This window comes from Pseudonaja textilis, chromosome 4 (genome assembly GCF_049901715.1).
Source record: "Pseudonaja textilis isolate UNSWEBS1 chromosome 4, rPseTex1.2, whole genome shotgun sequence".
In the NCBI taxonomy this organism is placed as follows: Eukaryota; Metazoa; Chordata; class Lepidosauria; order Squamata; family Elapidae; genus Pseudonaja; species Pseudonaja textilis.
In genome coordinates, this window is record NC_141993.1 from 12,217,076 (window position 1) to 12,505,433 (window position 288,358).

Genomic DNA, 288,358 nt, shown 5'->3' on the forward strand with positions numbered 1-288,358 from the left:
CAGAATGGTTGATTTTTATCACACCTGGGAATCTTCCTTTATCTGCTTTCCCAGAAGCGCTGGTAAAATAACATCTTCACACCTGTGGATTGGCAGAATCTACGTCACACTGTTAGGAGGGGTTTCTAACGCCTTTTATCATAGTTGCATGGCCTGAGGGGCCTCAGATCCTGCTTTCAATTTTGACCTGCTTTACTCCTCTTCAATAAAGGATTCATTTTGAAATACAAAGTTTTCAAGACTTCATACTTATATGGCAGGCAACCCATGGCAGACCAAGAAAGGGTGGATGGACCGCATCAAGGAGGACAGGAAATATGGAGTGTCACCCTGAAGACGTCCTGGATCGACCTAAATGGAGATACCTTTGCCAACAATCGGAACCTGCCACAGCATGGAAAAAGGTGCTTCCCTAGCTTTTGGTAATTGGGTTTTTTTTAATTGGTGTCAGAAGCACCTACAAATGAGACATATCACATTCAACACTGAGTGAATAAAATAGGTATAACATAGGACATAGAAATACAGCAGGTGTAAAAATATGTAGAATAGGATAAAAACTATATGAAAAAAAATAGACAGTCATTTATCTAAAATAATATAGGTTCTCCCGCTTGAAGCAGGGGGCTAGACTAGAAGACCTCCAAGGTCCCTTCCAGCTATTCTGTTCTGTTTCTGTTTCCATTCAATTATATTATTTTCTATTCTATTCTATTCTATTCTATTCTATTCTATTCTATTCTATTCTATTCTATTCTATTCTATTCTATTCCATTCCATTCCATTCCATTCCATACCATTCCATTCCATTCCATTCTAAATTCACCCAGTATTGGGCCATGTCACTGGCATTTTCTGTTGCCAGCATAACTGAATAGGTTGCGGGATATTGTATACGCCATGAGATGGATTGTTCTCCTCCACATTCACACAGTATCTTCTATAGCACAGGTATCAAACTTGCGGTGTCACGTTGCCATCATGTGACTTTTGCAACATTTTTTCCTTTCGCTGAGCTGGGGTAAGCGTGGCCTGCGCATGACACATCTGGCCCGCAGGCTGCCAGTTTGACACCCCTGTTCTATAGGGAAGCCCCGTTTTCTCAAGATTGTCTTTTGATCTACCTACCCTGGCGCACAGCCTATTTGGTGATTTGGTAAAAAAAGATGGAAAGAATATTATAAATCATTAAACCATGTAAGCCCAGATTCACTCTGAATTAAGAGGTACAAGATTAAAATAGGGGTGATTAGTGGGGTCCTTGATGCTCTCCGAACTTGGCAATTTTCTTGCAGACATTTCATGACCCAACTAGGCAACATCAGTACTAGAAGGGTCCGGGTTTTTGCTGTTTATAGTGGCTATCCCCATCAGCGTTGCTGGGAGGGTTCTTGATGGTTCCTTGATCTGGCTGTTGTTTGTCTGAGTTACCAATACCTTGACTGGGTTATCTGATGATTAGATCAGAGCCATTCTGAGATTCAGCTTGGGATGGGAACAGTTTCACCCTTAGGCTATATCAGAGAAGCATAGGCAAGCCCAGAGGTCTCCAAACTTGACAGCTTTAAGACTTGTGGACTTCAACTCCCAGAATTCCTCCTCCTATCATGTTAGCCCAGGAATTCTGAGAGTTGAAGTCCACAAGTCTTCAAATTGACAAATTTGGAGACCTCTGGGCTTGCATATGGCTAGGCCTTTAGGGGTTTTTTTTTGGGGGGGGAGGGGGATAGCGTAACAGCACTATAGATGTCTCCACAGATGGTAGCCTCACTCAACTGTTGAACCTGGGTGCAGGAGCTAATAGCAGGCTGGCCTTGAATGTATTTGGACAGGGGCCTTCAAACTTGACAGCTTTAAGACTTGTGGACTTCAACTCCCAGAATTCCTCTTCCAGTCATGTTAGCTCAGGAACTCTGGGAGTTGAAGCCCACAAGTCTTAAAGCTGTCAAGTTTGAAGACCCTTGTCTTTGGAGGAAAGACTTCTTTCTGCTGAGAACATTACCAAGCAGGGTTCCTGAAAGCTCCAGGAGGCAAAGTCACAGCAGCCTTTGAGCAGAAGAGCTGTTGGTGTGTGCTACATCTTTTCAACTCATGTTATTTCTGCTCCAACAGGTGTGCTGTGAAAACCCTTCATAAAGAGGCTGAGAGCCAAGAGGGCAAACACACATTTCAGGTATTACTTAGGATGTGCAATGAAGAAGGTGTTTGATTTCATTGTACGAAATGCAATGACAATAAAGTAAAGGAAGATATAGAAAATGATTGGGATATAATTTGGAATATAGCCAGTAGGATTAGAGTTAGCAAATAGGCTACCTGGGATAAGCCCAGCGGTGGTATTCTACCGGTTCGGCCCTGTTCTGCTGAGCCAGTAGTGCCGATGAGCAGCGGAGATTGAACTGGTTCTCACCGCCGAGAACCAGTTGGGCCCACCTGGGCTCCTATACTCACCTTTATCCTCTGCTTTTGAAGCGCAGCTGCTTTGCGCAGCACATCAGAGTGCTACATGGCAGCTGCTGAACCAACCGGGAGAGTGCAGACTTGCAGCAGGCGAGTTGGAACGCCTCTGCGCCTGCGCAAAGCGCGCATTTTCCACCCAAAGTGTGTGCCTGCACACAAAGCGAGTCACCAAGACACCTAACCAGTGGTTAAAAAAAAAACTCTGAATCCCACCACTGGATAAGCCGCCTGGGAAGCCAAGGGAAATAATCAAAACCATAGAGTTAAGACTATTTTGGACATGTGATGCGTCACCTAGAAAAATGTGGCGTACTTCACTTAATCCTCCAAGGAAAGATGGAAGATTCCAGGCAGAAGAACATCAGGGCTTCAAAATCTCAGGGACAAAACTCAGCAGCACTTTGTCGTGCGGCTGTTGATAAAAGTAGGATCGCCAATGTCCGATGACGGATTGGCACAAGAAGCAGCAGCAGTAGGCATTTAGACCAAGAGGACAATTGAGACACAAATGAAGGCAAATATACGTGTCCCGGGGTAATCTTGCAGGATCCAATCTGGGTCAGTCACCAGAAACAGAGGTTTTGTTTTGTTTTGGATACTGCAAGAATTAAGAGTTAACAAAAACGGGTGTCAAATCTTGGCAACTTTAAGGTCTGTGGACTTCAACTCCCAGATTCTGGGATTTGAAGTCCACAAGCGTTGGACACCCTTGGTATGTAAAAGATAGAATCAATCTCTTGAGAATAAGCTAAATTCCCCTGGATTTGAAATTTATCTCCTTTTAAGAGTAATTTCCACTGAGCACACTAGGTGGCAGAAGATCCATTCAAAATACATTCATTTCAAGTTTCTCTTTGATTGCCCAGCAAACACCCCCCCCAACACAACCAGTGACAGCGAGCACACACACAAATAAAAACCACTCGAATTAGGAAGTTTATTCAATAAAGCAACACTGAGGAAAGTCTTTACATACAGGCTTTTTAAATTATCTTTACAAGCAGGTTCCAGTATACAGTATTTCTCTCTTTTTTACTTTTTCTTTTTCCCCTTTAGGCAAGAGACTACATTGTTAAAGAGTATTTTGCAGCTAGTACTGATTTAGTACAAAGACTAAGGCTGCAGTTAATCTTGATTAATCATGGTGCTTTTGAGAATCACACAGGCAGTGAGCAGCTTTACCACAGCAGTTGATCAACGTTAAACTTAAGCTTCTGAAAGACCCAGCTCAACTCCTCTAACCATGATTGCGTTTCAACAAAGGCACTACTCACTGACACGATAATCCCACAGAGGCTGAACCAGCCAAAGCCAAGGACAAGTTTAAATTTAGGGGCGTTGTCTTCCAACGGGGCTACACTTCAACTGGACCAGGTCTGTTGCATTTGGAGAACCGCTACTATCAGATAACGGGGAGACCAAATGGAATTGTCAGTCTGGTTCCAGGATGCTTCTGGTGGTAGCAGGAAAGTCTACCCAAAGTAAAAATGCCAAAAAAGAGAGGGAAGGGAATCAAACCTTAGGATGCTTAATGCACCATCACACAAAAGGCTTAGCAGCGTGGACGGTTTGCAACTCCCTATTCCTGGATTCTTGAAATATGTAATGCTCCTTGTTTGCACAAGGCAGATGGCATTTATTGCTGACTATAAAAAAATAATCAAATCAAGCCATTCTAAAGGCAAGCCTCAGTTTTGACAAACGTCTTAGGAATTTTCTCTTTTTGAAGTTACAGCATGAAGAAAGTGGACGTTCAGAAAGAAGACGCTTAACAAGACAAAAAAAGCTTTGCAAGACCAGGTTGCGTAGGCATGCAAGCCACAGCTCCAGGAATACTTTGGGATAGTGAAGAGGCGGAGAAGCGTTTCAGGGGCTGAAAGCTTATGTTTAAAAAAAAACAACAACCCTGAAACATGAACATTAATATGTAGTGAAAAACTATTTCACTACTTCAGCCGTGGACCTTTAAATTTAGGCACAACTCCACGCTCCTCAAGTGCAAATCTGTTTTGTTCCATTTCCACTTCATGATACACATTGCAGTGGTTTAATACCTTGGGAATTATTGCAGCAGAATCCAATGGACACAATGCATGTTAACAAAAAGCAATAATTCAAAGAAATTAAAGAAATCATTAAGGCCACTGTGAATCTGGCTGCCTATCTGAGACTCCTACCCGCTTGAATGAGCCTTCAAATCATATACTAAACCAGAGGGCCCCAAACTTTAAGGCTTGTGGACCTCAACTCCCAGGTTGAATTGAATTGAAGTCCACAAGTCTTAAAAGTTGCCAAGTTTGGAGACCTCGGCCCTAAACATACACAAGGACTTTCTCTGACACAACTGCATTCAAAAGGGATGGCCCTCTCAGTTGTAGAAGGGAGACTCACAAACAATGCTTAAAAACCCACCAGGCCCCACCTTCGCTTTGCCCGATCGTAATGCCCAAAAATTACGACTCAGGGCAGCTCAGTCAACCCTCTCTGGGTGAGGGAAGTTGCCTCAAGACAGAGTCTACATGTTGAGTGCCAACCTTACACGCTGCCATCTGCTACCATCAGCTTGCTTCTCACGCCATGGCCAGCCTGACAATGAAATTGGGAGCAAAAGGCTAGTGTTATCTTGGGAAAGGAATTCCCCCCTCCAAGAGCTGTATCTTCCTGAAGCAAACAGGCTACCTCTAAGGCTGGCACTTCGCAATGAAGTGCTTAAGGTTAATGCCAGGAGCATGAATTTAAGAACGCTAGTTGAAGGCCCCCCTAAATGCATACCATGGTACAGACGTAGTTCAGCCTGATGCAGTTGTGCTTTTGTAAGACAGATTACAGTTATTACTTGCCATTGAGAAGTGTGGGACGACTCTCTCTCGCTCTCCCCTCTCTCTCTCCACTGTTTTTCATCTGTCTAACTCTACAGGTATCCTTAGTGGTTAGGTGTCTTCTGTTGACATGGTACATTCACATCTTGACAGGGACAAGAAGATGGGGTTAGATATTAGGGGAGCGGGGGAGACATAGCTTGATCATCGGTATCCAGAAGGTGTCAAAAAGAGCAAGGCGGTGGTTGTAGATTTTTAATTTTTATTTTTGATCCCCCTCTGGACAGCCGGTGTTTGTGCGATTACATAGGATCCCATCATATTTATAGTGTTGAAAGTAGGCAGACCCTTGGGTCCCATTGGATCAGTCGGCCTGCTTGGACAACGGCTCACTGGACAGGCTGCGTCTGATACACACACACACACAGTGCCAGACTGATCGGCCAAGGGTTCAGCCGCAACTACCTGGACCGATGTGCTGGTCGGCCTGGATTAAACAAGGTTGTGATCCTCGTTGAGGTTCATGGAGCTAATGTTACAACAAACAAAAAAAACCCTGCCTGTTTTAAACACAGTCCTCCTTCAACCACCATCACAAAAAAGGGGGCAACTGAAGCTTAGAGCATGTCTGCCACTTGAAGAAACCGTTCCTTACCCACCCACCCAAGAAAGCATTTTCCGGCCAACAACATCAAGAACACTTCACTGCATACCGTCAAGGTTTACAAGCGACACAAACCCAGCTAATGGTTCTTGGGTCAGTCTTTTGATGATAAACTTAAGTTGGCTCCATGTATTTCTTACTTATCCTTCTTAAGAAAACCAAAGCTACTTTTCCCTGGCTTAATTTAGCCTATCTGGTGCCCTCCAAATAGGCCACAGTTCCTAGCTGGCATATGCACAAGCCAGATTATTTGAGGACGATGAAGATTTAGCCTGATATATTTGGAGTGTGCCAGGTTTGGGAAGGTTATTTTGATTTTTTTTTTTTAAAGGATGTGTTTTTCTATAAGAAGCACTCTATAAGTAATAGTCAGCAGAGCTCAAAATGAATGCTGTGGTGTATTTTTCAAGTTTTATTTAACACTTTTAAGTGTTTTTTTTAATGCCATTTCAAACAAGTGTTCTCAGATTGATACTGGAATAAGATTTTAAGACAATTGAACCACATATACAACATTTGTTTCTGTGGTTCTCGTTAAGCCTTCCTTCCATTGATGGCCTATGTCTGACAGAATTTCTCTGTCTCCAGTGACTTTCTATCATTTCGATAAAGTTTAAAACATTTTTGTTCTTTTATGACTTCCCAAGGTTTCCCCAAGTATGTGTGCGCGTACATAAATGCATTTGCATTTTAAAAATAGGGTTTTAAAAAACGTAAGCTTTATTATGAAAAATAATTTTTGAATCCCTACACATATGGCAAAATTTTGTGCAAACATTCCAAATTGGCTTCTTTGAGATTTTTAGTTGTAACAGAACTCAATAAATAGTGTTATCATTAAGGAAGCCTTGAAATGAAAATTTACAAGCTGGCGGTCATGGACTCATCATTTCCAGAGTCACATCACAAAGCCATTTGACAACCGTTGGTATAATCCAAAGTCTGGGATATATATTAAATACAGTTTTTCAGTTACGCCATGATAACTGATTAAACATTTATATATTCTACAGCTTATCTACAAGGAACGGGTAAGAATTTAAATATAAATATATCCATTTCACCCTGTGAAAACTTGTGGCCACTTGTGAATATGGACCCCAAAAACACAGAGAACAAGTTGGGATCTTTCTTGCGAAAACATACAACCTCCATTAAATATTAAATATACATCTTTTACAAAGTTTGAGGGTTATAAATAGAGACGATTTGCATAGGCCTCTTGAGATACAGAGACAGACTTATGGCTGAAGAGCAACATGGAAAGAAGAAACCTACACAACCAAAAAAAAAAAAGAGAGAGAGAGAGATCAGCAAGTATCATTTGTCCATCGCTTATAATTAATTCCCAGAACCAGAAGGTAGGCCTCAGTCGTCTATTCTTTGAAAGGGGTGGGGGGGAGACATCCAAAGGATACAATTTCCGTCAGCAACTTCCTGGGCAGGGGAAGACCACTGGTGCCCTCAGGAGAGGTCACAGGCTCATGCAGATCGAGGCTTGAAGGAGCAATGCACGCTTTTAAAGAGGGTAAAAACTGAGATGATAAGAAGAAGCCTACTCGGGAGACGTGCAGCATTTGGCGCCTCACGGCTCTCCCTGGGGCCTCCTGGCCAGGAAAGGCGTGGGCAAGCAGGGTCATGGGACAGGACCGCGGCAATGACATTGGAGAGAGTCCCGCTTGGGCTACGTCTTTGGTTTAGGGAGTCGGGAGTGACGATGCAACGTCAGGCCCTCCCCGGGGCGAAGGGCTGGGTCTCGGTTCTGGGGGGCATCTTTCGCTGGCGTCAGGGGCTTCGAGGTGCTAGCCTGAAACCTCTGCTGCTCAGGAGCTACGATGGTTTGGGGGATTGTCCTCGGCTTGGGGCGGAAGGAAATGGCTGGAGGGCGAAGTTTGGAGGCCCTCTGGCTTCTGCTGCTTGGAAGGCAGAGGTTGGACTCCGACAGGGGTTGCGCCTGGCCGCTCAGTGGAGGCACAAGGGAGTCTCTCGAAGAGGTTGCTGGAGGAGGAGGAGGCACTGGCACGGTCTGCTTCGGGGCTCGGAGAGCTCTCGACATCTTTGGTGGCAAAGCCTGGTTTGGCCTGGAGCTGTGACTTTTGAGAGCTAGCTTGGCCTGCCCGTCCTGCCCGTTCAACTTGGCCGAGGGTCCAAGGGGTTGCAAGGCCTTCGATTTCCGACTGGCTACGTCTTTTGCTTTTTCTCTGACCGCTTCGTTCTTGATGGAATGTGCGTTCGCCAGGGAGCTGTCCTCGTTCCGCTGTGTGTTTAAAGTGCTTGGTTCACGCCCGCTGTCCGTGCCGGAGCCGAGGGCAGCATTGTCGTCTTCGTGGCCAACAGGTTGGTCCTGAGGAGGGGGTTCACTGCGAGCCACGGTGGATGATGCTTTTGCTAGTTTTCCCTGGCTGAAGTCTGCGGAATGGGGAAGGTGGCTGGAAGGCTGTAGTACTTGAGGCTATAGAGGAAACATTTCAGGCCAACAGATTAGGATAAGGAAGAATGGGAACCTTACTGGTATCTGCTTCAAAATTAACTTCTGTCTTTAAAGCTAAAGAGCAAAGGGCAACGGAACCGACATTTTCCATGCCTCTGCAAGGGCAACAAAGGAATAAACTATTGCAGTCAAAATCCATTCTTATATTTAGATCTGTATGCAATTTATAAAATGCCAACACTCAACTGGACTCTTATTAGTGTTCCTTTATCACCTGCATTTTTGCCTTCTAGTCTAGAGGTCATTCAGGGAGACTGATACTAAAACATGAAATAATATCAGCTGAAAACGGTTAAAATCAACTAGTCTTCCAACTGGAAAAGGGTGGGTAAAAAGGAGGAACTGGACTCTTTTCCTAAATGCAGTTAAAATTCTTTTCCTGAAGTGAAAGGCAACTCCCAAGGCAAATATCCTCCATAGTTGAGGAGCAATGCAGCAATTGTACCAGTAAACAACAGTCAGAAAATGAGGCGATTGTCTTCATTTGACAGGGTCTTTACTGGTTTAGATGAATTGGGCAACTTCTCCAAATATTTCATCCATTACGCAGGGATCTCCAACTTGGCAATTTTAAGACTTGTGGATTTGAACTCCCAGAATTCCACAGCCAGCCGTGCTTGAACTTTAAAGTCTTAAAGCTACCAAGGTTGGAGATCCCTGCATTAGAGCAGAAAAATTAGCCTATTCCTATTTTTTTTTTTTGCCACAATAGCAGACGTAACTGTCACAATTAAATACTGTATGAGCAAATTTAACCACATGAACACCGTCTTCCTAAGATCCATTGGCTAAAGGCTATTATTTGATTTATTAGATTAATCTGACTTTGAAATCTTCATAATGTATTTCAAAGTCTTTGGGTTCTTCAGCTGTTAATGAATGCAAGGCTTAGGTAGGAGGTTATCTAGGCTGGGTTAATAAGCTGTTTTAATGCACAGTATGCAACCTGGGATTACTACAGTCGTTCCGTTTCATGATCCTTATCTTTCAGACACAATAATAAACGTAAGGAAAAATTCCATAACTTGGTGAATGAGTAAATAGGGTACAGGTCTGAGATCTCAGTTATCACAAGATAAAAATGGACAGTAAGCTACATAACATATTCCCTGTATTTTAGTCTCATTTTAGCACAGTGCATGTGGCTTGACTTTAACAGAGGTTTTCTATGTATTATGTACCCACCTGCAGAGATGTGATGTTAGAAGACATGCAACTGTTGCAGATGGCAAATACAGACCAGCATGATTTGCAGACAGAAAACATACAACACAACACAAATGCAAACTGTCCTCAACATACAGTAGTCCCACACAACGCCCCTGCTTGTATCAAGCCCTAAACACTTTGGAAGGCATTATTTTTTTGCTGATATAAAAAGTGTTCTCTTCCATTTCAGGATTTTAAGAGTTATCCAATGGAAGATAATAAAATAATTGTTCAACCCCTTTATCTCACCATGGACCAGGCAGCATTACACACAAATTAAAAAATGATTTTTCTACAGAAGATCCTTTCTTACCATATATATACATTTACTGAAGTCTACCTTACTCTTTAATAAAATATCGCCACCACTGAGTGGTGACAACATGGAATTTGATCGGTACAAGGAAGAACATTATATATTAATATTTAACAGTAAATGGGACAGAATAAAACACTTTGACTACAGCAAACCTCGCTGTATCACCAATTCCCGAAAATGCATAAAAATGCTACAAAATAAATGTTATGTTATGTTTGTTTATGTTGAAAAACAAAAACGTATGCCTAATTACTTGTGCTCTTACACAAATATGTGAGTTAAGATCCACAGATAGAGTTCTGCTCCTAAAGAATCTCTTCTGCTTAGGAAAAAGTGTGCCTAATGCAACTAAAATAAAACTAAACTAGTTATCAATGTGAGGTGACCTCTGATCGAAAGGAATTGTAAGCCCCGAAAATGTTAGAACTGCCTTTTGCCTAGTAAAATCTAATTTTGGGAGAAGAGGGAGGAAAGGCCAGATGCAAAATTTTGACAGGTCCAACATCAAGTGCAATAATTTAAACCCAAGTTGTTAAATTAAGCAGCCTTCATTTCTAAATACAAATGGATAGGTTTGCACTCAAGTTTCACAGATTGATCCAATTAAAATCTATTTAGAATTTTTTCCTCTCTCTTCTACTTGATCTACAAAACATTTCTCCTCGAAAGAGAGGAAGCCAGAGACAAAACTAGTTGACTCACATTTATAAAGAGTTTATCTTGGAGGGAGAATTAAATAAGGGAAAAAACATAACCGGATCAATTTTCTCCTAATGGATAGTGTGTCTAATCAGGTCGGTGACAGGACAGCGGAGGAAAAGAAGGAAATAAACAGATAAAAGGCTCTGTATAAGGAGGAGAACCCCTAAGTTATTTCCCACTCACCCAGTTCTGAAAGCAATGGAGGGGGAAATACGGAAAATATAGGCTCAAATTTTCCAACTCCTCCTTGATTAAATTACTACTATGAGTCACTTTCAACTTCTCTAGCGTTTGAAAGAAGTTACTGCAAGTTTATATAGACAAGAAAAGGAAATCTTGCTTTCTGGGTATGGTGGAAAAGTTCCCATCTGGTTTTCAGCTCCCGTCTGTTAAAGCAGATCCTGTTTTGGGCCAGGAAGGAACTCACTTCCTTCAGCAAATGCTTAACGGGTCAAATTACTGTCCCAAATGCAGAAACGTGCAGCTTCTTCTTGTGACGGCAGAATCTCCAGACACTATTTTAATCCAGTGATCTTCACAACCCTGGTCAAAAATAGCCAGGGAGCACATAGAGACCTTCCCGGTTGGGTTGAAGACAAGAACTGTCAATTCTGATGGCGGCATGACAGTTGTGTCAACGCTTGAAATTACCCTCTGCATCACCTCATTCAAAGTTTCTGTCTTCTACTCTAACTCGACTGGGAATGGTCTGGTTGGGTGGTGAGAGCAGCTCCCAGAATTCCACTGGCTGGGAAAATGAAGGAAGGATTGCTCTAATCATGTGTTTCTTCTTTATATATATATTAAAAAATTATTTCATTTTATACAAACAATCCATCTTCCATTTAAATAGTGTGTCATCTGGGTACAAATATCTTGTGCAATAACCATTACAGTTTAAACATATTGCTTGGTATTAATACTCTATTCTTCCTTAATACTGATATATATAAAATATATACAATTCTTATAACATTCCCCATCTTAACATTTTTAATTCTTTTCACATGTTCACTGCTTTTCGCTAGTCTTCTTTAATTTCCATATTTATTCTCCAGTCATTGATAAATAATTCCCATATCATATAATGTTCCGGTTGTTCCTTCTCTTTAATTGCCAGTGTTATAGCCTGTTCATTTCTGCACATTCTAATATTTTCCTAACCACATTCTCTTCAGTCGGAATCTCTTCACTTTTCCAATTTTGTGCAAATAGTTTTGAACACTTTATGTTTATGGAGATTCTCAGTCTCAGTCATGGTTGTCCTAAACTTGTTCTATCCAAAAGGCAACTGGACTTCCGGGGGGGGTGGGGGGGTGGGGGGTGTTGTTCTTTGAAAACTTTTTGCTTTTCATCCAAGAAGCTTCTTCAGTTCTAATTTCAGTTAGAACTGAAGAAGCTTCTTGGATGAGAAGTGAAATGGTTTAAATAAAAAATAAAAACAAGACAGTCCAGTTGCCTTTTGGAAAAAGCAGCTTGGGGACTTGTAGACTTTATTGCACAACTGCATTAATGCTGCACAACAATTCACAGAATAGACCTGATGTATCTTGCTTTTGTAGTCATGGTTCCTGACTGAAAACCCTTAATTTAAACAATTAGCAAGATAGCCTTTTCTTATAATTAAGCCCTTGTCAAAACCTGATGGCTTGAAAACAGCAAACTGGTTTTGGTTGAGCCCAAATGTGATAAAATGGTTGGAAGGTGCTGAATGACAATTTATCACATTTGTTGTGGTTCGCCAGCAGCAGGTGCGGATGGCTGAGGTCTCGGAGAGTGAGGACTCAGATGAGGGGCCTGCGTGTGAGGCAGGGATGGGGCCAGGACCATCAGGGAGTGGAGTGCTGCCTTCAGATATTGTGGAGGCTGGCAGCAGTGATGAAGAGGCCCCCAAGGAGCCTGTGCCCAGTGCGTGTGCGCGAAGGGCTGCTCGAAGGAAAGAGCACCTACAGCAGCACGGGCGACTCGGGAGTAAGGCTGGAAGGTGATGGCCCCTCCCTTAAAAGATAAAAGCCAGCTGAGAAACCGGAATTCTTTTCAGGAAGCAAAGAAGTTTTATACTCAAGCCTGGTGGACGTTAGGAATATCTGAATTGGTGTTTGGAGACTCTTTGTGTTTGAATTATTGCTTAGTAACTTTATCTGGTATTCTTGACAGCCTTGCAAAAGCTTGGCAAGGCTCTTTCTTATTGAAGCTAATTGGTTTGAAGCAGCCTTTTACCCGTGAAGGAATGGGATTCCTTAAGAAACATTAAAAGGTTGTGCTTTGTCTCGTGTTTGCTTCCTTGGAACCAGGTTTGGGTCAGAACAACATTAGGAAATGTCTCTGTTTTTCTATCATAATTGTTCTTGCCTTTTGAAGCTCAGTAATCATTATATGAACAGGAATAAATCCAATTCAGGGCAATTCCTGAACAACCAAGCATCAGCCTTTTGGCCATTTTTCAGGGTGATGACCTTTGAAGCATCCCCATGATCATGTGATCAAAATTCAGATGCTTGGCAACCGGTTCCTATTTATGACGGTTGCTGTGTCCCAGGGTTATGCGATCCCCTCTTTGTGACCTTTGGATAAGCAAAGTCGATGAGGAAGCCAGATTCACTTAACAACCGGGTTGCTAACTTATCAACTGCAGTGATTCCCTTAAAAACTGTGCCAAGGGAGGTTGTAAAATGGGGCAAAAACCCCGTAAACAAGTGTCTCAACTTAACCGCAGAGAAGTTGTCCTCAATTGTAGTCGTAAGTCAAAGGATGGCCTGTAGAAATAAAAGCAGCAGTTTGCCCCCTTTGGATCTTTGAATTGTTTTGCACATCTCTGATCATGTTCGTGAGCCTCATGTAGGTCTATTTGACACAGGTGGTCCTTGGATTAGGACCACCTGTTCAGCATCCATACAAATTTATGAGGATGCTAAACGAGTGTTTACTTATGATTGGTCCTTGGAGTTCCGGCCATTGCAGCCTGCCTGGGGGGGTGTCACGTGATCGTCACGGTTTCTCATACTCCCTGCCAGCTTCCCACGACCAAAATCACTGGGGAGGCCGCAAGAAGGCGGAAGCAAGATCCCTGCTTAATGTTGGCAACCAGGGCTGCCAGAACTGCTGTTGCTAAGGGTCGTTGTCAAGTGACATTGAACTTTACAATTGCCTTGTTTCGTTATGGCAATTGCAGTCCCAGTTGCTATTGTTAACTCAAGGACTACCTATATATCAATGGAGTGCAAGCTGTGAGTTACTTGTGGCTTGTTTCATTTGTTTTTTTTTTTTTAAATTGTCCAATGTCTGAGATCGATCGATACTTGGGGAGAATTTGATGGAGTTCAACAATTTAAGAGATACAAGCCCAAAACTGAGAATGTCTCTTTTTCCATCAAAGCTGTATTTGTCAGAATCAAGCAGGTTGTCTAGGCCTTCTGCTTTTGTAGCAGGGAGACAATCCCAGGCTTCCCTTAATGTAAGGATGAAAGAAAACACAAGTGACCTATTTGGAGCACTGGAATATTCCAGTGGAGTTACTGTAGTTTAAAGTTCAACTTTGGTGCAGCCAAAGAAGTCATATATCATTTTTTTTTAAAAAAAAGAGTATAATAATGATAGCATTTGGGGGAACATTTGTTACTGACACTGGGAAAAAGCAGGTTTTCTCAGAAAGAAACCTACCCATCTCTCTCAAGATCAGTGGTGGTATTCAACCGTTTCTGCCCGGTTCTGGAGAGACGGTAGTGGAGATGAGCAGTGGAGACCAAACCGGTTCTCTTCGCTGCTCTGTGGTTGGCCCACCTGCCTGCCCGGGCTACCATACTCACTTTTATGGCCAGAATTCAAAGCGCAGCTGCTTTGCGCGGTGCAGAATAGCGCCGTGCGGCAGCTGCTGCAGCGACCACCATCATGCAGGCTTGCAGGAGGCAAGTAAGAACGCCTCTGCGCCTGCGCAAAGTGTGTGTTTGGCATGCGCATGCACGCAAAGTGTGTGCATGCACACAAAGTGCAGCCACCAAGCCACGCCCACCGAACCGGTGGCAACTTTATTTGAATACTACCACTGCTCAAGATGCACTATTATTATTATTTTTAAAAAAAAACGCTTTAGCATGGCTATATCCTGTGATGACTGGTTCCACATTAAGATGCTCCCTAACCAAAAATTTATAAACAAACAGATTCACCACTTCACTTGGGAACTACTTCAAAACTTGTGTAGCGGAGTGTATGTTTGTATATAATGTGTTTAATGTCAACTCATAAAACATTTTGTATACAAATTTTATAGTTGACAATAGAAAGAAAGGGGGGGATTTCAAAGAGCAGGTAGCAGTGTGGAATCGAAAGTACATTCCATTCGTATTTTCTTCAAAGACTGATTAGATGACTGAAGCTTCTGCGGCACAAAAATCTAATTGGAGAGCATGATTGATGACTCTTGGCTATGATTATTTTTCGTTGGATGATATACCCAGAGGGGTGGGGGGGAAAAGCAGGATCAAGGGTGACAGTGAATTACATATCTCAGAGTTGGCTATGCCGGGTCAATGCTGGACTTAGAATGTTAACTTCAAATAAATCTTTTTTAGTTTTGGGAGTGTGGCTCAAGGCTCATGATTTAATTGGGGTAACTGTCGGAATCCTGACATTTAAAACATATGAGCTGAAAATGTGATTTAAGCTTATCAATGATAAGATAAACTTAGAAGGAATCTGGTGGCATTGGTTTTGATTAATAAACGGTTATTCAAAAACCTTGGAATCACATTGGTGAGTCGAACAATATGCTTGTAAGAATTCTTTTGAGTTTGGCTACCATACGCTAACACCGCTCTCATCCTAAAATGTTTTCAATTTCATTAGAAACTGTAGAGCAGTCTTTTCCTATTTACACAGTGAAATATATATATATATGGAAAAAAAAACACAAGACAAGATCATGCACAATGTGGTCTGCATGCATCATGCAGAAAGCACAACGGTGAAGAGACAAAAGGAGAGGTCGGGGGAAAAAAATCTAAAGTTGTACTGTACCACGCTTTATCACAGAAGTAATGGACTAACTCCTCAACTCCTTGTCAATAGCACAATAGGAAGCAGAGACAAAAAGAAAAAAAGACAAGGACAGTGATATCAGAGGGCCAAGACACAGTAATGAGCCAGCGCCATGATTAAGAACATCCTCTTTACACATTGTGATAGCCACAATGCAGGTCCCCCAATGTCAAAAAGGGGACATCTTTTAAATGCAACCATACCGCTACTCACCTTTATCCAGGACTCAGAACACAACTACATCCGGTCATCCAATGGATCCTGCCCTCACATTTTGCTTTCAGGGGCCATTGCATAATTTTATTATGTCCACCAGGTCACAAAGCTTCAATGTGTTATACTACAAATCCATACTCCACTTTGTCTTTTTTCCACTTAAGGTGGACTATTTCTGTGCTTCCTAATTTTCTACAGTGTAAGCATACCACTCGGCCTCCAATTGTCTTTGGATAACTTCCTAATTTCTTGAGCTGAACATCTGCTATGCTATAGGTATTGTTGAACTACAGGACCCATCAGCCTCAGACAAAATGGAGGGGGTGGATTTTGTAATTCCTATGGAGTTACTCTCTGCCTTTAAATTTATGTAAGTTGAAAAGCTGCTTAATGGATAAGGTCTCCCAGCAACCGGTACATACAAGAGCTAAGAATCTCTAATGAAAAGTTGTAAGTTTTCATGATGTTCTATTTTATTGGAATCAATTTTGCACAGAAGTGTTCTTCTTCCTGATAAAATTTAATAATATTCACAACAAATACAGCTGATAAAATTAGGATCTCTGAGACAAGGGCATCAAAGCACCAAATAGATCCACAGATGCCTCCTTAGCACTGGTTCAAGCTCTCTTTTTCAACTTTTTAAAAACATTTTTAAAATATTAAAAATTCCCTTTTTTAATGGAAATATTGCAAACTTCAGTTTACTATTTTTAAGAAATAAAATTTAAATGGTGGGTAGCTCCTTGAAATAAGAAGAAAGTGATAAGGAATTTTGCTGTCTTCCTTTTCTGTCTGGGGATCCTGTCACTGGATATTTTTTGTCTTAAAACATACCACTGGAATTCTGGAAGGCCACCTTAGCTTCAATTCTTGGTTCTCTAAAATTTTCCAAAATAGACCCCAACAGCAGCAAGACAATAAGGCCAGTGGCAAAATACGTTGCTTTACACAAGCAAAAAGCCAATTCCCCATCCCTAATCAAAGACAATTCTCCGTTTAAATTCTGTTTCTGATTGAGTAAATGTCAAGAATATTACTGTGTCACCTGGAAGAAAAACGAATCTAGAAAGCTGAGTGGTTTAAACATTAAGTCGGCGGTTAGGTGGCAAATCCCAGACAATCTTGTCTGATTTCCAAAATTTAAACAGGATAATAAAGCCTGGCTGGGATTTGATGAAAGTCTACCAGAAAACCTCGAGCTAGTTTGGAATTTAGAAAAACATAGCAGAACAACAGAAGTAAACAATGATAAATCTCTGTTGCCAACACATTGCAGATTTTTTTTTTAAAGAAGTTTTATTTTTTGTGGAATAATGAGAATCATTTCAGCTACATTAATAACAGACTTTTTTTGGTTTTTGCAGATGTCTTGTAAGTCAATATATTCAGAGGTGGGATACGACAGGGATTTACGAGCTTCTCTGCAAACCGTCATTAGCATGCTGAGTGCTGAGAAGCAGCCTGTGAAACAGCCCTCTTTTCCTGCTTTTTAAAATGCAGCTGTGCCTCGTTCGGCAGCTGAAGTTGAAAAATCAGGAAATAAAGATCAGGTAAGAGCCCGGGTGGGCAGGTGGACAAAAACATCAGCAGACATAGAACCAGTTCTACGTCTGCTGCTCTTCAGAGCTATCGGTTCTACAGAGGTGGACAGAACTGGTAGAAACCCACCCCTGAATATATTTATCTACTATTACATATATTTCTTTTGCTTTATGTTCTGTATTTTTGTTCATTTGTTCCAGAACAGAAGCAGTGGCAGTAAACTAAAAAATGGTTTTCAGTCTAATAGCTGCTACAAAATATTTAAAAATTGTTGCTTTTAGCCAAAGAAATCCTATTTATAATCAGGATATGGCTTCAGCTAACTGGAACCCTTTGGAGACACCCATACAGATATTAATCCTTCATATGGTCAGATCCAAATGAAATAAAATGGCCACCTCTACAGTTCAGTTCCCAGATTTTGCTGTACACAGCATGGCATCAAGCTCAGGAATGGATGGTGAAAGGATCACCACTATAATGCTTACCCTTCCATAGAACTTTGAAAAAGACTGTATTTTGGGTAGTCTTTGCCAATTCCCAAATGTTTAACCATTAATCCAGTCTAGCTAGTCACTCACTTAGAAAGGTCTTAAATTATATCAGCTAGATCTGAATACCTGACCATCAGGATTTGTTCTGCATAGCTGTTTCCAGTTAGTCTAATCCATCTGTAAATGGACAACACTCCATTTGAAACCATGGTCTAGGGTTCAGAGGTGGGTATTCAGCAGGTTCTGACCAGTTCTGGAGAACCAGTAGCGGATGTTTTGAGTAGTTCAGAGAACCGGCAAATCCCACCTCTGATTTTACTAGCCATGCCCACCAAGCCACGCCCACAGAACAGGTAGTAAAAAAAATTGAATCCCATCACTGCTAAGGTTGATTTGTAAGTGTTGGCTTGTGTTTAACTATGGAAAAAACAGAACCTTGCTAACTGAGGGAAGCCAAAAAGCATATTACAAAAAGCTTTACAGACTTTGTTGATTCTTCCTTACTGAAGGTCCATATTCTCCATGTTGATCTTCTCCTTCCTAAACTAGACATGGAGAATTTAACCACCCAGATCCAAACCAAATCTATACTGTCCCAGTTCTTCACTCCAAAAGGGCACACACATAAAACTTATGCAAAAGCAAAACATTAATCCAGAAACAAAAGAAATCCTGGTGGAAATCTCTCTCTCTCTCTCTCTCTCTCTCTCTCTCTCTCTCTCTCTCTCTCTCCCTCCCTCCCTCCCTCTCCCTCTCTCTCCAGTGATAACACACTGCAGGGAAAGCAGCCCAACTAAACAGGCAATGATTCAATTTGTCTGCAAAATTCCAGTTTGTTCAACAAATTGTGGTCAAACTAAACATTAGCTTAAGTACAACATATTAACTGAAATCTCCACTTATTCTGAAACCCTTTCTGTTATTTAATTATGACAAACAAGTATACCAATATTGTGCACTGTGTCAGATATTGGTTGACAATTGCCATGGGTGCCCCATACTCGAAGTTAAGATGCCCTGACATAAAACCCTGAAATAATGCAGGAGTGACTCAAGGAACACAAGTTGTTAAACTACAAAAGAACTATATTCCTTGGTTTTCACATTTTAAACCATCTGACCTTTGTCCTTACTTTGAAGGTCTGTTTCCTATAACCTGCGTATGTTAAAACTCATGAAGCCTGTCGTAAGATTTTGGTTTTTTAGCTTTTGAAAATCTGAAGTGTTGCTTTTAAAATTTCCCTCATAAAAATTTAACAACCCACCCCAAATTCTAGTCTCTATATCAGAACTCTACAAATCCGCACAAATGTTGTTTCTATTGCGCATTAAGAACAGAATACAAACAAACAAGACATCCCATTTTAGTTCAAACAGTTACAAGTTAATAAGTAATATTAATCCAACATGCAAAATTGAAAAAGCTGCTTTTAGCTGTTACGTGCTGTTTTTTTGTTTTTTTGGAGGGAAAGGCCAGCGGAGAAACATACACACGTAGCTAGAAGCAAAGCTTAATTCTCCGAAGAAAGCAACGCGTCCTGTATTATTGAAATACGGCTTGCCACGAATGTATCTACACAAATATTTTGCAAGGAAATTGGGGTGGTGGGTACGCATGCCAATAACAGGGACGAACACGGCCACACATTTCAAAAAGCCACAGGGAAGGAGAAGGAGGCAGGAGGGCAAGCCAATTATATTTTGCAGGAGAAAGGAATAAACCTTCCAGACCGATTTAAGGTCCATTGTATAAAACTGTTTCCATCCAGTCGTCAATGGCAGTTTTATAGTAAGTGAAGGACGCAGAGGGGGTTATAGGGATTGTCCGGTGTTGTTGCAAGGGAGGGCAGAGAGAGCGGAGCAACGGGGGGATGCGTGCAAGGGGGGGACTGCTAGTGGAGCCACGGGGTGAGGGGGATGGGAGGGGCGAGCGGGGGTGAGTGAGGAGGACAGACTCACTCTGTCTGCGCTGCGGTGGAAGAGTCCGAGGGATGCCCTGGAATGAGCCCTGCCAGGGAGAGAAGGAAGGAGCAGAAAGCCCACTCTGTGCGGAGAAAGACGGGGGGAAAGAAAAATAAAAATAAAACACAGAACCAGGTGGGGGGAGAAAAACAGTACCAAAAGCTACATTGTTCCTTTTCTCTTAACGAGAAATAGCTGCAATTCTAACCATCCCAAAGGAGTCGTTGGGTTTGCCAAGCGTCCTTCGACTGCTCTCTTTATTCCAGACAGAGACCGGATTCTAGTAGCTCATGATAAGCAGAGTTCTGCAGGGGGAAAAATAAAAGTATTCATCCCTTCCAGATTTTCTGAATTTTCTTCTTCTTCCTTTTTTTTTTTTTTTTTTTGTGCTTCTGAATGTCATCAAGAGGGTCCCCACGTATGCATAAAAAGGTTGAAAGGGAAGCAGTGAAATCAAAATTTGGTGCCTGGCTGCACATATGTCGTAAACAGAGACATTTGACACTGTAAGTAGTGCTCAGGTGTGGTTGTTAAATGAGGCATCACGTGATTTGGACCTGATTTTACAACCGCTCTTGCCATTGTTGTTTAGTGAATCATCAGGGTCATTAAGTGAGACATCACATGACCATGACTTGCGACCTTCCCTGCTGGCCTCCCCATTGACTCTGTGTCAACTAAAACATACTTCTTTGGTCTTTTTAGTTGCCAGCAGAAAGGGAAGGAGGAAAGTAGTGCATTCCTCAAATGCTTCAGATAATTGCTAGGCAGCCAAAACTGTTGGCGTGCAAGATTATTACTGGAGAGCATGATTGATGACTCTTGGCTATGGATGTGTCCCATTGGAGAATATACATCCGGGAGTGGGGGGAAGACCAGGGACGAGGGGGAAATGAATGATGTATCTTAGTGTTGGCTGCACCCAGGTAACGCCGACATGGTCACTCCTAATAAATAGATGCAGCTAGAGACTTATGATTTGAATGAGGGTGGATTTGTCGGAGCCCTGACACTCTGCTTGTTGGGTCTGGGATGGTTGCAAATAGGGACTGGTGGCCGTGAGACACTGTGTCATAAATGAATGAGGGTTGCCGAGTGCCCAAACCATATTTGTGTGATTGTGGGGATGCTGCAATGGTCTGCGCGAGGACCAAGTTGCAAGTTACTTTTTACTGCAACTTCAAACAGTCACTAACAGTGGTTGTAAGTCAAGGACTACCTTTTACGTTTTAACATGTCACACAACCCATGTGATAAACATTGCTGGGATCTTTTTTAAAATTCTTTCCAAAGATTTTTAGCTCAACACAGAAGCTAAAAATGGGGAAATTCTAAACAAACAAAAAAACCAAAATGGGGCAAGGAATTGCAGAGATTTTAGTTATTTTGAATGAAATTAATAATTAAATGGAGGTAAGTGGTTTACCCACCAGGAAGATCCCAAGGAAACGTATGTGAAATATTTCAGTAAATCATAGAATATACAATCAAGGTAAAACAAGCAAACTTCATAAGCTTCGGAAATCTGGAAAACTAAAAAAAGAATTTTCATGGAAGAAAGTTCTATCAGCAAGGCCCCAGGATGAAGAATGCCTCCGTCCTGGTCATCCCTCATTTCTGATAGGGGACTCCGCAGTAGGAGTTAAGAAGGCAGGACACGTCCTTTGAATATAAATCTTTTGAAAGAAGGCCTTCACAGCAAACAGAGTCCCTTCTTTGGATTATTTAAGCAGCTGCATCTTTACCCAGGCCTGAACTCTGTAAACTGATGCCGTGGGCTGAGTAGATAAGACGTTGCGCTTGTCGATCTGAAAGGTCAGCAGTTCAGAGGTTTGAATCCCTAGCACCGCATAATGGAATGAGCTCCCGTTACTTGTCCCAGCTTCTGCCAACCTAGCAGTTTGAAAGCATGTAAAAATGCAAGTAGAAAAATAGGGACCACTTTGATGGGAAGGTAACAGTGTCCCGTGTGCCTTCAGCGTTTAGTCATGCCCGCCACATGACCATGGAGACCTCTTTAGACAGCGCTGGCTCTTCGGCTTTGTAACGGAGATGAGCAGCGCCCCCTAGAGCTGGAAACGACTAGCACGTATGTGCAAGGGGAACCTTTACCTAAAACTGCTTCTTAGAGAGATTCAGAAGCAGTTATTCCTTTCTGCTTGAACGCATCCAGAGTTATCTACTCGCTATCTCAGTCTTTCCATTACTAAATTGCTTTTACTGTCAGGAAAGTTTCTGTGGCCTTCAGCGGAAATGTTTGCACACACCACTGTAGACTGTTCCTGATCCTCTACTGAACAACATCTCTGTAGGAGTTGGATCTTAACTGCCTTCACAAGGCTAACCTCCACCTCCATCAATCTCTCCTTGTAAGACTTACTTTCCTGGAGCTGACTCTCTGGGATGACCTTTTGTGCATCCTCTCATGTTTATTTAAAGTAACTCTTCTTCCAGTGAAGTGTCTGGAACTGGACGCAGAATTTAAGAAGTTTGACTTGTACAGAAACTATTTCTTCCTACTTTAGAAGGTATAATTTAATAACACCCCAAAGGTCAGACTTCTGACCCATTCAGTTCATAATCATCACAGTTCTTAGAATCCTTTCTTCATCTCTCCTGAATCCTCTATTAATGAATTTGGTTTTTCTTTTCTTTCTTGAAATTTGTCTGATTAAATTTGTTATTTTCAGTCTCTTCCCTAACTTTTCAAAATCATTTAATTTTGTTTCTTGTTGCCATCTGCGAATTTGTTAAGTCTCTATTTCCTTCATGTCCTCATTTAATACAGTAATAGCAGCCTCCAACCACTCTTGGTACCATCTCACTCAATATTTCCTTCGATATGAAGGATAATTTATGAAAACATGTTGAAAATGTTTGTCAAGCTTCTAGGCATCCAACTAACATTATGCAATCCAGCCTGAATTTAATAAGCTTACAAATTGGAATAGGATTAATTAAATCTCTCCAGATTTATCTATCAGGTGCAACTACAGCTTTGGTTGTGTTTGGAAATTCTGAGCATATTGTTTTAAAGAAATGAAATACACATTCCTATTTCAGGAATTAGATATAGGTGTTTAATATCTTTAAAACAATACTCAGAAGCATACTTTTGATTTACCTTTTGTGTAAATCTCCAGGTGTAGTTATTGGCATATGTCATTACATAAATATAATTTAAAAAATAAATGAAGTGAAATGATCAGGCTATATACATTTTCATGTTTTTATTTTATCTATTTGCAGAAAAATAGATTACAATATCTTGCTGCCCTGTTTAGTTATTTTTGGGCAAAAATAGAAGAATGCAGAAATACAAGGATGATTAAAAGCTATGAGCCTGAGGGGAAAAAAACCTGATGGCTTTTCAACTTCATCTGAAAGGTTAATTCTTTTTTTTTTTCTTAAAGTTTTAGAGTTGAACTATGTTTTGGTGATTCTGTAGATCGAAACCAACTGTTAAAATCCCTCCAAAAATTTTAAAGAAAAAAAATGTGCTCATTCCTTTCTAATTCCCAAAAGCAACAACAAAAAGAAATGCACAAGGTGATCACGAAAAGATTTAGTATATTCATTTGTAAAAATTTTAACTTTCAACATATCACCTTTTTTAATTAAAAAAAAAATTAGCATGACTTTCCAAACATGTTCCATAGATGCGTTTGACTTATTATACTGACATTTGTTATCCTGGCATTTTATGCAATACCCATGTCATTTAAATCTTCAGTAAATTATCTATGTACTTTATGGGTTGTTTATATCTTACATGAAAGTACAGTTACTAAAAAATAAAACTGGAGTAGGGTTTTATACTATAATATACAGTAGTATTTTTTAAATTCCAGAACCACAAAGAAAACTGAAATAGTGATTTCTAAATAGTCAAGGTAAAGAAAATTATCAAGGAAATGTGTTGATTAGTAAACTTTTCCCATTAATTTAGAAAAAGGTGTGTTGAATCTGACTGGGGTATGAGGTATATTCAGAATTACCCCCAGTTTTTGCAGAGATCAATCCAAATTTTTTCAGTATTTGCCATGTAGACCAGGGGCCTTCAAACTTGACAGCTTTTAAGACTTGTGGACTTCAACTCCCATAATTCCTCCTCCAGTCATGTTAGCTCAGGAATTCTGGGCATTGAAGTCCACAAGTCTTAAAGCTGTCAAGTTTGAAGAGCCTTGGCGTAGACTAATGCATAAAATCCAGTATTAATGAATCTAAGAAATACAATGCCCGCTTTTTGAACGAGTACCTAAAATAGGATGAATGAGGGAAGCCCAGAATTCTAAACCTTAAAAGACTATAAAATGTTTTCTGTAAACAAAGATTATAAAAAAAAAGTGATAGTGAAAATGTCACTAAAAAGTATACACACCATAGCAATGATGGACTTATGACCACAACTGGAGTCAAAATGTCCATTTCTTAGCAAGGCGGTCCTTAATTGAATCACATCCAACTTTACAGGGTTTTTGCCAAGCAAATCCCTGGAATTGTTAGACATAATGCAGAATTGTTAAGCAAATTTGGCTTCCCTCACTGACTGTGACACCACATGTGACCTCAGAAACCAGCTCATATGGAACTTCCGGTTTGAGCTTCTTCAGCGACAGACCAAAACCTCGTCTCTGCGAGGCTTCGATCCATGCTTGCCGCTGGAGTGCCCCGAGCCAGTTGGTTTCGGGCTAAGCCACCCCGTAGAGGTGGTGAAGAGCGGGGAGACAGCCAGGAGGGTTGAGGAGAGCCACATCTCTCCTCCCCAGCTGGCCATTACTCCCTTTCCCGAAGGCGGTTGCAGTGGTCAGAAATGGCCACCACAAAGAAGAACTCGACCGGAAAAGAATGTGCAGGAGGAAGATAAGAAGAGAAAGTTTTGGTTGACAGGCTCAAATAGCAAAAGCAACAAATACGGTAGGTACTCTGGAATTAAAACTGTTAAAAAACAATAACACTGTTCAATAAGAAGATTTTTAAGCTGCGAAGGAGAGAGAAAGGGGAAAAGATTTGGTTTTCTCCTTTTCCTATACTCACAGCTAAGAGACTTAAGCAAGAAATTGGAAAAAAAATCCACTTTGACATAAACAGGCATTTAATGCTGAAAATAATGTTTAAAACTGTTTAAAATGGCTCCACTTTTAGAAGAACTGAAAATGGAACTTAAAAAGTACAAAAAAGATGCACAAGAAGGGAGAGGTTCTTTTGGCTTCATATTTCAGTTTTTAGAAATGGAGATTTGGAATTATGAGAAACAACAAGAAATGCCTGCAGAACAAAAAGTTTGCGACAAAGAAGAAGCCATCTTTAATGAACAAGCAATCTTAGATGGGGGAAAAAAGGAAAGGGGGAAAAGAGAAGGGAAAGTTTAAGACTGAGACAAACAACTCCAAAAAAAAAAATAGAGTGAAAAATAAGTATAAAATCAGAAAGCAACAGAAGAGGGAAATGCAGAAGAGAGAATTAGAACTAGAGAGACAAGGGGGTAAAAAGAGGAGGGAGAAGATGAGAGGGAAGAAAGAAAGGAAAAGAAGTTATAAAGGACAGAAGCAAAATATAGAGAAACAGGGCCTATTTAGAGATAATGGGTGAAAACTTAATGGAAAAAGGGATTCCGCAAAGGTACATAAGATCGTATGGTTATATTAGAAGCAGAAATAATTTTAGAAAATATGAAACAATGTATGATTAAAATGTCTGATAAAATAGCTATTGTAATTCAGTGGAATGCTTGTCAATAAACAAATGTAACAAAAGGTGTATTTATTGATTTACAAAACATATGTGAAGAGAAATAAGGGAAAAATTAATTATGGAGATTATATGTGTTTTTAAGGAAGTATGATATTTAATTGAACAGAAGTATTAAGGATGTTAAGATTTTAATTATTATTAATGATAGAACTGAACTGGAATGGAATGAGGGTTTATAATTACACATATTTACAATCTTTCTTTTTTTTTTAAATATAGTGTGTATTATAAGAATGTACCAAGCAGAATTCGATGGGAAGTTATGTATTATGTATAATATTGAAGGTCATAAACTTAAGGTATATATTGAAGTTTAAATAAGAGTTGAATGGATGTAATTAAAATATATAAAGGTGTCATATTAGTAACTACACGAGAAAATTTGTTTAATGAGAAAAGATATGAAATTGAAACAGAACAGACAAAAGTATAAATATAATGATTTGAATTGAGATGAGATAATCAAAATAAAATTGAGAAAATTAAAAGAGGGGAAAAACTATATAGAAAATGTAAAATAGTATAAGATATGGAATAGAATACAAAAAAGAAGCATGAAATTGAGTTTTGTGTCTGTATAAAGAAGTTCAACCTGGGACCATGCTATTTTCAAAAAAGATGTTTTACTTGTATTTTGTATGTGTGAAAACCCAAATAAAACTTTATTAGAAACCAGCTCATATGATCCAGGGATGCTACAACCGTCATAAATACAGGCCGGTTGCCATGTGCCCCAGGTGGGAATGCTACAATGCCACAAGTGTGGGGACCAACTGGTCGGCCTTAAGTCAATTTTTTTCAGTGTTGTTGCAAGTTTGAATAATCACTAAATGAATGGTTTTAAGTCAAAGACTACTTGCATATTGAAGTATCATCATCTTCTTTTAACGACCCCATAATCCCGGAGTCTGGGCAAGTGAATGGAGCTGGCGGAGTGTTTACTGGCCGGATGCCCTTTCTGTCCCCAATGAGAAGTTTTGTTCAGCAGATATATTCTCATCGTGCCCAGAGAAAAAAAAAATATCTGTCTCTACCTTGGATCAAACTCACAGCCTCCTGACTGTGAGGCAAGAGCTCCACCTCCAGACCATCGCACCACTCCTACATGTATATTGAAGTATGATACCCAATTATACAACTGCAAGTAAAACACCGTAAGGAAGCACCTCTATGCAAGGAGCATATTTTCCAGTAAAGGACTCACCGCATTTCTTCTCCAGGTTGTCTGGGTGAATTTGTCAGCAAAGCTGCACGTGGTTGCTTCAGGCATCTTGCTGCCTTTGTGACAGCCACACCCAACAGCCTTCATGCAGAGAGAAGAGAGACAACCCAGTGAAGACCAAGAACAGCCACATTGAGGCTACCTCACAGGGGGATCCAAAGCCAGCTTCAGTCCAAAGGCAGTGCAGATACAAATTCAAATTAAACGGATCCACTAAGAGTGGACCAAAACCGCCACAGCACCAGCCTTCCCGAGAGAAAATGCAAGTGCCTCTTTCCTAAAACCTTTGTGCAGCCCAGGTGCACAACCATTTTATGCCATTACTATGATCGCATTTATTTTCATGCGCGGCATAATTACTTACAAGACGGCGTTCAAGTTCTTGGATGGTCTTGTCTTTCTTTTTCAAATCGTCTTTCAGCTGTGTGATCTCGCTCAGTAATTCGTCAGTCTGGCATAAAAAAAACCCCATAAATTAAGGTATTAATGGGTTTTGAGAAACATTATAATGTCTAATTATCTTCTGCGGAAGGAAAAAGTATGGCTTTGAAACCAGGACTGAATAATGGATTTCACATTACCAAAGAATAGTACAAATTGCAGATATTATCGGTATCTATACCCTCATAGTTCTCTTATTCATTAAGTTTGTTTGCCATCCATCTCGCTGGGAGACCTCAGCAATTCACAATCAGTGAATACATTTTCTGATGCTTGCCATTCACAAAACAACTGCTACGTGTAGTGAACATTCTACAAATGCTACCATCTTTCACGTAGTCCATATATTACAAGACTTACATAAAAATTAAGTTAGCTACCCATTAAATATGATCATTTACATAGCACATCCAAAACTGTAGGAAGCATAATTCAATTTATTCTGAAAAACTGGATTATACAATACTTTCCAAAACTGAATGTTACATAAGTTAGGGACTGCCTACATACAATCTCCATTTAGAGACTTTACAGTTTTATTATTAATTGGACATTTTCCCCACTCAAGTCTATTAAATTACTTGTTTGTGATGTTTTTTTATATTCATGTTGTAATCTAACTTTTAAAGGCCTTCTGGTATTTTCGTTTCTCCCTCTTTCACATGTTTAAAAGTATTAATTAGAGCGGTCTGTTCTGTTATATATAATCTGGTTTTTAAATAATTTTGTATGCCCATTTATTTTAATTAATCTGTTCCTATTCTACATTATTCCCTTAAATTCTGCATCTCTACATGGCTCCTTTTAAAATAGTTTTATTTAAGCACCTAATCTATTTTGGAGATTTAAGATGGTAGTACAAGCATCCCAACCCTGAAAAAAATAATTCTGTAATGAGAAAAACATACAGCTTAGAATTGTTTTAACTAAGACCTATAAATAGTTTAGAACAGATATCAGATTCTCTATATCTGTGGTCTGTCTGGTGTGATCTTCCTAGCAGAATCAAACTTCTTCAATATCCATTCTAAGGTCTCATCTGCAAAATTGTCAACAGCCATTTTACCTTAAACATTGGTTCGGGTTCTGGCTCTTCTGGACTTGATGGCACTGTGAATGAGATGTTGTGTAGTGACATGTTTTCATCATTCTGCAAAAGAGCAACGTTTTGTTATGGTTTTGAGCACTTAAATCTTACAAAGATATCCAGACTTGCGAAATTAAGGCTTAAACAATTTAAACCCTAGTTGAACAACCTACTATAAACAAAAGGAAGGACAGTAAGGGGATTTTTGCATGAAAAATGCCTCAGGAATTTCATTTTTTTCAACTAAAATCAGAGAAATCTTTATTGGCTGCCTTCTTTTCACAAATGCTTCCATGAGGGACAGATCCTACAGTAAATCCAAACGACAAGATAAGCCACCCAACAACAAAAAAAAAACAACCAAAAGGAACCAACCATTTTAACACAACTGCCCAGAGTTGCTGTAATGGCCTTTTTGATATCTTGGCAAGAATTACATTTTCTCTCCCCTCCTCTGCTGACCAAAGCAATGAAATAAAGCAACCTATTCCAATACCTTGTCAATTCAGGGGCAGCCTGGAGGGAAGCCCACCCTCACAACCCCTAGGGCTTGCTGCCATCACTGGGGGTCATTTCTGGTTGGCTGATTAAGCTCTTCATTACTGCCAGATGCGTTGCTTCTCTTGAGCCTTTCACAACTACAGCCAGCCTGAAATCCTTCTCCTGGGCCTTCAAGAGTTACTCATTGGCTTTTGCTAGATGGGCTAATACAACAGACCTGAAAAGACTTCGGAGGTCATCTAGTCCAGCCCCGTGCTCAAGCAGGAGAATTTATACCATCTCAGACAAGTGACTGTCCAGTGTCTTCTTAAAAGCAGCCTCTAGTGATGAAGCATCCACAACTTCTGTTCCACTGGTTAATTGTCCTCACTGTTAGGAAGTTGCTCCTTAATTCTGGGTTGCTTCTCTCTTTGATCAGTTTCCAACCATGATTTCTTGTCCTGCCCTGTTTCTTTGGAGAATAATTGAATCCCCCTCTTCTTTGTAGCAGCCCCTCAAATACTGAAAAACTGCTATCATTGTCCTGCCTAATTCTTCTTTTCTTCAGACTAGCCAAATCCAAGACTGGGTTAAGACTGGGAGCAAGTTAAGCAAGATTAGGAGCAAGCTAAGACTCTTCTAATAGTTACTCATTTTTCGTCTGCCTTTTCTTGGCGGCTGCTCTAAACCTATCTTCAACGGCACAAAGGCCTGTGCCTCTTTTTAAGTATATAAAGAACTCTTTATTTTTGATGCTTGCCAAGTGCTTAAAGCCTTGTCTTGGTTACCTGCTCCGGGGCTCACTTTCCCACTGTACTTCTGCAACAAATAGGCCTCTCCAACCTGGCCTCTGGGGGAATATGCTCCCTTTTGAGGTTTCTGAAACTATTCTGTTCCGAATTTCTCAATTAGCTGGCTGGATCCTTCTGACTACCTCTGCTGGGCATTTTCTATAAGCCCACAGCCTCCTTGCACAGCTCTCCTGTTTAGTCTTCCTTGGCTTTTCTCTCCTTTCTGAGGGACCTTCAGCTCCAAAAGCTGGAGCCCACTAAGGCCTCTCTTCTTCTTCATGAGAAGAGCCGAGCCGAGACACAGCCATGAAGAAAATTAACCTTAGTCCTGCCCTCTCGGGCATCCGCTCCTTCCATTGTCCTAATGACTGAGAAAACAAACCCTCTTCCTTTCCTTTCCTGAAACCTGTCGGGTTGTCTGTGAAAAGCTTGGAAAAAACTACGCTCTCTGTTTTCAGTCTAAAATAGTGGGAGGAGGTTGAACTCTCGCATGGGTGAGGCAGGGTAGGGCATACATCTGTGCAGTTTCTGGCTGAATACTTTTATGAAGGAATCAAAGGCAGAGAAATAAGTAAAAGTGATGTTGCAAATAAATAATAAATTAAAATTAAATTAAAATAATAAATAAGATAATAAAACAAAACAAAACACAAGGCCATCTGGGGTGCGTTTAGATCCAGGAGGGCTTAAGTTGAGATTCCTCATCTGTTCTGATGGGGCTCATGCACACACACACACACACCCATGATTTTTAGCAACATAATGGTTGGAAATTGGGGCGAGGGGGGGGGAGGTTTGTTTCTGCCCATTTTTAAGCAGCACGTACACAGATGAGGCAAAAGGTGAAGGGGACGGCGGAAGATGACATGATTAAGTCGGTAGCAGAGAATGTGAGTTTGGGCAGAGTCCAGGAAGGGAGGATGGAGGTGGCCCAGGGGTGGGATTCAACCAGTGTTACTACCAGTTTGGTGACTGCTACGCACGTGTGTAAAAAAAAAAAACCTTAGGCTGTGCCGCCTAGACAGCTGAAAAGCGCTGCGTACAGGTGTGCAGCATTCAAAAAGCCACTTTTTTTTTACTTTTTCAACCTCACCTGTGCCGCGCAAAGCATCTTAGGTTGAAAAAGCAGGAAATAAAGGACAGATAAAAGCCTGGGAGGGCGGGTGGGCCTAACAGCAGCAGACACAGAACCGGTTCTGTGTCTGCTGTTCTTCAGAGCCGGGCACGACCGGTAGCATCCCATCCCTGGGGTGGCCTGATCCATAGGATCGCGAGCATTCAGATATGACTTAGTGACTGGAGAACAACACAGACGCATTCTAAAACAGAAAGGAAATCTCCTCAGCGTTCTCCCAGAGAGGAAAACGCCAGGCCGGGTCTGGAACAAGGTCTTTATCTTGGTGTCTACAAAAGGCAGCCCTGCTACTAAAAAAAAAAGCAGTCACTGCCTACTAAAAGGCTCTTGGCCTTGAGAAGATGTTAAGATCATAGACCAATAAGCCAATGTGTAGAAAACCTTTTCCCCCTGATCTTTATTCTTTTATTTTCACAAGAAAAAAAAATCAGCTTCTCAATCTGTACGAAAAACAGTTTTCAAAAGGAGACCATTGTGTTTTTAAAAGTTTAAACAACTGTGTTATTTACACAGCAACCCACTTTACTGATTTTATTTTGCCTCTATTGGGTCTACTTTGAATTCTTCGTGTATTTTCTACAGTAACTGGAAGAAGCAGTCTTCCGCAATGTGGGCTACGGAGCTGCATGTGAAAGCACAAAGGCTGACCTTTGGTATTCAGACAGACTGCATCATTGTTGACATCACAACCTGTTTTTAACAGGCCACATTCCTCTCCCTGGCTGGGGCTACAATGGGAGCCATGAATGATTTAATAAGTTGATGTTCCAACTCCAATTAGCATAATCAGCAAGCGGCAACATTAGCCCTGGAGGAACCCAACCGATTTATATTGCTGTGATACTTTAATCCTCTTTTCCCAGGCCAAAAGCATTTGTGACTGTGAGGAACCCTGCCACAGCTACTTTTCAAAGAGAGTTCAGTCAGACTGCCTTGTTTTCGATCAGGGCTCTTCAACCTTGGCAGCTGTAACACATGTGGACTTCAACTTCCCAAATTCCCCAGCCAGCTGAATCTCAAGCAGAACGGAATTAAGATTTTGAATTTTAATGAATTAAAAATGCTATTGCTATTTGAAGTGATGCCCTGGTTGCCCCCATTCGCTGCAACACCCGTGAACCTGAAAACCCAAATTCCCAGAGTTTGGGAAAAGACATTCCTCAGACATGATGACCTTTCTATTTCTATTGACTGTTTCCTAGTATGATTTGATCGCTGATTGTACCCTATGACTATCATTAAGTGTTGTACGTTATGATTCTTGATTCTTAACGAATGTATCTTTTCTTTTATGCACACTGAGAGCATTTGCACCAAGACAAATTCCTTGTGTGTCCAATCTCACTTGGCCAATAAACTATTCTATTCTATTCTATTCTATTCTATTCTATTCTATTCTATTCTATTTTCTATTCTATTCCTCTCAACCCTCCATCCTGCAGGAATGGAAATATTTACTATTATTACTACTAGAAGATAGGGATGTTCAAAACATTTCCAAACCTGAAATGCAAGCTAGACTCTTCGGGACACAGGGATTAAGCCTGCCATAGAATATTTTGTACTATACACAATAGTGCTTGTGCACGTGGTACACTTCCAAAACTTGCTGAGAACAGCTATAATATTGCTCATGATGGTGCCTTTGACACCCAAAACAAGAGATTTCCAATTCAAGAGGCTCCAGTCCAGAACATAGGGTTTACTACTGTTTCAGCAGCCAACTTCAAGCAACTTTAAATATTAGATATTTAGTTTCATAATAGAAAAGGTAAGGACGTGCTACTTTTCTCCTCACTAACCTGATGGAGTATTCTTTTCATTTTTAAGAGCTGGGTTTTCACCGCTGTGCATTCTTGGACCATATGCCGAAGGGTCATTTCGTCCAATAAAACAGTATTTGCTGGCAAACTCCTCAGTGGTGGATAAAAGCCTGATGCCCCATAGCCTTCGAGATGACTGACAGGGGGAGAATCGACATAGTTGCCACCCCTGAAACAGAGTTTGGAGGATGTTAGTAAAGACCCTTCTTTTATTAAGTCTCCACAGGAGAAGTGAACTTCTGTATTGAATTTAAGAGCAATGCAGTATTCTCTCTAGCTGCCCAAGATCAGAGAGATGTTCTCTGCTCTGAATCCCGGCCAGAAAATCTGTCTGGCTGGGGTAGTGGAGAGAATCTCTTCTATGGTGACTTTCCAACTCTCAAGGGTTTCCCTCAAGAGTTTCACTGGTGTCACTGGTATTTCACCCTCAGATCAAGCTCTACTTTCCCAGGTACTGAAAAGTACGTGTACATTTTTTTATTTATTCTGTCACATTTGTTCTGTCCTATTCACATTTTATTGCTTTGCTTTTAATATGGTTACTCTTGCTCTTGCCTTGTAGGTCGTCCAGTTATCTTCACACAAAGTGCAATCTTAAAATATTAGCAATCTTTGATAAATTATACCCAGGACTCAACTCCCACAGAAAGAGGTTCATTTTTGTTTAGGCTTTTGAAGGTGTCTATCAACTGTGAAGGTGAACGTTTCACCTTCAACTAGAAACAGCCTCGTTTCCACTCTTTTGCCCCAAGTTTGAAATAATTTCAGAAAGATTAAAGTAGCCCATCGGAAATGGAAAACAGCCACTTCAAACTCAAGGTAGAGTGTTGTTTTTGTCCGTGTTAGGGACATTTTAGAATTCCCTGGACTGCTGTCTTTTCTTTCTAAGAATCACCGTGTCCAAATGTTGATTTTTAACTTTGGGGGGAAACTCTCTAATGCTTAATGGCTCCTGAAGTAATCCCAAACCCCAACCTTCAACCTTTTCCTCCTCAGGGTATCATACCTGTTCAGATCATTTCTGATGTGGGAGTAGTGCTCAGTGGGACTAAGATGATAATGATCCTGAGTATTCCACCTCTGGGGTGTTCTCTTCCAGAGCCCCTCCGCTTTCTGCTGTCGAATATTTCTGTCCGGGCGCTCATAACGGTTCATATTGTCACATTCCTCTGTACCAACAGAAGAAAATAAAGCAGCATTGATTTAAGTAGAACTAGTATCAACACTAAAACCAAAACAGGTATCGGATAGCACTCTTAATTATCTCACAGTTGGCCATAACGAAGTCAGGGAATTGCACATAAATTCGGTATAGAATGGGCACAGAAAAGGTAATTTTAGTTCACCATATTGTGATGATCAGAGGTAAGATATAAATGTAAAACTCCAGTTTTCTTCTCCATAACACATCAAACAACAGAAATACGATTCTAGTTATGCTGAAATTAACTGGCTTCCAGTATAGTAAAACTGCAGTTTGATAACTTAAATTCTTTCTTTAAGCTGCATGAAAAATAAAGAACCAAGCCGTTCCTTTGCTATCTCCCCAAATGCAACTTAAAGCAGACAAAACAGCCCTTATTCTTCACAAGGATTTTCCCCTGCCTGCACTTACATAATCAATGATGAAACATGATCTTTGGAGAGCTTTATTAATTTAGGAAAAGTTTTAGAACACTCATTTTACCATGCAACATGAAACTTCTAAACACACACATACACACACACATCCATCAGTGCCTCCCAAAACAACCAGTCTGGTTTCTGACAACTGGATGAGGCAATTGTTTGGAGAGCTTAAAAGCCAAACCAAGGCACCAAGAAGCGCAGCTGGAGAAGAAAAGTTTGAAAGAAACCCGTTCAGCTTTCCACTTACCTAAAACTGTTCTTCTTCTCATGGCTAAGCCTTGGCGGCGTGGCCCTTTTCCTAGCTGCTGCTCGGCTGCCTACTCATAGTTTTGCAGAAGACAGGGACAAATAGGCCTTGCTTCCTGATCTGCTTGCGTAGAGTTGGGAAAGCAGCCCAGTTTGACCTTGTGACTTACAACTCCCATCCTCCAAGTTGCATACTTCTTGCCACAGAACAATTGCTATAAATAGAGGGCAAGTTCCATCACAGACTCCAAAAGGGAGGCAGAAAATTATAAACCTATGAATTACTTTAGCACTTGATGGGGGTCAATCAGCCTTCGGGCAAAGATGTAGTTAACTGCTGAATTCGTGAATCGCACAATCTTGGGAGGGGAAAGAGGCCACCGAATCCCAAGTCCTGTTTTCTGAACCCACATTAAAGCAAGACTTAAACGTATCCAGTAAAAAAGAAACCCGGCCTACACCTACAGTCAAACTCTGGCTCTCTTCGGCTTTTTCCTAACTTTCCACTGGAATTCTAATCCCTCTGCTCTGGATCTAAACATAACAGCTTTGGTTCCTTAATTTCCAGACTTCAGAGAGGTTTTCTGTATACTTATCTGGCTAGTTGCCTTTGGTTAGGGTACTTTTGTTGTTTAAAACAAAAGGATACACTGTAATTTTAACCCTGTTATAACAAAAGCATCAGTGAGAACTCGTTTAAAAAAAGACTAGCTGAAAATGATGGCTCTAAAAATGGGAGAGAAATGGAAGCGGAGAAACCTCTGAATGGGCTTCTGTACAAACTCCCTTTTCAAAAGCATTGCTCTGTTCAGAAACTTCAGAAAAATTAAACGGGTGGGGATAATTTTAATGGCCTTACTTGAGCATAAAACAAAGTTGTACGGGCAGAGGTGTCCAACTTTGGCAAGTTTAAGACTTGTAGACTTCACCTTCCAGAATTCCTCAGCCATCTTTGGGAATTCTGGGAGCTGAAGTCCACAAATCTTATCCCAAAGGTGCTTTTTCAAGAGGCAACCGGACTTTCTGGTTTTGCTTTGAAAACGTTTCACTTCTCATTCAAGAAGCTTCTTCAGATGAGAAGCAGAACGTTTTCAAAGAAAAACCAGAAAGTCCAGTTGCCTCTTGAAAAAGCACCCTTGGGACAACTATCACCTAGGCCAGGGGCCACTGGTGGCCTGTGAGAAAATTTTGGTGGTCCGCAGAGAAATGTCACCCCCAGAGCAATTAATCCAGGCTGTGTGGGAACAAAAGGCTGAGCCGCCACATGGCCCACCGGAACACAAGGATTGCGTCCCTTGCATTGCAAAAAACACGAGGTAATGAGGGGAGGGGGGAAAAGGCGGAGGGGGCAACTTGCCCCACTCGCCTCACCTGGCCACCGGTCGGAGTTTGGGGAAGAGAAAGAAAGACTTCTGCTGCTTTCCTTGCATGAAGCCAAAAGTCTCTCTCTCTCTCTCTCTCTCTCCCCGAGAATGGAGCTGGAGACGGTATCCTGTGATCCCAAATAATGATCAATCGTTAGGAAAACAGGGTGGGGAATTTTCCTGCAGACTTTTTGGGGGATTTTCTCAGGGTCTCTGGTCCGTGGGATTTAAAATTATGAGTGGTGGTCCTGAGGTTCAAAAGGTTGGCGACCCCTGACCTAGATGACTGAGAATCTCCACAGACCTAACAAATCTTAAAAGTTGCCAAGGTTGGACACCCCTGCTGTACCCTGAGATAAATGCCTCTCTCTATATGCACAGCCTTGGTGTCCTCCAGATTTCACCCTATAAGTTGTTGGTTCTCTTGGCTTAATAGAGATCAAAGGTGGGATCCAAGTAGCAACAGTAATGCAGATTCCAGACACTTCAGAAGGATCCTTTCACTAACCATTATCACAGGGTGTGTCTTCGGGTAAGTCGACATCAAGCATAAGATCATCATCTTCAAGATCACACGACTCAAGGTTGTTCAAGATATCCTGCAAGGCACAAGAAATGACTTCCAGCTGAGCCCACCAGACTATGTTTCTTTAAGTCCGACTAACATACATGTAGTTTGAAAGAAACTCTTTATTGCAGTTTCTGTAACTATAGAAGAGAACTTTATAATGGTCAACGATTGGAGCAGTTTCCAACTATCCAGGACAGGTAATATTGAAGTGAAAAAAATTATAATTAACCCCGGGCCTCTTAAAATATGTGCTAAGTATTCAGGTTAAAACAGATCTTTATTTCAGCCATAGACCAGCGTAAGATACAATGAGAAAAAATTACACCCATTTCAGTACTAACTTATTGAAACTTGTAAACGATAAAACATAATTGAAAGCTACAATGACTAACGTGATACAATTATATTCAAATACTAAAATATGTCTAGGAAAGTGTGGAAGAGGTTGACCAGCAACAAGGAGGGACTCAAGTAGGGTGGCAATGGGGACACCAGTGGGAGACTTGAAAGAACACAATAATAAGGGATGGATCCTTGTGGAGAAAAATCTACCTAGGTGTTTGCTAAGAGTTGAAAGCAACTTGAGGACACACGGTTAATCAAGCATCTCTATGAAAGTTCTTAATATTATTGGAGTAAAATAGGGGAGGGGCTATGAAAGCCAAATAATTTCTGGTTAGATGTGTCGTATTTTCCAGGTACAAAACCAAGGATTTGGAAGGTAATTCATTTGATTTGCATATATTTGACTATTGGCCTTGAAGAAATATTCCAATCATACGGATAGAATTATGTCTGTAAGCCTAGACTCAAGTACTGGGACAAAAGGCATTTATGAAAACTTTTATTAAGTTATTAAAACGTTTGAGGTTTCCCAGGTGATACGTCTTTCTCTGAATGCTGTTATTAACTTTACAGATTACAATTTGTTAATAAGAAAGTATGTAATAAGTATGTAGAAATGGAATACTACTAAAGTCCCACTAATATTTTACAGTACCGCAACTGATAGTTCACTCTTCCCTTAAGAGGAAAGGGTAAACTGAATTAATACTCCTATTCCTTTCATTCTAACAGATTGTAGATTCCAAGCTCTTTGTACTAAATGGGTGAGGAAGCAGCAGATAGTTGTATCTCGCCCACTAATTTACAAACATTGTGTAATTTGATTTTAAAAAGGTTGACCGTCAAAACGGCAGTATTTCTTTTACAAAAAAGGACTTAGTCAACATATTTAAGTTTACAAAAATCCACCAAATAGCACTGGATTTTTAACCTTTCCATACATAGAGAACTGCTCTTCTACATTACGTCACAGCTGAAGGGGGAAGGCAGGTGCCGTACCTTTAGGAAAGAAAGCAAAAGATGATTAAAATAAACTACTTCCCAATGAAGGGAGACCAGGCAGGGACAAGGGGCAGAGGTTGGGTTTAGGCTTATTACTGCAGTTGCCATAGCAACCCCTGGGGGGATTCAAGGAGACCTCCCGGCCTGTATCCAATCACAGAGGTGCAACCACTGACACTGCTACCACATTGCTAGTCTGCCTGGGGCCAACCAAACAATCACATGGACAGGGATGTCAGTTGCCATGGTGAAAAACAAACCCTACTATGAGCCTCAGCCTTTCATCCTCTTATTGACTCTAGGACGCCAAAAAAAAAAAAAAAAGCGCAATGACTTTTGCTAAACTACAGTTCTGGAAATCACTCTTCTAACCAAGCTTTGGCAAGTTTTCAGTCTATTTCTTCATGGTTTTGGGGCCCATACTTTTGAAATGTGTTTCTGTTTAAGCACAGAGATATAAATAAATTGGTACTGCGGGGTTGAAATGAGGATGCTCTCTAAGCTTGGTGGTTCTCTTGGAGACATTTCCTTACCCAACTGGGTGACATCATCAATGCTAGAAGGTTGAGGGCCAATGCTTCTTCCTCCTAGCACTGATGATGTTACCTAGTTCAGGTAATGAAATGTCTGCAGGGAAACAAGCTCAGAGAGCACCAAGGATGCCACAGAGGGATGCTGTGCCCATCTAGCCATAACTCCACAGCATTTATTCTACATTTACTGCAGGATTTCCATTGCTACGGATATACATCCTCAGAGATAAGGGGAAAAAATCTGTCTCATTAAAAAAACCAAATGAGATATCCATGTTCTTGATATTCTTTAAAGCGATTAGATCGTCACCTTTTTGCATTATAATTGGTTTATTTTCATTTTCCTCTTTTTTCTACTCCTTTGTTAATCTATTGTAATAATACCAATTTAATAGATAATTCATAAATAATAGTTCAGAGCATTTGGAATTATAAATAAGTCCATTAAAATATTCTTGACTTTAAAATATTCTCCATTACGGCTTCTTATACTTACAATAAAAATAATCTATTCTCTTCATTCTTCCCTGCTAACTCCAGGGTGAATTTCTAAAAACAAATTTATTGCTTTATTCTGAATAAAGCTGATCGCCATTGACTGTGATTCCAGCCACATTCTCTTTATAGGTTTGCTTTGGCTCAGTGTGACACAGAATGACCTCTACAATCCTGCAGTTGCTTATTGCAAATCTTCAAACAATAAGAAAAATGTACAGCTTTAATAGTTTGAAAACAAAAATGTTGACAGGTTTCTAGATGGAAAAGCAGCAGAGCAATACATGTTTTTTAACAAAAAAAAATTAAAACAAAACCTCCAGAAAACCAGCTTAAGCCTTGCTTGAGGCCTTGCAGCTGATGGATAATTAAGATATCCAACCCATAAATGTAACCGGATTTAATCATACGGTATTCAAATGTTTCTTGCATGCTTTTCAAACTACATTTAAAAAAAATCCCAGGGTCCATATTTTATAAGGTGCAATTCATGATTAAATCTGGAATCTGTGCTCAGTTTTTATTGAGCAGCCACAGAGAAGAAATACTCAAAAAACCACTGAAGACTTTTGACTCAGTTTAACTACTACCGGTACTGCATTTTTGAGTAGCAGCAGGCTGTCTCACAAAGTAAAGTCTCTAAAAATGCTTCATACTAGGAATATTACTACTGTCAAATAGATGGATGGATTTCTGCTTTCCGAAATTAGGATTCCCATAATTTACCAATAAAACGAGGATTAAAAAGTAAGAGAAGCCATGTTTCTTCTCTTTTTAAAAAAAATTCTATTATTATCTGACTTGTCTCACTGGCTTGTTGTAACCAGCTATTTCTGTATACCTGAGAAAATGGATGCCCTGGCCCTTACTTCATCACTCATACAATTAATTGAATAATAAGCCATAAAGAAGATTATGCCAACTCCCTTTTCTCCTTTATAATTACACGTTGTCGTCCTGCATTGATCATTCTGCCCTCTTGCAAATTTTCCTACATCAAAATTAATCCCCACCCCTGATTATTTAATGCACAAAGCATTAATATTTTCAGGGGAATAACTGGAGATCATTAAATGCCTCTTTATATAAATTTGCACCTAAAGAATATTTTAAAATGTATACTCTTTATCTGCATTATAGAACGAAAACTAAAATTAAACAGAGAACACTCTACTTTTTAGGCAGATGCTCCATACAAGAAAGCATTTATTTCATGCCCACAGCATGTTTTTACATTTTAATACTGTGAACACACGGGACACCTTTGAATGAACAAAATTGTAAAATGTAACAAAGTACGCATAATGCATCGCCAGATACAGATACTACCATTTCACTGACACAGCAGTTAAGACGTCTGCTTCTTAATTCCAAAAGCATAAATTTACATACAAAAGCATTTCTCAAGAGACGCGTGCATCTATGCTATTTATGTGAAAATGATATTCGTATTACTTGTGGATAACAACATAGATTGCTTTCTAGGTGAAACAGAATGGCACTAATGGCACTTTGTATCTAGTGTCAGAATTCTACAAACGAGGCCATTTTAATCAGGGTATAATTTAGAAAAACAGACATGCAAAGTGTGCTAAATTCTAGGCAAGAGGATATTTGGCACAAACTCGAGCACACATAATCTGTGAAGCATACAGTTAGCTTCATTTGTTTCAGGAACAAACAAATAAACACAGTTGTGAATATTAATACTACAGTTGCCAAGTGAATTACATAATCATAAACAGGAAATATGACACTGGTCTGACATGGAATGTTTACACCAGTTATTGCACACTGTTGTGCTGCCATCTAGCCTCTACTTGCAACATTTCTAAAGAATTGCTTAAAATATTCAACATCATACAGCCTCAACTGTATTTAAATTTCTGAAGGAGAGGGAAGTTGCACCAAAAATCACCTACACTTTTTCAGACAGCTTAGCACACCACGTTTTCAAATGCAGGGCATTCCCATTAGTGTTTATATTTCAGCTCCCAAAAGAGAAAGATTGTATCTTAAATACAACGTTAAAAACTAATGCCTTGTGTGTCCAATTCCTTGTGTGACACTTGGTCAATAAAGAATTCTAGTCGACTCTACATTTCTAAACCTGCTTAGTAAAATGAAAAGTTAGTGGATGGTAACAAAGTTTACAAAGTTGACTTGTTCAAAGGGAGCAAATTTATCTCTTCAGTGGACAATTTCAACCTGTGTGTTTGTGTTTCTTTACTGGTACTGGGGTCAAAGACCAAAAACAGGGTTACAAAATTGGTACAGCTGCTAAAAACCACGAACCACTCTAAAAAAATATAATCCTGATGAACCTTGCAGAAATCCCAATAAAAATTCTTGACTGCTCAAGAGATAAAATATTATAGCTAGACTCTTCAAGAATCCCAATATAGGCTTTAAAATGAAAAATATTCAGAATATTAATCTAAGAAATCTTAATGTCCTCATATTAATGTTCCCTTCTATGTGATTTCCAGGCTTCAGAGAAGGTTTCATATATTTATAAGGATAAATGACAGTTTTTCCCCTCCAAATATATATCTAAAATAATTAAGCAAGAATGGGGGATAGCTGTACTGCTAAATCAATAAAAATGGAAGCACTAGAGAAAGGACGGACAGAGAATAGAAAAACTCTTTTTTTTCTCATTTATTTCACTATGGAAGATATTGCAGGTTAGTTTCAACTTACAACCATCCGTTTAGTGATCATTTGATGTTAAAACAGCACTGAACAAAGTGACTTATGACTGTTTGTCACACTTATGACCTTTGCAGTATTCCTATGGTCACGTGATTAAAACTCAGATACTTGGAAACTGGCATGTATTTATGACAGTTGCAAAGTTCCAGGATTAAGTGATCGTCTTTTTGCTATCTTCTGACAATTCAGTGAGGAAACCAGATTCACTGAATATTATATGATATGGGAACTATTTTATCAATAGAGAATAAATATAGAAACTAGAAATTAAAGAAAACTGGCGAAAAATAGTAAGCATGTGAGAATCAAATACGCCAAGATGGGGATTGTTAGCTATATTATGAAAAGTAGTATGAAGAATAAAGTATTAATACTATAGTAATGAATATCAACTGTAATTATTATTGCACAAGATATTTTTACCCAGACAACACAGTTTAAATGGAAGATGGATTGTTTGCATAAAATAAAATAAAAAAATTTAAATTCACTTAACCCGTTAACTACTGCAGTGATCTGTTTAACGACCCTGGCAAACAAGGTTGTAAAATGGGGCAAAATTCTTTAACAACTGTCTCACTTAACAACAAAAATTGTAGTTGCAAGTTGAGGACTACCTATAGATAGAAGCCAACTAAATCAGGTGTTTTTTTTTTTTTTAAGAAAGAAAAGGACAGCTCACAAATTCGTATTGGGATGATAAGGAGGCGGCTTCTGTGGGGCTTTGAAGAAACCAGCATGGGATATCAGCGATCGTCATCAAATGAAGAATTAAAGTTTTCAAACTTCCTATAGTTTCCACAAGACATCAGTCCCAGACTTTCTGCTTAACATCAAGCATTTACAGTCTTTCCAGTGCACCCTCAATTTCCATAGGCCACTGGTCAAAGTCAAAATTATACAACATTGAATATCTTCCATAGCTTGGATAACTGCACCCGGCACAGCAACATCCTAAGCAACTGTCTTTTGAAAAAAAAAACTGACCACTTTTGCTCCTGAGCTAACAAAAACACTTCCAAAGAATTTTGAAGAGCAGGGCCTCTGTGTTTTAACTCCTCTTATTTAAAATTTTTCCAGCGAACACTTACAGTATTTGAATTCACTGACAAGTTCTTAATACAATCGAGCAGTACCATAAGTTACAATTGCAAAAGCAATATAAGCACAGGCACTTATTTCCACACTGAAAAATCAACCAAGGCAGCTTGTTATATTAACCAGTCTCCCCTCTATTTCTAAGTACTCCAGTTAGTCTCATTTCCTGCCTTCTTCAAACTCAGATCTTTGCACATGCTGCATCTGCCATGGAATTCTCCAGAAAAGGATGCAGTTAATGTGAGATGCAATACAGATATTTGCACAGCACTGATAATAGTGTGTGTGTGTGTATGTACGTATTTTTCACTGTCAGAGGCCTTCAATAACTTCTTCTGCAGCTGGCAAGGCTTTCCTGAAGGCCTCTGCAGCCAATAAGAGAACACTGGATCGATCTGGAGCTGTTATCAGCTCCAGAGGCCTTCAGGAAAACCTTGCGGGCTGCAGAAGAAATGGGCCAGCCAGGCAGGTGTCGGGGTGTGCGAGGCCTGGCTGCAACTGTCCAAAGGTAAGTAGTAGGGCAGCTCTACTGTAGAGCTGTAATTGCAGGAACGCTCTTATCTTGGATGGCAAACCTCAGATTAAGAATGTTTACAAGTAATTACAACTCAGGCAAACAAAATCACTAATGCAAAGAAGGATTAGAGAGAGGAAATAAACATGTTTAGACTTTAACTAGAGATAATTGTGTTAATTACTATGCTAGACAGTAACAAAGGTTGAGCAACAACCAAAGTTAACCAATGTTAGAGGATTACTAAAAATGTGTATAAATACAAGACTAGACTCCAATAAAGTCATCATGATTCATGTGATCATGATCAAACACCTCGACTGCCTCATCATTACAACACTCTACCCCCATCTCCACCCTAGCTTAATTTTTAACCCGTGCACCCTGGAGTGGGCGGGGTCTTAATTAGGGCTTATTTTCGGGGTGGGGCTTATATTGGGTACACATGTAAAAAAAAATCAAGCTAGGACTTACTTTTGGGATAGGTCGCATTTTCAGGGAAACATGGTACATACGAAGAATACAAACAATGCTGTTCATATGTAAAAACAAAGAATACATACGATGCTGTTAATTTCTGAAGAATCGTAACTGCCGCACGGATGGACACTCCCAATGGGCTCCAACCCTTCTTCATCCCACATGTAGGTCCCATCCGAGCTGTCAGAGGGAGAAAGCTCAAAAGAGGAGCCAGCTCTGTAATCCATTTCCAAAGAAATTTCATTGATCCCAGTGGGAAGTTTGGCAGTTTCACTCTTGTCATCTACTTCTTAAATAAAAGAAGAAGAAAAAAACCCTAAATACAATGCAGTATACAGATTCTTAATTTAACACTTCAGTACTTTTCTTTTCGGTACTAAGACACTAGAGAAAACTTTTTATCACATCAAAGCAGCTCTCAAATTGCATTCTGTGACCCATACAGGAAGCTAAAACACATTAGCTCAGCCTTCATATACCATTCCACTGCATGCTAAGCCAAAGGCTGTGAACCCACAATGTACTACCCTAGTGAACAATCACACTTTTAAGGAACATTGTCTTAGTTACTGAGATGACCCAGGGCATGGCACAAAAGCAACTAAGTCACAAAAGTAGGTAAAGTCTCTTTAATTCCTCCAACTTGGCCCCCAATGTCCAGTTATCATCGGCAGGAGAAAAAACTCTCCCAAGAACAGTTTCTGAAAGAGAAGAAATTCAGACCTAACCCAAAGTACATATAAATTATAAAAACCAACACAAACCATGGTGCAGCAATTAACCAGACAGGGCAGGGTAAGGAATTGCAGACTTCAAAAGGTAACAAAACACACACAGTTGGGAGGAGGCCAGAACCCAGATAAGACATGACAAACAAAGATAATGCACGCTTTGCTTCCAGCAAGGTTCTGTGTGCAAACACCCATTTTATCCTGTTTTCCCAGCTACATCTAATGAAGGGAATCAGGGCCTTTTTCTCCCCCATAACCCACGTTGCTCCCTTACCCATTCCGCCCTGCGTGCCCTAGAATGAAGAGGGCTTGGGCCTGGGTCTTCCTCTGAATGCCCAGCCGGACTGTGCCGTTCCCCAGTTTCCTCCACAGCCACCGAAGCCACGCTCCCACTCCCTGTCAGCTGTTTGATCTCCCCCTCGGAATCAGATTCCAACAAGGGCATGACAACTAACTATGGTTACAGAAGCTGAACCAGTGGACTAGATCCTGGGATCATATTGAAATGGGGCTGACCTTGAAGATTATTTAGAAATTACAACTAATGCAAATGTCTATGGCAATTCTCAGTCATCCAAGTCATGGTTGTCCCAAAGGTGCTTTCTCCAAAAGGCAACAAGCTTTCTTGGGTTTTTTTCCTTGAAAACATTTTGTTTTTCAAACTGTGAAACATTTTCAAGGAGAAAAAAACAAAAACAAAACAAGAACGTCCAATTCTCTTTCAGAAAAAGCATCTTTCGGATAACTATAACCTGGATGATTGAGAACCTTCACAGACATTAAGCATATCTTAAGTTGACAATGTTAGCTTTCCAAAGTATTCAAGCTGCACAATTAAATTAAATATAATTTGAATTTTAACATTCTCTATAACTAATTGAAAAATGAATTTACGTGAGAGCTCTCAAAGGCCAAATGTTCAGGATTAACAACATGAATAAAGAAGTTAAACAGTGGAACGTTATTTGAGACGAGGTAACATCATCTTTTGGGTTCCATTAGCTTCTAAAATGAGTACTGAAAAACCATACCCTGCATATTTACCTGACACATGTATATGCAGCCATTCCTCGTTATTATAGTTCGACTTCTCATTTTCCTGAAAAGATAGTAGCTGATGTGGTGGCATTCCATTTCTATCTTTCAGCTTTTCAGCAGGAATTTTCTCATCTTGAATCAGCACGGTTCGGCTGGGATCTTCTAAATCTATGAAATCATCGCTAAAATCTTCGCTAAGGTCATTTTTCTCCGAAGAGGACAGGGAAGATATTGATATTTCATCCACGTCGCCATCCGTACACATCTTACAGCTACTCTCCACAAAATCATTGCTCTGGGTTTCTATGGCATCAGCATCGCCTCTTTTAACTTCTATGGAAATCAGGTCTTCCATTACACTATTTGCAGGATCTTTCCCGGCGCTGCCATCCATGGGGATCTTTCTACCCAAATGCTGGTTCATGGGCTTCAGCAACGACGGGCGGCCTGATCTGAACCTCACAGGGGACGCATCCCCCGAGCCATTTAAGAGGGGCTGTTTCTTGACGTGAGAAGGTGCTAAAGCAGCCAATGACCTGGGAAACTCGTACCTCGAAGGCTCATTCCCGTTGGGCACATCTAACTGGCGGGCACTTCTCGACAGGAGAGTCGGCCTCTGCGATGGTCTACGGGCTAGGTGTTGATTCTGGTAAGGCCTTGTCAGATCCACCGCTCGGTTAAACGAGTGGGATCGGGTAAGAGATGTGGGAGGCAAGAGAGAGCTCTGAAGGGAATGTGAGAAGCTTTGAGACCGGACCATTTTTTCACAAGCGGGTGGAACATTGTCGGTGGGTCTCGCCAGGCTCTCCCCTGAGCTACTCCGAGTGACAAAATGGTTCCCTCTAATCCTCTGCAAGCCTATCATCGACTGGCTGCCACAAATCCCATTCAACTGGGGTTTGGGTGCATTAAATCCTGGGTAGGACGTCCTGCTTAACAAAGAACTTTTGGCATACTTCGAATTAGACACACCAGACAAACCTTTCTGACCGAAGTCTTCCACGGGCGATACAAACATGGTGGCTTGTTTCACTGTTTTTGAAAATGTGGTTTTTGAACTGGTCCTAAGCTCTTCCTGACCAACGGATCCTTCAGACTGAGGACATCGTCCCGACCCGGTCACTCGTTCACTGGGATCCTGACTGGAGTTATATTCATTCCCTCCCAGAGGGAATTTGTTAGGCTTTCTGCAGGAAGACAGACGACTGGTGCCATTGTGCTTGCTGAAATTTGTGTCAATGATCGGTGCATTCCCTGAAAGGTGAGGAGCCCTCCCGTTTGGAACAGGTTGTAAGGTACTTCCAGCAGGCTTTGTTCCATATCTTGGCAACCTGGAAACCAAAGGTATCCTGGTCTGAGCTTTTTCTTCCATGTGCTATAGTCCTTCCATGCGATATAGCCTTCCAACGTTGACTCTGAAGGGGAAAAAAACCAAAACACGGGGAGATATTATTGATAAAGAGCCTGCCCCTGAAGAGAAATACGTAGTATGTTATTTAGAATAAACCTGACATTTTAAACAAGCGGAATATCTTCACATTAGGTAGAATGTATCTACATGGGGGAAAAATTACTTTACCAAGAGATCAGCTAAATATAACAAACATACAGTATCCCACTAATGCTATTTGAGGAGGGTATTTATTACTTTCTCCAGTTAAAACAAGACAGAAGACAATGTGTAGTGCCATTGTGCTCACCAAAAGGTTTGCCAGCAGTCTGTGGGTTTTTTTTTTCCTGAAAAATTAGGAAAGGGGTGAGGTCAATAGTAGACAGTCTAAGGTTAAATTTTGGGGGGTTTGGGGAAGAAACCACAGAAAACTATCAAATTCTGTACCTGTTTCAAAGAAAAAGAAATACAGTTGCCCTGACTCAACTTCCAGACAACTCTACCTGGGTGACTGAGAAGCTTCATTGACAACAAATTAAAAAGTTTCTGGAATAAGTTTTGTTCTACACTCTAGGAACCTGCAAATCAAAGAGGTCCATTAATACATTTTCTCTGACATATCCTGTCATCCTTCCATGCTTCAAATTACTGCTGGCATTTTTCAATCCGCTTCAGTCTAACATGTCAACAATTCCAGAAATGAAACTGTGGTTCAATTTGTTTATTGCGTTGAGCGATCAAGGAATGCTCATCATATCTTCCAATGACCAGTTGATGTCTGGAAGCTTGGCATTCTGACAAATCGTCCATCAACAGAAACACAGAGGTAAGCCTATCTACGCAACATTTAAAAACCCAGGGAGGAAACAACTAATCAGGGCACATGTTCCTCAGCAGCCAACACCCAGGGCAGGAACAACAAGAGGAGAAACAATCATGAAAGAAGCAATGTCCTAACCAAGGAACCATCAAGGAAGAAGTGATGCTCCAGCAAGATGGCAGGGTCAACTACAATTAACAAAGCACCAGCAAACTTCACTCATCAATTTATACTGATGTTACATTGTGTGATGATGACAAGTCTGCAGGAAAACAATCTCATTCAGAGGACACAAACAATCCAATTATATCTTATTATATCAATATTATTGTTGTTATTCTTAAACTGTCCACATATTAGGGTAGTTCCTAACTGGTGGTCATTTTATGAATCAGATGATTATTTTATCTATATTATTAAATAAGCACTCTATACATGACAAAACTAGCCATAGGATTTATGTGATTGCAGCTTAAATAAATACGAATTAACATATAGATTAGGGAGAGGCACTGGAAATTAAGAGCATTGTATATTCACAGGTTTTTGCTCATGTTCCCGGTAACACAGCCACTAACTTCTCCATCAGGGTCACCAGCCTGCTTGGTCTCCAAAGCTGGAAATGTAACCTCTTTAAAATACAGGTATACCAGCACTGAAATAACTTATGGCTAGTCTAGGGAAGAGAAGGACCAGGGGAAACACGATAGCAGTGTTCCAGTATTTGAGGGGCTACCACAGAGAGAAGGGGGTCAAGCTATTTTCCAAAGAACTTCCAACTGTTAATTTGTAATCTGTAATAATCACTTAGGACCCCTTATTTTCCACACTTATGACCATCACAGCATCCCCATAACCGCATGATTAAACTACGGGAAACCATTTTTTTCTTTCATCACCCAGCCAGGGTGGATCCTACATGTTAAATGCTAAATTTAATTGGCCAATTTTTCCATCTGTTTTGCACACTATTTTTTCATTGTTGTTGTTGTTGGGGTTGAAGGTATGTTCCTGTTCGGTTTCATTTTGTGTTTGTTTTACTGTTTTGTATTTTATTTTCGATGAAATACACTAAAAAAAAAATTGTGCACTTGGCAATGCCTATGTATTTATTGCACTGTTGCACTGTACCAGGATGATATGATCAGCATCTATAACCTTCCCAGCTGCTTCCACCATCAAAGAATGAGTCCGATTTGTTTAATGACTGCACATTCACTTAATAACTGCAGCAAACCCCATCTGTGATTAAAAAAAAGTTGAACTGTCTCAGGAAAACTTTTTGATTAAATAAAAACAATCCAACTGGTGGCCTCATTCTGGATTTCAAAGTAGACATGACAACTAAGCCATTGTTTCCTCTCCATTAACTGGAAGAATCTCCAAAGCACAAGGAAGGAGAAATCAGCCTGCTTTCCTTGTTCACTAAAACCTCCTATGCTCTTTTCCTCAGAGCACTTCCAGACTGGACAAGTAAGACCCACAAATTCCTAGACCAAGACTCTTCAAACCTGGCAAGTTTAAGACTTGTGGACTTCAACTCTCAGAATTCCTGAGCTAACATGACTGGAGGAGGAATTCTGGGAGTTGGAAGTCCACAAGTCTTAAATCTGTCAAGTTTCAAGACCCTTGTTCTAGACTGAAGTGTGCCATTCATACACCACTGCAATGCTGATCTCCCTTTCTCTGCTGATAGATGTTCAACAATGACATAGCTGCTTTAAAGAGCAACATTCACATTCCCACACCTTCTGAAATACCTTCCTGGAACTGGCTCTGCACAGCCTACGCAAGATCTTCTTCTCAAATTAACTTCTTCACTTAATTTTAAGCGTTAACCATTACTATTTAGAAAGATAGCCGGTTATTAAGCTTGAGCAAGAGAACAAATTATGTTGGGAAGGGGAAAATCTGATTAGGAAATAAATTGAAAACCCTCAAATTCTCCGCTATTTTATTCCAATTAATGTAAGATTTTCATTTAAAAATCTTCTGAAGTAAATTATAACTCACAATTAGGATCAGCGATATCATTTGTACTAATTCAACATTCTACTTTTAACACTTAAACCATTTTATAAACAGATTAGATACATTAAACAGCTGTACTTAATTAGGTCAGTTACTTAGCCATTATTTTATGTTACTGGATGGAGAAGAGGCAATTTAAATACTAACACAGGAATGGACATGAAATTTAAAGTTATACTTTCTAGAAAAACAAGAAAAGCTACTAAGAAATGTAGACTACAGTATGTTTATTAATGTACTCTGACAATTCATATCATATCACCATGATCATCAGAATTACTACTGACGTTGATCACTTTACAACCAGCCAATGATAAATCTATGATTCTTTCTTGCCACTTGATCAGAAGTGCCAAGGGCTTGATCTATGCAGTTTGTATACATTAGAAGAAATTGCCATATCCTTAAAATAATACAACTTTTAATTAAATAAAAGGTATTATTGAGTGGAGCATAAGAGATGTCTATTTTGAGATAGGCATTCTTAAAACTGAGATGATGATGACTCTTGTTATTATTCCAACCTACATTGTATTAGAGCAGCTCTTCTAAAAGGCAACTTCCAAGTACTGTAATAAGAAGAATTAAAAAACAACAATGTTTAATCCTCTTAAAGATCTTCTCTATCTAGTAGAGGGATTATTTGGCCCTGTAATAGGAGCTGTGCTATGCTACCCTGGAAATCTTCTCACTTGGTTATTGATTTAGAGAAACCTGTAGCATGGAAAGATTCCCACTCAGGAAGCTACATTTTGTTAACTATTATACCTTGTCACGGAATAGGTATCTACTAATCTGTGGGTTAGGTGTGGATTTTACTCTAGGACTACAGCTTGGATCCTACGTTAGGAACTCATGTAAGAGTTAATTCCAGACAGCACAGAGACACCTTCTGAGAAACTGGGAAGAAACCAGAAATGTCTTCCCCATTATTTAGAAAGCCCCTTTGGATTCTGGAAATCCCGGAGTCTCTAAAGGCTTTTAATGGCAAGAAGCAGAGATATCAAAGGCGATTGGAGTAAAATGATGTTTCTCAACTACTGTCTACTAAGGAGCTTCTTAGTCATCCAGATCATGGTTGAGCCAAAGCTGCTTTTTCCAAAAGATACATGGACTTTTTGGAGGTTGTTTTTTTTTCTTCAGAACTGAAGAAGCTTCTTGAATGAGAAGCAAAAAGTTTGCAAAGGAAAAAAAAACCCGACAAAGGCCAAAAAAAAACCACACCTCCTCTGGGGTTTTTCAACTGAATTTCCAAACAACAGAGTGGGTTGAAACAATGGAGCGCTGCATGCATGTTTTTAAGAAATAAACAGATTTCCAAAAACAATAGGACAGCTTTTGTAGTAACTCTTAATACTGCCGGTAGACATGAAAGGTCGCATTGTATTCAGCCATCACCACCTATTCAGGAAGACGAGCCCTTCCTTGGCTACTCAGCTATTCTAATTTCAGCAAAGGATTCCTTCTCTGGTTTCCACCCCACACTTTTGCCAAGGTGTTCCGGAGCTATGCACACCCCTCTTCCCCTCGCTTGGATTTCTTCCCTGCGACCTGGGGAAGAAGGCAGGGAAGAGCGGAAGTGACTGGCCAGAATTGAATGGAATCTTCAATGGAAAGGTTGCCTTTAATTCATCCTTGGAGGGTGAAGCCTTTTCTGCTGGGCGGGTGCTTTCCCCCTCCCCAGCTGTGCAAAGGAGACCCTCCCTCTGCCCTGGAGGAGGAGACCCTCTCAGCAGACACCCCCCCTCCCAGAGCCAAGCCTGCCTATCCCAGCAGGCTCCCCTTCTGCAGAGGTATGGGGGGTGGGGAAGAGTCACCCCAGCCATTTCTGTGAGTCACTGGAGCCGGAGAGCAAAGCCCCAGGAAAACCAGAGGGGCATCTTTCTTCCTCTCCTAAAGAAATGGCTCCTTTCGTGCATTTGTCTGATGCACATGGGCAGTTCAAAAATGAGATATAAATACAGGGAGAGAGAGATGGACAAAAAGGGAGGGAGGGAGATGGGTAGGTAGGTGTAGCTAGATGAGAAGGGAGGAATAGGAAAAGAAAGAGAGAGAAAAGGAGGATATAAACAGATAGATGACCTAGAATTCAGAGGGTATTTTTGAATATTTCAGACTATGAACCAGGTCTGAGCAAGGGAGAGAAAGAGAGACGAGAGAGAGAGAGGGAGAAATGGGGGGGGGGAGAAAGAGGGAGTTAGAAGGAGAAATAGAGGGGTGGAAAGACAGAAAGGAGAAATAGAGAGAGAGAAATAGAAGGGGAGAGAGAGGGAGGAAGAGAAAGAGAAATAGGGAGGAAGAGAGAAGGGGGAGAAAGAGGGAGTTAGAAGGAGAAATAGAGGGGTGGGGAGAGAGGAGAAATAGAGAAAGAGAAATAGAGAGAGAGAGAGGGATAAAGGGAGAAATAGAGGGGTAGAGAGAGGAAGGGAAGGCGAAAGGCGGCATTCCTGGCTCCCGCCCGCCAAGGGGGCCCTTGCCATCCCCATCCAGCCAGGCCTCCTTCCCGGGAAACTTGGCCAGCTAACCCCCCATCCATCCACCCACCCCCGCCCCAACTCACCGCAGGAGCGGAGCAGGCGAGGCGAGCCGGCGGCCGTCTTCGGAGGAGCCCCGCCCGTCCGTCCCTCGGCTGGGCCGCCTTCGTCCGGCCCCGGAACTGGCTGCCGGCTCTGGCCCCGCCCCGCCGACAGCTGATGCCGCGTCAACCGCGGCGCACGCGCACTGGAGCTTGGCCGCCGCGGGCCCCCGTCCGCCCAGCGAACGTTCCGTTGGCCCCGCCCCCTCCCCGCAACGGCTTTTCCCGCTCGGATTCAAATCGAGAAGGCGGGGAGGGAGGGAGGGAGGGAGGGGTAAATACAGTTTAATGTTTCTCCATGCAGACCCGTCCAAAGGCAGTGGCGCCCAATGCTTAAGCCGCCACCCTGGGAAAATTAAATAGGGAGGCATAAAGGCAGATGTCTGCGGGGGTCCTTGATGTTCTCTGAGCGGGGAGGGATTTTTTTTTTGCAGACGTTTCATGACCCGAGTAGGAAGTAGCATCAATACACGGGGCACCAATGTTGTCAGCACATATTGTTGGGTAGCAATTTCTTTGACTGAGAGCTTTAAAAGAGGAACCAGCTTTCTTTCTGTGGAGCACTTTGGTGCTCTCTAAGCTTGGGTTGTTTTGGTTTGGGTTGTTTTGCAGATGTTTAATTAACAATTCACTGATGATGTAACCTAGCTGGGTCATGAGACGTCTGCAAGAAAGCAATCAGGCTTAACACCAACACAGACCTCACTCCCTTCCAGCACTAATGAGGTTGCCTAGTTTGGATCATGAAATGTCTGTCTGCTGTGAACTATGTTCAATTGTTTTTAATGTTTACTTAATACAAATTTATATTTTTAAAAAAAATGTCTGCAAGGAAACAATTAAACTTGATGCTCTCTAAGGACCGTCAATTCAATCCTGAGCTGTAAATACTGTATATTGGTATGCAGATTTCTGTCCAACCCACGTATGTTCAATGGGAAGCTTCCTTCAATATTATTTTGCTATTGTCAAGACTCACTCCAGGCACTTCCCTTAAATTCTGTCTGCGTGCAAGAAATACATTTCAAGTAAAGGAGGGAATTATTGCCATTATCAAAATATTTACCATTGGGTTGGAACTGGTGTGCTAGCTGTTCACTCTCAGCTACCTTTCATTGACCTAATTTCTTTGCTATGGGCCATTTCACTTCTTCATCACATTTACCTCTAGCATAGAAAGAAGCTGATTTTAATCCAATGAAGATAACATGGTTCAATGGGCATTAATTTATTTTAGATCAAATTTCTTAGAGGCAACTGCTTAGGGCAGCTGCGCCAACCACTTTTCCAATGAATTTCCTGCAAGCCTTTGTTTGGTCTTTGATGTTTGTTTGGCTGTTTTGTTGCTCACTTTAGATACTTGAACTGTAAGCACAAAGTATTCTGTTTAGAAAATAGCAATAACAAGGCAAATCCTGAATCCAGATAGCTCAGGCCCTCCATGTACATTTATTTATGAAAAAGGCTAATACCTCCTTGTCAAAGGAAGGAGGAAATTCACAAAAATGTAGCATATTGTTGGGAGACATATATTTTCATGCCACATGTTATATTATGGCCAGTGACAGTTGCAATCTCACCTGAGCCAGCAAAATGTCTCAGCCTACTAGCATGTCTCCCTCTCTCTCTCTCTCTCTCTCTCTCTCTCTCTGTGTGCGTGTTTGGGTGTATATAATCTCATATCAATGTATTTTCTTTGTTTTTTCCTTGTTTTGTTTAACTTTCTTGTTAATTTCTTTATTTTTGCTTATGGTTATAAGCCGCCAGTTATGGTTATGAGTAACCTAATGGCAAGATAGGAGGGAAATAAACTTAATAGTAATATGATCAGACTTCTCAAAAGCAGATACATTCCCATCCATCCATAATTCCTCAACATGAGACATTGGCAGTCTCTCAAAGAACATGACTACTTTAAAGAATAATTCTATTTTCAGATGCCCTTTTTAGAGTTAGCCAAATTAATGCTATGTTAGAACCTATGGTAATGTAACACTTAACAATGCTTGGCAAGTAAAAATGCACTTTCATGGCTTTTGAAAAGAATTATCATATCAAAGCAGGTATGCCTGGGGGCACTATATACACCCATTCTTTGTATACACCTAAATCCAGTATATAAAGCAAGAAATCGCCCTGGCAAGAAAGATTGTAAAATGGGACAAAATTCACTTAACAAAGTCTCACTTAACAACAGAGGTTTTGGGCTCAATCGTAGTCATAAATTGAGGATTACCAGGATTCATTATTCTGAAGAGTGGTTGTTATAACATTCAATTTTTCTTTCAGTAGTAAATTCCAGCTTTATCCCAGGAAACCCAGCAGGCATGCAATTCTTACCGAGTGCTAGAAAGAAGAAAGTGAAGGGGTATTAGATGAAGTACCAGCCAGCAAACGAATAAAGAGGAGTAAGAGGTGAAAGGGATTACAATCCAATTTGTCTACAAATTGGATAACAATAACTCAATTAAAATGGCCTTCAACGATTTGATCATTGCGTAAAGTATTTGTGAAACCGGATTTTAAACTGGTTGGTGATCTTCTCTAAAACTCTCATCGCTGATCCACGAAGGAGATGATGAACACACTATGATGATTAATGAAAACTGCTGCTTACCACAATGTGTATTTTCTGAAGATAAGACATTTTTTTTACAGTTTTATCCCCCTTGTGAATTTATACAAATAAATTCAGAAAATCTCACCCGCACACCTGTTATATTCCTAGGCCATCTGATACTGTAACATTTCAATACAATATATATTATTAAAATGTATATGATGAAGTTCAGTTATACTGGATTACTATCAGCTTTTTATATACTTTTCATTATCTGTATTACCATGAACATTTCCGATCCCTTCTTTTGGAAAGAAATAATATTGCCTAGAAGTAATTTAGCTTTTTTCCCCCAACCTCTCAGTCTTCAGCATCTTCTGTGACCTTCTGACAAGCAAACTCATTGGGAAACTAGATTCACTGAACAACCGTGTAACTAACTTAAAGACTGCAGTGGTTCATTCAACAACCGTGGCAAGAAAGGTCGTAAAATGCGGCAAACAGAAATTTTGACCTTAACTGTGGTTGAGGATTATCTGTACTGAATTAGATACGTCAGATGTGATGTTGCAATTCTGGAGACTTTGTGTGTTCATAGTTAATATTGCTTGATCTCGATTCTTTTTAAAATTCATCAATTCTGTAATTCTATTTGGGTTTTATTTAATCATGAGAAACAGGAAACATCTGACTTAATAAATAAAATAAATTTGTAGTGGACAGAGAAAGACTCCTCAAGAGGTTAGAGGGATAAGCAATGTTACACAAAGTGGAAAAAAGAGAAATACTGAATGAAAAGCAGAACAGGGGTGTCAAACTCGATTTCATTGAGGGCTGCATCAAGGTTGTGTTTGACCTCGGGGGAAGGGTGCTGTGGGGCGTGGCCAACTCAACGTCACTCATATTGGAAGCACCTGTGATGGACTGAGCGCTTGCTCTGCAGCGCTGCTCTGCCAGCAAAAATGGAACTCCATTTTCCCTAGCAGAGGCACCGGTGTTCTGACCCAAACCTTGTTCCAAGGAAACGAACACGAAATGGAGGTAACAGCAAAACCTTTTAATGATTCTTTACAAATTCTGTTCCTTTCCCAGTTAAAAGGCTGTTTCAAACTAATTGTCTCTGATAAGAACGAGCCTTGCCAAGGTTGTGCAAGGCTGCCAAGAACACTAGATAAAGTTACTAAGAAATATTTCAAACACAAAGAGTCTCCAAACACCAACCAAGATATTCTGAATGTCCACAAGGCTTGAGTGCAAAAACTTCTTTGCTTCCTGCAAAGCACTCCGGTTTCTCAGCTGGCTTTTATCTCCTCAGGGAGGGTCCATTACCTTGCAGCCTTACTCCCAAGTCACCCATGCTACTGCAGCTGCTCTTTCCTTTGAGCAGCTCTGGGCACACTGGGCACAGGCTCCTCGGGGGCCTCTTCATCACTGCTGCCAGCCTCCACAAGCTCCGAAGGCAGCATTCCACTCCCTGATGGTCCTGGCCCCATCCCTGCATCACACGCAGGCCCCTCACCTGAGTCCTCGCTCTCCGAGACCTCAGCTATCTGCACCTGCTGCCGGCAAACCACAACAACCGGGGGGCAGTCCTTCACTGTCCAGGGCCACTTCTCTTGAGTGATATGATCCTCAAGAAATTCCATGTAACCACAGCAGATTTCTTTTGTGATGGTCCCTGACTTTTATGTTTGATGCAGCATCCATCCCTTGTTGATCCTTTTCTTCATTAGATCACCATCCTAAGTCTTCCATTCCCATTGTTTATTTACTTGTTTGTTTGTTTCTAACATGTATTGACTGCCCATCTTACCACAAGGTTACTCTGGGCTTACTTACTTTTTCCAACTTTTCCAGCAACCAAAGGTGCTTCTTGTCATTTCCACTTCCTTCTCATGGCCTTACATCTTCAAATAAGCTGTTGAAGAATATGTCTATGGAGATTCTCAGTCATCCAGGTCATGGTTGTCCCAAAGGTCCTTTTTCAAGAGGCAACTGGACTTTCTGTTTTTTCTTTGAAGATATTTTGTGTCTCATCCAAGAGTTGAAGAAGCTTCTTGGATGAAAGCAAAACATCTTTCAAGAAAAACCAATCCAGTTCCCTATTGAAAAAAGAACCTTTGGGACCATCCAAGAATTAAAAATCTGCATAATGCTCGCCAGATTTGCTCATTATTAATCTGATTCCTTTTCTGACAGGATTCTGACAAATACCTTCCCTGACACACTTAACAAATGAATTCCCATGTGAGTTTTGCATTCATCCTGTCCATTTGTCCTTCCTCTGGTCATTGGGCACAGAAGAAACCTTCATAAGTCAAGGACGTCCATGCAAGGAAAGCCAAAAATTCAGAATACCCTAATCGTTTAGCAGGGTATTCGTGTAAATTTTTCACAGGTTATATTGTATTTTCAATTCACTATGATCATGTCTGCAGTACAAAGAGATTCCCAACCTTTGGGAGCTAGAAACTTCATTTTCCATTGTTATGGCTTTATGGTAAACCATCTGGAACCATATGGTTGCCACGGAAGGGAGCCTTCCCCCCCCCCCCCAAAAAAATGAGTGTGGCTTATTATGGCTATCACCATCTATTAGTCTTGCCCAGGCAGGAGGTCAATAACTCTGCATCAGAAGCAGCCCTCTGAGTGAAGAATCGATCCAGAAACACTGGTTCAATTGTTGGCATGTGGTAGAGGAAGAGAGATCATTCCACAATAGCTAAATACCAATTAAATAGCTGTAAAGTTGATGGCCAGCCTTACCTACTTCTGACTCAGGAAGGAAGGAAGGAAGGAAGGAAGGAAGGAAGGAAGGAAGGAAGGAAGGAAGGAAGGAAGGAAGGAAGGAAGGAAGGAAGGAAGGAGAGAGAAGAGAAAGAAAAAAGAAAGGAAAGAAAGAAAGAGGAAGAGAAGGAAGAGAAAGAAAGAGAAAGAAAGAAAGAGAAGGAAGGGAAAGAAAGAAAATAGAAAAGGAGGAGGAGAACAAAAGAAAGAAAGGGAAAGAGAAGGAAGAGAAAGAAAGAAAAAGAAAAGGAGGAGAGGAAAGAAAAAAAAGAAAGAAAGAAAGAGAAGAGAAAGAAAAAGAAAGGAAAGAAAGAGGAAGAGAAGGAAGAGAAAGAAAGAAAGAAAGAGAAGGAAGAGAAAGAAAGAAAATAGAAAAGGAGGAGGAGAACAAAAGAAAGAAAGAAAAGGAAGAGAAAGAAAGAAAGGGAAGAAAGAGAAGGAAGAGAAAGAAAAAAGAAAGGGAAGGAAGAGAAAGAAAGAGAAGGAAGAGAAAGAAAGAAAGAAAAGGAGGAGAAGAAAGAAAGAAAGAAACAAAGAAAGAAACAAAGAAAGAAAGAAAGAAAGAAAGAACCATGATCACTATAAGGTTAAAACCTAAACTCAATTCAAAGGACCAACGGACAAAAAAAAAACCCAATCCCTGCTTTATTTAGTTAATTCTTCAGTTGATTTTCTGAAGATGCTTTGTCGTTTCATGAAAAGTTCTGCCCCGAGAGTCAGACCAGCAGTTTCCAGTATTTCCTGCATATTTATAAATAATGAGATGACAGGAATGGATGAGATTCTAGGCAAGTTCGCGTGATCCTTTATTGGGCACTTGCCCAAAAAGCAATTACTGTACCTAAGACGGAGAAGAACAAAGCAGACAAGTGTAACAAGCAGAAACAGAGAGATGTCGAGGAGGGGCGGATGGGGTGGAGAGAAGAGAGAGAGAGAGATCAAATTCAGATGGCAGCAGATATCAAATAAACATGGAGAGCGTGTTTGCTTTTCAAGGGGAGTTTGCAACGACTGAAACCAAATCGGAGTTGGGGATATGTCACCTGTATTCTTGGACAAAGCACTCCAGTTGAAAACCATGACAGGGAGAGGTCATTTCAGATGGCCTTTTCTGGCCTGCTTCCATTCCTAAATTGCTGCCTGTTACATGTGAAAGAAAAGTGGCTTGAACCCCAGAAAGTAAAAGCTACTTCCAAATTTGATGGACATTTTTATCACCACCAGCCTCCTATATTTTCAGAGGAAATGGAATAGAGATAGGAACCCAGAAGTTGCAGTGAGATGCAGAGGGTCTCCCAGCAATGCTGGTTAATTATGCATGGCCAATGGCTTAGTCCACTCGGGAGAAGCCAGCGGCCCTTGGGAAAAGAGATTAATGACAAGAAACAATACAAGCTTGCTTTTTCCTGATCCTCAGCTGAGAGCAGAGCCCGGATCCTTTTTCAACGTTACAAATACTGAACATTTTGAACCAGCCTCAGTTTTTAACAACAGCACCAGGGCCTATTCTTGGGACTGTAGAAACTCCATTTCTTCTTAATTTTTTTTAACTGAAGGTTAACATCCTGTTTTTTGCAAAGAGCACAGATTTATTGGCACGGGAAAATCATGGATACAATCTTCACAAGCTACCTTAAAAGTAAAATATTACAGAAAATTTGCACTGCAGGACAGTAGAGAAAGAGGAAACAACATTCAGGTGATATATGTTTGATATAATTACCATGATTTGATAAGCCATGGTTTATTAGACTGAGGTTCTTCCAGACAGACACTTCCAGGAGACACTCAAATGTGGCTTTTGTATGCAATTGTCCAGCACTGGGGAAGAAGGAATGTTATTGGAGAGGTTGTTTGATTGATTGTAATAATAGTATCATCCGGCTGTGGATTTTTTGGGATATTTTCTCAATGATATGAGAAAATTTTTCCTAAATTAATGCCATGCCATGTGAAATAGCTTACTGTAATAAGACCTACACAACAATGGCCAAACCAGTTTCCAAAGATTTAAATAAAAATATGTTGGGGTAAAAAAAAATCAAGATGGTGTCTATCATCATCACATGACCAACATCTTGATTTTTTTACACTCTTTCTCTGCAAATTGCCAAGGAATAAAAGAAGCAGCCATCTTCCAACCTTTTCTCCAATCAGTTTAAAATAGCGTATAAAGTTCTCCTCCCTTCTTTTCTTTTTTATTTTTAAACAGTCACAATAATTGTGTGAAGTAAGTCAAAATGCAAATAATTATTCACCAATAGTCAAGTTAGTTCATCCAACTTTCTAACCATCGCATCACCTTAAGGGTTTTTTTTAAGAATAAAGAACATTTTTAAATATTTAAATATTAAATATTTGTAATATAATAGTTTTAAGAAAATAAATTATTCTTAAAATTATTAATTTAAATAAAATTCTTAAAATATTAAACAATTTAGTAATGTAATATTTTAATATATTTTTAAGAATAAATAATATTTTCTTTTTAAGAATAAAAAATTATAGTCTAGACTGGTCTATTTGATTGCCTTATTCTGAAATCTTCTTGAAAGTGACTTTCAAGAAATAACTGACGTAGCAAAACAATTGTTCAATTCTATTAAAAATTCAGTGCTCTGCCCCAAATGACAAGGGAGAATTGGACTGCCCATAAAATAGCAGCTTTGAGAGTGAATTCTGACTTCCCTGGAGCTTATAATATACTTTTGAAGGGAGGTCAACCTGGTGCAGAAAGGTTTGCACTATCTTGAGGAAAAAACAGTTGTTAAAGATTGATAAGCCTTTAAAACTAGCACTGGCTTTTATGCAATATATATATATATATATATATATATATATATATATATATATTAGATTAAGTAAATCACTTCAAGTGCATAAATCGAAAGGCAGATAATAGACTTAATCAATGCAAAGTGAGGGCTTTGGAAAAAATCTGCTTCGAAATGCACATTTATGGAGATGACTGACTTTAAAAGGCCTTTTTCTCCACTCTAATACCTTTGACCTTCACTCTCCATGCCTGGCTAAGGGCAAACATTTTAATGTCCAGCTTATTGTGTTGAGAGTGATATCAGCACATGTTCCTCTCTTGCTCTCTCTGGAATCAGTGGGGCTTAGAAAGACTTGCTCTGGGAACGATCATCTCCTAAATAATTTATTTGTGTGGGGACAAGGAAGAAATGCCTAGCAACCCAAAAGCTCCCATCTGTCAGACAAAGCTGAGTTGATAAAATCATACAAATCTTCCTCCCTCTTTAGTATAAATAAACACTGTTGTAATCTCCAGGATTATTCCATTTGGCATTGCTGTATAATGGACCCTCAGTATTAGGCAAAAATTAGTCAATTTACTCGCTGTACTGGACTGGACTGTACTTCAGACATTTGTGTGAGATATTTTAAATAATGTTTGTCTTCTTTCATGCGATCAAGAAGTCCTTTGTGTCCTGATTGTTTTTGTCAATATCTCTGACTTGAAAAAACAACTTCTTCTTCTTAATGGCATACATCCACAACATCACAAAGTCTTGGTTGATTATGTGTCTTCGATGATACATTGGTTTGTTTTCTTAGCTGCCCATAAGGCTTCTTCGACAGCAAACCTCAAAAGCATCTACAGTCTTCCCTCCATGCTTCTTCCAAAGTCCAATGTTCACTTCCATAAATTGTCACAATCACCATTATGGTCTTGTGCTATTCTGATAAAAAGGCCGGGTTAACTGATAGGTTATAATGCATTTGTCACCATCTAGATCTTGCTGAACTTCCTTTGTGGGCAGTGACAGCTGACAGCTGAAATCCCAAAACGTAGGAAGGAGCTGAGATTTCCCCCTGCCTGAAATTATGCCCCATCGCAGAATCAAGTTTGACTTTCAGCTCTGCAAACAGAGAGCTGCAGAAAAGCAACACAAAGGCTCCAGCAAACATCAAGGCAGGAGGAGGCCAGGCTGACACAGCCCAGGACCCATCTGTGCCCATCACTTCTGCCCTGATTATGTCACACCTGCATGATCAGGTGGCAAAGGTCAGCATGTGAAAAGCCACACTGCCTACATTTCTAGCAGCAGGTCAAAAGTCTGACTTCTGTATCCAGCGAGGCCTCCTTATAAAAAGATAGGAGGAGCCCTCTTGGCCCAGCAGAGTCTATCAGGTTCATCTTATGACCCTGCCTTCTAAAGCCCATATCAGGTTGGAAAATGACTGCACTGAAAGCCGTAGAACGTAGTTTTAGTACTCATTCACAGTAACTTAGTCCTTAACACCAATAAGACCAAGGTCTGGGGGAAAAAAACTGCAAAAGCATGATGGACTCTCAGCTACAGCGCAGGAACTCAATCCACAATAGAAGCTTTTTAGCAGAAGCTTATATTTTTAATTTATCCTTGAATGCAATATGATTTAGGTTTCTCAACGTCCAAGTAAATTCCTGGGAAATGGGAATCCATTTACCTGTACAAAATATTATTTCCTCCAACCATACTTTAAACATCTCGTTCAGGAGAAATTGTGCACTGGCCCAGGACAAATGATGCTTTGCAGATGAATTTATTTAATTGCACCCTTTGCCTTCCTTTGCATCTTTGAGTAGATAATTACTGGGCATGTTTCAAGGAATCAGTGATACTCTTGACACTTCCTCCTTTAGGCAGAACTTAAAATAAAATAAAGGAGGGGTATATTAGTGATGTAAATTGCCTAGTATAATAAACAGCTTTCTGAAGATAGTTTCAGAAAGTTTCCCAGACAATTCCAATTGTCTGGGGAAACTATCATCAGAAAGCTTCTTTATTTATACTAAAGAAGGACAGAAGTGGGAAACCTTGATTTGATGATTCTTCAAAGGATTGGATTATTTACTTTATATGTTTGTAAAATATTGCACAGTTTGTACAAATAAATAAGTATTAAACTTGCCTTTAAAATCTATACTGTGGGGCAACTACTGAGTAACTGATTAGGTGCTTCAAATCAGTGTCAGCCGGTAGCAGTCACACAGGTAGAGAGCTCCTGTAGGACAGGCAACCTCCCGACTGGTCCTTCAGATCTTCCAAAGCTTCTGCAGCCTGTAATATCCATCACCTCTGGAGCTGAGTCCATCCAGCTTGCCGCTGATTGTCGCTTCTTGTATCTCATTCCATCGTTCCCGTAACAAACGTGAAACGCTTAAAAGTCTAGATTTGAATATTTTCATATTTAAGTGTGTTTTGTGATGGCTGAATTGGATTGGCACCTCTTTTTTATAGATACAGGCTCCACTTCTACACATCATCAGTTTTTCCTTTTATGGGAAGATAATAATAATAATAGGAAAACATAATTTTCCTACGGTGGAAAGATAACAGGGGAAGAAAAGCTAGAAATTCAGCTGGAGTAGCATGTCAGTAATCCCTAATTCCAATATCAAATTCCTTGGTGTTTCTTGAGATGTGGTTGGGAATTGCCTCCAGACCACTGCAGAAATAATTGCTCATTCATGCTAAATGCCTATAATTATGTTGGAGAGGAAAAGGGAAGGGAGGATTGATGGGAAAGTTAACTTCAGTTCCAAATAAATTAAATGGCTAACTTTGCGGGGTGGGATACAAGTTGCAATACACGCCTATCCCTCTTTCTCTGGAGCAGAGTGCATGAAGTTGTTGATCTAATAAAGGAGAATATTTGTAACTTAGGTCCTCGGTTCTCTTTCAATCAATGTAATCAGAATAGAGCTGGAAGGGACCTTCAAGGTCTTCTAGTCCAACCCCCTGTTTAAGCAGGAGAACCTACCATTTCAGATAGGCAACTGTCCAGTCTTTTCTTAAAAACGCCCAGTGATGAAGCCCCTACGACTTCCGAAGGGAAGCTGTTCCACTGGTTAATTGTCCTCACCATTAGGAAGTTTCTCCTTAGTTCCAGGTTTTCTTTCTCCTTGATTAGTTTCCATCCATTGTTTCTTGTCCTGCCCTCTGTTGCTTTAGAGAATAAGTTGACCCTCTCTTCTTTGTGGCAGCCTCTGTACCTGTACCTTTGGTTTTTCCTGCCCAGGTGTAAAACCTTGCTTTTCTCCACATTAAATTTCATTTTGTTGTTTAGGACCCATTGTTGAGATCTGTCAAGATTTTTTTGGAGATCCTGAACTTGTCTTCTGGATTCCTGCCAGCGTAATGTCACCTGCAAATTTGATGAGTTCCCCTTCTATTCCTTCATTTAAGTCGTTAATGAAGATATTGAAAAGTACTGGGCCTAAGACAGAAACTTGTGGTACCCCACTGCTTCCTTCCCTCTATGTAGATGTAATACCATTAAGGATGACTCATTGGCAGTTACAAATCCATCAGATGTCTATCTATGCTGTCTATCCCACATTTTTATAGCTAACTAAGAAGTAGGTTGTGGTCTACTTTATCAAATGCCTTGCTGACGTCTAAGTATGCTATGTCCACAGCATTTTGTTGGTCTATCAAACTAGTCGCTTTCTCAAAGAATGAAATAAGATTGATTTGGCATGATCTATTTTTAACAAACCCGCACTGACTACTAGTTATAACTTTATTTGCTTCTCGATGTTCACAGATCTGTGTTTTGATTATTTTTCCAGTTTCTTCCCAGGTATTGATGTTAGGCTGATTGGTCTGTAGTTTCTTGGGTCTGGTTTTTTTTTTTCCTTATTTTTTTGAAGATGGGAACCTCATCAGCTTTTTTCCAATCCTCTGGTAATTCTCGGATGCCCTAATATTTTTTAAAGATATGATACAATGGTTCTGAGAGAACATCTGCCAGCTCCTTCAGAACTCTAGGATGTAATCCATTAGGTCTCAGTGATCAAGGTCAGACAGGTGTTCTCTAAGCTTAGTAGTTTTCTTGCAGACATTACATTACCCAACTAGGTAACATCATCAGTGCTAGTTGCTGATCTGTTTTGTTGTTCTCTCCAATTGGAAAGATCTACCAGTGTGGGTTTCGAACTGTATTTTGGACTGTATCTCTCAGAAGCCCTGTTCCCTAGGAACATTGCAACGATGCTCCCACTGAGATGAGCACTGAGCCTGAATGGCAGGAGCTAGCCAATCTCAGAAAGCTAAAGGAGGTTAGATCTAACCCTTGTTTCACTACAACCACAAAGCTCATCCACCCTCTGAATGATTCCTGGGGAACAGCCAGGTCCTTGGTGCCTTGTGAAAGACTATTAGGGTTGGGGCCATCCAAATTACTACCTCGGATGGTACCCCACAGGGCAGGATAATATTTGGATGAGGACAGAACAGGATATTCCAGTGCTGTAGGCTAGACTGGGAAGCAAAAGAACATATTTTACAAACCACTTCCACTCTTTGGCCAGGGAACTACAGAGGTGAACTTCTCAAAGGGAGAAACTTAGAAGAATGAACTCCCATATATTGTAATTGTTTATTGTAATAAAGGATAAATGGCTTCTTTGATCCACAGAACTGCAGTGGGTTGGGTGTGTTTGTGCTGCAGAAATGCCAAAGAAAACAGACTGTGCTAGAAGGCAAATCAGTTTCATCTTGTGAATAGGGTGCATTTCAAACCACATGGGTAGTTATGCATTTGTTTCCTACTTGAAATGGATCTCTTTCCTTTGTATCTGAGCTTGCAACCCCTTCACTAACAGCTTTCCACTTAAGATAATTAGAATTTATCTGGATTTATGCTCAGTGCAGCCCTCAGCCAGCAAGATGCAATGTGCTAGAGTCATTCTCTTCTCGGTGCTCCATTCCCAGCTGCTTAGGGAATAACAAACTCAAACATTTGCAAAAAAAAAAAGACCTGTATTTTAATTTAATTATCTGCTTTTAACTGCAGAACATAGAAGCCATTTGCATAGCACGACCATTTAAGAATATCTACATGCCTAATCGTTCTGGGCTTCTTGCTATGCAGAAATGTAGCTTTCCCTTGAAGCATTTATAATGCTGTGTAATGTGCGGAGTCACATCGCCTGACAATGCGGTACTAAAGATCAGATTTCCCTTCCTGAAGTTTGCACATTGCAACCTCTGCTGGCTACAAGGAAAATAGTCTGGAGTAGCAGCAGAAAGAGAAATGAGCTTGGAGAGGCAGGTGAGAAATAATAATGGGCGTGGTGGTGGCAAGAAATGCTAAATGCCACCAAGTGGAGTATGAACATTTTAACTTTTGTGTCTCTTCTTTCAAGAGCCCATAGGATGCATGTGTAAAGAACAGAGATAGGGAAATATGAGTTAAACGAACCAGCCGTAGCATGAGTTTCTTTAAATAAAGGAGTGAAGGACTGTCTCCTCTGAATCACTTTTGTAGGGATTATAACAAGGGCAGAACTTGGAAAAAAGCTCTGTAGGCTTTGAGATGCTCACAGAAGTGCTAAGATGTGTTGGGGTTGATTAACCCCATAAGTTGGGGAAAAACAAAAGGCTGTTGAAAGGAGATTTCTTCCAACAGACGGTTCGTCGAACTCCAAAAATCAGCTACCGGTTCTCATGAACTGGTGCAAACTGGCTGAATCCCACCACTGGGTTGAGGTGTGTGTGTGTGTGTGTGAGACCCCACTCTGCAAAATGGGCCCTGAAGACCAGGGGATAGCCATGACCTTCAAAATAAAAAATATTCTGACCTTTTTTAACCATGCCTCGTGCACCTCCATCTGTAAACCGTGGGCCTCTGCGGGGCCTTGGAACGTGTGGCTCCCTGTGTATTTCTTCCTCCCTGGTTTGTCCAGAGCATACCTGCCCCCTTCCGTCTGCAGACCCCAACTCAGAGAGGATGGCAGGAACCAAGTCCTCTTTGGCATATGGCCAGACAACCAGGCAGAACATGAACTAAAAAAAAAGTGGGTTTGTTTCCTTTGGATTTTATTTGGAGAGGAGGTGAAAGGGGTTTTATTACTCTGGGACACCCACATAGCCTACTCTGTGGCTACAGGAGGAATGGAATTGTTGCTTCCTGTGATTAGCTGTCAGGGGACAACCGTACTGGATGAAGAGTTGGGAGAAACAGCAGCAGTAGCAGGAGCCTCTGTGGCGCAGTGGTCAGAGTGCAGTACTGCAAGCTACTTCTGCTGCAGCCAGCTGCCTGCAGTTTGGCAGTTCAAATCCCACCAGGCTCAAGGTTGACTCGGCCTTCCATCCTTCTGAGGTTGGTAAAATGAGAACCCAGTGTTGGGGGCAAGAGGCTGGCTCTCTAAACCTCTTAGAGAGGGCTGTAAAGCTCTATAAAGCAGTATATGAGTCTAAATGCTATTGCTATTCTGATGATGACAAAGGATTGTTTCTTTGGTTACCTAGAATTCATCAAGCTTAGCAACTTATTTGTCCCAGATTTCTTTGCATCCTGTTCCTGAGAGGACCTGCTGTAAGCTGGAGGGGGGAAAAAAACTTTGGGGTCCCAATAAGACCTCAGCAGTCACACCGTCTTAGTGCTGAGCATTAACACAAGATGCTCTTTCCCATTTTAAACCACCAACTCAGCACGTTGTCAGTGGCTGCGTGGCCATCTTCATGGATTAGTTGCTACTAGCTCACCTTGCTTCTACAAATCCCCTTCTTCAGTTAAAACTTAGCAAATGTAGGAACTATAGTTTAATTGCACTGAATTTATTGGGGTTATTTTTAAAAATGCTTCAATGCCTTTTAAAAAATTATTATTCAGTTTCTCTAGCTAAGCCACGTGTGGTAAAAAGGCATTATCTTTTTAGAGTAAAAGGGTTCAGCACCACTTATTAATGTATAATGCAGGTGCAGCAGCTTGAGTTTCTTCCTTCCAGTTTTAAAAACAATGCAGCCAAAAATGGCAGGCCTGGCTTTAATAAGGCATTAAACTCAGAGATTAATGCAATATTATCCAGCTCTGTTTGGGGGCTCAAAGATTCTAATAAGCTATGCTTTCTCCCCCCCCCCCCAAAAAAAAAATTTGCTCAACAAGAACAGATGGAGCAAATAAAAGCTAAACTTCAATCTGCAGTGCATTCCCTGAAGATGCAAGTCTAACATGTTGACCATGTTTTCTTCCAAGTTCGTAAGACCCTCAGCTAAAAAGGAATTCAATAACATTCAGGAATGGGACACATCTAGTGGCATTCAGGACACTCCTGCCAAGAGTTGTGTGTAAAGAACGTTAATGATGATTAAATGAGATGAATGAAAACAAAATCTGTTCACTCAGCGCTTTTCAAACTTGGCAGCTTTCAAGCAAATGGACTTCAAGTTGCCAAGTTGCAGAAAAACTGTATTAAACGGTGTTTTGCTTTAGCTGCATTTACTGCTAAAGCCTCCATTTATTTTGAATATGTCGCTGAAATGTTTGTTCAATTTTGTGTGACATGTTTGCTACAACTTCCAACAACTTAGTCATTTATTCGTTTATCATTCATGATGTCTACACAGGCCTGGGAAAACCTCTCTGGGTTTGTTAAACTTGACAGGTAATAAATGCAGTTGTTTAGGTGGCCCAAGGACACAGTGGCTCAGTGGCTAAGACGCTGAGCTTGTCAATCAGAAAGGTCGGCGCTTCAGCGGTTCGAATCCCTAGCGCCGCGTAACAGAGTGAGCTCCCGTTACTTGTCCCAGCTTCTGCCAACCTAGCAGTTTGAAAGCACCTTAAAAAAATGCAAGTAGAAAAACAGGGACTACTTTGGTGGGAAGGGAACAGCCTTCGGCAATTAGTCATGCCGGCCACGTGACCATGGAGACGTCTTCAGACAGCGCTGGCTCTTCGGCTTTGTAACGGAGATGAGCAGCGCCCCCTAGAGTCGGGAATGACTAGCATGAGGGGAAACCTTTACCTTAGGTGGCCCAAGGACAAAAGCCACTCCTGTGTGTGAGGTGGGCGTCCTCAGATGAAAAGGAACATAGAGGTATTCAGAAGTGCCTGGTCCCAGGTGCAAAGGTTCAGCCCTCTGAGCTGCCACCAGTTGCAGAGACGATGTGCAAGGGAAGAGAAAAGAAAGGGAAGACACCAAAGAGCTTCTTCTTTCTCTTTGACAGAATAATCTTTGACCAAAACAAACAAATCCTAGCTTATGTCTCTCTCCCTTTACCTGTCTCCGTCTCTCTTGCCCTCATTTTATCCCCATCACATTAAATCTGTGAAGCGGATTGAGAAAGAGGCCAGCCCAAGTGGCCCCCAAGCTTCTCATAGCTGACTTGCCTTTAACCAGAGGCTCCCCTATCCTAATGGACAGCCATCTATCTGGAATGGTGTAGGGCAGTGGCCCCCAACCTTTTTTGAACCAGGGACCGGTTTCACGATTATTTATTCTTCCACGGACCGGTACCTGAGTAACACGAGACTGCACCACCATCGGGACGGCTCTTCATTCGAAGCCGCCCCCCACTTCGATGAAACTAAGGCGCGAGCACCCAAACGCCACTTTCCAACCGAAAACCCGGGAGCAACCCGGAAGCGCCATCAAAACAAGATGGCGGCACCCAAGCTTTGCGGCCTGGTAAAAAATGATCCACGGACCGGTACCGGTCCGGGGACCGGTGGTTGGGGACCCCTGGTATAGGGTGTCCTGCCTGAGCAGAGGGTTGGACTAGAAGACCTCCAAGGTTCCTTCCAACTCTGATATTCGGTCATTCTGTTTATGATCCAGCATCTTCACAACCGCCTCGCCCTGTGCAGAAACTGGGCTGCTCTTTCCCCTCCGTCTTCCATGCCCCGACTCACTTCTGACACCGTCCTCTCTTTTAGCATGCACCAGCTTTTATTGCCCGAACCCTGATCTCCTAATACTGAAGGGCCACGGGGTGACCTTTGTAATTTAATCACTCAGAAAAGAGCCATCTGTACAAGCGAAGGAGTAATGAAAACTGAAGGGGAACAAGGAATAGAAAGACAAGGGAGAAGCAGAATTAACCTTCAGAATAGGAGAGCTTGCTGTGTGCTCCATGCAGGTGGTAGCGACAAGCTGGTGAAAGCTGTCAAACTCCACAAGAAATAATTGGAAACCTATGCCCCGCCCTTCTTAAAGTAGGAGGATAAATGGGGGCATTGAAATGTATTTGCACATTTAAAAGAGAAGGTTGTTTGAAGGGCAACGAAGCCCTGAAGAAATGTGACTGTGGGATGTGGCACAAAGGCAACACAGTCACATAAGTAAGAAGGGTCCCTTTAATACCTCCAACTTTGCCCCCAATGTCCAGGTTACCTTCGGCTGGAGAAAAAAACTCTCCCAAGAATAGTCTTTAAATGGAGGAAATTCAGTCCAACAACAAAGTACATACAAACTGTAAATAAAAATCCACACAAACCACGTTGCAGTAATTAACTTCACAGGGCAGGAGAAGGAATTGAAGACTTGAAAGCCCAGCAAAACACACACAGTTGGGAAGACGCCAGGACCCCAGCTAAGCCTTGACAATACTAGATAACTCACGATTTGCTCTCAACAATTTTCTGTCTGCAACCTCCCTTTTTAAACACCGTGTTCCCAGCTGCAGCTAATGAAGGGAATCAGGGCCCTTTCCTTCCCCATAAGCCACGCAACCCACATTGCTCCCTTCTCTGTTCCTCCCTGCGTGCCCTAGGATGAAGAGGGGGGTGGGCCTTGATCTTCCTCTGAATTTCCTCTCCCTTGTTCTACCTCTTCCCTGCTCTGCCCCGCTGGACTTTGCCCTTCCCCAGTGTCTTCCACAGCCAACGGAGCCACACTCCCACTCCCTGTCAGCTGCTCGGCCTCCTCCTCTGAATCAGATTCCGACAGGGGCATGACAGTGTGAGAGAGAGAAATGCTATGTAATATAGCATGGGCTTAATACAATCATAGATCAATTCTTGTCCTAGCCTTCTTCCATTAGCAGTCCTGGAGGTAGTAATCACCTAATTTGGGTTGGACTTTAAATATTTCAGCTAACGTACACTTTTTAACTCATTGCTCCTTCCAACACCTAAAGGTAGATATTGATTCTTTACTCTGTCAGGTTCCTAACTAATGAGGCCTTCTTCATGCGGCAATACACTACTGTGTCACACATTTGTGGTTGTTATTAACCAACACCAATAATTGGATTAAGGAATGTGTAATGATTTAGTCATTGCAAAGAGAAGAAATGTGATCTCTTGATGGACAAGAGATGATCAGCCATGATCAGTGGAGAAGCTCCGAGCAGCTGCTCATACAAACATTATTTTTTTTAATGGGTGAGTCTGCTAAAACAATATAGCCACAGCGTGTTTTGCAAATGCAACCTGATACTTTATCATTTAATTTGAATAGAAGCTACTACTCCAATTGGTAATGGATGGAAACTGATCAAGGAGAGATTCAACTTGGAAATAAGGGTAGATTTTCTGAGAGTAAGAACAATCAACCAATGGAACAGCTTGCCTTTGGAAATTGTGGGAACTTCATCACTGGAGGCTTTCAAGAGGAGATTGGACTGTCATTTGTCAGAAATGGTGTAATATCTCCTTCTTGGATCTTGGAGTCTAAATGGACAACCACCTAAATATGAGCCAGCAGTATGCAGCAGCAGCCAAAAAAGCTAATGTAATCCTAAACTGCATTAAAAGAGGGATACAATCAAGATCAAGAGAGATGCTAATACCACTCTTATAAAGCCTTAGTAAGACCACACCAACTGCATCCAGTTTTGGTCACCACACTATAAAAAAGATGTTGAGACTCTAGAAAAAGTGCAGGGAAGAGCAACCAGGAAGATTACGGGACTGGAGACTAAAACATACGACGAATGGTTGCAGGAACTGGGCCTGGCTAGTCTAGGAAAGAGAAGGACCAGGGGAGACATGATAGCAGCCTTCCAATATTTGTGGGGCTGCCACAGAGAGGAGGAAGGGGTCAAGCTATTTCCCAAAGAACCTGAATGCCAGACAAGGAATAGTGGATGGAAACTGAACAAGGAGAGATTTAACCTGGAAACAAGGAGAAACTTTCTGACAGTGAAAACCATCAACCCATGGGACAGAAGTTGCCTTCGGAAATTGTGGGAGCTTCATCCCTGGAGGCTTTCAAGAAGAGACTGGACTTCCATTTGTCAGAAATGGTATAGGGTCTCCTGCTTGGGTGGGGGGGTCGGACTAGATGACCTTATAAGATCCCTTCCAATTCGGTTATTAATAAAACATTGGCTTCACGTTACTACATTGGCTTCACATCTTCTGTTGCCCCAGTCAATATTCTTTCGAAGGAAGGAAAGGATGGGCAAAGCTCAGAAACATGGAGAGGTGTCTATCCCATCTTCGCAACCTTAAGACTTGTGGATTTCAACCCCCAAAATTCCCCAGCCAGAATGAGGAATGGCTAGTTTTACAAAAGTCTCCTACAAAGAAACAATGTCTAAATATTTGTCCTTAATGGTGTGATTTTTTTTGTTTGTTTGTTTGTTTATTTCAAGCGGGTGGGGTGAGATATTAGTCCGTTACATAATATGTGTGCATATAGTCTTACCATCACAACTGGTGGCATTTACTGTCATAACATTTGAGCATTTGAGGTTAACGTTTCATTTCAGTATCTTTTTTATGCATGTTGTTCAAATGCCATCCTGGTGTTTGTTATGATTCAGTGCTAATGACAACATAAACTAAATATGAGACATTAATAAGTTTAGTCCATTCAGAATAGTCACACACACACTCAAAATGTGACCATTAAAAAAACCCAAAGTGCAGAGAGACAATCTAATTCTATCTTGGCCTGAAGAAACGGTACTGTTGTTACCCCAGTGAGTGGTATTGTGGATTATAATCTCTTTAGAAGTTATATTATACCTATAACACAGGTTCAAGTAAAACACTCTAAAATAGCTGAGTTTTTTTTGTGACATTCATAAGCAATCACCATGATTTACTGACCAAACTATAATTCCTTGCATCCATACAATTAATGTACCAAAGGTACGTTCTTCAAAGTTTTTGGCCTCCGGTAGAAACTTCTCTCCAGGATATTTGCATTGGGCTGTTCTACACGATGTATTTATATGGTGCCTGGTTGTGTGTTCTTAAAATTAACAACTAAAAACATAAATCAACAACTAAAATTAAAAACTAATGAACAACTAAAAGCTACATAACAATCAAGCGCCATATAATTATAATATGTATCAATTATGGAGTTTTGCCCCTAAACTGTATTTGTCCAATATTTCTAATATGCACATTTTGATATTTCTAATATGCACATTATTTCTAATATACACATTAGTGTTTCCTAATATGTATTTGTGTGTGCATGTTTTCCTAAGACATGGAGTCATGTAGTCAGTCACCTTTCGCTAAACCGGGGGTGGGCATGGTCAGCGTGTGACGCATCTGGCCCACGAGTCACGAGTTTGACACCCCTGTCCTAAGATGCTCATTTCTATGTGCAGCTTGTCAGCTGAGGAAATGTCTGATTCTAAGAACGGAACCTCCTTACCAAGACCTATGGCTTATGTCCTCATTGCCATTGGGTAGGGCTTCTAAACTATCTTGTGCATTGTTAGAAAACACATCCTCCTTCTGTGAGTCTTTGAATTGCCCTTGGAGCCTGGCCTCCCATAGAAGGAGAAATATCTCCAGGTGTTTGCAACTCCAGGTTGGTCTTTGTTCTGAGTTTCTGCTTCTTTAGGGACCAGAAGTGTGTTCATTGGCCTGTGAATATCCCATCTCATGGTCTAGTTTAAAAGCAAAATTAGTACCAATAACTGCTGGTTTTGTCATAACGAATGAGATTCTGAGAGGAAATCAGTCTTGAGTGCTCTGTTTTCAGAGAAGCATTAAATCTTATCCTATCCTATCCTTTTCTTTGTTCTGTTCTGTTGTGTTCTGTTCTATTTTTTTCTTATTCTATTTTATTCCAATTTCAGAGAAGGATGTGTGTTGTGGACATCCCTTTAAATGTAAGATGTTGTCTCAAAATCTGTGCCAGTTTGAATGATTACAGATTTATCAGGGAACCTTTCTCATTATTGCTCCAAGCTAATAAAAATTATCTCCTTGTTAGTACTACACAATGCGAGGGGAATGATAACGGACTGCCGGGTCCCAAAGGCTGATTCAATGCCTAATATTTGTATAAAGATTATTTGTATTCCTTGTCCTTACCGCCTTCATCTTTTACAAAATGGGCTTCTTAGCACCTACATTTCAATCTCTGAGGCCCCGTGTGACTCACCCTTAGTGCCATAGCCAGCCAAATCAGCAGCATCTGCTAGCTAGGTGGGATTTGAACATATTCGTTCAATTTTTGAAATGAAGTACAATTGTGTCTACAGGTCCCCGGGGAAGGAAAGGGGATTGGCAAACTGCTTAATATCCATGCTGAACAAAATATTCATAGTGCCAGCCCTGAGGCTTCTAATGCAGGCATATTCTAATGCCCAGAAAGCAAATGTGACTGAATTTTTAATCCTCTTGCCCATATGCGGCCTCCAATCTGTTCAGGATTGTTAAAATTCCACAGTGTTGTGCTGCTCTCCCTGAAGGATAGTGGGAAGAATTAAGGGTGGTGCCTGGAACAGATGGGGTGTCAGGAACTGAAAGACAGAAAAAAAAAAATAATCATTTTTAAAAAGGGATGATAGTTAACTCCTTGCATGCTTGATACAGTGAGGAGGAGGTATCAACGGAGCCTACCACAAGCCTTCCTTCTCCCAGGCTTTTCAGCAGCACCAAACTATGAAAGTAAGAGAATAAACGGAGAAAGATTGTGATGTGCCCAGAGTAAGATATCCAGTGGTGGGATTCAATTATTATTTTTTTGCTACTGGTTCTGTGAGTGTGGCTTGGTGTGTGTGGTGTGGCTTGGTGGGCATGGCAGGGGAAGGATACTGCAAAATCCCCATTCCCTCCCCACCCCACTAACCTGCTTTCTAGCTCTGTTCTCCTGCGGAGGGCAACCAAAGGAGACCCAGCCAATGAGCTGGGACTCAGGAGGCAGAGGATAGATGGGGGCGGGGCCAGTCAGAGGTGGGATTTTGGCGGTTCTCCGAACGACTCCAAATTTCTGCTACTGAATCCCAACTCTGAAGACATCTATTTTCAGGTTGGATTCCAGGATTCATCAAGAGTCACAATGTGGCTGAATTGGTGCTGGCATATTTTGAAGGCAAGGACATTATTCAGCTGTTGGTCACTGAGAGATTCATTGATCCATTGATTCATTGGACTAATTTATATGTCTGCCCATCTCACAGAACAAGAATTCTGGGCAGCTATAACCCTACAATTCAATCGTGTCACAGCTGTTAAAAAAATTAAAAAAATAAACAAACCCACCCCACATTGTAGGAGAAGAGCATCTATCTGTAAAACCATTTTGCGGACTCCTGATGAATGTAGAAGGTTGCTGGAAAACCCGTGTTTACTGGTTCTTTCTGAAAGGCTTGAAAAGGACGGGACTAAATCCATATTCTGTACTAAACCCTATGCACTAGGGAAACCCAATGTCCATTTTCTTGCACTGAAATTCATTTGGGATCATGCTGAATTCACATCATCTCCAGAACATCTCGATGCAAGGCCTTGATGGGTCATAGGAGTGAGTCCATAGCACAAAAGCAGTTTACAACAATGGGAGGTGGAAGAGACCCTGCCATAGGAAATACCAAGGTTGTATCTCGTCTTTGTGACCATAGCTGAGACCTTACGAGAAAGAGAACTTTCAATGGTAACAAAGAAAGACAGAAAAGCCTGTTCTACTTTTGAAAGCTTGTTTGTTTTTTCTGTATGTTGTATATTTCTTTCAGAGATGTCCCAGAAGTACTTTTTTTTTCCAAAAGGCAACTGGACTTTTTTCTTGGAGACGTTTCACTTCTCAACCAAGAAGCTTCTCCAGTTCTGAAGAAGCACTTTTGGGACAGCCATGACCTGAATGACAGAGAATCTCCATAAATATTTCTTTCAGAAAATTCTTCCTATTTTTCCTATGAGATTAGTTGTGCTGATGGAGTAACGGACGGACAGACGGACAGAAGGAAGGAAGGAAGGAAGGAAGGAAGGAAGGAAGGAAGGAAGGAAGGAAGGAAGGAAGGAAGGAAGGAAGGAAGGAAGGTGCTCCTTGTCACCAGTTCTAGTCGAGCAGGATATTCACTATCACCCCATTTATTCTTGCCTTTTAATCAATAGGTTGGACATACTTGCAAACAAAGCACTATGCTATGTCAACTTCACTTTTTCTTAAATGGAGCCAACACAGTTGGGCAGGATGTCCTCTTGCAAATACCATATGGGTCTTGGGAGCCCCAAGGATTCTGCTGGGCCTTTGCAGGTCTCCTCATATTCATCTTGACTTTTTAGTCTGAAAACCATTCTTATTTTTAATGTGCAGGCATATTTGCTGGATAATCCCTGCTTATCAGCTTAATTCTACTTATCCACTGCCTGCCTCGGGCATTTTCCTGCGGTTTTGACCATCCAGCCAGGATGGATTATGAGTCTGCAACTCTGCTTCTGGGTCCCAAAGAGCATCAGTAGAGCATCATGAAGAGAAAGCCATCCTTACCCATCCCAGAAGGCAGTCTCTTCCACCTTCTCATCCTGGAGATTTTAGTGTGGAAAGGGGCTTGGAGGACAAGTCTAAACATCTCATCCATAGAAAACTTGTTAACTGACCTGACTTCTTGTCTTGACCAAGGCTTCCTGAGACCATAATTAAGCACACACTTAGTCCCAAACAAGTCTTGCTTTATTTCAACACTGGGAATTATGTGCATTCCCAGCCCATAATGGGTCCCAAACAGTTCCTCGAGATAAGCACCCACCTTTCTCTCCTTTGAATTGCTGCCAACAACTGAAGTGCCAAATTAACTGAAAAAAAATAACCGAAGTACAAAGTCCACACTGAGCTTCAAGGCTTAATCCGAACAGAGTGAACGACTTTGCTTCCTGCAAAGGTTTCTCTACCTTTGCACTTCCTTTATACCTTAGGGGAGGGGCAATCACCTCCAAGCCTTACTCTCAAGTTGCCCCTTTTGTCTTAGCAGCTCTTGCCTTCTGGTAGCTCTGCACACATGCACACTGGGAACAGGCTCCCCTTGCTCTTCTGCCTCGCTGCTGCCAGACTCTGGAGGCTCCAAAGTCAGCACATAACTCCCAGATGGTCCTGGCCACAACTCTGTATCAGACGCGGGACTCAAATCTGAGTCCTCCCCAGACTCCAGGACTGATCCCCATTCTTCCCCACTGTCTGATTCCACTGCCGTCTGCACAGGCTGCCATTGAACCACAAAAGTTAACTACAGGATCTCCAAGACATGTTTCCAGTGCCTCACTCTGAACAGTGAGGATAAACAAAATCAGATTTACATTTTTTTAAAAAAAATAAAATTTACATGTGAACAAATACGTTTCAGATGTAGCTGCAAAATATTTTTAATAAATGATTTTAATAAAACAGATGCTCATCTGTTTTACTGAGATTAAAACTATATGGCACCATTGTATGGCTCTTCAGTAAGTGCTTAGTCATGAGGTTACTTATTTTGGGGGTGCTCTTCCTTCAGTTTTCTTGGCACCCACAATTCCCAGTTAGCACCGGAAGCTAGAGTAACACAAACTGACTTCCAATTCATTTCAACATCACCTGCATCCTGACTTGGTATTTTGGTGAATCAAAGCTCACTTTTCTTGGTTTTAGCTGATGTTCCATCTTAGCTGCTGATCTGCGCATAATGCAGTTTAATAGGACTTTAGCATGAGAAAGTTCATCCACATGTAGATGAATGTCAATCCCCAACGTCTGTAATCAGCAAACTGGATGGAAAGGACCCTGGGAATTCTTGTCTAGCTGTACCTGGAGAGCTACAAATTCTCCTTTGTATCATAGAGCATAGAATAATAGAGTTGTATAATAATTGAATAATAGAATCACTTGAGATTTTCAAGAAGAGACTGGACTGCCATTTGTCAGAAATGATCTTCTGCTTGGGCGGGGGGGGGGGTTGGACTAGATGACATAAAAGGTCCCTTCCAACTCTTTTAATGTATAATGTTGTCCAATCTCTTTTTGAAAGCCTTCAATGATGTAGCACCCAGAACACCTGAAGGCAAACCATTCCATTGATTGATTGCTGTCATAGTTAGGAATTTCTCCTTAGTTCTCTCCTTGATTAATTTCCAGCCATTATTTCTTGTCTTGACTTTTGGTGCTTTGGACAATAGTTTGATCCCTTCATCTTTTGCAGGAGCCCCTCAAATATTGGAATACCACTATCATGTCATCCCTAGTCTTTCTTTTCATTAGGTGTCCAATTTGTTTCATTATGTGTCCAATTCCTGTAACCGTTCTTCATACGCTTTAGCCTCCAGCCCCCTAATCATTTTTGTTGCTTGTCTCTGGACTCTTTCCAGAGTCTCAACATCTTTTTTGGGGACCAGAACTGGATGCAATTCTCCAAGTATGATCTTACTAAGGTTTTAAGGCATGAGCTACCTTACTTAAGGTCTTTTAAGGTACGGGCTAGAAAAAATCAAAATATTGCACCTACAGAAATATTGGGGGGGAAACCCTTTTATGCATAGAGATTTGATTTCAAAGACTGAAAGTTCAATTCCATCCGAGACATCTTGCCTTGACTCAATTGTGGCCGAACGTATTTCTGGAAGTGGGTCAAACCCATCCAATCCCCTAAACAGTGTGGCGAGGAGAAGAGACAACTTTAGGCAAGCTAACCCTACGAAAGGGTTAAACGAACACATCTACCCACAGACCCCCTTCCCTGTTTCTACCAAAGACCCTCTTTAAGCAGCCACCCTGGAGTCTGGCCTCCCTTCTCAGCCCTCCAACTCCTCTCCTCCTCCTCCTCCCTTTGCAAAAGACCTGTCTTCACTTTCAGGAAATCAGGGCTGGAGGAACCCTAGGAAGGAGACCTTCTGTTTTCAAAGACCTTCACATCTAAAGAAGAAGCACCTTCAAGCATCCTTTCTCCTCTCAAGGAAACCTCCTGCTTTGAAATCTCTCAGGAAGGTCAGTTTTGCTCAGCTGAATATGTTTCTCAGTGAGGCTTTTGCTTCTGCCAGCAAAGCTCTGCAAAAGTCTAGCTCGGTGGCTGCCATTCCGAATCTTTGCACAGAATTACCTGAGAACATCGGGCTCAAGGTAAGAGAAATAAAATAGCATGCCGCCTATCCCATCAACTCTTCCTTGCTTCTTTCAAGTTGTTAGAGTGATTGATTTAACCAAATCTGTTCAGGATAAACCTGTTCCCTTTGTTATCTTTTTTACGTCTAGGAGATCTGTCTTTCTCGGACGTTTCAATATATTACTTTCGGGTGGCAGCACCCATACAAAATCCTGGCTTAATTACCGCCTAAAGAGGTCCAGGCATTTCCGTCCTAAGAGGACACAATCCTGGAACCTGTGGGGGGGAAGCCATTTCAATATATATTCTGAATACTGTGATGAAGGGTTTGAATATGCCGCAGAAAAAAGTCGGTTAAAACATTTTTCATATTGTATGACTTATTTAAGCTGCTCAAACCGAATCTTTTGCCATTTAAAACCTAAAAGAATAGCTATCCCCCAAAATTGGGAATCAAATGTTACTTAGAGTTTAATTGAAAAAAATAAAATAAAGGTATTATGGAACATCACTGATATTGTTGATAATTATTTTTGTCTCACAAAGTAATATTTTTTTTTAAAAAAAATACAGGTTCAAAAGTGAGTTTCTGGTTCTAATATTGGTGCAGTTTTATGTATTCCCTTCCATAGCTTGCAAACCAGATTTTTTTTAAAGGGAAATTCTCTCTTTAACATTGTCCATCAGCTTAAGGGGCTGCCCCTCCAGCTGTTCCAAGAGCGCCCCCTGCCTGCAGACCCAACTACAGTATCCCTCTGTGGTTTCCAACCTTGGTCCTTCTCATCAGCACGCTTCTCTCCTTTTTCTTCCTTTCCTGACATTTAAAATAATATTCTTTCCAAATAACCAAGCGACTCACACCCTCAAGGCTCCTTAAAGTGTAGGCAGTAAACGTGTCAGCACACAAAAGGAATCACTCTGCCGTTGGAGGGAACGGAGATGATTGTAGAACCAGTCATTTTGTTTCCTGGAGGAGCCACTGAAGAAACAACGGAAGGGAAGAACAGTGCCTGTGGCTAGTTTCCAAACAACTGGTCACAGATGATACACATCTGATTCTCACAGATTTGGTTCCTCCACCAGATTTGCAGGTCGAAATCACTGAAGATCCTTTCTGGTGGCCAAGGAAGGTGACAACTCCTATGCTAGATGGATTTCCAAGTTATATCCAATTTTGGCAGGACCCAAAGTGGCCGACTAACACAAGTAAAATGTCTATCCAATCTGTTTGTCTTCTGTAGGGCTTGAACACCTGATTAACAATCCATTACATTTAAGAAAGCCCATTTGTTGTCTTATTATTATCTCCCAGGTTTGCAACACAGAAGATGTCTGGAGCCCAGACGTGTCTGCCTTGCTGGTTTCTTCTGGCCACGTGCTTCAGCCATCCTTTCATCGTGGCTGCTGGTTTACAGCAAAACCTGAAGAATGAGATGTTCCATTCCTATCCCATGTTGATGCTTGGAGAGGGCAAGGAAATGACAATCGCTCTCTCAAAAGGAACGCCTCAAAGGTGAGAGGGGCCGTCTTTTCCTTTCCATTTTGGGTAGATTCCCGAGTCCCTTTCTTCTACAGAATGATTTTTGTTTATGGGTGTGAGATTAAAGTCTTCTGTCTAAGGGTTTTGTCAGGTTCCCAAACCCTGTTGAGAGGGACAACTTCAGCAATGAAGTGTTGTTTTACCATGGACCTCGGAGAAGGTTTTCGAAAACCAACTTCTCAGGGAGCTCTGGCCTTCCCTATAAGAAGGTGCTTTGATTCTAGAATAGAATAGAGCTGGAAGGGACCTTGGAGGTCATCTAGTCCTCCCTGCTCAAGAAGGAGAACCTATACCATCTCAGACAAATGACTGTCCAGTTTCTTAAAAACCTCACCCATAATTAGAGTGCCCACAACTTCTGAAGGCAACTTCTGTTCCACAGGTTAATTGTCCTCACCGTCAGAAAATTTCTCCTTAATTCCAGACTGCTTCTCTCTTTGATCAGTTTCCAACCATGATTTGCCCTCCAACCATTATATGCTTTGGAAAATTCTCTTGAGATTGATGTGTATATGTTTGTCTTAAAAAAATAAAAAATAATAATAATAAAAGAGAGATTGATCAAACTTGCATATAAACACACTGATTCCAAAGAAAAATATTCACAGGGATTCTTTTAGCTGAATAATTCCATCAAACTCTGACTGCATTGTTTACGTTAAGATTGTTTGGTCTCTCTCCCCATCCCCTTTCTGTGATGTAAAATGAACACAACATCCATTCGTTTCCAGGTGCTATTTTGTTCTAAAAGAAAGCAAAACCTCTGCATTCTTCACAGTGAGAGTAACCCCGTGTGATATCCCCATTGAGTGGAGTATACGAGTCCCTAAGCCATCGGCAAACTATTTTGGGAAAACAATTTCTGGTAAGCAAGAGGGAAGTTGAATAGATGTATAATGTCTCCCCTCCCCACCGCCTTTCCCTCCCTCCCTCCCTCCCTCTCTCTCTCTCTCTCTCTCTCTCTCTCCCCCTCTCCTTTTCCTTCTTCCATTTCTCTTTCTCTTACCAAGATCTTGATAGTATATGAAAGGAAGATTGACTTAGATTCATTTAGAACCTGATTTGTACCAACTATTAACTAACAAGATTTCTATCCCTAATTAAAAATTTAATGTTGAAGTCTCAGCACCAGCAAAATCCCTGCTTGGATAGAAGCTAAGCAGGATCAGGCCTGGTTAATACTTGGAGGGGAGACTCCAAGAAGTAACCTAGTCTAGAAAGTTGAAAAAGAATGGCACAAGGCAGCAATAGAAACCCCTTCCATTGTGCTTTCTGGAAAATTACGTAGACTTCAAGCCCAACTTAAACATGACCTGAAACTGTTTTCAGATTCCCAAAACCAAAACAAATAGGAAGTATAGACTTTCTCAAGGTATCGACATTGTATTCACTGGTCAATGTATGCCTTTCCCATCTCCATTAACTTTAAGAACATTGCCTGTCTTCTGTTTAATTGGCAGATAATTTGAATGCTCAGGAAGTCCTCCCATTCCAGAAGGGCTCCAAGTTAGTGCAAACTCTCTTTAGTTATCGAGGTAATTCGGTGGAAAGCTACACAGGACCATCTCATCATTCCACAGTCTACGTGCTTGAATTCCTCTCCATCGAGAAAGACACCCAGATTAAAGCATATTTGACCACAGACCCCACATCTAATGACTTTTATCCAGAACTGCCTACGGATCCCCGCATTGACGTCATTGGGATTGGCCCCACCACAGTAACTCTGACTTGGAAGCAGAGCCCGAGTGTCCTGCCATCCCAAGGAAACATTCATTATTGTCTCCTGGTGAATGAAAACTACAACTTCAAGACTTGGTGTGCTGCAGAAACAGCCACACAACCTTCAGGGCTGAAGCTGTCTCCTTCTTTGGGGATCTCTCCTTCCACAGATAGCCTCACCTCTCAGGGACTGAAAGCGCAGTCCAAGAGCAAAGTCAGCATGAGTTACAAAGGTGGCAATGCCCAGGTGAAACACGTCTGTGTGGGGCTCACAAACACCTACACGGTGTCCCACCTCACTCCCGGCATTCAGTACTACTTTGATGTTTTCATCATCAATGTCCTCACCAACACCAGTGCTGCTTATACCGGAGCCTTTGCCCGAACTCTTGAAAATCCCAACGTGAGCAAACTGAAGGACGGGAAGGTGATTCAGTTGAGGCTGGATGGGAGGAAACAGCCCTTGTACAATTTGCTGTACCAGGCAACGCAGAGGCAGGTCCAGTTTGCCTTCCAGTCTTGCAGCGGGCAACTCCAAGTAGAAATATCCAAGGACGGGGAAGTCCTGATGTCAGAGAGATTTGCTGGCTTGAGGCATTTCATCCTGAAAGGAAGGTTGGGAGACACCTACCTGATCCATCTCTGGCCCACTGAAACTTCAGCTGCATCCGTGAAGGTTCAGGTGTCCTCTCTCTTCCATAGGCCTTTCTTCCCAGCTCTCCCAGAGAGCTTAAAAATCAAGTCCTTCAACAAACTGAGGAGCTGCCATTCAGTCACCATCGCCTGGCTTGGAACTCAGGAACTGAGCCAGTATTGCATCTACAAGAAGGAGATTGAGGAGGACCAAGCGTGGGTGGCCACCAGGAAGGTTGATAGGTGCTCTGGGCCGGAGTTGAGGCAGAAGAGTGAAAAAGTCCTCTGCAAATTCTTCCACAATCTCAATCTGCAACGAGCAGTGACTACCGAAACCATCAGGGGCCTGGAAGCAGGGACGGCCTACCTTTTCGATGTGTATCTCATTGGGTCCTCGGGGCTTCCCATCCGCTATTACAGCAAGGCTGTGAAGACAAGGAAGAGATGCTGAGCACCCTCAAACCCCGCGAGGAAAGGTAAAACTGGAGAAACACCAGAAAAGAGTAATGTTGGTGGTTGCCGCCTTCAGAATCATCTGGGGCACAAAATTGTGTTGAAGTCGCAAGATCGGAGATGGACATCTTTGCTCCAGAAAACTAGATTTGCCCCAGAGCCTCTCTCCTTTGACCCAGAGGTTTCTCCCTACAACAAAATACCCACCACTGGAATTAAATCTTTCCCCCCTCCACACACAAACCCAAACCTACAAAATCAAAAACTGGAAGGATGCCTATTTTGTAAGGTCAAATCCTTTTGCTTTGTCTTGCAGTTTAATGCCAGAGATTCTCATCTGGAGTTTGAGGCTTGATGGAACGACCTGTTAGCAAAACCCTCTTTTTCTAGCACTGTTTACGAGCAAATGCTTCTCCTTTGGCCCTTGCGAAAACGCTGAAAGAACCATCAGAAGAGAAATCTTGGCATAATCAAGCCGCTAGATTATGCCTCAGTATTTCCATCTATCATGCAGAGAAAACTGAAGAAGGGTGGTGGGCCCCTCCCCAATATCCCTCCTCCTCCATTTCATGTAAATAGTTACTCTAACCCAGAGAAAAATCATTATGCCCTGCAGTTTACTTATTATAGGTGTCTCATTTAGTCCTAATACATCATCGTAATCAGAGGTGGTATTCAGCTGGTTTGGACCGGTTCTGGCCTACCAGTAGTGGAAATTTTGACCAGGTTGGAGAACTGGCAAATACCGCCTCTGGCTGCCTTCACTCACCCACCCCTGTTCTTTCCTGTTCTTTATTCCACTGATTTTTAGCTCAGCTGATTCGGGGAGCAGAGTGGATTTCTGCACCTCAGCTGAGCTAAAACAAAAAAACCCAGCTCAGGCGATCTTTGACTGCTGCGCGAGAGCAATCTTTTTTTTAATCTTTTGCCCCTACTAGTTGAAGGACCCGCAGGATCTATTGAAATGGTGGCAAATTCTTCTGAGTGCTGCCGCCTAACGTGCGCTTCATGCGCGTGCATGAACTGGTCGTGTGCAGAACCGCCAGCGCGCAATTTGGAATCCCACCGCTGCTCATAATGTAGGATACTGTGGTAGACTTTAGCATGAGTGACTCTCACTAGCAGCGCCCAATCCATAGCCCCTTTAATTGCTCTGTTAGGCTAGGTGAAAGGACTGTCATAGCCAGAGCCAGTAAGGGTTATAATGGAACGGTGACATTGTAGATGATAATCCATGGTTGCCAGAGATTAGAAAGGACTCTGGTATAATGAAATAACAAGAGTTGGAAGGGACCTGGGAGGTCATCTAGCTCAATCTCCTCAAACAGGAGACCCTATCCCATTTTGGACCTAATCCCTTTTCTGACCCACATATTTTTTTAAAAAATTAAAAGCATATACTTGCGTGAGCTACAACTCACTTCATCAGATGCCTTGACTCAAGGCTTTTTTTTAATCTTTTGCCCCTACTAGTTGAAGGACCCGCGGTATCTATTGAAATGGTGGCAAATTCTTCTGATGTATATTTTGGGTCTTAATAAATAAGGGTTTCATTTCTTTTCAACAGAGCTTCTCCCAAAGTTTGATTAATTCCTAATCAAGATCCAATCTAGGTTGGTCACTAGGACCAGAGGCTTAGTCTTCTGAGTTTTCAGGCTCGTTCTGGAGCCCATCCTCATGGGGACTTCTCTCTATCGGAAGGCATGCTTTGGGCTATTGCTATGCACGTATTTATGCGGTGCCTTCCGACTGATGGATTGCTGTGTTCATGGAAGGCACCATATAAATACCACACAAGAGGATAGCCCGAAACACACACCCCGCTACAGAGAAGTTCCCATGAGGATGGGCTCCGGCACAAGTCTGAAAGCTCAGAAGGCTAAACCTCTGGTTCTAGGGATTGACCCAGACTGGATATTGCAGAACTTATCCCGGGTCACGTATATTTGCCTTCGTTTGTAAGTTCCCAACCAGTTTGGAATTACAAGGGCTAATCACATGGGTGTCTAATTCAGCTGCCAACAGAAATACTGACTTGATATAAATATTGCTCATATAAAGCAGTGACGGCTAACCTTTTTGTTGTCATGTGCCGAAAGCCATCATGCAATGCACCCGCAACCCGCCTCTGTGCTCCCCTGCGCATGCGTGTGGAACCCTTGCTCTCCCTCCACCACCCCCCGTGCATGCGCACGCACCTCCTGCATGTACCCCACCCCCCAGGCATGTGCAGCAAATACTTGAAAATCAGCTGGCTGGCAGGAGGCGCGTGCGTACGCCCAGTGGGAACTGAGTTGGGGCGATGACTTACTTGTCCACAGAGATGGCTCTGCATGCCACTTCTGGAACGCATGCCATAGGTTCACCATCACGGATACAAAGAGTATACGATAATTAAAAAGTGGGGCATTTTCTGAAGTAAAACCCTTACCTCCAACCCTGCATCTGTTTTCCCAGAGAAAAAGCCCCATTGAATTCAATGGGGTTCCTTTCTCTTTGTCTTTTCATTCTATGATTCAAAAAGGTGATACACTCTCATAGAAACCATACATTTCTCATATGAATCATGGACAGAGCTGATAAATGTGTGGACTTCTCATGGAGGATAATTCTTCTGTTGGGTGTATGCAATATGGAAGTAACACCAGACGTAGCACCACATTTGAAGAAGAGGGGTTTTTCCTCTGTAGATCTCAGCGCAGCTTCCATCGTTCAGAGGTCCTTCGGGTCAATAACGTTCAGCTGAATTCCGTGGGAGACCGGGACTCTGCGAGAGAATGTCAAAGGAGAAATAGGATCGCTAGAGGGCAGTACAATATTAGTCAGAGAAGAATAACGCCATGCAATAGCCCTAGTAGAGCTAAGAAACCCAAACAAGAGCGAGTGTGTCTAGTACAATCAATGCCAACTGGATTCAGGGGAGCTCCTTTCCAGAAATTAGGAACAGAACCGCAACTGAAGTCTCACAACAGAAATACACAGAAAACCTTTAAAAGAACATGAAGCAAGTTTTGAAGTTCTTCCACTACCAACATGTAGAGAGATTGATGGGCAGTGACGTGATCGAGAGTCTTCGGAAGGTTAGCATGACCTCAGTTCCCTTGTCTATCAGAAGCTCCTTTCATGTGGCCAAGCTGGGTCTTCCTTTCCCCATTTGAAAAATGAGAATAAATAAATGGCTGGGAGGATATATGTGTCTTAACAAGTGTACTTACCTTGCTGTGAATTCATTAATCCCCATATGCATATTCTTGACTGGATGGCCCTAAAATGTTATCCTGTTGGTAGGAGCTACTGAAGTTCTAATACCGAAAGACCTCCTTTCCTAGAATCCAAGGAAGCCCATTTAGGCCTTTTGTCTGGAGCCTGTACAGAAGGAGGAGGAGAACTTCAACAGATGGAGTGAGACCAGAGCAACACTCTTGAAGTCACATGTCTGGCGCGCCACCTTCTTCCTCCAAGAATGCTCTTCTTGCTGTTGGAAGATATCAACCTCTTGGGGTTTAAGAGCAGAAAGCATGGATCCCCATCCTCCTATGGCCATTTTCATTCTCTACTGCAGTGTTCTTCAACCTTGGCAACATTATAATATGTGGGCTTCAATTCCAAGAATGAATGGACAACTATAAAGGATCTTGTGAAAGTCCAAGGCCAAGACATGGAGACCGAAAGAGATTCATCAAAGGAAGTTCAGAATTCTGATCCCTTTCCTGGTTCTTCTGTGGGCCAGGATTCCATATTTATTAAACTGAGATCTTGTGTTACAGTTTGATAGGAAGGAAGGGAGGGAAGGAGGGAGAGAGGGAGGGAAGAAGGAAGGAGGGAAAGAAGGAAGGGAGGGAGGGAGGAAGAAAGGAAGGAAGGAAGGAAGGAAGGAAGGAAGGAAGGAAGGAAGGAAGGAAGGAAGGAAAGATTGCACCATCTGTTTGGAACTTAAGTCTTGTCTAAAGTGATTTTGGACTAATGTTTGCTGATTCAGTTCTTTTTACACCTCTTAATTGCTATAAAGGTTATTGCTCTTCTTAAATTGTACTTGATTTTATAGTTTTAGATAGACTCTCTATTGATCCTTTGCTGATAACACGAGTGGTTTTCTTTCTTTTAAAAATATGAAATAAAGAAACTCTCTTCCGATGCATGGTCTGTATAAATATAGCTGCTTCTTCGTGTTTAGTTTTCCAATTTTCAGGAAACAGATCGCTTTCTATATGCTTTCAGTTTTGCTTCATTTGAGTCTGTACATTTCTAAATTTTGTTTAATAAAATCAATCCCCTCCAGTCCCCGTTTATTGGGAGGAAAATCACAGCATAATCAAAAACCATATGTTTCTTCTCGAATTCCTGCTCGACAAATGACCTGAAAATTGCTGTTTTAAGAACTTCTGAAATACATGGCTACAGTAGGAGAAATTTAAGTTCTTGTGTTGGGCCAGAACACTTTCCAATATCAACAAGGGGTGGTTTACTCACCCAATGACTCTTGAAAGATTCCATTCGAAACTGAGACAGAGATTGCCTGAGCCATGTAAATTAACAGGGATTATATCCGATTTCAAGTATAAATAAAGAATAGTGACTGAATGTGTATTGTGTGGAGGGGAGAGAGATTTAAAAAAAATCCTGCCACATTCTTTTTATTCGGTGATGTTAGACAAAGAATAAGGGTCACATTCTTACATAAGATGATTTTTAAAAATGGGGAATGATTATTGGTTACATTGTACTGCAGCAGGCTTAATTATTAGAGAAAGAAAAATAATGTGTTGACCATCCTAAGACTGGATGACATAGTCCACTGCAACCTGTTCTGACCCAAACCTGGTTCCAAGGAAGCAAACACGAGACAAAGGTAACAGCACAACCTTTTAATGTTTCTTAACGAATCCCATTCCTTCATGGGTAAAAGGCTGCTTCAAGCCAATTAGCTCTGATAAGAAAAAGCCTTGCCAAGGTTTTGCAAGGCTGCCAAGAACAACAGATAAAATTACTAAGCAATAATTCAAACACAGAGAGTCTCCAAACACCAACCAAGATACTACAAACGTCCACAAGGCTTGAGTGCAAAAACTTCTTTGCTTCCTGCAAAGAACTCCAGTTTCTCAGCTGGCTTTTATCTCTTAAGGGAGGGGCCATTACTTTGCAGCCTTACTCCTGAGTTGCCCGTGCTGCTGCAGCTGATCTTTCCTTCGAGCAGCCCTGCATGCACGCACACTGGGCACAGGCTCCTTGGGGGCCTCTTCATCACTGCTGCCAGCCTCCACAAGCTCCGAAGGCAGCACTCCACTCCCTGATGGTCCTGGCCCCATCCCTGCCTCACACACAGGCCCTTCATCTGAGTCTTCACTCTCCGAGACCTCAGCCATCCGCACCTGCTGCTGGCGAACCACAACACAGCCTGGTGGACTACAGCTCTCAAAACCTCTACAACTAGACCGCAACTGGCTGTGAAACAGGAGATTTGAGGAAGGTGGAGACAGCTGGGTTGAAAAAGGTTGAGATGAACACCATTCATATATGCAGGACTAAGACATGGGGGTTTGGGATGACTTATTGGGGGTGGGATTTTATTGGTGAAGTGTATGCAAGACTATCTATTTTGATTTGGCTTAAGCTGAGTTTACACAACATGTTTATGCAAACCAATGTAGATGATGGCTTGGTAGGGTCTAAGTTCAATAGACCAGGGGCCCCCAACCACCGGGCCCCAGACTGGTACCAGTCCATGGATCATTTTGTACCGGGCTGCAAAGAATGAAAGTAGGGCCTACTTTGCTTGGGCGCCGCCATCTTGTTTCGACAGCGCTTGAGAAAATGCTTCCGGGCGAGCTTGTCGGTTGTCGGTTGGAAAGCGGCGTTTGGGTGCTGAAGGAATCCTCGCACCTTAGTTTCATCGAAGGGCGGCTTCGAACGAAGAGCCGTCCCGATGGCGGTGGAGTCTCGCGTTACTCAGGAGGAGATTAAGAAAGAGCCCGAAAAGCCCATCGACCACGAGAAGGTACAAAGGAGGAGTTGAAGGTGGCGGGGAGAAGCGGGGGACGGCTGGCTGGCCGGTCGCTCGGCTCGCCTTGCCTTGGTCGTGCACGCTGATGCCGGTACCGGTCCGTGGATCGGTCCGTGGATTGTACCGGTCCGTGGTACAAAAAAGGTTGGGGACCACTGCAATAGACCAAACTCCCTCTGGAATCATTTAAGGCAGCTGTCAATTTTGGAGTTAGTGGAGGTAAGGAGGTAGATGACTTCCAGGTGGCAGCAAAAAAAAAAGTGCATTTCTAATCCTTTGCTACCCTCTTACGGTCCCGTTGGGGTATTGGCATGGAGTACAGAAGATTGAGAAAGGAGAGATCTTTGCAGAAAGCTTAGTCCTCCAAGCTTGGTGTTTGGCTCCTGGATGTTTTGATGCCAAACTAGGTAGCATCTTTAACCCCACTGAAGATGTTACCTAGTTTGGTAATGAAACGTCTGGGTGCCAAGCACCAAGCTCAGAGGACAAACCTCTGCCTAAATCTACAACCCGAGCTACGAATATCCTCTACAATTTCTAAAAGGGGAAATCTGTTACCAAAACAACAAAGAGGACAGCATTCTGAAGTTCAGGTGAGGAAGGGAGAATGTGAAAATATCTTAAACACCTCCATAATTCCAATTAGGGAGTATAAACCATAACCAGACTCGCAAGGTTCTGTTACTTGAACCAATTTTAATAAAGGTAGTTTTAGTCTTAATAATGAATGGTGTCAGGTGGCCTAGTAGTGCAGATGCTCGCCTCCCACTCAGAAGGTTGAGAGTACAATCCTAGGTAGCGGCAGATATTTCTCCCCTAGGGCACAAAGAAAAAATATCTGCTATGAACTCTGTGTGGTGTCAGGAAGGGCATCTGGCTAGTAAATGCTCGACTCCATCAATTGCTCTGATTCTACCCTGAATCAAGGAATTATGGGGTTGTAAAAAAGGAGTAGTTTTAATCTTAATATGAAGCAAATTGATTTGGTCTGATCTACACCTTGGGGCCAACAACCTATCGCAACACTTTTTTTTTCCTAAATATTGCTGGAATTGTGAACTTGATGCAGGTATGAACAATTCTGGTTCATAAGCTCCATTTCCATCCACCCCATCCATCCATCTACAATCTGACAACACAAAATGGATCAACAATTTGTCCAAAGGGGAGATAAACCACCAGACAACTAACATGAGGAATGGGATGACATTTCCAAACCCCTGATTATCATCAAACCAGGCATAACAAATGTGCAAACACACCCACAGAAGCTTTCTTGTCCCATTCCTGCTCATAACAAATTTAAAAAGCATCCTGAAAAAAGGGGAAAATATGTATCCATCTGGGATGCACCAAAGCCCATACCAGAAACTATTTTGTCTTGCCAGAGAGATTTGGAACATACACACAAAAAAATCTGTTTTCTAGGCCAGTAATGGAAACAAACGGTTTTACAGACTTACATAAACACAATTTTTAATGGAAGGCAAGCAGATAGTTTTCCTAACTCCCTAAACCTTCTGTCTAAGGTAACTGATACATTCACTGTGTTGTATATACATTCAAATGTTGTAGAGCTACTGTAATACGAAAAAATGCATGAAATTACTTAAAACATGCAGCATTCCCTCGTTACTTGGGTGACCTGCGCCCATCCTTGAGGCCCTGGCTGTGATGGGAGTTGTCGTCCAAAGTACCTGGAGTGCAGCAGTTTAGCAAAGGCTCCAGCTCCGATTTCCAAAATAGGTTTTCATATTAAGAAAACAACAATGGCCTGGACAAAAAGAGGGCTGGAAGAGAATGGATGGGCCTGATGTGTTCCTCCTGAAGCCTCCACAAAGGCAAAAATACGGCCCTTTTTATCAGAGCAAACACCGATACCTCGCAAGCTGCCCTGGAATTTCCAATGTGAGACTACCTGCAAACCCAGGGAACATTTTCTCATAGCTCAGGAATGACATTAGCAGAGGGAGCATTGCTGCCTTTGATAAGGAATGTAGCTTGTCGGAATTTGGCCTAATCATACGTGGGGAGGGAAGAGGGCGATTGCATGCAAGGAACTCCAGTTGTCCTTTCAATCATTCATACTTTTAAACAGTCATCCAAGAGTCCACCAATAAATCAAAGCAGGTCTGAGGCATTCGAATAGGTTGCTATCTCTCACTGGCATCCTTCAGCATACCAGAATATCAGATTCCATACCGATTTCTGCCTTCTTACTTGATAGAAATTGCCATTCTTTGTTTAGGCTCTGATGGATCTGAAAGAAAAAAAAAATGTATATTTTCACTAATGGAGTAACTGGTGGAGATTTACACAGTGATAGTCTTGCAAAGCAAAACCTTTTCCCAGAGAAAGACGGTTGCGTAGTTATCGTGTTTGCCCAAATTGATAATTTCTGCTTGAATGATCTCTGTGCAAGAAACCTAAATAAATCTGTTTTGTAGTTTGTAAGGAGTCCCCAGATTAACAGAGTTGGAAGGGGCCTTGTAGGTCATCTAGTCCAACCCCTCCCCCTGTCCAAGCAGGAGACCCTACACCATTTCTGACAAATGTAAGAGCGCCTCTTATATCTGCTGCTTGATTTTGGTAAAATGTCTTGAAATCTACGCAAAAGATGACATACATTCTTTCAAAACCATTATTTATTGTTTCTGGAAAGAATATTTCTTTTTATCTTGCATTCATGCATTGAGGTATGTCTGTGATGGAATTAAGGAGATCTGCTGGATAGATTCTCCCCAAGCACCTCTTTATCTGCTGTTTGAATGGATGTAATTTAAGGATTTGTCTAGCTTCCTTTCCTTTTCTTAAAACACAAGTTGGATCTTGATTAACACAATTGTGACTTAGTCCCGTTAAAATCCATGGGGGCAATAATTGCCATTAAATTTGTCCTGTTTGGTTTGTGCAAAAGTCAAGTAACAAACCATTTGGGTTCAAAGAATAAATACCCATCAAAGTAAAACAACCTAGGTCCTACAACTTACAACAAGAACTAAAACAATACACAACCCTTCAACAAAAGCCAGGTTGCTGCAATTGTACAATGTGTAAGGCAAGAAGGAGTATTTGTAGATGTTAGGACGGTGGCTGTGATAGTGTAACAGGCTATGCTCATTTCTACTGTGACACATAACCAGACATCCCTGAGGTAACACAATGAGTGATGAAAAACATTGCTGTGTGCTGGACGTTTCTAAACTAGATCTCATAGTAGGTACAAGGCATGGAGTTTGGGCTTCCTGCCTGTAAAACTCCTTAAAAGAAACACAATTCATGTCCTACAACTGTCTTTCTACAGTAGACAGAATGGTCCACCATCTTCTCCGATTAACAGGGTTGGACGGGACCTTGTAGGTCATCTAATCCAACCTCCCCACCCAAGCAGGAGACCCTACACCATTTCTGACAAATGGCAGTCCAGTCTCTTCTTGAAAGCCTTCAGGTATGAAGCTCCCACAACTTCCAAAGGCAAGTTCTGTTCCATGGGTTGATTGTTTTCACTGTCAGAAAATTTCTCCTTATTTCCAGGTTGAATCTCTCCTTGTTCAGTTTCCATCCATTATTCCTTGTCTGGTTTTCAGGTGCTTTGGAGAATAGTTTGACCCCTTCCTCCTCTCTGTGGCAGCACTTCAAATATTGGAAGACCGCTATCATGTCTCCCCTGGTTCTTCTCTTCCCTAGACTAGCCAGGCCCAGTTCCTGTAACCGTTCTTCATATGTTTCAGTATTCAACTGGTCTACAAGGTCAGAGTTTTAGCCTAGAGGGCATCATCTGAAATCTGTGGACTTTTCCTGCAGATGGAAAGGCATAAAACTGAGCTAATATGAAAGCCTTACAATATTTCAGCACCATGAGATGGGAAAAAGTCGGAAGCAGGAAGTTGTTAGTAGACAACCCTGAGTTCAAACGACAAGAGCTCAAACTCTTATCCCTTTGCAAATCTGAGGCCCGGATAAGTTTCCCGATCGTTCTCATAATATTTTTAGAACCAAATATAGGACAAACACTGGGCAAGAACTTGTAGAATTAAAGTTATCAATTCAGAGTTTTCTTTTAGTTAGCAAAACTGGCTTAATTCTCCACTAATTTCAAGAGACCAAAGTTTGACTAATGGCATTTGACTATCAAAAATATTGTTTGTGTTGCTTTGGCTTCATACCCTAGGTGAAATGCAGGCCTCCTTGCTTCGAAATTGTGATTTATGACTTAGTGTTATAGTCTTAACGAATTGGAAGGCACAGTCCTGGCAGCTGCTCATTCCAACTTCCAGTTGAACTCATCCAGCGAAAAAGAATCCTTCATGTCAATGGGCTGTTGGTTCCAAAGTTAAAAAAAAAAAAAAATGCTGTATATTGTTTTCTTTCCAGCAACAATTTTTTGGAAAAACCCTTCTAACAGGAAGAGCATTTCTTAACTCTGCTTTTCTGCAGCTTAAATCTATTATTCCAAGTCCTGAACTCTGGAACAAAGGAGAATTTCAGGAGAGCCAGCAATGAGCCGAGGTGAAGGAGGTACATCAGGAGTAACAGGAGCCAAGCTCTTGTCCATCTACTCCAAGGGTGTCAAAATCAAGGCCCAGGGGCTGGATCCAGCCTGCAGGGTGCTTAGATCTGGCCTGTAGGGCTGCCCTGGAAACAGCGAAGGACCAGCCCGCGGTGCCTCTGCCAGTGAAAACCAAGCTCGGGAGGGCTGCCGGAGGGTTGCAGGAGGCCATCACAGCCAGAAATGGAGCTCGGGAGGGCACCCTCTGTTTTGACTAGCAGAGGGTTGCAGGAGGCCGTTGTAGCCAAAACTGGAGCTCAGGAGCCCATTTTCGCTGGAGGAGTGCTTGGGGCACCACAGGTGCCCCCGACACAAGTGACGTCAAGTGGGCCATGCCCACCCTGGTCCTCCCAAGGTCAAACATAACTCTGTTGCAATGAAATCAAGTTTGACACCCCTGATCTATCCTCTCTCAGTCCAACCAAATGTGCTTTTCTTTCTTGTTTTTTTTTTCCTTGAAAGCGTTTCCTTTCTCATTCAAGAAGCTTCTTCCGATGCAACCAAGAAAGACCAGTTGCCTTTCAGAAAAGCACTTTTGGGATAACCATGAGCTGGATGGTTGAGAATGTTATATGTAAAAATTACATATTATGAGTTACACCTGTGGAAATGAAAAACAGAAGGGAAGCCATACTTATCCGATATTTGAACTATGCAATGATTGTTGGACAGTTATATAACTATATCTAACATGTAGTGTTTCGTAACTTGGTATGTTCTAAAGTAAATGTCAGGCTTTTCGGTAGAACATGGGCCTGTATTTTTTGGCATACTTTGAGATACTGGGTTATCCTGACCCAAAAGGAACTGGTTAATGATCTATTGTATTACAGATGGCCATAACAGGACCATAACAGGAAGAAGAAGCCATGAGAACGAGAGTAGTTTCAAAGGACAAGGAAACATGAGTGTTGCGTAGGGAGATACGTAGCTTGGATAGATTGTGAACCCAGGAAAGGGGCAGAGACTGTATGTTTGAGCCTATATATGAACCCCAGGCTTCCTGGAAACCGTGTCTTCTGCCATGAGAATTCCCTTTTGCAAAAACTTAATAATAAAGCTCTTGTTCATATGTCTCCAGTTGTTTTTGGATTATTATGACAGAGAATCTCCATAGAAACCCCCATAGAAACCTATCTCTTAGAGTTGTGGTGGTGGGAAAATGAGAGGAGGAAGTTCTAGGTACTCTGTCTTATTCTTAAGCTCCTGAACAAAGGTGGGATAAAAATTGAACAAAGAAATAAGACACAAAGAAACAAACAGGGCTTGGTCTTCTTCTGTATGACACTGATTCAAGAATTCAGTGTGTGATTCTGTCACTTCTGTTCAGATGACTACACAACCCACTGAAGGGGAAACCAATCCATGGATACAATTAGCACATCCTTCTAAGTTAAAATGTAGTAGGCTGTACAGGAGACCCAAATCAGAGGTGGTATTCAGCCAGTTCTGACCAGTTCTGGAGAAATGGTAGCGGAAATTTTGAGTAGTCCAGAGAACTGGCAAATCCCACCTCTAACTGGCCCTGCCAACCCTGTCTATTCTCTGCCTCCCGAGTCCCGGCTGATTGGCTGGGTCTTCTTTGGTTGCCCTGCACAGGAGAACAGAGCTGGAAAGCAGGTTAGTGGAGGTGGGGAGGGAATGGAGATTTTGCAGTATCCTTCCCCTGCCACGCCCACCAAGCCATGCCCACAGAACCGGTAGTAAAATAAATTGAATACCACCACTGACCCAAATGCAGCCTAAGCTTCATTACTAGTGGAGAAATGAGACGCACCCCAAGCCAAGATTCATGCTCAGCACACTCAGGTTGTACCACAAGCTGTTGCCTCCAGGGACTCAAGAGTTTTACCACTCAACTGGTGTCTCAATCGCTTTGCTGACTTGCCTCCTCTGAGAAAGGCAGTGAGGGATGAAACACTAGCGAGGCGGAGAGAGAAGGAAGCCAACTCAGTGGCGAAGTTCCCTTTGAAGGCTTCATTCCTTCCCTTTCCATGCATTCCATCTGTCTTCTCCAAGCTGACAGTTGTCCAGCCACACAACAAGGCCTTATTGATCACCTACCTTGCCTTTGTTTAAAGCAGGGGGTCGCCAAACTTGGCAACTTTAAGGCTTGTGGACTTCAACTCCCAGAATTCTCCAGCCAGCTATGCAGTAAAGGCTGAACATCTTCTACGGTTCTTTGTTGCCACCCACTGGGGGCCTGGATTTCTGCAGTGTGGGCACAGTAGCGCTATTTTCCCAGCAAACAACCAAGTTGGCGTGGACTCCCTACTGACGAATGCAGACAGCAGCTGCGCTCAGCCGGGGAGCTCAGACATCATTTCGGCTCGTTGTGTTACAAGTTGAGAGAGGAAAATACTTCAACCCTACTTGAGATACAACATGAAGCTTCATCATAGGTGTTTTTGGGGGTGGGAGGGGCTTGAGTCGATGCACAAGAAGCTCTTCTTGATTTTTCCAATTAATGATTAGAAGATATTTCCCAACAGTCAACTCCGTCAAGTTACTTATTGAATCTACTGTGTTTCCTTGCTTTTTAGAAATGATGTCAAGAGAAATTTAGGGATTTTCAGACAAAGTTGTCTCTTACCGTTGCTATCTTGTACCAATAAAGGATCACATCATAAGTCTCCCCATACTTGTTAGGCTTTTTCCTCCTCCCAGCAGGGTAACATTTCCAGTTTGTAATTTCAAGGAGACAAATCTGAGGACTTACTGGAGTGATTTTTCGGGCGTCTGTTTATTGACAAATAACAGAATAGCAGAGTTGGAAGGGACCTTGGAGATCTTGTAGTCCAACCTCCTGCTCAGGCAGGAGACCCTATCCCATTTCAGACAAATGGTTGTTCAATTTCTTCTTAAAAACCTCCAGTGTTGGAGCATTCACAACTTCTGGAGGCAAGTTGTTCCACTGATTAATTGTCTTCACCGTCAGAAAGTTTCTCCTTAATTCTAGGTTGTTTCTCTCCTTGGTTAGTTTCCATCCGTTGCTTCTTGTCCTGCCTTTCAGGTGCTTTGGAGAACAGCTTGACTCCCTCTTCTTTGAGGCAGCCCCTGAGATATTGGAAGACTGCTATCGTGTCTCCCCTAGTCCTTCTTTTCAGAAACAAAACATACCCAATTCCTGCAACCATTCTTTATATGTTTTAGCCTTCAGTCCCCTAACCATCTTTGTTGGTCTTCTCTGCACTATATACAGTATATATGGTATATATGATCACAGAAACCAGTATCCAGCAGAAATGTGTCTTGTACAATCTCTCTTTTCCCCACAGTGACATGAAAACAGCTGGACCTTGTTAGGTGGTTTCCTAAGCTATCCACTTCCCACTTTCAACAGTCTTCTTTCTTGACCCAAAGCAACATCAAGTCCAACTAGCCTATTTAGTATCACAACAAAATGCCTACCATTATTCTGATGATGATGATGATGATGATGATGATGATGAGGAGGAGGAGGAGGAGGAGGAGGAGGAGGAGGAGGAGGATATGAAGGCACCCTCCAAATGTGTCAGAGTTCAGGATCCTTGATTCACAACTTGTGGAGATGCTCTAAACAGGAAGCTGTGGAAATGATTGTCTTCTTCTAATGGGACTTGCACTGGGAAGTCACTTAAGACACATTCCATACAGAATTACCCATCTGGAAGAAGAACCAACAGACAATATCATAACCCCAACAACAGTTTGATAGGGAAGAATTTCCCAGAAAGATGGTGAATGCCCTTTTCTTGTTTCAAGCCACGATAGACGGTTGTCTAATTGGGATCCTGCAGAGAGTCAAGCCAATGGCCTAATGAACTTTTCCATGTCTACAATTCTACAACTATATTCCAGGCATTAGAAGCTGTAGAAAATGCAGTTCTGCCACCTATATGTATTATTTATTCCTCAAATATGTTTGCAACATTAAAAGGAAGGGAGAGAAAGAACTACATGCCTCTGGCTTTAAGGCATGCACAATCCCACGGTTGAGTTCATAGTTGTTTTTTTAATTCAAGCAAAGATTGGATGGGGAAATAATTTTGTCCCCACTCACATATGTATTATTGTCATTTGTTAATTTGTGCTATTCTCTTCCCCCTCCCCCAATATATATGTGTGTGTGTGAGAGAGGGAGAGGGAGGGAGGGAGGGAGGGAGAGGGGGGGAGGGAGAGAGAGGGGGGAGGGAGAGAGAGGGGGGAGAGGAAGAGGGAGACAGATGTGGTACCTACCCTACTTCATAAAGCTGGAAAGCACGGGTTGTACTTAACACCCAGCCAAGTGTGACAAATTATTATTTTTTCAAAGTAAGGAAAACATGATCTCTCCATTTTATGAAATCCGTTGTCTTGCCTGACTTCAATGTTTTTTTTTTCAAAAGACTTTCTTTAACTTTCTTAGGACCTCAACATTCACCATTTTATAAAGGAATAATATACCTTGTATACAAACTATTGTGACTCACCAACGAGACTAACTTGGTAAGAGTGGGATTATAAAGTGTCTTTAGAAGCAGCTGTTTGAAAAGAGGATTTAGAAAATCTCTCTTGTATCAAGTTTAGCATTGAGTTAGCAAATATATGATAACAATTTAAGAGTAGTTATCAATAGAAACCAGCTTTCTTAACAATATTCCAATAACAATATCCAAATGGCTTTTTCTCAAAACAGAGTTATTATCGTCTCTGCAAGCTGTGGATTGTTTGTTGGACTTAAATCCCATTCTTAATCCCAAGCAAGCATCTTTAATAAAATAGTCTACCTTTACACCCAGAGTTTTAAAGAAAGAGTAAATTGTCTAGAGCAGGGCTCTATTTAATTAAAAGAAATTCTGCTTATAGTAATTTCAATATCCTGTAGCAATGAGTTAATTGTTTTCAAAAAGAAAAGTCAGTAGGTGCTTTTAAAAGGGGTAGCAAACTTACCCATCATGGGAAATAATCAGAGCTTAACAGCGGTTTTGTTTTGTTTTTTAAATCATGCGGTCTAAATTGAGTTTGTCCTAGAAAGACAGTAGAAGAGAAATTTCTTTGTCTTTTTATTGCTGGTCCTTTAAAAACTCAGCCTGGCATACTCAATTGTATTTTTTGCTGCCTCCTTTTTCCTTGCTTCTCTTGGCTGAGAAAGCAACTTGGGAAAAGCAGTTTTAAAAGTGAAAACTGACCAAAGAATTTGTTAACTGCTTTCTGTCCTCACCTGCAGCATGCAATGTATCCAACATTAAATCATAAACTAAGCATACTTGCTTCAGACAAACAAACTATGGGCTGGCTATCTTATGGTTTGTTTCAGCAAGCAGCAGTTAATAGGCCCTGAAGCTAAGCAGTATTTGGCCTGGTTGTACTTTGGAGGGGGGACCACAGAGAAATCCTAGAGTGGAAGTTTGTGTGTATGTGGGGAACATCTTGTAATAAAGGGGAAATAATTTTTATCATGCTGGACCAGAAAATTACCCAGATCATGTTCATAAAATCACCAGGAAGAAGATTTGAGATGTTGCAATTCAGCAGGTTGCGAGCAACCAGCCACGTGATTACAAATCATGGTTCCATAAACCCTGCTTTTGTGCGCTGTGCAAACCCAGCACAGACTGGATCCTTGATCACACGGAGGGGGTTCACAATTCCAGATCCTCCAGCTGGTGCCCTTCAGGCCACAAGCACCCAAGATTTGTCAAGGGTCTTCTTTTGGTTAACCTGGAGAAGGGCTGGCTGAAGGATACCTTCTCTGCAATGTACAAACAAAACAACTGGGTGGGGACTTTGGTTGCCCTATAAGAACCAGGATGCTCCAACCCGGGCAACAGCTTGGCCTCTCAGGAGATGATCCATAGACACCACCCATGAGCCCAAGGACATGTTTCATCTTCTCCCTTAAGCAATCACCTGGTTCAGCCCTGAGGGGTCCTCAGGTGCTCTCTGAGCTGGGTTGGTTTTCTTGCAGATGTTTCATTACCCCAAGGGTCTTCAAACTTGGCAGCATTAAGTTGGTGGACTTCAACTCCCAGAATTCCTGAGCTAACATGACTGGAGGAGGAATTGTGGGAGTTGAAGTCCACCAGTCTTAAAGCTGTCTAGTTTGAAGACCCCTGCTCTTGGCTATTTCACTGCTCTTGGCTTGCTTCAACTCCCTTACAGGCAAGAAAAAATGAAAAGAGTAGTACTTCCTTGGGGTAAATCTCTCTTCTTAAAGGTGCCCATTTATTCCACTGCTCTGGAACCTTTATAATCTGTCTCAGAAGCTATATAGGATAATCAACTCTTCATCTATCATTTCACTTTGACTCCTCAAAGTGTTTGTCAGCTTCACAATTCAGGCCACTCCGTATTTTTTTTATCCACGGACAACAATTACAACACAACACAGAGCAAAAGGGTCTTCAAACTTGACAGCTTTAAGACTGGTGGACTTCAACTCCCAGAATTCCTGAGCTAACATGACTGGAGGAGGAATTGTGGGAGTTGAAGTCCACCAGTCTTAAAGCCGTCTAGTTTGAAGCTCCCCCCCCCCATGACCCAAACCTAGATAACATCACCTATCACTGATGATGTTACCTAGTTGGGTAATGCAAGGTCTGCAAGAAAACTCTCACACTCAGAGAGCACCTGAGGACCACACAGTTCAAACCCCGAGCTGCAAATATTCTCCTTGCTTGATTCAGCCCTTTTCGGTGGTGGTCCCAGAGAAATCCAGCTGGGACCAACCAACCAACCAACCAACTCTGAGCCAACTTCAGGGATCGTCCCGGCGGAGGATCCCTGAGACCTTCCTCCTCTCCTCCTCCTCTTCTTCTTCTTCTCCGGGAGCTCTGCCCAGACTTTGTAGTCGAGCAGAGCTCCTCCTGGCGGGGGTGGGTGGGTGGGGGGTGGACTAAATGACCTCCGAGGTCCCTTCCAACTCTGATGATCTGTTACCTGTTATTCCGGCTTCGCGGAGCGGTTGCGCTGGCTGGATCCTTGCAGGATCCGGATCGCTAGAGCGCGGCAGGCAATGAGGGGGGGAGGAGGAGGAAGAGGAGGAAGGCATAATTAGGCGGGGCGGGGCCTTCCGGACAGATGTGCTTCGGCCCGTCCCGCGGCAGCAACCCCCGTCCCCGGCCGGCCCGTCCCGCGTTCACCCACCGGCTTGCGCGCTTCGACCCGCCCCCGCCGCTCTCTTCTCGCCCGGCCTTGGCCTGCTTCCCCTCCTGGCTCCGGCGGCTGGGCGGGCGCTGCTGTTTGCTGCTGCTGCTGCTCCTCCATGGAGAAGGCGGGGATGCTGTGCGGACTGCGGGCGGGATGGGGGCGCAGCAGAGCCGCCGCCGGCCCGGGACGTGCGCTGTGCGAGGCGAGCAGCAGCGGCGGCGGCGGCGGCGGCTGCAGCAGCTCCGGCCGCGCGCCCGGCGGGGAGCCCGAGCTGGAGGCGGCGGCGGCGGCGGCGGGCGGAGGAGCCGGCGAAGCTCTGGCGGGCTGGGATGAAGCCGGGGGCGGCCTCCTCTGGGGCCAGATAGCCTCCCGCGGGGGCGGCCGAGGCGACGGCGGCGGCTGCTGCTGCTGCTGCAGCGGCGGGGAAGAAGCGGAGCAGGCGGCGGCCGAGGGCGACGGGGCCGGGGTCTCCGCGACTTCGGCCGCCGCCGCCGCCGCCAGCGAGTGGGGCGCAGCGGCCGGGCCGAGGATGGCCGCGCCGCCGGGCTACCCTCTCTCGGACCCGGGCTCCAACAGCGAACGCAGCGCCGACTCGCCCCTGCCCAGCGACGGAGGAGGAGGAGGCGGCGGCGGAGGCTGCTGCTCGGCCGGGCCCTCCCGCGCGGCCCCGGACAGCCCCGAGTGGGGCGAGGAGCGGTTCCGCGTGGACCGAAAGAAGCTGGAGGCCATGCTGCAAGGTGAGCCCGGTCGGAGCGGGATTCCACACACCCCCGCCCCCGCCCCCCCGAGTCCCAGCCCTCGCGGGAGAGGCGAGCCCGGCGGGCGCCTCGGGGTCTCTCTCTCACCACGTGGCGGGGGGGCGGAAAGGGGCCGGCGCCGCCGCTGCCCGGCAGAAGGAGGCGACCGGTGGGCCCTGCCAGACCAGGGGGTGGAAGCCGGGAGTGGCTCGGTTGGCCGGTTGGGCTCTTGAATGCAGGCGCTTCGGAGAGCCAAGGGTTCCCCTTTCCCCACCGCGGGCCAGTAGGAGAAACGCTTGGACATTTGGGGTGTGTGTATATGTGTGTGTGTGTGTGTGTGTGTGTGTGTGTGTGTGTGTGTGTGTCTTTCTGTCTGTGTGTGTATGTGTGTATGTGTGTTCGCCCTTGACAAGGCGGCCGAGAGAGAGAGAGAGAGAGAGAGAGAGAGAGCAAGAGGAAGCGGGCTCTCCGTGTGGTCTCCTTTCCGGACTCCTAGCGCTCCTCCTCCCCCTCTTTCCCCACCCGGGAGCTGCTGCCAATTCCGCGAACGCAGCGCAATAGACGCTGCCGAGAAAGCGGCGTTACTCGTCGCCCCGGCCCTTCGTCGCTCCCCTTCTGGGAAGGCCGCTTTTGGGAGAATTGGGCTGCAACCGGGCCGGGACGGCGGAGAGGAGAGGTGGGAGAAAGGTTCCCTCGGGGCTTGGTTTCCCCCGCCCCCCCCCCCGCCCAATTGGGGAGGCGGGTCTCGAAGGAAGAGGGGCTTTCAAGAAGGAAGGATGCTCCAAGGAGTTCTGGCTTCCCAAGGTTGGCCGTTGCTGTCAATTTGGGGCAAATTCTGTTCTCGGCTCCCAACTGTTGCTCGAGCTTCGGAAAGCCCGTTTTCCTGCCCTGGGTAAGGCCCTCAGGCTGCAACCGGGCCCCCAAATTCGGCTCCCCTCCCCTCCTCTCACACCTCCCAAAGCCGGCCGTCTGCGGAGCGAGCCAGAAAATACTCTGCGGAGTAAGCCCCGTGTGGAATACACCGGCTGCCCGTCTTCTGCTTCCTTCTCTTCCCCAGTTTTTCCTTCCCGTCTAAGCATTCCCAATGCATCCACCCCCCAGATGTGGATGAAGATCACTCCCCCTACAGATGTTTGTCCCATCAAACTTGAGGAGGCTTAGATTCCTGGGAAGTGGGCTGGGTCGGGGCGCGCGCGGGGGGTTGCCTCGCGCCGTTTGTTTTATTTGCGTTGTTTCGTTTGAAACTTTGAAACTTTGAATCGTCGGCGGGGTACAACAACGTTGCGTTTCCCAATCCACAAGAGTTGCGCGTTTGCCTAGGAAGATCTTCTGATGGTAAAAGTTCTACGCGGTGGGGTTGCCAAAAAGATATCCAATGTCAGGAGGGCAAAACAAAAAAAAACCCTCAAGCTAGAATTTTGAGTCACTTAAAAGGAAAGGAAGTGTGGACTCTGCGAAGCTAATTTTTTTGTAAATACAAACACCAGCCTCGGATTTTTGGAAATTAAAGCTGATTTGATTTTAAGAGCAGAATCTTCTTCGAGGACCAGCCTCCCCCTCCTTCGGGGGTCACTTGGAGGGAGTGTGTCTGGCCAAATCCTATTTGGTCATTTAGACTTCAGCTGAGAAGGGTTTTGACTCCTATTTTTGGATACTGGGCGATGCTGAGACTTGTTCAGTAGAAGATAAAAACAGATATTGCAGATTTTACATTTCAGGCAAGGCAGCTGCGAAGGGCCATCAATATTGTAATGCGGTCTTTTCACATCTGAAAAAGTGATTAATAGCAAAATGCCCCAGTAGTTTAAAGATAACATTTTTCATCCTTATCTTCCTAGGAAGGTCCACTCGGGTCTTTTGGTGTCCTCTCCATTAGGAAGTTCCTTTTCTGTGCATGAAAATTTGGATAAATTATCCAGGATGGATAATTCCACATGAAGTGGAAGATCATTTGGATTGGATGCACTCCACTTGATTTAAAAAAAAAAAAATTATGTAGGTTTCAGTGCATGATGGAAAATGGTTGAAGATTTGCTGCAAATGTGACCTTGTAACTGCTTATGATTACACTGGAATGCCTTAAATTCAGTTCTGTTTTGAATTAAATTGCTTCTGCTAGAATGCGAAGGAAATTGTTTGGATGGAATATGTACAACTGCTTTGCATAGAAATAGATGTGCAGATCAGAAATAGTTTACGTGCACTGTATAATTTTGGTATAACTTACGTTGTTGTTTTTTTTAAATTAAAATCCATTTAGATTTATAAACTGGACCAAACAAGAAACTTAACAGTTTACGGCATCTGGGATGTAAATCAGGATCAGAATATAGTTGATGAAGCTCATGTTCTGCTTAAGACTTTGTTGATTTACAGAACTTTCCTGCTTCATTCAACATGGACTTTCTTAGCTTGAGGCCCTCCGGATCTATCGGTGTTCCAGGACTGGAGGCATATTTAAAGATAACTGATCCTGAAATTAAGATTCTTGATTTCATTGTGATTTCTAAAATAGTTTCATCATTATCATACACAAACCTTTTAACATATAACAAGACATGCAAAATTATTTGTGTAAATAGACCTTTGGAAGCTGTACTGAGCTATTTAGACAGCTATATGTGTTAGTCTAAAAATCTGGTTTCTGTAATTGATGGGCCCTCATCTAATATACCACTCTATAAAGCTGTAGTAAGGCCACACCTAGAATACTGCATCCAATTTTGGTCACCACGCTATAAAAATATAAAGATGTTAAGACTCTAGAAAGAGTGCAGAGAAGAGCCACCAGGATGATTAGGGGATTGGAGGCTAAAACATACAACAAATGGTTGCAGGAACTGGGCTTGGCTAGTCCAGTAAAGAGAAGGACCAGGGGAGACATGATAGCAGTCTTCCAATATTTGAGGGGCTGCCACAGAGAGGAGGAAGAGGTCAAGCTATTTTCTAAAGCACCTGTAGGCCAGACAAGGAAGAATGGATGGGAACTGAACAAGGAGAGATTTAACCTGGAAGTAAGGAGAAATTTGTTTTGCAAAATCCTTACTTACACCCCATTCCAGAGCACCCACCATTCCCTCACTAACCTGCTTTCCAGCTCAGTTCTCCTCCATGCAGGGCAACAAAAGTTTCCAAACTTTTCTGACAGTGAGAACAATCAACCAATGGAACAGCTTTCCCCCTCGGAAGCTGTGGGAGCTTCATCACTTGAGACATTCAGGAAGAGATTGAATTGCCATTTGTCAGAAATGGTGTAGGGTCTCCTGCTTGGTGGGGGTGGTGGTGGACTAGAGGACCTAGAAGTACCCCTTCCAACTCTGTTAATCCTTTCAAATCTTTCACAATACTCCTTGACTCCAACTGCTGCTTTTCAACAACTCTATTGGAATTCACCCACTCAACAACCAATAAACAAACAAATAAACAAATAACCAACCAATCAACCAACTGGACTGGACTGCCATCTGTCAGAAATGGTGTAGGGTCTTCTGCTTTGGGGGGGGGGGGTTGGACTGGATGACCTACAAGGTCCCTTCCAACTCTGCTAATCTGTAATCTGTAAACCCATCCGCATTGCTTAGCTGTGGAATATTTTGCCGCCTTTGTCAATGTATATAGCTGGAAAGCAGATCCATACTGAATATTTATTGTCCAGTAGAAGATAATAAACCCCCCCCCCCAAAAAAAATGGTTTGCTGTTAATAGACATACATGCTACATCCTTGATATTTTATTCCAGGGATCTCCAAACTTGGCAACTTTTAAGACTTGTAAACTTCAACACCCAGAATTCCCCTGCCTGAAAACAGAAGGGAATGACTGGCTGGGGAATTCTGGACGTTGAAATCCACAAGTCTTAAAAGTTGCCAAGTTTGGAGCTCCCTATTTAATTCCAGTAGTCTCAGCATAGCCTTGAGAGTGGATTGTGGATCCTGGTGGATTCTGGGTAACAAGAAAGCATTTGGTATGACTGGACCCAACGTTTGGAATGTGTTTCCATTTAGAATCAATCTCCTGGGGGGCAGGTTAATCTTTAAGCAGTTAATATTTTGCTGTGCTGATACAAGGCTCTTGGCATGCGGCTGAGCAAAAAGTTCACATCCCTTACAAAATTTAAATCTGGAGATACCTTCCAGTCCTGAAAGGCTGCAGTTGATTCTTGAATGTTTGTATATGTGCGACCTGTTGCTTAATAAAGGGGGAGGGGAAGTGAGAGACAGTTCGAAGCTCGTCCAAAATTTAAATTTCTTCAAGTTGCATCCCAGAGTTCTGCATAAGCACAGGCCACCTTGATTGGATTTGGATTTCCTCTACTTCGTTTTAAAAAAACCTCTTTCAAACAGATGACAGATCATCAGAGTTGGAAGGGACCTTGTAGGTCATCTAGTCCAACCCCCCACCCAAGCAGGAAACCCGACCCCATTTCTAACACATGGCAGCCCAATCTCTTCTTGAAAGTCTCAAGTGATGACGCTCCCACAACTTCCAAAGGCAACTTCTGTTCCATTGGTTTGATTGTTCTCTATCTATATACAGAGCTGGAGAGAGAGAGAGAAAGAGAAGAGAGAGAGATACAGATACAGATTGGAAGAGACTTTGTAGGTCATCTAGTCCAACCCCCGTCCAAGCAGGTGACCCTGCACCATTTTTGACAAATGGCAGTCCAATCTCTTCTTGAAAGCCTTCTGTGATGAGGCTCCCACAATGTCTGAAGGCAACTCCTGTTCCGTGGGTTGATTGTCCTCCCTGTCAGAAAGTTTCTCCTTATTTCCATGTTAAACGGTTTACCTTTATTTTGTGGTTAAATGTATTTCTTTAATGTGGGTCCTAATAGCAAAATCCCAGCAACAGCTAGAACAGGGGTCTGCACACTTGGCAACTTGAAGACTTGTGGACTTCAAATCCCAGAATTCTGAGAGTTGAAGTCCACAAGTCTTCAAGCTGCCAAGTTTGGAGATCCCTGATCTACAAGAAGCCAGTCTCTCTGGAGCGTGCTGTCTGATATTTGGGACCACATGAAAGAATAAGGTGGCTTCCAGAAGAAGTGAATTCAGGAAAGTAAATACAAATAAAAGTGGAAGGCAGGGGAAGGGGGGGTCAACAGAAGAGCAGATAGAGAAGGTTGGAAGAAAAGAAAGTAAGAGGTGAAATGAAAAGCGGGGAAGGAGTATATGGAAGACAGAAGAGACCCTGCCAAGCTGCAGGGGCTGAGTTTCTGCATTCATCCTCTACATTTATTTTGGCTTTAGCTAGAATGCTTCTTGGTGATCAGTTCATCCTATACTTTGGGAATTAGTCATGCCACACTTATTATGGCCCTTTGAGCTTGGAAATCATCCAGGCAACCTTCCTGTTTAAGGGAGGCCTTGTTGACCTCCAGACTGGATGGAAATCGATTGATCGATTGATTAGACAAGATATCAAAGCCAAGTTCTGGTGGGAATTCCCTCAAGGAAGGGCAATTTCTTTGATCCTTCTCTTGCATTCCTGGCCCTCCTTCACCTTTGCTCAACTGGGGGCAGCCACAGGTGTCCAAATCTTGTCTTTCTAGTTGGGGCTGCCTCTTTCCTTTCAGCCACAGTGGCCCCAGCTTCTCCTCCTTCCCTTCCGTTCCCAGGTTTGGACGGATATTGCAAAGTCTGAACAGGGGACTTGGGGGTGCATGGCCCAAAGTTTAGAAGTTAGTTTGAAGGGCTTGTGACTTTCTTCCAAGAACCAGCCTGTGGGACAAGATATGGTTCAAACCCCCAAATGACAAACCAAACCTCCTTGATCGACAAATGAAAAGATAGCACAACCCTTCCTGTGACCCCTTGGTTTGCCACAGGTTCAATCTCATTTTCTTTCCTTTCATCCAGTGCTAACCATCCCAACCTGATGACACTATTTACTCATCCTTTTATGTATTTATCTATTCAATTTTTGTCCCAGTTTTATTACCTTACAAGTATCTTCTTCACTAGGGGGAGAGAACTTTTAACATTTTAAGCCATGGTTAACAAGTGAAAATACCTTTCTACAGAGGAATTATTGAGTCTGTCATCTGCACCTCTACAGCTGTCTGGTTTGGTTCTGCCACCCCGACAGGACAGACACAGACTTCAGAGAGTAATTAGGACTGCAGAAAAAACAATTACTACCCACCTGCCTTCAATCGAGGACCTGTATGCTGCATGGAGTCAAAAAAAGGGCCGTGAAAATATCTAGGGACCCCTCACATCCCGGATATAAACAGTTTCAACTCCTTCCCTCAAAACAACGCTATAGAGCAATGCACACCAGAACAACTAGACACACGGACGGTTTTTCCCCGAACTCCATCACTCTGCTAAACAAACAATTCCCTCAACAATGTCCAACTATTTACAAAGTCTGCACTACTATTACTATTAATCTTCTCATCGCTCCTTATCACCCATCCCCTCTCACTTGTGACTGTATCACTGTAACTTTGTCGCTTGCATCCTTACGATTTATATTGACTGTTTCCTAGTAGGATTTGATTGCTTATTGTACCCTATGACTATTAAGTGTTGTACCTGATGATTCTTGACTCTTGACAAATGTATCTTTTCCTTTATGTACACTGAGAGCATTTGCACCAAGACAAATTCCTTCTGTGGCCAATAAAGAATTCTATTCTATCTTCTATCTCTCTTGGTTGCCTCATCAGTAAATGAGGGGTCCTTGGTGCTCTCTGAGCTTGCTTGTTTGACTAGCAGTATGATGTTATCTAATTTGGGCAAAGAAACATCTGCAAGAAAACCATGAAGCACCAAGGACCCCTCATTTCAACCCTGAGCTGCAAATATTACAGATTAATAAAGTTAACTTCCGAACTTTCTATTAACTTTCTATTCCATGGGTTGATTGTTCTCACTGTCAGAAAAATTTTCCTTATTTCCAGATTGAATCTCTCCTTGTTCAATTTTCATCTGCTATTCCTTGTCTGGCTTTCAGGTGCTTTGGAAAACAGCTTGACCCCTTCTTCCTCTCTGTGGCAGCCCCTCAAATATTGGAAGACTGCTATCATGTCTCCCCCGGTCCTTCTTAACAGATTAATGGAGTTGGAAGGGACTTTCCATGTCATCTACTCCAACCCCCTGCCCAAGCAGGAGACCCTACACCTTTTTCTGACAGATGGCAGTCCAGTCTCTTCTTGAAAGCTTCCAGCGATGAAGCTCCCACACCTTCTGAAGGCAACTTCTGTTCCATTGTTCTCAGTGTCAGAAAATTTCTCTTTATTACCATAGTTGAATCTCTCCTTGATCAATTTCCATCCATTATTCCTTGTCTGGCCTTCAGGTGCTTTAGAAAATAGCCTGATCCCCTCCTCCCTGTGGCAGCCCCTCAAATATTGGAAGACCACTATCCTGTCTCCCCTGGTCCTTCTCTTCACTAGACTAACCTGGAGAGCATCTTGTCCCTATTACACTGATCAGTGCCACCCAGTCAGTCAGGGAGGATTTAACCCATGCCTGGTTCCTGCAATTGTTTATCATATGTTTTAGCCTCCAGTCCCCTAATCATCCTGGTTGCTCTTCTCTGCACTCTTTCTAGAGTCTCAACATCCTTTTTATAGAGTGGTGACCATAAATTGGATGTACTATTCTAGGTGTGGCCTTACCAAGGCTTTATAGAGTGATATCAGTACCTCACGTGATCTCAATTATATCCCTCTGTTAATGCAGTTTAGGATTGCATTCACTTTTTTGGCACACTGCTGGCTCCTATTTAGCTGGTTGTCCACTAAGACTCCAAGATCCCTCTCACAGTTACTGCTATTTAGCCTGGTTTCACCCAGTCTATTCTCCTTTACTGGTGAGGGAATGTTTTACAATCTTTCTCTCTTCCTTTGATTTCCATTTTTCTAATTTGCTGTTTTTGTTGTTGAGCTACATCCATGTAACACAAAAAAGTGTACGAGAACTGAAAATGTAGAGACTGGACATGGAACCTGGGTCTACCTTATTTGTGTTAGCATGTTTCTTCATGGTAATTTCAAAGGGATGTGTAGGGTTGGCAGAAGTAAGAAGTAAAGCTGGCGATGCCCTTCTCAGGAAAGAGAAAACCATTCTATCCACATATGTCCATTTCCTGCCATGGCTCAGAAAGTGAGAAGACCAAGAATTTAAACCTCAGGCACCCCCATCACCACAGAGCCTGTGTCACTGAAGTAGACAATCTCACCTGGGTATGTGGGCCTTTGTATTGTCTGCAAGGAAGAGTCAAATTGTGCAGAGTTGCATCCTTTGAGTCTTCTGCCAGCTCCTGGACTGAGGCTTAAATGTCTGGAGAGGTGGGATTTTCATCCCACTAATCCCGGCATGATGTTGCTTCTCATTCCACCTCATTTATTGTCATGAGAAAGGTATATTTAAAAAGTGTTCTGAGAGTTTTATCTATTTGTTGCAACACAAGTGAAAATTGCCAGTAAAGGGAAATTTCCTTCACTGAGCATCAATCCCTCAGCACATTGTTGAAGTTAAGAAACAGATTAATGGGATGCTGTAGACAAGTCTCTTCATAAGTCCTCTTGAGTGGTTTGGTGGAACTTTTCCTTTGTCAAGTTGGTTGTTAAGGTGTGACATTGTTATTCACAGCCCTGAGAAGGTCTCCAAGCATTTTTTTTAAAGCCTTGGGTTCTTCCCAAACCACCACATGGGATCCCAGGTGATCTGTGATCTCCTTCCCGTTTGAAAGGCTGCGGCTCCCGTTTTTTGTCCAGCCAGAGGCACAAGCTCTCTTCTGCTAGTGTTTGTGGGAGGGCTTAGACAACTCTGGAAGCCTAGCAATGGTTATGCCTTACTCCTCCTCTAACTCCAGGTGCACATTTCGCTACCAGCTTGACATTGAGAGCTTCTTAGAACTTCAGGCTGAAAGGGAGAAACTCCAGAAAGAGAAAGATGCTGGTTGTGTAGGCTGATGCTTGGGAGATTCCTTCGAGACCAGAGACTTCGCTCTGACCAGGAGTTGGGATGGGAGAGGTCATCTTATTTCATAGTTTTACTCCACTTTGGATGCTCTTCTCGGTGGCAGCTTTGTGGACTTCTTTCATCTTCATCTTAGATGAGGGTAGGGAACATGATGCATTGTAACAATTTTGAACTTCTTGGATGAACCAAGAGTCTTCCTGATCCCTTGACCAAACCTGTTAACTTTTGCAGAAGGAAATGGTATTTCTGGGCTGTGCAGTTGATTTGTACGGATTACAGATTGAGTTGGAAGGGACCTTGTAGGTCATCTAGTCCAACCCCCCCCACCCCGCCCTGCACCATTTCTGACAGATGGCAGTCCAGTGTCTTCTTGAAAGCTTCCAGGGATGAAGCTCCCACAACTTCCAAAGGTTTGATAAGGAAGAGTTCCTATGTTGAATGTTTAGAAGGTTATCAATGAGTTGAGTAGCTGCCTGAGGACCCAGTGAAATCTGCTCAGTGTCAGCTGCAGCCTGTTTGCGACACTTATTTTGTTTAGCTTTAATTTATGTGTCCAAAGAAGAAGAAGGTGAGGGGACTTCAGATATGAATGTGTTAATTGCATATCCCTAGGAAAATCTAACAGTCCTGCAACTCCACACAAGTTCACTGTGTAGAGATATCTCCAGTGACTAACCTGGATGCATTGTATGAGGCTACGGTAGCACATTTGATACTATGGAAATTATAAATAGCCCTTCTTATGCAAATACTATGTATTACGGTCTCTCCTCGTATGCCTGATGTAATATTTATTATATCCTATGGCTATGCAACAGATTGGCTTCAGATTCAGAAATTTTTCAGAGTGTGTGAGGTGTGCCTGCAAGTCTTTAAACTTGTGACTTTGACCAGGCTTGTGTGTTTTAAAAAGCTGGAGATACTGTCAATTCAACAACCCACCCATATGCCTACTTTTTAGCGGGACACAACCGTGCACAAAGAGCAACACACCAACTACTTCCACTGACAACACGAGGAAGGGATACACACATACCCACCCACCCACCTGACTCCCTCTCTCGAGACTCACCCTATTGATTCCTCCACAAGGTTAATCTTCACTTCCAAACAAGGCCAATTGACGTCACCTGCATTGCTCTTTCCTACTTAATGCGAATGGAATCTCCCAGGGGGACAAAAGTTTTTAGTAATATTAAAAAGTTAAGGGGGGGTGGGGAAGTACCTCTGGATGTATTTAAAGCCAGGGTCTCCAACCTTGGCCACTTTAAGACTTGTGGACTTCAGCTCCCAGAATTCTCCATCCAGCATAGCTGGAGTTAAAGTCCACAAGTCTTAAAGTGACCAAGGTTGGAGACCCCTGATTTAAAGCCAGGCCAGAATGGTGACTAAATACATCCCTCTAAAGTTTATTTCAGCAAGATGCTGCTTGTTTATACATGGTTGCGAGAACCTGTATCATACTTCGGTTTTTCACTGTCTGGTAACTTAGGATAGTATCTAGAATGATTGTTTCAGTGTTTCAAAGATAGTTATTTTTTAAAAAAATCCTTTTGGATTTAATGTTGCATTAACAACAAAGAAGCCTATGGATGAGTTTTGGGCATTGTTAGGGCTCTCCTCCTCCTCCATTTCCTGGTCTCTGATCCATGCAGATTTTGTCAATAATTTTGCAGCACTTCCATTCAGTGTGTCTTGAATCTAAGGGTGTTTTGTAGCCCTTCTGTTTGGGCAAAATAGGTGTTTTGGGTCCCTGTGAACTCTTTTTAAGGTTAGGTCATTATCTTGCCTATGTTGGTCTTCTCCAACCTGGCACTCTTTCAGTTCTGTTGGATTTCAGTTCCCATCATCCCCTAAAAAGCTTGAAGGCTTGATTCATATAATGGCAACTCCAGAAATGTTAGGAGTTGGGAGGTCATCAGAAGAGCAGGGGAAAGAATAGAATTCTTTCTGGGCCAAGTGTGATTGGACACACACAGAATTTGTCTTGGTGCAAATGCTCTCAGTATACATAAAAGAAAAGACACATTCATCAAGAGTCAAGAATCATCAGGTGCAACACTTAATGATAGTCATAGGGTACAATAAGCAATCAAATCATACTAGGAAACTCAACATAAATCGTAAGATACAAGTGACAAAGATACAGTCCTACAGTCACAAGTGGTAGGGGATGGGTGTTAAGGAGTGATGAGAAGATTAATAGTAAAAGTAGTGCAGACTTCGTAAATAGTTGGACAGTGTTGATGGAATTATTTGTTTAGCAGAGTGATGGCGTTCGGGGAAAAACTGTCCTTGTGTCTAGTTGTTCTGGTGTACAGTGCTCTATAGCGTTGCTTTGATATAATTTATAATTTATAAAACAGTTTATGTCCGGGATGTGAGGGGTCTGTAGATATTTTCACAGCCCTCTTTTTGACTCATGCAATATACAGGTCCTCGACTGAAGGCAAGTGGGTAGTAATTGTTTTTTCTGCAGTCCTAGTTACTTTCTGGAATCTGTGTCTGTCCTGTTGGGTTGCAGAACCAAACCAGACAGTTATAGAGGTGCAGATGACAGACTCCATGATTCCTCTGTAGAACTGGATCAGCAGCTCCTTGGGCAGTTGGAGCTTTCTGAGTTGGTGCAGAAAGAACATTCTTGGTTGTGCTTTTTTGATGATGTTTTTGATGTTAGGTGTCCATTTTAGGTCATATGATATAGTAGACCCTAGAAATTTGAAGGCCTCTATTATGGATACTGTGTTGTCAAGTATTGTAAAAGGTGGTAGTATTGTAAGAGGGCAAGCAGATAGAGAAGGTCAGAGAAAAGAACGTAAGAGGTGGAATGAAAGGCAGGGAAGGAGTATATGGAAGGCAGAGGAAACCCTACCAAGCTGCATGAGCTGAGTTTTTCTATTCACCCACTAGATAAGTTTATAAAAAAAACCCATCCAGATTGGGCTGAGGGATGTTTCCTCTGTGATCAGACAGACTGTGGTTCATGCTATAGAGGTAGTCCTCGACTTATGACTCCAATTGAGCCCAACATTTCTGTTGCTAAGCAAGACACTTAAGTGAGTTTTGCCCCATTTTACGACCTTGGTCGCTACCGTTGTTAGGTGAATTACTACAGTTAACTTAGTTGCAAACTTGTTAAGTGAATCTGGATTTTCCCATTGACTTTGCTCATCAATGAAGATTGCAAAAGGTTGAAAAAAAAGGGATCAGTGCTGTTGAATTTTGAATGATCACTAAACAAATGGTTGTGTTGAGGACTACCCGGGCCTTAAGAATCAGACATGCCACCCTTCTTGAGATCCTCTGAAATTGGATATCCCCCAGGCAACCTTTGCATTTAAGGAAATGTTAGAGGGTTTGTTGACTCAATTGCTAATTGATTAGGTAAGAAATTTCATCTGTGTTCTGATAGGAATTGCCTCCAGGGTAATCTCGGCTTGAGACTGAGGATGAAATGGCACTTTTATTGGTTACATCCCTCTCAAAGAGTTCAGGTTTGAATGGGACTCCTTCACAGCCAAAGCTGAGAAATTGTCCATTGCATGTCTTCAAATATTTGCCCTCAGCCATCACAATCAAAGGGTTGTGCTTGCACAGAAGGATTTCCAAATTTAAATTAAGTGAGAAGGAAGTTTCTGGAGCGGGAAGGGTTTGCAACCCAGGAAGTTCATTTTATCCTATATCAATAATTTCAGTAGTAATAAACCTCTAAAAGAATCTGAGTGTCCATTCTCTTCTACCTTTTTAAAGCTTTTTGCTTAGTTGGCATAAATACAACATTTTCGGTTTGGATTCCCCAGAAACCCAAGGATTTTTTTTAGGAAAAGAAAACATTTACATTTCATTTTTCATATGTATGTAGCAGGAAAGGGCTCAGTTACTATTTAAAAAAAAAATCATAAGCCAAATTTGCTGATTAGGCTTTCCTAAGGGAAAATAAATATATGGAATAGATTTGTGGCAGTAGTCATTTTTTAAATGTTTGCACATTCCTTTGTTAACTATTGGAATAATACTATTTTCCCTATTTTCAGTGCTTCCTTAGTAGTACAACAGGTTATCTTGGTTTGGCATAAATGCCCAAGTTAAGTATTACTGGGCTGCACATTCTTGTTGGTTACATTATAATCTTTACCTTCCTTTGGAAAATATGTCCTGTTAACTGCTTGTTGTGGACAGTCTGATTAAAAACTGGCTGTTTAGTGGATAGAGGTTCTTGTCCATGCAAATAAGCCCCAAAACCTTGATAATTGTTTATAATTAAGTGGAAAATGGGATTGTGATGTACTCCAGATTCTGCAAATGCCGGATGGGCAATCAAAATGAAACACAAAGTTTGCATATCACTTGCATCTAGGTCACCCAGATGTTTAGTGATATCCGTGCTGAATAAAATGAGAAGATATAAACAGCTGATCATTGCTACCAAAGTGATTCTTGATAATATATATAAAATTCTAAGAATCATAGTGACATAAAAATGAAAGAACATCCTTCCCAACAATCTGGTCTTACTAAGTTATTTTATTGTTTTACAGTCAAAGAGCTCCAAACAGGGACAGAAATCATCGTCATAATAGTAATAATAAATTTAAAAAAGCAATATAAAGCAAAGTAAAAGGTACATTATACCAAAGGAAAGTTGGAGACAATAATCTGCTCCTGATGAGATTATCCATACAATCCTCTTAAAGAAACTAAGCCCACTTAGTTTTCTAATATCATTACTTAATGATAAAATAACAGGTTAACAGAATTGGGAGGGACCTTTAAGATCATCTAGTCCACCCCCCCACCCAAGCAGAAGACCCTACCTACACCATTTCTGAAAATGCCAGTCCAGTCTCTTCTTGAAAGCTTCCAGTGATGAAGCTCGCACAACTTCCGAAGGCAACTTCTGTTCCATTGGTTGGTTGTTCTCACTGTCAGAAAATTTCTCATTTCTAGGCTGAATCTCTCCATGATCAGTTTCCATCCATTATTCCTTCAGGTGCCTTTGTAATAGCTCTTCAAATATTGGAACATGTTGTCCTGTCTCCCCTGGTCCTTCTCTTCACTAGACTAGCCATGCCCGGTTAAAGTCAGTTCTAAAAGTTTTGTAGTTGTCTTGGAAATTCCTAAATATCAGGAAAATTTTAAACTGGTGCTAGATGCCAGTCTTAAGAGATCCTGCTAAAATGAACAGCCACCTCATTTACTCAAGTCCACTTTCTTATACAGAAATATTTTCCAAGTAAATGCTTTATACAGACTCTTTCTAACTTTGAAGTGTCAAGGAAAACTAGATCAGCTCAAGTATATAACCTCAAAATCTTATTTCCTCTCTTATTTTGGCCACTCCTGGCTTTGGACTTGGACTTCATCTCTAGCTCAAGAGCTCTCCAAACTTAGCAACTTTAAGACTTGTGGACTTTAACTCCCACAATTCTCCAGCCAGCTATGTTAGCTGGATAATTCTGGGAGTTGAAGTCCACAAGTCTTAATGTTGCCAAGTTTGGAGACCTCTGAGCTAGCTAAACGTCTTACAGGCTGTCTGTGACTTTTGATCAAAGCCTGCAGATGGCCCGATGATAAAAGAGGAAATTGGACAGACAGCTCTTGAGTCATTGCTTCCCAGTTCAGAACAGTTGGCTGTCGGACAGCTTTGACCAACTTTGATTTGTCTGCTGTTGTGTGTTTATATTCAGCATTGTTACCCTGAGAAACCTTCCTTTCTCTGAAAATGTAGTACCTGTTCCAAACCAAGCACAGAAATAAACATACAGCCTTTTTTCTGTTATTTATGATGAGAGCAGCCGGCAGTTCAGGCTTCTATCTCTCATTATTGCCCTGCTACTAAGGTCCTTTCAACTTCTATTCTTGTTGAACCTGGTCAGTTGCTAAATATTTTGTGACTAGGCCAGTGGAACAAAGCTTGTCTGTTTGAGAGGGTGCGTTTTTTAAAATATATATATATAATTGTTGTTTATTTTATAGATTGGAGGTCATGGCTTTTCCCCGAATACAGCAGTGGTGGGATTCTACCAGTTTCCCTACCGATTTGGTGATCGTGCACCTAATGCGCATGCACAGCTTTCCAAATGCCAGCTGAGAGCACCAATCAGCTGAGAGGATAAAGAACAGAAAAGCGCAGGGGCAGGTAGGAGGGCCAATCCTGCACTTTTCTCTTCTTTCTCCTCTCAGTTGATCGTTAGAGCATTTTTTTTACTACCGGTTTGGCTGAACCAGGCCGGACCGGTAGCCTTTCACCCCTGGAGCACAGGCAGTCTTCAACTTACAACAGTTCATTTAGTGACCATTCGAAGTTACAGCTGCCCTGAAAAAAAAGTTGTCAGCTTTGGAAGCCACATTGAGATCCGATACTCCCACGCTGCCACAATTGAGCCTGGGAAAGTGCAGGGTGGGAATGTAGTAGAATCTATCTAGTTAGCCATAATAACATTCTTTTTCTGATTCAGGGTCAGGTTGTGTGGCGCATAAGTGAGAAGAAGTCTTAACTTGGGATTGATGGTGATTGGGGCATGTGATGTGATGATGGGTGGAAGGGATGGATTTTGTAGATTTTACTTATTATTGTAAGGAAGCTCAGATTCGGGACTCCCCAGTTGTGCCAGTTACTATCCAAATAAAAGGAACTTTTCAGAGATGTCTGTCTCAGAGTTATTGGGCAGAATGGAGGGTTGCTGGAACGCTGACCAAAATGACTTATGACCATTTTTCACACTTAATGACTGTTACAGCATCCCCGTGGGTCACGAGATTAAAATTCAGAGGCAGTATCTTGGGGGTTAGGAGATCCCCTTTTGTGACCTCCTGACCAGCAAAGTCAATGGGGAATTCAGTTAACAACCGTGTTTCTACCTGAAGAACTGCAGTGATTCCTTTAATGATGGTGGCAGGAAAGATCGCAAAATGGGGCAAAACTCATGTAGCTGCTGTCTTGCTTAGCAACAGAAATGTTGGGCTCAATTGTGGTTGGAAGTTGAGGACTTGCAGTTTCTTTCAAAACAACAAGTCCCAACATTCTCGGCTGCTCCCAGAGGAATTGTAGAAACCTGCTCTAAAGTAATAACTTAATACGGTTAGTTTCATCATCTTTACTATTACTAATCATGATGCTGTTTGCGATGCTTTCTATGTCCACCCAAAATTACCATGTGTTCAGAATTGCAACGTAAAATTCAGCACCAGAAAAGGTAACACAGATGGCTGAAGCTTCATTTAACTTCTTTATAAATACAAAGTAAATTTTACAATACCACTTGTAGATTTCTCCAACATGGAGCAAACTCAAACAGAAGCAGACATGTTACAGTTCAGAGCAGAACAGCAACTCAACTTCAGCAGACAAGAAAGCAAGTTAGTTTCTCTTTCACTTTAGAGCTGAGCGTAGAACAAGTGTGTTCTTTAAGTTTCAGCCCTCCATTCAGCTCTTATAGGCTGACCTTGTTACTAATCTCTATTCCAGTTCATGAATATACTCTGACACCATGAAACTCTTAAGCTGTACTGAAGCTTCTAATAAATCATCAGACTTTCAACAGATCTTCTTCTTCTTGTGTGATATCCATCATCGGATATTGGCTATCAAGTTGGCGATCCTATTTTTATCAATAGCCACACGAAAAAAGTCCTGTTGGGTTTTATCCAAACCAGTCCCTTAGATTTTGAAGTCATGATGTTCTCCTTCTGCCTGGACCTCTTTGCCTTCAGCCTTTCCCTGGAGGATTAAGTGAAGTATGCCATATTTTTTCCAGGTGTCGAATTTCAACAGATGCTGAACCAAAATGTTTACTTAGTGTACTTTAAAACATTTATGCTTAAGGCTAAAATGAAAAGTATGACAGGTTACAAATGTTTTGATTCAAGTCATTTCAGTGGTGAATTTGCGTTTCTCTGTAGACCAAGAAGTGTTTTGCCAATTTAAGCCATATTGTCCAGTTTTCTTTCATAGGCCTAAGCAAATATTGTTGGCCAAATGAGTTTTAATTGATGAGTCATAATAACAATCCAGACACCATCCACTGGCTTGCATTTAATGTATACTAAAAATTATCTGTGTAACTGTTTGCAGAAGGCAGTTATCATACCCAAGGTTAGTTGGTTGGTTGGCTATTGATTGATTGATTGATTTATACACGACCTATCTCATTGTTGAGTGAGTGAATTACAATAGAAGCATTGTTGATAAGCAGCAGTTAGAGACAAGGAGTACTGTGAAAGATTTGAAAGGAGTAACAGAGTAGGAAGGGATTTTGTAGGTCATCTAGTCCAACCCTCCACCCAAGCAAGAGACCCTACACAATTTCTGACAAATGGCAGTTTAATCTCTTCTTGCAAATCTCAAGTGATGACGCTTCTGCAACTTCTGTTCCATGGGTTGATTGTTCTCACTGTCAAAAAGTTTCTCCTTATTTCCAGGTTGAATCTCTCCTTGATCAATTTCCATCTGTTATTCCTTGTCTGGCTTTCAGATACCTTGGAAAATAGCTTGACCCCTTCCTCCTCTCTGTGTCAGCCCCTCAAATATTGGAACATTTCTATCCTGTCTCCCCTGGCCCTTTTCTTCCCTAGACTAGCCAGGCCCAGTTCCTGCAACCGTTCTTCATATCTTTTAGTCTCCAGTCCCCTAATCATCCTGGTTGCCCTTCTCTGCACTTTTTCTAGAGTCTCAACATCTTTTTTGTAGTGTGGTGACCAAAACTGGATGCACTATTCTAAGTGTGGCCTTACTAAGGCTTTATAGAGTAATATTAGTATCACTCTATCACTCCCTTGATCTTGATTGTATCCCTCTGTTAATGCAGCTTAGGATTGCAGTAGCTTTTTTTTTTGCTGCCTCTGCACAGTGTTGACTCATATTTAATTAGTTGTCCACTAAGACTCCAAGATCCCCCTCAAGTTACTGTTATTAAGCCTGATTTCACCCGGTCTATATGTTTCCTTTTGGTTTTTCTTGCCTAAGTGTAGGACTTTACTTTTCTCTACATTGAATTTCATTTTGTTAGATACAGCCCAGTGTTCTAGTCTGTCAAGATCAGAGGTGGTCTTCAGCAGGTTCTTATCAGTTCTGGAGAACCACTAGTGGAAATTTTGAGTAGTTCGGAGAACCAGCCAATCCCATCTCTGACTGGCCCCACCCCAATCTCTTCTCTGCCTCCCATCGCGTCCCAGCTGATCGGCTGAGTCTTCTTGGGTTGCCCTGCACAGGAGAACGGAGCTGGAAAGCAGGTTAGTGGGGTAGGGAGGGAAGGGGGATTTTGCAGTATCCTTCCCCTGCCACGCCTACCAAGCCACGCCCACAGAACCAGTAGTAAAACATTTTGAATCCCACCACTGGTCAAGATCCATCTGGATCTTGAGCCTAGCTTCTAGCGGGTTAGCTATTCTGCTAGCTTAGTATCATCGGCAAATTTGGTAAGCTCCCCTTCTATTCTCTCATCTAAGTGATAAACAGGGTGGAAAAAATGGCTTATTGGGTTGCTCTTTTTTTCTTGGGGGGAGTGCATTTCAGTTGGCTTTATTTTCATGCCCAAAGAAAACAAAAGTCTCTTAGCTTTCCTTGAGAGGCAGAGCTGAGCAAAACCCGCTGAGGCAAAGGAAGGAGATCTCTGCCACGAAGGAGCCAAGTGGCTCGCAGAGGCTCCGTATCTGCTTTAGAAGCCTTCGCTGTTGGTCTCTATTGCGCGGTTATTTTAGGATCCTGTGTTCTATACGTCTAAGTAATCTAGGACAGTTTTCAAGGCTGTCCTGCAAGTTTTGTGCTCTCTGAAGCATCTCCCAAACGTTTGGCCCTGCCCTGTTAAGAATGTGAGATTGCCAGGTAAAGGGAAAGAAAATGAAATAAAATCTCTGGTTAAATCAAGCATGAATTTAGCCTATTGTGCATTGAAGCATTTTATGATAATAGCAAAAAATGTTCATTGCTCTGAGAGATGTTCCAAAGATAGTGTGCCCCTGGTTTATACATTAAAGAGATTTTTCATGTCTGGTGAAGAGTAAACAAAATGCTTTTGATAACCAAATTCAGTAGCTACTTGAAGTACGTAATGCAGGTATTCTTCAACTTAAAATAATAATAATACATAAGTTATAGGAAATGTCCCCTTTAGTTATTTGGAATAATTAGTGGGTAACATTTTCCTCCTCCACAAGAATTTATAACTGGAGTTTTACAACAATCATTCCTGAACACATGACCAAAGGAATCCCACAATGAAAGTTTACTTTCGATTGTGTCTCATCTAATTAAAAGCCGCGCTCGTTTGGGGGTTTCTTTCCCTAACCTCCACTCACTTGGGAGGTCTCCAATCTTTGCAAATTGTTGCTTTCCAACTGCTCTCCAGATGTTTTGTGTGTCAGTCCCAGCATGGGAAGTGTAGTCTAACACTTACAAGGACCTCAGATTAGAGAAATGGTGTCAGGCTAAGTTTTTTTTTTCTCAGTTACACCTAGTTTTGTCATTGTAGACACAGTTTGTTAACTGGCTTCCGGGGGGAGGGAGGGGGGGGAAGCAGAATTTTGAAGCATTGCCCCCATTATAATAAATTATATAGTTTTATCTTTTGATATTGTAAGGCGCCCAAACTTACAGTGTGGCAAGATGGGTAGCTCAATTTTTTTATGAATGAATGAGTGAGTGAGTGAGTGAGTGAGTGAGTGAGTGAATGAATGAATGAATGAATACATAAGTAAAATTTTGGCCAACCGGTCCATGGTTTTGTAGACACAATTGATTATGCCATATCCTGCAGCATTAGTCTTGGGAAGAAACATTGTTTGATGACTCTTCTAATGTTCTTGGTTGTTTGTAAGGATGATCAGCTTGGGAAAATGATCTTCACGGCTTATTCTACAGAAACTAGTGGTTTTGTTGGTTTGCTTTTTAGCTCAGTTTTTAATTCTGTGTTTGATGCTGTCGGTGGTGTTGCAGTATATGATGAGGATAAATACATAAATATAAAATGAGGATAAATAACTATAAATAAGAACCCACTCTAAACGTTTTTGAAAGGAATCGGCTTGATCTCTGCCTATTGGTTCATACAAGTAAAGCTTTTATTGAAATTCAGCAGTCTTCCAAATTTTGGACCACTCCAATGTGTTTTAAAGTACTTGTTTTGCGAGAAAATACATATTTGTACAAATGCACACTTGTAAGGGAAGTGTCCTATGAAAATGACACAGAGAGTGTTAGTTCACCTCCATTTTGGGACCCTCCTTGACACTTGTAATGAAATGGAATATTAACAAGGCCTCGTGGGTTTTATTTTCCCAGTCTCACGTTGTTTCATCTTTGGATGATATCCGTATCTCCTTAACTTTTTGAATTAAAATGTGCTTGCATAACAACTAATGGTGTTGAAAATTTTAACTGGCATTTACAACCTGCTTTCATCCCTCTCTCGTTCTTTGCTGATCACATCTGATAAATACTGTGATTGGGGTTGTTACTAAAGCACGATTACCACTCTTTGACGTATGAGAAATGGGTCTCAAGAGCAGATCCTGGAAACGTGCCTTGTAACAGCTGCAAATGTCAGCTAGAACGTTTTCAAGTTTATAAATCTCCTGTCTGGAATTTGGCTGCTAAATACCGCTGAATCACTCATAGTGCCCTGATACTTCAGAGCAGAGGATGATGCTCCCTTGTCCTGGGCAAGGGCTCTTGTGCCTCTTTGACAGCTGCTTGTGTTTGCACGAAGTGTGTGCAAAAGACAAAACGGGTTTACTTTTAGCCTTGGAAGTATTCCATTAGAATAAGAAAATATTCAACATGCTGGTTTGGCGTTTCTTCAAAGGTGACGCTTCCAGGGTTCTGAACTCAATGTAAAACTGGAACAATGGTGTTTTGAGCTCAACCTGCTTTCAACCCTGGGCCACAAAGAGGGTGGAGAGAGAGAGAGAGAGACAGGGAGGGAGGGAGAGAGAGGGAGGGAGGGAGAGAGGGAGAGAGAGAGAGAGAGAGAGAGCTTATGCTATCTATCATCTGAATTGTCTTTTTCAAATTTACTTTCTTTTTTGAAAACAAAGTATATCCAAGAACTAATGAGAATAGAAGTCTGCCATCATCCTTAGTCCAAGCTATGCAAGTGTCTCGGCAAACAGTGAAACATCTTCTCAACATCTTTAAGTAAACTCTCTGTGTTATTCAGCCAACGGTTGGAAGACAGAATGAGCTGCTAACCCAACTGCGCTCTCTGAATATTTTGGGTTGTTTTTTTTTTTAAAGGGGAATATCTTCTTGGTCATTTATTTCTGGATGCCCCAAATACTGCAGCCAGGAGACACGTCATGGTTTCATTCAAGGTCAAAGCATTTTGCACCGCCTGATCACAGGCATCAAGTCCTTCTTCCAGCGTTCTTGTGGGAGTCAGTTCCTTGTTCCCTTCCCTAGTTTTGATAACTCTAGAATCCGCCAGGATGTCTGCATCAAACAAGGGAGGTTTGTACTATTAGGCTCCAACCAATTGCTGATGCTTTGGCAGTGTGATGAAATGTCTAACAGAACATGAGGCGTGGAGGAAGGGAGAAGGAGTATTCCAGGAAGGAGCTTAGCATCACATTATCCAGGGAAGAGGGGAAAACCTGAAAAAGACTGGGTCACTTTGCTAGGTATTCGCTGATCTGGAGAAGTGCTTTGACATGATTTCAAGATTCTGTAACATTATCCTGCTAGCAATAAATATCTTTCAGGAAATTCTTGTTCCTAAGTGTATAGATCTGTAACTCTTAATATGCAATTGGGGATTTGGAGGAGTATTGCTATGTCTCTCAGCATCATGCTAAGATATGATGTGGCTTCATGATTGTGAGGTTGACTCAGAAGTTAGGTAACCATGGTTGCACGGTCTTAATAAAACAATGCCTTAGCATGCTCCACATATCAGGCATTATGTTTTTATCAGATACAACTACTGATGCATTCACTGGACAAGAGAAAATGTCTCAAATAGGAGGCATCAGGAATGTAGGTCCATCCAAGGGAGACAGACTTCTTAATTAAGCCGCTGTGATGACATCAGCTGAAAGCTTAGTGACCTTAAGATATAGTTAGTCCTTAGATGGGAGAACATCAGGAAATCGAGGGGTACAGTTGGACTGGGAAGTGGAAACAATATCATGGAAGAACAGTAGCTGGTGACAAACTATTTCTACATTTCCCTCCCCCCCCCCCCAAGAAAAACTACATGGTGTCGTAATAAAGTGTAGTAAGTGTACATGTAAGTCATCCAGGTCAGTTCAAGGGAGTCTCGTAAGTAAGGGAAAACATGGAGTCATACTAGCAAGACCTCAAGAGTTGGGCTGGCAGAATAGCCGCTGAGGACACCACTATATATTCTGGCACTGTGCCCTTGGCGCTTGCCAAGGCCTTCTACTCTTCTGATTATTATTAGTCCAAACATATGTTCGGCCACTTTTATTCACTTATGTCTGCTTTCTTTGGGAATTGGAACATGTCTTACTTTTTTGCTTGTGAGAGACAGTGAGAATTGTTCTAAAAGTCAAGGAAGAAGATAGACAGATAAGATTGCTTTTCAATTCCTCCCTGATCCCCAATCCCCCAAGGCAAAAAATGTGGGCCAAAGAAATCCATCAGGGTAGCGAGGGCCACGTGTGCTTCTAAAAAACGTGCATCCCGCAACCAGCTCTCCCTACCCTGTTAACCATTTTGTGTTGGCATCTCTGACCTATTCTCAAGACCCCCAAGTCTCCCTTGCAACTCTTCCGCCCCCAACACCAGCCTTGTGAATGACTGCAATGTAAACCGCCAAAGTGTTGACCGTGTCTTCTTCTAAAAGGAGGTGGGATTTCTGCATCAGAGGACAATCAGTGCTTTCATGATGTGCAATCAAAAGGGTCAGTTACCATCACTTAGAAGACATTCTTGGCTTTTTAGCCGATCTGATTGTGCTTCTCTGTAAAAAGAAATCAGTTGGCTGAAACCCCAGATTTCTGAGGTCTGGGGGTTGCAGTGTCAGCTTTGGGCGATTTTGAAAACAAGCCAGCCGTCACAGGACAGGAGGTCAACAGAATCGGTCTTGAATAGGATGTATCTGAGTAGCCTTCTGCTGGAGTCTTCTTTCTACTGGCAGATATAATAATACATGACTATTTAAAGAGAAGGAGTTGGGGAAGACAAGTTTGACTGTTCAGCATACTGTATAGGACAGTGTTCTTCAACGTTGGCAACTTTAAGATACAAGGACTTCCAACTCCCAGAATTTCCCATGTTGGCTTTGGAATCCTGGCAATTGAAATCCACATATGTTAGGTTGAGAAACATCAGAATGCAAGAATTGAAACCTGAAACAGGGATGGTGCTTTGAAGTATATTTTAATTTCACTTTGATGCTAAGTCAGAAATAGCATAAAAGTAGCACAACCATGAGTGATTTTAGTTAAATGCTAACCTTGTTTTAAATCGGAGAGAGCTGTAATATCAGCAGGCTTGCTTGCCACTAGTGGTCGCTAAAGATCCTTCTTTCTCTCGGGTTGAATGGCTTCACATCAGGGCTCTGCAGCTCCTTATCGCCTGAGTTCTCCAGGTACAATTTGCAAACACAACTTTTGGTCTTTTTCATGCATCGTTCCACATCTGCTGCAAACTCCTAAAAATGCCTCTGTTTTAAAAAGCCAAAGGAAGGTTACACAATGCACCTTAACTTGTAATTTAGGGGAAAACTGACAAAAGTGTTTTTCCCAAGTAGCTTTGTGTCTCATAAGGCCGGATGAGTCATTTTGGGTAACGCAGCCAGAAAAAGAATAAAAAACAGAAATCAAGCGTAGAATCCTTAGGATAATTTGGACCTGAAGGCTGAAGAGCAAATTCTGATTACTCCATAGGCATTCAAGAAGGATTTTGACAGTTTTCTTACATAGTCTTCTTATCTACTATTAAATGTTCACTGCCAATTTTGCTACAATAAACACAGAAGTATTCTAATTTTCTGGAAGTTTTTTTCCTCTTCATTTCCCTTTAAGTCAGTGAAAAAGAAAGCCACATTTAAATCAAATAACTAGAAAAGTAATCCAGGTGCTCCACATTTATGTTCGTTTTATCTTTAGTCCAAGAATTTGTGAGCGAATAAGAATTCCATACCACTAAAACCTCTTCTACTGCTGTGCTGGAGTCAAAAAGTGCCTCTTCTGTCTCTTTTTGTCAGCCACAAAATGTCTCTTGTGTGGTTTTTAGAATGAGAGAATAATGAACAAACCATCTATTTCCTCTTTTCTCCTTTTGCTGTAAATCTAGGAAGGAGATGGGATTGAACAGTAAGATGAAATGTATTTTATATTAAAATGGCAGTAGTTCTGGGAAAACGCAGCCCTGGAAATCCTGAGGTGAAGGAATCTTGACAGGTGAAAAGGAACAGGTAGAATGAATTTCCTGTTGCAGGTTTTGTGCTTCCTGTGGGGATTTAACTTCTCTTGGGATTTATTCCCTTGAAAACCTCCTGATATTTTATACAACAGTTTCTCCCTTCAGTCTCACAATCTAAAATACATATGGCACACAAGGAAAAAGAGCTTCCCTAAATTACAAGAAGAAAAACAAGGAAACTCTGGCACCAGGACTTAAGATTACATAAACCTTAGAATGACCAGAGGTTATCCAGCTGTGAAATAGCCAAAGGCTTTTTTTATTAATGTGTGTACAGAATAAACGGATACAAGCATGATTTGAAACAGGAGAAAGACCAAAAACTGTTGGTTTCTCAGCTGGTGAAGGAGCCTTCCTTTTTTCTCGCCCTGTTCTGTGGGGTATAGATTGATATTTGGGGGAGAAAGAAAACTTGATGAAATTGGTTGTACCAGAACTGAAGATGACTCTGCTCTCATTTTAACTACACTGCAATATCTTATCTGATTCTCCCAGCAATTTTTACTTCAAAAACAAAAATGACAATTGACTAGAGCAAAATGGTACCACGAGTAGTTCTGATCAGGGGGTTCAGGTGGTTACACTTACGTCAAACCTGGGCATCTTATGATGTGAAGGTAAAATAAATTGAATGGCAGTTTTGAGACAAATAGCTTAGTTTTCCTAATCCCAAAGTATCAAGGGTATTTACTTACCAAATGATTGAAGGAAAATAGAATTCACATGCTCTCTGGGAAGAACAAGGTTGCATAAATTATGCCTCATGGATACTGTTTCTCCATATTATAGAAAGAAGAGTGAATAGGCCAACATTAATCTCCAAGTGTGTTTTAGGAGTAACTTTGAATATCTTCAGCTAACTTTAATCAGAGGCAAGAGGAGGCCTCAGGTGTGTATCTGCAGGTAGATATTAGGAGGTCTTTACACCATTGTGAAGTCTCCCAAGATGAATTTAATCAGAATACAGTAGTCTTCTTATGTCATTCTTGTTCAAGTTACTGGAATTTGCTCACAAGAATTTCAGAAGGTTGAACAAGTCTAGTCTGAGATATATAGCTCCTTTTTTGTGTCTGAGTGTGTAGGATACTTGATTTACACTCTAGATGTATGTTTACAGGTCTACAGGATATGTTTAAAAAAAAGTCCAGATGGGGCCATACTAGTGTGATCAAAACTCTGCCTGCTTTTATATGTATCTTGATGGTTTAATATCACACTATCTTTGCTGCCATTTTAACCTTATCCTCCTGTGGTGGCCTAGAGGTGGAGCTCTCGTCTCAGAATCAGGAGGCTGTGAGTTCAATCCTAGATAGAAGCAGATTTTTCTCTCTGGGCACAATGAGAATATATCTGCCAAGCAAAACTCCGCATTGGAGATAGGAAGGGCATCTGGCCATTAAAACACTCTACTAGCTCCATTCAATTACCCAGACTCCACCCTGCAAGGGATTATGGGGTTGTTAAATGATGATGATGAAGAAGAAGATCCTTGGATGTGATTGCTAGAAAAGTGGGCCTTATTGCTCAAAAAGCTTCAAAACACCAGGATTCCTGAGATGGGATATAAGAAATTTTGGTCAAACAAATGGCAACTTCAAATCTCAACAAATAAATGCTCTATCTTACATATTGGCAAAAAAAATCAAAAAATAAAATAGTCAAGACCTTGTTGATGATCCAAACTCTGTCAAGGACCTTGGAGTACTCATCTCTAATGATCTAAGTGCTAGAGCCCACTGTAACTACATAGCCAAAAGGGCATTAAGAGTTGTTAACCTAATCCTACGTAGCTTTTACTCTGGTAATATCACGCTACTAAGTAGAGCATATAAATCATTTGCTAGACCAATACTTGAATACAGCTCATCAGTCTGGAACCCGCATTACGTATCTGATATTAATACAATTGAGAAAGTCCAGAAATATTTCACAAGAAGAGTTCTCCACTCCTCTGCTCATAGCAGAATACCTTATGCCAGCAGACTTGAAATTTTAAACCTAGACAACCTAGAACTACGCCACCTTCGGTTCGATCTAAATATAGTATATAAAATTATATATTGCAATGTCCTACCTATCAATGAATACTTCAGCTTCAACCAAAACAATACTAGAGCATACAATAGTTACAGACTCAAGGTAAACCGCATCAAACTTGATTGCAGGAAATACGACTTCAGCAACAGAGTGGTCAATGTCTGGAATACTCTACCTGACTCTGTGGTTTCTTCCCCAAACCCCAAAATCTTCAACATTAGACTGTCTACTATTGACCTCACCCCCTTCCTAAGAGGACTGTAAGGGGCGTGCATAAGCGCACCAATCGTGCCTACCGTCCCTATCCTATTGTTTCTTTTTTTTCTTACTTGTATCCATTTCATGTATTTATAACCATGTTTATACTCATACCTGTTATCTATAATTGTTTGACAAGATAGATAGATAGATAGATAGATAGATAGATAGATAGATAGATAGACAGATAGATAAGATGGCATTGGGACTTCAACACTCAATTTGAATGAAAAACAAAACAAAACCTGAGAGGCTTGCTTTCATATGAGAAAGGATTCCAGCAACTGAAATAATAGTAATTTTATTTAAAGAAGGCTTCTGATAACATCCTGGAGTGATTAAGAAAACAAGCAGTTAGTCTGGCCAGGTGAACATCTCTTACAGTTGATTTATGTTGTATTCCTAATCCAGTTTGATCTTAGCCCATGCTTGCAGAGCCAAACCCGAGTGTCTTCTCCACAATTATCTTCAAGGGAAAAGGTTGTTATAGTATCTAAGGGGAAACATTAGTTTATCAACAGCAAGTTTGTTACATGACTCATTTTAAAGAAATGCAAACTTACAATAAACTGTACAATAAACTGACTAAGTTGGATAATTGAGTTTATTTTTAGTTTTGTTCCTGAGCATGGCCATCAATGCCGGTCCTATTTGTAATCTCCCTCATTTTACTAACTCGCATTACTAAAACTGAAAAGTCCAAAATTGAGAAAAAAAAAATAGAATGGAATGGAATAGGATTAGGAATAGGAAAAGGAAGACTCAAAGTACTATGCAGTTTGGGAAAACTACTGCAGATGTATAAATGATAGAGAAAAGCGAGTAAATAAATAAGGAAGGAAGAGTTTAAAGAGGAGAATACTTGAAAAATAACCAGGAATATGAAATATGCATTGGAACAATAATGGGTATATAAGCACCATCAAATTGATTTGTAATGTTTATAGTATTTTTCATTTTAATGAGTTGTGTTGAATTTTGTATTTATTCATTTTTAATGTTCAATAAAGTTTAAAAAATTTTTTAAAAAAGGAATAGGGATAGAAATTGAATAGGAATAGAAGAACCCCTGTGGCGCCGTGGTTGGAGTGCTGTTCTGCAGGCTACCTCTGCTGACTATTGACAGAAAATTAGTGGTAACTATGCCAGGAAGGAGCTTACTTTACTTCCGAGAGGACGGCATCTCCATTGTTTTGTAAGGAATGCCCAGGTGATGCCCAGGTACCCAACATCAACTTATACCTGATCTGCTAAGGAATAAACGAGACGGAAGTTAAAAGTCTTTTAAAAAGTCTTCTTTTTTTTTTTTTGCTAAGTGAATGGGGCTGTTTTTACTTAACTGTTTTTCTAAAGAATCCACACGGGCGGCAAATGTGTGTAGTAATATCCAGGATGGATTTTTTTTATTTAACAAAAAAAAAAGGCAGGGCTGCCTTTTCCTGTAAAGGGCCCTAACATTCCTTCCCAATTAGTACAATTCCTGTGTTTCTGTGAAAAGAACCGGCCATTTGGCAAAGAGATTCTGAGCAAAGCCTTGGAAGACATGGGGAATATTTGGCTAGAGGGATATTAAACCGGAAATGCATCTGAGGTCTCCACATCTGAGTTTACAAGATCTCAACAGTCTTCTAGAGAAGAGGATGGGCGATAAAAAGTTTTGTTCAAGCGGTTGTATTGCTTGTTGGTAGGAATAATACCTGGGTTATCCCATAGGTACTTTTCTTTTTTTCTTTTTTTTTTAAGAAAATTTTTATTAATTTTACCATTAAAAACAACACATCTACAAATCATATACAGAAGAGAAAGCAAACAGGCCTTGGCAGAGGCCGAGAGGGAAAGAGAGAAGGGCAAATGAGGGAGGAGAGGGAAGGGTAAGGGAAGCGGGGGATAGAATGGGAAAAACAGTTAAAATCATATTTTTGTGACTGTAAGATCCTTTCTTCTTCAAATATATCGTCAGCGGTACTTTTCATTAACTCTGCTTAGGTAGCCCTTGGCTACAATTTTTCTCAAAATAGTCTATCTTTGATTTAGCCAATTGTACCAAGGATTCCAATTGTTATAATAGGTTAAGGATTCTTTATTTTTTAATGATTAGGTTAGTTTGTCCATTTCGGCGCATTGCATTCTAAAATTTTCTGAATGATCATTTGTTCAGTGGGGATAGAAGGTGATTTCCAGCACTGAGCAAATGCCAGTCTGGCCGCGGTTAGGATATAAATTGTAATATACTTTTCAAGAGGCAACTGGACTTCCTTTGTTCTTCCTTGGAGACAATTCCCTTCTCAGTTCTGAAGAAGCTTCTTGGATGAGAAGCAAAAGGTCTTCAAGGAAAAAAAATGAAAGTCCAGTTGCACGTGTGGGGCAGCCATGACCTGGATGACTGAGGAATTTCCATGGACATTTGGTTAGCAAACCAGAGAGGCTGGTAGTCAGTAGGTTCTGACCAGTTCTGGAGAACCAGTAGCAGAAATTTTGAGTAGTTCGGGGAACCGGCAAATATCACCTCTGACTGGCCCCGCCCCCATCTGTTCTCTGCCTCCCATTGAGTCCCAGCTGGTCAGCTGGGTCTCCTTGTGTTGCCCTGCACAGGAGAACGGAGCTGGAAAGCTGGTTAGTGGGATGGGGAGGGGATGGGGATTTTGCAGTATCCTTCCCCTGCCACGCCCACCAAGCCATGCCCACCAAGCCACGTCCACAGAACCAGTAGTAAAAAAAATTTAATCCCACCACTGTAGCAAACTAGTAAGGTATTCTTGTTAAAAACAGAAAGTTGTGTTTTTAAACAAAAAACAAAAAAAACCCTACACACCACTTCTGACAAGATCTATGGAAGCTTCCATCCTTGACCACCAGTACTCCTTCAGTTCAGAATCACCTCTACCTAGGCAGGGCCGGTCAGCTGGTGAACCTGGTCCTTTAATAACTTCTCCACAATCATTTTGTTCATGGACATGGGCCCTTAGTCACGTATTTGAGTCTAAAATCAACTTGGATCTTTTTGATCAGCTGACACAATCGGTGTAGTTCCAGATCAGAAATACATCCTTGGGGTGAGTGTGGTGGTTTTGTGAAGCACAGATCCCTTCACATTTTGTCCAGTTGGGGAACAACAACAAAAAATCTTGATGGTCATTTTTAAGACAGTCAGCCAATGAACCAGCCATGGCTTTATGCCCTTTTAATTTGTTTGACTAGATTTGTAGTAGTTAATCATTTGCTGCTCAGCATTTTCATGCTTGCGTGGAAATGAAATGTTCTTTGCCTTTAGCTGTGAGGAGGAGAAGAAAGCCCTTAGTATTCCACCCACTACTGGTTTCAGTTTTGGGAAATCCTGCAGAATATTATCTCATCCCAGGCTACTGTGCACCAGACTGATTTACACATTCGCTTTGCGGAAAGCAAACATTTGATGAATTTGTAGAAGTCTTCTTCTGTATTTCAATATTATGGAAGGCCAAGAGAAAAATGTGAGCTTATAAAATTCGTCTTGGTAGGCAGCAGATCTTTTATGCAAGAAGGAATTGTTATATCAGGTCACATAATTCTAATGCAAAATCGTCATTTACTTGGCTCTATGGCCATGGATATATCTTTGAGCAGGGTCCATTTTTTAAAAAAATGATACGTATTTAAAAAGTTATAATTTCGTAGTTTGTTTAAATGACTTTTACCCACCCTTGCAGGATTGAAGCTAGAAAATGAAATGTTTTTGAGCATGTGAAAGTACTAAAAACAAATGTTGCAGTAATTGAGCTATGTCAAGGTGAATAATTAAATCATTTTGATCTGTAAGTCTTCTTAAATTTAATGCCAGAGTGATGCTTGTCTTGTGGTAAAGAACCTGGGGCTGGGATGCAAACAGAGATCTTGGATGTGGGTGGGTGAATATGTTATCAATGAGAAATTTGGTTAGGGTACCTTGACTTGATTTTTATAAACTGATACATGTTGTGTACTATGTTTTTTTAGATTTGTTTGCAGCCCAGTGTTTCACTGGTTAAATTAAGGGTCTTCAAACTTGACAGCTTGAAGACTTGTGGACTTCAACTCCCAGAATTCCTGAGCTAACATGACTGGAGGAGGAATTCTGGGAGTTGAAGTCCACAAGTCTTCAAGCTGTCAAGTTTGAAGATCCCTGGGTTAACTGGATGGCCATTGAAAGAAAAAAAAACCTTTGCATCGCTCAATAAGGAGCTACTTTCAATTTGCCCAGAAATGCATGACGAACACAGGCAGTTGGATTTATTTATTTTCATATATTAATATCCTATTATATTATAAATTCACCTGGCCAACTTATAGACGTGGCTCTGGGCAGCTGACGATTAAAAAAAACGAAATAATAGCAATCACCAAAATGGTAAATACAGGAAGTCATTGATTTATGGCCACAATGGAGCCCCAAATTTATGTTGCTAAGTGAAACATCTGCTAAGTGAGTTTTACAACTTTTCTTGCCACAGTTGTCAGGTGGATCATTGCATTTATTAAGCTAGGGATGTGGTTAAGTTAAATGAATCTGGATTCCCCATTGACTTGGCTTGTCCGAGGGTTGCAAAAGCTGATCCTGTGATTCCAGTACACGGAAACCGTCCAAAATATGAACCACTTGCCCAGAATTTGAAATTTGATCACGTGACCATAGGGAATACTACAACAGCCGTAAGTGTGAAAAATGGTCATAAGTTGGCTTATGTCATCAAACAGTATTAACATTTATATACATATATACGTATATGTTTTCTTATATATATACATATATACGTATGATATTCAGCTTTGTTCGGGTATTTTCCCATGTCATTGTAGTTGTGCTTTTAAAGTTGTAGCAACGTTTCGGCAGAATCTCATCTGCCATCATCAGGCTTCTGTATTATGGATGATATTCTGTATGATGATGGCAGATGAGATTCTGCCGAAACGTTACTACAACTTTAAAAGCACAACTACAATGACGTGGGAAAATACCTGAACAAAGCTGAATACCATACATGTAAGTACCCGTGAAAACTTAAGAAAACATACATATATACATGTATACATGTATACATATATACATATATACATATACATATACATACATACATACATATATATATATATATATATATATATATATATATATATATATATATATATATATATACAGTATATACATTATAAATCTTTGTATCCATTACTATCTTAGACATATTGTTGCGGTGTAAACTCTTAAATTCTATTTCACATTTTTTAAAACTTCCTTTCATATCCCTCCAATTATAATTTTTTTTCCATATTTCATAGAATTCTGAAGTATCTCGCTCCTTCAGTTCTAACGTCAGGCAATCTAACTCGGTGCACTGAAAAAAAATTTCTATTATTACTTCATCATTCGGTATTCCTTTTAACTTCCATGTTTGGGCAATTGATAATCATGCAACTGTGATAACATGAATAATTAGATATATATCTGCTTTTTTGAAATTCTCATTTATTCCTAATAGGAACATTTCTGGTGTAAAATTTATTTTTAGGTTTAACATTTCCTCTAATCATTGCCAAATTTTGTGCCAAAATTCTTGTATTTTCTTGCACTCCCACCACATGTGATAATAAGTGCCCCGTTCTTTCAAACATTTCCAGCATGTCGATGATTGAGAACTATACATTTTAGCAAATCTGGTAGGTGGGAGGTTCCATCTTTAGAACATCTTTAAAAGGTTTTCTTTATAGGATGTGGCTAATGTAATCTTTTTATTCCTATCCCAGATTTGCTGCCATTGATTCCAGATTTATGGTATAGCCAAAATTTCTAGCCCAAGTTAACATTGGTTCTTTCACCTGACAAACGGCAATCCAATCTCTTCTTAAAAGCCTCCAGTGATGAAGCTCCCACAACTTCTGAAGGCAACTTCTGTTCTGTTGGTTGATTGTTCTCCCTGTCAGAAAATTTCTCCTTACTTCCAGGTTGGATCTCTCCTTGATCAGTTTCCATCCATTGTTCTTTGTCTGGCCTTCGGGTACATTGGAAAATAGCTAGACCCCTTCCTCTCTCTGGCAGCCCCTCAGGTATTGCCCTAACCAGCGGTGCTCCCTCAAAAGGACTAAGAGTAGTAAGTGCCTCGAATCCAAGATTGATATCAAGTATAATTTCCAATAGGTGTTGGGATTTGGCAGTTGTGGAAAGCAGCTGTCCTCCTCAATGTGTTAGCGTTGCTTTCAGACATTGAGGACAATAAATATTGAAGCTCTCCTTGTCAGCGTTTTTGAAAATCAAGGGTGGCATTTCTAATTTGTATTATCACATGAGGGACATCAGTTAACTTCAGGTTAATTGACTGGGTTCCTGATTAAATTAGATTGGATCCCACTCAATCAAATCTTAACTGCAGTCACAGAGCAGCATAAGAAAGGTGAATCTGAAACAATAATTTTAAAAACAAAAGAGGATTCCTGTACCTTCTATCTATCTTCCTGGACCCTAGGTGTCATCAAGAGCAATACATCTGAAGTGCAGGAGATGCTATACCATTTCAGACAAGTGACTGTCCGGTCTCTTCTTTAAAATTGTAGCTTTACTTTCATTCTTTTTATTCTTTCCAATTTGGTAGCATTCTATATTAAGAAGACTCAGCCTTGTTTTCATATATATTTGAAATCCCCCCGTAAGCAAATTCTCCAAGAAATGAGTGATGGATCTCTACCTCTGGTCTGTGGCTTCTGAAAGCTTCTCTTCTGTTGCCATGAGGCTGAGCATGTAAGGAAGGAGGGTTTGGTCTACGTTGTTTGCGTTAGCAATTATACTGGCATAGAAGTATTTTTTTCCCCGAAATGAAATGTTCCTTCAGACTTTCAGTCAATCTTGGATAGTTGGGGGGGAGGAAGAAAGGGAATGACAGGCAGTGAAGGAGATGGTTGATACATGGACGAAGGCTGAACTTTTACCCTCTTTTTTTTTTTGGAGAAGACTTCATGTGTTCTTTAGACCACAAAGTGGCAGGAAACGGTGCTGTTGAATTTTCAGTGGTGGCAGTTGGGAGAGGTTAGGGAGCATGGAAAGGATACCTTCAGGAACTCTGCATGAATCTAAGAATCCCGTTGCCCTGCGCACGATTTAATTTATATTAGGCAGATGCAGAAAGTTCTGCATTATTTGTGACAGTCCTCTATAACTTCTGAACTCAAAAGCATCGAAACACAAATGTTTATTTCAGAGATTGTGAGGAGGGGCTAGGCAATTTGGCTTTGTTTTTTTTTAATTGTGCCAGTTTGAATAATATATACTTGAGCATCATTTGGAAATTTTTTAAAAATCTGCTCAGTGGATACTGTGTCTTGTCTACATCCCTTGTAAGATACGAGAAGTCTACAAACCAGGCCAAATCTCTCATAGTTCTGTTCCCTTTGGGACTGTCAACCCAGGAAAATTCTCCTGTCTTTGTGTGTGCTTGAAAAAAAGTTGGCTCTTAACACTGAGATGAACAGTGAAATTTTAATTTGAAGAATTGAAGACTCCACCAACTCAAAAACACATAGGTTTTTAAAAAATTAATCTTGAAATCTGCATGTTTTCCTCTTTCAACAATTTTTATTTCGAGTTCCTGGAACCAAAATTAGTCCGATCAGAGGCACATGTCTATTACAGAGGTGATGGTGGGGAATGTATTGTCTCTTTTGCAAGAATTCACAACTTGCTTTTAAAAATGCCTCTGTCCAGACAAGTTGCAAAAATAAACTAGAACGATTTCTTTTGCTTTGATGTTGCATCAGCAGTAACTTCAGTTCCCTGCTACCAAACAACAGATTTTGATACCATAAATGCTCCTTGGAAGAGTGAGTCTTTGGTTTAGATAGGATAAATTAATATGTTCTGCATGATAATTTAGATTTCAAATATATTTGGCCCCAATCTCTGAATCTGTAGCTTTTGTCCAGTTGCATGATACCAAGGTCAAGTTTTAGACGAACTAAAGAGAACCTGCAAAATTACGGGAGTCTCAGATGAAAGGACAGAATTAAAATATAAAACCACAAATGGAAGCCTGCTGAATAAAAAGGAATGTAGCCCTCTTAAACATTCACCTGCCTACCTGGGTGGCAGCTCCTAGTTGACTTTGGCTGATGTTGAAAAGCTAAGCAGAGCTGGACCTGGCTAGTATTTGGAAGGGAGAACACCCGGGAATCCCAGGGGCTGCAAGCTACTCTGGAAACTTTAAAAACAAGTTGTGAAAGAAGGCAGTAGCAAATATTTCTACACTTTTGCCAGAAAAATAGGATGGAGCCTCCTGAGAAGTCCTAGGAATTGAGCTCACCTTGAAGGAGATTTCACCATTGAATGGTTTTTATTGTCTACTGATTTCTGAATGCTGAGTCCCTACAGGATGCAAGGCTACCGATTCCTTTAGCTAGCATCACCGTTGTTGAAATATTTAATTACAGGTAGTCGTCCACCACTCAGCCCAAAATTTGTGTTGCGACAACAAAAGTTTCCATAGCTTTTTTATATTGGTCCTTTCTTTTCTTGGAAATGTCCCAGAGGCTACTTGCCTTAAACTTTAATTACAATAACACTTATTTAGAATGTTAAGAATAGTTTGTTTAAATTACAATCTAAAGGATGTTCAGTAGTGCTTTGGTCATGTTTATAGTGGACAAACTCTCGAAGTTCATGGATACCCTAAACGTTAACACCTGTTTCAACTTTCTGCTGTTAGTTTTGGATGGAATATTTGCAGCCCTGGATTGCCTACAAATGAGAAAAATATGAAATGCAACCCGACATGATAACCCACAGGAGTGAAGCTGAAATGCAAATTGCTTGAAATATATATTTGAGTGGAAATAGATACAGTTTTGAACGCACCTGTAATTTATATGGAGTGGAATACTTTTCTTTTTTTATATATAAATGGTTTGATAATCTTTATAAATATTGTAAAGGAACAAAGGTTCAGTCTATTGAATTTCCAAAGTTATCTGGAGTCTGTATATTTTCATAATTGAGAAAAAAGCCATCTGCCCATTAGTTAGGTCAGATTTTGCTAACTTGTGAATTCTTTGGGGAGGTTCTGTTCATTACACAGAAATCTTCTCTTCTCATGAAAGCAAACCACTTTAGGGAGGCCAAAGCTTTCCACCAGCCAGTCTGGTGAAGCCAGAAAGATCCTTCAGGTCTGGAGCACCCCAGAGTTGCCCCAAAACCATGTTCTAATGAGGGGAACCTTCAAGATAATTTATTCATGGTATTTTGGCTGAAGGCTGCACCCAAAATCTAACTAAAAACATCAGGTTTGGTGGTTTGTTTTGGAAGCTGCTCTAGATAATAAAGAGAACCAACAAGGAGATGCTTCCCAGTTTGGTCCTTGGTGAGGATCCATCAACCAAAGTCAAGACCAGTCAAGGCTTGACTGAAATATATCTATGTTTACAGATTAACAGAGTTGGAAAGGACCTGGTAGGTCATCTAGTCCAACCCCCTGCCCAAGCAGGAGACCCTAAATCATTTCTGACAGATGGGAGTCCAGTCTCTTCTTGAAAGCCTCCAGGGATGAAGCTCCCACAGCTTCTGAAGGCAACTTCTGTTCTATTGGTTGATTGTCCTCACTGTCAGAAAATTTCTCCTTATTTCCAGGTTGCTTCTCTCTTTGATCAGTTTCCATCCATTGCTTCTTGTCCTGCCTTCAGGTGCTCTAGAAAATAGCTTGACCCCCTCCTCCTCTCTGTGGCAGCCCCTCAGATATTGGAAGACTGCTATCATGTCTCCCCTGGTCCTTCTCTTCACTGGACTAGCCAGGCCCTGTTCCTGTAACCGTTCTTCACATATGTTTTAGTCTCCAGTCCCCTAATCATCCTGGTTGCTCTTCCTTCCAAAACTCTTACTCAGATTTAAAGACATTCTCTGTGAGGACCAGAACAAGTACCAGATGCCTTGGGGCCCCAATGGGAGAGTATCACACTGGTTGGCAATAGCACTTAGACTTATATACCGCTTTATAGTGCTTTCCAGCCCTCTCAAAGCAGTTTATAGAGTCAGCCTATTGGCCCCAACAATCTGGGTCCTCATTTTACCCACCTTGGAAGGATGGAAGCCTGAGTCAACCTTGAGCCTTGTGGGATTCGATCTTCCAAATTGCAGTAGGAGTAGCTTGCAGTACTGCAGTATTCTCTAACTACTGCTCCACCGAGGCTCCTAAGAGACAACCCCTCTCCTCCATTGGACTCCCTCCTTCCCCATCTTGTAACTATGATTTTACTTTGATTGTACTTTCATTTCATTGTGTTAAGAATATTTATCTTAATTATTTTAATATTTTTATGCTTTAAGCCAGTGGCCCCCAACCTTTTTTGTGCCACGGCTCGGTACCGGCATCACAAAATGATCTGCGGCCCAGTACCGGAATCAGCACGCATGGCAAGGCAAAGCAAGCTGAGCGACCAGCCAGCCAGCCATCCCCCACTTCTCCCCGCCAACTTCAACTCCTCCTTTGTACCTTTGTTGATGGGCTTCGCTTCGGGACGGCTTCAGGACGGTCGCTCGGCTCGCCTTGCCTTGGGTGCTGAAAGAATCCTCGTGCCTTAGTTTCGTTCGAAGCCCCCCCCTTCGATGAAACTAAGGCGCGAGGATTCCTTCAGGACCCAAACGCCGCTTTCCAACCGGAAAAGCTCACCCGGAAGCACTTTCTCGTCAAACAACATGGCGGCGCCCAGCAAACCAGCGGCCCGGTAGAAAATGTTCCATGGACCGGTACCGGTACCAGTCCGTGGCCCAGTGGTTGAGGACCCCTGCTGTAATAATAATAATAATAATAATAATAATAATAATAATAATAATAATAATAATAATAATAATAATAATAGAAGAAACACTTTTCCTCCATCCTCTGCCAATCCAATTCTGGCTCATTTCATGAGCCAAGATGGCCAGAGTTGAAGGATGTTTTGGTTACAAATGGCTGCAGGCGAAGATTAATCCCACCATATGATCTTCTCAACAACCTTTATTTCTGCTTCTCTTGTTTATTTATTTTTTAACATCTCTATAGTATTTTGAAGGTTCTTCGCACAGAACAACAAGAGTTGGAAGGGACCTTGGAGGTCCTTTAGTCCAGCCTCCTGCTCAAAGCAGAGACCCTGTACCACTTCAGACAAATGGTTGTCCAATCTCTTCTTAAAAACTTCCAATGTTGGAGTACCCACTATCATAGATACTTTAAACCATCTTTAAAATTCAGCTGCCACCCACAACTTCTGGAGGCAAGCTGTTCCCCTGGTTAATTGTTCTAACTGTCAGGAAATTTCTCCTTAGTTCTAAGTTGCTTCTCTCCTTGATTAGTTTCCACCCATGGCTTCTTGTCCTGATTTCAGCTGCTTTGGAAAATAAGTTGACCCCCTCTTCTTTGTAAAGCCTGCTGTCATGTGACACCTAAAGATTTGAATTTTGTTCCCAAGTTGCTAGCTGAGACTTCAGTTGGTCATTTGACACTCTTAAATGTGGTCAACTGAACTATCCTTAGATAAATGAAGAGTTTAGTTACAGGTTAATAGGTCCTGAACTTTGGACATTTTGGTGTCAGTCCCCTATATCTAGGTTATTGTGGTTATTGATTCCATGCTTGTTTCCTTTTAAAGAAACTAGTTTTCCAATTATCTCTTTCTGGAATCCAGGAGTGTATTTTGGAAGACAAGAACACCTTTTGAGGTTAGAAAACGTCCAGCTTCTCTGCCAGTATCACTGCCCAGAAAACCCCAATATTTATCCAGCACTCTTCTGGTTTAGTAACTTTTCCTTTAGTGGGGTTTAAAAACTGAAATTGCTATTTGCTTATGAGAGGGTTTTTTAAAAGAATTTTGGGTTTTTCCAGTTTTAAGATGTGCAGTACAGCACCTCTCCAATTTGGGGGCTCTTTTGCAAAACGGTTACTCTCCCTTTGTGTGGGTATCTCAGTTGTGTGTTTGTGCATGCACGCACACATTCACAGAATGGTTGCTTTGAGAGACAAAGATTTGTCCCCCGTGTTCCCTGCTCTTTCTAGTATTTCTTCTCCTAACCCTTTTTCTGAGCAAACAGAAAAGTAACTTCACCTCCCTCCAAACCCCCCACTGCACTGCAGTCATCCATTTCTCCAAGAGACATTACGGGGCTCGGAGGATTTCTTGGGAAGAAGGATGACCAGGGAGGTAGACAATGTGCTATGCCACAGATCAGTTCTCCCTCTACTTAAAAATAACAACAACAGTTGATTTTAGATGTCCAAAGACAGTGGGAGCAAGGAGACCTCTTCAGAGGAGGTATTCAGCCAGTTCTGACAGGTTCTGGAAAACTGATTAGCAGAAATTTTGAGTAGTTCAAAGAACTGGCAAATACCACCTCTGACTGCCCCTGCCCCCATCTATTCTCTGCCTTCCAAGTCCCAGCTGATTGGCTGGGTCTTTTTTGTTTGCCCTGCACAGGAGAACAGAGCTGGAAAGCAGGTTAGTGGGATGAGGAGGGAATGGAGATTTTGCAATAACCTTCCCCCAGGAGTGGGGAGGGAATGGAGATTTTGCAATAACCTTCCCCCAGGAGTGGGGAGGGAATGGAGATTTTGCAGTATATCCTTCCCCTACCATGACCACCAAGCTACACCACACACCCCAAGCCATGCCCACCGAACTAGTAGTAAAAAAATTTGAATAACACCACTGGACCTCTTGGTCCTGTGGGAATGTGCAAGGCCGCCAGGCTACCTCAAAACAGCATTTTGTATATTGTTTTTTTTTCTTTCAGTCTGGCAAAAACTGATTTTCCCACCCTGAAAGAATTCAGAGCCTCTTAACCTCGTAATAGTTGAAGTACCAGGGACTGAAAATCCCAACAACGTCTTTTTTCAGACAACCCAGTGCGGTTGTGTTTAGTTTTAATTTCACTTTCAAGCCAAGGTGATGGAGGGCCGCCTTTTGGAAATGTTCTCTTTGTGGAAGAATAAAGTTATGCAAGCGATCTGTAACTGGATACTCCTGAATATGCAGACAGTTTATTCTCAGAAGGAAATTCAAAGACCTCAGTGATGAAAGTCAAAGGAAAACATTAAGATCGTATCAGGTCTCGAAGTCAGGTTCCAGGGAACAAATCAGAACTTTCTCTGGGTCTAAGATGGTTCTCTGAACAATGAAGGATACTGAAGGATACTGAACAAAAAGTACATGGCTGAGAAAAGAGTCTTAGATATGTTTTTATGCTGTTGGGAGGGGAAAAAAAGAGAAACATTGGATGTCACAGCATGCAACTAAGCACTTAAAAGTAGTTCTTTGGATTCATTGTGAAGCTGGAAAGGTTAAAAACAGTGGAAGAAATGCGAGCCGTCCTTCAGAACCAAATAGCCATGTGTCCTTTTAAAATGGCTGGATTTAGTGTAACAGAGAAGGCAAGGATAATCTGTTAGGAATGGATGGATGGCTTGGTTGTGCTCAAAACCACTGGGTGCCATTTTGTGGCCTCTTATGGGTCAGCCCTTCTCTGTGGGAGAAGTCAGCTTCTGGATGGCTCTTCTTTGACCCTGAGTTAACTGGGTTAGTAGCTTTTAAGTGGATATCTCTTTTGCATCTGGAGGAAAAAAAACCTGCTTCTGTTTACACTTTTCTCTTCTTACCATCTAGGATTCATGTATTGTTTTTACAATATGGCTTATAATGCATTTGATACTTGTAAACCGCTTTGGGATCCTTTCCACTGGAAGCAGTGTAAGCATGTATGAATCCCCCCCCCAAAGCCTGAAAAATGGATAGTGAGAGAAATCCGGGACTGATCCAGTGAAATCCAGTGAAATTGAGATCCAGTGATCCAGCTGGTTGCTCTTTATTTCATTTCTTTTCCTCAGAAAATGAGATTTGTTCTCATTTTGGGGAAAGGGGTACTCTAAATCTGAGTTATTGTCAAATTGACCAAACTTTTACATGAAAAAGTTTTCATACTAGGCTGTTTCACAAACTTTCAATATTCAGTTCAGCTGTGCATTTCAGCATCAACATTATTTTTGTTGGCAGAACAGTCTGCTTTGGGAAGTTCCCCACAGAGATGTCCACGATTGCCCTAGATTGGTTAGTAAACAAGGACAAAGATGTTGCGGTAGATCTGATTAATTGTGTGCCATTTTTATTTTCAGCTGCTGCTGAAGGAAAGGGGAAAAGTGGAGAAGACTTTTTCCAGAAGGTAAGAGCTGTTGCGTTTATGGATATGCCTGCGACAACTAACAAAAATGATTCTTGGATTGAGTCCTGAACACAACGGACAGGTTCTTGTTTTTGTTAAATCCTTGGAGAAACTAGAGTAAATGGGACACATACATGACCAGCCCTTCCCATTGAGCAATAACAGAAAGCCATTGGATGGGTTATGCCTGATCTAAAATCCATGAGCCCAGCTTTCTCCTACTTTTGCATAGAGGACAGTAACTTCTCTTCATCTTCTCTGGGATAACTTACTAAGCTTCATACTGGGAAATGTATATTCAGCTCCACAATATGGATCCAGGTTGTTAGACCCAGCCCGCAATATGCTAGGTCTCTCCATCATGGCGACTAATGCTTTGGAATGTTCTTCTGTTTAGAAAAACAATATTATGTTTCCATTATGGTTAGCTGGGTTCCTAATATATAGGAATGTGGTCCTTGTGGTTTAGGTTGGTCTGACTTTCTTTTGTGGATGCTTCTGAATTAAGGGTTGGGAGGGGGCTTGGTAGAAGGCTTTTGGGGAAAAAAAATCCCTAAAATAATTGGCTTCTGCTTGAATTGAAGACATTCAGTGTTCAGAGACAAAGGTTCTTGCTTTTTGTGTTCCTTCTTTGCCCTGCTATTTAAGGATGGAAGGAAAAATAATTGCAGAGATGCAGGACTTGTGGTTGGTTGACACAGTTAGGCTGAGGCATTTGTCATCTCTGTGTGAATTATTAAATTTGCAGAAGTTTGCATTTTTTGGTAGCCTGTAAAGTATTGTGGCTGAAAAAGAAACTTTCAGAAAAGCTCTTTGGAGTAACTGCTCACGGCTTACTCATTTCTTTCTTTCTGTTGTTTTCTTCAATCTCTTAAAACGTTTTCTTGTGTAAAATAAAAAGGCGTGATTTCTGGGATAAAGGGGGAAAAAAAACCTCCAAAACCCACTCGGTTCTGAACTGGAATGCAATAGTAGGAATGATGATACTGTGGTTTTGAGCAACTGTTACCCTAACTTAACTCAACCATTTTTCTAAAGTGGTAATTTTTCTCACAAGGATCACATGCTTGGCTGGAAGTCGAGTGTCGAAATGGTGAGTGGGAGGGAGTTTGGGAATATTGGGCAATAAGAAACTAAAATGGCTACATCTTGTTTGGAAGACAAGAAGCTGAGAAATTTCGTACATTTGCAGATGTTGCTAAGGAGGGTTGGGTGAATCAGCCAAGATCTTATTGGAAAGTGTGATTAAATTTGAATTGTCAGTTAATTAGGGAAAACAAACCCTTTGTCAGCAGTTTAATTCTTCAACTCAATCTGGATGCAGAGTCAACTCTTGCTTGAAGAGCAGGTGGCAGATGTGACCGGGAAGGCCTTTACACAAATCCATTTTGTGCAACAATCACACTCATTTCTAGATTGTGTCTTGATCACCTTCTCTTTGGATTGTCACAATGAGCTCTACCTGGGACTCCGCTTGAAGATCTTTCAGAAGATGCAAACGTTCCAGATAACAGATAATCAGGGTTGGATGGTACCTTGTAGGTCATCTAGTCCAACCCCCTGGCCAAGCAGGAGACACTATACCATTTCTGACAGATGGGAGTCCAGTCTCTTCTTGAAAGTCTCAAGTGATGGTGCTCCCACTACTTCTGAAGGGAAACTGTCCTACTGATTAATAGTTCTAACTGTCAGGAAATGTCTCCTGAGTTCTAGGTTGCTTCTCTCCTTGATTGGTTTCCATCCATTGCTTCTGGTTCCACCTTCAAGTGACTTGGAGAATATCTTGACCCCCTCTTCTTTGTGGCAGCCCTTCAAATATTGGAATACTACTATGATATCTCCCCCTAGCCCTTCTTTCCATTAAACATTATGGATGCCCCATGGTACACCCAAGTAGCACAATTATTTGTGAGTCTTACTACCTCCTAATAGGTTTCCAGTACTAATTCAAGGTACTGAATTAGTACTTAAATTAATACTTAAAAAAAAAACCCTTCCTGGCCTAGATTAGGGCTGGACAATTTTGTCTGTCTCTGATCATTTCAACCTATCCCACAAGTTCTAACAAGGAGATTCCCTCTAGTGTCATCTGGTGGGACCCAGGCATTGTGCTTTCTTTGTTGTGGCATTTGTGTTATGGAACACCAGACCTCCTGAAATGGGATCATCTCGAAAACTGTGTTCTTCCCTGGACATTGGACCAGGGTGCTGGATGATCCCATCAGTAATGGGTTTGTGCCTTAATGGCTTGCATTCTCTTATTGTTATTATATTGAATTGTTGCTGTCTCTTTTCTGTTTTTCAATCCTATATAAGCCACCCGTAATTTAAATTTTCATAGTCTGCTATCTACATTGTTTGATAGAATAAACTCACAAAGCATCTGATACAATTTAATCAGTGGAACATTTTCAGATGAAGTAATGATTTCCTAATCACTGGCTTTCCTTTTTTAAAAAAAAAAATGCCATGGACAGATGGTTCTCTAACCGTTTAATCATAGCTTATCCTAAAACATGATGCTGTTGTAGATTTTTTTTTTTTTTTGAAAGATGCAGTAACATTAACTTGCAGATTTCTAACAAAAAGGTTGTGTGTGTCTGAGAGAGACTGTCAGCTTGTGGGAAGATGGGATGGGTAAAATCCCTGCCAATTTGAGGGGCTGCCACAGAGAGGAGGGGGTCAAGCTATTTTCCAAAACACCTGAAGGTCAGACAAAGAATAATGGATGGAAACTGAACAAGGAGAGATTCAACCTGGAAATAAGGAGAAACTTTCTGACAGTGAGAAACTTCAATCCATGGAACAGAAGTTGCCTCTAGAAGTTATGGGAGCTTCATCACTGGAGATTTTTAAGAAGAGACTGGACTGCCATCGGTCAGAAATGGTGTAGGATCTCCTGCTTGGGCGGGGAGGGGCTGGACTAGATGATGTACAAGGTCCCTTCCAATTCTGTTAATTTGTGCCTGTATCTGTAATTTGCTCTTGACTCCTAGTGAGTTTTTGAACCCTTGTACTTTTCTTGGCAGTGGCCGATAACTAGCATGCCATTGCCTTCTTCTGATAATATTTTTGGGGGATTTGTAGTCTAGTCTATTTCCCTGGCTTCCCATCTAAGAACTGGCCACGCCAGACCCCACTTAGCTTCTAAATCCAGACACGGAGAGTTACTGCCTCCTGAGACAGCTCTTGATAGCATCAGCAGATCTCAGGGCTGAGTGTTGGTCAGAGACAACTTGGCTGCCTTGCCTGTGTTCCATCCATTTACCAACCTGCTGTTATCATTTCTACCTGTCATCTATCTATCAAGTATGAAAATAGCAAAGATTTTTCTATCCAAAGTCTCGCCTTTGGTATTCTTTTTTCCACTTCTCTCTCTCTCAAATGAGATTCCCTCCCCTCCATCTGTAGAACCCATCATAATTCCTGGTTGTGTCCCGAAAAGCTCCCAGTTTCCGGAGGTAATCTGTAACTCCAGCAAGAACATCAAAAAAACCAAGGATAGACCGTGTAATCCTGGGGGATTACTAAATACGCATTTGTTAAAATTTGGGGAGGAGTTCCCAAACAATACATGGGACAAAAATTTTGATGGTTTCCTTTTCTCATTTGGAAGCTGAGTGGGTTAGAATAGCAGAAGCGTGCTGCTTGGAACCCATTCACACTAGCCTGAATCACTAGATTTTCAACACTGCAGGGGTGCCAGAGTAAGTCTTACAGAACATGCTGAGTAATGCGATACACACCCACTACTAAGCTGCTTAAGATAATGATTTTTCTAGATCGCTCTCTGGGAAGCAAGCAAGCAGTTCCTAAGTTCTGTTCATTAGCCTTTCCATAGTTAACTTAAAGGTTAATCTTGTGTTCACGTACTAAACCTGTTCTTGTGCCAGATTTAGTCTGCATAAAATTGTGAATGTGATACTCTTTTGGGGGATCAGGATTCCACCATGTTGTCCATTCCAATCCTGTTGAGAAGGAATGCATCAACACTGGTCTACTTTTGACTTTTAACCATAAGTAGCCTCAAGCTTCTACCTTGACCCTACCTACACCTGGACCACTTTTCTAATATTCAAGATTCTTTTTGGGATTTTGCAAAGGGGTTCAAATTTCCAAACTGCTCGTTCACAGTTCTGTCAAGCAGAGATGATTGTTCCTTTTGAGACAGTCCCAAATATGGAATTTGGGAGACACATAATAGTTCCATCTTCTGAAGATACATAGATAGCTGTTGTTCAGTTGCTAAGTTGTGTTTGACTCTTCATGACCCCATGGACCACAGCATGCTAGATCCCCTATTCTCTGCTGTCTCCCAGAGTTTGCCCAAATTCATGTTCATCACATCGGTGACACTGTCTAACCACCTCATCCTCTGCCATTCCTTCTCCTTTTATCATCAGTCTTGCCTAACATCAGGGTCTTCTCCAAGGAGACCTCTCTTCTCATTTGGTGGCCAGAGAATTTGAGCTTCTGCTTCAGTCTCTGTCTGTCCAAGGGATAGCCAAGTTTTATTTCTTTTAGGATTGACTGATTGGATAACACAATGTGAAAGCATCAATTCTTTGACGCTCAGCCTTCCTTATGGCCCAACTCTCACAGCCATACATTACTATTGGTTTCAGGAACTGGCTAGTCTAGTGAAGAGAAGGACCAGGGGAGACATGATAGCAGTCTTCTAATATTTGAGGGGTTGCCACAAAGAGGAAGGGGGTCAAGGTGTTTTCCAAAGCACCTGTAGGCCAGAAAAGGAATAATGGATGGAAACTGAACAAGGAAAGTTTTAACCTGGAAATACGGAGAAATTATCTGACAGTGAGAACAATCAACAAATGGAACAGAAGTTGCCTTCAGTAGTTGTGAGAGCTTCACCTTTGGAAGAGCTTTCAAGAAGAGATTGGATTGTCATTTGTCAAAAATGGTATAGGGCCTCCCACTTGGGCAGGGGGTTGGACTAGATGACCTACAAGGTCTTTTCCAACTCTGATTATCTGTTATCTATTATCTATTGGGAAAACCATAACTTTGACTGTACGGGCCATTGTCTCTGCTGTCAACTCATAAAATATTTCAATGGTCTTTTTAGAGTTGCCAGCAGAAAGAGAGATGGGAGCAGTGCAACAGCTTGCAAAACCGAAAGTGCATTCCACAAATGTTTTCAAAGATAGTAACTAGGTGACTGATCTTTCTGCCCCGCAAAATTCTAACTGGAGAGCATGATTGATAACTCTTGGCTATGGATTGGAGAATATGAATTATGATACACCCAAGGGGTAGAGGGAAAACCAGTGTCAAGGGTGACAATGAACGATGTGTCTCAGAGTCGGCTACACCCAAGCAGTGCCAACATGTTACCTCCCAATAAATCCTTCTGAAGTTTTGGAAGCATGGCTCGAGACTCATGATTTAAATGGGGGTAACTGCTGGAATCCTGACATCTGCTTTTTAATACTTTGCCTAGGTTTGTTATAACTTTCCCCCCCTCCCCAACAAATAGGTCGGTCCAGCTGATTTAGCATTCAGACTTCACTTTGCTACAGTTCTTATTTCACATCTGTGTTTGGGGCTCTTTAGGAATAGATGTATGTCATGATAGAACTGCCTTGTTTGGAAGTTGCCTCTCAGCTGCAATTTATTACCTTGTGGCTGCTGAAACCCATTCAAAGCAAAGAGCATTGAGCCCTGGCTGACATTTCTCACTTTTTCCACATGGCACCATCCTCTGGAAATAGCGGCTTTCAGGAACTTTATTGATACAGGCAATAGAAAGAAGTATAAATATATTTTGGTGTGTGTATTTGTCTTTCAGATTTTTCCTGTAAGACATCGGCAAAGGATACCATTTCTTTCATCATAATTATAGCCAGGATTTCTTGAAACAGCAGTATTTGAAACTAGATTGTGCGTTCTGACTTCAGTTCAGAGAATGGAGGGTTATTTTCTTACCTAAAATAGGAGTGGATGCACTCACGTTGTTTACTGTTTCATGGGTGTTTTACAAGAAAGTAAACATAGGGTGTTATGAATGCAGAATGCTAAAGCAAGGGTCTCCAACCTTGGCCACTTTAAGCCTGGCGAACTTCAACTCCCAGAATTCCCCAGCCAGCAAAGCATTCTGATCCAGGCCTAGTCCAAATTAAGGAAACACAAACTTGAGTGTAAAATCAAATCTATTTTAATGCAACGTTGGGAATTTCATGCATTCCCAGCCAAAACTCATTAGACACAATTCTCTGAGATAAGCTCACGCCTTTCAGGGTTGTAGAAGGCTGCCAAGAAACAGAAGTCCCATTACTTAGAAGTTCTAGCAAAGACAAACCAGAGTTCACAGAGCTTCAACGAGGAATCAGAATCTAATGAACTTCTTTGCTTCCTGCAAAGAGAATGTCCCCGAGGGCTGACTTTTATCCCTAATGGGAGGGGCAATCACCTTCTAGCCTTTCTCCTGAATCACCCCTTCTGCTTCAGCTGCTCTCGCCTTCTAGAAGCTCTGCGCACATGCGCACTGGAAACAGGCTCCCCGGGGTCCTCTGCCTCTCTGCTGCCAGATTCCAAAGGCTCCGAAGGCAGCACCCCACTCCCAGATGGTCCTGGCTCCATCCCTGCATCAGATGCAAGACCCTCGTCCAATTCTCACCAGACTCCCTGACTGGTTCCCTTTTGTCCTCACTGTCCGATACCTTGCGTCCGTGCCGGCTGCCAGTGAGCCACAGCACAAAGCTGGGGAAATTCTGGGAGATTTCTGGGAGTTGAAGTCCACCAGACTTAAAATGACCAAGGTTGGAGACCCCTGTGCTAAAGTATAATGCACCAATTAACTAGAAAGGAGGTAGATCCAGGATAGCGATTCATGCAGAGATTCAACGAGACATGCTTAAAGAATCATTCTATGCTGCATTTCTTACGTTGAAGTGTTCAGATTAGTAATTTGAATATTCTTGAGGTTTGGGATTCTCTATGCTTTTCATGTTTTAATCTTATGGTGACAGTGGGAGCAGGGAGGGTACAGATAGTCCTTAACTTAGTGACCAACTGCATGGAGACAAAAACCTTGTTGGGTTGTATTTGTCAGTTGTTCATCTGCCCACCTATCAAGATCAGGGCCTTGTCCCAACATCTGAGAGGCTGCCATAAGGAAGAAGGGACATCTATTCTCCAAAGTGCCCAGAGGCAGGACAAGAAACCCTGGACAGAAACTAATCAAGGAGAGAGGCATCTAGAACTAAGGAGACATTTCCTGACAGCGAGAAGAATTATCCAGAAGAAGGTCTTGCCTTCAGAAGTTCTGGGCGCTTCATCACTGGAGGCTTTTAAGAAGAGAAGACAACCATTCTCCAGGGGCAAAATAAGCCTGCCCAGTTACTGATTATTTTTGAGTAACTTTAAGAAAATGCTGGCAAAAAAAAATAGGGCATGCAAATTCAGGGAAGTATGGAAGGCTAATAGGGAGCAGTCAGCTAAAAGCTAAGTTTTTAAATGTATTGATATTGTGTTTCATTTAAAATGCTAGAATCCACCAGATTCATTCCCACTGGAGTTAAATCAGGCTTGTTTGTCTTCTGAAACCTATTTCTTGGTATTTTAATGCAACTTTGCAGCAGTTCGGAATTAGTACAAATTCTCCTTTTTTCCTGTCTGATAGAAAACAGCAGATGTGTCTTAAATTTAAGCCAATATTTCTTGTCCTTTGACAGATTATGGAGGAAACGAACACCCAGATTGCTTGGCCCTCTAAACTGAAGATTGGTGCAAAATCCAAGAAAGGTAAGCGTTGCTTTTTTTTTGTTGTGATTTGAAGAAACCCTCATGAATGCAGCCGAATCTTGGGCTCCAAATTGATCTGATAGTAACTCTTGAAAACTTATGCTATATTCATGTACCTTCACCTGTTTCGAGATGTAAACTTCAATCTCAGAGGCTTTGTGCAAACTCAGATACTGTTTCTTCATGGATTGTGGGTATATGGGAAAATGTGTACTGCGGTTGTGCATCAATTCATAAAAAGGGCTCAGTGAAAATTTCCATCCCCGAGGGAGTAAATTGATCTCTAAATATGGGTAGTCCTCAGCTTACAAATTTGTTTAGTGACTATTCAAAGTTATAATGGCAGTGAAAAAAATGACTTAGGACCATTTGTCACACTTACAACCATTTGTTGTGGCCTGCCAGCGGCCAGCAGAGCTGGCAGCAGACTCAGACAGTGAGGAGGTGAGGGAGGAACATGGGCCAGTCCTGGAATCTAGGAAAGGCAGTGCTCTGCGTTGGAGGCAGAGATGGGGCCAGGGCTGTCCGACAGTTATCAGCTGCCTTCAGGGTCGGAGTTCAGTGGGGCAGAAGAACAGCTGGAGCCTGTTCTCGGTGTAGAACAGGCTCCAGCCTCGGTGTCCATGCGCAAAGCTGTCAAGAGAAGGGAACAGTTAAGGAACAAGGGTCGACTTGGGAATAAAGGCACAGGTGGACGGTGAATGGTCCCCTCCCATAGGGAATAAAGAGGAGTGAAAGGGGAGAGGTGTTTGCAGGAGACAATTAGTTCATTTACTTAGTGTGAAGATTTGTTCGTGCCTCTCAGAGACTCCTTGCTGAGTATTTCCTTGGACAGCGTTGCACTTGGAAGCTATCGGCCTGGCAGCTCTCCAAGCCTGATAAGGTCTGTGGTTGCAATTCACCCTTGAAAGACTGTTTGCTGGGACTTTGCTGAATGTGAATGATAGGAATTCACATTCGTCACATAAAAAGTGGTTTTGCTGGGAAGAGGAAGTCTGCTTTGCGATTTTGTGAAGCCTGGGTCAGAACACCATTGCAGCATCCCTGTGTCTCACTTAGCAACAGATGTTTTGGGCTGAGTTGCAGTCTTAAGTTGAGAACTACACGTATACCGAAAAGCTGTTAATAGTATCAGTATGTACTGATTCTTAGTTAGTTAGATGTCAAAAAACAAAATGTCCTCACGTCACCTTCGGCATTCAGTCGATGGAGGACACCAAGCATCTTGGAGAAGGAGCAAGTTGGCTTTGAGGTCCATTGAAACAGCTGCTTCCTGAATCAGAGTGACACGAGGAATACACTTCCAGCTGTGTTCAGACCATGTTTCCAAGGGCAGGGTCAGGGGAGGAACTCCCCATCTGGGTTTCTAGTTATTTAGCAGCAGGGTGGTACAGGTGTCATAGGTGGTTCTGGATATTGAAAAATGAAGATTATCCCTTTGGTTTGCAATCTCTTGAGCTGCATTACACTTGCAGAAGAGACCACGTGCTCCCTTAGAGACTTTTCTCTCTCCCTAAAGCTAAATCAGAGGGGGTATTCAGCAGGTTTTGACCAGATCTTGAGAACCAGTAGTGGAAATTTTGAGTAGTTCGGAGAACTGGAAAATTCCACCTCTGACAGGCCCCGCCCCCATCTCTTCTCTGCCTCCCATTGAGTCCCAGCTGATTGGCTGGGTCTTCTTTGGTTGCCCTGCACAGGAGAATGGCTCTGGAAAGCAGGTTAGTGGGGTGGGGAGGGAATGGAGAATTTGCAGTATCCTTCCCCCAGGAGTGGGGAGGGGAATGGAGATTTTAGAATATCCTTCCCCTGCCATGCCCACCAAGTCACACCCACCAAGCCATGCCCACAAAATTTTTGAATCCCACCACTGGTTAAATGTTTGTTTGTCTAAAAGGGAAAGGTTTCCCCTGTCACGTTGTGTCAAGCAGTTGATTTTTCTTTGGGGTTTGGGCTTGAATAAAAAGAGCTGCTTCCTTTTTTTACTTTAAATCTGACTAAAGTATCAATATTGGAAATAAACAAGTGTGGAGTTCTTTTTAAAAAAAAATGTGGGCAAGGTGAACTTGGGCAGGAATTTTAAATAATCAAAACACTCCCTGCAAGAGTGGCTTGCTTTTTAAATAATGCAAACGTGACGCGAGATTAAAAATCAAATAGTTGGATCGATGTCGGTACTTAGATGAAGGGAGGTGGGCAATGGCAAACCACTTGTGAAAAACCTTGCCCAGAAAACTGCAAGGCAGACACGATTGAACAGAAGGAATCCATAAATGAATATGTTTCAAGTTTTTTAGACGTAATTATTTCTGTCAAATGTTCAATGTACCAGAAATTCAGATTAGCTGAACGTAGAATTGGAGCACTAAAACAAGTGTGAAAGACATTGTGATAAAAATCAATGCAGAACAGATGGAAAAAATTTTTTTTTAAAAAAAGATCTACCACGTCAGCAGAACTCTCTCTCTCTCTGTGTGTGTATCTCTGTGTGTCTCTCTGTGTGTGTGCGTCTTAAGTCAGGAGGCTTTATTAAGTCCATTTTCTTCAACATTTCTTCAAACATCAGCAAGATGGTCCTTTGAAGGAGATACAGGATGAAAGGCCAGCTCCACGTGAAGTGATCTGGATATTGGCATCTCTAAGGGCTGGAATTGTCTGCTGTGTTGGCAATAGGATTTGGAACAGCCCCACGTAGGGCTGTGTTAAAAGAAAAGCGCGTTCTGCTGTTACTTTGATTCATTTTTGGTGAGAAAGTTTGCTACTTGCAAACATTTTACGCTTGGAATGTGAAGGCTCAATTTGGTTTTGAAATTATTGGTGCGGATTTTCCATACCATAAGTGCATGGTTAACGGAAGCGTACAAAATATTAGAAAGGAATCATCGTAAAGATTTTGACTTATGAGGTGTTTTCATGTGATCATCATTAAACAGTGTTTGGATTTATGCATATTGGATGGAAAAAAAACTGAAAAGAGCTTTAATAGATAATCAGAGTTGAAAGGGACCTTGTAGATCATCTAGTCCACCACCCCCGCCCAAGCGGGAGACCTTATACCATTTCTGACAAATGGCAGCCAATCTCTTCTTGAAAGTCTCAACTGATGGTGCTCCCAAAACTTCCGAGGGCAACTTCTGTTCCATTGGTTGATAGTTCTCACTGTCAGAAAGTTTCTCCTTATTTCCAGGTTAAATCTCTCCTTGTACAGTTTCCATCCATTATTCCTTGTCTGGCCTTCAAGTGCTTTAGAAAATAGCTTGATCCCCACCTCTCTGTGACAGCCCCTCAAATATTGGAAGACGGCTATCATGTCTCTCCTGGTCCTTCTCTTTATTAGACTAGCCAGGCCCAGTTCCTGTAACTGTTCATCGTATGTTTTAGTCTCCAGCCCCCTAGTCATCCTGGTTGCTCTTCTCTGTACTTTTTCTAGAGTCTCAACATCTTTTTTGTAGTGTGATGACCAAAACTGGATGCAGTACTCTAGGTGTGGTCTTACTAAGGCTTTACAGAGTGGTATTAGTACCTCACTTGATCTCAATTGTATCCCTGTTAATACAATTTAGGATTGCATTGGCTTTTTTGGCTGCTGCTGCACACGGCTGGCTCCTATTTAGCTGGTTGTCCACTAAGACTCCAAGATCCCTCTCCCAGTTCCTGCTATTGAGCCTGGTTTCATTCAGTCTAGATGTGTCCTTTGGGTTTTTCTTGCCTAAGTGTGGGACTTCACTTTTCTCTACATTGAATTTCATTTTGTTAGATAGGGCCCAGTGTTCCAGGCTGTCAAGATCCATCTAGCCAGCTCTTTGTGAGATAATAAAGGCAGACATCTCCTTGAACTCAATTGGTTGCTTTATTTTCTTGTTGCCAAGATTTTACACCAGGGTGGTGGTTACCCCAAAATTTAAGTCCTTCTGTTTTTATCCCTTGCATTGATTTTAAGTTTTTTATCCCTTCCCTGCTTTTTGGCATCAACAACCAACACAATAAACCACCTTTGGATGATGCCTGCAGAAATGATGCTTTTGAAAATCACGGTATTGTGTTGTTGTGACTAAAATGTCAGCATTTTAACATCTTGTACGGGTTAGGGTTGCGACCTGTTCAAAGTTAGGATGGCACTTTAAAACGTGACTTAACAACCATCTCGGTGTCTGCATGGCTGTGTGATCAAAATTTGGACGCTTGGCAGCATCCTGAGGTTTTTCAGAGGATCGTTCTTGATTTTTCAATGTCAAAAGTTTTGTCCACCGAGAAGATGAGTTTCAAGAAGCCCACTCTTGGAATATTGCATCCAATTTTTGTTGCCATAATATAAAAAAGGATGTTGAGATTCTAGAAAGAGTGCAGAGAAGAGCAACAAAGATGATGAGGAGGATGGAGGCTAGAGCATATGAAGAACAGTTGCAGGAACTGGGTATCTCCAGTCTAGAGAAAAGAAGGACCAGCGGAGACATGATAGCTGTGTTCCAACATCTGAGGGGCTCCTACAAAGATGAGGGGGTCAGACTATTTTCCAAAGCACCAGAAGGCAGGAAAAGAAGCAATGGATGCATCTAGCTAAGGAGAGAACCAAAGAAAAAATTGAACTAAGGAGAAATGTCTTGACAGTTAGAACAATAGTGGAACAATTTACCTCCAGAAGTTGTAGGTGCCCCAACACTGTAGGTTTTCGAGAAGACATTGGGTGGCCATTTGTCTTAAATGCTATTAAGTTTCCTGCTGATCAGGGGGTTGGACTAGAAGACCTCCAAGGTCCCTTCCCACTCTGTTATTCTATAGTTCAGTGAAATGATACTGTCTTAAAAAAATTGCAGACTGAACACAATTTGAAATAATTTTAAAGGAAATAGCTAGATGCATTTAAGACTTTGCTTTCAAAGTTACTGGCTTCTCCCCTTAAAGAGGCATGAGATCACAGACCCGCATGTAAAAGTATGGAAAATCAGGATATTGTTCCCAGTACAGTGGTAATTTTTGGAATATATGTGAAACTCGAAGACGCAGAATGCGTCACATTATTATAAAAACCACTTGAAAGAATTAGCACATTTGGATGGAACGCAGAAGTTCAGCAGTCCAAGCTACATGTTGGTAAAGAAGTCATCTCCAGCTGTTGTTCCTCGGTCCAATTTTCACTCTTAGTCAGATATTGTCACATAAACATTTCTTTAATACCAGACCAAGTGGCCGGCTTCAGGAAAGTTTCTTTCTTCTCTCCTATCTCTGCATTTGTTTTTCGTGTCCTTGGATACTCAGATATCTAAGAAAATGAGTTCCATTCCTGATGTTTGTGCTCTTGGTTCAGTTTGTTTCCGCATTAAAAGGCCATCATGTGGGAAACTTAAAAGCAGTTTAAAGCTCCCTGATTTGACAGAATAACAGAGTTGGAAGGGACCTTGGAGGTCATCTAGTCCAGTGGTCACCAACCAGTGGGCTACGGCCCACTGGTTATCCATGAGAAACTCTTGGTGGTCCACAGAGAAATGTCACCCCTAGAGCACCCCACCAAAGCAATCAATCCAGACTGCGCAGGAATACGAGGCTGTGCTGCCCACATGGCCCGCGGGGGAAAAAAAACCCTGCCCACTCACTCCTTAACTGGCAATCTTGCCTGTTAAGTTGATATTTTTCCTTTTTCTGACCATCAGTTGTTCTGCTGTGCCAGGAGATTTAGATTAGCTTAGAAAGCAGGAAATCGTTGGATTTCTTGCTTTCTAGCTAATCTTTAGATCTTCGGTTCTGTTTAAACCTTCCTTAGGACTGAAGCAGTGCAGACTCAGGTAGCCGAAGGCAGAAACACAGATCTCTAAGTGAATCTGTGATTCTGTGAGCAACTCAATCTGCCTGCCTGCTTTGCCTGGTTTTGGGTAAAAGATGCTCTTTTTTTATTTAAAAAAATCATTATTTATATAAATATATATAATATTTTTATTAAAAAAACAACCCATGCCCAGCCAGTCACATGATCACCAAGCCACACCCACAAATTAAGCCATGCCCACTTAACCGGTTGTTTAAAAATTTGAGTCCTACCCCCTGCCTCTGTGCGTTTTTGAGTGGTGGGGGAGAGAGAGGGAGAGAGAGAGATTAGATGAGATCTCTCTCTCTCTCTTCCACCAATGTCAGAAAGCCACCGCCAGTGGCTTAATATAATTCATATTGGTGGTCCCCAGGATTTAAAATTATGAGGTTGGTGGTCCCTGAGGTCCAAAAGGTTGGCAACCCCTGTCCAACCCCCTCCCCACGCAAGAAACCCTATACCATTCCCGACAAGTGGCTGTCCAGTCTCTTCTTAAAAGATGCTTCAGTGATGGATCATCCATACTTGCGGAGGCAAGGCGGCCCACTGATTAACTGTTCTTAACTATTAACTGTTCTTAACTATACCCTTAGCTTTCGATTGGTTCTCTCTTTGATTAGTCTCCGTCCATTGCTTCTTGTCTTCAGGTGCTTTGGAAAATAGCATTACCCCTTAAACTTATATACTGCTTCGCAGGGCTTTGCAGCCACCTCGAAGCATTTTACAGAGTCAGTTTATTGCCCCCAACAATCCGAGTCCTCACTTTACCGAACTCGGAAAGATGGAAGGCTGAGTCAACCTTGAACCAGGCAGGATCGAACTCCTGGACGGAGCAGTGAGTTAGCCTGCAGTACTGCATCCTAACCACTGTGCCACCGTGGCTGGACCGTCTCTTTTTTATGGCAACCCCTCAAATATTGGAGCACTGCTATCATGTCACCCCAGGTCCATTTCTTATGGGCTGCTCCATCTCTTTGTTCTCCTCCTCCCCCCCCCCAAAAAAGATGATAAATTTCCAGAGAATTTTTTTTAAAGAATTCCTCTGTTCTAATTTCCTTAACAGTTTTAGTTTTGGAGAGAAAATATTTTGATTAGCTAAAATCTAAATGTTAAGTATGTTCTCCTCCATCCAAAGCAACCCTGGATTAAATAAGTTTTTGGGGGTTTCTTCATGGCAAACGGCCTTTAGCTGCAGTTATTCATTTGTGTCTCCTTAGACTTTGGATTTCCACCGTTCGTGTCTGTTGGCACTGATGCTCAGCATTGTTTCCTGCGTTGTGTTAAATGCACACGAAAACCCAAAATTTCATTGAATGGGTAATTTCCGACTCGAGAATGTAGAAATAGAGAATCTCCATAACTTGATTTATTAGCTGATTTGTAAAAACACAACTGCAGCACTGTTCAGGTTAATAAGCTAATTTGGAACAGCATAATGGTAAATATTTATTTATATACCATCTGACTCCCAGGAGGTCTGGGTGGCTCACAGGTAAAAAATAACATTAAAAAGAAGAATAAACGTACCGTAACAGACAAAAGTAAAAAAGTAGAAGGTGTAGTGGAGATGATAAAACCATAGAGTAATGAAAAAAAAAACACACTCACACTACTCAAGAGAAGCTTCAGTCATCCTTACCAAAGTCTGGGGGAATTGGTTGATCTTTAAGGCTCTTTTGAACTCAACAGAGAATTTATCTTAAACACTGTTAGTATTCATGTGATGCAGACATCCAAGGAATTTGATGCATCCTTCAAAAAAAGTAGGATCACATTGTTGAGGAAGAAGGAAAAGAGAACAGCCAACAGTGTTCTAGAAGTTTTAGTCAACAAATCTGGAGGAAGCCAATATGAGCAAAGTTGTTCAATACCAATGGAAGAGAAAGATATTACTCAGGGTTGAATTCAGGAGTCCTTTTCCTGTTCATTTGTCTGGTGTTAATCCCTGCTTATCTGGGTGTTGGCTGCTGGAGAGGATGTGTTCTGGACTTTTTGTTTCCTTCTTAGTTATCTTATTGTCTCTTTTGAATAGTGCATAAATATATTTAGGAACTACCAAGGAGAAAACCACATCCCCAACAATACCGGTAGTGCAACGTTTTGTTTGTAAAGAGTGAGCAAACCCCACACTCACCAACCATGATGAAGTTAGTTGGGCAATGAAACAGCTACAAGCAAAGAGCCAAGCTGGGAGAACACCAAGGACTCCATCCTTCAATACTTTTTAAAAAATATTGAAGTACCAAATAACTTTTGGTACTTTTTCACATTTGTGTTTAGGTAGCAAACCAAGAAGTGCAAGCAGCAATGAGAAATAATGATCTACTCTGTAAACATCAGCCATCCCGTATATTTTCAGGATCGACTTATGAACTGCGCTGGTTGTCAGCCTTGGAGGCCATTTTTTACTTGGAAGCTGCAAGGGTGCCACATTCAGCGCCTGGGAATTTGGGAGGGGGGATTTCTTAGAGAGTAGAAGATTAGACTCAACAACATTCTTTCTCAGAGAGTCAAGGACATCTTGCCCTGCACCTGTAAGGGGGTGACTGGAGGGATGTCTCTAGTTGGGACGAAGATTTGATTGGGCCTGTCAGCCTTCAAGATCTTTTCTACTGCTTTGCATCTTTTGGCTGCCATAAGTAACGGGGGGAGGGGTATGTTTGGGAAGAGAGCTGGAGGTGTTACATTCTTGTGTTGTATAAATGAGGAGGGTGGGGGTAGTATAAATTCCTGCTGTTAAGTTTCTATTCCTTGCTTAGCCTTTCTTTTCTCTGCGCAACTGCAAATCTTTATCAAAATATGTCAAGGTCAATGGAGAGAGGCCTCATCACCACCTGAAGATGCCCACATGACCATATCCAGAACTTTTAATTGGAAGAATCTTTTGAACTTTGGGGGGTGGGAACAATTCCATCCCTTTGTATATGTGATCTGCGCACCTAATTTCTTAGATTCAGAATTCTACCTGATGCTACCACTTCAACTTTCAGTAAAAGATTTCTTTCCTCTAATCTATGGAGTCTAAGTATTTCTTTCTTGGATTTTGAATGGAGCACAGAGTGACATTATTCTGAATTGTGATGGGCTGATGAGTGCAGGGGGTGGATCTTTGATTTTCTTTTGGGAAGAAAAAACCTGGAACTCTCAGATTCAGGTTTCCCCAGCTGTGCCAACATGACAACTCTAATAAAATGGAACTTTGAGGAAATGCTTGTCTCGGAGTTTCTTGGTTTGGATGTTGCTAGTTGGAACGCTGACACTGGTATGAAATAATAATGTTATCATTCACTCAGGATTTTTGGTGACAATGTTTCAGTTGGACACATCCCACAAAGGCCAAGTGAAGTAATCTTTGAGGGGCTGTCACGGGGAAGAAGGGAGTGGTCAACCTATTCCCCAAAGCATCTAAGGATAAGACAAGAAATAATGGATGATCAAGGAGAGATCCAATCTAGACTTAAGGAGAGGTTTCCTGATTGTGAGAACGGTCGGTTGGTGGAGCAACTTGTCTTCAGGGGTTGTGGGTGCTCTATCACTGGAGGTTTTCAAGAGGAGATTGGATGGCCATTTGGTTGGGATGGTGTAGGGCCATGATGGTGAACCTATGGCATGCATGGGGGTTGAACTAAAAGGCCTCCAAGGTCCCTTCCAACCCTATGATTCTACATTCTATGTAATGAATGGTTGGTTCTTAGATGGGAAATTGCCCAAGAGTTCAAGGATTGTGGGCCAGATCAGGAAGCTGGAAAAACTCCCCAGAAGAAGGTGGCAACCTTCTTGTGTCCAACTTCTAGGAAGACTCTCCTGTCCTGTCCGTGAGAGCACCAGGGCTCAACCTCCGATCAAAGGAGGCTATAATTTGCTTGGTTCAAAGCCCTGTCCAGATCTCCCCTACCAGCAACTGTCCCAGAAATGACATAGGATCACCTGAGCTCCCCTAAGCAACCTCTGCCTTCCCTTGACTCTGCCAAGATCTCCTTCTTTGTGCTTACAAATGTTTACCCTCTTCTAGGATCAAGGCGAATGTTTTTTTGAGCCCCTTAAAAGGGAAAGACGTTTGTTCACTACTTTGATCAGAAATGAAGAAAAACCACAGCTGTGAAAACAATCTAAACTGTGCAGTTGCCGCCTTATCTCCCCCGTCTTTTGCTGCAGGCTAGCAGTGGGTCCCTTGGTTTCCATGGCTACCTGCTAAGCAGCCCCGTCCTCTGGCTTGGTATGCCTGGAGTCAATCAAGGCTTATGAATGGAGAGAGAATTCAAGATCACTTGCTTTGTATAGAGAGTCCCGTGAGCTGCTGCCAGCAAAACCTTTTTTTTTTTTAAAAAAAAAGCATTTTCTTGAGGTTTTGGTTCCCAAGGTATAAAGTATAGGTTTGGGGGTTTTAGCCATTCACCAGGACATGCATGTATGACTCTTGGCAGGTTTCCTTGCTAGGTCTCCATGTCAACTAATGTATGCCTAAGTATGTCATCAGTTGGTCTGCACCAAGCAGAATTCCTGCATAGATCAAACATAGGATCTTCTCTTTCTTGATGGGGAGAATAGAAATACAAGAAATAGAAATAGAATTTATTGGCCAAGTGTGATTGGAATTTGTCTTGGTGGGAAAAGAGAAGAAAGTTGGAAGAGGTAATTCAGTTCTTTTGGGGGGTCATCTTACAGACTCTGATGGAGCATTTGAAGTAACACATACAGCTGTGTGAGAAAAAGACACCAAACTGAACCATCAAGAGGTCTTCTACTAGTACTAATGCTGGAACCTTTCCAAAGAGACTTTTCTTTGAACACCTGTTGTTTCCTGTGTTATATGCATGCTGTAAACTTGAATAAATCAGAATATACACCTTCTGTTTAAGGGAGGTTGAACCCAATCTAGCACCTTTCAGAGGCAGGAACTTTGGAATTGGTCTAGAATGTCTAAAGGAAGGTGGTTCTGATTCTTGAAATTTTACACATGTTTTGAAAATGCATTCAGAGCATGGATGTCTGAAAAACAGTGTCATCCCCCTGTCGGAGTCTGAATCCGAGGAGGAAGATGAACAGCTGACAGGGAGTAGGAGTGTGGCTCCGTTGGCTGTGGAAGAAACCGGGGAAGGGCAAAGTCCAGCTGGGCAGAGCAGGGAAGAGGTAGAACAAGGGAGAGGAAGTTCAGAGGAAGACCCAGGCCCACCCCTTCTTCATTCTAGGGAGGAACGGAGAAGAGAGCAACATGGGTTGTGTGGCTTATGAGGGAGGAAAGGGCCCTGATTCCCTTAATTAGACACACCTGGGGATGATGCAAGCCGAGTGCCATGTCTGCTGGGAACAAATGTGAGTTTATCTTGTGTTGACTTTAGTCATCTGTGTTCCTGGCATCCTCCCAGCCAAGTTGAATTACTGCCGTTCCTTCATGTCTGGAATTCCTTCTCTTCCCCTGCTGGACTAATTACCTCATTTTGCCTTGATTGGACTAATAGTTACAGTTTTTGTTTACCACGTTTTGGACAAAGGCTGATCCTGGGAGAATTTTTCTCCAGACCAGAAGATAACCAGGTCCTTGGGGGTGAAGTTTGATGCTAACAAAAGGACTCCTACTGATTATCTGATTGTGTTGCCTTTGTGCCACACCCTGCGGTCCTCACAAACAGCCTTCCTGCCAGCCCAAGCTTCGTGAATGACCTTGGTTTTGTCTAGATGAATATGAAAACTATTTTAACAATGAAATTGCATCCCCTTTGCTGAATACGATGTGGCATTCCTGTTGCCCAAAATTATTATGGAATTTCCCACTAACTAAATGTTCTGTATTGGACTGCCAGGATTAAATATACAGTGGCATCAGTTGTGAAGTGGGGGGAAAACAGGAAGAAGAATTAGGGCTAATCCCCTGTGTTGGAAAATTCAAAACTTTTGGCTCAGTTCTATGCCTGCTGGCCAAATGCCATGTCGGAGGGCTATCTGGTGAAGGGAGCAGAGGAATGATCTCAAGTCCATCCCAAGGATGATCACAAGCAGCTGTCTCATTGTAAGCGGAGGAGGAGGCACGGCCTATTCCTTTTATTTACAGATTAACAGAGTTGGAAGGTACCTTGTAGGTCATCTAGTCCAACCCCCCCACCTAAGCAGGTGACCCTACACCATTTCTGACAGATGGCAGTCCAGTCTCTTCTTGAAAGCCTCCAGTGATGAAGCTCCCACAACTTCCGAAGGCAACTTCTGTCCCATGGGTTGTTTGATCTCACTGTCAGAAATTTTTTTTCCTTATTTCCAGACTGAATCTCTCCTTGTTCATTTTTCATCCGCGATTCCTTGTCTGGCCTTCAGGTGCTTTGGAAAAGAGCTTGACCCCTTCCTCTCTGTGGCAGCCCCTCAAATATTGGAAGGCTGCTATCTTGTCTCCCCTGGTCCTTCTCTTCACTAGACTAGCCATGCCCAGTTCCTGCAATCGTTCCTTTCTACCCATGGTTTCTGGAGCGCTGCTATAACCTGCGTTCTCGGTCTGCCTATTCGCTGAAACTGTGTAGCTTGGCCTGTACTATTTTCCTGCAGTTGTACCTACACATAACCAAAAGGTAGACTTGCAGGGAGAACCAGTTCTTTGTGGTAGACAAAACAGGACAGTAAGTAAGATAGTCGAAGAAGGAATAACAGAATAGGGTGAGAATCAGATGGTTTATTTTTAGTTTTGGGTTTTCATTCATCCTTCTAGTGTTGCAAGTATAGATTTGGAGCAAGTTTAGTGCGCTTCTTCAAGAAGTTTCTTTTTAAAAGCACCTGCGATGCTCTTCAAACTCAGGGGATTCTTCGTCCTGTCCAATCACAGTGTGAAGACCACAACAATTCAAGGGGATGCCTCCTATGTTGACCTTTTGTGAGGAGAAGTGTTTTAAAGGAGTGGGTGCAGTTGAGAGCAGCCCACGATTGCCAAACAGTTTTTGTGATAACACACGTTTTGAGAATGGAAAACCTGTTTTTGTTTCATCCACTGGGAAGATGTCAAGAGGGTTTGTGAATGTTTGTCCCTCAGGATCCAAAGTGTTTGGGGCTGATGCATTTCTAAAAGCATTCCTTTCCATTTGAATAGTGCAGGCAAGGCGGGTGGGGGGGAGGAAAGGGGGTTGCCTTCCCCGATGAGCAGCATAATCTGTAAAGGGAGAATTTGCTGCAGCAACATCTGCAAACAGGGCAGCCCCCCAAATGTGCTTTTTCCATTCATGGAACTCGATGCCAGAAACGTTACATGAGTGCACAAGGAATGCAAATATTCCTTCTCCCTGAATCCCCCCCCGTGCTTGTGTGGAAAAAAGCATGAAGGGAAGAAGAAACTACTATACTTATGTATTTCCCTTTCCTCCCTCTCTTTTCCCTTCCTTCCTTCCTTCCTTCCTTCCTTCCTTCCTTCCTTCCTTCCTGTTTGAACCTTTTGTGTCTGCCTGGATTCCTAGCCGCACACAATACTGCCAGAGAATTTTTGGGTGGACCTTAGGTTTAGGAATAAGATTTGGAAGAAGCTATCCTAATATAACTTGGGGCTACAAAACAGCAACTTGTGCCTAAATCTCATGCGTGTCTGAAAAGGGAACATTGCAGTCATTTGAAAGGAACAAATGCATCCTTCCAGATTCCAGTAATGGGAAGAAATTACCTTTAAATTCTTCCCAGTAATATTTCTGAATGCATAAATAAACACAGGGAAGAACTGAGTGGCAGCTAAAAAAACCAGGGTCAAGGGGGAAATGAATGATGTAATTTAGTATTGGCTGCATCCAGCCAACACCAACACGTCTAATAAATCAATTTTCTTTTCTCTGAGATGCGGCTAGAGACTTATGATTTGAATGGGGGTAGATTGGTTGGGAGTCCTGACACTGAGCACTTCCACTGCTTGCTAACTGCCTGTAACATCTCATGCTCCAAAAGTCTATCTGAGCTTTCCCAGTAGCGTCTTACATTCAACTTTGGCTTTTTGCTGGTGTGTTATTGTTTTTCTATAGAATTCTTGGAGGTATTTTTTTGTAATACCGTTTTATTATTGGATCTTGAACTTATCTTTTGGCTGAGGAAAAAACAATGAACTCATCCAAAATCTTGCATAACTTCTATCATACATGTTACTGAGTTTAATTTTGGAAAGTCTAATCCTTGAATACGGAGATAAAAGAACATTCGTGTTTAAGATGGACCATAACCAGAAGTGCTTGAGCAAACCATGAAGACTGCGTGATAAACAGTTGCTACTAATAGAAGAGGTTGCGGGGTGGGGGTTGCAGATACTTCATTGCCCAACTAGGTAACATCACCAGTCCTAATAATTAATTCCTAGTGTTATAAACCAAGAAACCGAACTCTTTACTAATTCATTCTCAGTCATTTTGACCAGGATTACAGATTACAGATTACCAGAGTTGGAAGGGACCTTATAGGTCATCTAGTCCAACCCCCTGCCCAAGCAGGAGACCCTACACCATTTCTGACAGATGGCAGTCCAGTCTCTTCTTGAAAGCTTCCAGCGATGAAGCTCCCACACCTTCTGAAGGCAACTTCTGTTCCATTGTTCTCAGTGTCAGAAAATTTCTCTTTATTACCATAGTTGAATCTCTCCTTGATCAGTTTCCATCCATTATTTCTTGTCTGGCCTTCAGGTGCTTTAGAAAATAGCTTGATCCCCTCCTCTCTGTGGCAGCCCCTCAAATATTGGAACACTGCTCTCCTGTTTCCCCTGCCATTGTGTGAAAAACAACTGTTTCCTGTGTAAAAAGATCTCTGTTTCTGAGATCTTGTGAAGTTGCTTTAGGGAGACAATCTGGAGTAAAGATTTCAAGGTCAGAAAAAGATACCATTGTACCTGTTCATGGCAATTACTGCAATTATTCTTCAGGGCTAACAGAATCCTGAATTTGGGGGAACAATCATGGCTACTTTGAGATGGGGAGATATATCATATGTGTGCATGAAGCATCCATGACATGCAGCAACCAGCCTCGGTTCTACTCATACTTCCAGACGGTGACCTTGGTCCTTGCTCCCTCTACTTTACATGGAAGGACTGAAGCATAGCAGCACATGGGTTTGGCTGAACTCCACAAAGTTGAGACCCCTTTGCTTTGTTCCTGGTTCCAGGGAGGAAAATGGGTAAATGCAATTAGACCCTCTTCAATCCTTCTCTATCAGTAAAGGAACAGTGAAAGGGGAACAGGCTGAGATAATATGTGAACACTCCTCCAAAGTTACACTGAAAGTAACTGAAAGTATGAGAAGTTTTTGATTGCATGTCTTGCTTCTTATCCAAGTACATTCATGTCTCAGTCCATCCCATAAATTCTTTTCCATCTTAAATAATCAACCAGTGATGTTTGTTCCATCCAAGGAAACACATTCATATTTGAGTCAAAGTTGTTTAGATTCTCTTTTTCATTCAAGTAGATAATGCTGACTTGTGTTTTCTGTCCTCCCTCCAAACCCTCACATCTGCCATATTGCATTGTTTTATTCTTAACTTGCCAAAAGTGGATGACTCTGTTCCATGTTTATTCTGATCTGCTGGAAACAAGGAGACCTCTCTTGAAATGGGTGGTCCTTCATGTCAAGAACTTAGCAAAACGTTGGAATTTTTTTTCAAATTGGCTTCATTTGATTATTGGCTTTGTGGGTAAACTGAAGGAATCTGTATTGGAGTCACTGTGGCTCCAAAGGACGGCTTACCACATATTTTGCTTGTTTACTTGTTTGGGGAGTTTTTTTTTTAAAAAAAAACAAAACAATCTGCAAAATTTACAATCTTTTTGAAACGATTGAATCGCTAACATACTTTCAGGGCTCATTGTAAATTCAAAATATTTACTTGGTGTCATTAATTTTGTTAGAACTTATCTGGGTCCGGATCACGATTTGTAGTGGATGTTTTTCAACAACTTGTTTGTTAGAATGCCATCGAAATTACAATATGTTTTTTAGCAGCAACTACATCTGTTTTAGGTTAAGACATTTGCTCTGACCAAGAAACATAGGGTGGTGTGCATGTCCACGTGAGAAGTAAACGGATTCTGTTTTGTATTTTCAGAAAACGCTTTCGTATATTTGTTCTGCGCTTGGAAACGATAAGATGGGATATCCCCAAGGTATCCCTCATTCGCCTCTTTCAAAACAGAAATACTTCCATCCAGATTTTCTTTATAATCAAAATCTTACTGAAGGTTCATGCTGATTTCATGTGGATTCTCATTGATTTCCTCACTATGTCGGAAAAACTGCCCAGTTTAACCACAACTTCTGGACTGTTCTATTTGTTGATTGCTCTCCCTCTCTGGAAATATCTCCTTATTTTTTAGATCGCTTCTCTCCTCGATTAGTTTCCATCCATCGTTTCTCATCTTGCATTTTGGTGCTTTGGAAAATAATTTGACCCCCTCGTCTTTGTGGGATCCTCTCAAATATTAGAACATTACTATCTTGTCTCCCGCTGGTCCGCCTAGACTAGACATACCCAATTCCTGTAACCATTTCTTGAAAGTTTTAGCCTCCAGCCTCTTAATCATTCTTGTTGCTCTTCTCCGTACTCTTTCCAGAGTCTCAACATCTTATGCGCTTTCTTGAGGTTTGGTAATGTTTGTGTTTTTTTTCTATGTATTTTCCAGTATTTTCAGTAAGCTACTCTGTGCACCAAATTGCTTTTCTGTGTTCAGATGTTCTTATTGGGTTTATTGCACTTGTATTCTTCTTTTCTTTGGGAAGTCCCCTCTAATTATATCCCAGTTGGAGGTGCCCTTTTGAGGAAGCTGAGCTGAAAGAGGGACTGCCCAAGTCCTACCGTGAGCTACACTGCAGTTATCACCGCTTTTCCGAAACAAACCAGGGTAATGGATATGGAATAACTGCAGCAATAAATAAAATTAGGTAGCTCTGTTAATAGCTGGGAGAAATTGTAGACAGTAGCTCTTGAGGTGTGGCATTTGCCAAGCTGAGTCTAGATCGAAGGAGCTGCCAAACAAGGATGAACGGATGCAGTGGGAATGATCTCAGCACTGAAAACAATGGAAGAAAAGCACCTTGAAGCAATCAATGATGGCTTGTATGGTGGTTAGATAGGGGAGAAACAGGTTTAATAATTCCGAGTCTTTCAAGATTTGAAACTGTCACAGCCTATTTCTCTTTAAACATCATAATCAAGTGTATAAGGCAAGCTGTAGCTCCGGGAAGCCTATATTGTAGGCAACCCAACTGCCAAGCCAGTTGCCAGGATTTTGCTGGCTGTGATTCTAGAAGTTAAATCACTTTTGGTTTATATTGATGCACATCTGTTTCTTGTTCTCTGCTTATGTGAATGCCTCCATGTTTGAAATAGGCCCATATTGGATGACTCTGAGGAGAGGGCTGTCCTCTCACGATCTCTGACTTGGGCTTCATTTTCAACCATGAGAAAGGCCCAGCCTCCTTGTATCTATGCCTTCAATGCAACGTGCCCATCTACAGTAAGAGAACATTTTCCCCCCTGTGTCTGTTGGCCAAGCCAACAGTTTTTGGCCTTTCCACTCTTTCTGAGGTGGAAATGAAACATCAGTCATAAGCAAGACGTGGTCCATCCACAATAACCCTCTTCCCTCAGCAGAGAAAATACAGTTTAAAGCCGAGAAACTTTTTGTGTCAATCACCTTAGGCTGCCCTGAAAAAAAGGCTTCCGGGTTTTCTTACACAAATCAAGAAAAGAGCTGGGCCCCCAGGATGCTTCTTTCAAGAGGCAGCTGGACATTTCTGGTTTTTCTTTGAAGACATTTCATTTCTCATCCAAGAAGCTTCTTCAGCTTTGACTGGATGGTGGGGAATGGAAGGATTTGTACTCCTTGCAGACAGTTGGTCATTTGCATCCTTTTTAGAGAGTCGTTGAGGCCACCAAGAGGTTTATTTGTGTCCTCAGGGTCATCAAATAGGAGTGGAGCCTTCTTGGAACTATTGAAAGGACTGTGTTATAGACTGAAGATAGATGATGTTGTATCCCTCGCCCTCTGTTGGGAGACGCCTGTTCAATTTTGACCCCTGTTTCAAACCAGCTGTCTTCTCTGTCCAAAATGTGGACTTTGCTGTCTTCAGTAGAGTGGTCTTTGTCTTTTAAATGCAGGTGGAGCTGGAAGAGATTATTTTTTTTGGGGGGGGGGGTCTTCTAATCTAGTCCAACCTACTGCTCAAACAGGAGACCCTACATCATTTCAGACAAATGGTTATCCAGTCTCTTCTTAAAAACCTCCAGTGATGGAGCACCTACAACCTCTGAAGGCAAAGCTGTTCCACTGGTTAATTGTACTCACTATTGGAAAGTTTCCTGTTAATTCTAGGTTGCTTCTCTCCTTCATTTGTTTCCATCTATTGTTTCTTGTCTTCTGGTGCTTGGGAAAATAATTTGACCCCCTCTTTTTTGTGGCAGCCCTTCAAATACTGGAATACTGCTATCGTGTCCCACCTTAGTCCTTCTTTTCTCTAGATTAGCCAAACTCAAATCTTGCAGCCGTTCTTCGTATGTTTTTAGTTTTCAGGCCTTTAATCATCTTAGTTGCTCTTCTCTGCACTTTTTCCAAAGTCTCAACATTCTGTTTTGTAATGTGCCAGGACTGCACTAAGAGTCACGTGGTATTTGCAGAATACAAATGGTGCCTTCTATGTGACGAAAGATGTAGTGTGATTTGAAAATGTGACAGATTTACATCCATTTATTAATGCTTCAAGATGCGCTCTTTATGCTGGGCTACTTCAGGGTTGCTAACAGTAAGGCCAATCCAGAAAACATCTCAAATTTGTGTTGCCCAACAGGGCATGTTAAAAAGTGAGGTGGGGGCAGCCGTGCTTAGTTAAAATGTCACTTCTGTTGTGTAATCAGTGTGGAATGAACTTGATAAAGACTCAGTCTGAAAACAAAGGTATGCCTGTAGTCAATTATTTATTCTATTAGTGGTTTTAAATAGCTTAGAGGTGCATTTAAACTTGCTGTTTGCAATACAGTGCAATCTCTGTCCTTCATTGTATTAATTATTGGGATACCAAATAAAAAGATGACCAAATTAAAAGATGTTCTTAAAAAAAGGCATGTGCTTATTCTATTTGTATAGCCATAAGAAGTGATTTTGGGTGGCATTCAACACTTAATTTGAAAACCAGTAAGCACATATAAAGCTGTCACAATTTTAAAAATAACTATAAAATGGGCACGCAAAACAAGAGAATTTCAATGTTCTGGGGAAGCCTTCTGCAGCATCTTTTTAGAAAGTTTGGATGAAAAGTTCAAAGCATGTGTTTTGTTGCGCATCATATGTACTCAGAGCTCTGATGGATAAATAATTCAATTTAATCTGGTTTTATGTTTCTGTGTGTGTCTAGGGGATGCATTTCTGTCTCAGGCAATAAGGACCAGGAATGGCATCTGTTTATTGTGGTTGCCTTTGTGGATTTAATGCATTGTTGCTTAAATCACAATCTTAGATATGTGATTTATGATACAAAGTAGTCCCTCATTGCAAAGAATGGAACTTTTTGTCAACAATTAGCAATAATAGCAATAGCACTTAGACTTATATACCGCTTCACAGTGCTTTACAGCCTTCTCTAAGCAGTTTACAGAGTCAGCCTCTTGCCCCCAAGAATCTGGTTCCTCATTTTACCCACCGCGGAAGGATAGAAGGCTGGGTCAACCTTGAGCCTGGTGGGATTTGAACTGCTAAATTGCAGGCAGCCGGCAGGCAGCAGAAGTAGCCTGCAGTACTGCAGTCTAACCACTGCGCCACCGAGGCTCATAATATTGTATGAGGTTTGGTTAAATTTATGTATGATGCAGGACTCTAGACCTGGTTCTTCATCGATATGAATGATGGCGTCAAAAGTCTAGGAATGCTATGAAACAGAAGATAAATGCAATTTATCATGTGCATTTTGACAGACTGGAATCCGTGGTGCAATGCTATAAAAAATTCCTCTTTCCTTCCCCGTTTTATCACTGTTGCAATATAAAGAGAACTATTTCAGGTATGTCGAACTCCTGAATGGCACAGGTGATGTTTGGCAGGTATTTGGATGAAGTCAAAACTCATTAAGCAAAGTGACACCCCCACAGGTGTCAAAGCTAGAAAAGAGGAACACTGCATGTTGTGTTGACAAGGAGCTGTAGCTTTAAGTTGTCCAGAGGGGCAGCTTCTTCTCTTCCCTGGGACAAGTGGAAGACATTCTTCTAGAGCTCTTACCTCATGCTTTAGGGTCTGCCAAGAATGTGGGAGAGGAGGACAGGCAGACGGAGTCCATGACTGAATTAAGCTGCAGACCCAGTCTGGCCCAGTCTGACTCTGCAGCTGTCATCTTGATCAGAAGCATCTGGGCCTCAGTTGCAACCCCGAGGTCCTGCATAAGTCTTTCTGTCAGTTGCAGGCCAGGCAAGGAATGCCCATCCAGGCGTAGGACTCTACCAGTTCGGACCGGTTCTGTAGAACCGGTTGTTATGATTCTGCGCAGTTTGGAGAACCAGCAAATTGTGTCCCTGGCTGGCCCCACCCCTCTCTGCCCCTCCCCTCCCTGCCCACCCAGTCCTTGTCACGCATGTGCAACATCGCTGACTGTGTTCTTCCCCACCCAGTCACTCCTCAAAGTATTTCTTTTTTTTTTCTTTCCCTCCCGACGATCAGCTGTTCCTATAATCAGCTGTGCTGGGATTCCCCTCACTGTCTTATTGCTTCATCCAGGAGGCTTCCCTGAGGCCCAGGAAGGCAAAAAAAATGGAGGGGGGGCACAGCAACAGCCCCCCATTCCATTTTTTGCCTTCCTGGGCCCCAGGGAAGCTTTCTGGGAGCAAAAACGCCCCTCTGGGAGGCTTCCCTGAGGGCCAGAAGGCCCCAAAATGGAGTATGGGGGGGTGCTGCAAAAAAAGCCATGCCCACCCAAGTCACATGGCCACACCTAGCTAGCCACGCCCATGGAACTGGTTATTAAAAAATTTGAACCCCACCCCTGTGCACATCCCATCTCAGTGCTACGTGTTTCAGTGTTAATAAGAAATTTAATATACATATGTTTATTATTTGACAGACAGGTTTCTTGTTTGTATGTCTAGTTTAATGAAAAGAGGGACTGGGGTGACATGATAGCAGTCTTCCAATATTTAAGAGGCTGCCACAAAGACAGGGTTGACTTATTACTCCAAAGCACCTGAAGGCAGGCAGGGCAAGAAGCTCTGGATGGAAACTAATCAAGGTGAGAAGCAATGTAGAACTGAGGAGAAATTTCCTGAGAGTGAGAACTCTCAACTGGTGCCAAGGGTCTTCCAACTTGGCAAGTTTAAGACTTGTGGACTTCAACTCCCAGGATTCCTGAGCTAACATGACTGGAGGAGGAATTCTGGGAGTTGAAGTCCACAAGTCTTAAAGCTGCCAAGTTTGGAGACCCCTGAACTGGTGGAACAGCTTGCCATCAGAAGTTGTGGGTGCTCCATCACTGGAGGTTTTCAAGAAGAGTTTGGCAGCCATTTGCCCAGAATAGTATAAGGTCTCTTTCCTGAGTATGGGGGATGGACTAGAAGGCCTCTAAGGTCCCTTTCAATTCTGTTATTCTGTTCAATGGATCTCAGAGTTGAGGGGACCCTAGGCTAAAACCCTTGTTAGTGAAAGATCTGCTATAACATTCCATACAGGTAGCTATTCAACTTCAGTTGGAAACCATTAGAGGAGGAAGACTTATCAGGTGGCAGCCTGTTCCAATTTTTCTCCTGATGCCTACTCTGAATCTCCTTCCTTACAAGCTTAACCCACTGGTTTTAGTTCTTTCCTCTAGTGCAGTAGGGAATAAATCCTGGGCTTCTCAATGCATTATTTAAGATATTTGAAGACTGCTATGAAATCTCCCCAAAGCTCTCATTTCTGAAGGCTAACATACCCAAATTCTTCAACTGTTCCTCAATGGATTTAGATTTCAGACCCCTCCTCATCTGGATGGGGCGTATCCTCTGAACTTTCTCCGAAGTGTGATGATCCACTACACTTGGCCATAATAGAAAAATTATCTCGCGTAACTTGGAGATCAGATCCCTTTCAAATGTCCTGCTGCCAAGACAGATCTGAGCCAGATAGACTCATGCAGATTACAGATTAACAGAGTTGGAAGGCACTTTGTAGGTCATCTAGTCCAACCCCACCACCCACCCAAGCAGGAGACCCTACACCATTTCTGAAAGATGGCAGTCCAATCTCCAATCTCTTCTTGAAGTGATGGTGCTCCCACAACTTCCAAGAGCAACTTCTGTTCCATTGGTTGATTGTTCTCACTGTCAGAAAATTTCTCCTTATTTCTAGGTTGAATCTCCCCTTGATCAGTTCCCATCCATTATTCCTTGGCTGGCCTTCAGGTGCTTTGGAAAACAGCTTGACCCCCTCCTCTCTGTGGCAGCTCTTCAAATATTGGAAGACTGCTATCATGTCTCCCCTGGTCCTTCTCTTCACTAGACTAGCCAGGCCCAGTTCCTATAACCATTCTTCATATATTTTAGTCTCCAGTCCCCTCATCATCCTGGTTGCTCTTCTCTGCACTCTTTCTAGAGTCTCAGCATCTTTTTTATATATAATCTTAGACTTGTGTGTTGCCATTTTCTCCCTATTGAATTCCATCCTATTCACTTCATTCATTGCTCATCTAGATCTTTGCTTTCCAGTGTACGTTTGTGTGGACACGTAACCATGGAATAATTTAGCTTTGCCCTTTGCAATTAGTGTTGATCAACTTTCAGAATGCTTTGACTGTCCTTGGCTGCTTATGTTAAACCGATCATTTGGCTGATATACAAAAGAGCTCTGAAAATTCCAGTTACCTAGCATCATGGTTGGGAAGTTTCAAAATGAGGGGGGAAAAAGGAAGTGTGTGTTAAGGCTTCTAAAACAACAAAGCACATAAGTCTTCAAGTTTTTAAAATGAGTACTTGTGAGTCTGTTTTGACTCTCTTTTCTCCATCCCTATGATAAGCTGGCTCATATTAAGAAAGCTGTTGACAATATACACCAAAGCAATTTTACATCTTGTTTCAAACCAAGATTTTTTTTTTTAAAAAAAGACCCAATTAATTTAAACAGTGGCAATTGCAAATCTTTTGTTATTAATAGGAATTTCATTTTCGAGGTGATCAGTATCTAGTAAGATGCCATTATTCGGTGAATCCTCTTCTAGTTGAGAAACACAAGATACAAAAATTGTGTGCATGAGTGTAAATAAACTGTCCTTATAATCTATAAGTTGAAGTAAACATGTTCCCAAGCTTGAGTTAAGCAAAGTGCCTGTTTTTATTAAATACTTTAAAACATTTGTTTTCTTAAAACACTAAGCCAATTTCTGCGGTTAGAGTTTCCTGCACAAATCATTTTTTTAAAAAAAATCTATGCAGTTTTCAACAACAGGAGTTCATTAATATATTAGGCCTGTAATTTGTGGGTCACTAATTCAGCAATAAAAATTGATGGTTTTGAACTTGATTTTTCCTGTAATAAGATATCACAAGTATAGCAAAACAAAAACAAAAAACAACCAACCCTCAAAATTGTTTAGCTAGTAACCTCAGTATCCAAAAGAGAAGCTTAAGCCCAACTAACTTTGTTCAGTTGGATACACACAACCCAGCATTCGCTGGTTTTTTAAAAAAAAGTCAATGAAGGGATATGCTTGTCCAGTTGTTAAGTAGGACACCCATCAGGGCTGTAGGCAAGACTGCGATGTCAAAAAAAAATTTGGGAAAGAGGCAGTAAAAATAACTTCTGTGACTCTGCTGATAAAATTCCATATTTCTTCCAGATTGTACCTGGGAGTCAAGTTGAAATCAAAAGGATCTTATTAAAAGAAATTTATCATTTTTGAGCATAAACTGATTGGAGATTACCAAGCTAGGAATGCTTTAAAAAAAGAATTATGATTCTATTTTTCAATAAATTGGCCCACTTTTTTCTACACAACCAAAGAAATCATTCTGAAACATGCTTTAAACCCCCCCCATTAATGTTGCTTTTACAAGAGCATTTTTTAAAAAATACATGCAAACCTCAAATGCTATGATTTTTTTTCTGGATACAGAAAGGAAAGTTTAAGAACTTGCTCTGTTTTTCCAAGCACTAAATAGTTTAATTCTAATAAATTGGTTTATGGAAAAAGTCCTGCACTATGCCTTGAGGCAGTTAATGTAATGGCTGCAGCCATTGTTGTCATCCACATTTACTGGAGGATCTTAAATTTGTTGAGCCAAAAAGTAATAAATCTCTTGGAACAAATACAGTATATTAAGGTATTTGGCTGCTAGCTGGTTGCAATATTTGCCAAAAACCTTTAGAAACAGAACTGAATGTTTCCAACGGAATGCTTCGTGAGAAAAAAATACAATAAATGTTGATAAGAAGTTGAAGGGTACTGTGTGTTGAGTTGTGCTCACATACTGTAGCAAACTCTTATGTTTTGTTTTCCTTTTCAAAGGGTCATGTAGCAGTTGGCTCTATTTTGTGAAGGAAATTTGTTCCTTCTTGTAATGCTACCTGACTCTATTGTGACATCCTCAAACCCCCACTCCTTTAACCTCAAACTATCCACTATTGACCTCACCCCATTCCTAAGAGGTCTGTAAGGGGCACGCATAAGCGCACCATCGTGCCTACCGTCCCTGTTCTATTGTCCCCAATTATTCGTACCTATTTCCTGTATTCTTACTCATGTTTATACTTATACCTATTATCTTGTAAGTGATTGACAAATCAAATAAAGAAATAAAATAAATGTTAGGAATGGTTAGGCCATAGTGGTAACCAACTACAAAAACTTTTCCAAAACTTGGTGCTGTTCGTTGCATATGGACTTCAACTCCCAGAATTCTTAACAATGATAATGCAGGGTACAGATTCTGAGAATTGGTCACACATCTGGAGGATTCCCAGTTTGGCATAAGCTAGACTGAAACTATTCTGGAGCAGATAGACGTGTATTCTCTGCAAGGAATGGAATGGAATGGAGTTGATCTTGGAGTTCTTTTAGTCCAGCCCGCGTCTCAAGCAGGTTACTCATACAGGACAATTTCAAATCAGTGGCTGTCCAGTCTCTTCTTAAAAACCTCAAGTGATGAAGCATCCACATCTGAAGGCAAGCTGTTCCATTGCTCTCACCGTTATGAAGGTTCTCCTTAATTCTGAATTGCTTCTCTCCTTGATTAGTTTCCATCCATTGTTTCTTATCTTGCCTTCCGGTGCTTTGGAAAATAAGCCGACTCCTTCTTCTTTGGGGCAGCCCCTCAAATACTGGAATACTGCTACCATGTCACCCCTAGTCCTTCTTTTCTCTAGACTACTGATACCTTAATCTTCATATGTTTTAATCTCCAGGCCTTCAATTATCTTAGTTGCTCTTCTTTGTACTTTTTCCAAAGTCTCAACATCTTTTTTTTATTATTTTTTGGGGGGTAATGTGGTGCCATGCAGTATTCCAGCTGTGATCTTATCAAGGTGTTATAAAGTGCTATTAATACTTCCCTTGGTTTTGATTCTATGCCTCTGTTTACACAACCAAGAATTGCATTAGCCTTTTTTGGCTGCTGCCGCACACGGCTGGCTCATATTTAAATGATTTTCAAAGTCCCTTTCTAGTACTATATGGCTGTTTTTGTTCTTGTCAAAGTAACAGCATTAAGCCAACATCTTCTATTTTCCCAATAACTCGTACCAGTTTGCTGATGTTTTCAAACTCAGGTTTTATTACAGCCACTCACACTACTTGTAAACTCTTCATTGCCGCAGAACATGTCCAGCTGCAAAGAAAGTGGTATTTATGACCCTGCGTGATTGTTCAAGGTTGTACTGTTCTCTTATATTCTGTTGCATTTAACTCAAGGGTCTTCAAACTTGACAGCTTTAAGGCTTGTGGACTTCAACTCCCAGGATTCCTGAGCTAACATGACTGGAGGAGGAATTCTGGGAGTTGAAGTCCACAAGTCTTAAAGTTGCCCAGTTTGAGGACCCGTGGTTTAGGAAAAACAAAACCATCTCTGGCCCAAAGACTGTGCATGATATGTACAGTGTATGGCTGCTTTTTGGGATTTCATGGGTCATTTTATTTCTCAGCAAACAGGCACCACCAGAACATGGATTCACTTTTGGTTCTGTAAACCGCTGTAAAGAGGCATATAAGTCTAAGTGCTATTGCTATCATTAGTATTGCACTAGAAGGGTGTTGGGTTTGATCTCTGTTTATAGAGAGTTGGTTTGCCTTGCCAATGTTGGTGTGATGTTCTTGAGTAGGCTGTTATTTTACTGTTCGATTCTTAGTCTGGTATTCATTCTGGTGTTAATCTTTGCTTATCGGGGTGTTGATTGCCGAGAGTAAACCCCACTCTCTTCTAACACTGATGATGTTACCCAGTCGGGGTAATGAAATGTCTGTAGGAAAGCAATCAAGCTCAGAGAGCACCAAGGACCCCACAGTTCAAATCCGTGCTACAAATATTCCCTTCTATTGCTAAAGCAGTCTCTGCGTTGCACTAACACAGAGGACCCCAAACTTGGCAACTTTAAGACTGGTGGACTTCAACTCCCAGAATTCCTGAACTAAAATGGCTGGAGGAGGAATTCTGGGAGTTGACGTCCACCAGTCTTAAAGTTGCCAAGTTTGAGGACCCATGGTTTAGGAAAAGAAAAACCATCTCTGGCCCAAAGACTGGGCACGATCTGTACAGTATATGGCAGCTTTTTGAGGATTTCATGGGTCATTTTATTTCTCAGCAAACAGGCACTACCAGAATACGGATTTACTTTTGCTATCAATCCCCCACAGGCCTTTTTCATTTTTGCATTGTAATTTTTGGCTCAAAAAACTCCATTATTCAGGGAGATGTATATAAGGGCAGAATACTAGTTTCTCCCTCTCTTTCTGGCTGCTTGTGGTCTCAGAACCCTTAGGAACTGCCATTAAAATATAATGATAATGAGCATGTTAAGGTTAGAAGTTGGAAGATGAAAACTATGTACAGGTAATTGTATTGTTACGGTTAGCACTGTGTAAAAAATGTATTGACCCAGTCATTACACTGCCCACAAAATACGTTGGTTGTTAAAGGAACTCTGCAAATAAAACATACACACACACACACACACACACACACACACACACACACACACACACAAAGGAACTCCATTGCTTTGAGCAAGACAAGGCTAGTGTTTCCACCTTCGTTTCAAGCAGAGGGGATATTCAGCAGGTTCTGACCAGCTCTGGGGAACCGTTAGCAGAAATTTTGAGTAGTTCGGAGAACCAGCAAATACCGCCTCTGACTGGCCCCGCCCACATCTATTCTCTGCCTTCTGAGTCCCAGCGGATTGACTGGGTCTTCTTTGGTTGCCCTGCACAGGAGAACGGAGCTGGAAAGCAGGTTAGTGGGGTGGGGAGTGTCAGGTGGTGCTCCATTCAAAATTCAAGAAAGAAATACTTAGACTCCATAGATTAGAGAAAAGCTATCTTTTACTGAAAATGAAGTGGTAGCAACCATAGAATTCTGAATCTGAGAAATTAGGCGCACAAATCACATATACAAAGTGATGGAAATGTTCCCACCCCCAATAGTTCAAATGATTCTTCCAATTAAAAGTTGTGAATATGATCATGTGGGCATCTTCAGGTGGTGATGAGGCTTCTGTCCGTTGACCTTGGCATATTTTGATAAAGGTTTGCAGCTGCGCAGAGAAAAGAAAGCTAAGCGAGAAATAGAAACCTAAACAGGAATTTATACTCCCCTCCTCATTTTTATAACACAAGAATGTAACACCTCCAGCTCGCTTCCCAGACTCTACCCCTTCCTCTCCCCCCCGCCGTTACTTATGGCAGCCAAAAGATGCAAAGCAGTAGTAGAAGATCTTGAAGGCTGACAGGGAGGGAATGGAGATTTTGCAGTAACCTTCCCCTGCCACGCCCACCAAGCTACACCCACAGAACCGGTAGTAAAAATGTTTGAATCCCACCACTGTACAATTTCTATCCTGCCAAGGGTTTAGCCATAAGCAGCCAAGAGGGGAAAAGCCGACCGGAGGTTGGATGGAAGTTCTACCATTTCTATCAGCACAGCTGGACTGCAAAGACATTGATGTTTGTCTTTCCTTGTACAAGGAAGAGAGACATGGATGAATGTCCAGAGAAATTTGGATTCAAACAGTCCAAACTCTTTCCCTTCCCCTTTTAAAATTACATTCATTGAATGTGAAGGTAAAAGTTATTCAACAGGTTTTACCAATCATTAAATCCATATGCCTGTGTTTGTTTTTTTAAAATTATTATTATGTCAGGTTAACTTTTGAATTTTCTTGGAATCTTTAAGGAAGTCATTTCCTCATTTTTATGCATTTCAATGGATCAGATGAAATTGCTCCTTGGTAGGATGCCACCTAAGTACATGGCTTTACTACTCAGTACATCTGATTAAGATTTATTTGCAGAGGTTTTGTAATTAGTGAACTGCCGGTTGGGAAGAATTGCAAGAAAGAAAGTGGATTTCGTCACTGATTTTTTTTTTAAAAAAAAAGCACAAATGCTTGTTTATTCCAAGATATCTGTCCCGTTTTATGTTTTCTTCTGTTTCTCTAATATAATAGAAGCATGTTTGCCCTTTTTGCAATTTAAAGAAAACATACATAAAAGTATACTTATGATAAGCATAATGACTTTTCCATTTTTAATTTTTGTCATTTTGTTCATGCCCGGGTTGGAATTACTCGCAGAATGCAGAATTTAAAGTTCTTCTGTCTGATCACGGAAAGTTATTCAGGATAGGACCAAGTACTCATTGGATTCAGGAGGTCAAATTTAGTAATTTCTGCCCTACTTGTGGACAAGTTTTGATGAGGTTAACACCAGAACAATGACGCAAGACTAAAAATAGAGTGGAGGACCCAGAACGGAACTGTTTTCAATCAAAGCCTAATTTGAATCAATACTTTAATTTAGTCTGTTAAAAGAAGTTATTTCCAAACACGACTCTCATCTAGTTTTCTTTAGCAAAGTTGGTGGAAAGAAAAAAGTGAAAGCCGTCTCCCCCTCCACCCGCCCTCTCTCAGATTGTGAAGACAAACAATATTCAGAGCTGATGTGAAATTAGCTCTTATATTGTGGGGTGAGGTGATTGCCCAAGTGAACCAGGATGATTAGGGGACTGGAGACTAAAACATATGAAGAATGGTTGCAGGAACTGGGCTTGGCTAGTCTAGTGAAGAGAAGGACCAAGTGAGACATGATAGCAGCCTTCCAATATTTGAGGGGCTGCCACAGAGAGGAGGAAGGGGGGGTCAAGCTATTTTCGCCTGTAGGCTAGACAAGGTATAATGGATGGAAACTGAACAAGGAGAGATTCAACCTGGAAATAAGGAGAAACTTTCTGACAGGGAGAACAATCCACCCATGGAACAGAAGTTGCCTTCGGAAGTTGTGGGAGCGCCATCAGTTGAGACATTCAAGAAGAGAATGGGCTGCCATTTGTCAGAAATGGTGTAGGGTCTCCTGCTTGGGCAGGAGGTTGGACTACAAGGTCCCTTCCAACTCTGATTATCTGTTATCTGAACCTCATTTGGGCTTCTTAGAGTGCTCAGCTCAAACAGGGTAATGTTAGATGTGCTCGGAGCTGCAGATCAACATTTGGGGAGTCCTAGATCCTTCAGTCGAGCTCTAGGGGGAAGTGGGATTTAGCAAGTTAAATCAGAGTTGCAGTTAAAATCTTGCACCCCGTGTCTTCTCCTTGATCTTCTGTACCTGCATTGATGTAGGAAAGTTTCTGATACATCATGATTTTAGAATGCCTCGTAGTTTTTCCATGTGCGCTTGTCTCCGGTGTTACTAGCTACCCTGAGGCTTTTGGCTTGTTTTATGGGATCCAAATTCACTTTACTGAGACAGTGATTGGCATTTAATAGTTCCCTGATGAATTTGTGTCTGATCTTCTATGAGAAGTAGTTGCGCAGGATGGAATCTGGAGCCAAGAGCTGTGTCATACCTCCCCCGCACACTGTTCATTTAATTTTTAAACCTCTAACTTCTGTCAGCTGTACCACTCCACTACATTTTTAGCATGCTAGTTTCCTCCGACTTTCTTAACCACAGTGATCTAGTGTTTGTAGCATTAAGAGTTTAGGCCACCTGCTTCCCACTCTTGCCCTGTACCAGCAAAATAAGCAAATTGTGAGTGCACTTAGCTGGATTTGTTTAGCTCGATTTACTACAGCAAAAGTTGCTCTTAGTGTAATGGAGTAAACAATTTAAAATACAAAATACAAACAGTTTAAAATAAAATACAGTTCAGTATATTCTTCATTCATTGTGCTACAAAAAGATAGTTATACCAATACAGATTAACAGAGTTGGAAGGGACTTTGTAGGTCATCTAGTCCAACCCCGTGCCCAAGCAGGAGACCCTACACCATTTCTGACAGATGGCAGTCCAGTCTTTACTTGAAAGCTTCCAGTGGTGAAACCTCCACAACTTCTCAAGGCAACTTCTGTTCCACTAGTTGGTTGTTGTCACTGTCAGAAAATTCCTCCTTATTTCCAGGTTGAATCACTCCTTCTTCAATTTCCATCCATTATTCCTTGTCTGGCCTTCGGGTGCTTTGGAAAAAGAGTCTTTTTACATTTCGCAACACAGAATACTCACATGGCAATCATTTTTGTGTCCATTGTTAAAAAATAATTACCAAATCGTGGTAAAAATGACCTTTCTTAGGGGACGGCATAAGAAGATCATTGCATTCAGAACACACATTTTCCTTGAAATCTGAAAGGAGGTTTCAGTTTAATTCTGACCGGTCTGTCCCAAAATAGTTTGCTCCTTCATTTAACATGATTTCAGCTTCCTAGAGGAAAAATGGAATACTGCCTGGTATTCCATTTTTCCTCTAGGAAGCTGAAATAATGTTAAACTTAATTATCTGGTTGAGGAAGGAGGAGTGTATACAGATCTTTGTCCAGGATGCAATAGGGATTCCTGCCTTGGACAGGGGGGCAGACTAGAACAGGGGTCTCCAACCTTTTGGACCTCAGGGACCACCAAACTCATAATTTTAAATCCCGTGGATCACTAATATGAATTTTTACTGACGGTGGCTTGCTGACGTTGGTGGGAAAGCCGGTCCCATATTCCAGAGCTGCAGTAGTCACAGGACTGGCCCTTTGATCACCCCAGAGCAGCTGCTCCTCCACCCGGGTGCACCGGCCTGCCATGGACTGGAGGAGCTGCTCCAGGATGACCAAAGGGCCAGTCCTGTGACTATTGCAGCTCTGGAATATGGAACCGACTTTCCCACCAACGTCAGGAAGCCACCCTGCGGCAGATTTCCCTCTCCCACCATTGGACTTACCTTCCAGTTCCAGCTCACGTGGCTCTACTCAAGGTAAGATTTGCGCTTGGCCGAAGGGTGGGGGGGCAGTGGGTGGGTGGGCCATGTGGGCAGCACAGCCTTGTGTTCCCACATAGCCAGGATTAATTATTTTGGGGGGGACATTTCTCTGAGGACCACCAAAATTTTCTCGTGGACCACCATTGGTCCCTGGCCCACTGTTTGGCAACCACTGGACTAGATGACCTCCAAGGTTCCTTCCACCCTTAGGATTGTATGATTCTTTATGAACTATCTGGACTACTTCTTTTTTTTTGCTGATCTTCCAGAAGGAGAAGATTTCCATTCTCCTTTTGTTTTCAAATCTTGCTGAAGGTCTGATAGTCTTTTTTGTGTCATTAGCCTATTTTCCTGTTGGTCCGACTACTAATTATGGTGGGTATGTTCATAACACTTAATTCTGTAGAATTACAGGGTTCAAAGCAGTCTAATGCAGCATCTGTTCAGGCTGGGAAAATCTACTGTGAAAGGGTCTCTCTGATAGGTGGTCATTTTGATCGCCATGTGAAGCTTGGCCTGGTTTATTAATAAGCCACCATTGCCTGGAATCCCATCACATGTGGAGCCACAGCCAAAGGAAACACAAGGTGGCTTGAGCATCTCTTTTTCCCATCAGGCAGGACATTTTCTAGCAATCCTTTCAACCCTTGTTGGAGGGATTCAGATAAACCTCTACATATGACATTAATTGTTTGGGTGTGTTGTAAAATTTCACAATCTCAAGAACTGCACTGAGTTGCACTGAGATGAGACGATAGGATAATTTAAACAATTCTGGAATGTGCAGAGATGGATAGGCTAACCCTAAAAATTAAAGGTAAAGAAGATTCGGACTATTTCATAGCATGGGAACTATTCTATAAATGGTTAAATGGCAGATATGGAGGTTAGAGGGGCGGAATTAGGTGAAATATGGTTTATAGAAGAAAGAAAAACAGATGAGTAAATATTTCTGACAGTTCTGACAATCGGTACTATAATGGAAGATAATATAAGTTATAATATGATTGATGTTATTGCATATTAGTTTATCTATTACCGCATATATTTGTATGTATGTATGTATGTATGTATGTATGTATGTATGTATCTATCTATCTATCTATCTATCTATCTATCTATCTATCTATCTATCTATCTATGATTATAATGACAACAGTGATGTTTGTATGTTAACTGTTGTGGCCCAGCAGCGGCTGGCAGGGCCGGCAGCAGAGTTGGACAGTGGTGAGGAGGTTGTGGAGGAACCTGGGCCATTCCTGGAGGCTGAGGAAGGCTCGGAGAAGGGCTCTGCATCAGAGGCAGAGATGGGGCCAGGGCAGGCTGGCAGTCAGCAGCTGCCTTCGGGCTCGGACAGCAGTGAGGCAGGAGAGTTTCTGGAACCGGTTCCCAACCTGCACATGCGCAGAGCTGCCAAAAGGAAGGAACAATTAAGAACTCAGCGTCAACGTGGGAGTAAAAGCAGGGGTGGGATTCTACAGGTTCTCACCTATTCACTAGAACCGGTTGTTAACTTTCTAAGCAGTTTGGAGAACCTGTTGTTGGAAGAAATCTTTTGGTTTTTTTTCCCACCCTTGTTGCATTCTTGGCAGTATGCCTAGACTTACTGTCTCCAGAGGAGGTTTTTTTTCTTTTCTTTGCTGGTACTTTCTTAAAGGGGAAGGGTTGTTTTAAGCTCTTTACACTGCTGTTGGGGGGAAATACTCCCCTGTTGGAGTTAGCACTTTGAAGTAATAATTGAATAACGAAGCAGAGCTGCCAGAAAGAAGCTTTTAATAACAAGGAACCAAGATGAGGGACATTCAGCAAGGCTTCTTGGCTAGCTACAAAGATTGACATTCGAACGTGAGTTTACACACCCTTTCTGAGTTTTGGTCTAAAACTGGTGACTATTCAAAGTTATAATGGCACTGAAAAAAGTGATTTAGGACCATTTTTCACACTTACGACTGATGCAGCATCACCACAGTCATGAGAGGCCAGGGGAGGAGAAGTGCCCCTTGATGTGAGTGAGGTTGAGTTGGCCATGCCCACCCAGTTACATGACCAGCAAGCCACACCCACCAACTAAGCCGCGCCCACAGAACCGGTTGTTTAAAAAAATTGAATCCCACCCTTGAGTAAAAGGCCACAGGTGGACGATGAATGGCTCCTCCCATCAGGATTAAAAGAGAAGCAAAAAGGAAAGGGGCTTTTGCAGGAAACAACTTGCTCGTTCGTTAGTTTGTTCATCCCAGCCTCGTGGAGATTTGTCTGTATAACTCAGGCCTTCCTTGCGAGCAGTGAGTGTGGGACAATTTACCAGGCAGCAGTCCAGGATTGATAAAAGTCTGAGCTAATTAGTGTACCTTTGCAAGACTGTTTGCCAAGCCGTTGGGTGACTGTGAATGAAATAAATTCACATTAATGTAATAAAAGAGCTTTTTGCTGGGACCCAGAATTGACTTAGTACTTTTTGGGGGAGGCCTAGGATAGAATATTAACACCTTGGACAACTAGAGACCACACTGCTCAACATAGAAAGGAAATGTATGACATAAAGCAATAAAAAAATATTTCAAAAAAAAGAAGAAGTTAGCTTTCATATGTTCCTGTTGTGAAGCTCTTGAGATCCTGCCTAGCAAAAGAGGCTCCAGTCTGTTGCAACAATACCGTGTGTCAAAATGCAGCGCATCGGTGGCCCCGTGGGTGCAAAGCTGTCCTCCTTCCAGAAGGGAGCTGGCTGTAGACAAATCATCCGGTTACTTGCTGATGATCTGTAACAACAGCAGATGGTGCTCTGCCCTTCCTGGTTTCTAGTTGCGAAAGATTTCAGTGCCACATCCACAGAGCGAGACAAAAACCAGGCCATAAGAAGATAAACTACTCGAGCACTTCAATCCCATGACTCTATTGGGCAGGACTTCGGTGTGGGTGACATTGTTTGTTGTGTCACTAAGCAGTCGGTGCAAAGAAAGTCTTAAAACCATGCCAAGCAAGAGGTACTCATTAAGATTACAAAAAGAGAAGACAGGGTTGCTCGCTGGAAGAGAACGCAAGTCCTTGACGGAGCTGGCATCTAAGAGATGAACTCAGTTGAGGAAAGTTTACTCTTACTAAGTTCCTGCATCTGTATGGACCTGATCAGGAAAAAAAAATTCCCATAGACGGATTTTGGCCTTTACCGTGATTACAAGGAAAGTTGAACTTTATTTCTAAAAAAAGGCAGACTTTTGACTCAGTAAGGTGAACCAAAGGGCACCCCTCATTCAGCATATCCCATATAAGATTATTATAACTTTTTAACCCAATCCTTAAAATTAAGTCTATGGAAACTTATTGCCTCACCTTTGCATTTTTAGAAAACATTTCAACAGTAATAGCACAGATCTGGCATCCCTTCTGTAGCATCACGGGTTCAGGTAGTCCTGGACTTATGACTGCAATTGAGCCCCAAAATGTATGTTGCTAAGCGAGATATGTGTTAAGTGAATTTTGCCCTGTTTTACGAACTTTCTTGTCACCGTTCTTAAGTGAATCACTTCGGTTGCTGCATTAGTAACACGGCTGTTAAGGGAATCTCGCTTCCCCAGGACTCTCTGCCTTCAAGATTCCTTTCCTTTCTTTGGCATCTTTCGGCTGCCATAGTAACGGGGGGGAGGGTGAAATAATTGGGCTTTGTGGGTGTGGGAAATATGCTGGAGGTTTTAGAAAATAAACTGTATAACTTGGGGAAAACCTTTATTGTTTATGCTTCCTTGCTTGCTTACTGCGCAGTTGCAGCTCTTTATCAAAGCAGGCCAAGGTCAGTGGCTAGATGTCTGCATCACCACCTGAAGATGCTCCACACGACATTATACACATCTCAGATTGGATGGACCGTTTGAACTATGGTGGGTGGGAACGTTGCCATCGCTTTGTATATGGGTTTTTCGCACGTAAATCCTCAGACCCAGAATTCTTTTGATGCTACCATTTGATTTCCAGTAAAAGATCTTTTCTCTATATTAATGGAGTCTAAGCAGGTCTTTCTTGGATTTTGAACGGAGCACCACCTGACAAGGACTCCAGGACACCGCAACCATCATAAATAGGAATCAGTTGCCAAACATCCAAATTTTGATCACCTGGCCAAAATGATGCCGCAACGGTTGCAAGGGTGAAAAATGGTCCTGTCACTTTTCCCCAGTGCCATTGTAACTTTGAACAGTCACTAAATGAACTGTTGCAAATCGAGGACTTTCTTTCCATCTTTGGCATTCGGCAAAGAGAAATATTTTTCAAGAGTTCCTTATAAAATGCCCAGTCAGACTTATTTTCCTGGCAGAAACATTACATGCGGACAGGCAGGCTAGGCTGTTCATAAATATGGGGACGAATAAACCTGAGAATTATTGAGAGTCAATTTGGTGCAGTTACTAAAGGTACCTGGCTGGAAATCAGGACATGGGGAGTTGTAGTACCTCTTAAGCATCTGTTCTGACCCAAACTTTGTTCCAAAGAAACAAACACGGAACAGAGGTAACAGAAAAACCTTTTAATGATTCTTTCCACGGTTAAAAGGCTGTTTCAAACTAATTGTCTCTGATAAGAACGAGCCTTGCCAAGGTGGTGCAAGGCTGCCAAGAACACTAGATAAAGTTACTAACAAAGATTTAAACACAAAGAGTCTCCAAACACCAACCAAGGTATCCCGAATGTTCCCAAGGCTTGAGTGCAAAAATTTCTTTGCTTCCTGCAAAGCACTCCGGTTTCTCAGCTGGCTTTTCTCTCTTAAGGGAGGGGCCATTACCTTGCAGCCTTACTCCAGAGTTGCCCATGCTGCTGCAGCTGCTCTTTCCTTTGAGCAGCCTGTGTGCATGCACACTGGGCATGGGCTCCTCGGGGACCTCTTCATCACAGCTGCCAGCCTCCACCATCTCCAAAGGCAGCCTTCCTCTCCCTGATGGTCCTGGCTCCATCCCTACCTCACACGCAGGCCCCTCATCTGAGTCCTCGCTCTCCAAGACCTCAGCTGTCCGCACCTACTGCCAGCAAACCACAACAGCATCAAACCAGCTGGGTGACCTTGGGCTGGTCACACACTCTCATCCCTAGGAAGGAGAAGGCAAAGGCAAGCAATGCCAGAAAGTGATGCTAAGAGAAGTGCATGGATTTGTCCGTGTAGGCAATGAGGGTTATGCTGCTTCTGATAGCTACTTGAAAACTGACTGGGCACTTACTCTGGTGAAAGAAAACACGCTTCACATTTCTGGGATTGCATGTAGAACTTGGTATGTTCAGTAGTAAGTTGTATTACATTCCAGCAGGGTTAATATATAGCCGGGGACCTGTTTTCACTAAAATGGATTTTTTTTATTTTAATGGAGCGACAGGTTCTCTAGTCCATCTCAAACCTTGGGAAGTTAATGTGTCTGTCATAAATTAATTCACGATGAAGCTGCCACAGCTTTGAGGGTTTCTCCAGGAACTAGACAATGTACCACTTGTGCCGTTGGTTGTATAACCTACCTAATAGAATATGTATGAAAAGCAGAAGGCAGGATGCTTGCTTGTATTAGAAAGATTGAACAACTCATTAAGCTATTTGTACGAAATAATTATTCTTTTTCCTTTTAAGATCCTCACATTAAAGTCTCTGGAAAAAGGGAGAATGTTAAAGAAGCTAAGGAAAAGATCATGTCTGTCTTGGATACAAAAGTAAGTTGAAAATTTAAAGTACTCATCTTTAGGCTAGAATTCTAGGTTTTAGGATTTTTAAAAAAATCTTGAGTGTTCATAAGAATAGAAAAATGGTGACATCTGATCTCTAGCTCACAAGGGCAAATTTTCTTACTAGAAGTGATAAACAATCTAATATGGATTTTTCCATAGTCGATTCCCTGAGATTTCAAAAATAAACAATCATCTACCAACACCCACAATTCTGTAGGTAATCGTGATTTATGTAAAACTCAAATCTAGCCAGTTCTGCCATGGTAACACATTTCAAAACTGCATCCAACCAAAGAGACTTTTAATGTAAGGACTTTGATGTATTTTTGATTATTTGCATCCTTTGCAACAACTATACAACTATGAGCCGTGGTAGCTCAGTGGTTAGAATGCAGTATTGCAGGCTACTTCTGCTGATTGCTGGCTGCCTGCAATTTGGCAGTTCAAATCCCACCAGTCTCGAGGTTGACTCAGCCTTCCATCCTTCCAAGGTCAGAAAAATGAGGACCCAGATTGTTGGGGGCCATAGGTTGACTCTGTAAACTGCTTAGAGAAGGATATAAAGCACTGTAAGGCTGTATATAAGTCTTGCTATTCAGTGTTGTTAATAGTCTTGCTATTCAGTGTTGTTTTTATCTAGGTTTTGGGCACCAGATGTAGTCAAGCATTCTGACCTGCTCTTAACAAGTAAAATATATAGCCCAAATAAAGAAGTTGCAGTCCAGACTGAACTTTTGGTCATCCCAAATTTTGTATCTAAATCTTGAAAAAGTGCAGGAAGTCACCTATATTTGGAATAAGGCTATTTTTCACGGATCGGTAGTTTGACTCTTGATTCTGTTTTCAGAAATAGTAGGCCATCCAGTTAAATACTCCTCTAATTACTCATCAGACTCCAGACTTCCCAAATTGGCTCAAAGGCGGTATATCAGGATTCCAGCAATCACTCTAATTAAATCATGATTCTCGAGCCAAACTTCAAAAAACTTCAGAAGCAATGTACTGGTACTGCCCTGTATGAAGCCAATTCTGGCATTCATAATTTACAGTCACCTGTGACTCTGTTCCCCCCGCCCCCCCCAGTGTCTAATAAACCAGATTCTCCAATTGAGCGCATTCACGAGCTGTTTGTCATCATTCACGTTCTCCAGTTAAATATATTTGGGGACAAAAGCACTGGTATTTTAGTTACAATCTTTTAAAGATAAGAGCTGGAATGTACTTTTGCTTTCAGATTGCTGCAGATTTCCTTCCCCCTCCTTTTTTATAGCAACTACTAAAACAGGCATAGGAATGCTTTATGAGTTGACATTCGGCTCCTCTCACTTCTTGAAGGTGACAAATTGAGTGCAGATGTAGAATTTAGGGTTGATATACTTATGAATAGTTTTTAGGAGAGCTTTCACCTGCTCACCTTCCCATCTCAGACTTTTTAAAAGCAAGGTCAGGGAAAAATAATAATAATTACAGTTTTAACATAACCGCAAACCGAAAATCTTGCTGAGTTTCTGGGCAAGATAACTTTTGTAAACCAGCCTAAAAACAGTTGTGTTTTAAATGTACAACATCTTAAGAGAACTGTTGGAAAGTAACAAAGCTTTGGGGCCGGTCCCAGATGAGTAAAGGCTGGGGCACTAAAACATTTAAAAACACTTTTTTAGGATAGAAAATGACTTTCTCAACTCGTTTGCATAATTTCTATGCTGGATGTGCAATTAAAGTTTCATGGGGGATGAAACTATGAATGACTCTGATGCTGGCCAACCATTTCTAGACTGGATTTTTAAGGATGGGCTTTTTGTAAAAAAAAAAAAAAAGACTATTAGTTTTGAATTAAATAGAGTTATAATTATTCGAAAGCACACACTATCTATGGATTTGGTCCCACAGAGATTTTTGTTTGCACATTTGAGATAGAGCAGCGATCCCCAACCCCTGGGCTGCGGCTCACTACCAGGACGCAGCCTCTTTCAAACCGGGCCGCATAAGCGATGGGCAAGCACGTGCATACAAAGTGTGAGATCTTGCAATCGGCGGAGAAGAACTGAGGCGACTCAGAATAACAGTGGCTAACAAGATTTATTTCTAACAGTGGGTTGCCAATGGGCATTCAACTAACTGCCCCCTGCGCTAATGGCAACCTGAGGCGGCTTCATCTAACAGCACTTTTATACTCCCAGCTGCCAGACAGCCAGCCAATCAGGTAGCCGTATTGCGCCCCCTAGCTAGCGGATCGGAGTAAAGACTCCAGACACAAGCTCCACTTGCAGCCAATCAAGTAGTCATATTGCACCCCCTAGCTAGCGAATCGGAATGGAGACTCCAGACACAAGCTCCACTTGCAGCCAATCAGGTAGCCATATTGTGCCCCCTAACTACCGGACTGGAGTGAAGACTTGTGTGAGCAGAGAACACTTGAGCTCACACACAGAGAGCCATTCGCATAAGCGACGGGTGTACATGTGTGCACGTACCACTCACACACTCACACCCTCCTCCCTGCGCCAGGCTGGGCCGCCAAGATGGAAAGGTTGGGGAGCACTGAGCATAGCCACGTTCCTTTCAGTTTATATGAACTATTTCCATTTTTAGTTTTTGAAAACCCGAACCTTTTCTAACTCAGGAAAGGTGATTTGAAATGGACCAGACGAAATCTCACCAGAAAAACGGGCTTAGATTGGAAAGCAAGGCTTGGATGTCAACAGCTTCATAAAGATGAAATGTATTCTCTCCCGGGGGAGAGTGAAATAAAGAATATCCTGATTTCCATTTCAGAGCAATCGAGTCACCCTGAAGATGGACGTATCCCATACTGAGCATTCTCACGTCATTGGCAAAGGAGGGAATAATATTAAAAAAGTGATGGAAGAAACAGGCTGCCACATCCATTTTCCAGATTCTAATCGAAATAACCAAGCGGAAAAAAGCAATCAAGTAGGTAACTCTCTGAGTTTCTCTTGAACCCGAGACCAACTCTGATGAAGTCGGAATTGCCTCGGAGGACTTTTTGTGGAAAAGCATTTAGCCCACATCTCTTAAGAGGGTATTGCTTTCACACTTTGTGTTTCTTTTGTGTTTGGTGGAGGAGGAAGCGGACCAAGAGGCATTATATATACATTGGATATGTGCAAAATTGCATGCTTGTCCTAAGAAAAGCTCTTTCCCAGAAAAAGCATCTTTTGGCGGTTTTCTTACTGAAATTAAGCCTCAAGGAGCACCAGATGCTTATTCTGGGTGTATTTTTTGTCAAGTAAGTTGTCAATTTTGCATCATGCCTAATTCTTTAAGCAGGACACAGCAGTATACTTTTTAAAGGTTGTTGAAACCAAATTGTGTTTCATTGTGTGGTTTTGTCAAATCACTGGCTTTATTTTGTCCTTGCTTCAACACAACACCCCCCCCCCCTTGTCATTCTGTGCACAATAACTCTGTGAGCGTCCGTAATGCCACGTCCATCAAAACGTGTGATAAATGAGGATGATTTGGGTTGCACAGTTTTATCTCTCAGATAATTCCTCTCTCTGATGAACATACTAAGTCCTAAGAAACTCTGTTTCCTGTATATTTGTGCAGAGAAAATAACCTCAAAGCTTGTTTTTAATTACCACAACATTTTTAAATGCTAGGGCAAAGTTGAAGTGCTCAAGGGGCCACAACTTCTCAAGGTGCGTGTAGGCATAGCTTACGAACAAGGCCCAGATATTCAGATAATATTTGCTTTTTGTGCCCAACTGAGATGCAGTAGGCTTAAGTCTTTTGTGAATGTGTCTGCCATCTTCCCTTTCTCTTTATTCTCTGCTCCCATGGAAGGGGGAGACTTTGAGAGTAAGAAACTAGAATTCCAAGAATGCATTGATATACTGTCAAGGATTCACTCTATTCTATCTGTTCCTGCTATTATTAGAATTTAACTTTTGGTCCTTGCATTTCCACAGGTGTCTATTGCAGGGCAGCCAGCCGGAGTGGAATCTGCCAGAGTTAGAATACGGGTAATTATGAAATGCCGGCACATGTGAACATTACTTTAAAAAGTTGGGATTCCTCCAGATCCGTTATGTGTTCTGCAAAATTTGCAGCTCCAGGGAATTTAGCCTACCTGGAGCTGCAACTTTAGTTATCGTTCTCCTAACTTCCATTCCGGTTGCACGTCAAGGGAAGTGGACTGTCAAGCTCTGTTTGCATTTTTTGCACTCAGGAGAGTGGATACCTTAAGTCACAGCACAGAAGAACGAAGTATTTCTATAGACACTTCTTGTCACTTCCTGTGTCTTTATAGACCAGGAGTCCCCAAACTTGGCAACTTTAAGACTTGTGGACTTCAAGTCCCAGAATTGCTGGCTGGAGAATTCTGGGAGTTGAAGTCCACAAGTCTTAAAGTTGCCAAATTTGGAGACCACTGCTCTAGATGCCACTGTGTATCCTATTCAGGATTTCTGCCCCTTAATGCCAACTCAATAGGTCTTACCCCTGTAGAGCTTTCCATGTTGCTAAGAGTCCAAGTCTGAGAATTAACATGTTAACCAGCTAAATAGGAGCCAGCAGTGTGCAGCAGCAGTTAAAAAAACTAATGCAATCCTAAGTTGCATTAACAGAGGGATACAATCGAGATTAAGTGAGGTACTAATACCACTCTATAAAGCCTTAGTAAGATCACACCTAGAGTACTGCATCCAGTTTTTGGTCACCACACTACAAAAAAGATGTTGAGACTCTAGAAAAAGTTCAGAGAAGGGCAACCAGGATGATTAGGGGACTGGAGACTAAAAGATATGAAGAACGGTTGCAGGAACTGGGCTTGGCTAGTCTAGTAAAGAGAAGGACCAGGGGAGACAGGATAGCAGCCTTCCAATATTTGAAGAGCTGCCACAGAGAGGAGCAGGTCAAGCTATTTTCCAAAGCATCTGAAAGCCAGACAAGGAATAACAGATGGAAACTGATCAAGGAGAGATTCAACCTGGAAATAAGGACATATTTAAGGAGACTCTAGAAAAAGTGCAGAGAAGAGCAACCAGGATGATTAGGGGACTGGAGACTAAAACATATGAAGAACAGTTGAAGGAACTGGGCTTAGTTAGTCTAGTGAAGAGAAGGATATTTGAGCGGCTGCCACAGAGGAGGGGGTCAAGCTATTTTCCAAGGCACCTGAAGGCCAGACAAGGAATAATGGGTGGAAACTGAACAAGGAGAGATTTAACCTGGAAATAAGGAGGAATTTTCTGACAGTGAGAACAATCAATCCATGGAACAGAAGTTGCCCTCGGAAGTTGTGGGAGCGCCATCAGTTGAGACCTTCAAGAAGAGATTGAACTGCCATTTGCCAGAAATGGTGTAGAGTCTCCTGCTTGGTTGGGTGGGGTGGTTGGACTAGATGACTTACAAGGTCCCTTCCAACTTTGATTATCTGTTATCTGTAAACACAAATAGAGTTCATTAAATGTAGGTCTCTCAGCAGAACTTCACGTTCATAAGAATAAACACAAACACACACACACACATACACAGCGCTGAAGTGTCACCCTAGAATCATCACATATCTACACTAGAATAAGCTCCCCTATAAAATTCTGTTGCTGTACCCCATTTCTCTGTGGCTTCCCCTAAAGGCAAACTCCTTGCTTTTAGGAATAAATATTTCTTCTTTCCTCGCAGCTATCTGGATCTCATTTTTTTCTTTATTCTTGTACAACCCTGGCTCGAGTTGGAACCCAAAATTATTCTTCTGACAGGGGGCAGCCCCATTGTCTGAAATGCTTTGCCCATCGAAGCAAAGCCTGTAGTTTGAGTCTCAGCCCCTACCCTCCCGATCTTGGCCCCGGAGAGTTAGTTTTTCATCAGTCAAGGAAAAACAGCATTTGAGTCATGACCGAAGCCAAGGACAGGCAGACAGGCAAGTCTAGGGGGAACCAGGTAGCCCATTAAGGAAGTTCAACGGAGATGCCTGGGTTGGAAGGAGCAGGCGTTACTTCTTTTAGGCTATTAAAAATGGGGAATTCTACAAGCTTGCAAATATTTTCATTGTTGCTTCCTCTGAGCTGAATCGCTTGCTGAAAACCGTTGGTTTTGGCTTCCTGCTTTCATCAGTCAATCTCACTTTCTGCAGTCCTTGGATTTCTCTGAAGCTCCCTTCCATGCCTCGTTGCAGCCTGGGCGTGAAGCCCAAGACTGCCAAACTCATTAGGGCCTCTCCTATATATTCCTCCTGCTATTCTATCTAGTGGCTCTGCTGAGTTTTTCCTCCTTCTCTTTTATATTGTATTTAAATATATTTTTTCATTGGGGACCACTGGGGATGCATCGCATGAAATGCAAAATTGAAATAGTTCCCGGTCTTTCTTCTTCTGTGCTCCAACTTCTGAAGAGCCATCAGTGCCAATGAGGAGCAGCATCCTTAATTGGCAACAAAGACTTCCCCAGTTTTAATAATGATATGATGCAATGGCTGTGCAGAGCGGGGGTCTGTCCCGAAGCCCTCCCAGCTCTGTGCTGAAATAGGCAGCATATTAGCAGAGTAGATAAAGGTAAAAGGTAAAAGGTAAAGGTTGCCCTCTCACATACGTACTAGTCGTTTCTGGCTCTATGGGGCGCTGCTCATCTCCGTTACAAAGCTGAAGAGCCAGCCCTGTCCGAAGACGTCTCCGTGGTCATATGACGTGCATGGCTAAATGCCGAAAGGTGCACGTAATGCTGTTCTCTTCCCACCAAAGATGGTTCCTATTTTTCTACTTGCATTTTTACATGCTTTCGAACTGCTAGGTTAGCAGAAGCTGGGACAAGAAATGGTAGCTCACTCCATTATGTGGTGCTAGGGATTCGAACAGCTGAACTGCCGACCGTTTGACCGTGTCTATACTGATTATTTGCTGTGGATTTGTTTTGGTTGCTGTTTCAGGAACTGCTGCCCTTGGTGTTGATGTTTGAATTACCTATAGCTGGAATCCTTCAACCCATCCCTGACCCAAGTTCTCCCACGATTCAGCATCTATCACAGACATACAATATTTCAGTGTCGTTCAAGCAGCGTTCTCGGACATATGGTGCTACGGTCATGATCAGAGGCTCCCAGAATAACACGAGTGCCGTGAAGGTGAGCTATTATTGTTCTGAACTTAATGGTTTTAGGGAACTGTTTGATAGGGTACTTTTTCTGGAGTGGGTGGCTACTAAATGGAGCTTGCAGAAGCTTCAGGCTTCTTCTGGGCAAGAGGGGAGGAGAATATAGATCCAGAGAGGCATAGTTCATGCATAATATAAATTGCAATTGGAGACTGCAAGTAGAAATCAGAGCTGCCTTTAGACCACATACCTGTGTTCCAGTGGCGGGATTCAAAAACTTTTACTACCAGTTCGGTGGGTGTGGCTTGGTGGGTGCGCTTCGCGTGGGTGCACACGCCAAACACACACTTTGCGCAGGCGCAGAGGCATTCTAACTAACCTCCTGCAATCCTGGTTGCTTCAGCAGCCGCCGTGCAGCACTCTGCTGTGCCGCGCAAAGCGGCTGTGCTTCAAAATCAGGGAATACAGGTGAGCCTGGGAGCCTGGGTGGGCCCAACAGCAGCGCAGTGGAGACGACTGGTTCATCGCCGCTACCGGCTCAGCAGAACCAGGCCAAACCGATGGAACCCCACCACTGCTGTCTTCAGATTTCAAGGCGGCCCCGCTTACAACTAAATGGGCAAAAACACAAAAAATGTTTGCCGAAGAAGGTTGCGCCATCCGTTTTATCTAAAGCAAGGTTCTGTCTGCTGCCTTGCATAAATCATAATGATGAGGATGACAATGAAGATACCCATTTTTAAAGGTTCTGTTTGCTTCCTCGCATAAATAAATCATCTTTCCTTACAAGCTACTTGGGTGTTTATCTGGTGATTTACCAGAGTTTGTTCTTATAGCATAATTTCCTAGAAACAGGATATGAAGCCTACTGGAATGAGCAAAGCATTTTGTTTCCAATGTCCGTGGAGATTCTCAATCATCCAGGTCATGGTTTGCCCCCTAAGTGCTTTTTCCAAAATGCAACTGGACTTTCTTGGGAGGTTCCCCCCCTCCCCCCACCCCTGTGAAATGGTTTCGCTTCTCATCCGGAAGCTTCTTCAGAAGAAGTTCCTTCTTGGATGAAAAATGAAATGATTTCAAAAGGGAAAACAACAATAACAAGAAGAAAATCCAGTTGCCGTTTCTTTCAGATAATTTTAAGCGCAAAACTTTGCCAAATGGGGAAAGTTTCATGTCAGGAAGAAAGGTGATTTCTACCCTTTTGAAGGGCACTGAGATATGAGACACGGTTGCCCCATGCACAGAGTGCAGTACTGCAGGCTACTTGTGCTGACTGCCAGCTGCCTGCAATTTGGCAGTTCAAATCTCATCAGGCTCAAGATTGAACTCAGCCTTCCATCCTTCCGAGGTGGGTAAAAGGAGGACCCAGATTGTTGGGGGCAAGAGGCTGAATGTCAGCAGTCCAGCAAACCTCCATTCCACCCAATAACTCCGAGGCAGACATCTCTCAAAAGTTCCTTTTATTTGGATAGTAACTGGCACAACTGTGGAATCCCGAATCTGAAAGTTTCAGGCTTCCTTACAATAAGTAAAAACTACACAATCCATCCCCTGCACCCATCATCACATCACATGCCCCAATCAGCATCCGTCCCAAGTTAAGACGACTTCTCACTTATGCACAACACAACATGACCTTAAATCAGAAAAAGAATGTTATGTCTAACTAGATATACTTTGATATTATTTATTTATTTATTTATTTATTTGATTTGATTTGTCAATCACTTGCAAGATAACAGGTATAAGGATAAACATAGTTATGAATACATGGATACATATAAGAAAAATAAAAGAAACAATAGGACAGGGATGGTAGGCACGATGGTGCGCTTATGCACACCCCCTACAGACCTCTTAGGAAAGGGGTGAGGTCAATAGTAGACAGTCTAAGGTTAAAGCTTTTGGGGTTTGGGGAAGAAACCACAGAGTCAGGTAGAGTATTCCAGACATTGATCACTCTGTTGCTGAAGTCGTATTTTCTGCAGTCAAGCTTGGTGCGGTTAACATTGAGTTTGTATCTATTGTGTGCTCTTGTGTTGTTATGGTTGAAGCTGAAGTATTCATTGACCGGTAGGACATTGCAATGTATGATTTTATGTACTATACTTATATCAGACCGAAGGCGGCATAATTCTAGGTTTTCTAGGTCTAGAATTTCAAGTCTGGTGGCATAAGGTATTCTGCAACAAGTAGAGGAGTGTAGAACTCTTCTTGTGAAATATTTCTGGACTTTCTCAACTGTGTTAATATCAGATTCCCCCCTCCCATTTTCCCATGGTCAGATGTGGCAGCGTGGGACCATCAGATCTCCATATGTCTTCCAAAACCGACACTGACTCTGTAAACCGCTTAGAGAGGGCTGTAAAAGCACCGTAAAGCAGTATATAAGTCTGTTGCTATTCTACAGTGAATCTAATCTTGTTTTGTTTTCCCTTCCTGGACAGGAAGGAACAGCTCTGCTCTTAGAGCACCTGGCCGGCAGTTTAGCCTCCGCCATCCCGGTGAGCACCCAGCTAGACATAGCAGCTCAGCACCACCTCTTTATGATGGGCCGAAATGGCAGCAACATCAAGCATATCATGCAGAGAACCGGTGCTCAGATCCATTTCCCTGATCCTAGTAATCCCCAGAAGAAATCCACTGTCTACCTCCAAGGCACAATCGAATCAGTCTGTCTTGCCAGACAATATCTCATGGTAAGAATCCTGAAGGGTGGGACTGGGCGTGTGGGGCAGCAGATGAGGGTAGGAACTGGAGTTTGCAGTCAGCATTTACTTCACATGTGATTCCCGGTAATCCTCGACTTACGACCACAGATGTAACAGAACTTTCTGTCACTATGTGAGACATTTGTTAAGTGAATGTTGCCTCCTTTTACAATTTGTCTTGCCACAATTGTTAAGCGAATGGCTGCAGTTGTCATGCCCCTGTCAGACTCTGAATCCAAGGAGGAAGACGAGCAGCTGACATGGAATGGGAGTGTGGCTCTGTTGGCTGTGGAAAAAACTGGGGAAGGACAAAGTCCAGCTGGGCAGAGCTGGGGAGAGGTAGAACAAGTGAGAGGTAGAACAAGTGAGAGGGAGGAGGCCCACCCCTTCTTCATCCTAGGGCTCAAAGGGAGAAACGGAGAAGGGAGCAATGTGGGTTGTGTTGTTTATGGAGGAGGAAAGGGCCCTGATTCTCTTCATTAGCCACAGCTGGGAATGGGTTTAAAAGAAGTGAATGCTGACTGCGGCAGTTGCTGGGAGCAAACGTGACTTTATTCTGTGTTGTCTTTGCTTATCTGGGTTCCTGGAGTCTTTCCAACCATGTTGAGTTATTGCCGTGCCTTCATGTCTGGAATTCCTTCTCCTGCCCTGCCAAACTAATTACCTCCATTTGGCTTGATTGGATTTATAGTTACAGTTTGTGTTGACCATGTTTTGGACTTGAATCTCTGCAGCCAAAGGCTGTTCCTGGGAGAGTTTTTCTCCAGCCAGAAAGTAACCAGGACATTGGGGGCAAAGTTGGTGCTAATAAAGGGACTCTTATTGATTATCTGACTGTGTTGTCTTTGTGCCACGCCCCTTGGGGTCATCACAGCAGTTGTTGACATGTGAATCTGGCTTCCTCATCGACTTTGCTTGTCAGAAGATCACAAAAGTGGATCACACTGTCCCTTGGACACTGCAACCATCATAAATACAAGTCAGTTGCCAAGCATCTGAATTTTGATCATGTGACCACGAGGATGATGCAGTGGTTCTAAGACTGAAAAAACAGTCATAAGTCAGTCTTTTCAGTGCTGTGGTAACTTTGAATGGTCATTAAATGAACTGTTGAAAATCCAGGACTACCTGTACCAGTAATTGCATAATCTCTTTTATGGAAGAAAAAATTACCCAGAAAGTCTTGCTTGGCTGAATCTCCCTTACCCACATCACAAATTATATTTTTCTCCCCTTGGAGTAGGAGCCAGGCTCAAGAGTTCAAACCTAGGTTAGTTACCGCAGGATGTACTAGCTCTTAGCTACCCATACAGATAGCCTGTTAGTGTTAAGACTTAACGTAGTTTCCCTGGTTTAGGAAAACGTGATCATGTTGTTATTGTTGTTGTTAGTTGTGAAGTCGTGTCCAACCCATTGTGACCCCATGGACAATGTTCCTCCAGGCCTTCCTGTCAGATAACAGATAACAGATAATCAGAGTTGGAAGGGACCTTGTAGGTCACCTAGTCCAAGCCCCTGCCCATTTCTGACACCATTTCTGACAAATGGCAGTCCAATCTCTTCTTGAAAGACTCGAGTGATGGCGCTCCCACAACTCCCAAAGGCAAGGTGTACCATTGGTTGATTGTTCTCACTGTCAGAAAGTTTCTCCTTATTTCCAGGTTAAATCTCTCCTTGTTCAATTTCCATCCATTATTCCTTGTCTGGCCTTCAGGTGCTTTAGAAAAGAGCTTGACCCCTTCCTCCTCTCTGTGGCAGCCCCTCAAATATTGGAAGACTGATATCATGTCTCCCCTGGTCCTTCTCTTTACTAGACTAGCCATGCCCAGTTCCTGTCACTTGAGACCTTCAAGAAGAGACTGGACTGCCTCCTGGATTGGACTGTAGGGTCTCCTGCTTTTGGGGGGGTGTTGGACTAGATGACCTAAAAGGTCCCTTCCAACTCTGATTATCTGTTATCTGTTAACTGTTCTTCATATATTTTAGTCTCCAATCCCCTAATCATCCTGGTTGCTCTTCTCTGTACTTTTTCTAGAGCGTCAACATCTTTTTTATAATGTGGTGACCAAAATTGGATGCAGTATTCTAGGTGTGGTCTTACTAAGGCCTTATAGAGAAGTATTAGTACCTCACTTGATCTCAATTGTCCTCTATCATCTTCTGGAGTCCATTTAAGCTCATGGCAACTGCTTCAGTGACTCCATCCAGCCCCCTCCTTCTCTGCCGTCTCCTTCTTCTATTGCCCTCAATTGTTCACAGCATTAGGCTGGGAATCCTTCCTTCTCATGAGGTGGCCAAAGTCTTTGAGTTTCATCTTCAGGATCTGGCCTTCTAAAGAGCAGCCAGGGTTGATCTCCTCTAGGACTGACCAGTTGGGTCGCCTTACAATCCAAGGGACTCGCAGGAGTCTTCTACATCACCACAGTTCAAAGGCCTCAATTTTTTGTCACTCAGCCTTCCTTATGGTCCAACTTTCACAGCCATACATTGCAACTGCGAATTGCAATGTATGGAATCCCATTAAAGGATTCTGTGCTTCCCTCTGAAATCAGGGGCATTAAACCGGCTTTTCGTAACTCTGATGAGGCAGATATTTCAATTACCCATCTCAAGAATGGTTAGTCAGTTAGCTGGTATGATTTTCCAAAGCCAGCAGAAGGCAAGAGAAGAAGCAATGGAAGAGGAAGAATCTGAACATCCATTTGTCTGAAATGGTTTAGGGTCTACTGCTTGGGCAGGAGCTTGGACTAGAAGAGCTACATGGTCCCTCCCCAACTCTGATATTTGAAAATTCCTGGACCTCAAAAAAGTGAAGTCTGACTGAATCCAGTCCAGAATTTCCTTGAGTCTGAAGTTGTCTTGTGGGGTTTTGGCATTTGAAACTTGCAAAATGCAAAGAAGCTGTTGAAAGTTGCAATCCCATAATCCGAAGAGAGTAGCCACAAGAGTTCGCTAGATAGAATCACATAAACTTGTGGCTTGCGCATGCCTTGGGATAGTCACTAACACTGCCGTTGTTTCTTTCAATGCAGCCAGGGAGCAAGCATTTTATGGGATGGTAAGACCTCGCTCTCTTTTTTATCTATTCTGTCGCATTTTAATATTCAAACCTAGCATAAGGAGCCTCTGTGGCACAGTGGTTAGAGTGCAGTACTGCAAGCTACTTCTGCTGCAGCCAGCTGCCTACAATTTGGCAGTTCGAATCCCACCAGGCTCAAGGTTGACTCAGCCTTCCATCCTTCTGAGGTGGGTAAAATGAGGACCCAGATTGTTGGGGGCAAGAGGCTGACTCTGTAAACCGCTTAGAGAGGCACTGTAAAGCCCTGTGAAGCAGTATATGACTCTAAATGCTATTGCTATATGCCGTTCCACATTTAAGGCGTACAGAACTGGAGCGTATCCAGAGGAATTCCTTGTAGAATGAAAGAGGCAAAAAAGAATACGAGCAACAACAGAAAGAGTTGGATGTAGACTAGAAGACTACCAAGGCCCCTTCCAACTCGGCTATTCTGTGAAAACATTAAGACTAAAGGGCAAGGCAGAACATTCCTCTTCAAAACATTTGAACAATTCTCAGTTGAATTAGAACTGTTCTTGAGTGGTCCAGATGGCAATGAAATGAAATGATACAAATTGTAAATTTAGGAACAATATGGCTTTGATTGTTGAAAGTTATAACATTTTTCATCTCATCAGGTGTAGTGGGCTGGATTCGCTACATATTTTTTTGTTTTTATGTGTTTGGCATGCTTGTTTCTGTTTCCAGTGCCAAATGGTCTTGCCTTTTTGGTTCTCACATATTCATTATTGGATTTTTCCATGTCTTGCAAGTTGACCAGGCAGTCTACTGCAGGATCATAATAGGCCTGCATGCAAATAATTAGTTCATAAGAGTTTGTGTGTGTGTGTGTGTGTGTTTTCCTATTGCAGAAAGGATCAGAAGATTTATTCCCAATAGATCTGCACAATTCTTGGTTTCAAAGAGGATCTTTAGAAGTTTTAGTTAACCCTCCATTTCAAAACTGTTGGGGCTCACTTAAGCAAAAGCTGAAGTTGTAAGTTCTTGGTTGTATAGTAGACCCTATCCAGATGTCATCAGGCATTGTGCATCTCCCATATTTTTGAACTGCTGAGAATTCAAACATCCTGAGAAAATACACTCTTGTCAGTATGGAAATGTCAAACAACGGGCATTTCTAGAGTCTGTAAACCTCTTGTTAGAAGGATCACGTGAGGAAAACATAGGAGAAGGAGTGTGTGTTTATGCTGGGAATGATGAACAGGAGAACATTATTCCACTGTGTGCTGCACAAAACAATGAAGGGCTTCCTGAACTTCATATTGGATTTTGCATTTAATTTTCCAGGGCTGCCTTCCTCTTGTGCTGATGTTTGATATGAAGGAAGAAATCGACGTAGAACCACATTTTATTACCCAGCTGATGGAGCAGCTAGATGTCTTCATCAGTATTAAGCCAAAGCCAAAACAGACGAGTAAGGTGAGTAGAACGGACTCTGGTTTTTCTGGACAAGGCTATTGTTTAGCTTTTTAACTATCCTGCTTGAAAGTTAAGCCAGCCCCCTTCTGGTTATTGGGGCAGGATGGCTCAGCAGTTAAAGACGCTGAGGTTGTCAGCTGGAAAACTGGCAGCCCAGGTTCAAGACCCAAGCACCGTGCAACGGGGTGAGCTTCCATTCCTGCCCACCTAGCAGTCCGATAGCATGCAAATGCAGGTAGATAAATAGGTACACTTCAGCGGGAAAGCAGCAGCTTTCTGTGCACCTCGGTGTTATAGTCTGGCTGTCCACAGGACCAGAGAGGTGTCTTCAGAGAATGATTGGCTACCTTGTCTAAGAAACAGAGATGAATATTGGCCCCTTGTGTTGGACACAACTGAACAGAGGAAACTTCTACCTTTTTTTAACCTTCTGGTCATTGTAACAATAGAGTTATTATAATGAGAATTCTGTTTTAGAACCGAGTTGTTATGAATCCAGCGTTCGTTTAGTATTTACGTTGAAAGGGGAGACTATACAGCCCTGTCTCACTTCTTTGCCACTTGCTTACTCTTCTTTGTGTTGTGTTATATGAAGATAATGAGATGCTCTATGATTCTAATTTTCCTAAGGACCCGTGAGAGTTTAACATGATTGACACTTGTCAAAGAGCTTTCTATTGTCAGTGAAGCACGTATTGACTTATTTTGGGTATTATTTGGTTTTCTAAATAGGTCAGCACACACCAGCAATAATATGCCTTGTTCCTTGGCCTTTCCTAAAACCATCTTGAACATCTGGGCTCTAATTTGTGTTGGATGATCCTAAACATTATTTCACTGTCATGTGAAATTAAGTATATTATGTAATGATTTTCACACTGTTAAGTTTCCTTTCTGTGGTCTTGGTGTCTGTGTTATTTAACAGAAACAAGCTTATCTAATTACCACAGTGTAATAGCTAAGGTAAATAAAAAAAGATCTTTATTAATTAGTAAACGATGTCTTTGGAATGACATCATCAGATTATATTTTTAATATCAAGTTAATTCCTACAAAAGCACAACAAAGCTTATCTTCAGTGTTGGACTGAAGCTTCCAAGAAAAACAGGGATGTAGCCAGTATCTCACTATTATGTAATTTTAAAGCTAAAAGAAACACAAGCAGGGAATAAAATCTGGCCAGATGTTTTTTTTTCCAAAGTTCTTCTCAGCCCTGATCATCTTAGGCTGATGTACACAACAAGGAAAGACTCCTCTGACAACTTGAAAGAGGCAGATAACAAACCAAGAGGCAGATTTAAATAAAGCAGCCATTGTTTTGTCAAGATGAACCAAACCAGTTCTTATCGTTCTACATCAAAACATGCTGTCACAATTATTGTGGTGACTTATTTGTGAAGGAAAGTTGGTTAAATGTGGTGGGAAGACTCAGAGCTCTAGAAAATGAGAAATCCAGTTTCTCTAGACCTGTATGTTGGGGTGGGGGGAAACGTTATGGTCTGATATTTTTATTTGACTTGGAAAGCACTGTGATGTAATAAATTAGCGAACACTCCATAATTTCCCACAAAGTTCTCCACAAGGACAGGAATCTTGAGCTTAAAGTTTGGCTGCCTAAAGCAGAGATAACTACATTCATATCAGTGATCGAATATTGTTGGGTGGTGTGATTCTAAACAAGGCTGAAATGTGGAGTGGACCTTTATACAAAGCCTCATTTATTTCCTCTTCTGAAATATTACAGAACAGGGTTATGGTTTCAATGACTGTATAGTGCAGCCAAGAATCCCGACCAAAGTGCACCCTACCATTCCAGATTTTTTTGGATAAATCAAAATATGTAGTTTAGGAGCCACAACTACGCTCTTTCTGTTGCTACTAGGGGGAGCTTCCTTCAAGAGAGGATTTGTAAACAAGACTGGTGACTCTTGTCAATTGTCTGGAATTGTTTGAAATGTGTGTCAGAAATTCATACCCCGTGTTTTCTTTCCTCAGTCTGTGATCGTGAAAAGCGTTGAACGAAATGCCTTAAACATGTATGAAGCACGGAAATGTCTCCTGGGTCTGGAAAGCAGCGGTATTGCCGTAGCAACAAATCCCTCCCCCATCTCTTGCCCAGTTGGCCTTCCTTGTCCTGCCTTGGACATCTTGACTTCAGCTGGCCTTGGACTAACTGGACTTGGTATGATCTACAGCCTAATATTTTCAGACCTCTTCAGAATGAGCTTTCAAGGTTTAAGACAGGGATGTTCAACCTTGGCGACTTTAAAGCGCGAGGACTTCAACTCCCAGAGTTGAATTCATGGCTGGCTGGGGAATTCTGGGAGTTGAAGTCCACAGGTCTTGAAGTGGCCAAGGTTGGGCATCCCTGGTTTATGGATTTATTTAAAAAGTAGGTAGAATAACAGCTTTGACATGTAAAATTATGTTGATATGTGTGTGTTTTCCCCCTTGTACTCAAGTAAAGACAATACTGCATCAGAGTGTTTACAGCTATTGTGAGACAACCCAGGAGCAAAACACAGGACACAGAGGCCTTGTCTTTTAACAGTGGTTTATATACAAGGCTGCTATATACATATATACATGTGTTAGGCAAATACCAGGCAGGCAATCAATCTTCAACTCTATGTGGAGAACTACAATGGAGATAGAACGCGAGAAGAAAAAGATGCCTTCACATGGCCTCCCTTATATAGACAGCTTCTTAAAGCGGCAGTATCCTTCTGACTCACCTTCAGTTCATCATCTTGGCTTACAGCCTTACAGCAGCTGGTCAGCTATTAAATCTTCATTACTTTAGCATACTGAAAGGAAAACATCTGTTTAACTCAAGAGTCCTCAACCTTGGCAAGTTTAAGACATGTGGACTTCAACTCCCAGAATCCCTGAGCTAACATGATTGGAGGAGGAATTCTGGGAGCTGAAGTCCACAAGTCTTAAAACTGTCAAGTTTGAAGACTCTGGTTTAACTGATGAGAGGAAATAGAAGAATTAGAGAAGAACTTGAAAATGTGAAGTAGGGATTTGTGGAGGTAGGGAGGTTGTGAACAATGAAGGAAGAATTGCAGTCACAGATGTTAAGATGTAGTTGAGTTAAGCGGCCACGAGCTATCCGAATAAAGCCTTGATGATCTATTTCCAAGGTAGACTGTTGACCAAACTTCTTTGAAGAACAAAACAGAAGGACTGGGTGGATCCCATTTCTTGTCTTAAAGATGCTTTTTCAAAAGGGAACTGGCATTCTTTGTTGTTTTATTTCGAAGACATTTCATTTCTCATCCAAGAACCTTCTTTAGTTCAGAACCGAAGAAGCTTCTTGGATGAGAAGTGAAACATCTTCAAACAAAAACAAAGAAAGTCCAGTTGCCTCTTGAGAAAACACTTTTGGGACAACCATGGCCTAGATGACTTAGAATATCCATAGGCAAACCCCATTTCTTGTTAGGAGCAACATCCAAGGAGAGATGTAGGCATCTTGACCATCTTAGAGCAGGGGTCTCCAACCTTGGCAACTTTAAACCTGGTGGACTTCAACTCCCAGAATTCCCCAACCAGCTGGGGAATTCTGGGAGTTGAAGTCCACCAGGTTTAAAGTTGCCAAGGTTGGAGACCCCCTACTCTAGAGTGGATCTTCCTTAAGTGTTTTCATCATCCAAAAGAAGAGTAGAATCACTCCTTCAGTTTTGCATCGGTCCTTAAAATCATTGGTTGTGCATCTACAGGGGTGTAAAATCTCTTTTACTTATTGTTGGTTTTTTTATAGGTCTTTTGGGTCCAACCACTTTATCTGTCAACACATCCACACCTCCAAACTCCCTCCTAAACGCTCTCAATAGTTCGATTAGTCCTTTGCAGAGTCCAAGTTCAAACACGCCAAGTTCAACTTTCTGGGCTTCCTCAATCGCTAATACAAGCACTACAGGTTGGTATTTGGGGTTTAAATTGGAGACATTTTGAATAGAGCAATCCTTGCATTTCCCCTCACTCCCCCCCGCAAGCATGCAGAAACAGGACATTAAAACGATGCCACTATTTCAAGACACCATAATTGAAAGATGGTATCATCTGAGTCCTTGGGACTGCCAGATGGGCTTAGGATGTAGCTGCTCATTTCATTGTGGTTTGTGCTTTGCATCCAGAAGATCCTAATTTAATCCTTGGCATTTCAAGGACCTCATGAAACAAAATCTGTCCTAGGGAGTTTAAGGCAACGCTGGGCTGCTCAGATCCTATTCTTTCAACTCTTGCTTGGCTGAATTACAAATCAACTACAGGCCGTCCTTGTCTTACAACTACTTGTTGATGCTGAAAAAGGTGACATACAAGTGGTCCTCACGCTTAACTCTCAATTTTATTTCATTCGATAATTAAAACACAAAATCCAAAAAAAAAAAAATTAAACAGAGATGAAGCAAAACTAGACAAAAACATTTTTTAAAATGTGAATTAAAAATAATAATAAAAGACCAAAACACACATTATCCCCCCACCCCAGCTGACAAATCTATTGTAACAATATTAGCTTTCCTCCCTTGCAAAGCAGGTCCAAAATGTATACGCGCCTGCATCTCTTTGCAAGCCAATTGACTTCCCTCACTTGCTTGCAACTCATTGCAACATCTCCCATAATCAGGTGATCAAAAATCCAGGTACTTGGCAACTGGCAAAACGGTTGCAGCATCCCAGGATCACAAGATCGCCATTTTTTGACCTTCCCAGCAAGTTTCAGAAATCAGAGGGAAAATCTGGATTTGCTCAACGCCTAAGGGATTCACTGAACTGCAGCAAAAATGGTTGTACAATCAGGTGTAACTCACGTAATGATGACCTCACTTAGTGTTGGAAGTTCCCAATTGTGGATGTAAACTGAGGACTCCCTGTGTCTGCTTAGGACTTTAGATGTCTTCAATCTCAACAGAAATGAGGCAGAACCTCTGATGTTTTCTTCCAGGTTTCTCTGCTATTCCTCACCTGATGATGCCACCCAATGCACAAGCCACGTTAACCAGTATCTTGTTGTCTGGAGTGCCCAATTATAGTCAAAGCACTCCATCTCCCCCTCCTGGCTTAACTCCTGTTGATATTCACATGAACGCCATGCAAGTGGAGAATAAGAAAAACCCAACCTCGTCATTGAACGGTCATGTAAAGGTAAAAAAATGACCCCAGAGTAGAAGTAGCATATTCATGAGAGAGTAAACTCCAACTAACTAAGCAGAATTTTCTTTTGTGCACATTCTGTGTAATAGCAATACCATTTAGACTTATATACCACTTCACAGAGCTTTACAGCAGCGGTTGCCAACCGGTGGGCCACAAGAAAATTTTGGTGGGCTGCAGAGAAATGTCACATCCAGAGCAATTAATCCAGGCTGTGCGGAAACATAAGGCTATGCCGCCCACATGGCCTGAGGGAACCCTCCCCACCCACTCACTCCTTACCTGGCAAACTTGTCTGCTAAGTTGCTATTTTTCCTCTTTTTTCCCCCCCCAACCATCAGCTGTTCTGCTCTGCCAGGAGATTTAGATTAGCTAGGAAGCAGGAAATGGTTGGATTTCTTGCTTTCTGGCTAGTCTTTAGATCTTCGGCTCTGCTTTTAACCACAGCTGAACCTCCCTTAGGACTGAAGGTTCTATTATTCAGAGCAGACTCAAGGAAATTATATGTGGCAGACTGAGCTAGCCAATGGCAGATAGAAAGATCACTGAATGATTCTGTGAGCAACTCAATCTGCCTGCCTGCTTTGCCTGATTTCGGGTAAAAGTTGCTCTTTCTTTTTTTAATAAAAAATTCAATATTTACATACATGGTGTGTTGTGAGTTAATTTTGTGAATTTGCTTGCTAGCAAATTTTATGAGTTTGCTTGTAGGCAAATTTTATGTGACAGACTGAGCAAATCGATAGACCTCTGAATGAATCTATGATTCTGTGAGCAACTCAATCTGCCTGCCTGCTTTGCCTGCTTTTGGGTAAAAGTTGCTCTTTTTTATATAAAAAATTCAATATTTATATAAATATTTATAATATAATATAATACTTATAATACAAGCTATGCCCAGCCAGTCACATGACCACCAAGTCACACCCACAAATTAGGCCACGCCCACAGAACTGGCTAATGGTCCCTGTTTAGAAAGCAAAAGCGGGCATGAATCAGTCGCCAAGTCAATGGGTGAGATTCTCAGTGGGTAGGTGGGGGGTTCATAGAAATCAAGCAGAAGTGCCCCCCCTTGATTAAGTTTCCGGTGTATATGTTCAATACTGATGATTTGGTTCTATGATACAATGTGAAATGCTGCATTTTAGCACGATAGATAGATAGATAGATAGATAGATAGATAGATAGATAGATAGATAGATAGATAGATAGATAGATAGATAGATAGATACTGGGTATCCACAGGCAGGTGAGGTGGGAGTAAAATTATAAGATCACCTGTTTGCTTTGTGTTTTGTTTTTTGCATGAAAAAGAGATGTTAAGTAATGAAGGAAAGTCATTAATGGACTTTCTTTTTTCAAAGTCTAAGATGATTAAACCTAGGTTAAACATACTGTTCCAGACCTCATCTATGAAGTATCCTGCATTCTCAGCCACAGCTCTTGGTGAAAATGTATTAAGTGCAAACCACAGTGATCCTTCTCGGACGATTGGTAACCATAATGCCCCTGAACCAGTGACGGCCAAGACAAACTCTGGCGAAGGTATAACCAAAACTACCCTGGTGTGTACTCTGATGTTGCATCATCCCTGTAGGAGGACAGTGCAACTTCTTGGGCTTAAGGGGTCATGTTTAAGAAGGATGGTGGGAAGACCACCTGAGTATTTCTGTTCTAAAAATAAAAAATATGTCTCGATTAAAAGTTGCTCCAGATCAAATGATCAAAACGTTCCTAAAATACCTGTTTCCAGGCATGGCCCAAAATAATTTTTTGGGGTGGTTTGATTCAGAATTACAAACCATAATGGGCTAATACAAGTATGAAATTTGGGCTTAAAAGTGCTTCGTTGGTGAATCTTAATGCTTCAAGAGGGCTTTGTTCTAAACTAACTTCTCAAATGCAGAGGAGTGAGAAACTCAAGATTAGAGCAATTTAGGGAACAGAAGTTTTAAATTTCTTCTCCTTCCCGCAAAACAGGAACTCTGGAATTTTGAGGTTCATGTGAACAGCCTAGAATGTTTTCCCTTTGAACTGGGCTGGAAACAGTGCCCCAAAAGGGAAGTTATATACAGAGGTTTACATTTTATTTGTGTTGATTCCATTTATCAACAATAGAAGTAGTCTTTCATAGCAAAATTGTGGCCCGTGTGTTTTAATACTTGGACAAATATACATGGGACTCAACACATGATTTAAAAAAAAAATCTCATTCTTTGTCTGTTCCTGTGTTAATAAAGACAAGATATTTCAGTCATTAGGAAATTTCTGGATCCTAAGATATAAAGATGGCCTTGAGCAGTTTGTTATGAAATGACCCAAACTAGCCGAAAAAGAACACCCCAACCCCTTTTAATCACAATAATTCCTCTTTTAATGAAGTGGAAATTTTATGATGGTTTTCCCCACATGTCCTGTGATGACCCGGGGCATGGCACAAGGCAACACAGTCAGGTAATCAGTAGGAGTAATCAATAGGAGTCCCTTTATTAGCTCCCAATGTTCTAGTTATCTTCTGGGCTGGAGAAAAACTCTCCCAGGAACAGCCTTTGACTGAAGAGAATCAAGTCCAAAACGTGGTCAACAAAAACTGTAACTATAAGTCCAATCAAGGCAAGATTAGTCCAGCAAGACAAGAGAAGGAATTCCAGGCATGAAGGAATGGCAGTAATTCAACATGGTTGGGAGGATGCCAGGAATGCAGATAACCAAAATCAACACAAGATAAATTCACATTTGTTCCCAGCAGACACCACACTCAGCTTGCATCTCTTTTAAACTCTCATTCCCAGGTGTGGATAATAAAAGGAATCAGGGCCCTTTCCTCCCCTGTAAGCCATGGAACCCATGTTGCTCCCTTCTCCGTTCCTCCCTGCATGCCCTAGGGTGAAGGGGGGGTGGGCCTGGGTCTTCCTCTGAACTTCCTCTCCCTTGTTCAACCTCTCCCCTGCTCTGCCCAACCAGACTTTACCCTTCCCCAGTTTCCCACACAGCCAACAGAGCCACACTCCCACTCCCTGTCAGTTGTTCATCTTCCTCCTTGGATTCAGACTCTGACAGGGGTATGACATGTCCATTAAGAAGACATCTAACTCACACCATCAGCATTGGGAGCGCACCTTTCATGTGTACTAATCGGTCCCTCTTGCTTCTTTGTAGGTTGCAGTGATGCTTTTGTAGAAGTGGGCATGCCGAGGAGTCCTTCACACTCTGCAAATGCCAACGATCTCAAGCAGATGATGAGCACCTCAAAGCAGTCTTGCACGAAGAGGCAGACGGTAGAATTACTGCAAGGCACCAAAAATTCTCATTTACAGTATGTCATGTTTGTAAACACGGGGTTGTGCAAAGGGCGGAGATGTTTTAACATGTTTTCTGTGGGGTTGTTGTATAAATAAAACACACTATTCATAACACAATATCCCTGGAGGGAAGTCCTTATACAACATGCACAAGCTCAAAGGCCATGATCTTTTATGATCTTCTGGTGGTTTTTATTTGGTTCAAGTGCTTTCTCCCCTCAAAATTGTGTTACTTGTGCAGTATTAATATAATATTAAACTTTCATCAATCCTAACATTCCTAACATTGTAAATATGGTTTTTGCTAGGCTGTGAGAGTCATACTGGCAAAGACCTACATTTTAAGACATCATCATTTTATATTTATCGTTCGTCTCTTAGCTGTTGCTCTTCTGCTCCCTCAGAGAAAATTGGTGACATATTTCAGTCAGGGGTTAAGTTATTTATAAGCATTTTTCCAAATTCCTTCTGAGGTAGGTCATGATTCATAGTGGAGAATCTGTTGGGGGGAAAGTTAGATGTAAAAGATTTCACCTTACTATAACTCTGTGGGAGAGTTACACAGAGAGTAACTGCATCCTCTTTTCCTCCTTGCTTATTTAATGGCGGGGACAGCGGGGATCCAGTAAAATGATTCATTCAGCAGCGTTCCCAGTCCTCTTCGTTATCCCAAGGCAGGAAAAGGAGGAGATCATAAGGAGAGAAGAGATTGTAGCTCTGGCTTCCAGGGCCCACTTCAAACAATAAAATCAAAATGAGTTTCAGAGAGTCTTTAGCTGTAATGGCAGCATTAATGGTCAACTGAAGTAGAGAAGCGGGTTGGAAGGCCCCGAATTTGCCCTTATGAGGAGATTCTGGAGAGAAGAAAGAGAGTCCATAGCAGTATTTTTGTCAACCTTGAAAAAAAAACATTGGCTTTGCTGGCTGGGAATTCTGGAAGTTGGAGTCCACATCTCTTCAAGTTGCCACAGTTGAGAAACACTCGTCAGTAGTGTTGGTTCCCGGGAGGGGCTTCCCGTTGCATGGGAGTCAAGCTGTGGAGAAGACAAGTGTAATCTTAATGCTTTTCGTACAAAAAGAAAAAAGAAAGAAAAGATAGTTAAGAGGTACCCAAGATGTGTGGCCCAGGAAATGAAATTATCCATAATCTTTTAAACTAAGTTTAATGAAGGGAAAGGAAAGGGAGGGAGAAAGGGAGGGAGGGGAGGGGAGAGGGAAAGGAAAGAGGAAGGAAGGGGAAGGAAAGGAAAGGAAGGAAAGGGAAAGGAAAGGAAAGAGGAAGGGAAGGAAAGAGGAAGGGAAAGGAAAGAGGAAGGAAAGGGAATGGAAAGGAAAGGAAGGAAAGGAAAGAAAGGAAAGGAAAGGAAAGGGGAAGGGGAAGAGAAAGGAAAGGAAGGGAGAAGGGGAAGAAAGGGGAAAGGAAAGAGGAAGGAAGGGGGAAGGGAAAAGAAAGGAAGGAAAGGGAAAGGAAAGAGGAAGGCAAAGGAAAGAGGAAGGGAAGGGAAAGGAAGGAAGAAGGGGAAGGGAGGGGAGAGGGGAAAGGAAAGGAAAAAGGAAGGAAAGGGAAATGAAAGGAAAGAGGAAGAGAAAAGAAAGGAAAGAGGAAGGGAAGGGAAAGGAAGGAAGAAGGGGAAGGGAGGGGAGAGGGGAAAGGAAAGGAAAGGAAAAAAGAAGGAAAGGGAAATGAAAGGAAAGAGGAAGGGAAAGGAAAGGAAAGAGGAAGGGAAAGAAAGGAAGGAAGAAGGGGAAGGGAGGGGAAAGGAAAGAGGAAGGAAAGGGGAAGGGAAAGGAAAAGAAATAGGAAGGAAAGGGAAGAAGGGGAAAGAAGAAAAGGCTCCCAATCTTTTCTACAATATTTATGACCACCATTATAAATTTACCTCTTTCTCCAAAGTTCCACCATGGCCCTCTTCTTTCTATATAGTCTACCCTGTCTAATCACCCAAAGCGTAATTCATCAGTTCCCATCTCTTTTTAAAAAGAACACCTGTCTTTCTGTAGCGCGGGGGAGAGGTTGCTTTCGGATTCTGAGCTGAGCGCTTCGGAGGCCACGGTGGCTGACAAAAAGGCACCCGGAAGTGAAAGGGCAGCAGAGAGGGCGGCCGCGGCACAGCAGAACTCGGAAAGAGCACACCTGGGCCCCCAGTCAACGTATGTGGACATGCAGGTATTGACTCCTCCAAGGAAGGATTTCCACTCTGTGAAGCGCTGTGTGGGAGTTGTGCCTGAGCTTCATTGTTTTCTTGCAGCCGTTTCATAACCCAACTAGTAACATCATGAGCCGCCGTGGCACGGTGGTCAGATGCAGTACTGCAGGCTGCCTGCAATTTGGCAGTTCGAAACCCACCAGGTTCAACCTTCCCTCCTTCTGAGGTGGGTCAGATGAGGACCCAGATTGTTGGGGGGCAATAAGCTGACTCTGTAAACTGCTTAGGGCTGTAAAGCACTGTGAAGCAGCATATAAGTCTAAGTGCTATCATTATATTGATTTGCCTTGCCAATGTTGGTGTGATGTTCTTGGCACTTCTTTGATCAGGCTGTTATTTTACTGCTCAATTGTTAGTCTGATATTCATCCTGGTGTTAATCCTTGCTTATCTTGATGTTGATTGCTGAGAGTAAACCCCACTCTCTTCTCATACTGATGATGTTAACTTGTCGGGTAATGAAATGTCTGCAAGAAAGCAATCAAGTTCAGAGAGCACCAAGGACCACACAGTTCAAACGTGTGCTACACATATTCCCTTCTATTAGTAAAGCAGTCTCCGTGTTGCACTAACACAGAGGTCCCCAAACTTGGCAACTTTAAGACTGGTGGACTTCAACTCCCAGAATTCTCCAGCCACCATAGCTGGCTGGAGAATTCTGGGAGTTGAAGTCCATCAGTCTTAAAGTTGCCAAGTTTGGAGACCTCCGCACTTACACAACCAGGATCAGAGATTTATGTGTGGCTCTTCTAGTGAGGCGATCCTCTGAACATTCCCAAGACTTTGAAATGGATTGCTGGTGCTCCCAGGTTTCTCCTCACTGGACATGGCAGCCCCAATTAGCTAGTTTTAAGTATATCAAAGGTTCATTGGACTCCTGGCACATTGTTGGGTGATTCAAAGGGTTCCTCCGAGACAAAGTGATGGATCCTGTTCCAAATCTTTGTTGCTTGTGGAGCAGAGTGTAGGCATGGCATTTAGCAAGGTCAGTGATTAAGTGGCCTTCTCTGGGTTTCATTTCTAGGCATTTGACTACGAACAGAAGAAGCTACTGGCAACCAAAGGTATGTGGGACAACGGTGACTCGTAGCATGCATCTATTTGTAAGCAGGGTGATGAAGGAGGCTTTCCTTTCCCTCCCCCGGCCATCCATTCCCTTCAGCCATCGGCTTGGGCTCGGTCATTGTTCCAGTGGACAAACTGTAACTTAGACAACCATGTTTTGCAATCCAACTGGTCTTTGTTTCTTTTCTTCCCCTTGAAAGGCTCCCGGAGTTACATTTTCTGAGCAAACAGGATCACTTTTTATCTTTCTGACTACATGGCCCTTTCTATGGGGTGGTGATCAGAACATTTGCCCTGCCCGTTACAGGATTGTTTGGAATAGAATAGAATAGAATAGAATAGAATAGAATAGAATAGAATAGAATAGAATAGAATAGAATAGAATAGAATAGAATATGGAAAGGAATAGAATAGAATAGAATAGAATAGAATAGAATAGAGAACAGAATAGAATAGAATAGAATAGAATAGAATAGAATAGAATAGAATAGAATAGAATAGAATAGAATAGAACTTTATTGTCACTTTAAATGTACACTAATCAGCATACATTAAAATGAAAGCGTGTTGCATTCAGCTCTCTCAAAAAATATTCCTATTTCTATTTGCCTTTCTCACTCTTCAAAAGGCCCAGGTCTTAGGAGTTGTTTTTCTCATGCAGTGTACATCCTTTTTTCATGCCACTCAGAAGGGTTGAAAACTTTATGCATCCTTATTCACCATCCACAAAGACAAACAGGGTTTCAGGCCAACCATGTTTCTCCATTCAGCTGGCACTTTCGGGATAGGTGCACATCAGCATGTTGTATGTATTTTTGACTCATGAAAAGGAAAGAATCATGAAAGTCACAGAAAGATGAGGTGGGCAGGCTAGAGAAGGGTGTGACCTGGAGTGTGCCAATTATGCAGTCCTTCAATACTCTCCACCCATAGAAGACTCCTAGAAGCCTTCATGATTCCAGATGGGTGTGACGTGTACTGTACATCTCAGTGTACAGATTTAATGGCTATATAATTCAACTGGCCCACATGGCATCACTGCAATGATATCATGAGCCATTTGATGCCATTCTTTTTTTAAAAAAACATAAAATTTTATTGAATTTTACACAATTAAAAACAACACAAATATAAAACAACACAACAAAACAACACAAATACCGTGTTTCTCCAACAATATGGCCTCCACCAATGGGAAGGCCCAGCATGATTTCTAGGCATGAGGTGAAATTAAGCCCCACCCCCAAAATTTAGGCCTATTTAAACCATGCGTTTCCCCGCCATTTCTCACATCGTTCGTTAGAACTACACGAGGTGAAGAGAAATGGGCGGGGGAAGGGTGGTGGGGGTGGGGAGAAAACTTGCCTTTAGGAGTGCCCTGCAGGTAGCCTAGGCTAGAATACCCCGATAGCCGATAGAAGCTCCCCGAAGGCAGAGTCCCCAGCCGCTTCAGGGCGTGGCATGGCTACCCGTGTCCCCTCACCTTTAGGGCAGTCTCTTTCGGGCGATGGAAGCTCCCCAAGTGCAGTCACCGGCCACTTCGATCAGCCGGTAGAAGCGGCCTCGGGGCAAGCACACACACACACTCCCCTCGCCCCGAGGCCACTTTTACCGGCCGATCGAAGTGGCTGGTGAATGCATTTGGGGAGCTTCCATCACCCGAAAGAGACTGCCTAAAGTTTGAGGGGACATGGGCAGCCACGCCATGCCCTGAAGCAGCTGGGGACTCTGCCTTCAAGGGAGCTTTTGTCTGCTGATAGAAGTGGCCTCGCGGCGAGGGGAGCATGTGTGTGTGTGTGCTCTCCCCAAGGCCGCTTCTACCAGCCGATCGAAGTGGCTGGTGACTGCACATGGGGAGCTTCCATCATCCAAAAGAGACTGCCTAAAGGCGAGGGGACATGGGCAGCCACGCCACGCCACGCCCTGAAGCAGCTGGGGACTCTGCCTTCGGGGAGCTTTTGTCGGACGATAGAAGCGGCCTCGTGGCGAGGTATGTGCATATGGGCCGCTCTAGGTGGGGGAGGAAATTAAGTCACCCCCAAAAAGATGGCCTAGCCGTTTTTTGGGGGGGGGGGGTAAAAAAAAAATAAGGCCCGGCCTTATTTTGTGAGAAACACGGTACAATTTTTACAATGTTTTGACATCTACTTTCCCAGTTTTTGTTAACTAGCTACCTATATATTTATATATAAATTTATTTGTTTGTATTATTTTTTATTCTTGCTGTTCTATCATCCAACCAAATTGTACCATTTTTTTCAGACTGTATAGTTTTCCCTCTCTTCCCTCTCTTGTAATTCGAATGTGAGTTTTGCCATTTCTGCACAATCCATAATTTTCTTTATGATACTGTCTGCAGGAGTGCTATCTAATTTCCAACTTTGGGCATAGATTATTATCACTGCTGTTAGAATGTGTATTATGAGGTATTCAACTTCTTTTTTAGATGTTCCTCTGATTATCCCTAGCAAAACATTTCAGGCTTACATTCTATTTGAAATCCAGTAATTTCTTGCAACCATATTCTAATTTTATTCCAGTATTCTTTTGCTTTAGTGCAGGACCACCACATGTGAAAGAAGGTACCTTGTTTATTTTTGCACTTCCAGCATTCGGGGTTCATATTTGGGCAAAGTTTTGCCAGTCTTGCTGGTCATTTGATGCCATTCTGATGTCCTTATGGCTTCTGACAGATGCCTTAAGGCTTCTAACAGATCCTTAGCTTTTCTGCTTTCTTTTCTGATCTTCAGCCATCAAACATGAGCAGGTAGCCTTCTTTATTGGGCACGCAGAAAGATGCAGATTTTAAGTACTTTGTTATAGAAAAGGGAGTGGGGTTATTTTTGGTCTAAACACATGACTTCTTCCATTTTTATAACACAGAGATTCATCCTTTATTCATCCTGTTCTCGGCTAGCAAAATCCTCCCATCAAATATTTGCTTGGTAGCTTTCTCCCATGCTTTTGGGCTTGCTCTCTACTTCTCCCTTGAAATTGAGATAAGAAATAAAACAATAACAAAAGATTATCGGCTTACTTCCCTTTTTTTCAATGCAGCTGCTCCGTCTTGCCACATTCTACCTTTGTAAAGCTTTACCGCTTTTTTTTTTTAAAAAAAGGTTTCTTCTACTTCCAAAGATTTCAGGTTTCTCTTTTCCATCTCCTGAAACTTTAGAACGACTCTTTTAGCTTTATAAAAACATTGATATCCTCCAAGCTTAACCTTAATGTAATTTATAGGAATTAATGTGCTTTCTGTGAGTAAATACTGTATGTACGCAATATGTACACATGTAGAAATACGTATATGTGCTCAAGGCCACACCACATATTAAGCATAATCCTCTCTTGCTGTGTGCTCAGAAATGCAAACTGAAATAGGATGTTTAAAATATTTGGAAAGCAGTCAAAGCGGAGAGTGGAAGATTTTCTGCATCTGAGCATCCACTGCCAAAAGAATTTTGGCTGCCTTTTATGAAAAAGAAAAAAGGTACCGATGCTCATAAATATGCTTCCTGCCCCCTTAAAGCTATGCTGAAAAAGCCAGTTGTTACGGAAGTGAGGACACCCACCAACACCTGGAGTGGGCTGGGCTTCTCCAAATCGATGCCGGCCGAAACCATTAAGGAACTGAGAAGGGCCAACCACGTAGCCTACAAACCGTCGATGTCGACCACTTATGAGGTATGCACAACTTTAGGGTGGGATAGGCATACAAAAAAGAAGACATTGGAGCGTTTGGTCTGAACTTTGAGCAGGTTGTGTCTGAGGATTGCCCTCTGTCAGGAATGGCGTAGGGTCTCTTGCTTGGGTAGTGGGGGTTGGACTAGATGACCTTCTAGGTCCCTTCCAACTCTGTTAATCTATAAAGTTTTGCTGCTAGAACTTCCAAGGTCTGTGATGACCTGGGATATGGCACAAAGGCAACACAGTCACATAAGTAAGAAAAGTCCCTTTAATACCTCCAACTTTGCCCCCAATGTCCAGTTACCTTTGGCTGGAGAAAAAAACCTCTCCCAAGAACAGTCTTTATTTAAGGGGAGGAAATTCAGTCTGAAAACAAAGTACATACAAACTGTAAATAAAAATCCACACAAACCACACTGCAGCAATTAGCTGGACAGGGCAGGAGAAGGAATTGCAGACTTGAAAGCCCAGCCAAACACAAACTTGGGAAGATGCCAGGAGCACAGATAAGCCTTGACAATACTTCACAAAAATTCACAATTTGCTCTCAACAGTTTGCTACCCGCAATTTCCCTTTTTAAACACTGTGTTCCCAGCTTCAGCTAACGAAGGGAATCAGGGCCCTTTCCTCCCCCGTAAGCCACGCAACTCATGTTGCTTTTTTTCTCCATTCCTCCCTGCTTTCCCTAGGATGAAGAGGGGGTGGGCCTGGATCGTCCACCAAATTCCCTCTCCTTTGCTCTACCTCTCCTCTGCTCTGCCCAGCCGGCCTTTGCCCTTCCCCAGTTTCTTCCACAGCCACGGAGCCACACTCCCACTCCCTGTCAGCTGCTCGGCCTACCCCTCCAAATCAGATTCTGACAGGGGCATGACAGGAAGGCTCTGACAAAGGTGTCCTTTGCATGACCCCTCAAGGCCTCTGTGAAACTGCAGATTGCGTTAACATGTTTTTCTGCTTGTGGGAGGCAAATTTAATTCATTGTATTTTGTTTATTCCATAAATATCTGAGTTTCATGTTATTTTTTGAACATTTCTCTCTTTCTCCTTAGGAGTTTATTAGTGAACACACACACACAGTGTGTGTGTGTTTGTGTGTGTGTGTGTGTGTGTGTGTGTGTGTGTGTGTGTAGACTGTATCTGAGTCACTTGGCTGTCACCCCAGGATCAAACCACAGCCTGAGTTCTCTGCTCTGTAAGCTGTTTTTTTTTAAGAGACTCGGCCATCCGTTGTTTTTCCTACAACTTGAAACATGTGGGAAAAAAATAATTTTTAAAAAACAAAAACCATCTATTCCTTTGTTTTTTCCTGCTTGCCTTGGGTTGTTTTCAGAATGTTCAGTCTTAGAAACGCTGGTTTCAAAAAAGGATCAGTCTGAATTGGGACAATATAGTAGGACCCAGTGTGCCACAAGGTAAAATTAATTTGACAGTACTGAGTGTTGCTAATCAAATTAATTAACAAATTTATTAATTAATTAAGAATTAACAAATTAATTCTTTATTTGCGTATTCCTTTACCTAAGGTACTTAAAACTTCTCTGACAATAATATCTTTTAAACAAAATATTACTCATTAATTGAAGCTAATGGGCTGCACTGTTGACATCATGCCCTTGAGTAGAGCCAAGTGGAGAGTATCCCCATCTCTCCCAGTCACACCTCTTCCTGCTGACTTCTTTACAGGGTTCCTCCATGTCTCTCTCCCGATCCAACAGCCGGGAACACCTGGGGAGCGGGAGCGATTCTGACAACTGGAGAGATCACAACGGCATTAGTTCAACTGCTCCAGGCGACTTCGTTCCTTCCATCGGGAGCCCTAAACGGAAACAGAAGTCAAGTAAGGATTTATCCTTGCTGGGTTAGGTCAGAGTTCTCATGCAGAGCCACTGAGTTGAATAAACCCCAGCTTGGGTTTAGACCAGGGGCATCAAACTTGATTTTATTGAGGGCCACATTTTATTGAGGGTTGTGTTTGACCTTGTAGGGCCAGGGTGGGCGTGGCCAGCTCGATGTCACTCATGTAGGGGGTGCCTGTGCTCTGCCAGAAAAAATGGGCTCTCAAGCTCCATTTTCAGCTACAACAGACTCCTGCAACCCTCTGCCAGGGAAAATGGAGCCCTGTTTTCCCTGGCAGAGGCACTGCAGGCCGAATCCGGCCCCTGGGCCTTGAGTTTGTCACCCCTGGTTTAGACTAAGGTCAGTTAGTTGCATCAAGCTATAATTGTCAATGACAGGCTATTAGAATAGAATAGAACTGAAAGGGAACCGGGAGGTCTTCTAGTCTAGCCCCCTGCTCAAGCAGGAAAGCTATACTATTTCAGATAAGTGGCTGTCTAGTCTCTTCTTGAAAACCTCCAGTGATGGAGCACCCACAATTTCTGAAGGCAACTTCTGTTCCACTGGTTGATTGCTCTCACTATCAAGAAGTTTCTCCTTAATTCTAGGTTGCTTCTCTCTTTGATGAGTTTCCAACCATTGTTTCTTGTTCTGCCCTCTGTCCTTTGTAGCATTTGACCCTTCTCTTCCCTCAAATTCTAGAATACTGCTATTGTGCCGCCCCTAATTCTGCTACATACTATTAGAAACATTAGAAAGTTGGTGACAATCATGGCTTGGTGTCACATTTCTTCCCCGCGGTGACTTTGTTTCTTCTTCTCCATGTCCAAATGTCGTCGTATGGTTTTATTCTCCCAAGTCACATCACAAGAGATGGAAGTGGTTGGGGTGCTCCAAAGCAGCGTCTCCCATATTTGGGGTGGCATGTAATTTTTGCCTTACCCTGACCGATACTTGTGTTCTATTTCCTTGAAAACAAAGATGTAAAAGCTTGGTAATTCAACAGCAGGCAGATATTCAGTTGAGAGGTCCTTGGGGCTCACTGAGCTTGCTTGGTTTTTTTTGCAGACATTTAATTACCCTAACTAGGTAACATCATCAGTGATCACTGATGATGTTACCTAGTTAGGATAATGAAACATCTGCAAGAAAACAAGCAAGCTCAGAAGGCACCAAGGATCTCTCATTTCAACACTGATCTATAAATATTCTCCTTTAGAGATTCAGTTCAGTACTTCGTGACAATCGCAAGTACCGGAATGTAAGCCGTTGAAGAGGCTCCTCCAGCCTAAAGCGAACTGAACCTAACTAGAAACTTATTGTCTCTTGAACTTCTAGGTGAGCATTATCTCAGCAGTAGCAACTACATGGATTGCATCTCTTCCCTGATTGGAAGCAATGGCTGTAACCTGAACAGTCTCTTTAAAGGATCTGACCTACCTGAATTATTCAGCAAACTGGGCCTGGGTAAATACACAGACATATTTCAGCAACAAGAGGTCAGTGTTTGTGAAAGGCTTGGGGGTGTTGGTCGTGGTTCCTTGTAGACCAAGGGTCTACAAACTTGGCAAGTTTAAGACTTGTGGACTTCAACTCCCAGAATTCCTGAGCTAACATGACTGGAGGAGGAATTCTGGGAGTTGAAGTCCATAAGTCTTAAAGCTGTTGAGTTTGAAGACCCCTGTTGTAGACTATTTTGATTGCTTTGCAAACAAAATGGCTCCCATCTGTTGCACTTTCATTGATAACCCAAGATTCATTCCTTGGCAATTGGAATAGCTAGCTTCATGCCTCGATATTTTTGAAGTGCTGTGTTCAGAGAACCAGTTCTGCATTCTCAAACCAATTTCCATTGTTTGTAATCATACCTAAAAATTAGCTCTCTGTGGAGGGAATGGGAGTCTGATTTGGATGTTATCAAAGCCATAACTCACTACTTGGAAAATGCTACTCAGAGCAGGAAGGCAAGTGATGGAGTGAAGAACAACCACCCAGAGTTACCTTGTGATAAGACAGGCAGTCAATAAATTTAATAAATAAATAAAAGCAAATATATAAGACTAATGGCCATCAAAAAATGATCAGAATGGGATAGCTTGACAGGACTGCAGAAAAAGTATGGAATTTCCTGTGAATCCTCATGCTGTGTGTTAATTCACTCAGTTGTATAGATGCAAAGTTGTGTTCACCGATAGAGGTAGTTGAAACTTATGCAAACATACATGCAAACATGTGAGTCACAAGTATGTGTTCGTGTATACTGATCCTTGCTTCTGTGTGTTTGCAGTGTTTGCACACAAACATGCCAGAATAAATATGTTATATGTTTTTCATCTGATACGATTTCCTTAACTTTTAAATATCACTGTTCCAAAGAGAAATGCATTTATCTAATATTTTGCAATACTAATATAACAAACAAATTATTTTTTTGTGGGCATAAATTACCAATAATGGCTCAGTAGTTTTAAAATTTGTTCAGAAACTGCCACAAATAGCTAAAAGGGATGATTGTCTTTCAGAAAATAGCATATACTAATTCACTGGCAACCACTCGGAAAAGATCCAGATATGATTATAAGCTAATATATATAAAAATTATAAACAATATATATAAACTAATTTTAGAACACAAGTAATATCTTTTGAATTGTTCTGGCAGCCAATTTTTTATGACTCACCAAACGGGATTTGAAGGAATTCTATGCCATGAAGAATTCCAAGGTGATTCATCTGGTGAATCCTTCTAAATCCTCTTCTAGTATTTATTTAGGCTGTCAAATAATAAGTTGCATTTGGTATAAAAATGTTGCTCATTTGATTTTTTTAACGCTTGGGATGTTATTAATAGTCGTAATTACCAGGAACTGAAAAAAAATGGTTTCGCTTCGGTCCTTTGTAACCAAATATATACAAAATATATTCAGCAGAATGTTCTCCCACAAAAGTCCTCTGCCCTCTCAGTGGAAGAGCATCTTAAAGAGTGTGGTGTTGTGGTTTCTCCTAGATTGATCTTCAGACGTTCCTCACTCTGACAGATCAGGATCTGAAAGAGCTTGGAATTACCACTTTTGGTGCACGAAGGAAAATGCTTCTTGCAATCTCAGGTAAAGAAAAACCACTACCTTGTGCAGTTTGTAAGAATTCTCTTTTCCCTTCGTTTCCTTGACGGAGCTACTCTCATAACACAGGATATGGAATGTCTCTTTTCAGAAACTCAAGGTTACCCCTGTGTATAGTTATATTCTTGTCCACCCTTATCCTGCCAGCCTTAATCTCTCTCTTCTCATAAGTCCAATCATGTGTATCTTTCAATGTGAGATCCATTGATTTCCATGGGAGTTATTTCTGGTAGGCGAAGTTAGGAAATTTACTAGGTTTCGCCTACCATAAGATTGTAACAAACAGCTTCCTGATGTTTGGTTTCTACCTTGAGGTTAACATCTATAATAGTTTATATTCAGGGACATGGAAAACCCCATAAGGGGAACCTACAAAGCCCCATGTCTTTATAGGTTCCCCTTGAAGATAGCCAGGTATGTCTCATGTGCTAGCAACCTGCTCTGAAATCAGCAGCTTGATACATCTCTTATTTTCAACCCATAATTAACCAAGCAATCATCTCAAAAGACCTGTGATGGATCTATTCCCTTTTCTAATCCAAATCTATCCTAAATTATTTTAGATCTGAGGTAGGTATTGTGGTAGAATCTCCAGCTAGAAAGGAGGGAGGTGTTAAGGAGGGGCCAAGCTTGGAGTCTTTGCATCGCAGGAAGTGGCACAGGTCTGAGCTCCCCCAGAATCCCGGAAGCCTCCTGTGACCATTCCCAAGGGAATGCAGTCACTCTGGTGAGATACTTGTAACACAGGTGCAATAAAGCTTCTCCTATTCACAAGTGGTTTTCGTTGAGAACTACAGAGAATCTGGCGGGATGAGCCATAGTGACCCAATGGTAGGAATGCAATATTGCAAAGCTGTCTCTGCCCACTGCCAGGAGTTCGATCCTGACCAGTTCAAGGTTGACTCAGCCTTCCTTCCTTCCGAGATTGGTAAAATGAAGACCCCAGATTGTTGGGGGCAATATTGCAAACTGCTCAGATAGGGCTATAAGGCATTGCGAAGTATCAGTCTGAGTGTCAGCATTTCAGAAAACCTCCACTCCAACAAATAACTCCAAGACAGACATCTTCTCAAAGGTTCCTTTTATTAGAGTAGTGAACTGGCACATCTGGGGAATTCCAAATTTGAAAGTTCTGGGTTTCCTTGCAATAAGTAAAAATTTACAAATCCATCTGCACCCATCATTGCATCACATGCCCCAATCACCATCTGTCCCAACTTGAGACGTCCTCTTCAACAGGTGCAGAAATAACATGACCTTGATTTAGAAGAAGAATGCTATTATGTCTAACCACATACACTCCAAGAAATTCCCCCCCTCCCATTTTCCCAGGCTCAAGAAGGTGGCAGTGTGGAAGTGCCTGGTGTCAATATATCTTCCAAAGTTGACACTAAGTGCCATTGCTATTGCTTGCACCTGACAGGGACATATTGCATTTGATTGGACTCAGTTTCCCCGCACTATGAAATAGTAAAAAAATGTCTCCTGCTGAGATTGTATCTGGTGTCCAGATTTTGAAGGGAAGCTTCTCTTCTCTCCCCTCTTCACCCCCGCCCCACCCCCTATGCAGAACTGAACAAAAACCGAAGAAAACTCTTTGACCCCTCTAATGTCCGAGCCTCGTTTCTGGAAGGCGGCGCTAGCGGGCGGCTGTCTCATCAATACCATTCGGACATTGCCAGCGTGAGCGGCCGTTGGTAGCAGGAGCATGAGGCTTCCACCATTGACTGCACAACTCCACGGACATGACAATCCTGTGGACCATCCATCACCACTGCACATCACCCTCTGCACTTGGGAGTTTAGGTACCAAGGACCAAAGTCGTCTTCTTTTGCACAACTTCCTGTGCCGAAAGAAAGAAAGAACATTTGTCTGTCTTTCCACACACCAAATGTGGATATTCGCCTTTAACTCTTGTAGATTGGACAGAATTTGCAATAATATTGGGGGTGGGGTGGGAGTTGTTTAGTATTTTATGACTTATAATAACTATATTGTATGCACTGAATGAATTTTTTTTTTTTACTATTTTTGAATGGAGAGTGATGGGCAGGAATGCCAGAAGGGGTCATTGCTTATGAGTTTTTATCAAAGAAATTTCTGGTACTGCTTAATAATTATTAGAGGTCTTTCTGCACTTTATGTGTTCGGATTGCTTTTCCTGTGGAAATTTTTATTACTTTCCTCTATAATTTCCACGGGGGAAGACAAAAAGGTTACCGTAGTGGCGCTAAACCAATGTTTGCCAGGTGCATTCCCACTCCAGGTGAAAAGGCTTACCCTCCCCCATAAATGGTACTAGCGAGTTGAAATGTAGAGGATGATGGTTTTCTTTAGACAAGTGTAGGGAATTTTCCCTGAATCAGATCTATGAAGAGAGGAGTCTCCAACCTCCTTGAGAAGAAAGTCTTGAGAAGTATTTGCAACACTGCAAACCAAGCAGGGAAAGACCAAAAACAGAGTTGTGTTGCCATCGCTAATCCTAGTTAGCTGCTGCCTTCAATGCTAAACCTGATTTTAATGATTATCTCAAACCAAGGACTATTTTTAGTATAAACTACCACTAAAGGACACTTTATTTATAGCAAATGTCTTATTTTTAGAACCTGTACACTTAGAGCGCATAAGAAATTAAAGTGATCCACTAAAGCGTTTAGGGTAGAGATTTGGAAATGGATCATGAAGCGGATCTCCAGGCCCTTCGTTCATTTGACAGAGCAGAAATTTGACAAAGACAGCACACTTGCATCTGTTCCCTAAGGCAGGGGTCTCCAACCTTGGCAACGTTAAGCCTGGCAGACTTCAACTCCCAGAATTCCGCAGTCAGGTTTGTTTGCTGGCTGGGGAATTCTGGGAGTTGAAGTCTGCCAGGCATAACATTGCCAGGGTTGGAGACCCCTGCCCTAAGGGATGTTGCTGACCTGATTCTCCATACCCCCATTTAAGAGCTTGTCAGATTATGACATCTGCCTCCTTGACTTAAGCCCATGATTATCTGCCACAAAGGTTTTGAGTTGGGCTACTTCCAAAACTCTGTATTTGAGCGAAGAGTTCGTATGATGTCTTGGTAAGGCAAACAGTTATGTACCTATCCTGGAAAAGGTCTAGAAATCCAATTATACTGTCTCTGTCAAATGATTTGGTATAAATTTATGAAGGATGAAATGAAGTGCCTCTCAGTGATGCAAAATGATGTTTCTGAATGCAAATTTATTAATAGAAGAAAAGCAACATTCCCATTGCATATATTGTGAATTACTTGTACTGTAATTTTTCTTTTTTTATTTATGTACAATGTACAAACTCTTTAGGGTGGAGGCAAACCACTCTTCAGAAAGGCATTAACAATTATCATGGTGGTGGTGGGGTGTGTGTGTGTGTGTGTGTGTGTGTGTGTATGTGTATGTATGTGTGTGTGTGTGTATGTACACACACACACACATACACACACACATACACACACACATACATGCAACATAGAGGTGAGGAAGAGTTCTGACACTTTTTGTGGATATATTTCATTTCTGTCATGAAGGAGCCACCAACACAAAGGGAAGATTAGAAAGGTGAGAACTTAGTTAGAATTAAGAAATAATAATCAGTTATACTTCAGAATTCATTTTAATCACAACCTATGACATCTCAACAGGCTCTCACTCCTGCTGGAATAGCTGCTGATATTTCTCGGATTTTGGAAACAAACAGGGCCAGAGGAGCACAATGAGTGCTTTTTCTCAATCCGGAGTTGTGCATTATTCAGGAAACCAATTTTTTTTCCTTTTGAAACACAGTCTGTCCTGTCAATTTGTACAAAATGGAGGTCCTGATATTTTCAAAGAACATGGCGTGTTTTATGGTGGTTGCTCCCTTCAGTGGGAGACTCCACATTGTGTTGTGAAGCACAGCCCTTATGTTAAGAGGTTCAGGACCTCAGGAGGTGAAGCATTTTACCTCATGTGGAAAACTAACTTTGTTTAATCTGTGCCAGAGTGATTCAGTTGAGTCTTTTGGTTTACACTGAGACCTAACCCACAATATATCCCACTGGAGATTTTTTTTCTCTCTCTCTCTCTCGTGGATTTTGTGTCATGATATTTTTTTTCCCCCCAGTTTGAACTCAAATGGCCGAATGCTTCGATAGCAATACCCTTGGAAGACGCATTTAAGCTGCAGTGGTCTATACTGAAGCGAAGAATGTCTGAGATATAAAATTAATAAGAGGCCCAGCCTTCCACAAAGACACCCCACCCCTCCACATATCACACTGGGAAAACAAATTTTGTTACTCATTTGGATTCCACGAGAGGAGAAAAAAATGGCAACGCAACATTCAGTATTGTCAGTATTGTATTAATGCACAAAGAATACCGAAGCATTCATTTTAAAATTTTGTGCCTTTATAGCGACCAGTTATCTGTAAATATAGAGCAGATACAGATTGTATTTGGGGAGGGATGCGATCCTTTTTAGTGATTTTTTTTAAAAAGGTAAATAAATAAATAAACTATGGAATTAAACATTTACAAAAGGAGGATTTCAAACTAATCAAATGTTACATGAAAGAATAAATTTATATAATCCTTGTTACGTTGCTGGTTAAATGAAGTCTGGTTTTATTTCTAAACATGTCACTAGTTAACCTTCTGTTCTTAACTGGAATGATTGCTGTAAAGCCGTGATGGTGAACCTATTGCACACCTGTCACAGGTGGCATGCAGAACCATTTGTGCTGGCACACGCAGCGCAGGCAAACTTACCTCACTGAACATGTGCGTGCCTCACAGCTGATTTTCTGCCTGTTTGAGGTCTTTTTTGGCCTCCCAGAGGCTTGAGGAAAGCCTTTGCAGGCCCCAAAATAGGCCCACTTTTGTCACTTCCTGTATTTCCAGAAATACCGGAAGTGATGAAACGGGTCCATTTTTCAGCCTGCAAAGCCTGCAGAAGCTTTTCTCAAGCCTCTGGGAAGCTGAAAAAGGCCTCAAATGGGCCGAAAACCAGCTGGGAGGTGCAGTGCAGGTAAAGGGACAGTGGGGGGAGATTGCAGGGGGCACAGGGGGTGTGGGGGGGGCATGCGCATTGCCTTCTGGGTGCTGGCACGTGATCACGAGAGAGTGCACGCAAAATTTTGGCACAGGAGCCCAAAAGGGTTAGTCACCACTGCTCTAAGGACTACAAAAATTAGGTGGCTCACTTTTTCCTTAAGCTAAGATAGTAATTGTAAAGGGAAGTCAGTTAGGAAGAGCAGTGGGATCAAAAAAATATTTTTTTTTCTGGATTAAGGTATGTTTTCTGTGAACCATTATCATGTCAATATTTTTCTGTTGCCATAGTGGTGTGGAGTCCTTGGGTGCAGTTCCTTCTCTTTTGTGCATGCCGTCTACTGCTACCAAAACAGCTGGAAATACAATGAGACTCCCTCAAATTTCCAAATGCAGATGTAAGGATTGCATAGCTCAATGCTCCTTCTTTCCTTCTCCAAAAAACACCTTTCTTTGGAAAGCAACCATACCAGGGTGACAATTTGAGACTTCTCTTTAATGTAAACTGGGTACTATAAATTAAGGTGAGCTTTTTGCTCACATTAGTTGGGGAGCCTGTGTTGGCAGTGATGTATGCCTCTAATTAGTTGTGCTGGAATTGAGATGTGGACTAAACGGATGGTGGTATTGAAGCTTTGACTCCATTAAGCTATGCACTTGTCTATGGCTGTGATGACCTGGAGTGTGGCACCAAGGCAACACAGTCACATAAGTAAGAAAAGTCCCTTTAGCACCTCCAACTTTGCCCCCAGTGTCCAGTTACCTTTGGCTGGAGAAAAGAACTCTCCCAAGAACAGTCTTTATTTAAGGGGAGGAAATTCAGTCCAAAAACAAAGTACATATAAACTGTAAATAAAAATCCACACAAACCACACTGCAGCAATTAACTGGATGGGGCAGGAGAAGGAATTGCAGACTTCAAAGGCCAACAAAACACACACAGTTGGGAAGATGCCAGGAACCCAGATCAGCCTCGACAATAAAAGATAACTCACAATTTGCTTCCAACAAGTTGGTGTGAGCAATCTCCCTTTTTAAACACTGTGTTCCCAGCTGCAGCTAATGAAGGGAATCAGGGCCCTTTCCTCCCCCATAAGCTACGCAACTCACGTTGCTCCTTTCTCTGTTCCTTCCTGGATAAAGAGGGGGTGGCTCTGGATCTTCATCTGAATTCCCTCTCCTTTGCTCTACCTCTCCCCTGCTCTGCCCAGCCAGACTTTGCCCTTCCCCAGTTTCTTCCACAGCCACTAGAGCCACACTCCCATTCCCTGTCAGCTGCTTGGCCTCTCCCTCAGATTCCAATTCTGACAGGGGCATAACAACAGCACTGTGCTGCTTTCTGTGGTGCAAAGATCTTGAGGAGGGGAGGAAATTAGATATCTGTTTTCCCTTTCCAGGAATTACGAGTTAAGACCTACATGCTGGTAGTGTTTATGGAAGAAAGTTGGAATACTAAAAAAATAATGATTAGAATATCTGAATTAGATTTAGAGAAATATAATTCAGAGATTAAAAGTTTGTTAAAAGCTAACATTTAAACTTAGATTTGAAGTCTTTTCAAAGATTGCCAGTTGGTTTATTTTCATCAACGTCACCAATTATTTTTGAGGCCCTGTTGAAATTGAATTGTCATTCCCAGTAAGATTTAAAATGTAAGAAACAAGCAGCGCGAAAGCGCAAAAATCAAATAAATATGCAAAAAATGGATTTCTGCAGAGAAGTGATGCTGTGCAGTAAGCAGACACTTAAAGAAAAGATTATCCAACTGGAAGGATTATATTCAAGCAGTTGCTCAAAGAAGGACTGTTTGGAGGTGCATCCGGAGAAAGAAGAGTCTCCCCCAGAATGCCAAGACATCAAGGCAAAACTTGGGTCATTGAAGGTGAAAAGAAAGCCAGGTGTTTTACTTTGGGGCAGGGACAAAAAAAATCAGTGGGACCAGATCAGTTTAGTTTTAGCTGGAAATCACTTAAATACAGCTAAGAAGATTACATCCTATGCATTTAATTTTTAAAAAATCCCTTTTCTACAACTTGTAAAATTACTACTTGATGGTGCTCTGCGGTGGGACACAGCTTAAGGTTTGAAGCATCTCAAGTGGCCTCCCTCCCTTCCTTCTCCTCTCCCTCTCCCTCTCCTTCCTTTTTCCTTCCTTTCCCCTCTCTTTCCTTTCTCTTTTTCCTTCCTTTCCCTCTCCTTCCTTCCTTTCTTCCTCCCTCCCTCCCTCCCTCTCTTCATTCCCCATTCCTTCCTTTCTCTCCTTTTCTCTCCTTCCTTTCTCCTTCCTTTCCTTCTTTCTTTCCTTCCTCCCTCCCCCTCTTTCTTTTTCTTTTTCTCTTTTTCATTCTTTCTTCAGAGAAATAAGGGTCGAACTTCATTCTTCTGAGAATGTAAGCCAACCTGCAACCAGTGATGCTTTGCACAAGGGGCACTAGCCTCATAACCAGGGAGATTATCTACCATACTATCCAGAATTCATTCTTTTCATCTCATCTCTTCCCCAGTCCTTTGGTTACACAAATAGTATCCCAAGAGCTCCATCCTGAGGTGGAGAAGGGACAAAGCTGAGGAGGAAAAATGTTGAAATTATCTGTCTTCTGTCTAAAAGTAGGGTCTTAACTTTGTGTCTCTTGAAATCTTTTCCACGGCATTGGTGTCTGAGTTTCTTCGCATGTCTCTGAAAAATATGTGCCATGCACATTGTGCCTCTCAAAGTCACCCAAATGACAGGAAAGCTGATTTCTGGATTGTAGCATTTTTAACGGTTGAAATGGAGAAGTCACTTTGGAGCCATCTGGTAGACATAAAACCCAAGAATCCAGGAACCAAGGGTTGAATCACAGTCGTCCTCTATGAAAATTGGCTGCAGATTTTCCAGTTTTTGTTTAATCACCTCTTCATCATATCCTGTCTCCGACCTTTGAATATTAAAAGCCCAAACAGTGTTTGGAACCACACACAATTCTCTGGACTTCAGACTTACATAAGCACAAGTGATGAGCGTGGAGAATTTCCAGATCTGAAAAGCAAGTCAAAAGGAATGCTTCATGCTCGGTGTGTGTGTGTGTGTGTGTGTGTGTGTGTGTGTGTGTTTTCAAAGCACACATCTAGACCTATTCAGGGCTTGGTGAAGGAAATTTATCTGCATTCCTCTCCCAAATTTAAACTTACCACTTCACCCTTGTGAGAAAGGGACATAACGTAGTTAAATGTTTTCACGTGGAGAATTCATGCATGGAAAAGGCAGTCGACTCCAAAAAGATACCATCCTTAGGAATGTTTTCTTTTGGTCTCATTTTTACTGCTTGCTTCATTATATAGTAGCTATAGACATTGCAAGTTATTTATCTTTTTAAATATAATTTATACTCAAATTTTTAAACAAGAAGATAGAAGCTAAAATTAATGTAAAGTAAGCAAGAAAAAAATGTATTTTTAAAAAAGCAAAGTGCAAGAAAAGGGGGAAAATGAATAAAAATGGAAAAGAAAGCGGGGAAAGATTTATCCAATGTTATTTATCCAGGGCTGGTTATTTGGTGGTCAGATGATAGATAAGAAAAATATATCTCCAAACCAGTCAGGAATTATTTGCAAGAAAGAAAGATACAAGTTTTGGCTTCAGAGCTCCCTGGCCTGAAAAATCACAAAACACTTCTGAGCTAGAATGAAAGAGTTGAAATCCAAATGCAAAAAAATTAAAACTGTTAGCTGCCTTTGGGAAATATTTGGATGCTGCTGTTTCTGCCACAGGAGGGTGATGCAAACTATAGGATTGATTGAAAGGTGGTCCATTTTTGGCACCTCCATATAACTGCCTTCCTGCTTTGGATCTGCAAAACAATTGCTCAAAAATATCAGGAACGCTTTTATATGTGCAGAAAGCCATCATGTTTTGTTATTGTATCAGATGAAACTTATGTCAGCTTCTTTTGAAAAGGGGATCGGCCTATTCTTCAGAGCACCTGAAGCAGGACAAGAAGCAATGGGTGGAAACTAAACAAAGGGAGAAGCAACCTAGAAATAAGGAGAAATTTCCTGACAGTATTGTGGTTCGCCGGCAGAGGTCTCTGATAGCGAGTACTCAGATGAGAGGGCTGCGTGTGATGCAGGGATGGGGCCACGACTATCGGAGAGTAGGGAGCTGCCTTCGGAGCTTGTGGAGTCTGGCAGCAGTGATGCAGAGGACTCCGGGGAGCCTGTGCCCAATGCGCATGCGCACAGGGCTGCTCGAAGGAAAGAGCAGCTGAAGCAACAAGGGCAACACATGAGTAAGGCTGGAAGGTGATGGCCCCTCCATAAGGGATAAAAACCAGCCCTTGGGAATGTGTTTTTTGCAGGAAGCAAAGAAGTTCTTTAGACTCAGAGTTCTCATCGAAGCCGTAGTTATGCTGGTTTGTTCTTGAAACTTCTGTTGGTGGATATTTAATCAGTAATTAGTCTTCTGTTCTTGGCAGGCTTTCACAATCTTGAAAGGGCTTGCTTTTGATATCGGACAATTAGCTTTAACTGACTCTTGGCTGGGAATGCAGAATTCCCAGCACCGCATTTAAAAATGCTTTTCTTACACAGTTTGTGTTTGTTTCATTTGAACAAGGCTTGGTTCAGAACAGACAGAACAATTAACCAGTGGAACACCTGGCCTCCAGAAGTTATGGGTTGCTCCATCACTGTAGGTTTTAAAGAAAAGATTGAACAACCATTTGTCTGAAATGGCTTGAGCAAAGGTTTGGACTAAAAAATTTCCAAAGTCCCTTTCAACTTTGTTATTCTGTTATTGTGTTCACTTAGGGGTTTATTGAGGCATATAGCTTGGCTAAGATGCCTAAACTTTGTACAAAATCAAACTGACATATACATACAAGCTAAGTGGTGTTATTTGGTTTGTGGCCGAGTCACACTTGCACTGGTCTCTTTCTTGTCTTCTTGAATTTCAATCCAGATTAATAGGACATGATGTGAAACCTAAGGCTTAATATTTTACTTATTCGGCCCTCGGTTAACATGGATCAGTTGATGTTCATCCAGGCCGGGCAAGTGTGAGTCGAACTTCGTCGTATTGACATTCCCACCCAGCAAACTGCCTTTTGTTTATGGAACTGTACAGAAAGGACATTTAAAGCATCCGCCTGACCTGCCCTATCTTTGGAGCATCTTAAGGGCCCTATGTGTTCCTGTCCCTTTAAGCAAGGATCAGGGACTACGACTGTACAATGTAAGCAATTTATATGTAAGCAATTAAGCTGGGTTGACAAAATCAGAAATGAGAAGGTGATAAGCTGCCTGAGGAAGCTGAGGGAAATCATCAAAACCATTAAAAAACGAAAGTTACAATATTTCAGACACGTGATGCAACACCCAGAAAAATACGGCATACTTTGTTTAATTCTCAAGGGAAAGATTGAAGGCAAATGAGGTCCAGGCGGAAGAAGAACATCTATCTATCTATCTATCTATCTATCTATCTATCTATCTATCTATCTATCATCTATCTATCTATCTTGTCAAACGCTTACAATATAATAGAAATAAGAATAAACATAAGTATAAATACATGAAATAGGAGCTAATAACTGGGCACAATAGGACAGGGATGGAAGGCACGAATGCACGCCCCTTACAGATCTCTTAGGAATGGGGTGAGGTCAATAGAGGTGAGTTTGAGGGTAAAGCAGTGGAGGTTTGAGTAGGTGAAAACAGAACCAGGTAGTGAGTTCCAGACATTGACCACTCTGTTGCTGAAATCGTACTTCCTGCAATCAAGTTTGGAGTGGTTTATATTTAATTTCTATCTGTTGTATGCTCTTGTGTTGTTGCGGTTGAAGCTGAAATATTCATTAACTGGTAAGAGATTGTAACATATGATTTTATGTACTATGCTTAAGTCCAATCTTAGCCGGCATAGTTCAAGGTTGTCTAAGCCTAGAATCTCAAGTCTGGTGGTGCGAACAGAGGTGCGTAGTACTCTTCTTGTAAAATACTTCTGGACTCCCTCAACATGGTGGGCTGGTTTGGCCAAAACTCAACAGGACTTTTTCGTGTGGCTGTTGATAAAAATAGGATGGCCAACATGATCGCCAATGTCCGATGATGGATATGGCACAAGAAGAAGACGCAATTAAGGTGAGTACTTGTGACTGCCATACCTTTGAACTACCAACTTCCTTATTTGTGGAGATTCTCAATCATCCAGGTCACGGTTACCCCAAAGGTGTTTTTCAAAAGGCAACTGGACTTTCTTGGTGAGGTAGAAGTTCTTGGAGTTTGTGTTCCATGTTCTCTTCCCCCCCCCCAAAAAAAAAAACTCAGTTGTAAAATTAATCAGTCTTATTCTTTCATTGAGAAGCTGGAGCTGTGCTTTCTGCAGGATGTTTGCTGCCCTGTGTCCTTTCATTCTGAACAAAGATGCAGACTATTGGGGGTGAGCCTGTGTTGTCTGCATCACAAGCTCAAATGGCTCCTGCAGTCTGCAAGTTTTCTGGAAATCCGCTCGTATTCCTGCACCATTCGAAGGAGCTCCATCCCAAAGCGCATGGCTAAATGTGCATAGCATTCAAGTCATGGTTGTCCCCAAGGTGCTTTTTCAAGAGGCAACTGGACTTGCCAAGAAAGTCCAGTTGCCTTTTGAAAAGCACCTTTGGGACATCAGCTGGCATGTTCATTTATTAGTTTGCTTAAAATATTTTCCTACCTTGCCTTTCTTTTGAAATTCTTATAGTGTTTAATCTGGCAGCACTTTCCTGCCTTGTGACCTGTTCAATTAGGGGGGCACATTATTAGTCAGGTTGATTGCTGGAAATTCCTGGGGATCACAGAAGAAATTTGCTAATAATCTTCCAGAGTGATCTGGACATCTAAATTGTTGTTATAAGCGATATCATGTCTGAAGGGAGTGATGCTTTTCAAAAAGGACAAGATATTCTGGACAGCACGTTGGGTAGAAATACAGCGTTGGAATGTGGTGGAGAAGATCTTGTGTCCCCTAGGACTGATTCTCTCGTTAAGTTAATAAATGGACATACCAAATACACACACACACAACACAACACACACACACACAACACACATATACACACCCTCCTTATTTTTCATTGGTGGACTTCATTGGGACAGACACAAAGCTCACACTCAGCAAATTTGTTTGGAATGTAATTGCCCTCAATCATCGTTCAAAAGAGTTTCACAATTGCATGCTGGCACTTCTAAGAAGGAGACCCTGCCAATATGCTTCCCACTCAGGCTGCTTCCCAGAGATAGCTTGGCTTCTTGAATCCTAGGAAGTTAATGCTCTGCAGGAAAAAGGAAAAAAAGAAAAACAACGCAACACAGAAACATCTGAAACTACTATCGTACACTGCGATGACTCCTAATTCATCAACATTGAATCCTGGTTAATTTCCCTTCCTCCTTCTTTTCAGAGAGGCTTAAATGCTAGAGGAAGGTTTAAACTGTGCATAATTGTCTTCTGGACCTGGAAAGCGGCAAGGGAGATGACAGAGGAAAGATTGTGTTGTTGTGTTGTGGGGTTGCCCCGGGAATGAAGTTGCCAAAACAATTATCTCCTCTTTCTCTTCCCACCATCAGCATCAGGGAAATCTTCGACTGAATCTTTTGGAGGTAGGATGCCTCCAGCCATGAAAAGATCCTTTTTGGAACATTGGAGATCCCTTTCCTAAGAACTCCCCTTAGTTTAAAGGAGCTGTCCTTTGCCTGGATTTTCTGAGTCCCATAAAAACAGGAACTTAAAAGTGTCTTTTACCTTTGTAGTGATAAATAAATAATTATATTTCATAAGGAATCCACAGAAAAGAATGGCAGGTTGGAATATATTCACTGTTTGGTAAGGTACCTGGTTCTTAGGTAAGAATGGCTAAGGAAGTGCACAACACACACACAAACACAAACACACTCACACACCACAGAGAGAAAGAGAGAGAGAAGGAGGGAGAGAGAGGATGCATCAAAAATCAGGATTCGTAGGTCAATCACAATAAATTTTATTTAATTATGGCTCTTTTTTTTTCAGAAAAAAAAAACTGTGTACTTAGGAATATTCAAAAATCATGCATCAAAGGCATAAGGAAATATTTAGAAGAAAATTGCACCCAATTTGAACATTTACTGCAACTCTTGTAATAAATGGTCTATGGAGCCTGGTTTTGAGGCGCACCCAGTAGATATAAAATACAGCTTTATAATGTTTTTCTTAGAAAATGCTTTACGCCAAGGAGGATAACTGGACAATATATAAAGGTCTTATAAAAGAAGTGCACAACAGACTGCATTTACAGGTATTTCCATTAATTCTACAAATGGTTCCTCTACGATTGAGCCAATACTTCTTAGCCAAGTCAACCATGATAAAATAAATTCCTCCTATAAATTTTACATTTCCAACAAGAAGTATTTCTTAAGTGCTGTTTTGCTTGGCTGTGGGCTAGTGACCAAGAGAGGCTGCAAGAGCTCCCTCCGTTCCTGATTCTTCAGAAAGCAGAATAAAACCATTTCTGTACTACATCTCGGCCAGAGATAATAGTCTGGTACGGTTAACAAAACCAGACTATGAGATAAGGACTTCTCCAATAACAGAATAATAGAGTTGGGAGGGACCATGGAGGTCATCTAGTCCAACCACCTGCTCAGGCAGGAAACCCTGTTCCAATTCAGACAAATGGTTTTCCAATCTCTTCTTAAAAGCTTCCAGAGCTGGAACACCCACAATTTCTGGAGGCAAGTTATTCCACCATAGCTGAAGCAGTGGTGGTATTCAGCCGGTTCACACCGGATCGGGTGAACTGGTAGCAAGGATTTGGCATGGGTCGCCGAACCGGTGGTAAGTTCTGGCCGACCTGGTTGCTGGCTCCCTTGCCCCACCCATCCGATGCTCGCTCACCCCGCCTGCCTGATGCTGGCCCCTTAAGGTATTTCTTTCTTTTTCCCTCCTGACAATCAGCTCTGCTGGGATTCTCCTTGCTGAGGCCCAGGAAGGCAAAAAATGGAGGGAGGGGCTCAGCCCCCCCCCTCCATTTTTTACCTTCCTGAACCCCAGAGGAAACTTCTGGGATCAAAAACACCCCCCAGAGGCTCTTCTGAGGCCCAGAAGGTGCCAAAAACAGGTGGGGGAGCAACTGCAAAAAAGTGAAAAAAGGTCACGCCCACCCAGTCTCATGGCCACACCCACCTAGCCACACCCACCAAGCCATGCCTACAGAACTGGTAGTAAAAAGTTTTGAATCCTACCACTGAGCTGAAGAGATATTTTCATGGGCCTTCCACAGCTGGTGGACATATTTTGTTTGCTTCATTTATATATGTATATTGTATATTATAGCACCCAATGCCCATACTGGAAATGTCCTTTCCAAATATTTATTGCAGGTAAAATCATCATGTGCTCTTCTGTACTGTGCTAGGAAATATCTGGTCAGTTAGAAGCTATCAAGGATTAACACCTGTTGAGAGACGATGGATAGGAAGGATTTTTATTAAAAAAAAACACCAATTGGATGTATTAAAAATTAGAAGAGATGAAAACATTAGAAATATTTTTACTTAACATGTCTAAAGTGAATGTTAGAGGATAAGATCATATTTTGAAAGAGGATCTTTGCTCAATAACTATGCTATTACTATTAGAAGGATGTAGCAAATATTGAACAATTGAAATAGGAAGGATTATGTGTTAATACTGATACGTATAATAAAATTAGTTTAGTTTAGTTTATTGTCATTGCACCTCATACAATGAAATCAAACATCATCTTCAGTGCACAGCATGACCATGAAATAAACACAAACACACATCCTTCACTCTCTACACATCGAACCGAAAACCCAGACATAGCACCAACACTGCACTATACAGCATCATTCAAAAGAACTACTGCCCTGGGATAGAAGGGCTGTTTTTCAGCCTATTTGTCCTTGTTTTTATTATCCTATACTGTCTGCCAGATGGTAATAGTTCAAAAAAAGGCTGCCCAGAATGAGATGGATCTTTGAAAATGTTTTGAATTTTCTTAAGGCAGCGGGAGCTATAAAGCTCTTCCAAAGAGGGCAACCAATGATCTTCTGAGCAATGATGTTAACCCTCTGGAGTGCCGTCCTATCTGCCACTGTGCAATTGGCAAACCATACACAAGTGCAATAAGTTAAGATACTCTCTATGGTACAGTGGTAGAAGGTCACCAGCAGTTTTCCATTCAGTGGTTGTTTCCTGAGAAGCCTCAGGTAGTATAATCTCTGCTGGGCCCTTTTGACCAGGGCTGCAATGTGAGCACCCCAGGTCAGGTCCTCTTTTAGGGTAACACCCAGAAACTTAAAACTGGCCACTTGCTCCCCTTGGTCTCCATTGTTAAGCAAGGGCTGGATGTCTGATGGCTGGATGTCTGATCTGTTCCTTCTATAATCCACTATAAGCTCCTTGGTCTTATTGGTATTGAGGACCAAGTTGTTATTGTTATTGTTATTATTGTTGTTATTGTTATTATTATTATTATTAACCAAGTTATAAATTGGATTATATAAGTTTGATTAATGTGGTAATTTTTATCTATATCAATACTATTTTTGTATGAATGATACTACACTGCCCATGAAATGATACTGATGTATGTTTAAAAAATAATTACACACACACAAAAAAGGATTCACATCTGAGGTCACTCTTAAAAGGATTTTGATTAATTTTTAGAAATGGCGTAATCACCCTATGCCTCTCTGGAGGACATTATTGAATTCCTGCCTGCAGGGCAGCCAAGGAAGAAAAGAAGAAGTTGGTAAGGAAAGGGCAGAATGGAGAAGCAAGCCAAGAAAATGACAGGGAAGAACTTGGCTCCAGATCTTGGAAGTTTCCAGAGCAACCAGCAGAATCCCAGAGCTGCAGGAGGGATTCCTTGTCTGATTAAAACTGCCCCACTTTGGAACTTTCTTGTCATAGTAGCAACAAGAAAGAAAGAAATTAAGTTCAAGAAGCTAAAATAAATCTCAATATTTTGGTTCAATGGCAAAGTAGCTCTTCTTAAAAAAAAAAGCACTAAACCCAGGAATGTTCAAAACTATCCTCAGTGTGGCTGTTAATCAGTGGTGGGATTCAATTTTTTTTTACTACCGGTTCTATGGATGTGGTTTGGTGGGCATGGCAGGGGAAGGATATACTGCAAAAAAACCCTTCCCTCCTCACCCCGCTAACCTGCTTTCCAGCTCTGTTCTCCTGTGCAGGGCAACCAAAGGAGACCTAGCCTGGGATCAGCTGGGACTCAATGGGAGGCAGAGAAGAGATGGGGACAGGGCCAGTCAGAGGTGGCATTTGCCGGTTGTCCGAACTATTCAGAATTTCTGCTACCGGTTCTCCAGAACTGGTCAGAACGAGCTGAATACCACCTCTGCTGTTAATCTTTAAAAGATCACAGGTAGTTCTCGACTTACGAGCACAATGTCCCCCAAATTTATGCTGCTAAGTGAAATTTATGTTGTGAGGTGAATTTTGCCCCATTTTGACTATCTTTCTTGTCACAGTTGTGAATCACTGCAGCTGTTAATAGTAAACCTGGTTGTTAAGTGAATCAGGCTTCTCTGTTGATTTTGCTTGCCCGAAGGTGGCAAGAGGTGACCACATGAGCCTGGAACACCGCAACCATCACAGATATGAGCCAGTTGCCAAGGGTCTGAATTTTGATCACTGCAATGGTCATAAGTGTGAAAAATGGTCCTAAATCACTTTTTCTTTTCAGTGCTGTGGTAACTTAGTCACTAAATGAACTGTTTTAAGTTGAGGACTACCTGTATTTGTTATTATAACTTATATATCAGGAAGGTGTGGAATTATTCCTTTCTCTACTATTCCACCAACAACAAATCTCCTCAAGAACACCAAAGGTGTTTTATTTTTCAATTGGCAACTGGACTTTCTTGGTTTTTTTTTCTTTTGAAGATGTTTTGCTTCTCATCCAAGAAGCTTCTTCAGTTCTGTGGGAGTAGGAATGGTTTTCCAGAGGAAAAACAGCAGACTACAGGAACCAGAAGTACTACTCAGGTGACGCTGAGGACACAGATAAACCTCCAAGTGGCCTCAACGACCCTTTAAAGGGATGCAAATGACCAGCTGTCTGCAAGGAATATAAATCCTTCCATTTCCCACCATCCAGTCAGAGCTGAAGAAGCTTCTTGGATGAGAAGCAAAATGTCTTCAAAGACAAACAAAAAACAAGGAAGTCCAGTTGTCTCCTTTGGGACCAGCATGACCTGGAGGACTGAGAATCTCTACAGACTCAATACTCTGGGTAATAATTTCATGGTCTTCAGCCCAGTTCACACCACGAAGAAGGTTGAAGGAAACAAGGATCAAGCTGTCCCTGGAGGTAACTAGAAGGGGAATGAGGGTCTTGATTTATGAACCAGCAAATGGATTGCAATTACACTCTATGAGTATTTAAACATCATCACTGCAGAAAACAGGTGCAGAGTGTTGAGATTTTGGTGAAAGGAATATTACCATTTGGTGGCCATTTTTCCATTCATACTTTGAATGTATATATTGTTGTTATGTTACTTTTTTTCTTTGGGTTTTTTTTTACTTATAGTTTGTTTCTATGTTCCAAGCCACCAAATGTGGGCAGCCTTGTAAACCTTTAAAATATATAACCTTATATATCCATACCTTGCTGGGTTAATGGGTCTATTGGTGATAAAACTTCTTGTCTAGAGATCTGAAACTATTCAGAGATCATCTGAACATCTACAGAGGAAGTAAGCCATGTTGGCCAACAGCTGGACTATCTTTTGAAGGGGGAAACTCCAGTTGGCTGCTAAAAGGCAGTAGAGAGGTAACAGTTTGCAGGTAAGAGGTAAGAGTTTAAGAATTTAAGAAAGAAAAGAGTCTTTTCTTTCTTAAAAAAAACAATGTTTTATTATTTTAAGCACAATTAATACATACCTCATATGTGGCCAGAATCTGAAAATGACATTTAATACAGCACAATTTCTGACAAATAATGGTCTGTCTGAGATCGGCATATGTGGGCCTGTTTGAGGTGCAGGGGTGATACAGAAATATAATTGTTATGTCCTGAGGACTCTAGGAGTTCTCACTCAGGTCCACTCACTTTGTGTGGGCGTTCTTTCCCCATCCTCATTGGTTGGTTCCCTCCAGCAGCCTGCTATAAAAGCAGGCTGCGGGGTCCAACCAGTTGCTGATTGCTGCGAGCCAGTTCCAGGCGTGGCAAGCACGGTCAGCCCTTTATTGTTATAATAAAGTATGGTTGCACTCATGCTCTGGTTCAGTCTCTCATTGCTCAAACTTAACACTGGCGACGAGGATGGGATGGCTACCAGAAGCACCATGCAACCGCTGAGTCACTAGCCACCGATCCGCAGCCCAGAGAGAGCGATCGGCTGGCGATAAGAGAAACGCTGATCCGCAGCCAGAGAGAGCGGTCAGCCAACAAAACGAGCGATCAAAAAGAGCAAACGCTGATCCGCAGCCAGAGAAAGCGGTCTGCTTCAAAAGTTAGAAGCATCTGTAGCCGCTTGTTAGCCCAGCTACAGGGAAAGTGAAGCGCTGCGAGCCGCAGCCGCTCTGTATTTGGCGCGAAATTCAAACGGGTGTCATTTGAATTTCGAGCCAGTGAGAGACACAGCACAGCGCTGTAGGAAGTCACTAACGCCCACATTGGCGCGAATCGAGACACCTCCAACGGCTAACAGCCAACGTGGTAACCCAGAGAGAGAAAGAGAGGATAGCAAAAAACCTCTCCAGAGCTGATATCACTAGTAACCCACGAGCGCCCGTTGTCCCAGAGAGATTTTTTCCGCAGGTAGCCCAGCCGTTCCAGCACCATGAGTTCCAACCCAGTATTCCCGGCGTTCAAACCAGACGAAGAGAAGTGGGAATCGTATAAGAACCGCTTCAATCATTACATCGATGCGGTCGGCCTGGCGGATGCGGGAGAGCATCGGAAAAAATCCTATTTCCTAATCTACTGCGGAGCCACCGTTTACGATACCGCCGCAGCACTCGTGGCACCTAGAGAGTTGAAAAACGTTCCGTGGTCCGAGTTGCTTGAGATCCTCACTAACCACTACGCTCCCAGGCCTTCACAAATCGCCAGGAGGTTCACGTTCCGTATGAGGAAGCAATCGAGTAAGGAGACCATCAATCAATATATGGCCGCCCTCAGAACAGCAGCCCTGCACTGCGGGTTTGGAACATACCTGGAGGACATGCTCCTCGATCAATTAGTTTGTGGGGTCAAGGATCTCAACCTACAGAGGCGCCTTCTAGCAAAAAAAGACCTCAACCTCGCGCAAGCGGTCGAGGAGGCCCTAGCAGCCGAGCTAGCAACGAACTCAGCCACCGAAATTCAGGGCCCAAGTGCCAAGCTGGCTTCGTTCCCAGTCCACTCCGAAGAGGTGGAAGCAGAGGAAACCCTCAACGATGAAAACGACGTCCACCGCCTCGCCAACGACAGACGGTCGCAGGTAGGGGCCAAACAAGAAAACACCGGTCCACCCAAGCACATCACACTGTGCCTAGCCTGTGGGGGATCGCATCAAAGGGCCACCTGCAAGTTTAAAGGAGCCACCTGCAACAACTGCCATAAGAGGGGGCACATCGCGAGAGTCTGCCAAGCCCCCCAAAGCGCTGCACACAAACCCCCTTCCTCGCACTCGGGACCACAGAGGCAAGTATTAAACTGTCGCACGCACCGCCTTGCCAAGCGTACTTGCCACACTGTTAGTAAAATTTCTCTCTCCGTTTCCCTAGAAGGTAAACCGTGCCACATGGAGGTTGACACAGGGTCAGCGCTCTCAATAATCTCGTGGAACACCCTCAAGAGACTCCACCCCAGCCTATCTACTACCCGGCTTCAAAGATGCCAGTTCGGTCTGAAGGACTACCAGGGGAAGGCCATTCCCGTGATCGGCAGAGGCAAGTTCTTTGTCAGTTTTAGAGCTTTTAAAGGTCACCTACCTCTAGTGGTAGTTAACGGCAACCTACCCACCTTATTGGGGCTCGATTGGTTTCCCCACCTCGGCCTAGGGCTAACAGGAGTCCATGCTGTCTCAACCTCAGACACTGACTCCTTATTCGCTGACTACGCAGATGTGTTCAGCGAGGAGCTGGGGTGTTATAATGGAACCCCCATCTCATTCACAGTTGACCCCCAGGCAGTCCCAATCAGACTAAAACCACGTAGAGTTCCATTTGCTATTCGGCCAAAACTAGACGCTGAATTGGATAAACTATTAAAACAAGGGGTCATTGAGCCAACAGATTTCGCCAAGTGGGAGACGCCCATTGTCACACCCTCAAAAAGATGGTAGCCTGAGAATTTGCTCGGACTACAAGACAACAATCAATAAATATTTACAAGTTAGCGCCTACCCTGTGCCCGTCATTCAGCACTTATTACACACATTCGAGCCGGGCAGTATTTTTGCTAAATTGGACATGTCTCAAGCATATCAGCAGTTCCCTGTTGATAACCAAACAGCGGAACTTCAGACCATCGTCACTCAAAGGGGTGCCTTCTGTTGCAAGCGTCTCCAATTTGGCGTAAGTGTTGCCCCGGGTATTTTTCAATCCCTCATGGAGCGGATTTTACAGGGCCTCCCTGGTGTAGTACCCTACTTCGACGACATCTTGGTCTCGGCCAGGGACAGACCCCAACTCTTCCAGAGAGTGCGAGCAGTGTTAGAGAGGTTCAGACAGCATGGCCTCAAGTTAAAAAAAGAAAAATGCGCCATTGCCACTAGACAGGTGGACTTTCTGGGTTATAAATTGACGCCTCTGGCATTCACCCCCTGGAGTCCAAGGTTAGGGCAATCCACGAAGCTCCCACACCGACCTCCAAAACGAAGCTACAAGCTTTCTTGGGGCTCCTGAACTTTTACGCATCCTTCTTGCCCCATAAAGCCTCAGTAGCCGAACCCCTACACAGATTACTAGACAAAAAGTCACCATGGCACTGGGGGCACAAAGAAGACCAGGCGTTTAACGCCGTCAAATCACTACTTACGTCAGAGGCAGTGCTTATCCAATTCGACCCCAACCTTCCTTTAGTACTGGCAGCAGACGCATCCCCTTTTGGAATTGGGGCGGTCCTTAGTCACAGACTTCCCAATGGCGCCGAGGCTCCCATCGCCTTTTTCTCCAGGACGCTCTCGGCCACGGAGCGAAATTACAGCCAGATCGACAAGGAAGCCCTAGCAGCTGTGGCGGCCGTGAAAAAGTTTCACGAATTCCTTTTTGGCCATTTTTTCGAACTGGTCACCGACCATAAGCCCCTCCTGGGCCTACTGGCCGGGGACAAACAGACCCCTCAGGTCCTTTCCCCTAGGATGACAAGGTGGACACTCTTCCTAGCGGCCTACTCATACAAACTTATTCACCGCCCGGGCAAAACTCTATCCCACGCCGACGCCCTCAGTCGCTGCCCCTTACCCGCTCCGGCTGAAGACCCAGCTCCTGTCAACGCCATTTTCGAGATCACCCAGTTGGACCTGCCCATCACCGCCCTTGACATCGCCGCTAAAACCAAGGCAGACCAAACGCTCCCCCAGGTGCTCGACTGGGTGAGGAGGGGGTGGCCGGGAGGCAACGTTGATAACAAATTCGCACCCTTTAAGACTCGCATGCAGGAGCTGTCCAGTTTGCAGGGTTGTCTACTGTGGGGCACTCGAGTGGTCATTCCGACCTCGCTGCGTACCCGAGTCCTGGAGGCGTTGCACGAGGGACACCCCGGCATCGTGAGAATGAAGGCATTAGCACGCAGCTACGTGTGGTGGCCGGGTCTAGACGAGGACATTGTCAATTGGGTAAGTTCCTGTAACATTTGCCAGGAATCCCGTCCTGCTCCCCCCATCGCCACCCCTACCAGATGGGAGAGCGCCAGCGCCCCTTGGTCTAGAATCCATATCGATCTGGCCGGCCCCGTGCATGGGAAGATGTTCCTAGTGGTCGTGGACGCTTATTCCAAATGGATTGACGTGGCACAGCTATCCACGACCACCACACTAGCAATCACCAACGTGTTAACGCGCCTGTTCGTTACACACGGACTACCCGACTCCATTGTCTCCGATAATGGCCCACAGTTCGCATCAGTAGAGTTCAGCCGTTTTGCTGCCAACCTGGGCATTCGCCACATTTTCACAGCCCCATTTCACCCTGCCAGTAATGGGTTGGCTGAAAGAGCCGTCAGGACCACCAAAGAAGCCCTCGCCAGGTTTGGCAGGGATGACTGGCACCACAAACTCTCACGGTTCCTGATGAGCCAGCACTCAACCCCCTGTTCAGTCACCAATAAGTCCCCAGCGGAGCTCCTGATGGGCCGGCGCCTGAGGACTGTATTGGACAGACTGCACCCACAATACTGCCCTGACTCTCCCCTCGCTTCTACTTCGGGGGTTAGACATTTTATGTTACAGGAGCCAGTATTCGCGAGGAATTTCGCTGGGGACCCACTATGGATTCCAGGCGAGGTCATCGCTGTCACCGGGCCGAGATCGTATAGGGTCAGGCTGGAGGATGGTCGCGTCTGGAGGAGACACATAGACCAGCTAAGAAGGCGCCTCAGCACCCTTGCCAGCAAGAATCCAGAGTCACCAGTCGAAGGGGAACCGCCTCATCCGCCGCTCAGCCACATCGCACCCAACGACCAGTCTGCACCAACAGTCGTTCCGGGCAGCACGAACTCGGACAACGGCGCCCAGGGAGTTGACCAGCCTGATCCAGCCCACGGGAGCTCGACCCCAGTAACCAACCCTGTGGTTTCCGAGGATGCCCAATCCGGAGAGCGCGTTGGCGACACTATGCCGGCTCAACCGTCACAGACTGATGCTGAACGGACAGACAATGTTCCCGAGCTGCGCCGTTCCGGGCGCCAACACAACCCCCCCGTCTACCTCAAGGACTATGCATGTTCGCATCTGGGGGGAAGGGGTGTTATGTCCTGAGGACTCTAGGAGTTCTCACTCAGGTCCACTCACTTTGTGTGGGCGTTCTTTCCCCATCCTCATTGGTTGGTTCCCTCCAGCAGCCAGCTATAAAAGCAGGCTGCGGGGTCCAACCAGTTGCTGATTGCTGCGAGCCAGTTCCAGGCGTGGCAAGCACGGTCAGCCCTTTATTGTTATAATAAAGTATGGTTGCACTCATGCTCTGGTTCAGCCTCTCATTGCTCAAACTTAACAATAATTTTATGTCATTTTATTCTATTTTACATATCTATGTAACACACACACACAAACACTCACACCTATTTCAAAGCACAACATTCAGAAGCGGTCTCCACGGGGAAACCAAAGTACTTATATTCTTTTCTTTAATCAAATTAGTCAATTTTGCCACTTCAGCCAACTCCATCAACTTCTGCAACCATTTGTGCATGATAGGAATTGAAGTGTCCTTCCTTTTTTGCATGTACAGTAGACTTGCTGCTGTCAACATATGTAATAACAAAATTCCATTTTTTTTCTCCAGTTCTTTTTTCCATTAGGCCCCAAAGGAAAAGTTCTGGTTTCATCTTTCTCTCCATTTTCAAATTTTTCTGTATTAAAATATGAATCATACTCCAACAATTTTTTGCTTTATCACATGTCCACCATAGCTGTTAAAAGTCCCGTCTTTACTTTTACATTCTCAACATTCATTTGATATATCTTTATACATCTTAGATAACTTATCTAGTATTAAATAGCAATGATACATCATCTTATAGAAATTTTCTTTTAGATTATAATTTAATGTAAATTTTAAACCCTTCATTCACATATTTTTCCCATTGTTCAAGCACCACATTATATCCACATTTCCTTGCCCACTGAATCATACAGTGTTTTACATGTTCATTTTCCAAATTCAATTTCAATAACATTTTATCGATCTGAGCGATAATATGTTCATTGTTTCCAATTCATTTTTAACAAGTCAAATCCATAGCACTTTTTTATCCAGTTTAAATCTTTCTTTCAGTTGTTGATAAGTAAACCAATAGCAAGCAGAACCCTCTGGTTCAAGTTCTTCCCTCAGCTTTAATATTGGGTCACCAGAGTTGAAGAATAAAATTTTATCATAGGTCAACCAGTTTGGCTTTGCCGCCATTTCTTTTCTAAAGAAGGCTTCCTGGGGTGACACCCAAAGAGACAACTTCGTAGAGAGCCTTGTTTTATATTTATTCCAAACTCTTAGTATAGAACGTTTCACAAAATGATTATTAAATTCAACATTAACTTTACTTTTATCATACCATAAGTAGCCGTGCCATCCAAACCTTAATTCATGACCCTCTAATTCAAGCAACCTCTTATTCTGGAGGCTGACCCATTCTCTTGACCAAGTCAGACAGCATGCATCAAAATACGGTTTCATACCTGGTAGACTCAAACCCCCTCTTTCCTTAGCATTTTGCAGTAAAGTAAAATAAAGGTAAAGGTTTCCCTCACACATATGTGTTAGTTATTCCTGGCTTTAGGGGCGGTGCTCATCTTCATTACAAAGCCGAAGAGCCAGCGCTATCCGAAGACATCTCCATGGTCATGTGGCCAACATGACTAAATGCCGAAGACACACGAAATGCTGTTCCCTTCCCACCAAAGGGGTCCCTATTTTTCTACTTGCATTTTTACATGCTTTTGAACTGCTAGGTTGGCAGAAGTTGTGACAAGTAATGGGAACTCACTCCATTACGCAGTGCTAGGGATTCCAACCACCAAACTGCCAATCTCTCTGATCAACAAGCTCAGCATCTAATCCACTGCGCCACCACATCCCTTTCATTTTGCAGTAGCTCATATCTAATTCTTGGTTTTTTCCCTTGTCATATGAATTTAGAAGTATCCCTTCTGCCGTTGTTTAAATGGATTGTCAGTTGTAAGTATTGGTAACGTCTGAAATAAAAAAGCATCTTTGGTGAAATATTCATCTTGATTACAGAGATTCTACCCAATAATGATAAGTGCAGTTTATCCCATCTTTGTAAGTCCTGTTTAATAGTTATTTTGAAACAGTTTTATATTTGAATTTGTCAGCATAATCCCTAAGTATTTCACCTTTTTCTCAACCCTAAAACCCGACTTTTTATATCACTATCCTAAGAAGACATATTCTTTTTTTTAAAAAAAAAAAACAAGTTTTATTGGTTTTTAAAGACAAACAAAAACAAACAAAACATAAAAACATCCAACTTTCTTTCATAAATGTACAGTGTGTCGGTTGTTTACCAATTTTTTGTGCATCCATTTCATAGTCTCAGTTACAGTTACATTGCATAATAACTCATATTATCAATCAGAAATTGAATACCCTAGTATCACTATTAATCAGTCATTTGACTATAATTTTGTTCATTGATACTTTGCGAGATAGCTATAATTTACTTAGTTTATTTTATAACAATTCATATAATCGTCCCCAAATCTATCCTAGAAACATTTTATAGATATAACAAAAGTAGAAATACATCTTTATATATTCATTATATTCTAAAATTCTAAGTATTCTATTTTTATATTTTATTATCTAACCATTGATAGAAAAGGTCCCAAATTTTATAAAATTGTTTATCTTCTTGTTCTCTAATTTCAAATGTCAATCTACTCATTTCAGCACATTCCAATATTTTCTTAATAATTTCCTCCTGTAATGGTATTTTCTCATTTTTCCAGTTTTTAGCAAATACAATCCTAGCCGCTGTTAATACATTTACAATCAAATATTTTAAATCTTTACTGTATGTATCAGGTAAAATTCCCAATAAAAAAAATCTCTGGTTTCAAGTCTATATGTTTTTTTATCATTTTTTCCAACCACATGCATATTTTAGCCCAGTATTTTCTAGCGTCCTCACAAGTCCACAACATATGGTAATATGAGCCAGGTATCTGATGACATTTACAACATTTTTCGGATTTATTCTTGAACATTCTTGCAATTCTTGTCGGGGGAAAATGCCACCTGTAAAACATCTTATACAAATTTTCTTTATATGCTGTTGACATTGTCATTTTATAATTCTGAGACCACAATTTTTGGCGTTTTTCTAAATCAATCCCATATCCAAAATTCTTCCCCCAAGCAATCATAGTTTCTTTAACTTGTTCTTCCTCTAGTTTAATTTCCAATAAGTAACCATATAATTTTTTAATCACCTTTTCATCAGTACCTGTCAAAATCTTATCTGTCAGTCAATTTGTGATAGAATCCTTCTGTTTTGAGATCTTCATCATACCTTGAATGTATTTGCACATATGAAAACCAATTCATCTTTATACCTTGTTCCTCTAAATTTTGCATCGATTTAAGTTCACCCTTTTCATCCAATATTTCCCCATATCTAACTGTTTGTTCCTTTTTATATATTATAAGATAGGAAAATGCTTCAATAGTCAATAACCAGACTGGAATTTTCAAATAACATTGTCTTTTAATCTTTTCCCAATTTAACCACAGAGACTCCCATATGTGATGTCTTCTAAAATAACCCTGTGTTTTAGTTCCCTTATACTATAGAAAAGCATGCCACCCCAGTAGCAAGTCATGTCCTTCTAATGTCAACAATCTAGTATTTCTTAATGTTATCCATTCCTTGACCCACATCAAGTTTGTAGCTTGGTAGTACACCTCCCAATTAGGCAAACCAAATCCTCCTCTAATTCTAGCGTCTTGCAAAAGTTTTAACTTTATTCTTGCTTTCTTACCTTGCCATATATATTTCAAGACAATTTTATTTAAATCTTCAAAATAATCCTTTCCAAGCCTATTGAAAATTCAAGTTACGAACAAGGTCAAGTATTTGGGGATACATTTGACAGCAAGATGTAGTACATTAAAAGAGAACAATTACATTAAACTTAAACAACAGATAGCGTTAGATTTGACGAAATGGGAAAATCTACAATTGTCATTAATAGGGAGAATCTGAACGATCAAAATGAATATCCTACCCAGAATTTTATATCTGTTTCAAACAATTCCAATTAGGCCAAGAAGACATATTCCTGATCAGCATTGTTGTTTTCTGTTTATTTATTTTGAAATCTGCCAAAGCCCCAAACTCATTCAATTTCCTCATCAAATATTCTATATTTTGTTTTTTGGGGTCCTGTAAAAATATAACCAGATCATCAGCTAATGCCCTCAATTTATAAACTTCTTTCTTAATATTTATACCCATTGGAGGTTTTCAAGAAGAGATGGGACTGCCATTTGTCCAAAACGGTGTCCTGCTTGAGCAGGAGGCTGTAATAAAAGATCTCCAACATCCTTTCCATTTCTGTTTATTCTGTTCTGTTCTGTTCTGTTGCACTTTTCACTTCTCTTACAAAGTTTCCTCACCAGAGTGTCTACCTCTACATCTAAATGGTTATGTCATCATCATTTATCTCTGTAGATGTGCTCAGACTTTACGTCCCCATGATGGGATCAACACAAGATCTCAGGGTGTCAGGAATTATGGCAATTATAATCCTAGTAATTTTGGAAGCCACTCACCAAAGCAGCTGTTGCATCTGGAAAAACCCAGGGCTGTAATAATAGAAAGAGAAGGGCTTAGGCATTGCTTGGGCATGACCCTCTTTCTTTCTCTTTCTGTCAGCAGGATTGGCTGCCTTATCTTTGGCTTCTCAAAAAAAAAAAAAAAAAAAAGCCAGAGGCTTAATTTTAATAGCTCGAAGATTTTTAAGCCTTGTACTCAGAATGTGTTGAGCTTCTCTCTGATTTATGATGAGCTTAGCTAGAAACCATCCAGGAGAAGAAAATCAACTTTCTCAGGAGGCTTCAGGGTAGGGTTTACAAGATTTTTTCTACGCTTAAGATAAAGCATGCAACTTTAGCAATCTGTATTAGAGATCCTTGGTATTTCAGCCAATCTGACTAATGGCTCCTGCAGCTCTTTTTGTTTCGCTGGTAAATCTGGTAAGCATCTGTTTAGGAGGAGCAGCACTCATCATGATGAGAGCCCATTCTACTCTTTGCTGGTAAAAAGGTGTCAGAAATGGTGTAGGGTCTCCTGCTTGGGTGGGGGGCTGGACTAGATGGCCTACAAGGTCCCTTCCAACTCTGTTAATCTTAAACCACCAATGTTTGTGGGCATAGAGGAGATTGCAGCTGGCCAACGTGGTTATCTTGGATCAATTTCCCTTTCTCAGTATAAGTTCATTTTTCTCCTTCAGGCCTGGCCCTAGACCATCATCCCAAACTCAAGGCTGACACAAATACCTTGGTTCCCTTGTTCCCTATTTTCAGCCATTTGGCCAAAGCCCCACTCAATTGATGAATGTTAGCCCAACTGGGAGGACCAATTACTGTTCTGAAGTTCCCTAGATTCAGTGCGCATGTTCCAAAACACTATTTATTAAATCTGGCATGAAGGCCAGAGATGGTTGACATTAATGATTATGGGAAGGGGAAATTATTATTTGTCTTCTTCATAGGAGGTAGGGGCTCACCTATTTTGGAAGGAAACATCCCCTCATTTGCTCTGCTGGTGCGTGAGCACATGCTCTAGTGGGATTTTTCATTGCTGTGCATATCTGACATTTATTTAGTGGCCTCCCTTAACACTCTACTCTGCTCCAATCTCTGTGTGGGTTCCAAATCTTGGATGGAATTCCAGCCACAGATTGCCAGCAATTGAGTCTGGAATCAGACAGAGACACAAACACAATCCCGTTGTGTCTTAATTCCCTGAAAATATCACTGTGCAAAAGCCAGATTTTCCTCCTATCCAGATGAATGTCTTCACATGTCAATTGGAAGTAAATTGTAATCTTATAACCACTTTCTAAATGGTTAGTCTGCTTTCTGTCATTCTTCAGTATTTCTAGGATCGGAGAAAGAAAAATCTTCCAAATTCTTTAAGCGATGCTGGTCCTGCAGAAAGATACCGTGATGTAAAGAAGCAAAAAACAATTTTAAGTTGCCTCAATAAAAATGTTGAGCAATATCCAAAGAATACTTTGGAAATATGATTCCAAATTACAGAAAGTTAACATTCTGACTCCTTTTTTGCCACCACTGTTGGAAAAGAGCTGGTTATATCCCCATGAAAAGACACTGTAAAAACAGTACCTGAGTTCAACCCTGTTTTGTTTTTTCAAAAGTCAACAAAAACATAAATCTGCTAAACAGAAATGAGAGGCATCAGACTTTTAATTGTGCAGTATTATTTAATACCCATCAGATATTTTCACGTACTGAGAGTACTTCGTGGGAGTAGAGCAAAAATACATATGGTAAGCATCACAGCATGTGTTAATGCCAACTTTTGAAATTCCTACACAGAGATAAGATGAATACAATTTAGAATGAATAGCCAAGAAGGCATTTTAATTTATAAATTTGGAAAGTCCCCACCTTTTAGAATTTCATTCTGCAGTCCTTCGGATGCTGAAAGAACTTCCATTACTTAGTCCGTTCTGGGAAGACTTGTTTGTGTTTTAATTTTCTGTTATTGTGAACAGCTTTGAAGCTTAGGAATTGAGCAGGATGCAAAACCTCCAAAAATGAAATTGTGAAATTAAATCTCAGTCTTGGGAATGAAACCTCGAGGGGGAAAGTATCTGGTGGCAGAGGGCATTAAGAGTGGAAGTCAATGCTAAGAAGAGCTTTTGTTTGTAGAAAACTTCAGCTGTTACCAACTCATCGGCCTGATCTTTAGATCATGCCAAACCAGTTTAACCGTTATTTTCCCATTTGGACCCTGAAACTGCTGGGTAGGAATATTTATGGATAACTGAAGCTGCCATCTTCTAGGCTAGCTAATAACATGCCCAATTGCACACAGCTGGACTTCATTAAGAAGAAATATACATCAGATTGTGAACTTTTTCAAACTGGCAGCTAAACAAAATTAAGCAAAGGAGATATATTTTAATTTCGAGGAGTGAGGATTTCGGAGAATTATTTTACAACATCGTCTACTGTTGATAAAAACAACAGCAATAATAATTTTATCTGGATACCTATCTCCATGCCTTTAAAGAAAATACATCTGAAATCCTTAGCAATTCTCATTCTTGTCTACTCTCTTTGCCATAATTCTATGCATTTTACTACAAGGACAAACCAAAAAAATGCAATTTTCCTGGCACCATCCTTGAAAGTTTGGGACTGTGTACATTTTTTTTAACTTTCAACATTTTAAGTACGCCAACCAATTGTGAAATGTTTCAGTTATTTATTATTGCCACTGGCAGGATTTAAAGCAATTTGAAACGGAGCCACATCTGGTCTATTTTTTTTTTTTACTTTAGGAGGAATGGACAGGAAACAGAGTCAGGCTTTGCCAAATCGAAAATGATAAAAACACAGTAATGATACGTTGCAGTATAATGCAGAAGAATTCCTTCCTCTCGGGGTATCTTTCCCACTGAATGCTTTCCAGTATAATTTATATTGTGCTCTGTTTTCTGCCTTTTCTGGGGGAAAGTAGTCCTTGGTTTTCATATTTCAACTTCTTGGAAGACTAGCAAAAAAAAAAAAAAAGGCCAACATTTGTTTATATACCAAACGAGAATATTTGAAGGGGAGGGGAAGTCAGGACACTTACTGTCTCCAGTACAACAGCGTTCTTTGTTTATGGAGATTTTCCATAGTCATTTAGGTCAGGGGTCTCCAACCTTGGCAACTTTAAGACTTGTGGACTTCAACTCCCAGAGTTCTTCAGCCAGCTTTCCCAAGTAGGCCACACCCACCATGGCCATGCCCAACCAGCAACCAGGAGAGAACCCTTTGCTAAAATTTTTGAAGTCCATCTCTGCTGATAACCAGGAGAGCAGGGGAGCTGGCCAGGAACAGGAGGAAAGTTAATTGTATCTTTTGCGTGCAAAAATCTCAGATCCATCTTTGCCTCTTTTGGCTTTGGTAAAGTATACTTTTGGCTAATCGTGGGCTAGTAGTCTTTCTTTTCTATCTGACCAGGTTGACATAAGACTACATTTTCAAGCACTTCCTCAAAGCTCTGAAAGTTTGGGACTTTCCATCGCCTCGATCCTGCTCTTGTATTTCTCTTGGATGCAGGAGCCATTCCTTTGCTGCACTCGTGTTATTTCATATTTATACAATTAAATGTGACTTTTCAGTACATCATTTGTTTCCTGTTTGAAATTCACCACCACATTCTTGCGCTCCCCGAGCCCCCACCTTCAGCGTCATCCAGAAATAACAAGAAAGCCTGAAGAGATCCAGGAGGCCTCTCACAACAACATGGATGTCAGCTGTGGAGTGAGCCTGGTTCCCTTCAAAAGCCAAAGGCACACACACACACACCGCGTCTCTCCTTTGAATCTCAGGATCTGCTAAGAGCAGCTTCCGTTTTCTGCAACTGATTCCTTCTTTCCTTTCTCAAAGCAAAAGAAAAACCCATCACCACTATTTAAAGGTTTAGCAAATGGATGAATCAATATTTGCTGCAACGGTGTAAGTGGGAAGGATTTCCACATCCAGTGTTTGCTTCTGGAACCAAGACATGCCTGTGCCCTGTCTACAGTCTGTTGGAAGGTCTGTTAACTATCAGCAGAAGGCTTTTGGATAGAAGCAATCAACCCATGGAACAGAAGTTGCCTTCAGAGGTTGTGGGAGCTTCAAGAAGAGACTGGACTGCCATCTGTCAGAAATGGTGTAGGATCTCCTGCTTGGGCAGGGGGTTGGACTAGGTGACCTACAAGGTCCCTTCCAACTCTGTTAATCTGTATAATATAAGGGTGGTGGAAGAAATAGTGACCTACCTATTTTGAGCTGAAGGGTTTATTTATTATTTGGTTATTAAATTGATATGCCACCTGTTGAATATTGAAATATAGGAGTGAAGCCATGAAACGAAGGCTTCACTCAGGTCCGCCATAACGGCGGGAAAAATACTTTAACCTGTTTGGCTGAGCCGTCTGACAGCTCCCTATAAAAGGACGAGCTGTCAGACAGGCAGTTGCTGGATTGTTACTGTTGTTGTTACCGAATAAAGAGCTTCAAGTCAAAGGTTAGCCTCTTCCTCTTCAATCTGCCCACAATACTTAATACCACCCATCTCCCCAATAAGGCAACTCTAGGTGGCTTACAGATCCTAAAAGGATGAATAGAAACTGTTCAGAGTTTTGCAGTGTTAATTAAGCATCAGAAAAATAAACACAGATGGCTGGTGCTTCATTTAACATCTTTATAAACACAATAAGTAGATTTTACAAACCAGTTGTAGATTTCTCCAAGGCGGAGCAAACCCAAACAGAAACATGTCTCAAGTTCAGAGCAGAGCTCCAGTCTTCAGCAAGCAAGTTAGTTTCTCTTTTACTTTAGTTGAGCAGGCAAGCAAGAAGAGAGAAGCAGTTTCATTTTCAATAGACAGACTCACAGAGCTTCACAGAGCTGCAGAGTTGCAGAGCTGAATACAGAGCCATGCCTGGGCGACTTCTAGTTTCAGTTTCCATTGGCTGACTTAATTGCTTTGCCTATTCATTGGCTGACCTTGTTACCAAGCTCTACTCTAGTTCATGAATATACTCTGACAGAAACAATGTTAAAGCTTTAAAACTATGCAAATTTTTAAAAATACATTTATTCTCTTCCTTCTTACCCCATACCTCTTTATTGCTAACCTCTAGAGCAGGGGTGTCAAACTTGATTTCACTGAAGGCCGCATCAGGGTTGTGTTTGACCTGGGTGGGTGTGGCCAGGCTGGGCACGGCTAGCTCAACGACACCCGTGTCAGGCGGGTACCTGGGGTGGCCCAAGGGCTCTGCCAGTGAAAACAGGCTCCCAAGCTCCATTTCCAGCTGCAACCTCCTCTTGCAATCCTCTGCCAGTGAAAACGTAGCCTGGGAAGACCATGCAGGACCCTCCCAAGCTCCGTTTTCACTGGCAGAAGCACTGCAGGCCAGTCTTCCTTCACTGTTTCCAGGGCGGGCCAGAGGGTCAGATCTGGCCCGTGAGCCTTGAGTTTGACACCCTTGCTCTAGAGGAAGGCAGAAGGAGGGAGGGAGGAGGAGGAGGAGGAGGAGGAGGAGGAAGAGGAGGAAATGACAAGCCATTTCCATTGCTGCCAGATAGACTGCGTGCATATGTCAAGTCCACTTGAGAGGTGAAGTGTTAATCCGATAAATAATAAACCGACCAGCTAGCTAGTTTGCCAACCTACCTAACAGCCTTCTGTTTAGTAAAACATTGGCACAATTAATAAAGTAGCCTGATCTGAATTTGGGGAAGTATAGAATTAATGGCTTGAGCTGAGATTGCAATCACTACATTAGGGAAGGCCGCATAATGAGCTAATTAGAAAATGAAAGCAATGGCATGATAAAAATGGAATAGCTCGGCTTTTAGGCTGAGTTTGTGGTGGCATGAAAGGGATTCTCTCCCAGCACTTTCTGGTTTAAGATATCCATTCTAAAACTTATCACAATCTGCAAACCTGCCGTGATCCAATGATGAGCAAGGAACCCCTGAACCCTCAGGCAAAATCCATGGCCTCTCCCTTAGCCCTTTTTGCTCTTCCCTATCCCCCACTCCCACTTCTGGGCTGTTTTGTTTTGCAGTTCTCAGCAGACAATATCAACCGGAGATTAAAGAGTCAGCAGTGAACCATCCGAGTTATATTTAGCATAATGGACACCCTTCGGCAGCCTTTTGTTTTTATTCAACCAAAAATATAGCTAGGACTGTTTGCTAAAAAAAAAGGAGAGAAACTTGAGTTTGAATTATTTGGCAGATGCCAGGGAGGAAATATGACTCAAGATCAGCTTAAGAGGAAAAGTGCTTTTAATGGGAAAGTTGGATTTAATCAAACATCATTTTTGCATAATATTTTGAATGTTCTTCTGTGCTGTGATGGTTGACTCAGAAAGGGTCCTTTTTTGATATCAGCTGTTCCTTCCCTCTTTTTCAAAATATACAGTGGTGCTGATCCCTGCCAAAATGTGGAACTTTTTTTCCTCAGCTCTTTCATTCAACTGAGAAAAATGGCAGAACAAGCCAGGAGGAGGAGGCTGCTTGATAGACAACTCTGCTGAGAAATGTGTAGCAAAAAGAAAGCAACCCATATAAGAGAATATAACAGATAACAGATAATCGGAGTTGGAAGGGACCTTATAGGTCATCTAGTCCAACCCCCCACCCAAGCGGGAGACCCTACACCATTTCGGACAAATGGCAGTCCAATCTCCTCTTGAAGGTCTCAAGTGATGGCACTCCCACAACTTCCAAGGGCAACTTCTGGTTGATAGTTCTCACTGTCAGAAAGTTTCTCCTTATATCCAAGTTAAATCTCTCCTTGTTCAGTTTCCATCCGTTACTCCTTTTCTGGTCTTCGGGTGCTTTAGAAAATAGCTTGACTCCTTCCTCTCTGTGGCAGCCCCTCAAATATTGCACGACTGCTATCATGTCTCCCCTGGTCCTTCTCTTCACTAGACTAGCCAAGCCCAGTTCCTGCAACCAGGGTTGAACTTGCAGCTTGGGGTTGAACTGTGGGGCCCTTGGTCCTCTCTGAGCTGGATTGTTTTCTTACAGACATTTCATGACCCAATTACGTTACATCATCAATGCAGGTGGGGGGTTGTGGAGAGGAGGAGAAAGAAGAAGATGACTATGGGGTTGTTTGCTTTCTTACAGACATTTCATGACCCAACTAGGTTACAACTTCAGTTGCAGTGGAATGAAACATCTGCAAGAATGTTTAAAGAACCAAGATAAGAGGACCCCAAGGACCCCATAGAAAGAAAGGTGGTTCTCCTTTTAAGCTCTCAATCCCATAAATTGCTAGCCAACAATATATGCTAGCCCTTGCTAGGGGCTAGCCAGGTTTGGCAATGTCTTGGTTTATTTAATGTGGAAAGAAAAAAAAAAAGTATAGAATATTTTGCCAGTCTTCTTTTGTGGAAAAATGTCCTCCAGGGCAGTTTTGCACCATGCTAGAGAATATTCTGTGGCTTTGAACTTGAGTCATTGGCTGTAAATACAAATGGCAAATAGTTCTAGCCATCAGTTGTTATGAAGAGCTTTACTGTTGGTTACTATTATATTGTAACACCACCAGCATGTTTTAAATAAAAGCAATAATTAGAATTCATCAGTCAATTCAAACTTGGTTGATAGTCTTCCTGATTTTGGTGGAACAACAAAAATGCAAGTAAATTAACTCAAAACGGTGGGAGCCCTTCACTCTCTGGTTTTCTTGGACAACGCTGGGTATAAATAGGAGCAAAGCCCAATAACTTTCAATAGCAACGTCTTAATTTTTCCCTTACTATATTTCATCGATTTAGTATCATCAGAAGTTGAAAGATCCTCACAGTCCCTAAGATTTGGGATGAGATGTGATCATAAGACTTTTTCCTTATAACTGAAGGCCAAATGTATAACTTGGTCCCAAGAGATCAAAGGACAGTGAATAATCTGAGTGGTAGCTGTTTGAGTTGTGATGCAATGCATAAACCATTCAGAAAATGGGGCTGTTTGGAAGCACACTGTAAATGAAGACATGGTCGTAGTGTCTGAGAAGAAGTTTTGACAGAACTCCCATTGTCTTTCGAGACACATCTTTTCAGGCAGAAAACGTGCCTCCAAAATCTCTCTGTGTATCTTGGAAGGCTGGCAGGTATCTCTTAAGGCTTTTGTTTTTAAGGCTTGTTTGGTCATGCAGATTTCCTTTGCGAAACTTGCTTCTGATAACATAAGTGTAGAATGGCCCAGAAATGCTTTAAAAAGACAGGAATGCCTGATCTTGCAAGAGATCTAAAATATAGTGTCCAAAATTACCACTATAAACGAAGAGAGGAGAATCAACCCTTTTGCTTTGCAAAGAAAGTTTCAAATTAGGTAAAGTGCCCAAAATACACTAATTCTTCTCCACCTTGTTTTGGTTCCTTGTCGACATTTGTGACAAGAATCTGGAGAGTATAAAACCAACAAGTGAGAAATATAGACCATAGCAGGAATTATTTAACAAATTTGTACTTATGGTTTTTGAAATGAGGTTTGATATATTTATACTTATATTTACATATATTTATACTGTATCTATTTATATATTTATGGTTATATATTTATATATAGAATAATTAGAATTAGAATTGTATACACATTTATATATACATTAAATCATATTAGCATTAACATAATAATACCATATGTAGTAGAATATATATAGCATTTTGTTTATTTGCTTATTTGTATATTATTAATTGTATTTACTACTATTTATTATTAAGGAGAACCATATGTACTGTCAAAGATGATTGAGTTTTGTAAAAAGAAAAAAATACAATAAAAATATTTATTAAAAAACAACAACCAATAAGCAAATCTTAGCCACTGGCAAGTATTCTGATACTTCAATCTCCCACTAGATGGCAGGCTGTCCTTAAAATCAGAGAATGGACAACTGGATCTTGTGGTCAAGCTGAGATTTTGGCATTGCCTGGGTCCTGGCAGCTATCTGCAAAAGGTCTGTCACAATGACACAAGATGCATTTTGACATTGTTCCTGAGAAGTGTCACGAGTTGTTTACAAAAATCCAGGCACTGCAGAGGTTCTCTGATACATAGGTTTGGTTTGGGAAAAAATTGCAGTCCTTTTTAAAGGCTCAAAAGCTAATGGTTGGTTTTTTTTCCCTTGCAGGTATTTTCCTTTTCAAAAATGCTACATGTCTACAGCAATCTTCATGGTTTTTCACAATTTGCAAAAGGCTACTGTGGTTTCTTTTAGAGTAAGAATTCAGTCCCGGGAATACAACTGAATTTACATTAAGCACAACAGCGATCAGTGCATCACTTGAAGCCATCATAAAACGTGTTCTGTCTAGCACACTGAGCAAATGTAGCCGGTTGCACACTTGTTGGTTGTAGTTTATAGCTCAGCATGTTGTGTAAATCCAGACAACCGTGGCTCGAAAAAAAATGTGAATGAATGCACCCTTTGTTCCTTGAGAAGAGTATACATCTGATTCCGTAAGCGTCCAAGACAAAATACCTAATCTAAAATCCAGGAGACTGCCAAAAATCAGGCACAATTGAATGAATAGCCTCATGGGCTCTGACTGGCATCTGGAATATTTTGCAGACCAAATGTTCTAGCCCTCTAATGGCCCAGTCTGTGATTTGCAGTGAGTTCTCTGCTGGCTGGTGACCTTTAGAAAGCTGTAGGGCAGCAAACCAGAGGGTCTTGACCAGCCAATTCATTTAAAATGACCTGCACCCTTGAGAGCAGAACATCAGGAATCCTCCAGCCAGCCAGAACAGAGGTTGTACAGCAGTAGTGGGATCCTTCCTTAGTCTCTACCGGTTCGATGGGTGATCGCACATGTCAGGGCTCCGACAAATCCACCCCCATTCAAATCATAAGTCTCTAGCTGCATCTCAGAGTAAAAAAAAACCTCTTTATTAGGAGTGACCATGTCGGTGTTACCTGGGTGCAGCCAACACTAAGATACTTCGTTCATTTCCCCCTTGGCCCTGGTCTTCCCCCCACCCCCTGGATGTATATTCTCCAATGGGACACATCCATAGCCAAGAGTCATCAATCATGCTCTACAGTAATAATCTTGTGCGCCAACAGCTTTGGCTGCCTAGCAATTATCTGAAGCATTTGAGGAATGCATTACTTTCCCCCTTCCCTTTCTGCTGGCAACTAAAAAGACCAAAGAAGTTTTTTTTTTTTTACTTGACAGTGCTTGACAGACCAAAGAAGTTTTTTTTTACCCCTAGTGCGCGTACCCCTAACAAGCCAATCAACAAAGAGGATGAAGAACAAGCCAATCAGCTGAGAGGGTGAAGAAATAAAAAGCTAGGAGTGACTTTCCCACCTCCCACCCCCGTGCACTTTTCGGTCTTTAATGCTCTCAGCTGATCAAGGCCTTTTTTTTTCTTCTACCGGTCCAGTTGAACCGATCTGAACCAGTAGCAAAGCACCACTGTTGTAGAGACAGGCTGAGAAACAGCAGCGGGGACAGTGTATTTGGGGCCAGGATCAGGGGTGGGATTCAAATTTTTTAACAACCGGTTCTGTGGGCACAGCTTGGGTGGTGGGCATGGCTTGGTGGTCATGTGACTGGGTGGACCTGGCTTGGTGGTCATGTGACTGGCTGGGTGTGGCCAATTCAACATCCCTCACATTGAGGCATACATCTCCTCGCCTGGCCTCTCATGACTGTGGGGATACTGCAATAGTCATAAGTGTGAAAAACAGTCATAAGTCACTTTTTTCAGTGCCATTGTAACTTGGTCACTCCACACAAGCAAAGTACCAGCAAAGGAGGGGAAAAACACTCCAGAGACGTTCCTGAGACAGGAAGTCTGGTCCTGCCAAGAATGTAATAAGGGTTAACGGAGAGGCAGTTTCTGTAGGTGCAAACTGGTAGAATCCCAGCCCTGGCCAGGATTATTTCCTACCAGATGGATTGGATGGATATCACTCGAACTGAGCTTCGGGGAAAGATTATGTAACATTGGTCTCCAGTTTCCTTTTGCCTAATTACTTTTTGAAAAATCTATAGATTGGGGGAAAAAATAATCAAAGAGAACAATCAAAGTTGCCAGCTGAAGTTTTGGCCTTCTCAGAAGCAACATTTTCTTTTTCAGATAAATGTGGGAAAAGGGAGGAGGGGGAAGCAGAGTAGCCACAACCTGTGTTGTGTGTCTCTCTCTTTCTGTCTCACACTCCCTGCGTCTCCCACCATCTGCTGGTCTCCGCCTTGTTGCTAAGCAATTGCTTCCCTGATCCCGCCACACACTGACTCAGAGAAGGATCAAAGATATTGGAGGGTGTCCGCCATGATGTTGCCATCTTCTCAGGAGGCCTCTTGTTCAGAGAGGAGAAGCCATAGAACCCTTCAAATTAATCTTTGTGCAATATCGCTGACTAAAAACTGCCAAAAAGATATCGAGCTCCTTACATACTGAATTCCAAAGGGGAAGCAATATTTTCTTGCCGTATCAGAACCAGCAAGCATGTCTGGTATTCTGGCTGCGTCAAACACTTCACGCATCGTATTCATACTAGCTTATGTGGAAATAGATGGCCTCTTTCTCTTTAGGCCTGTTAAGTTTTTTTCTTTACATGATCCTGCAGACACAGCATTAATTCTTTTTGACAGCTCCAATATTTTCCTTAATATAAGAACCCTGACTTATAGCTCATCAAACTAAGCCCTGTGGTGTGGATTCCTCAATTCCTTTTCAGTAGTGTTAGATAAGCAGTAAAAAAAAAATGTATCTATTGAAAATTCTTGGGAGAAATCATAACTCTATAGGGAAAGGTTTGGCTTGATGGTTTGTATATTCGTTGAATATTTTGTCCTGCTTATATTTGTGAAGAAACTAACATCTCCCTGGCTCAATTGCCAAGGAAGGGCTGACTAAGATCCAAATGAAACGGACATCAGAGGGCAGCTCTTCTCTGGCGTTTGTCTCAAACCTGAAACCCTGAAAATTCTTTGAATCGGTTTCTTCACAAATATAAGCTGTCAACCAAATATCTATCCTTAGATACAAAGAAGACTTTTTATGAGACACATGCTATGTTAAGCTTCACATTTGTTCACACAACCCACTGAATCCTAAATGTGAGTTCATAAAACATTACTGCTACGTTGGCTAGTTCATTGTGGTCTCTCCACTGATGGATTGGTAGAAAAGTTCTTGATTCAACAGAAATTGGACACTCTGCCTGTGGTGTGCAATTTGAAATTTGTATCTGCTGATTTTCTTGGTCATGGCTGTTACTGACTGCTTTGTGATTTCCAGTGCTTCCTGGATCTTTCTTGCCTCTAGGTGATATTTCTTGATCAGATATTCTTTGGTTATTACTATTACCTCTACTGCAACATGAAAAGTCACCTGACATAATTATTCCATAATTACGGAATGACATCTTGATTCTCACTTTTAACTTTCAATAGTCTGAATTTCTGGATGTGTAATTTGCATAGCTAATTAAAACCAATTCTTCGTCCTTTCTGATGCATCCTGGCAGCCCCTATGACTCCTTTCTCTTGCCTTTCTGATGTTCTTGGCTAATGCTTTTTAATCATTGAGCTGCAATGATTTACTGAGTCAATTAAGTTTGGGGCAAGCTTTTCTTTTTACATCTAGTTTTTAAACCACAATCTAGCCTCCATACAACATTCATCATTAAACTTTACAGTGCTAAGAGCCTTTGAGAGCAGAGTTCAAACCCTGCCCTATTATCCACAGCAAATAAGTGAAAATGGGAAGACTGCAGGCCTGTTCATTCCAACTTATGGAGCCAGCTATGGCCTATTTATTTGGTGTTTCTCCTAGGATATTTATGACCCAGTTTGGCTGCCTCTATTGGATGTCACATGAGAAGGTGGAGGCTGAACACCCCGCCCACCCCCGGGCAGAGACTGAGTACATATATATGCAGACTTTGGAAAGAGATTCCTGAATTCCACAAATCAAGGCATCTGATCCTGCCATGATCTGGTCAGCTTGATGCTATGAGGTCTGCCTTCCACTTTCCGCTGGTGATACTTAACGGCAGCAAACTCTTTGGTGTTTCATAGGGTGCAGGAAGTCCCACTCAATTTTCTGAATCTGCTCAGAATGAACTGATAGCACCACCAAATTGTGGTTGTGCCCGATTGGATCTATGGTGTAGTTGACATGATTTGCTGGCTAAAGGTACTATGGTCAGTGCATGATAGCTCTGAAAAGCCGTGGTAGATGTCATCCAACAACTATAGGTTCTTCATCCAGTTCAACGGGCCAAACAAAAACGAGTGAGGAGCAGAAATAGGTTCTTTAGGATGCTCCATTTAAGAGCTTTGCATGTGTACGTGTTATGGTTAACTCTGATTGTTCTTGGTTCCAAATCCTACTTAATTAGCGTTTTCAGCTACTGTACTGATCACATATACGGATGGGTTTCCAAAACCATCTTAAGTAAATCCCAAGCCTTCCCATCTTCCCATTCAGAGCTACTTTGCAGTTGCAGTATGTGTTCATTCTAGTATATCTGTGTTTCCCTGCTGATGGATGGTGTTTGACTTGTGCGTTTTCCTCCACAATATTTGCATCCCTTAACTGTGTTCACCAGACTCCTTTTCCCCTCTCCTCTTTCAGAGCTGTATTTCATAAGTTTGGGTCCTATTCCCTCACCCTGTAAATCTCCAAGCCCTAAATTCATCTGTTTCCTCCACAGGTTTTCTCATATTCAAATGTTCTTGGATTATCCAGTCCCTTATTAATGAGCCTTGATATCTCCAAACTCAAACCTGGTTATTTGCATTTTTAAATAGCTATAATATCCTCCGGTGTCTTTCCAGTTGCTGGATTCCAGGGGGGTAAATAATCTAACCTTCCATTATAACCAAAGAATACTGTCCTGGAAAAAATGTTTCCACGTAATATGTACTTATTTCTCTAATCAACCATAAAAACACTTCCATTTTCACACATTTCCTTTCTTTTCTTTTCTATTGCAATTACACCTCAGGATTCAAACGTGCCTCTTCTGTGCAGGTGTAATTTGAGTTTTAGGATCCTTTTCCTGCTTTTCTTTGCTACTCCTAACATTTCATACTTGTCAAAGATTTCACAGAAACAGGTGGATTCTTCATGTCAAACCAACATTTAGTCTTCTATTTATAGAGTAAGAGCAACAGCACTTAGACTTATCTACCACTCTGTGGTGCTTTACAGCCGTGTCTAAGTGGTTTACAGAGTCAGCCTCTTGCCCCCAACAATCTGGGTCCTCATTTTACCCACGTCAGAAGGGTGGAAGGCTATAAAACATAATGATAGAATATTCAGATTTAGCATTAAAAAAAAAATTTTTTTTTCTTAATATTATCTTTATAAAACATTATTAAGGTAGATTTGGTATGATCTTATGATTTATTGCAAAATAAATTAAGCAAACTATAGTTATCTCGTTAAAATATGAATTAACAAAATTATAAATGATTTTTTTTTTAGTGATGATATTAGGTTATACAATTATTGATTGATAATATGAGCTATTATGTAATATAATTATACTAGTGACTAGGAAATGGATGCACAAAAAAAAGTGGTAAACCAATCGATGCACTGTATGTAAATTCATGAAGAAGGATCTTTTTATGTTTTTTGTGGTATGTTTATGTTTATTTTGTTATGTATGTTTATGTTTATCTTGTTATTAAAAAATAAAAAAAATTATTTCAAAAAAAAAAAAGAAGGGTGGAAGGCTGAATTAACCTTGAGCCTGGTGAGATTTGAACTGCCAAATTGCAGGCAGCTGGTGATCAGCAGAAGTAGCCTGCAGTACTGCACTCTAACCACCATGGCTCTTATATATGTATATAAATGGAGGAGCAGATGAAGCTGTGCTGGTCCTTTGAGTGCTATTAGGGCCTACGGTCCAAAAAACAGGTAGAAAACAGATCATAGCACCAGGATGAAAATAAAATGAAATGGATGGATTCGATTTAAACTTTAGTGCAGTGAATATCTTCAGATGTTTCTTAACTCTCTTCTGCCACTTTCAAAATGAGAAAACTGATTGTAGGATCTCGCCTTAAGACGGCAACTTTCTTTTCTATGCACCAAAGTTGGAACATATGAATTTTACCGACCATTCTTAATTTTATACATCTTAAGCTGACATGAAAACTGAGACAGTGATCCGTGAAATGATAATAGCAGTAGCACTTAGACTTAATATACCGCTTTGTAGTGCTTTGCAGCCCTCACTAAGCGGTTTACAGAGTCAGTTTATTTTCCCCAACAATCTGGGCCCTCAATGTAATCTCAGTTCTCTCCGTTTATAAACTGTGCATAGAAATGCGTATATTGTACAAAGATAATATAATTCTGTCTTATTTGGGATCCACCCATGCAAAATGGGGATGCTAAGTAAGGCCTTTTTTAAAAAATCATGTCATGAAGCTGATAAAATTACCTGATACCTAAGTAAATGATCAGTCTGACTGCAGATCAGTTTACTCATTGAGGGACATACTTGTTTTAGTCTGCCCGACGCTTTGGATTTGTCTAAGAGCTACATCTCAGCTACACCTGAGATTGTTAAATGCTCAAAATTGAGGCCTTCCCACCTGGTTTTGACACTCATTCAGATCTCCTTGCCGGTGCTGGTGCCAAAATCTTTTGGAAGGATGTTATATTATTGTAAAATGTGTTATCCTCTTCACAAAGTTTGATTCTGAAGGAATGTCTCAGCATTCTTAATTAGCTGCCTATCTCTGTAGGTTTTAGGTAGAGCAAATGAAGATGTCAAAAATCCATTTAGGAAGTAAGCATGTTTTTTTCTACTCCAAATCTAGGTTGTTCCTGAAAAATTAATGCATTTTTGCATGGGTGAACATACCCCAAAGAAACACGTTTTCATTTATGTCTGAAATCAAATGCCTCCCAGTGCCATTAAGTAATGTTGAAAAGCCTTTGCTCTTCTCTCTTGAATTAAATCAGAAAATATACACAGCTGCCTGCTGAATAGGGACATTCAAACTTCAGCTGCTCCGTAAGGGTGGTGGTGGATGGCACGGGGAAATTCATCCAGAAAGGCCACATTAGTAGCCAGCCACATCCAGAAAAAGGTTTTTTTTTTTCCCTTTAATGTGTCATCCTGGATGAAGGCAGAAGAAACAAGTTAGGGAAAGAAGCATTCACAAAACACAAGAAGTTTGGTAAATATTGATCTTGGTTTGGCGATTGAGTAAAAAAATGAGATATTTCAGTCAACTGATTAAAAGCTTGGTATGAGAGCAATGCTACAATTTAAAATATAGAGAAGCAGAATAACAAAAAAGGTCATAACCCTTGACACAACTTCAGAGTAGATCCACTCGTTCAACTAGTTCACATCCAGCAGCTACTGGCTGAAGCATCTCAAGGCTCCAAGCCTGAGTTTAAGTCGTTCTTCTGGGTAGCACTAGCAATAGCCCATAGACTTATATACTGCTTTACAGTGCTTTACAGCCTTCTCTAAGCAGTTTACAGGGTCAGCCTCTTGCCCCCAACAATCAGGGTCCTTATTTTACCCACCTCGGAAGGAAGGAAGGCTGAGTCAACCTTGAGCCTGGTGGGATTTGAACTGCCAGATTTCAGGCAACCAGCAGTGGAGCCTTGGTACTGTAGTAAAAGCACCCTCTAACCTAGTGGTTGCCAACCAGTGGGCTGGAGACCACTGGTGGTCCACAAGAAAATTTTGGTGGTCTGTAGAGAAATGTCACCCCCAAAGCACCCCCTAAAACAGTGAATCCAGGATGCATGGGAATACAAAGCTGCACCGCCCATATGGCCCGCGGGAACACAAGGCTTACAACACTTGCATTGTGAGCAACATGAGGTAGTGAGGGGAGGGGGGAAAGGGGGGAGGGGGGAACTTGCCCCATGCACCTCGCTTGGCCACCAGACTGCTTCTTTCCACTTCTTTCCTCTCCTGCTTTTGACTGCACACAAGGAAAGCAGCAAAAGTCTTTTTTTCTCTCCCCTAGAAATGAGTCTTTGGGACCCTGCAAGGCCTCCTGCTCCAAGAGGCTGCGCCAGCATGACAAGTCTCACAAAGACTCATTTCTGGCAGAGTTTGGTGGGAGAAAGACTTCTGCGGCTTCTGCTGCTTTCCTTGCATGAAGCCAAAAGTCTCTCTCTCTCCCCCTGAGAATGGAGCTGGAGACGGTATCCTGTGATCCTAAATAAAGAATGATCGATCGGTAGGAAAATGGGGGTGAGGAATTTTCCTGCAGCCACTGTCAGTCAAAATTCATATTAGTGGTCCATGGGATTTAAAATTATGAGTTTGGTGGTTCCCGAGGTCCAAAAGGTTGGCGATCCCTGCTCTAAACCACAATAAATTTTTGTAAACTGTGCCAATGTAAACAAAGGCTTTTGAGCTACAGTAGCAAATTGTTTGTGTGTGCTGGAATTGCAGAAAAGAGGTAGATAATTAACACACTGTGGGATCTCTCCTAGAATACAGATCTGCTCCCTCTTGATTTTCCCTAAAGATTCTTAATTTGGACAGTTGGGGATGGTACGTATGTAGACTTCCTTGCTGGGTAAAATTCTTGGATAGCCACAGCATTTGGAACTGGATCCAGGTTTAAGAATATAGTATAATCCCAGCCGGAACATTTCTCTGCAGCTTTGATTGGATTTTTAATAGCATTTGGATCTGAGCTTTTATCCTAACCCATCAAATAGCAAATGGACATTGCCCCCTCCCCTGTTTTCCCCCAACTAAAAAGGTAATTGATTAAATTGGGGGCGGGGGAGAAAGTCATCTCCCCAAATTGGTTGCAAACATATTAACATTTTTAAGGATTAAGCTTCAGCTGGAAGGAGGAATTCAAACTCACCCAAGAGGTCTGCTGTTTCCTCTTGTGAGGAAGTGGTAGTTGTGGAGTTCATCTTCCCAGAATCCAAAAGCTCCTCAATCTTCTCTGAAGCATCTCCTTCCAAGGTGTCCCGATCAAAGCTTTCCTTGTGCAAATGCTCAGCCTCGGTCATTGAATGTCAGGGTGGTGTATTTCTCGACACATGGAAACCTCCCGTGATTTCCTATCCTCATTCCCATCACTTGTTGCTGACAAGAAAAACCAAGCTGAATAAGAAAATACCAAATAACTCTCCATCCAGAAACCCTTTTGCAAAAGGAAAAGAACCCCATGGATAACTCGTAGTTAAACCATTTATTATGAGGAGGCCTCTGGAGAGCAGGAAGTGCTGGCTTAAGGGCTGAAAGCCTCTTTGCTCCAGAATGACAGCCATGCCTCCAGAATCCTTTTCTGCGACTAAGCCCCCTGCTCGGTTAGGTAGCCTGGGGCCTCTAAAATTGCTGCAGAGAAATTAAAAACAGAGCAACGACCCACCTCCTGCCCACATTTCCTTTCCTTTCCTTTCTGAAGGCTCGACGGTTTGCTTATTAATCTACCCTGGCAAAGGCTTTGTTGTTTGGCTGAGCACAGGGGAAGCCACAAGGAGCCTATTCATTGCATGAGGGCAGACATGGAAGCAGCTTTTACAGATTCATCTGTACCGCTGTGTATGATTATCGAGTCGGCGCACTCAATTCACTCCATCAGGGTTGCTGGGCTGGCATCTCAGGCTGTTGTTGTTTTGGAACAGCAGAAACCAGACAGACAGACAGACAGAACGCAGGGACAGGAAGCCAGGAATACATGAGGGCTTAGCATCTTCCAAGGGCAGCAGTTCAACCAAAGGGCAACAGGAAGCCAACCGAAGATGGAATTCATGTGGCAGGTTTGCAGAGGCATTTCCAAGAGAGGTCAAAAGAAGTCGAGCTGGCTTGAGTGGGATGGAGGGCTTATGATGCAGGGCTTTGAGTGTCTGTTTGTGATGGACTGTGGACACCATCTTCATCTTCCTTACAGATACCAGGCAGGATTGTGATTTGACATGCCTTCTCTGGGAGATGGTCACATTCAAATGACAACATTTTGGACATCACCTCAAGAAGATGACTGGAGGAAAAGGCTTAGAACAGGAGTCCCTGTCTGTGGCATGCCAAAAACCAGGATGCACAAACTTCACAAAGTGAAGCCCCATCTTCAGGATGCAGGCATCGCATGAAACTCCTCCAGTCTGCAGAAAAACCTCTCTCCATGGAACCAGTCCCTGGTGCCCCAAAAATTGGTGGCCGCTGCCTTAGAAGGTGTGATGACCCAGGGTGGGATACAAAACAAACACAGTCACAGAAAACAGGTGAAGCCCCTTTTATTCCTTCGCTTTGCTTCTGTTGCAGCAGATTCTGTTTCCAGATCAGGACACAAGACCACGAAGGGTAGGAGAATACAGGTTTATTTGCGCAAAAGGTTCAGAGCATTAGCATGGCAAATTCTGAACCCCCGGCTCTTCCTGAAGTTATTTTTATACAGCTCACAGCCCCAGCCTAGCCCGGGGCGTTTCTTTATCAAGCTATACCATAACCTATGTACGACAGAAAAGAGAAGTAGGTCTAATTAGTCATTTGTTCTTATCTTACACCATCTGTTATTTTCCATACCCACCCTTGTTTATTGGAACATGTCTAGTTCTTTGGTTCAGTAACTTTGTGGTTTGCACAATGTTGTATTAAGCAAAGCTTGAGAACTTCTGCTAATTGTAAGAATACTTTTTCTGGTAATTTTCCATTTTGCTTCACTTCCAAGCTCTGAATATCCTTGATGGAAGACAAAAAACTCCCACACAAACAGTTACAAGAAGGAGGGTAAAAGCAACACAAACCAGGCAAGATAAGGGCTGGAGGACATCCACAGATAACAGAACACATACTTGGAAGGACGCCAAAATCAGAAAGGAACCATAAACTAGAGATATTTCCACACCTTGTTTCCAGTGTTTTCCAGTACGCAGGTCCGTCCTCTTACTCAGTTGTCACAGCTGCAGCCCATGAAGAGGATCAAGGCCCTCTCCTCCCAAATAGACCATGGCTCTCCATTATCCTCTCCTCCCTGCATGCCCTAGGATGGAGAGGGGATGGGCCTGTGTCCTCCTCTGACTGCCCAGCCAGCCTCTGCCCTTCCCCAGCCTCCTCCACAACCTCCAGAGCCACACTTCCACTCCCTGTTGGCTGTTCCTCCTCTCCCTCAGAGTCAGTCTCCACCAGGGGCATAACAGAAGGTAAGATGACTTGGCTGAGATGAATTAAGGCCAGAAGAGTGATTGGCCAGATTTGTTCTGCCATCAGCAATCTTCAACCTTCATGTCACACATTCCTCTCCCATGTTTAACACATATTATGAAGGTTTAGGTCATGGATGATGAATAGTTTATTAGCATCAACATATAGTTACCTGGATGTCAACCCTGATATGGATGGGGGGACTGTAAGTGGCCAAGGGTTTGGGGCTGAGGGTCCAAATCTTGGAATTTGGAAATGCTCTTTGATTCATCTGGTTTTCATGAATAAAGGCAGGCCGTGATTAAAGTTGAGTTCTTTAATCTTTGCCCAACATAACTATGCCTAAAGGGAAAAAAGGAACACCTTGAATTGGCAGAGTGAAAACTTTACCCACAAGAAACACAGTGATGCAGAGGTGGTATTCAGCCCGTTCTGACCAGTTCTGGAGAACCAGTAGCAGCAATGTTGAGTAGTTCGGAGAACCGGCAAATACCACCTCTGGCTGGCTCTGCCTCCATCTATTCTTTGCCTCCGAGTCTCAGCTGATCGGCTGAGTCTTCTTTTGTAGTCCTGCACAGGAGAACGGAGCTGGAAATCAGGTTAGTGGGGTGGGGAGGGAATGGGGATTTTGCAGTATCCTTTCCCTGCCACGCCCACCAAGCCATGCCCACAAAACTAGTAGTAAAAAAAATTGAATCCCACCGCTGCAGTGATGGCCACACACACCCCTTCCTTGAAAGAATAGCTGCCTCATTTTATAGAAAATATGAGCAAGGAAAAAAAAAACGGTATTTCTTCTCTATGACAGCTAGGGCATTAAACAAATTCAGCCCATTAAAAATATTTCATAATTGTGTTTTTAAAAGCATTTCATCAAGTGCCTGTTTTCTCTTTTGAACTTAGCTCTAATCTGCATTGTTCTTTCCACCTCTGTGGCTTCTGAGAGATTTCCTACTCTGTACAATATACACCTCATTTATAGGAGCCATGCATTTGCCTTAAAAATTGTCTGAAAACTGCCTTCCGTGTTCAGTGCTACATTCGTACCTTTAAGCATCTCTCTCTTTTATTTTAAAATGCCTCCTGCTTCTGAATAAATATAAAAGGTCAGAGACTTTGACATATTTGGGGAGGGGGTGGCAGTGATATCTGGGAATATATCATGCTAGGATGCAGAAAATTTTGCTGGCAAGGATGGGTTTGGTCAAACCCACTCGGGAAAGGACTTTATTCCCCGCTGCTCTATTTCCAGGTTGTGTGATCCATAAAGATTCAGAGATTGGTCAACGTGGATCTTCAACAGTTATAAAAATAAATTGCCAGGCTTAATGGTTTCCATGGAGAAAGTCTCAAAAGAGCTGCTGTAGAGACCTACCCTGTTATAAAAATAAACACAAGGCACGTCTTAAGCATGTTCTCCATGGTTCAGGCAGAAGTGGGTGTTGTATCACTATTCCAAAGATCTACATATGTGTGGGGCAAAAAAAGAAGGAAGGGGGAAGGAGAGGAGAAGGAGAAGGAAAAGAAGAAGAGGAAAGAAGAGGAAGAGGAGGATGATATTTGTCTCTCCTGTCCATCTCTAATTCCAAAATTCTGGGTGGGAAATTATGTGAGTCAAAGTCATATTGAACTGAACTTATAAAAGAGTAATAGCGCTCATTATGCATTATAATAGCTGGGTTACGGTCATGGGTTCTGATGGCCAATTGGCACACTATGAAATTACATGTGGAGTTAAAACCCTTTTATCTTTAACATTCCTTGTTTTTATTTCCTTAATCGTGCTCATAATGGCAAGCTCTGTTGGAACTATCAGCTACCAGCACCGCACCACTTCCTGATCACAAGAGGCAGTGGAATAGTGAAAGAGAGATAATGGGGAGATGATAAGACCCACTATTTCCTAGGGAGCCTCATTTCTGCTACACTCCCAAAGAGCTGCTTCGCCTGCCCCAATCAGGTGAGGTTTCCAGGAACAAACCCAAGTGACTCCCTTGTAAACTTTACTGCATTTTTTAAAAAAATATTATTATGGTTTGTCGCGTAGCCAGATGTTCAGACTGCATTTGGCATTTTTGGCATTACCCACTGAGTCCTTTTCAAGGACCTGAGGTAGGCAAATGTTGCTATTTGAGGGTGTAAAGGTATCGTTGCAGCAGATAAGCTGTTCCTTTTGCAATTGACTGATAGTGAATTTGTCGATACCGATGGTGTTGAAGTGGCACTCCAGATATTTGGGGATTGCCTCCAAGGCACTTATCACTATTGATACTACTGTGTTTCCCCCAAAATAGGACCTACCCCAAAAATAATCCCTAGCCCGATTTTCACACCTGCCCCTAATATAAGCCCTACCCCCAAAATAAGCCCCAGTGAAGAGGGGGTGGACGTGGCCAGCCTAAGAGGTGAGCATGAGCGGACTGACGGTGTCTGGCAGCAGCTGCAACACGCACAGCACAGGTAAGTTGAGTACCTATGCAAATAGTAGGTAGAAGCAGAGCATGGGGAGGAGGCAGGCAATCCAGACAGGCCACGCAGGCTGCAGGAAAACTGGGCAGTGGTAGGTTGCAGTGGTGGGTGGCCACAGGAGGCTCATCTTCACATCTCTAGGCTTGCCTGCAGCTCATCTGACACATTGGAGTGGCCTGCCTTCCACTTTGTGCTTTCTGCTCTACGCAGCCCCAGAGCTGCTGCTGGATACCATCGATCCCCGCATACTGTTGCACCATAGAGAGCATTTTAACATACTGCACCTCTGTATGGTTTGCCAATTGCACAGGGGCAGATAGGAAAGCACTCCAGAGGGTTAACGTCATTGCCCAGAAGATCATTGGTTGCCCTCTCCCCTCTTTGGAAGAGCTTTATAGCTCCCGCTGCCTTAAGGAAGTTCAAAACATCCTCAAAGATCCATCTCATCCTGGGAACCCTTTTTTTGAATTATTGCCATCTGGCAGACGGTACACAATAATAAAAACAAGGACAAATAGGCTGAAAAACAGCTTCTATCCCAGGGCAGTAGCTCTTTTGAATTCTGCTGTATAGTGCAGTGTTGGTGTGGTGTCGGGGGTTTTCGGTTCAATGTGTGAAGGGTGAAGGATGTGTGTTTGTGTTTATTTTCATGGTCATGCTGTGCACTGAAGATGGTGTTTGATTTCATTGTACGAGGTGCAATAACAATAAAGTAAACTAAAAACTAAAACTACTTGCTCTTGTGTGCGTGCAGGGAGCAGGGCACCCAGCCAGGCTATTCACCCAGAAATCGCGTTTCCCCGAAAATAAGCCCTTCTGCTTATTTTGGGACCCAAAAGAAAATAAAACCAGGTCTTATTTGGGGGGAAACACAATAGCTTTGCTTTCTTGGGTCACAGTTCTATTTCTATATGCAACCCTTTGTATTTTATTATTTTCCCCAGTTCTTTCTCTTCGATTCTCCTGTCTCAAGAAATAAATTAGAATACAGATGGCATTTTGATAAGGCTCTTCTCAACTTTTGCAGTACCACTGAATGTGTGCTTTCTTAATTTTGAGGTTAAAGGAAAACTCACTTCCAATGTAATTTGGCGAGAACTGGGATTCAGTGGACTTACTTCTCACAGCCTGCTATACTCTGCTGGGATTTGCTTGTTTTAGCTTTAGAGTTTGTACACCTCAAATATTACAATTTGTAAACTCTGATGTATGACTTGGTTTGCTGAGCCAAACTAGACCACTGTCGTTTTTGTTCAATATACTACTGTTAAACAAGCCAAGACTTGAGAATATTGCATGTGAAAAACTGTTTTCAGAAGATGTTAGAACGGCCCTTCTTTTCTTGATTTGTTTGTTTAAAAGACTCCTTGTCTGTAACCTGACCAAGGAGAGATTCAACCTAGAAATAAGGAGAAATTTTCTGACAGTGAGAACAATCAGCCAATGGAACAGGAAGTTATGGGAACTTCATCACTGGAGGCTTTGAAGGGGAGATTGTACTGCCATTTGTAAGCGATGGTGTAGAGTATCCTCCTTAGGTGGGGGGTTGGACTAGATGACCTACAAAGTCCCTTCCAATTCTGTCTGTCTGTCTATCTATCTATCTATCTATCTATCTATCTATCTATCTATCTATCTATCTATCTATCTCCATTTAACATCCTATCATATATATCCACAGTATCATCTCGATCTATCATATCTATCTATCTATCTATCTATCTATCTATCTATCTCCATTTAACATCCTATCATCTATATCCACAGTATCATCTCGATCTATCTATCTATCTATCTATCTATCTATCTATCTATCTATCTATCTATCTATCTCTACCTATCTATCTATCATCCATCCACCTATCATCTATCATCTATCTATCATCTACCTAGCATCCATCCATCCATCATCTATCATCCATCCTTCTATCCTTCCATCCGTCTATCTATCTATCTATCTATCTATCTATCTATCTATCTATCTATCTATCTATCATCTATCTATCATCTATCTATCCATCCTCTACTTTTGTGGAGCAGCACCAAGATTGTCTTAGTTGATCTTGGACACCTAACAGGGTTGGCTGCTACTTTGAGGAGTTCATGGCCTTTGGAATTTCAGGGCTCTTATCTAGAATGAAAAGCTAACCCCCAAAAAAAAAAAAATATTGGAAAAGCAAACTTTTTTCCTATCCAAAAAGTCTGCCAGGAGGACTGTGTGGAAGTGACATCACCAAAGTTTGACCTCTCCTCAAAAGGGATCTGGCCCTCAACCCTTAAATCTTATTGGGATCCCCCACCCAATTCTTTTGATTTCCCAGGAGCCTTTTTGTTTCGGACCTCAAGGCAAACCTCAAGGGGCTGAACGTTTGGGAGACTCTCCCCCAGGCTAACGCCATTAAAGGTAAATTCTGCAAATCCCTTGGTGGGATTTCTGCCTTACCCATCTGGGAAAGTCAAAGGTGGCAGAATGATTGATTGATTGATTGAAAATAAAGAATCCTTTTGAATATACAAGATGGGCTTCCTTTTGCTGAGGAGACTTTAGCCTTTGTCCCATCACAGATCAACCCAACACACCACACAATCCTGCTCGGGGAAGGTCTTCTTGTTGTCACTGAAATTCTTCCCAGGGATGTTTGTGCACAGCATTGTATCATTTCAGTTTTAATTCCACCAGGTCAGTTTAGCCCTGATTACAATTTACAGATGGAAAAGGACAACAGTCACATTATTTTTAGCCTCTGGGTATTGCAAGCCACCACAAAGGGTTGTCCATCCAAGCAAATTATGTGCCTTATGTTACATGATCCTGAGGGATTCCTCCCTTGGAAACCGTTCAGAAGACAAAAATTCCACTCTCTCTGCTCGACAGATGGAAATTGTACACTGAGCAAAGCCCATTTGTTTATTTAATAAAATGAGCTGGTAACGTTGTATGGGCTGAAACTCCCAATGAGCTTCACCACAATGATGTCATCACCAAGATTTAAAGAAGAAGTTGGGATTTGTTCATCTGACAAGACTCAACAACTGTATCTGTCAGTGGTTTACCTTGCATGCTCTGCAAAAAGAGAGCCAGACTCAGATTGGTGGTGTCCTTCGAAGATGTGGAGCTAATTTTCCAAATTTCCAAAGATCTTGGGGTCCTGCTGAAAGCTGATACTCATTTTTAATGGTCAATTGTTATTATTCAGTTGTGGAGGTGCAGTGCTTAGAGCGCAGTACTGCAGGCTACTTCTGCTGACTTGCCGGCTGCCTGCAATTCAGCAGTTCAAATCCCACCAGGCTCAAGGTTGACTCAGCCTTCCATACGTCCAAGGTTGGTAAAATAAGGACCCAGATTGTTTGGGGGCAATAGGTTGACCCTGTAAACTGCTTAGAGAGGGCTGTAAAGCACTGTGAAGTGGTATATAAGTCTAAGTACTGTTGCTATAAATATTTCTTGGAAATTTTGTGACTGTATGCTAGGTTTTTTAAAATATTTTTTAATTTATCTCAAAAGTTAAAATACAAAACAGGGGGGTGGGGGTGGAACCAACTCCAAACAAAACAATCAAGCAACATGCAAAGAATGTGTGTATAACGACAACTAATAAATATATTATTAACATTAAACAGGAAATGTCCATCCTGGTTGAATGCTGAAAAAGATAACTCAAATATCTAATGTGTTCTCCCTACTTATATAACAGGTCTACAAGTAGTTATAAATTGTACCATCTATATATATATTAAAAATGTTATGTTCCATGAAAAGATGTTACCAATTAGAAATCTATTGTCTATCAATCAGGTCAATCCACCATCTGTCTACTATAAAAAAAAACAATTAACGACTAACCCCAAGAACAAGGCTAATCTACAAATCTTTGTATACCGGGGTTTAAAAGAATGCAGGAAGCTGTTAATTCTAAAACTCAGATAAAGGAAAATCGAAGATTTTGTTCAGAAAGCCATTTGCTATCAAATCCAGAGAAGCTCCAGCAAGTTCTTGTCACCCCAGCAGAAATACAAGAAATGAATCTTGGAGAGGGTATGAAATGGAAAATGCAGGTTTATGCAGGAAACAGAGATTTTCTTCAACTCAAGGCTCCTAATCTGGGGGAGGGAAGCTTTTTTTTTTTTCTGGGAGTTGTGACTCCCCCTCCTCCAAAATGGCCAATGTAAAATTCCACAGTTCTTTGAGTCCCCAACCATTCTAATATTTCTTCCAATGGGAAAATCATTAGAAAGAGTTTAGAAATATATTAATATTAAAGGTTGTTTCTTGGAGGTGCAGTAGTACAGGACTTTCCCTTCCCTAACTTTCTAATTCCCCAAACAAACTCCATGCTGTTCCTGGGTGGGCTAACTGTAAAACTATTAGGGGGAAGTGATGAAGAATTTTGAGAGACCCTAATCTCATACTTTCCTTAACGTTATGTATTATGTTTCAGGAGCTGGTGGAACAATTCAGGTTTTTTTTTTTTCTGGACCTTTGTGATTGTTCACTTTGAAGTTGCCTTGTTTTCTCATTTGTGAATGCTCTTGAAGGAAGCTCCCTGGAGGTGTGTGAAGTGCAAAATATAAAAGCTTTTACTGAACAGAATTTGCTGGGAAGAGCTATCTAAGTAATTTGGCTGCTTAAAACTGCAGTCTCAAGCAAACCAATAAGATGGCCTTCATAAAGGAAACACTACCATTATATAATCTAAATCTGGTATCAAAGGATAGTTCAGTGGAACCAATTCTATGGTATAAGATTCCAGACTTCAGCTCAATGGCTGGTGGGCCTTCACACTCCATTTTGGCAGTAAATCCCTGTTTTTCATGTGCTGGTGTCCTTCCTCAGGACTCCGTTAGAGATGTATTTAGTATTTTAGTATTTATTTGATTTGTCAATCACTTACAAGATACAGGTATAAGAATAAATATAGTTTTGAATACATGAGATAGATACTTATAAGAAAAATAAAAAACAATAGGACAGGGACGGTAGGCGCGATTGGTGCACTTATGCACGCCCCCAATTAGTCTCCCAGTTAGACTTTGGCTAGTTTCCAAACCTCATTGCAGACAAGGATCAACTCCCTTAACACAACCCTTGATCATCCACAGCAGAACAAGGATTTCCAAGTCTATGTAGCTAAGTGTTGACTTCTGGTTTTTTCCACTTTCCTGAGTCAACAGAATCCAGATGACAGCTGTCATTCATCGCCTGGTCTAAGTACAAAGGAAAAGATGGGTTGTGTGAGTCAGCCTCAGGCAGAGTAAAGGAGAGATTTCCTGTAAGCCTAGTCTCATTTATCATGACTTCATCAACACAATGGTGTTTCTTTGTCATTGGGCACAACCCTTGTGATCTGTATCAAAACACTCACCAGACCCTAATCTTCTTAGTTTTGGGCAACAGGCAATCTTGATGGGGTGCTGCTTCCTAATTGTGCACAAAGACCCACTTTCAATGGAATCTGAGTGTCAGCTGGTGCTCCATTCGAAATCCAAGAAAGAAATACTTAGACTCTTTTAGTTAGAGAAAAGATATCTTTTACTGGAAATCAAGTGGTAGCAACAAAAGAATTCTGAATCTGAGGAAATAGGCACGTAAATCACATATACCAAGTAATGGCAACATTCCCACCCCCAATAGTTCAGTTGGCTCATCCAATTAAAAGTTGTGTATATCATCATGTGGGCATCTCCAGGTGGTGATGAGGCTTCTGTCCGTTGACCTTGACATATTTTGCAGCTGTGCATAGCATAGGATAGAAACCTAAGCAAGAATGTACCCCCCCACCAGCTTATATGGTTCTGGTTTGTTACACCTCCAGCTCACTTCCCATAATCATTCCTCCCTCCTCCCCCCGTTACTTATGACAGCCGGAAGAAGCAAAGCAAAGGGAGAAAAATCTTGAAGGCTGACATTCAGCCCTCCTAGAAAAGAGACGTTAGTCCTAAAAAAGATAAAAATAGAAGGTAATAGAAAATATACATGTAACAGCAACATACTAATATTTAGGGTTTATCAGGATATTTAATACGAAATGCCTTGATAAGTGTAGGAGCTCTAACATCCTTCTCATTCACCCACTCAGCCTGGGAAGGAGGAAAATGTTTCCAAGCAACCAAATACTGGAGTCGACCCTTTCGTTTTCGAGAATCCAAAATTTCTTTAACTTCAAAATGTTGTTCACCTTCAATTAGCAATGGTACAGGGGGATCAACCTGAGTTGGTCTCAAGTCAGAGGTATGTTCAGGTTTTAACAAACTAACATGGAAAACAGGGTGGATCCATCGAAGAGTTTTTGGTAATTTCAGTTGGACAGCCACAGGGTTCACAATTCGTTCAATTGAGAAAGGTCCAACATACTTAGGTCCAAGCTTTTTTGACTTTTGTGTAGTCTGCAAATATCTGGTGGATAAAAAGACCTTGTCATCCACTTGATATGGTTTTTGCGGAGTTCTCTTTTTATCTGCAAATTTTTTATGAGCTTGATGAGCATCATCTAATGCTTTAGGGGTAACTGGCCAGGTAAGCTGGAGCTGTGTTATCCATTCATCTAATGACTGAATGTAAGGTTTCTCCCATGGAAGCTCGGGTATGGGTACAAAGTCTTGTCCTGAAGCTACTTTAAATGGTGTAAACCCAATACTATTATGTACCGAATTATTATATGCCACCTCAGCGAATGGCAATAGGTCAGTCCAATTATCTTGCTTATAATTTATATAACATCGAAGATATTGTTCCAGTACCAAGTTAGTTCTCTCACAAGCCCCATTGGTTTGTGGGTGGTGGGTGGAGCTTAAGCCCTGGGCAGAGCCCAATAACTTCAGGAACTCCTTCCAAAAGTTTGAGGTAAACTGGACACCCTGTCTGAGATTATGCGTTTAAGTACTCCATGTAACCTGTAGATATGTAAAATAAACAGTTTAGCCAACGTTTTTGCAGATGGGATTTTCGGACAAGGTATGAAATGTACCTGTTTGGAAAACAAATCGGTTACTACCCAAATAACTGTATTCTCCCCACTTTCAGGTAATTCCACTATAAAATCCATAGAGAGTTCCTTCCATGGAGCCGTTGGTCTAGCCACATTTTGTAGAAAGCCTGCTGGTTTACCAGGAGGCCGTTTGTCTGAGGCACAAATAGGACAACTAGCTACATAAGTCTCAATGTCGTTTTTCAAGGTAGGCCACCAAAATTGCCTTTTAACCAAGTGTAAGGTTTTCACGAATCCAAAATGACCAGCAGCTTTAGAGTCATGAGCTTGCTGTAATATTTGGTTTCTCAGCTTCACTGGCACATATAATTTGGCCCCCACCCATGCCAATCCATCTCTAGCCGTACAGTTATTTGAGTGAGCAAGGAACCAATCATCCAGTTTTTAGAGCATCTCTTAACTGTGCAGTCAAATCATTTGATAAATCAACCTCCTTCTTTTTCTGGGCTCTGGTAACCACTGGAGCTGCCAACTGTTTGGTTGGGACAATCGGCCGTACCACTTCTTGGTGAGCATTATTATATTGAGGTAATCTTGATAAAGCATCTGCCATGAAGTTCTTCCCCCCGGAATGTACTTCAATGAAAAATTAAAGTGCTTAAAGTACTGCGCCCAGCGAACTTGCTTGGGAGACAGCTTCCGAGGCATTTTCAAAGCCTCCAAATGTTTAAGATCTGTCCACACCTCAAATGGGTGTTTTGCCCCTTCTAAGAAATGCCCCCAGGTTAACAGAGCCCAACGAACTGCAAAAGCTTCATTTTCCCAGATGACCCATCTTCTTTCGGTTTCCGTTAGTTTACGGGAAGTATATGCACACAGTTGCAGAGTCCTCGTATTGTTTGCTCGTAGTAACACCGCCCCGACTGCTATGTCATTCACATCAGCTTGGATTACAAAAGGAGCATCCATGTCCAGGTGCTTGAGTACTGGTTCAGCAGCAAACAGTCGTTTCAGCTTCTCAAAAGCGGCTTGACATTCCAAGGACCACTCCAGGGGTTTACTAGGCTTTGGTTTCACCTCCCCTTTGGTTTTTAGGAAATTTGTGATAGGCATTGCAATCTTCGCAAAAGCAGGGATAAATTGATGGTAAAAATTAGCGAATCCCAAGAAACTTTGAAGTTGTTTCCTGGGGCGGGGAGGGGCCCATTCCAAAATGGCATGAACCTTCTCCAGATCCAATTCTATGCCATCATGTGAGATGCGATAACCTAAATAGTCAATTTTTTCCTGGTGGAATTCACACTTGGATAACTTTGCATACAGCTCAGCAGCTCGAAGTTTTTCCAGAACTGACCGCACTAGTTTCACATGTTCATCACGAGTCTCCGTGTAGATAAAAATATTATCAAGATAAACCAACACCCCTTTGTATAGATGTTCATGCAACACCAGATTGATCATTTGCATGAATACTGCAGGGGTCCCCTGTAGGCCAAATGGAAGAACGTTGAATTGGAAACAACCCATTGGGCAGTTAAAAGCAGTTTTCCATTCATCCCCTTCCTTAATTCAAACCCGGTAGTATGCTTCTCTCAAGTCGAGTTTTGTAAAAATTTTCTCTTTGGCCAAGTGGGCCAACATATCCTTCATCAAGGGGAGGGGGTACACATTCTCCACTGAAATAGCGTTCAGGTTTCTATAGTCGACACATAAATGAAGGGAGCCTTCTTTCTTTTCACAGAACAATACTGGGGCTGCTACCTGGGGTCTAGCGGGTTGGATGAAACCATGTTCCAAATTCTTATCGATAAATGACCGCAGCTCTTCTAGCTCCCGCGGTGTCATCGAGTACAGTTTTGGTTTTGGGAGTTTCAACCCAGGTAGAATTTCAATACTGCAATCTGTTGAACGATGGAGGTGGGGAGCTCATCCGAGGCCTTTTCACTGAATACCTCCTTTAAGTCCCAATATTCCTCCGGAATTTTCTCCTCCCCTTCAGGTTCTCGGTGCCAGTGGAGGCCAATTCAGTGGGATTCTTGAGTTTCGGTTGAGATTGCCCCTCCCCTTCTGGGCGCTGGTCAGTATGTATGCGCAATGACCCTCTCCTCTGATCAACGTGGGGGTTCCATTTCCGGAGCCAGGGCAAACCCAGTATTAGGGGCCGCTCCATCCCAGGAGCCACGATAAAACACAAAGTCTCTCTATGCTTCCCCATTGTCATTTCTATTGGTTCTGTTATGAAATGTGCAGGGCCACCCCCAGCTACCGATCCATCCAATTGACAAAAGGCTATGGGCATTTTTAAAGTCTTCAGCCTTAAGCCCATTTTCTCCACTTCCTCCGAGCTGATTACACACCTTGTGCACCCAGAGCCTAACAAGGCAAGCATTTCCCCTTTGGCTCCCGACGTGGGTACCCTTAATCTCACTGGAATGGTCATAGGGCCCTTGCTTGGGCTTACCAGTGAGTTGTCTTCCGATTTGGATTCACTGTCTTCAGAAGAGGTTGGAGTTCCCAGCTCCTCTCCTTTTGGAGGGGCGATCTCTACAACCTCCTCTGGTTTAAGCGTCATTTCGCAAGGCTTTGCTGGGTTTTTTTCAGGTTTCCTTCCTCCTCCTGGTGCCCCCTTTGGTTCTAGCTTGGCACGGCAATCTGCAGCCCGGTGACCTTCCTTCCCACATCGGAAGCATGCAGTGGTCTTGGGTTTTGCTGCCATTCCTCCCTTTTGAGGTTTTAAGGCTTCTCGGGGGCTGGTGGGGAGGATTTGCTCCAACCACCCCCTCCGGTGTCTGTTTTGTGTCAGATCAATTTCCACCTCTGCCACCAGCACGTACCACAGCTGCAGCTCACTGGGGTCTCTTCTGGCAATATAGCTTTGATAAACATCTTCATTCAACCCATCTTTAAAAGCTTCTATCAGGGCTCCCTGGGACCAGCCTCGAATATGACACGCCAGCTCTCTAAATTCCTGGGTGTAGTCGGCCACTGATCTCTGCCCCTGATTTATGGTCTTCATCCTAATTCTGGCCTTACGTGTCAGCAAGCGGGTCTTCAAACCTGGCCCACAGCGCAATCCTGAACAGGTCTTAATTCATCAGCTGAGGGGCATTATCATTATGCAAAGTCACCATCCACTTTGCAGCTGTTCCCTCCAGAGCCCTGGTAACACATCTAACTTTGGCTGCTTCTGAGGAAAAATCCCCTCTGTATTCCTCCATATGGCTCCAGACTTGTGCCAGGAAGAATCCTAACTCCTTGGGATTCCCCCCCCCCCCATTTTACTTCCAACGGAGGCACCTTTGGAGTTCTACGTCTTCTGGCAATTACTCCTCCCGCTGGGCCCCCCCGGGGCTGCTGCTGCCTGTTGCGCTAGCCCAGGTTGATTTATGGGGGTGGCTGCTCTGAATCTTCTGGCTGGGGCTGCCTCCCCCTCCTCTCCCTCATGCCTTTGATCAGTTTGAGGTTCTCCGATAGCTTCATTTAGAAGATGCATGGCTTGAGTTAGTAAAAAATTCTTTCTTTCCTTCTCCTGCCATGGCTCCTCTCTTCCACGCCGACGGGTAGTGGTCACTCCTGGAGGAGGCTTTTCCTCAAGGTCCTTCCAACCGACTCCCAGGGACCATTTGGGTTTTACAGCTGGTTTTTCCCCAAGATTTAGTTCTGCTAACAAGTCGGCTTCCGCTGCTTCCTCTTGCAGCAGAGAAATTTGTCCTCCAGTTGCTCCCAGGTCTTCATGGTCGCTGGCTGGATTTGACATTGTGTTCAGATCCCCTCGGAAGAAAATTTATTATTTCTCCGGGTGGGCTGCTAATGTGGAGATTCAGAATAATGTCAGCCTGTGCTCCATTCAAAATCCAAGAAAGAAATACTTAGACTCTTTTAATCAGAGAAAAGATATCTTTTACTGGAAATCAAGTGGTAGCAACAAAAGAATCCTGAATCTGAGAAAATGGGCACGTAAATCACATATACAAAGTAATGGCAACGTTCCCACCCCCAATAGTTCAATTGGCTCATCGAATTAAAAGTTGTGAAATGTCATCAGGTGGGCATCTCCAGGTGGTGATGAGGCTTCTGTCCGTTGACCTTGACATAGTTTGATAAAAGGTTTGCAGCTGCGCATAGCGTAGGATAGAAACCCAAGAATGTACCCCCCCCTCAGCTTATACGGTTCTGGTTTATAACACCTCCGGCTCACTTCCCATAACCATTCCCCCCTCCTCCCCCCGTTACTTATGACAGCCAAAAGAAGCAAAGCAAAGGGAGAAAAATCTTGAAGGCTGACACTGAAGGCTGCAGCATCCTTCCTTTAAGATTTTTCTTTTTCTTTTAGGGGAAATATTCTGCCTTTTTAATATTTCCTAGAATGTTTCATTCTTCTAGGAGATGAGTGGCTGCTAACTTTCTACAGTACGGCTTTAGGATGTTTCAAGGTTTGGTTACTTCGGCAGGCAATTTTTGATGACTGGTAGGAGCTGTACAGAGACAGCTACAAAAAAACCAGGGCATGTAAGACGAGATGTTTTCTATTATGAAGGGTATGCTATGACAACGTTTACACAGACGCGCACCACATTTTTCAGTTGAACTGTTACAAGGGCCACCTTCTTCTGTGGTTTACCACTTTATCTAGGATGACAGTGTTTTTTTGCTGGAAATCTTCATTAAATTATGGATGGCCCATTTCTTAACTCCCATTAGCTCCCGCATCTAGAGCAAGGCTGCTCTTCAGTCTTTGGATTATATCCAGGCAGGGCCAAGTAATGTGTATCTCCAATGAGACTTTCAGAAGCTTCCTAGCCTCTGGACTAGAAGAGGGTGGGGGAGTTTTCAGAACAGTGTTGTCTCCACACACCCCTGCCCCATTGTGATAAAATGACTCTCTCTTTGTTTTCAAGTGTTTCAGACTTCGATGATAAATTTAGCCTGCTTTGAACCAATCTCAGTCTTCTCAAGCCTGATAGTGACAGGTTTTGCCTCCCGCTGTCCTCAGGAGAATCCCTGGCTGTCAGTTCAGTCTTAGATTACCAAACTGCTAACTAACTGCAAATTGTTCCGTGAATGGGAGACATCCTTGCAGACAGAGCATCCCAAGAGAAGAGCTCTGTATCAATAAGCAACCTTCAATCTGGCCAATATGCTGTTTTTGTTTGCTTCGTTTTGCATTTTTAACATTTCTGGCACCGCAGCCAAGTTTCAAAATCCAAAACAACCATGGGAAAACATCAAAGGTCTTCTGTTAGCAGCTTTTCATCAATGACCTTCAGAAGTTCTTCTTTCTCATCCCCATGGGTTTTGAACCTGTTGTCTTTGGACAAAGACGTGCAGGCATTGGAGGAAGGAAGAGAAACTTTAGCAATGCTGGTAAAGTTGCTGCAATTCAGTAATAGCTGAATCTGAGCATGAAAAGGACAACACCATGTTGGGACTTTCTCTGATCTTAGCAGATGCTGGTCCTACCAAGAGTCAGTCTGAGAAGCTTTCCTGCCCAGGACATAAAGTGATGATGAAAACTCCCATGACATTTCAGCAGCACAGGGCAACTGATTAAAAAAAAAAAAGCAGAACATCTAAAGGAAAGTTGGCAGTATGATTTTTTTCATATGGATTTACAACATAGGTCTCAGAAACCTTATATTCTTAGATTAGATTAACAGAGTTGGAAGGGCCCTTATAAGTCATCTAGTCCAACCCCTGCCCAAGCAGAAGACCCTACACTATTTCTGACAGATGGCAGTCCAATCTCTTCTTGAAAGCCTCCAGTGATGAAGCTCCTACAACTTCCAAATGCAACTTCTGCTCCATCAGTTGATTGTTCTCACTGTCAAAAAACTTCTTATTTCTAGGTTGAATCTCTCCTTGATCAGCTTCCATCCATTATTCCTTATCTGGCCTTTGGATGCTTTGGAGAATAGCTTGACCCCTTCCTCCTCTCTGGGGCAGCCCCTCAAATATTGGAAGACTGCTATCATGTCTCCCCTGGTCCTTCTCTTCCCTAGACTAGCCAGGCCCAGTTCCTGCAACCGTTCTTCGTATGTTTTAGTCTCCAGTCCCCTAATCATCCTGGTTGCTCCTCTCTGCACTTTTTCTAGAGTCTCAACATCTTTTTTATAGTGTGGTGACCAAAACTGGATGCAGTACTCTAGGTGAGGTCTTACTAAGGCTTTATAGAGTGGTATTAGTGCCTCACTTGATCTTGATTGTATATTCGTAGCTCATATACCTTAAGCTAGAAGGTACTTTTATTCTATACAGGTAGTCTTAGCTTAGTGACAGTGGGTTTGTTTAATGACCATGGGTTTGTTTAATAACTAAGATGTTTTGCTTAATCATTGCAAGGATTCACCAAACACCCACTGCAAAAATAGGGAAATTGGATCGGTCACTTGAGCGAGCTGCTTTACAATTGTCATGACTTATGACCGTAACAGATGGGCTCCATTACAGTTGTAAGTTGAAGGCTACCAGTAATTAAAAAGAAAGACTGAGATAACATTAAAAGGGTCTTTGTATGCTAAGAATGACTCCAGCTCAACTGCATTGAAGCCCAGAAAAGTCCAAAAGAATTCAGATTCTAATTGGTAGTGACTCTGAGAGAGGGAAAACAATGCCATATAATATTGATAAGAAAAAGCAAATTTAGTCAAACAACAGATGCCTCTAAACTCATTGTTGCTCTGTTGTTGCTATAATTATCTTTTTTTCCCCTCCTCCTTTCTCTATATATCCTCAGTTATTACTAGATATTTACACCAGCATTTGTTAAGCTGCCTATCCCCAGAGTAAAGTCAGCCCTGAAAAAGTCCTTAGCAGATGGCTCATGTCTCAATATGAAATGGAAATGTATGATTTTTACAGATTAACTTAACTTCATCATCTGGCACCCATGGTAGAAAAGTTCCCTTCCTCCAGAGGTGGGTATTCAGCAGGTTCTGACCAGTTCTGGAGAACCAGTAGTGGAAATTTTGAGTAGTTGGGAATATCTTTCCCCTACCATGCCCACCAAGCCATGACTACCAAGCCAAGCCATGCCCACAGAACCGGTAGTAACATTTTTTGAATCCCACCACTGCCCTCCTCCCAATCATTCTAGGCAATGCTGGGGACATGGTGGCTTCTCACTGCAGCTCTGAGGCTTTTCATGATTCCTGTAACTAGGATGCACATTTCATAAATAGTGTGGAAAGCCTCCCCACTCCCCAGAAGAATAAAATATTTTGGGAAATATTTTAAAAGGCAGTATAAAATATTTCCCCTAAAAAAGTAATGAAAAAAAAAAATCTTAAGGGAGGCAGAAACCAGCACCAGTCACCCTGCTCCAAGCAGAAACTGAGGAGGCCAGCTTTAGAAATGCAGCTTTGGTAATCCCTTCAGAAAGACTGGGTCAGACAGAGACTCCAGATAAGCAACACAATTAGGCAAGTCGTAAGTGACAAGATTAGCTCAGACAAACACCCAGGATTTGCATTTCCCCTTTTGCCTATAGAGCCAGCCATGACCCCATAGGAATCTGACAACAGCCAATAGAATATTAAAGGACTTGTTCTTGCACAGGAAGCTCAAATACAAAGCTCAAAAGAAGGTATAAAAGCCCACCCACTCTCAACTCCATTTTATCAGCTGTCCCAGAATCACATGTGGGTGGTGGTTCTGCTTCATCAATTATGAGAACCTTTCTTTCCAATCAGCCTCCACCCTCCATTTTATCTCTAGTGCCTTTCTCCTGGCTTGGAACTGGATTTTTCTTCTGACACTAAGATCTTGGATCCTGGATCCTGACCGTTAGCAGTGGCATCCCCTAAGGATGATCCAGGTGGATGAAGGAGCCCCAGAATGGGTGGGAGAGCTGACTCTTCTCAATCATGTATCTTCAATCGTATCTGCAGTCAAGATCTCCATATCTACCAAAATTGTTTCTAAAGCTCCTTCCAAAACAGAAGTATCATTTTGCAATCTCCAAAAGTAAATTCACCAGTGAAGCCTGAGTGCCTTCCAATTTCTAATTCAAATTAAATTTTATCTTTTTAAAAAAAAATATCAGTTGCTTTGGACAGCTAATAAACCAAGAATGTTTTCATCTTATTCACCTTATTTTTTCTTCAATCTCATCTTACTGAAAGTCCAATGGACTTGGGCATCTTATCAATTCAAATCCATAAATAGTGTCATGGCCACCCCGTGCCTGTAGAAAACTCATTTGGTACAAGGCCAGACATTTCATCCACCTTGAGTTTAATTTTATATATAGATGTAGATATATAGGTAGATATAGATTAGATGATAGATAGATAGATAGATAGATAGATAGATAGATAGATAGATAGATAGATAGATAGATAGATAGATGGATAATGATAGGTACATAGATAATTAAAATTAAAGTCAAGTTGGATGAAATGTCTGGCCTTGTGCCAAAAGAGTATGTATAGATGTATATATTTGTGTGTGTATATATGTGTATAGATGTATAGATGTGTGTATATGTATATTTATATAATCTCCAATGCATGCCTCATCCCATGGAGGCAATTTTAGAAACCAAAATTAAATAGCTACTCTTCCGTGTTTGATGCAAAAGGGCGTCCATGTAGATCAACTTCTCCGTCATTCCCCCACGGATCTCTTCCACCCCGTCAGGCAAAATCATTACATGGAACAGCTGACAGACCGACAGCAAGTTCATTTTTCAAATGATATGGTGTGGTGAAAGCAATGCTGTCCAGGATGAGTGATGAGAAGAAAAGGGAGGGGAGGGGAGGAGGTGGGGAGAGTTCAAGACAGGCAAAGCAGGCAAAAGAATAGAAGAAAGAAACTGAAGGGGCAGAGACCCCAAACTAGTTCAACAAAGTCTGGGCCTATTTAATGCGCACTGAATACAGAGATTCTGCCATTAGGGAAATCGGAAAAGTGGGGAATGGAATGGAATGGGTTTTCTGTATTCTGCACAGAAATGGATTTATAAGCTGTAGAGATGCAGATAGATAACTCAACAAGACGTCCATAACAAAGTACATTTATTGGTTCATCAGGTATCCTCATAACTCACATTTCTGATGAAGTTCTTCTTTAATGACCAATCCTTTGCATATCTGCCTTATAGATAAAAGATGGTTATCTCCTAACCCATCTCATAGCGATAGAAAACAGCTGCCATGAGTTAGAGAATTCAGGCAAAAGTGAGGAAAACTCCCCCAACCCATCGAGGGTCAAATTAGTGACCAATTGGCATTACAGATGTGGCCACGTGACATGAATGACATTTCCCAGGATACCTTTAACTACATTTACCATGATGCATTCCCTTAAGGGAACAGCTCATAATTCCTAATTAACTATCCAATTCCCATAGACTGTCTGGGACAGCACACTCCCCACCTGGAATTGTAAATTCCACTATTAAGAGAAGAGAAAAAAACTTAACTATAAATTAAGATAAGCAGTAAACAGTAATACTATGAATAGCAGATAACTATATAACTAAGACAAACAGTTAGCTATGTAACTAAGAAAAGCACTAAACATTAATAAAGCATCAAACAAAGCAAAGCATGCAAAGCTTGAGGTTCAATCTTCAAGTTCGGCCTCTTGGTGCAAGTCTGCTGGTCACCTCTGGCGGCCTTTTAGGGTGGACAGGTACTCTTGGTGGCAAAGGTGAAAGTCTGGTGGTCGCTTCTGGTGGCCTTTTAAGGGCGTCGGGAAGCTGTTGGAAAGGATGTTCTGGAGACATATGCCCATGTAGAGCATCTTAGTGGATCTCTGGTGGTTGCTGATGACCGTTTAGGGTGTCCTAGCGAAAGTGATCGCTCGCAGCCTTTTAATCTGGAACGGCATTCTTGTTTTTGATGGTGCTAAAGGGCGTCGGAAGGGTGTTGGAATGGATGGTGCTAAGGCATTTGCCTGGGTTGGAGCCTGCATCTGATCGTCACTGACAATTCCTACTATCC

The 288,358-nt window shown here is 42.0% G+C and overlaps 3 protein-coding genes and 1 long non-coding RNA gene across 12 annotated transcripts; 2 read left to right on the top strand and 2 right to left on the bottom strand.

Moving 5' to 3' along the window:
• Nucleotides 1–3,383: 3,383 nt before the first annotated feature.
• CCSER2 (coiled-coil serine rich protein 2) lies at nt 3,384–52,333 on the bottom strand. Of its 6 annotated transcripts, none has more exons than XM_087932236.1 (13): nt 52,214–52,333; nt 45,419–46,827; nt 43,727–43,929; nt 36,399–36,489; nt 33,658–33,820; nt 32,631–32,820; nt 28,402–28,485; nt 27,259–27,345; nt 26,877–26,975; nt 19,916–20,000; nt 15,681–15,720; nt 9,620–9,650; nt 3,384–8,395 (listed from the first exon to the last, which is right to left on the bottom strand). In XM_087932236.1, exons 2-13 carry the CDS (start codon nt 46,782–46,784, stop codon nt 7,628–7,630), a joined length of 3,207 nt encoding a protein of 1,068 aa, XP_087788362.1. In that variant the 5' UTR covers nt 46,785–46,827; nt 52,214–52,333; the 3' UTR covers nt 3,384–7,627. The 6 variants fall into 6 exon arrangements, with proteins under 6 accessions (XP_087788362.1, XP_087788361.1, XP_087788364.1 ...); XM_087932235.1 differs by having other exon boundaries at nt 43,727–43,932; XM_087932237.1 differs by lacking the exon at nt 9,620–9,650 and having other exon boundaries at nt 8,188–8,395; nt 43,727–43,932.
• A 26,060-nt stretch (nt 52,334–78,393) lies between these two features.
• Nucleotides 78,394–83,225, top strand: LOC113443031 (protein NDNF-like). 2 transcript variants are annotated; one of them, XM_087932262.1, is made up of 4 exons: nt 78,394–78,462; nt 79,890–80,090; nt 80,849–80,982; nt 81,578–83,225. In XM_087932262.1, the coding sequence occupies exons 2-4, from the start codon at nt 79,906–79,908 to the stop codon at nt 82,921–82,923; spliced, it is 1,665 nt and encodes a 554-aa protein (XP_087788388.1). In that variant the 5' UTR covers nt 78,394–78,462; nt 79,890–79,905; the 3' UTR covers nt 82,924–83,225. The 2 variants fall into 2 exon arrangements, with proteins under 2 accessions (XP_087788388.1, XP_026566773.1); XM_026710988.2 differs by lacking the exon at nt 78,394–78,462 and adding an exon at nt 78,486–78,594.
• Nucleotides 83,226–100,685: 17,460 nt separating this feature from the next.
• Nucleotides 100,686–225,987, top strand: BICC1 (BicC family RNA binding protein 1). Of its 2 annotated transcripts, none has more exons than XM_087932253.1 (21): nt 100,686–101,322; nt 142,065–142,111; nt 149,806–149,875; nt 186,657–186,736; nt 189,527–189,685; nt 190,687–190,740; nt 193,641–193,835; nt 196,252–196,503; nt 200,882–201,013; nt 203,009–203,195; nt 204,780–204,938; nt 205,968–206,167; nt 207,541–207,721; nt 209,336–209,492; nt 211,480–211,645; nt 212,709–212,748; nt 216,279–216,433; nt 218,121–218,274; nt 219,612–219,772; nt 221,281–221,380; nt 222,966–225,987. In XM_087932253.1, the coding sequence occupies exons 1-21, from the start codon at nt 100,701–100,703 to the stop codon at nt 223,094–223,096; spliced, it is 3,402 nt and encodes a 1,133-aa protein (XP_087788379.1). In that variant the 5' UTR covers nt 100,686–100,700; the 3' UTR covers nt 223,097–225,987. The 2 variants fall into 2 exon arrangements, with proteins under 2 accessions (XP_087788379.1, XP_026566780.2); XM_026710995.2 differs by having other exon boundaries at nt 207,580–207,721.
• Nucleotides 225,988–262,096: 36,109 nt separating this feature from the next.
• On the bottom strand, nt 262,097–268,237 carry LOC148125754 (uncharacterized). 2 transcript variants are annotated; one of them, XR_015743410.1, is made up of 3 exons: nt 267,248–268,220; nt 266,735–266,961; nt 262,097–263,158 (listed from the first exon to the last, which is right to left on the bottom strand). It is a non-coding gene; the product is annotated as an uncharacterized LOC148125754 (long non-coding RNA). The 2 variants fall into 2 exon arrangements; XR_015743409.1 differs by lacking the exon at nt 262,097–263,158 and adding an exon at nt 263,253–265,002 and having other exon boundaries at nt 267,248–268,237.
• Nucleotides 268,238–288,358: the final 20,121 nt, after the last annotated feature.

Coding starts and splice junctions, on each gene's coding strand:
- LOC113443031 (XM_087932262.1), top strand. CDS start 79,906: ATGTCTGGAGCCCAGACGTGTCTGCCTTGCTGGTTTCTTCTGGCCACG. Junction 80,091..80,848: donor TCAAAAGGAACGCCTCAAAG/GTGAGAGGGGCC, acceptor ATTCGTTTCCAG/GTGCTATTTTGTTCTAAAAG. Junction 80,983..81,577: donor TTTTGGGAAAACAATTTCTG/GTAAGCAAGAGG, acceptor TTTAATTGGCAG/ATAATTTGAATGCTCAGGAA.
- CCSER2 (XM_087932235.1), bottom strand. CDS start 46,784: ATGGAAGAAAAAGCTCAGACCAGGATACCTTTGGTTTCCAGGTTGCCA. Junction 33,821..36,398: donor AGACACACCCTGTGATAATG/GTTAGTGAAAGG, acceptor CTGTTGGTACAG/AGGAATGTGACAATATGAAC. Junction 27,346..28,401: donor AACCCGAACCAATGTTTAAG/GTAAAATGGCTG, acceptor TTTTTATGCCAG/ACTGACGAATTACTGAGCGA.
- BICC1 (XM_087932253.1), top strand. CDS start 100,701: ATGGAGAAGGCGGGGATGCTGTGCGGACTGCGGGCGGGATGGGGGCGC. Junction 193,836..196,251: donor ATAACACGAGTGCCGTGAAG/GTGAGCTATTAT, acceptor CTTCCTGGACAG/GAAGGAACAGCTCTGCTCTT. Junction 203,196..204,779: donor CCTTGGACTAACTGGACTTG/GTATGATCTACA, acceptor GTTTTTTTATAG/GTCTTTTGGGTCCAACCACT.